The 285253-nt window shown below is 46.4% G+C and overlaps 3 protein-coding genes across 3 annotated transcripts in view; 1 reads left to right on the top strand and 2 right to left on the bottom strand.

The window, feature by feature from the left end:
- Positions 1–867: 867 nt before the first annotated feature.
- Positions 868–139612, bottom strand: SFXN4 (sideroflexin 4). Its single transcript, XM_086922928.1, has 14 exons — positions 139485–139612; positions 119154–119219; positions 113632–113700; positions 112997–113023; positions 103613–103667; positions 95246–95271; positions 94341–94394; positions 94107–94166; positions 93959–94027; positions 55385–55475; positions 47135–47250; positions 34858–34943; positions 3975–4092; positions 868–3648 (listed from the first exon to the last, which is right to left on the bottom strand). The coding sequence occupies exons 1-14, from the start codon at positions 139530–139532 to the stop codon at positions 3571–3573; spliced, it is 963 nt and encodes a 320-aa protein (XP_086779054.1). The 5' UTR covers positions 139533–139612; the 3' UTR covers positions 868–3570.
- Positions 139613–156710: 17098 nt separating this feature from the next.
- On the top strand, positions 156711–174718 carry LOC147712158 (uncharacterized). The gene is made up of 5 exons (XM_086922929.1): positions 156711–156867; positions 162968–163157; positions 169907–170080; positions 171483–171578; positions 174112–174718. Exons 1-5 carry the CDS (start codon positions 156769–156771, stop codon positions 174114–174116), a joined length of 564 nt encoding a protein of 187 aa, XP_086779055.1. The 5' UTR covers positions 156711–156768; the 3' UTR covers positions 174117–174718.
- Positions 174719–227080: 52362 nt separating this feature from the next.
- Positions 227081–285253, bottom strand: part of PRDX3 (peroxiredoxin 3) — a 104409-nt gene continuing 46236 nt past the window's right edge. Inside the window, exons 5-7 of the mRNA XM_086922930.1 lie at positions 271082–271185; positions 243891–244056; positions 227081–227370 (exon numbers count right to left, since the gene is read on the bottom strand). Coding sequence (XP_086779056.1) covers positions 227320–227370; positions 243891–244056; positions 271082–271185 — 321 coding nt within the window. The 3' untranslated portion in view covers positions 227081–227319. The remainder of the gene's footprint in view (positions 227371–243890; positions 244057–271081; positions 271186–285253) is intronic.

The raw sequence follows: 285253 nt of genomic DNA on the forward strand, positions 1-285253 counted from the left end.
TTTAACAGCTAACTGTTGCAGATCTTCTAGAGAGTGACTGGTCCTTTGTCCTTTGCTCAGGTCCTCCCTGGGGAGAGGAGGGGGGGCTCCTGGGCCCGCCAGGGGAGGTGAGGTTGGTTTCTGCCTGCCTCACTGGCTCCACTAAACAGGCTATAATTGTCTTCCAACTCCTCATTACCCCCGGGCCCACCTTGGGGTAATTACTTCCTCAAGCTTGGAGGTACCCTGTGAGCCTCCTCCCAGGCTCTTGAAGCCTTAATCAAAGCAGATGTCTTGGCTTTAGCTCCCATGATGATTTCCTTTCTGCACAAAATGCAATAAGATCATTCCTCTTGTAGGAGTACAGATTTGCCAGGTCGAGCTCCATGTTTCCTTTGTCGAAAGGTGTCTCCTTGGCTTTGTTCAAAAACCTGTGGAAGCTTTTTCCTCCTCTATTTGAACTTGAAGGAAACTTTACTAAACCTTTTCAAACTCATCTCCACTCCTTGGCAAAGTTTTTACAATTCTTTGGAGACCGTACTCTGAAGGTGAATAATATCCTCAGAAAAATACTTTTTGGGAGCAAGGACTTATTTTCAAGGTGTGTACCTATGCGGATTCTAAGGTTTTTAATTCAACAACTGTAAGGTACTGCTAAATAAAAAAGTTGGATCCCACTGATGCCACCAAGTGAGGAGATGGGGTGTATTACATTGTTTAATACTTACCAACCTTTTTAGGTCCTGTAGATTTAGTCTATAAAACCCTGAGTTCAACCCTGGGTAGCAGTGGCACTGAGCAGCAAGGTTTACACAGAGGAAAATGTGTTAAGAATTTAAACAGCAACAAAAAAATCGAAGAAGAAATTGACACAACACTCAAGAAATCTAACACCAATTTATAAATTGTGCCTGTATTTTATAAGATTTTCCACACTAGAACAAAACAATCCACTAGAGGGTTCTGGAAATATAGATTTTGCAAGCAATAATAAATTAATGCAATTTCACTCAACCACGAACAAGCCTTGGCAAAGTCAACAAATTGGACACTTACCTAGGGTTTCCTTAAAAAAAAGTTTCTAAATGTTAATGCGGTCAGTTAGAAGTACTTAGGGCAACCAATTCCGGCACTGAGCTAGTCATGGGGACCAGCAAGGTCCTCAAGAACCAAATAACATCACAGAAGAAGCAGTCTTTCAGTGGTTACAGGTACTTTATCCGTGTTGCAATGGATTCCTACAATATAATCCTGATGCAAGCAAGGGATAAAAGATACTGAAGATGGTCCAAGGATGCTGCGGATGAAATGCAGTTGACAGGGTCCGCCTACAGGGATTCCTCTGCCTACGAAGATGGTGAGGGGGTCCTGGTTGCAGGACCGATGTCCCACAAAGTCCTCTCTGGTATGGTTAAAGTCCAGTTGCCAATGGTCTAAAAGTTGCCCATTTTCGCGATCACAGGCCAATCCTTCCTGGGTCAAAACTTTCCATCTGAGGATCCCAGCAACTGCACGCCCAGGCTCAGCGAACTCTGGTGCAACTCTGTGCTTTGGGTCTTGGTCCTCTGTGCTGCACGGCAGCAGTGGTAGCAGCTTGACGACTTTGGGCTACAAACCTGCCCCAGCTGGCTTCTTCAGCTGTTGTATCCCTGTGCTGTGAACAGGCCAGTCAGCTGACACTGAGTTCTCTTGGCTTGATTGTGCTCTGGAGACAGCTTGTCCCTGAGCAGGACACGGCATGCACAGTCCCTCTCTTCGCTAGTCACCATGTGCAGTCCTCGTCAGTATCCTATTTTTGCTGGTCCCTCAGTGCAGCAGGGCAGTCCTTCTTGGGTCCTTCTTCCGAGTCAGTCGAGGTGACTTCTTTATGCTTGGAAAGTGCCTTTGGGCCAGGATGTGGTTGGTTGCCAATGAGCTACCAGGTTCCTTTCTTCCTGATGACCGCTTTCTGTGGAGTGTGGCATTTGGCTACCCCAGGAAGCACATTTCCGCCAACTTCCAAGATGGCAAGACCCCTATCCCATGGTTTGGCAACTAGTTTACACTCTCTGCCTCCCAGGGCAGACTGTCTATCTGAACAATTGGGCAGCCATTCCTGCAAGTACTACACATCTGCCCGCAAATGTGGCATCAACTTTGAAGCCTGCCTTTTGGGGCTAATGCCCAAGTGGCTTCCAGCAGAAGGTAGGTGACACCTCCCAGGCCTGAAATTCCTCATTGTTCTCCTTCCTGAAAATCGTTAGCATGTCTCTCCAGGAGGACATGGAGCAGGCTCCATGTCTGCCCAGGAAGGCACAGTAGTTTTAAAGGCAACAAAGGGGTAGCTTTGCTGAAGCTGCATCCTGCAACAAGTTACATTAATTACGAAATACAAGTCGGGCTTAATTTAACGAGTTGTTTGATACCTTGGAGTGCTCACTTTGGTTGCATTGTTGACGAGTTAGCACTGCTGAGGGGGTCAGCGTGTAAGCCTGTACTCGCCGACAAGGTGGCCACGTCTTTCCACAGTAAAAACTGTTGTTTTGCGTATTTTACAGACAGGACATGTAAAGTGCATGTCCTGCCAGAGTCATATGCTGCACCCTGTATTTAGGGCTTGGTAGGCCTGTCAGAGGGGAGACACAAGTCTAGGGAAAGTGGTGGTTTTGCAATTGCTTTCAATGGCAAAGTCAGGCTAGCAGTGCATGACTGCTCGATCGGTCTGCAGTAGTGGACTGGAGGACTTGTTTTACTTCGGGGACATCCAAGGTGGCACAATCAGTGCTGCAAGCCCTGGGTACTAAGGCACCATTTACTAGGGACTTACATATGGATATTGTCAATTTGACATACACTTTAGGGTCCAGGCACTGGCTCGGAGGTCTGGTTAGCAGGCCTCAGTGCACTCTAAGTCGAAAAATCAGCTGGATTAGTCTAAATACTTGGTGGTGATCTTACAAAAAGAGGCATTTCATGATAACATCCCTCCCATGATCTTCTGTTTAAGGGGCCACCTGCAATGAACTTTTAAAAGTGCATTTCCATACATGGGATTCTGTTAAGGGGACATACTCCTCGTGCCCCTGTTCAAGTGGTGGGAACTTCACACTCTGTAAAAGGGTTTTACCTCTACATTATCAGGATGATAAAGATAGTAAATGCCTTTTCAGTTTATCAACAATTGCATATCATATAATTAGAAAATTACAGTTTTAAGGAGCTTTATTTTAAGTCTGCTGGTTTCAAGACAGTTCATGGAAGTGCCCATTTCCACCAAATGAATAACACTGATAGCGTGTTAACTCAAGTAGTCCTTATTCTGGTCAACATCATCATCTCACCATAAAGTGATACCACGTTATTTGATGGCTCTGCAAATACACTGGCTAGAGACATCATGTGCCTTGATCAACATAATATCCACTAGTTAATTCCTGCCTAGCATCCAGTATTTCAGAAGGTACGCAAACTGTAATGGGGACAGTGTTCTTCAACAGTCAGTTGTCCTAGAATATTGCACTGGAGGCATCATTCTGATGTGCATTTGCCCTGCACCATCTGCAGGGGCCAACCTTGTGTGCAGCTGCAGGCCAACAAGCATCATAGTGATCCTCAGAGTCCCCGGCTATAGTATAACTCCTGCTCCTTTGTTGAGGCGACAATACTGGGCTCCAGGTTCTCTCGCCGGATCTGAAATGGAGAAGCAAGATTTACTTCAGAGCAACCACTAGCAACAGGCATTGGATCCACTGCAGAACAGTAGAGCAGGAAGAAGAGAAAAAAACACTAGTATAGTCCTTTCAATCAATAGACAATTCCACCCGCAGACACTTCAAGAACACCAGCACTGATTGAGAAGTTTACATCTGTGTGTCACACAGTGAGCACAAATAGACAAAAAAGGCTTCATTGGGCTCTACAGCCTTAGCAAAGTAGAGAATTCAGAATAAAATAAGCAGGGCCCGGCCACTGTTTAATCAGCATTGTTTTCGCTGCCAATAAGGATTACGGCTTACCTTCCCAATTTGAGGAAAGAGACTGAAGGAAACTGGTATCATCAGCCCAAATGCCACTGCCGTTGAGATGTGTCTGATGGGAGCAAAGGCCAGAGGGTTCCTCAAGATGAAGCGTGTGCTGCAGGAAAACAATCAAAAGTTACTCTTTCTAAAGCTAAATGTTTCTTGCAGACAACTTGAAATCTTGCTGCTCGGATACTATATTTAACTCAGATTAATACTCACTCCAAACTTGCTGAAAATGTCCTAGAGGCAACAGAAAGAGGGGCATTGCTGCCTGAACTACACTTGGCAACAACTGTAGTGATACTTAAACCAGGGTGCCTGCTGGAGCATTGCTCCTCTGAATACCCAATTTCCATCATAACCACAGGGGCAAAGACGACTGCTGCAGTCCAAGCTGGGAGGCTGGTGAGGGTGATCTTCTCGATTATCCATTTGGGCCAATGTACCTTTTCCCCCCATTGCAGTACTCAGCACTGTGGCCACACAGGGCCACATGCGTCAAGCTGTTTAGGAATCGCAAACGGTGCGATTCAGTAAAATCGTCCGTTTGCGATTCCTAAATACCTTTTTAGTATGCATCAAGCATTTTTGGAAAAATCGCTATTGTTAGCGATTTCCAAAAATGCGATTGCTCTTAAAGAATCGCAAATTTGCGATTCCTTAAAAGCAATGCATGATTAATTTTAAAATAGCGAATTCGCATTTAGGGGGGGCAAATTACCATGAGGGTGAACCTCGTGGTAATTTGTGAAAAAGGTTTAAAATGCTCAAATTAGCATTTTAAACACTGTCATGTTACAGACACACATGTCCTTAGGGCATGTGTGTGTGAAACATCCATTTAAAAATAAATTTCAGGGGTGCAGGGGGGGGTCCTTTGGACCCCTCCCCTGCACCCATGGAATGCATTAACATTTTGCGAATTCCAATTTGCGAATTCGCAATTCCCATTGATTCCTATTGGCCTTTTGGCCCATAGGAATCAATGGGAATTGCGAAATCGCAAATTGGAATTCGCATAATATTTGCGATTCGGTAAAAAATGTGATTTTTACCGAATCACAAATATTATGCACTTGCAATCATGCATCCCGTTTTGAGATTCCTTATTTGCGATTCGGTAAAAATCGCAAATTAGGAATCGCAAAATCGGATATTGATGCATGTGGGCCACAGTGCCCTCGCACTGGCCTGCACTCTCTAGCATTCCAGTGCCCTTAAATTCATACATTTTTAGAAGGCATGCAACAGCCTTAACTTGGTCCTTCCTTTTTAGAGTTGGCATGCATGAAATTCAGACCATGCCTTATATCCTTTGTTAATGTACTTTACGCCGAGCCCCAAGTTAGTCATTAGCATCCTATAACCTACTCTTCTGATCGGTAGAGGGACTGGACAAGGCTACCCTTCTTTCTGCTTCTCTTCGCCCTGGCGATCAAGCCTCTGGTGACTTGGGCCAGGTGTGAAACCAAGGTGTGAGGGTTCCAGGGAGTGGAAAGAGGTGGAAGATAGCATCGCACTTGATGCCAAATAAGTACTCTTATTTGAGGATCGGCATGGGTCCCCTAATGATTATTATGGTCGACCTGTAGGGGATACCTATAGATCAGTGGGAACAAGTCATCTCTAGTCCCAATCAGGGGAGGTAGAGAGACGACCAAGATGCAATCCTCCATCTGCAAACTCAGTTTTAAATACCATGGCATACATATTACCTTGCAGCCTGATCCCACCTGGAGCCTGAATGTATCCCTGTTACTTAACAAGACACAGAAAGATGTGAAAGGATGGTCGCTAAACATTCTGGGGAGGGTAGCGCTTTTCAAAATGCTGGTCCCACCAACAATTTAAATCAATCAAACATTTATGAAGCGTGGCAAATCACCCGTGAGGGTCTCGAAGTGCTAAAGAAGTATGCTGCTACATGGTGGCATGATAATTAACATATTCGACAAAACATTTTAGTGATGATCCCTCAAGCTTGGTGTACTGTGTTGCAGGCTACGGTCCATTCCTTTTTGGGCAAAAATCGGGCCCTGTGTATCACCATAGACAAATATACGCAAACCATATATGATGATGGCCTGAGTATGTCAAACCTCCCGTTCTATTACTGGGCCTCACAAATCCTGGTTTTGAATGACTGGCTCCCTGGCAGGTGCGATGACCACATATTACAGATTGAGATATACATTATTGGCAGTAACGATAACTTGGGCTTAATGTACAATTACAATATAACAATAACTCTCCCAGAAGTACCCAGAGTGACCATTCTATGTTGGCCATCTGCACTACATTGGATAATATGGGAGAAAAGAACCACTCTTGAAACTACACTGGTACAGCACTTGGCTCTTTCACAGCACATGATTCTCTGGTTTTAAGAGGATGGAGCTTATTGGAATTTCACACATTTCTAAACAGGGAGACATCTGTCAAGGCAATCAAATTAAGTCATTACAAACCCAACAATCTGAATGTGTCCTACATGAGGTTTAATTCCATAAATATTTGCTGCTCTGACATGTGCCAGCCTCTCACCAGGCCTCCTTGACTGACCTTCCAGAATAGAGTTCACTACAGGCTAAAGTAAGCTTGGCCACTGGGGAAAGGGTGACATCTCATGCATATATCAATCTCCCCTTATTAATGTGTCTGATTTGGTAATGGCTATCAAAGAACAAGCATTTGCAATGCAATAGGTCTCGCATTAGGAAAGTTTGATCTATTGGTCTTGTAAATGACAATTCTTTTATTTATGTGTTGGTTTTGAAAATAGCTAAATTAATAGCTTTGTGATTTACAATGCCAATAGTTATAACTTTCGCAAATGTGACACCTATAACCTGGGGTTGCGCTGAGTGATGCTGTGGTGCTGCTGAGTGATGCTGTGGAAATGCTTAGTAGTGCTGTGGTGGTGCTGTGGTGGTGCTGTGGTGGTGCTGAGTGATGCTGGGGTGGCACTGAGTGGTGCTGTGGTGGCGCTGAGTGGTGCTGTGGTGGCGCTGTGTGATGCTGGGGTGGCGCTGTGTGATGCTGGGGTGGCGCTGTGTGATGCTGGGGTGGCGCTGTGTGATGCTGGGGTGGCGCTGTGTGATGCTGGGGTGGCGCTGAGTGATGCTGTGGTGGTGCTGAGTGGTGCTGAGTGATGCTGGGGTGGCGCTGAGTGATGCTGAACCATCCCCTGCCCATGACTTTGAAAAGAAATAACTTTTTAAACATAATTTAGGTGGCGAATGCAGATTTAATGAATAAATCTTCAGCAACATTTCAAATGTTTAAAAATGCAAACTAGGTTTCTTGAAATAGGATTAGAACCCAAACATACAAAGTGCACAGTAATCTAAATACAAAGTGTTGATCTGCTAGTGTGCTGGGTTTATGACACGGCCCTGGTAACGTTACATGTGAAGTTTAATGGCCCACTGAAGGAGGGTGAAGTAGCAGAGGCAGCAATGAATCTCGGCAGGGAGCTCATTTATGGAAAGAAGCAACCTAACACAGTAAAGAAGCACCGCTCGGCAGGTGCTCATGTGAGAAAATAGCTGTTGTGTGTGAAAAGTGTGGCACAGCAGAAAGAATACAGAGGAGCAGGACAGCATGTCAGGCCCGTTACGTGGGGAAAGTGCATGGAGCAGAGATGCACACTGGCGAGACAGTCATAAAAGCACAGATAAGGAGGAATGAGCAGCAGTAGGGAGGCAGCTGAAACAGCCCTGCCGCTCCGCATCGGGGTTGAACTAACGCCAATTAAGTAATTTCCCCCTCATTCCAGTACAAAAATGAGAAACATTGAGCAATAAATCTTAAAGGGTATAAATAAATGAATAGTTCGCTAAACACAAAACATGTACGACAAAAAGCACCCGTAAATGTGGCCTGAAAATAAAGTGCCCGTTGTGTTTCAAAATCGGAATGTAGCTAAAAGAAAGCACTGCTTTGATAATTTGCACAAGCACAGTGGAACACAATAATGGGTGCAGACTGCAAATAAACAGCGTGCTGCGTGGTGAAATTTTGAAGAGTGCTTCACGTTTGCAATTTACCTCGAGGCAAATGCTTTCAAGGACTACGAACCGCTGCAGTGGTGTGGCCAAGGTGCCCTCAGTTAGCCTCGTTCGGGGCATACACGGGTGCACCATTAAAGACCCCGGCAATGTGGTAGCAGGGGGGCAGCGAGGATCGGCAGCATGCCGCTGGCGTGCTCCCTGGAGTTATAGTGCAGCAGCAGTAACCTGAAAAGTGTGAGGAAGAGCGGCTACTTGCGCAGGCACACAAGAGGTTTTTCGTGCAGCTGGGGCCCGGAGCAACGTCTGAGGAGCCGGCCCAAGTATGAGGAGATTGAAAAAGTGGCCCATGCACAGCATTTCGCTCGACTCCTCTAAGTAAAAACATTATCAAATAATAAAGTGCTATGAAGCCCTTCGACCGGCCGTGCCCGGAAAGTAAAAACATTGGCAAATAATAAAGTGCTGTGAAGCGCTGCGACCGGCCGGCCGTGAAGCTGGCGGAGGAGGCGAGGCTGGGCTTGGGTAATACAGGGATAAGGGACAGCAGAAGTTACAGGAGCCTGGACTGCCGCCGACCGCCACCCCTCGAATGCACGCTACCTCCCTGTCTCATCGGTATGTGCTGCCTCTCACACCAACATGCCCCTCTTTCTTTCGGCAACCAACCCCCAAGTCTCAACAGCATGTACCCTCCAATCTGCACGACCTTTCTCCCCTCATCTCCATACTTCGATTTCCACAGCTTGAAGTCATCGGGGATGGGAGGTAACGCGGGCCCCTGCAGCGCAGGGCCCCTAGACGTGGTTTAACGGCTAGAACGGCCGACCCTAAATCTCGGAGAGTAACACATCATCGAAGATTAAAGTGCTGTGAAGCCCCGCGACCAGCCGGGCTCCGAAAGTAAAAACATAATTTCTATAAAGTGCCGTGAGGCGCTACAACCGGCCGTGCTCGGACATTAAAAACATTATTAAATAATAAAGTGCTGTGAAGCCCCGCGACCGGCTGTGCTCAGAAAGTAAAAACATTAGCAAATAATAAAGTGCTGTGAAGCCCCGCGACTGGCTGTGCTCAGAAAGTAAAACATTGGCAAATAATAAAGTGCTGTGAAGCGCTGCGACCGGCCGGCCGTGAAGCTGACGGAGGAGGCGAGGCTGGGCTTGGGTAATGCAGGGATAAGGGGCAGCAGAGGTTACAGGAGCCTGGACTGCCCCCGACCGCCACCCCTCGAATGCACGCTACCTTCCTGTCTCATTGGTATGTCCTGCCGCTCACATCAACATGCCCCTCTTTCTTTCGCCAACCCCCACGTCTCATCAGCATGTACCCTCCAATCTGCACAACCTTTATCCCTTTCTCTCCAAACTCGGAAAGTAAACACATTATGAAAGAATAAAGTGCTGTGAAGACCTGGGAAACATCGCGCACAAAACACGCAGATCGCAAAGCCTGCAAAAGCAAAAAGAAAACAAGATGTCGCCGTCGTTACTGCTGCTTGCGCGCCCGGCTTTTGTCAATAAATTACACTCCTGACGAAGAGATCCAACTGTAACGAGCGACTAACAGTGTTGGCTAGAAGAAACAAGAGTCGGTAACCACGGGGAAGAATGCCCAAATACAGAAGAGGGTCTTTGAAGTACTTCTGGAGCAACAGCAGCGATTACTAAAACGATGTGGTTGATGTGGGCCAGGGGCAGAGTGTTTTAACAGCTACGGGACAAGGAAAGGACATAACCGAAAGCGAAAGTGCTCGCACACATTCACAGCAAACAGCCAGCAGTAAACGCTCGCTCACAAGGACAAATCTGACAGTGAAAAAGCGCGCGTCCGACTCGTGTCCACATATTCAAGTAAGCAAGAGGTATACTAAAGTATACAAGAGGTCTCAAATGCTCGACCTAAAAATGGGCTGGATGGTCCTTTTAGAAGACTGAGGGGAGAGACGTGAAAATGACTTCATGCAAACTAGTAATTTACCCTGGACTTCACCTCATACAGCCAAATTATCTACGTTAGTTACTTTATCCACATAAAATTATAGCATGCTGGCAAGATCCCTTCACCATCTTGCTCCCACTCAAATGCCACTGGTAGCAAATTATTCCATATGGTTTGGAGTTGTCCTATGATAGCAAAATACTCCCCCAAAGTACTCTCTCTGAAAAAAAAGATATACCTTGTGAACGTTCTTCGCATATAGGCCCTTTTAGGTTTCCTGAAAGACCTAGGTTGGGTTAGGTGTAAGTGCATCATGGTCTGAATTGGTACTACAGTTGAAAAAGAAACATTTCCCGCTACTGGATATCCCCAACACGGCCCCTAAATTAGAATGGTGGAAAGCCACGTACTCGTGCACTATGATGGAAGAACCCATTTAAGAAGCAGGAGGATGGCCACATAAATATTGTAAGGTTTGTGGATGCGTGGTATTATGACATACACAATGGATTAGGATTGTGCAAATGTACACTGTAATGGTCATATCCTTTTCAATATAGTGGTTGCATTGTATGCCTATATGATAAAATAATAAAACCGGATAATTGAAAAAAAGAAAAAAGGGGGAAAACTTTTTTCAACTATTCTTAGTGGGGCAATGCTTAGTTTCAGTGGTAGCATCAAATGCACTGATGCCCTCTGATGATCATTTATCTACAGCAGTTCCTAAGCACTGATGTGCGTTTTAATAGTTTCGCTGACTGCATTAATTGCAAAATTTATTTGTAATATCTTTTGATGTCTACATCAGATTTACCTCATCCTGGGTTCATGTAAATATTTAAATTGTTTTCTTTTGAACTAAATTGGTGTAGTAATTTAATTTGATTTCTTTCTTGACTTTCATGTTGTGCTGGTATCTGTGTTCACATGAAAAAAAAGCATTTTCGAGGGGTAGTATGACTGCTTTATCCCAAGCCACCAAGGGTAAGCTCAGGATTCCTCTCAGAAATCTGCCTAAGTGGTCGATCGATAAAACGTATAGGAATTCAGCCATAGCTTACATCACCACTGAGGCCTCCCTCTCCCCTGGTTTGCAAACCAGCTTCCTTTGCAAACCATCATACAGTACACAGACATGACTAGTAACTCAGATATCCACTTACCTACCAGAATCTACTCCCGCCTAGTAAACAGAATCTTGCCCCCCTCCTCATCCACCTTTTAAGCACTCCCCTTGCCACTCTTTTCCATGGCCATCTATATTCTCATGGGTGACTCCTCTTTTTTACATTAATAACCCTTTCTGAAGATGTTCCTCATTGGCATCAATGAAACCCTCTTTCCTCTAGAACTCAACCACCTTTTCTACACTTTCAACTTGTTCCACTTACTTGCGCCCACACTTGACTTAAAAGCAATGATAATCATCCCCTAACCAAAAATATCCTTAGCTAAACTATCCTCCACTTCTAGTCTGCCCCCTTGCATCTTTTTTAAAATGCTAATCTTTAATAAGCTCACCAAGTATATCACTTCTGTAATCCCTTACAACGGGGTTTCTGCAAATGACATTTGGAAAAATTTCAGCTCAGCCAGCCACAACATCTCAACGTCTTTGCTGAGATTTAACTCAGTTCTTCAACGGTGCTCACTATGTCGACGAAAACAAACAGTAAAAGCAATCAGTAGGTAATTTTTCATAATATTTATGAAATATATTTCTTAGTGATAATCTGCATTGCATCTGTAGTAGTTTATTCTAATAGGTATAAGATTGAGAAATAGATCAGCCAACACGTGTCTCGCCCCGATTTGTCACACCAGCCTAAATTCATACGGCATTCTCCTGAAAGTTGATCTTAGGTATGGGTGCAGTCCCAATAAATTACATTGTTGTCTGAATCAATAAGAGTGTAGGATCCTATGGTCAGTCACGCAAACTATTGACTAAGATGGATGACTTGAAGCTATTTGGGACCACAGCAACTCTTTCCTCACTTTGAACAGCGATCACCATGAAGGGCAACTTACGACACACCAATATACTACTCTCCCACTATAACATTCCCTGAGGTGACCGATTGTGGGATCGCCTATACTCTTATTGAGGCCTGTACACCAGATCTATTTCTCACTCTTATATCCTATTACAACATACTACTATGGATGCAACACAATGTATAAGAAATGTATTTATTTAATATTGTATACAAAATTACCTACTGATTATCGTATTTCCTCCTACTGATTTTGCATTAGTGGGTTTGGGGGTATTGCCCACCGACCAGGGCAACAGTTAGTACAAAATATTAAGCAAATTAAGGTTAGCTTAATCCCAGGTCTTGTACCTCTTCAGCGCGACAAAAACAATGCTGGGAGTTAACGCCCAACAAAACGTATTCACTGCAGCTTCACCAGCATCCGGTCAGCCAAACCGCCAACCAAGGAACCCAACCACCTCGAATGCATCCTCCTCAACACCCGCTCCGCCCGCGAACACGCCGTCAAACTCTGGGACTTCCTCGACTCAGCCTCCCAGACGTCGCCTTCCTGACAGAGACCTGGATGAACACCGCCTCAGCACCCGACATCGCCATAGCCATCCCGGAAGGCTACAAGATCACCCGCAGAGACCACACCAACGGAGTAGGAGGAGGAGCCGCCATCGTCCACAAGAACACCCTTAGAGTCTCGACCAACTCCGACGACACCCTCAGCACTGTGGAAACACCTGCACTTCCAGATCCACACCGACCCCAACACCACCCTCAGAGGAACCCTCGTCTACAGACCACCCAGACCACGACCACAGTTCAGCGACTCCATCGTCGACTTCGTCAGCACACACGCCCTCGCCTCCATGGACTACATCCTCCTCGGGGACCTTAACTTCCACCGCGAGAACAACAACGACACCAACTTCAACACCCTGATCGACAACCTCGCCAACCTCTGACTCAGACAGCTCGTGACAACCCCCACCCACGCTGCCGGCCACACGCTGGACCCCATCTTTTCTGCAAGCCCCCACATCCACTTCAACCACACCATCGAACCCCACTGGACCGACCACCGCTGCATCCATTTCACCTTCAGGAAGCCCACCACGCACCACCGCACCCAACAGATGCCTCGTCGCTGCTGGGGCAAAATCACCAAAGACCAGCTAACCAGCACCTTCGCCCAGCCCACCCGCCGACCCCATTGACCCCTCCGCCCACAACCTCAGACAGTGGATCGACGACTGCGCCAACACCCTGGCGCCGCTCAAGACACCCTCCAAAACCCACACAAGCAAGAAAGCCACCTGGTTCACCGAGGACCTCCAGGCCTCCAAACGAACATGCCAGAAACTGGAGAAGAACTGGCTCCGTGAACGATCACCGGACAGCTACAAAGCCCACAATAATGCCACCCGCAGACATCATCAACTCATCAGAACCGCCAAGAGAGCCTCATTCAAAGACCGCCTAAATAACATCGCACACAACAGCAAAGAGCTCTTCAACATTGTGAAGGAACTCTCCAACCAACGGCCCCAACACCAACGACAACCCGCCTTCACAAGATCTGTGCGACTCAATAGCCACCTTCTTCCACCGCAAGATCGCTGACATCCCCGACAGCTTCAACTCTACAACCGCCCGACATCCACCCGCCCTGCGACCACCACCTGCACCAACCGCCTGCTCTCCTGGACCAACACCAACGACGAGGACACCAGCGAGATCATGAACACTATCCCCTCTGGATCACCATTAGACCCATGCCCTCACCACATCTACATCAAAGCCAGCACAGCCATCACACCCCATCTCCAGAAAGTAATTAACATCTCCTTCGAGACAGCTACCTTCCCGGAAAGCTGAAAGCACGCAGAGATCAACGCCTTACTCAAGAAACGCAAGGCGGACCTCAAGAACAACATCCTGGACTCTTCCCAGTCCGGATTTCGCAGCAACTGCAGCACCGAAACCCCCCTCATTGCCGCCACCGACGACATCAGGTCCCTACTAGACAACGGAGAAACAACCTATCAGCCGCCTTCGACGCGGTCTGCCACCATACTCTAGGAACACGCCTACACGACGCCGGTATCCAAGAGAAGTCTCTGGATTTGACCACATCCTTCCTCTCTGGCAGAACTCAGAGTGTACGTCTCCCACCCTTCCGCTCCAATGCCACCGAGATAACCTGCGGTGTACCCCAGGGCTCATCCCTCAGCCCATCACTGTTCAACATCTACATGACACCCCTCGCACACGTCGCCCGACAGCACGACCTTAACATCATCTCCTACGCTGATGACACCCAGCTGATCCTCTCCCTCACCAAGGACCCCCACATTGCAAAAACCAACCTCCATGAAGGAATGAAGGCCGTCGCCGAATGGATGAGGAACAGCCGGCTGAAACTGAACTCAGACAAGACGAAGGTCCTCATCCTCGGCTCCACCCACTCAGCCTGGGACGACTCCTGGTGGCCGACTACACTGGGAACAGCCCCGACACCCACTGACCACGCATGCAACCTAGGGGTCATCCTCGACTACAACCTCTCCATGACTAAACAGGTCAACGCCGTCTCATCCTCCTGTTTCAACATCCTCCGAATGCTCCGCAAGATCTTCAAGTGGATCCCTAACGAAACAAGAAGAATGGTCACACAGGCCCTCGTCACCAGCAGGCTGGACTACGGAAACGCCCTCTACGCAGGAACTCCGGCCAAGCTCCTGGGTCAGCTGCAACGCCTCCAGGGCGCCTCTGCACATCTGATCCTTGACATCCCCCGCCGAAGCCACATCACGCCTCACCTGAGAGACCTGCACTGGCTCCCCGTCAACAAGAGGATAACCTTCAAGCTCCTCATCCACGCACAAAAATCTCTCCACAACACCGGTCCAGCATACCTCAACAGACGACTCTGCTTCTACACCCCCACCCGCCAGCTCCGATCCGCCGACCTCACCCTCACCACAATCCCCCGCATCAGAAGAAGATCAGCCGGCGGCAGATCCTTCTCCCACCTCGCTGCCAAGAACTGGAACACACCCTCCCCATCAACCTACGGCAGACCCAAGACCTACTGGCCTTCAGAAGACTCCTCAAGACCTGGCTCGTCGATCAGTAGCAGCATTAATCACCCCCCCCACCTCGAGACCCTAACGGATGTGTAGCGTGTTTTATAAGTGACCTGATTGATTGATTGATTGGACCCCTCTTCAGCTCTGTGTAAACCATCTACCTCAATATCATAATCTGATCTTTCAATTCTTAATGCCACATGCTTTCCAGTGACAGTAAAGTCATCTTCTTCCAATCCTTCAAGCAATGAGTTAAGGAGCAAAACAGGGATTGCCTCACATATTATTCACAAACGAATGCCACTGTGATGCCACATGTTAACCTCATCAAGTACATATATCATGTAATACCGAAACAGTTACCACTGTGTAGTTATAGTTAGGACAGAGGTTTCCGTAGGAAATTATTTTTTTGGGTTTGCTAATAACTTTGCCGTTGTTTGACAAATCTTAACAAAACTTTCCACAAAAAAGGTTAAGCCTACTCCGCTCCTTACTCGAAAGTTTGAAAAAGATCTATCAAGAGGGGGCCAAGAAAAAGTGGGAGGTCCAAAAAGTATTTCCCCCATGCAATATCCTAAAGGAGGACTGAACAGCCTTACAGCCAAATCAGTTGAAAGGAATTACACCAACATTTGCAGAAAGCTAGATCTTTTATACAGGAAGCCCGCTTTTTGTGATTTGCTGTAAATCCATTAAGTAGTTTTGAAGAAATTAAGGTTAAAAATGTATGTATATAAATATTCACTGAAAAAAACAACGCTTAAAATAACGTTATATTTAGGTGAAATGTTCGGTAACAACGTAATGTTTTAAACTCTAAACACCACTGTAATTCACCAGTTATGGTTATCTCAAGTAACTGTAACTTGCGCCCCTGCCATGCAGTTTTCTCATCTAAAATTTCACTGCAGATGTTGCCGTGATATTATTAATGGTGTCAGAAGATGTCATGAGTAATATAATTAGTGGTGTAATTATTGCACGGCAAGATAGAAAGTTATAGTTAGTTGAGATAACTACAACAGGTGAATTTCAGTGTTTTATGGAGTTTAAAATGTTACGTTGTTACTGAACATTTCCCATAACTATAGCGTTACTTTAATCTTTGTTTTGTTAAGTGAATTTCTCGTTTTTTTTTTTTTTAATGTAAAGGAATATTTAATTACCATTACCATCAGAAATCCAGCCCCCTCCACAACACACGGATTTGGCTGCAGGGTCTGTCCTGTGGCAAGCCCTCACATGCAGCCAACCTTACACTGCACATGGCCTTTGGATGTGCAAAGTGGGTGGTTGGCCACAAGGCCTGGCTTGTGGCCAACCCCACGCTTGCAGATAGCCTTTGGCCGTGCGCAGCAGGGAGTTGGTCTAGGGCCTGGTCCTGGGGACCCCATCCCTGAGGGTATTTTTTTAGTATTAAATCTGTGTATTGATAACATTTGCGCACAATATACAGAACAGAAAACGCCTACAACGCAGTGGGCCGGCTCAGCAAAGTAATTCTGTACGTTCACTTCAAAGCCCATGGAGGTACAACAAGTATTAAACAAAGCATGCCGCCTACAACCCAGAGGGGCCGGCCGCGTCTTAATGCAGAGGACAACAACAACAAAAAAAGGGGGGGGGGGGAGAAGGGGGAGGAGGAAGGGGGAAAGTGTGCACCCAGAGCATCGTGGTGTCACCACGTGAAGCGTCAGGAAGCTAATGGGTACTAACCGCAATCCCACCCCTCTGAGTCTGTCGCCCCCAACCTCCAGCCCGCCGAGCTGCGTGTTGGAGAATAGGACATGCACGTTCCGCGTGACCCATTTTCTCAAGGCCCTTCTGCATGCCCCCAACAATAGCCCCCCAACCTTAAGCCGTCCAGTTGAACCTCTAATACCGCTGTGACAGAATAAGCAATGTGGCCGTATGGCCTTGTCCTAAGAGACTAAAGGCGGAAAAAAAAGGGGAAAGAAAAAGAAAGCAGAAAAAGGAAGAAAAGACCCCAAGCCCCAACTCCAACACCCTTCCCTACCTCCCCCCGCCCACCCCAGGTCCAGGTACGATCCTACCCCCGCATAGGATTACCCTCAACTAACTCAGTAACTCTCAGTTTAAGACAGACGCAAGATACGTAAGTATCTAGGGCATGTGACTTCTCTAAATTCTGTGGCTAAAAAGGATAGGAATGGTTGCCACAGATCCACGTATTTTGCACCCTTCCCCGCTTTGGTCAGGGACAGTTTTTCCATTCCCAGCACTGCCCATAAGCGATACAGCCACCCTTGAAAAGAGGGAATGTGCGCGGTGCGCCAGAGGGATAAGATATTCTGCAGTGCAGACTCGATAGCTATGGTGATAAGTCTGCCCCTGCGCGACCGTAACGGGTATGTAACGGGATTTGGGAGGCCTAGTAGGACTTAGGAGGGGAATCTCGGGATCTCAGTGTCGAAGAGGGCATCGACCTCATCTAAGACTGACTTCCAATCACCCCGGAGATGTACACAGTCCCAAAGAAGATGTACTAAGGACCCCGTTTCCCCACAGCCGCGCCAGCATGTTGCCTCCTTACTGTGATCCATCTCATGTAACCTTTCTGGGGTGTAGTACCAATATGTCACAATCTCTGTGAGTGTATCAGTCAGGCCCATGTGGTAGGTGGAGTGCCGCGCCCGATAGTATATACCTTCCCATTCCTTAGAGCTAAGTGTGCGTCCTAGTTCCCTCTCCCATCGAGCCCTACCTGAATTATATACATGGGAATAGCGGTCTAACAACATGCGATAGAGGTCAGAGATGAGTCGTTTATCCGTCGTCCTCGTGATCAACCAATATTCATAAGGCCGCAGTCGCCTGGCTGCTGTCTCCCGTACCTGACCGTTAAGAGTCCAATACCGCGCTTGTAAATATCGGAGGCGTTCCGACTCCGGCAGGCCGTAGTCCTGCTTGAATGTTTCGAAGGGAATGATGCCATCCCCCTGGTACATGTGGAATAGGATCCTGCATCCCGCCGGGCGCCACTTCTCGTAAGCCGCAACGTCCTGTCTGGGGGTGAAATCGGGGTACTCCAGCAGAGGTGTAAAGGGGGACGGAAGGTGGTTAGTTCATGTTTCAGATTGGTGCTATCCCACATCTCCAGAGGTACCCTTGTGATGTAGGAAGCATAAAGATTAGGATGTCTGTGCTGCTTGCGGAGAAAGGGCACTTCTTGAAGCGGACGGCCTGCTATATCCTGATCTTGAAAAAGCAAGTGTTTCTCCGACTCCCATCTGCTTCATTCAACTAAAGTTCGCAGTTGGGTAGCTTGATAATACAACAGGAGGTCTGGCAGGCCCAAACCTCCTTTCTCGGGTGGCAGTGTCGCCAATTTAAGTTTCCTTCTAGGCTTCCTGCCGTTCCATATGAATTGTGCCAACTCAGCTTGCGTTTGGCGGAGCCAACTGTCCGGTGGGCGGAGGGGGATGGCTCGGAATAAATAAAGAATCTGCGGCAAGACCGTCATTTTGACGGCTGCCATTTTACCCAGCCAGGACAGTGGCAAATATTTCCACCGGCTCAGTTCCTTGCGAATCAGAAGGCTCAAACGCATGTAGTTGGCCCTAACCGTGTCCTGCAGCGTGGGGGCGAGGTGGATCCCCAGGTAAGGGACGGTCGTTTGTGTCCAATGAAATGGGAAATCACTCTATAGGTGAGAGTGAGTGTGTGCCTCTAGAGAAAGATCCAAGGCTTCCGACTTAGCCATATTAACCTTAAATCCCGACACCCTAGAGAAGGCGTCAAGACTTTCCACACAGGCAGGTAGGGAAGCGATCGGGGAGGAAAGAGATAAAAGGACGTCATCGGCATAGAGGCTGATGGTGTGTGTGTAGGCTCCGATCTTAATGCCATGTACCTCCGGATTAAGGCGTATCATTTGTGCCAGTGGCTCCATGTACAAGGCAAAGAGCAGGGCCGACAACGGGCACCCCTGTCTTGTGCCACGTTCGATACGAAAGCGAGGCGAGGAGTGTCCATTGACTTTGAACGTCGCCGTGGGGTAAGAATAGCAGTTCAGGGCCCACATACGGAATTTCGCCCAGTCCCACTTTCACCAGCACCTGCTCTAAATAAGGCCAGTGAACCCGATCGAACGCCTTCTCGGTGTCGATCACTAGAAACATGTACTCTCCAGCCGTCCTTGTGGCCTTCTCCATGAGATGCAGCGCCCTCTTCGTGTTGTCCACTGTTTGGCGCTCAGGGATAAATCCCGCCTGGTCTGGGTCAATCAGGCTGGGCATGAGTGGCGCAAGCCGAGTCGCCAGAATACTAGTATAAAGCTTGAGGTCTACGTTGAGTAGAGAAATAGGCCGGTAGGCCTCGCATCGTGACCGGTCCTTCCCTGGCTTGGGAATGACGGAAATAGTGGCGTCTAGAAGATCTCTCGGAATTGTACCAGGATCAGCGAAGGAATTAAAAAGAGCGGTCAGCAGCAGCACAACCTGCGCACAGAACGTCTTATAAAAAATGGCGGAAAAAACGTCTGGGCCAGGAGCTTTGGCCAGTTTGAGGCGCGAAATGGCCGCAATGACCTCTTCCGGTCGAATAGGCCGGTCTAGCGACTCCGCCTGCTCCGGGGAGAGGGACGGTAGGGGAATAGACTCCAAGAACCGCTCGCCTTCCGCCGGGTCCAAGGAAGACCCTGCGTAGAGGGATGTATAAAAGGCGCTGAATGCCGCAGCAATGGCTGCGTCTTCGGTGACCACCCCCCGTCCTGCGTGATGATCTCCTGAACCGAATGCCGCTGCTGCACCTCCCGCAGTGCACGCCCCAACAACCGTCCACACCGGTCACCCCCCGTGTAATATAGGTGTCACACCCTCAACTCTGCATACTCCGCTCAATCTTGGTCGAACGCCGCCAATTGCTGACGAGCCGGCCGTAACTGTCTCCATATTCTTGGCGCCCCGTGCGTTGGTGTATATGCTCGAGTTCGCGCGTTTTCTGTGATAATTCTTCTCGCTTGCGTGCACGCTCTGCGTTCTCCGCCGCTGAAACCGCGATCAATTCACCGCGGAGGACTGCATTAAGCGCCGTCCAACGAAAGGCCAAAGAGGTGTCCGTGGTGTCGTTGTGCGCTAGGTAATCTCTGATAGTCCCCTTAAGCTTTTCCACCACCTCAGCCCGATGCAATAGTGTGTTGCGCAATTTCCAGGAGCCTGGTGCTTGAACCATCGGGGGAAGGACAAACACCGCCACCACTGGGGAGTGGTCTGACAGGGACGCAGCAGCAATTTCAACCTCCGTAGTAAGCGCATGCATAGGGGAAGAGACCAAGAAATGGTCAAGGCGCGCATGGGTTTTGTGAGCGTGAGAGTAGTATGTGTATCCCTTCTCGCCCGGGTGAAAGCTACGCCACAGATCTACTATACCCATGTCCCCCAGTCTGGCCAGTCCTTCTACAGAGAGGGCCCCAGCCCGCGAGCAGCGTTTCCCTGACCTGTCCTGCAAAGTGTCCATTACCAAATTCAGATCCCCACCCACCAGGATGTGGCGGTCAGGAGAAGTGGCAACCTCAGTGAGGGCTGTATGTAAGAACTTCTCTTGGCCTTCATTTGGAGCATAGATAGAGCGCACTGAAAATGTGGACCCCCCCCCAGGGAAAATCTGTACGCTAGCAGCCGCCCCTTCATTTCCACCCCTTTCTGCAGCACCTTCCCCTTGAACCGTTGGGCCACTAGTATCGCTACCCCTGCCGTCTTGGTAGGGGATGAGGAGTAGAAGTGGTGCGGGAAACAGCGAGACCGCATCCTGGCGCAGTCTTTCTGCAAAAGGTGGGTTTCCTGCAGAAGACAGATGTCCGCTTTGGAGGCTTCCAGAAGGGAGAGTATCGCCTTCTGCTTCACCAGGTTGTTAAGTCCTCGCACATTCAGCGTGAGGACCTTCAACTCAGTCGGGGGCATGGGTCACCCTACGGGGAACTGAAGCCCACCAAAGTGCTATATCACTCGCTAGCCAAAGCCTCCTTACGCGAAGCTGTCCACTCAGCAGGAAGGATTGCAACCCACGTTCCCTGCCTGTAGGAATGGGGTCCCCCAATGCAACACCAAAAGTATCCCTGAACCTGGAACCTGCCACCCCGCCCCCCCACTCCCTCCCCCCCACCCCAACAGAGCCCCAGAAAAGAAAAAAGAAAACCCCAAGAAATCCAACTATTCGAAACATACTTATTGTCCATCATCCGAAGATGATGATCCCCGACGACCTGCAGGATCTTCTTCTGGAACCAACAGACGGGTCCCTCCGACACCGGCCAACAGCCCACAGGATGTGTGCTCAAGACAGTGTCTTTACGCGTCCGTTGTTGCCTCTGTCACCCTGGCTACAGACGCCACCGCTGCCCCTCTTTCACGCAAGGTAGCTGGGAGATCTGGTCTCGTCGCTGCTGCCGGTTTGCCGACCTTCTGCCATTCTTGGGAGCGGCGCCGTTGCCGGGAAGGGGAGACCTCAGTGTCAGACGGGCTGTTAGCTGGATCCAGTCCCAAGAGTTCGCAGGCCGCTTCCAACGACCGAATTTGGATAAGTTTGGACTTCCATTTAAAGATAAGTCTGAACGGGTGCCCCCATGAGAAGGGTATCCCTTGCTCCCGCAGGAAAGTAGTGACTGGCCGGAAGCCCCTACGCTTAGCCGGGGTGGTGGCCGCCAGATCTTGGTACAGCACAGGCCGATGATCACGAAATTCTAGTGGAGAGTGATCACGCGCCATCCTCAAAATTCTTTCCTTGAGCTGAAAGTCATGGACACAAATAAAATGTCAGGAGGCGAAGCCTTGGGACCCCTCGGTAGGCCAACTCTGTGTGCTCTGTCCATCTTGATCTCCTGTACCTCCACATCGTTCTGGATGTGCCGGATTAGTGCCTCCACGTATTCACGCAGGTCCGTCCCCTCGCCTTTCCACGGCACTGCCCGTATCCGTATGTTATTTCGACAGGACCTGTTCTCCAAATCCTCTGCGTGCACTTGGAGATCAAGGTTTTTCCCCGTGAGGCGTAAGACATCTTGCTGTAGCCGGGGCACATCCTCCGCGGTATTCAGGTCATGCTCCTCTAGCGCCGTGACCTGTTCTCCCACCGAGTCCACATCTCGTCGCACCTCTCTCAGGTCTGACGCACGGACCGGCGACATCCACTACTGTGTGCCTTTCTGGGTGCTGTCCTTCGGCAGCTTGTCCTTTTTTTTTTTTTTTTACATTTTTAAAACCTTTATTATAAAAGAGCACACAGCTATTCAGCCTAACATCCCGGAGGCAAGGCAGCATGACATCAGGAGAGAAAAGTGCAAGGTTATTTACAGCCGTACTTTGAAGGTTGTTTTTTATTTTTTAAGTAAGAGAGCTAAACCAAGAAAGGAAACGCCTAAAAGGCGCGAGAAAGAGGCAATGGAGCAATAGAGTCATCAAGGAGTCGGCAAAGGGTGGAGGAGGTCGGATAAAGAATCAATAAGAGAATGAATGGAAGGATGGGGAAGGGGGGGGAAGAAAAGACAGGAGAATTGCAAACAGTAGAATACAGTTGGTGTCACAGGCTACGGTGATGAGTGCTCGTCTAGGGTGACAGGTTCCGGCGGCAGGCACACATCTCCCCTGTACTCATTCCATGCCCCCCACACTTTATTCCATGACTGGGGCCTCCCTCTGGCAACATAGACCGTCTTCTCTCGGAACATGCACCAATCCATGTTGGCTTTCCATTGTACCACCAGGGGGGCTGTAGCAGAACCCCACTTTTGAGCAATATCACGTTTGGCAACCATAATGCCCAATGTCACCCAGCGAGTCTGCGCAGTGTTGTGATCAGTCGGTTCCCAAACGTTAAGGAGACACCTCCGCGCCTCCGCAGCCAACACTACACCAGTCACCTCACCCATAATACGGTGCACTCTCTCCCAGTAGGGGGCAAGAACGGGGCATTCCCAAAGAATATGTAAAAAGGTAGCGAGAGCACCACAGCCTCGACGACAAAGGCCATCCGGCGAGAAGCCCATATGCAAAAGCCGAGGGCCGGTAACATACACCCGGTGAAGGATTTTAAATTGCACCAGGCGGAGACGCGAGGAAATAGCGACCTCCTTAGGGGAGGACACTGCACTCTGCCAGTCCTCATCATCAAGCTCCAGGCCATCTGCCGTCCATTGGTCCCGCAAGCGAAGGAGGAGATCGGTTCGAACATTAATCAGTTTCTTATACGACAGGGAAATAGCGCTGTCAGGCATATGGCCATCCAGTATCCTGTCCTCCAAGGGGGAGCTTTCGGGGATCTCTCCCTCCGTCGGCTTGGCAGAGAGCAACGCGTGTCTCAACTGGGCGTAGCGGAAAAACTCTGCAGCGCCCAAACGGTATTCAGCCTGCAGTTGAGGAAAAGTCTTGACCCCGCCCTTAATAACCATGTCGTTCACTCTGGAGATGCCGATGAGATCCCACTTGTCGAAGCCCTTGGTGTGCCATAGTCTGCCCAGGATATCCGAATCGTACAGCGGGGTGAATCTAGTCAGCCTGCCCTGCCAACCTTGCGCTTTGGTGATCGACCGCCAAATATGAACCGCCGTCTTGGTCGGGCCGGACAGGCGCCGATCAAAGGACCTAGAATACAGGGCGCGGTAGTAATTGCCACCGCGTAAGAGCCACCTGTCCATTGCGTAGCCCAGGCTATCAACAGGGCCATACAATCCGTGGTTAATAGCAGTGAGTTGAGAGGACCAATAGTACCGGCGCACATCCGGTAGGGCTATGCCACCGTCATACCACGGTAACGTGAGCTTCTGGATGGCGACACGGGGCCGACCGTCCCAGAGCAAGGCCCGTTGTAAACCCTCAATCTCACGGAAATAGCGAGCCGGAACCGGGTCCTGAGTGTTTTGCAATGCATACAGGAACCTGGGCAAGGACATCATTTTGAACAATGCTGCCCGGCCCAGAAGAGAGAGCGGGAGCTTGCGCCAGCTATCTACGTCTCTCCGCAGCCGCTGGAGAGGGGGGAGCAGGTTATGGTCATATCTTGCCTTGGAGCTACCGGAAATGTATATTCCCAGGTATTTGAAGCCCTGCCCGGCCATCTGGATATTGCAGCCCCTGGGGAGGCGCGGTGTGTCCCCCTTAAGAATGTAAAGGGAAGACTTGGCCCAATTGATGACAAGGCCAGAATGACGTCCAGAGAGCCTGAGCACGTCGCATGCCACAATAAGCGACTTGAAGGGAGAAGTAAGGTATAGCAGAATGTCATCCGCGTATAATGAAACCCTATCTTCAAACCCTGGGGCCCAAGTTATGCCATGTAGGTCGGGGTGTGTACGTAGCATGGCCGCGAGCGGTTCGAGAGCCAGGGCAAACAGGAGAGGCGACAGGGGGCAACCCTGCCTAGTACCACGGTGAAGGGCAAAGGGCGCCGAAACCCGGCCGTTGACTGTGACATTGGCCAGCGGGGAGGCGTAAAGGAGTTGCACCCAACTCACGAAGACTGGTCCAAATCCAAGCTTTGCCAGCACCGCCCAGAGATAGCTCCACTCAAGCGAGTCAAAAGCCATCGTGGCATCAAGGGAAGCGAGCACTGCCGGTTCCTCAAGGGTATGAGCTCTGGCCATAACACCATGGAGCCGACGCAGGTTAAGGGCAGTGTTACGGTGGGGAATGAAACCCGACTGGTCCGGGTGCACCAAATCACCGATGATTCCCACCAAACGGTTAGCAAGCAGTTTGGCTAGGACCTTAGGCTCCACATTCAGGAGAGAGATAGGGCGATAGGAGCGGCATACATCTCTCGGTTTCCCCTCTTTGTGAATAACCACAATGGTGGCCAGCCTCTGATCCAAGGGGAGGAGGCCCTCATCAAGTGCCTTCAGAAACATAGTCCGCAAATGCGTGGAGACCACATCCGGTCGAATCTTATACAACTCGACCGGAATACCGTTGGGGCCAGTCGCTTTACCCGATCTCAATGCACGGATCGCCAGGGCGATCTCATCAGCGGATATGTCCCGATCCAGGTCAGCACGGTCCTCTTCGGATAGACAGGGAAGGTCAATCGTTGAGAGGAACGCAGCCGAGTCAGCCTCGGAGCGATCTGAGGTGGAAGTGTAGACTCCCCGGAAATAATCAGCAAAAGACTCGGCAATAGCACTTGGGTCCGTGACGGCAACCCCATCGTCGCCTAAAATCTCAGGCACCACGCGGCTAGCCATCTCGCGCCTGTCCAACCAAGCCAGCAGCTTCCCAGCCTTATCCCCGACGTCGTAAATACGACCTTGTTGTTCCTTAGCCAGGGCAAGGGCTGCGTTCGTGGCGAGATCATGGTATTCCGTCTGTTTAAGGGAGAGGGCATGCAAAAGAGAAGGGTCGGGCTCAGGTCCCAGTCGGGACTCGAGGCGTGAAACCTCGCTCTCAATGCAGGCGAGGTCGGCATCCCTGACTCGCCTGGCCTCCGCAATGAGAGCAAGAGCCTCCCCCCGTAGCACAGTCTTAAATGCCTCCCACAACGTAATAGACGAGCCAACCGAACCCACATTCTCCGAGAAGTAGAGATCGATGGCCTTGGCAAGGAGCGAACGCGTCTTGAAGTTACGGAAATACCATGGGTTAACCGCCACCGGTCGATCAGACAGGACGATATTGAAATCAAACGAGACCCACAACGGGGAATGGTCAGAAATACCCCGCGCCAAAAAACGGGCCTCGGAAACGGCAGATGCGTGCGCAGCCAGAGTAAAAACGTAGTCTATACGGGAGAGACTACCATGGGCACCCGAAAGAAAGGAGAATTGGCTGAGCGTAGGATGTAATAGTCGCCAGCTGTCCACCAAACCCATGGAATCAATAAAGGAAGGCAACCACAGTTGGGAACTGCGGAGATCCCTCGGCGGTTGGCGGTCAAGGGAGCCAGAGCAGACTGAATTGAAGTCACCCCCCACTATCAAAAGACCATTCGGCAAAGACAAAATGGCGCCACCAAGGTCCTGAAAAGTACTGGATTGTAGGCCGGGGGGAACATAAACCGAAAGCAGCGTGAGGGAACGCCCTTCCCACCTCCCCGTCACTGCAGCGTAGCGCCCCCTCTCATCAATCACAGTGGCGTCAATCGCAAGAGGAAGAGACGCACGCCCCGGGAACCCGAGGAGAACCCAGAGTGGGCCACCATCTTGTAGCCTTTACGGTTAAGAGCCTTGCAAGAGTTTCCAATCAAATGCGTCTCTTGTAGGAGTACAATATCGGGCATATGTCTTTTAAGCAGTTGTATCACCACCCCTCTCTTAACACGATCACCCAACCCGTTAACATTCCAACTGATCACTTTTAGTTTCCTACCCCCCATTGTCCCACAATCCGACCCATCCAACCCCAGCCAACCCAGCCAACAAGCAAAAAACATCAGTAATCATGACCCATTGCCTAGAGGAGAGAAGAGAGAAAGAACAAACAAACAAATAAACCTGTACAAACGAACCCCCCACCCTGCACCCCTGCATAAGACTAAAAAGCCCCCCCAACCAGCAGTGTGCCTGTCGCCCCATAAACTACTCTACAAGAAGACCCAGAGGAGAAAGGAATCTCCGCGAACACCTCCCGCCACCCTCCATGAAATAACAGGAAAGTCAACAGGGTTCCTGAATAACAGTACCGACAGTCTCATGAAGCGGGGTCACCAACCGCCTGTAGTACACATTATAGCCAAGTCTCATGGATCCAAGCCACCAGCTGCACCTCCTTCGTGTTCATCTCGAGCATCTCGGCGCGGCGACAGAGTGTCCAACCATTCATTCACATTCTCAGCGAAGTCAAAGAACAGGGCACGGCCCTCATGTTCCGCCGGAGTCTGGCAGGGAACATCATAGAGTATTTGTACCCCATGTCTCGCAGGCGCCGCTTTACGCCCGCGTAGCTCTGGCGTTGCCGTTGAACAGCCCTGGTAAAGTCCGGGTAAAAGTGTAGTTCAGCGTTCTGGTACTGAAGCGGTCCATGCCGTCTGGATGCCTGCAGGATCGCGTCTCGGTCCCGAAAGTTGAGAAGCCGTGCTACGATGGGTCTAGGCGCCATGCCCGTTTTCGGCGGGCCGCCCGGCACCCGATGGGCACGTTCCACTGAGAAAAAGTCACTGAGACCAGACGGTGCCAAATGGTTCTTGATCAAGTCCTCCACAAAGAGGTCCGTAGTCGCTTCCTCCGATCCCTCCGGAACACCGACTATACGGACGTTCTGTCGCCTGGCACGTCCCTCAAAGTCCTCCAGTCTCTTCGAAAATTGGTCCGCAGTCATCCGCAGGTTCCGGACCTCGGTTTGCAGCTCCGAGACGTCGGCCGTTAGGCTGGAGATCTTAATGTCCAATGACTTCACTCGATCATTAGTCTTGCCCAAGTCGGCCCTAATGAGAGTAAGATCAACAGCCATAGTTTCCACCTTGTGAGTTAAGGTCTCATGTTGTTGCTGCATGTCAGCTCTGAAACTAGTGATGGCACCCATGATGTCGCTCAGGGTAGGCTCGGAGCCATCAGGTGAGCCTGAAGTTGGAAGGCTCTTGGCAGAAGACCCCGTGGCAGGCGGCGTCCTCGGCTGGACATACCGCTCAATTTTACTTTGTTGCGATTGATTTCTTCCGCGGACGCCTTTGTTCGACGTCTTGTCGGGGTCCCCTCTGCCCGCCATGTTGGTTCCGATGAGAACAGAGGCTACACCAACCAAGTCCGAGCCCAGCGAGCCAAGTAGAGAATCCGAGCTAGGCAGTTAGATCAGTTCGCTGGTAGAACCCTGTACAGGCATCAGTACTCCGCCAGTAGGGACAGCAGACAGCCACTACGCAGTCAAATCGTGCGGAGTGGCGGAGACCGGAGAGACAATGGCACAGCCCTGGCACGGAATTCCATTCGACGTAGCTCCGCGTAAGAACCACCGATTCGAAGGCGGAAAGCAGCACCCGTCTCAGTAGACCATCAGCAATAATAATCCACCCACGTGGATCAGGATTTCAGACAGGATATATGAGGAGGATCGGAAGGTCCGCGGAGCTCCGAGCTTACGCGGCCATCTTGGTTGCCCGCGAAGCTCCTCCCCCCCCCCAGCTTGTCCTTTTTGGGCCTGGTCGCCGCCATGTCGCGGCCTCCCGTCAGCAGCTGACGTGTGGAGACCCAAGGTCCGTCCCCGAGGACTCGCAGCGTATCTCGCCACTGCACTGCAAGCGGCACCACCAGCTACAGGCCGTCGCAACCCGCTGCTGTGTCTTCAGCGTACTTCGGGCCCAAACCGCTCAGTTCCGTTGAAGGCCAATGGAGGGGGGGAGGGGGGTTTTGATGCAGGCTGACGCACGACCAGCACAGGGTCAGGCCTCAGCGCTAAGCCTCGTCACAGCCCTGGCCAGTGTCACGCTCCGTGGGCCTCCAGTCCCAGGCACCGAGCGACCGCCCCAGACCCCGTAGGCCTCACCATGCTCCGGCGCTGTCCGACGATGCTTCACAAAAGACCCTGTGCAGGCCCTGTGGACGGGCCTGAAACTCTCCAGGCGTCCTGCGAATCACCGGTGTCCCCGTCAGAAGGTCCCTGGGCCCAAACCCCTTGAGGCCCCAGCGCCGTTGGCCGAGTCGCGGACCGGTAAATGAGAGGGGGGGGGGGTCGCTCCGCCGTCTGCTCTCGCTCCGCCGGGTCGTGGCTTCGTCGCTGCAGGATCGTAGAGGAGGGTCGCAGGTCACCTCCGAGCGCCCTGCCGCTTGTCCGCAGCGCCGGGCTGCCCTCGCTCTTTCCCGCGATCGCCTGCCAGGAGCGGAGGTGTCGGGTCTATTTTCCCCCTCACCGAGGTATCGGGTGCCCCGCAAGGAGCACCACAGGTTCCGCACTGCACCCACGCGACCCCGGGGAGTCACAGGCCGCAACACCCGGAAAAGCCCTCGGGCCAGAAAAAAGCGCCGCTCGGATCTCCGAGGTGCTGCTGGGTTCTCGGGACTTCACTTGGATCGCAGATGGGCACCCTGCGGGGAGATATTCAATGCTGTGCTGAAAACGGCGTCGAGGGACCGAAAAGCGTGTCCTACCCCGCCGCCAACTTGGCCACGCCCCAGGGTATTTTTTTTAACGTTGAGCCAAAGCAGCGCATGCAGTTTTCACTTTGTGGACTTTCAGCCCGCCCATTGCATTTTTATTTGTTTCTTCAATTCTCCTTTGCAAAGTTTGCTTGCTAGTGGATAATTCTTTTTAATCGCCTTTTCGTCAGTTGTTCACACCCAGGGAGCAGAGCCTAACTACTTGCATCTTTCCACTTGTATGCTTAAGTGCTTGGTTTCGGGAACTATTTCTTTACTTCTGCCTTGGCTCGTTTTCCGAACACACTAAGCCGACGGCTGTAACAGACAAACATGCCTCTGGACAGTAATTAATTTTACATCCAGCCCGCGTTCCCTTTTATTTTGCATGTCGCTAAAGCTCTTATTAATTTCAAGTTCCGTGAAGCGATCGCCGTGTTGATGAAAGAAAGCCGCGTGGCTGCTTCACATCATTTTTCAGCATGGCATCCGTGCCTTCCTTTTATCAGCACAGTGCCCACTTGTTGTTTTAGGCAGTTAAGAGGTAAAAATAAAGGGTGTTCTGGGTCTCTTTATACAAGTGGTTAATCTCACTGGAAGATTTCCAGGCAAGTTTTTTATTAATTCACAATTAACTTTGGTGGGAATTTGCGCGCACGTTGTTTTACAAGGTGCCTTATTTCCCATATTAGCCCTCCCACCCCAATTAGTATTTGGAAGCAAAATCTGTGCTGCTGAACCCTGTCTTTATGGCTTGCTTGGCAAACACACACAGCGTCTCCTGGCTTTCTCTATGTTGGCTAATGGCACAAACTGTGTGAGCACTTCTTTATTTTCCCCTCATCGTTTTTCATTATGACTGCTGCTTTTCTTGTGACAGACCCAGTCACTGCCAGTCAGTTTAGATTTAAACAGCAAGCGTGTTGGTACTGGCAGTGCCAAAAACGCACATATTGGCGATGGTCTACCTCTCTTAGAAAGGCACAGCAGGCTTGGTGATCGTCGTGAATATAGTGCAGTCCTGCTCTGCTTACGGTAACAGTGCATCATCTGCAGGCGTTTGTTTTCTACAGTTTCTGCCTTATTATCTATAAATATCTAATTTTAAAACCGAGTCTGGTCCCTTAACAAACCCCCCTCTAAAAAAACGTATTGTTGCAATTGAACTGTCCGTGTTTGATTAAAACATGTGCAATTTTTATTGTTCACAAGGCAGACAAATCGACCCCTCTCCTTTGGGCTCTCCATACTTGTGATCATTACGCACTGCTGACAGTGAAACAAGACCCTTGATAAAACCCATTCTCTGTCTCTTTCAATTGCCATCAATAACCTTTTATGAGTGCCACACGTACGTTGATCGCCGGGCTGCATGTAGTGGTCATTACTATTTGCATCCCTCATTCTCTATAAGTGTGTCTCACAGTATGATGGCTGTCCAGCAATACCCGCCCCCGGAAATGTTTTCATTTACTAAGATGTGCTTCACCATGTTAAAAAAAGTTGTACATAGATCGCCAACATCTACGCTTTCCTACAACATTCATTGTTTGATTTCTGTTCAGGTTTATATTTTTTAATGTTAACCCCGCTGTCACGCCTTCTCCTTAGAAAACATCACGACTATGTGTGAAAAACAGGTTAAGTCGTGAAGTTTGTGCTTGAGAAAACTTAATACTTTTGTCCACCACTTCCCTCTCCGGCCGGTATCCGGCCAAATTTAATTTTGAGCATGGTCAGTTAATGTTTTGTTTTGTTTAACAGGCATAACAGTAAAGAAAGAGTAGGCTGAAACCATGCCCTTTGTGGAAGGAGTTGCGCTTCAATGATTAAGTTGTGTACAGTGAAACATGGAAACCAGAGTTGTAATCCCGGGATCCCACTCAAAGATATTGAGTGATTCTTGGCAAGTCACTTTATCCACTTTTGCTCACCAGCTCCCTCACCATCTCCCGTTCTTTGATACACCTTAATAATGAAGATTAACTTACCACAAAAGCATGCGAAAACCATTTCCTAAGAATGGGTAGAACAAGTGGTCTCAAAGGTGTTGTCTGCTGTCTTGACTTGCTTTATGTGCCCTAATACCACATACCTTGTTAATAGCTTTGGGACCATTCTTCTCTAACCACCATACCTCTTTTTAGATAGAAGCCTACCAGACAGCCTCCCTGGGAATGCATTCTGTTCTTTGCTTACCATTGGCTTTGTGTTTTGTAACTCACAGTTACTTGCTTTCTTTTTGCTGGCATTATCACAGCTCCTGCTGGCTGGGAGCAAACTTTATGCTCAGTTTTGCTGGAGTTTCCCGGTGCGTGCGGGGATAATGGTGTGTCCGGGGATTTGGCTCCCTGGGATACAGTTAGTGAGCGATTCCGGGCGATGGGGTACCCAGGGCATGTGGCGCCCCTCCTGTAAAAATACATTTTGGGCCCTGGGGGATGGGGTCCCCGGGGCCGAAAGTGGCTTGGGGAAGGGAGTTGCGTACACCCCCTCCCCTTCAAACATAATTTGGGCCACAGGGGATGGGGTCCCAGTGGCCAGAAATGGCCTGAAAGGGAGGGCCACCTCCTTAAAAATAATCAATAGCTTCGTCCCCTTCACTCCTCCCAATTTTATCACATATTTTCAGATTCTACGCAAACTTGTGGCAAAATGTGTTTTTCAAAGAAACGTTTTGGCCCCACGTGGGGTCCCTCTGGAACCCAATCACCAGGCCTAGAGGCTCAGGGTATCTGCACCTTGCCCCTTTATGTCTTTTGTTTTGTGAATTTCTGAGGACTCTGGACCGAATCCTAAGATGGCTGCCACCACTTTCTGGTTAAGGTGGTGGCAGCCAATTACATCTCACTTTGAGATCTGTCAGCTCCGCGGATTCTCCGCAGCACAAACTATACAATTTTTGTTAGCCTTCATTTCTCCAAAACTACTGAACGGCTAACACAAAAGCACTCTTTCTGGACCTCGATCTAGCTTTCTGTCAAATATGGGTGGTGTTTGAAGTTCCTATGGAAAAATGAATGGGAAAAACACATTTTGGGATCCTTTTTCTCAACCCCACTTCACAGATCACCCCAAAACTTTCCATGCGCAACTAGTCAAAAGAATAACGCTTTTTTTGAAAGATTCATGGAGATTCCTCAAACGGGTCCAAAGTTGTTAGCAACACAAAAGATGAATTTCCTATGGAAACGGGATCCTAACTAGAACTGCCCAGTGGTGATCACTACAGGGAGATATATATTCTTTTTTTTTGTAGGAAAGTGCCCCTTTTTGACATGTTCACCTCCACTTTTTGCCTGGTATTCAATTCAATTTTTAGGAGGCTTGCGACCACCCTTGCTGAGCCATTTAATGGTTCTAGGGACCCCACCCCTTAGTGTCCGATGTAATATTTATTTGGGGAGGAGGAGGGCATGGGGACTACTTCCGAAAGCCATAGAATGGCTCTGGGGACCCCATCCCCTGTGACCTGAAGGCAAACAGTGTTCTGGGGACCCCATCTCCCAGTGCACCACGTTGTTCCCTGCCCGGAAGAGCATAGGCAGGGAACAGAGAGCTAACTCCCTCTCCCAGGCAGGGAATATAGGTCTGCTGCCGCCCGGCGTGAGCAGAAACAAAAGCTGCTCCTGCCTGGTGGGAGCAGACCAATGCAGCTGGCTCAGCCTGTTAACTGGGGGGAGCCCGTGTGGGCCTTGGTCCACACTCAGCGGCCACCAACATGAGGAGTTAAGAGGGCCCTTAATGGGAATGGGTCACCCACCATGAAAAAAATTACTTGGGCTCTCCACGCTGCCATTGTTCAACAAAATTGTTTTTTTTTTTTAAATAGGCTGTAGGCGTTTCAGGTGGGACCGAGCACCCAAGTATATAAAAAAGAAAATGCAGCCTTGGCACTTCACTATGGAAGCAGCAAGGCTGTTCATACAACATTCACTGCTCCCACCCAGAAGCTCCCTGTAATGCTCTGCATGGGTTTTGTTGTTTAAATTGTGGTTTTCTTACTGCCCCAAGAAAACGTTTAAGTCTCCTCCATTGTTGAATGTATACTCCCAGGAGTGCTTACCATTATTTATAAACCACTCCAACCTGAAAAGGCATGCTCTTCAGCTAGAATGCGGGAACCCCTTGTGGTTGGTTCTATGGTTGCATTTTGTAGTCTGAAGAATGTTAAAGACTGAAACACAGATTTATAGTTGCTTTGTTTTAAATATTTTTTGTGACAATAATTAATATGCATTGCCTGGTGTGTATTTATAAGGTTTATTTTAGAATATGGTTAAATTATTGTGGTGTATTTTTTGCAAAGCCAATAGGTCTGCATTACTTAAAAGAACATTCCTTTCTATTGTTACGTTTCCTTAAAATAGAAACTTAGAAATTCACTGGGAAAAAAAACAAATGTTAAAGTGACATTATTGTTAGGTCTGGTAATATCATCTTATTTACATAAAAAACCCACTGAATTTCAATGAAAAAAAACAAAGGTTATAGTGACGTCATAGCCAGGTGAAGATGTTAGTTAAAATGCAACTTTTAAACTCATTAAACATATTGAAACTCACCAGTCATAGTTAAGTGAAATAACACTAACTCACACACCCGCCATGCACTGCTTATGACCTCACATAGTACATCGCTCCTGACATTCTAGGATATCATTGATAACATTAGTGAATACATCTGAAATAACATGATTGATAACGGTACTGTTCAGGCCTGAGGCGCAAATTATAGTTACTTCAGTGAATTTCACGTTTTTGTTGCAATATAAATGTTACATTTTAACTGACATTTTAACCTAACTATAACGTCACTTTAACTTTTGTTTTATTCTGAGAATAGGATCCTGTCCCTACTCCCTATTTCATTCAGCCTTTCTCCTATAACTCTAACATTGAGAACACTTGAGTATTGTTGACAGCTTCCTTCAAGGTCCACAGAAATCCTTCTTTCAAGATTCTAAGAACAAGGACCTAAACTGTGATATAACCTTTACAATCGACTAGTTCTCTTGTGCAAGTGAAAGCTGTTGTGGCCCTTGAAATACCAATTTATTCCCCAGCGTACTCTGACTTGGCTAAAATCTTACACTTTCTTTTAAACCTCTTCTTATTAATTACAAACTGTTATACTTGATGAGCCTCAAGTGGTCTCAAAATCTAATGCAACATTCCACTTGCATTCATTTTGTTAATCAAATAAACATGTATAACCACATACAGTGTGATCTGTGTTGGAAGGTGTCAAAAATGGGATAAGAGAAATCAGTCACGAGGCGGGAGATGTAAATGATGGGACTGAAATCTCAATCCAGGCCTTGAGGGTGGTCAACCAAGATATGGGAAGCATCAATCACAGAAGTAGAGTGGGGACTTCAAGCATGGACAAGTGATCTGGATGTTTGTATAATTTGTGACTACTCCTCTGCAACTATAGATCCAATCTCAGATATGAGAACCTGATTTTAACTGGAAGATTGTGGAGGTTGTCAGGGCTGGGGGAGGAAAGGAAGAGATGTCTGGGTTTCAGATTTAAAAGCAAATAATTGTAATAAGTGCATTGGACTAGTATGACATTTCAACCACTTCACCTCTATCTCCTTGTGGCTTGTTTCTATGAGCACACTCCTTTCCTGATAAATACCTCAATTCATGCCATGTCAGGAATGAGAATTTCAGTCTCCTTGGATACTTGCATTTCTCCTTTTCACATGTGAATCCAAGAGTGCAGGTGCCAGAATGCATAAATTAAACAGGACTCACACCTAATGTGGGATAAACTGAGAAGTTTATTCTTCTCCTACACATTTGGGTGGATCGTTACCTTTCTAGGAAGTGTAGCAGCACGATAGGCACAAGTGCTGTTGTTCCAAGCAGCAGTGATCGGGACACTGCAGTTTCTTTCACTGCCTGTAAAGAAGACAAAGTCTGATGTCAGTGTCAGCAGAGCCATGCAATCCTACAGCAGTCCCACCCGCAGAAGCCACAGGTCCTGCAGTATTGCTGTGTAGCTGGAGGTCAGTGTGTTTGCAAAAGAGCCAGGAGTCATTCAGATAGGAGGTATGTTCTTTGTTCAATCTTGAGCCATTAGGTTACAGCCACATCCAGTTAGGGCTTCATCATCTGTCCATCTGTGTCCAACTGCCATGTTTCCCCCAGCACAAAGCCCCAACATGAACACATTCTCACAGCTCCACACTCTACAGCATTAGCAGCCAGCCTATGCATCACAGAAGTAGTGAACGTGGAAATCGTTGGGAGTTTGACATGATGGATATCGGAGGCGTATATTACAAACTACAGGAGTGACCCGTGGACCACGGTTGGACTGGTGCACAGCATATTGAAACAATGCCCAACCTGCTATTATTTACATAAAGGGAAAAACATTTAGCGATGGTACTGGAATCTATCTAAAGCCGAGTGAGTCAAAGTACCATTAAAATACATTTATACAAGAAAACAAGGCATAAAACATGAGGAAACCATACTTAAATAATACATATCATAAAAAAATAAACAAAACCTGTATCGTTCCAGCATAGAGTATCACAAATTGTTCAATAGTGAAGGTAGTAATCCGGTGTTAGTGAAGAAAAAACACAGTTAGGTAGAGTGATTGAGTAAAAAAGGTGGCGGCAGATCAAGAAACAAAAAAATGCCCATTTCTTTTTCTTGGGCCAAATTATTTAAGAAGACCTTTCACCTTCCGACTGGTGCAATGCTCCTATTGGATCTGTTCACTTCCAAAGGATTACAGAAAACCCAACTTAATCCGATACCTAAATATCACACTACAACCGTAGCCCTTGGACCTTTAAAACAGGTCTGAGAGACTGATTTTGGGGTCATCATTCACCTCCCTCTAAACACCATTTCTGCATGAATTGACAACGTGGTGTCATCTTTTATTTTCAGTATCCAGTCTCTAAAGTGAGTGATTGCTCTACAGAGCATCTAAACTAGCACTATATCTAGGCACTTCGTCATTGTCAGTATAAATTGTGAGGCATGTACTTATGTATTATATCCATTGTTTATATATGATCTAAAAGTAAAACATGTCTGGAGTCTGAGTTAGGGGCACTAATGAATAAGAACCGATGCATACTGGAAGGAGACGTTTGCTGTGAGAGAGGCTGTGATCCCCTCCGAAGTTCCGCGTATTTAATTCAATTACCTACACCGCACCTACTTCACAAGCCGACACCGCAGATCGAAGGCAGGGTTCCAAACGTTTATTCTGTTAGAAGGGCTGCTACGCGTTTCGGCAGGATCTCCTGCCTTGCTCCTGTATATATCTGCAGAGTATTTACTCCTTTTTGCGAGGGGGTTTTCTCCACGTTCAAGAGGGTGCTGGGTTGGCAACTTCCCCGGAATCCCAAAATGGCACATAGTAATGTTGATCTTAATGACGTTCCTGTGGATGACATGATTGATTTCTGAAAGGGGCAGTGAGGGAATGGAAGAAAGGGCAGCCCCTCACCCCCCTCCATGGAAGGATGGAACAAGCATTTACAATGCAATGGTTTTGCCTTTGTTAAAGTTAGAGCTATTGGCATTGCTCTTGACATAATTTTTTTTTTTTTAAAACATAAATAAATGGCATTGTCATTTACAATGCCACTAGCTTTATCTCGCAAATGACACACACAAACACCCACAGAGAGCCCCCCCCAAAGACCCACAGAGAGCCCCCCCAAACACACACAGAGCCCCCCAAACACACACCCACACAGAGCCCCCCCACACACACAGCCACACAAAGCCCCCCCCCACACACAGCCACACAAAGCCCCCCAAGTATAAGGTACTTAAAATGAGTAATTTTGTCAAAATGACACGTCATGTGTAAGATGCCCTGGTGTGTAGTGTTCACTAGCATGGTGCCAGGCCATGCCATCTGTGTCATATACCTCTGAGCATAGAATCTTGAGATCCCTGAATAGCAGCCCCCGGAGCTCTTAACAAATGAGATCACAAGAAAGATGAAGAGTTTCTCAAGGACCACAGGACCAAAGAAACACTAGACAATGTTCTAGGAGGCAAACCTGGGGCAACACAACCAGCTGCAATACTACCGTTCACTGAGAAGAAACTTCTGAAAAACTCACTATGGCGAGAAGCAAAATACAGGCAACACCAGCCAAATATAAAATGAGTGACTACGGACTGACTGACACCCACCAAACAACCCAGATGGGTCACAATCTACCAGCAGTGTGGTCTGGGAGAAATCCATGCAGAGATCACTTTCTCCACCCCTACCTGCAGTAGCTCTCTGGACACTGACAGCACCACATCCCACCAGAAAAGGAAGCGTCTACTAGTGAAAGTGAAGGAGAAAAGCAGTTCATCATTCTAGTGCACAGGCCAGAAACAGGGGCGAGAGCAACAATAAGCACCCATGCATGAGACCAAAACATACCGTGTATGAAACAACCGCTGGGGAGCCAGTGGCATTGAATCAGCATTTACATTTCATGGAGTTACTTGGCCAATAATGTACCTTGAATTACTTAACCATAATAGGCAAATCCCCTCTCGCCCCCATCAGCTCCTCCGCTTATGACGAGAGAATACCTAGCCTCCTTTCACCTTAGAGGCACCAGAACAACCTTCGGGGAAGAAGAGTCACGCCCCTCCCCCCCAACCCCCCACCCCCCCACCACCCTCAGATTTTTCTCCAATGATGATCAAGCATCCTACTCCTCTGATCTTACCATTCCCACTGAGGAAAAACCCCTCCTAGATTTCAACCTGTGAGGAAGAGGGGAAACCCTTACCGCCTCAATTCTGCAACTTTGAGGTTCCTCATACCCAGTGACTGACATACAGTGGACTGCGGTCCACACATACACGATCCATGCCTAGGCGACCCCTCTCGGAGTCCATCATCCCGCCCGAGTCCCTTCAGCCTCCTTGTCACTCGTCCAACACTCACCCCAGCTCTGCGCCTCCTATTCACCCTCCTCTCTGCCTGCAGCACCCAGCCTATTACTCCCGGCTCGCAGCAATTCTCTTGCCCATCCCCGAATTACCATAATCCTTCACCCTATACATTTTCCCAAATCCCCACTTTAGCCACTAAACTTGGACATTCACTCCCTGCCTGCTCTTCAGCACACTCACTCACCCCTGTACCGTTCAGCACTCAACCCCTTTCCGCTGCCCCCATCCTTTCAAGCTTCCCCCTCCCAGCCCCCAAACGCGGCCTCTCATCACCTCCACAGATGCCATCCCATACACTCACTCCGCGGCCCCTGGTGTCGGACACTCACTCCGTGCTTGGCCTCCTCCTCCGCCTTCTTCCTCTGCAGGCCCCGGTCCGCCAGGGTCATCAGGTAGGCCCACACCTCGCTCCTCGGCCGGGGGGCACGAGCGGGCCCTGAGGGGCCTGGAGCGGCCCGGGAGAGGTCCAGGCGGAGCCGCTGTGTCCTGGCCGCCTCCATGGAGCTGTGTCCAGGCTCAGCCTCTGCCGGCCCTTGCAGGCGACAGCTGTGCCCCCTCCTCCTGGGGGTTGGAGCGGCCCGGGAGAGGTCCAGGCGGAGTCGCTGTGTCCCGGCCGCCTCCATGGAGCTGTGGCCAGGCTCAGCCTCTGCCGGCCCTTGCAGGCGACAGCTGTGCCCCCTCCTCCTGGGGGTTGGGGGGTAGTTGGGGGAGGAGCGAAAGAGCTTTGATCACGCTCGCCAGCTGACCAGGGGGAAGGAAGGGAGGGCCCTCGGTGGCAAGGAATGCCCCCTAGGAATGAGGGATCCCACTCCGGGAGCAGCCCAGGGGCCAGGGAGGCCTTCTGTCATCCCCCGCTGAACCTCGAATCCTGCGAGAACGGAGAGTAGGCAAAAAAAATGTCGCAAGAATCAATGAAGAGAGTTAAAATGACAAAACGGATTTTAGAAAGGAGGCACGCCGTTCCAGGCATGGGGTCTTCTCTTACCCACAGGTGAGCTGGAAGTCAGTCGGAGTCTAAAACCCGGGAGGGTCCATGCGGCCTCGAGAACAAACACCAACGTTTCTCTTCTGAAGGTCCCTAATCTGACCAGACTGACTTTTCATACATTAGTCCCAGTTCCAACATGGATCCAGTAAAAAGTCCACAACTAGTGATGTAGAACGCCCAACCACCTGCAAACACACCACACGCACCGCACCCAGGGATACCGAGTGTGTCACAGCCTTTCTGGACAACCTTAGAAGAGGTTTCGTCAACAAGGTTAGCGTGAAACGAGGTAAGGACGGGAAGGGCATCGGCAAAGGTCCGGGGGGCACCCACGGAAGCAGAGGGCGCCAGAGGAGCGAAGGCCTGCTGTGCGAGCCGGCGCTCAGCCCGGGAGAGAGGGGAGGGTGCTCCGGGGCCCCGGGGACTGGCCCTGGAAGACGCGACACAGCGTGGCCCGTCCTGCACCGGAGGGACCCGCAACGCCTGGTAGTGTCTGGCCCACGTCGGTAGTGCAGAGGGTCGGGGCCTTGGAGAGCGGCCCCGGAGGCACAGAACGATGGGAGACGCCTGAAGTGACGGGGCTTGACATCGAGACACACACACACAGGAGAAACGGCACTGCAGGAACAGGGCGGCCCAGGCAGCGTAGGGGGGCGGGAACGGGAGCCGAGGCAGCGGTAGGGGGCGGGAACGGGGCCGGGGAGACACGGAGAGCGGGAGAGGGGGTGGGAACCGGCAAACAAGCATTTAAAAAAGCAAGCACTCACCTGGACTTCTTCCGGGTGCCTTCAATGCCGGAGCAGATTCGGGGGCGTTCCCGAGAAGAGGCTTTCGGCTGATGTAGCCAAAAGCCAAAAATTCTCGGGAACGCCCCCGAATCTGGTCCGAGATTGACGGGCACAGCCTTCTCCCAATGGCTAGCCTCCATTTATGGAGCTAGCCAATGGGAGGAGGGGGCGGTTACCCGACTCCAAACACAGCTCATAAGATTTTTTCCTAGCGCATTCGTACTTTGTACGCATGCATCGCTAGTCAAAACCTAAAAACGGCTAGACCACTGTATGGGTCTGGAAAGCCACTGTCTAGGGGGTACCCACGGAAACATGTCTAGATTTGGGGGGACTGGGCTGCTTAAAGGGGTATTGTACTTGATCTGGAAACGAGTAGACTGTGGTTATTCGAGGCAATTCTGTGCCTTCTCAGCTACATGATGTGCCTAGAATGTCATCGGAAATGGAGGTGGGACGGACTTGTGGGCTGAAGCATGTTGACTACCTGATTATGTTTTCCCCTTAGGTGAGGGCCGAATACTGTGCCGTCTTAGTTCGGTTATTGCACAAAAAACAATAAAACTCGTTTGAAAAAATAGAGCACAAATTAATCCTTAAGGCTCATGACTTTTAACCCAAAATAAACAGACTGGTGTTATTATGGAGCAATTCAACGGAAATGTGTTTTTTTTGTCAAAGATCTTTTTATTCAGCATGACTTCAGAACAACAGATTACGCTTTGGGGAACAAACAGGGCCTCGTGACAACATTTGCGTTTACAAGAAGTTCAGTTTCTCTTTATGCGAAGTCCCCACACTCTCCCTTCTGACTTCGAGTCATGCCCGTTTTAGTAAAACAGACGTTAGAATAACAACTCAAATAATAAAGTGAACAAACCCCGCCCCTCGTGGTGGTGATTCATCTTAATAAGCCCAGTTGGGTAATCGGAATTAAGTCGAATAGTAGGGTGTTACCCCTCTTCAGCTCAGCTGAGCCTCTGCCTCAAATTGAGGAGCTACTAATGTATATGGTTGTATTCGGCCCTCTGCTTTAGACAACTTATAGTTGAAAGAGGTGCATGGGTCTTATGGAAGGTGGGCATACCGCTGAGGGGAGAACACGAGAGAGAAAGGAAACCAGTGGGCCCCACTTGTATTCAAAGTTTTTGTAATCATCTCTCAAAATATCCGCTAGTCTTTCCGTAGAGAGGATTTTCCAGAGACGGGAGTGCCACTGCGATAGGGCAGGTGCTTCCCTCTTTTTCCATGCTGCTGCTATCGCTGTTTTGGCTGCCCCTAGACACGCCCACATTATTGCCATCTGAGTTTGTATGGTACTCTAGATCAGGACTCCTGATGCCCAAAGGACCATCTATAGATGTCGGTATGGGATAGCTCAGCATAATGTGAGCTAAGATCTCCTCCCAAAAGGGCTGGATATAAGGGCAGCACCACCATATGTGACTTAAAATACCCGAGCATGCCGCAGCCACGCCAGCAGAGGTCGGAAGAATCCAGCAATATCTTTTTGAGTTTAGCGGGGTGCAGGTACCAATCAAAGAGGGCCTTGTAGTGGGCCTCCCTTAAGGTCACTGAGTGGTTGCTCTTGGTTATATACGACCACAAGTGTTTCCACTCCTCTTCTGAAATGTTTCTCCCGGCCACTAACTCCCAAAAGGTCATGAAGCGCGCCCATGGGTGTGTACTGTCGATAGTAACAGAGCATCGAGAGAGGAGATTGCCCCTTTCATGGTGCCTGCCCTCTGTACCCACCGCTCTATCTGGGGTACGTTCTCTAGTGGCAACCTCCTTCAACCGAGCCTGGGATACCCAATGTTTGAGTTGAAGATAATGAAAGTACTCACTGCTAGAAACCTGAAACTCTCTTTGGCAACACTCGAATGTAAGCATGTCAGAATTGTGCAATAGGTCTGAAACAATCAAGCAACCCTCCTCAGGCCATGCATCAAAATTACCCTCTCACAGGGCTGGGAGGAAGTGGATGGAGGTGTAAGGCGAAGGGAAGGATGTCAACCCCCTCACCCCTCATGACCTCGTCCCATACCTTAAGGGTGGTCCGTGCCGGAGTGCTGATGTATGCATTCGTCGGCCTGTCTTTTTTCGGCTTCCACAGCATGTCCCAAATTGTTATGTGGAGTTAATGGGTCTCAGATTCGCTCATGGATACCTCAACCACCACCCTTAGTTGGGCTTCCTTGAAATAGAGTGAGAGATCCGGTAGTGCCACTCCTCCCCCCCGCCCCTCTTTGGGCGCCGTAAAACATAGAACGGGAGACAAGCCCTACCACCCTGCCATATGAATTTAGTAATGAGAGAACGAAGTTTGGGCAGTAGCTCACAGTCCAAGTCGATTGGGAGTGCCTGGAACAAGTAGAGTAGCTTTGGGAGAAGTGTCATTTTGAAAGCATTTATCCATCCGAGCCACCAGATTTATTGTGGTTTCCATCTTTTGAGGTCTTGGTGGAGTTGGGACAACAGTAAGGGGTAGTTGGCCTTATACAGATCTTCCACCCTCAGGGTTAGCTGAATGCCTAGGTATTGAATGGAGTGTTTGGCCCATTGGAAGGTGGTCAGACTCTGGAGCTGCTGGGTCTCTCCTTCAGGGATAGTGAGATTTAGGATGAAGGATTTTGATAGGTTAACTTTAAAGCCTGCTACTGCTTCAAATTTACGCAGTTCTGCCTGTAGGAAGGAGCCTGGGTCTGTGAATGACATCAAGATGTCATCTGTGAAGATGGAGGCCTTGTGTTCTGTATCCCCAAAGTGTATACCTTTGACCTCCGGATTCACTCTGAACTGGGTTGCTAAGGGTTCGATGCTTAAAGCAAATAAAAGTGGGGAGAGCTGGCATCCCTGTCTTGTGCCTCTGCTCAGTGCAAATGGAAGTGACTTTGACCCATTGACCTGTACTCTTGAGTGTGGGTGTTTATAGTTAGCCCGGACCATGTCCCCAAAACCTAACCTTTGCATGGTAAGAAAGAGGAAAAGCCAATCCACCCTGTCAAAGGCCTTCTCGGCGTCTAGGCCCACCAGCATAGCCGGAATTTTTAATTTAGAGACTTTTTCAATCAGGTGTATAGTCCTGCGAATGTTATCATGTGTCTGCCTTCCTTTTATAAATCCTGATTGATCAGGGTGGATTAGTGCGGGCAATCAGTTGTCTAGTTTAGCAGCTAGCATTGCAGACAAGATTTTTGCGTCCAGGTTCAGCAGCGCAATGGGTCTGTAGGAGGCACAACTATGGGGGGTTTCCCCCGGTTTGGGAATAACAGCGACCACTGCCTCTGCCATTAAATTCGAGACCATAGAGTCCTGGCGCACAAACCGGTAGACGAGTAATAGCTGCGTCCAAAGTCCAGTAAGCTGGGATCTCAGGGGAAGTGGTATCATTCCCCCATCTCCATTGCGAGAGGCTCCCTTTACTCAGTGGACTCTCTCAGAGGGGTCTCTGAGACTCCAAGGTCTACCTACTGGATCCTTCACCAAAAAGGGGAGAGGGAGTGCTTTGGCAAGGGGCGCCATACCATACCTCAACTGTGAAAGGCTCCCTTGGCGCTGTGGACTCTCTCAGAGGGATCACTGAGACTTCAGAGTATAACTATTGTATTTTGTATAGAATTCAGTTCAATACATATGCCTCTGATGACTGCCTTGAACGCATACCAATTATTCTGGGGAGAAGTGGCCTAGGGTTGATTTAGTTCAAAGTACTCCGAAATGGACCCCCTCTTCTCATCGCGCAGAAATCTGTCCCTTGTCACTGAGATTGGGAAGTACCATCTTCGAATGCCTGACCTGTGGCTTCCCCAAGACATACTAATGGTCACTAGGCTGTGGTCTGAGATAGTGGTTGGGAGTATCTTTGATGCCTATAGTGAGCCTAGTAAGGATTGGCTTATAAAAATGTGGTCCAGCCTGGAATAGGTCAAATGCACGTGTGAGAAAAAGGTGTAGTCTTTGGTGGTGGGGTAGAGCATACGCCAAGCGTCTCGTAGACGTAGAGCCTGAATCCTCGGTTTGATTCCCTTGGGGAAATTACTTGTGGCCGACCTGTGCGGGTGTGTGCTGTCCATCTCGTGCTAGGTCAGGTTAACGCCCATGAGTACCGTAGGCCCCTCTGCAAACTTGGCTTTCATATCTAATAGGGAGGTCAGTAACACTGTTTGCCCTGTATTGAGAACGTAAGCGGAGATGAACGTGCAGTCTGCCTCTCAGTTTCCCCTTTTCCATAACTATCCTGCCCTCCCGATCTGCCTTTAGGGCCTCCGTTTGAAATGTTGCTGAGCTGTGAAACAGCAGAGCAACACCATACTGTTTGGAATTAGCGGATGATATGTAAATTAATGGATAGCTTTTATAGCAAAGTTGCAACTACTTCAAACTGGTGGTCTATTAGGTATTTCCAGATTTTGTGCCTTTTGAGAGGGGAATTTAAGCCTTTTACATTCCAAAGGGCTATTGAGACCATATTATGGACCTTTTCACCCTATACCCCTCCCACCTTGACTCGTGCTCCTCCTCTGGCCTCCCCTGATCTGGTTCCATAATCACCCAGGGTGGCAGTGACAAGGGACCTCGCACCACCCCACCTATATGAGTTACCCAACTGTCCCTTGGTCCACCCTCCCCCCAGCACCCCTCCCCCCCGTGACAAAAACATAACTCCCCAGAAACCATGCGCTGGGCAGCCAATGGGCTCTCGGAAAAGTTCAGTATTGAAGAAGAAAAACATATTACGGGCGACTCAAATAGTGCCCAAAATCCTGGTTGTCGGTCGCTTCCTGGTAGAGAAATCCAGCTAGAACTATCTTGGGCTCTGGTCCATTGTGTCAGGCCGCTCGTGCTGGAGGGACATGAATTTTCTCGCCAGAAGTTCGCCCATTATTGTATATGTCATTATTGCCTGGCCACGCCCCCGGAAACCTGTTTATATTCACTTTTTAAAAATTATTTTTGGTATATGTACTAACTTTGGAAACTGTTTACTAATATATCTCTGTGATGCACTCGTAACTACATAGTTTTTTGGTATGATAATCATCTTTACATAGATCTGGGTGGTTTGCTCACGATTATGGGATTTGTATTGTTTATATAAATCATGTGGTGTATCTGTTTTCTTCTTCTATTGTCATCTCTATTTTACTATTTGTGTCTCTGCTCTCATCTGTATGGCGTTGATTGGTGCACTAATGCTTGTTTACATTGTGTGGTACGGGATCTATCTCCCTTGTTTAACATCCTTTGAACACCAATGTACACTTATCAGGTCTTGAAGAAACAACATTAATATTAAAAATCAAGAAACATCTGTAGGCCGATGTTTGTTGTCCCAGACCAAGGAAATAGCCATTACCAACAAACAACTGAGTTTAAACGACCAGCGTCTCTAAACTGAATTTCCCTCGAAGACCGATGACTTCAAAACCTCAGTTTTTTTTAATTAATATCTCTTCTACCTATGGAATAGTACCGGAAAGCCTAGACACAGATCATGCCTCTCACTTGTGTAAAAACATGGTGTACCTCAGAGATCTGAATAGCTTTTGCCAGGTGTCTAGTCTTTGCTTCCTGACTAAAGTTCTACAGACCTGCGTAGAGATACAGGTCACACAATACACGGACGCATGTGGCCTACTAAATCAACTCCAGTCAGTCTTCAGGACGGTGAACTGAGACTGCATCATTAAAAACTGGATAAAACTCTGCATCCTAGATAGGAGCTACTCCTGTCTACTCATCCACCTGGGCATTCCAGCTGCCTTCTATACAGTTAACCACATCCCTCTCCTTTAAATCCTGAAAGACAAAACGTGGCTGAAGCTGGCAGTCCTGGGTTGGTTTGCATCATACTTGGAAAACAAAAATTGTCAATATTTTCTCTAAATCCGACAAGGTATATCCCAACAGCCTATTATCTCTCTTAACCTATGAAACTTTTACATGGAGCCACTATCCTCCACCCTCAACTGCTCTAATACCTCAAATTACTTTTAAGCAGTTGTTACCCAGCCTTATTTGCCAATCTCCAATGCTGCTAAAGAGGTTGCATCTGTGACCAAAATGCGGGAGCACAAACCACACCGAAAACTTAGCCCGTTAAAAAAAAATGGCAAAGGGGGCACAATTTCAACTTTGGCTTCTCTGTGACGTAAAGCCTTTTACACAAGACCATTATTTCAAGATAGAAGTTCAATCTCTCGTACTGTTGAAATTCAATTATAAATCTCCCTTACTTACAGGCATTCAAAAACTGCATTTGTCACCCCTCAAAGCTGTCCTCCACATAGTTGACAGGCTACCAATGGGCACAACAAAGTAAGACCACGTGTCAACTATTTTATACACACTTGAATGATCCCTATAGGAGCAAAGAGCATCTTTGAAGTAGCCTGCATCAGGTATAAATCCATAATTTTGAAAACGTCCAACTACAAGGCCAATAAATTGGACCATTTTGAAGGGCCAATGTCTCCATCAGAGCAGGGTCAACTTTCACTTTGCGCTCCACGTTTTAAGAAGGCTAATCCTTCACCTAGAACAGAGTGTGGTATTGCTTCGAACAGGACATTTGAAAAATTGCATCCGAGGAGGCTTTTAAAAAAAGAACTAAAAAGCCTATCTCAGTTCCACTTCCAACTATAACATGTTACTTTTTGCTGCAGTTTCCAGAAATATTACTGTCTGTAAATGTTTGATCCCACTGAATGTTTTCACCCTAAGGAACTATTCTATGCAAACCTAGCATATATTTTGTTACACTCTACAGTGTAAGATATGTTATATTATTTTTATGCTTCTGCTGTTCACACAAAATTGATCCTACGTAAAGAACAATATTAATAAAGAAAGAAGTTTGAAGGGTTAACATTAAGAATGGTTAATGAACCAAAAATAAATAGTTAACTGTGGTTTGGATACTGAAATCGAACAAGCAGTTCTTCAATCTTTTAACATAGACAAACTTGTCAATAAACAAAAAAATTTATATTGCTTTGCAAAAATGTGTTGCATTTTAGAATGATATTGGGATTGTGTGATTTAGTTACTAATCACAGGCCTCTGGCATGGATCTTCCAGGCAGAATATGCGTGAGTGTGTTGACGAAGCCATGAGAATTTGTTTTTCCATTTGGCAAATTACCAAGTCAAATATAAAATACTGGATGTAGATTATCGTCTATTAAAGGACGACACTACTACCAAAATGTGCTCCTGGGTCTTTCAGGTAAATATGAGTGCAAAATTAATAATTATGCTTTGGATCACTAAATTATGTCATACAAAATGGTTTACAGTATAAAGGTTAGGGGAAAGAGTTCTGCCAGAATAAACTTTTCTGGTGTTCAATAAATCAAGAGAGTCACTCACCTTGGCTCCAGCTTGCTTTGACACACCCACAACATTTCCGTTCTTGTCAACAACTTCAATGCCATTCTCAAAGTCTATCAGCCGTGTGACCGCTACATTATACGCACCCAGAAAAGCTGCAAAGCAAAGGAGAAAAGAACACACACTTTTTTTATAACAACAATTTATTCGTTTTGCAGCCACCAACACAATACATCAACATGCACATTTGCCTAACACCCACACAATGTAGTCATTCATAAACCACTCAAAACCCCAGTCCCTAATCTAACCCTCACCTCCCCAATATGTTGTAATGGTTCCGTGGACAGCCGCAGGCAGCGTAGATAGATTTTTCAAGTTGAGCACACCAGTCCGCACCATTCCACCAGGGTCGGTGAGTTGGGGGAGTTCCATCTGCAAGCAAGGACTTTCTTAGCCACCAGTATGGTGAAACCTACAAATATGCGGTCACCCCGAGAACCACCGACCTCATCAATCATTGTCATCAGGGCCATGTTAGGAGTCAGATCTAGATCCCACCCCAGGACCACCAAGAGTTTACTGCATACCTGCTGCCAAAACACAGAGATAGCCGAGCATACACAAACAACATGAAACAGCAAAAGTAAGCCAGAGGAGGAATCCTTTGAGCCTGGTGCAAGCGGATCGTGGTCAGATGAGTCATGAACAAGTAATTCAACTGAATCTACAGCCAGGGCGTTGTAATAGCCAACTTGCGTGGGCCGTCCTGGTCTGTCTCCACTCCATCTCATCCAGTTCCCTCACCCAACCTTCCCAGCGGAGTTAAAGTTTGTCAAAACCAAGCGGGGCATTAGCAATTAACGATCTGTAAACCAGGGAAATAGCGGCTCCGCTGATGCAACACATCAGCAACCTGGCCTCCAGGGGGCTAAATTCAGGTATCTCAGTGTCCGGGGGAATGGTAGCCATTAGGGCATGATGAAGTTGTAAGCATTTATGGAACTTTGTGCAGCTGAACCCGTAGCTTACCCACAGATCTCGGACGAGTAGGATATGCTTACCCTTCTAAACATCTCCAAGGGCGTGCTACGGATCATGTCCCCTTTATGAAAGTCATCCGGTCCGGCAGTGTGATGAAGCCAGCACCTCCTTCACAAGGAAGTCATCCCCATCAGTGTACCACTCCGACCCATAAAGCGCAATGTGGAGCACCAACAAAGAAAAATCATGTGTGTGACATCCAACCGGCTGTTAGGAATCAGAGCACCATATAGCATATCCAGTATGCAGTCAAAACCCAGAAAGGAAAGTTCCTCTCAGTACGTTTGATCATCCCACCCAGTACTAAGCCTGTCATTAACCACAATCAACTGGGATGCCAAATAATAACAATGGAGACCCACCATCCCGAGCCCACTGTCATATGGAGATTGCCATCTGTTAGGAAAAGCCAGTCAGAAAGGACCGCCCAACCAAAGAAAGGCACAGAGTGTAGAATATGGAAGCGATGTCCAATTCTAGAGGGGAATGTGCCCCGCTTGGCCACCACTGCATATAGTTTAAGCAGGATAGGGATCAATTAATTGCAGAACCGTAGACAAAACTCAACGGGGAGGCAGACAGGTCCGAGGACCTTGCCGGCTGGCATGTCAAGTAAAGCAGAGGGTATCTCCCCTGCAGTGATGGGCTCCTCCAAGTCCCGGGCCAGGGGTGTAGGGAATTGTAGGCAAAGACATGTCTTGCAACAATGGAAGTTCGGTTTCCTGGGGAGGTTGGGGCCTGTGAACATAAAACCCACACTTTAAGTACCCGCCAGCCAGCAGGCAAAAAAGATAGGAATAGGTCATTTCTGTCACGCTACAATTACCATACCCTTATAATTTAAAACCTAGGCTTAAGAATAAATTTATGTATTTAAGGCTGGGAAGATATTCGACAAAGGATGGTATACCAAAATGGGAAAATCAGTGGGTATCGAGCATTTGCAGGCTTTGTAATCAAAGGGAGGAAACACTAACACACATTGTAACCTTATGTCCAGCTTTGGCAGAGGCTCGGAAGTTGATCCTAAAACCAATTTTTAATGAACTAGGAATTAGAACATGCAGGCAAGCAATTATTACCTGTTTGAGTGGGGCCAGTATAAAACTTATTTATCACTTTGTTAAGTTCATTATTATTGCTGAGAAGACACTCAAAGACGAAGAACAAGTAAATAACTATTTATCGTGATCCAAAATAATTAAAGAAACTTATTTTAAGAATTGTTTAAATCAAAATGTATGCCAGTTGAAGGGTCTATTAGTATAATTTACTATAGTTATACACATTGCACTTTTCTATAGCTTGCAAATGGAAAACAGCAAAAAATGTATTTATACTAGTATTTCCTACTGCTAACACTTGTCACTTTAGTTAAATGCTGCTATAACAGTGATTGCTGCTAATATATTGTACTCTAGTTAATACCTGTACTTTAATCAGTGTGTAAACGTTTAAACATTATTATGGAATTGACTGTATTAATGCAATTTTTGATGATCATTTTAAGATGATAATAACTTTGTGCATAGTATATGTTTGTTTATGTAGGTTGCTTTTATCTATTCTTGTTTGTAATGATTTTAATTAATCAACAAATAAATACTTACTTACTTACTTACCTTGACAATGAAATGTGCTTGTCATAGAAACTGAACATAGATAGGCTAGCTAGGTCTGTCAACTCAATGCTTTGTTGCACTCTGGGGGGGTTGTATTCTCAGTCTGACTATGCTGGCGACTTAAAAGTTATATTAAGGTTTAGGGATTATTACAATGAAATTAGGGAAATCATTTTTATATTACATTCAATTCCATAGGTACAAAGTAAATTCAAGCAAATCAGACACATTAATCATATAGGTGCGAGGTAGATATCAGAGATCTGGTGAGGATAGGTTTTTTATTTCCTCAGTCTTCACATCAGAGAACAAACATACATCAGTAGAAACGCAGCCTACATGTGTTTTGCACCAATCGTGGAGCGCAAGCCTGGGGCTTTCTCAAGTCCTTATCACAATGTATTATGCAGTCTAATAGGTCCAAAGGAAACTCTTCTAGTTGTCTGTTGTAATCAGAGTCTTCGTATGAGAAAACAAAGTACTATAGCTTTCTTTAATGTTAATCTCCGTGTAGTCCTAGCGGTCAGATGAACTCTGGTCTTGCAGTCTGAGGGTAATTAAGAGATAGTGCCATCTATCATTTACTTCAGACCACACACCATTTCTCAATTAGAGGACGATTTCTCTTTGGACCTGAAGGGCTGCATAATACATTGTGCTTTGGCCTACAGAAGGCCCCAGGCTTGCGCATCATGGCGGGGGCAAAACATGTGGTCTGCTTTTCTTTCTTACAGCTGGTTGTTCTCTATTGTGAAGACTGCGGAAATAAAACTATTATCACCAGATCTTCGATTTATATCTTGTATCTCTTGTGATGAATGTGTCCGATTCGCTTGAATTTACTTTATACCTACGGAATTCATATAATATAAAAATATTCGCTTAATTTTATTGTAGATATATTTGAAATCTAGCCACTACTCCTTTCTTTTGCACACAATTTGCATATTTAAAGAGCAGTACCAAGCTTTATTAAGTCTGTTGGTACTTAAAAAATACTATTTCGAAATATGATGGATAAAAATCCTATCTGTGAAACACCTGAACTTATTGTGACTTGTAAGCCACTCTTTGGAGACCAGAATCCAAGCACTGTAGCTATTTAAATTAATGACAAATGTTGTGATTTTAATAATAATAAAAAAAACCTTAATAGACATTTAGCTACTCAGTGTTAGGAGATTAAATGTAGCTCCGGCATCAGTGGGCAAGTGGGTTTGAAATAATTGTGGTATCCTAACCTTTAGGTGAGAAGTGGAACATCGGATTTCAGACCTATTTGATCCAAACTGGGTTTTCAACCACAGCTCCTAGGGATTGCACATGCGGAATCGAGCAAACAGGTAACCTATAACCAACTCAGATGTTGCTCCATTCACACATTTTTGGGTCATGAGTTGATTCACTGATGGTGTGGTTTCGTGTGGTTGTTTTTTTAGCCCGCAGTGCATTTAAGGAGGAAAAGGCCCCAGACAAACACAGCCTCATACGTATATATTAATAAAGAACTGAATTTGGGACCGACGACACCCAAACATAGGAGGTATTACAACCAATATAAATTGATGAATTGCTTTTTAGCTTGTAGCTTGAGATTTTGAGAACTTTGTCTAACAAGTAAAATTTTAGCATTTGCATGGCAAAATAGGGCAATGTTTTCTGTTGGGCATTGTTAGGTCTCGCCTCTCAATGCGCATGCGCATTGAGCGAAGAGAGGCTGTAGGGGCTTAAACAGAGGTTTAACTAAACTGGCGATTTGATGATGTGCCCTTGCGCTTTTAGGTCAATGCGCAAGCGCATTAACCTAAAATGTGCGTGCACAGCATCAAATCGCCAGCCATCTGTTCCCCAGCAGCTCTTCCCGCTCCGCCCCACAAGCTTCCCCCAGCGTCCGCTCTGCCTCAGCCGCACTCCTCCCACACCTTTGAAGTGAAGCTTAGCTTCACTTCAACGGCCCCTGCTGCTTCACACTATTCATGGCCGCCAGGCCGTGTCTCTCCCTCATCGCCGCTCTCCCCGCTCCGCTCCCTGCTGCGGCCGTGTCGCATTTCTCATCCCCCCTCCCCACAGCAATGCCCTCCGTCTTGTTGTATTAAATGTTGTTTGTATCTTACACTTGCCTTGGTCCAACGTGTAAATACTCTACAACCCTGCATCAGGATGATATTATGTAGATCTCAATCTGTTAATAATACCTGTCGTGCGTGTCTATAAAATTTGGATTTAGACAAGATTAATCCAAAAACTTGCAGACAAAACTTGTTTTTGGGTGGCATATTTTGTGGAAGTGGTGCTTGTGGCGTGTTTTTCAAAACCGTAGAATGTGTTTTGTTTTTATAATTTTCTGGTTGCTGCTTCACTTCATGTTTAACTTTCGATACCGGTTAAAAGCGCCGCCCTGCATACCGCCGCGAGTGTGAAGCATGCCTTGGCCCGAACTTCCTAGCTGGTGCTGCAATTGGTCGCCGCTCATCTGAGCAATGTTTCCTGCCTGCCCAAGCGTTGCAGGCAGTGGGTGTTCTTGATGTGTAAGCGCGAGCGGCTCATTTGTCAGCGATCACTCGCTATGATAATGCTGCACGGGCCCTCACACAGCCGTGCACGGTAGTCTGTATTTAAGAATGTGTCGACATCTGAAATGTTTGCTAATTAATTGTTCATTGAGTTTTATGCAGTGATGAACATGTTAACACAGCAGCAGGTGTATCATTTAATTCGAATCCTAATGTAAACGAAGCAGTTCGGAAGACTTGTATGTACTATTTTAGTACCCCAAGCCAGCCGCACGGATCTATTTCTGTTGCATTGTGCTGTTGTAATCATATCAGCACCACAGTGTCAGGATATAAAGAAAAAGTCAGTGGATTCAGCCTCCCCTTTTGTCAGCCCCTGTTGTGCCGCACGACTTGTTTCTGTTTGTTTTCTTCCTGTTGTGCAGGATGTGGCCCCTCTCTGCCGTTTAGCTTCTTCTGCCTTTGCCAGTGCTTGTTGAATTGTGTCGTAAGCACAGTCCATTGCAACCGCGGAGCCCAGCCATTTGAGGTGTTATTTTTTTCATACAGGCATACAGCCAAAGGGACCTAGATGTTGCTTCACACAGTACCAAGGCCATTTCACCCCCTCACCCACTCATCCTCACACACCCTCACTCACCCTCACACCCTCAACCCCCCTCACAACCCTCTCACCCTCACTCACCCTCACACCTCCTCACCCACCCTTACCCTCACCCCCTCACCCTGACACACCCTGTCACCCTCACCCCCTCACCCTCACACCCCTCCCTCACCCTCACACCCCATCACACACCTTCACACCCCCTCACACACCCACTCACCCTCACACACCCTTACCCTCACCCCCTCACCCTCACACACCCTCAGTCACCCTCACACTCACACTTCCTCACCATCACACCTCACATCCTCTCACCCTCCCAAACCCTCACCCCCTCACCCACCCTCACACCCCCTCACCCTCACTCATCCTCACCCCCTCATCCTCACACACCCTCACTCACCCTCACACCATCACAACCCTCTCACCCTCACTCAGCCTCACACCCTCACCCTCACACCCCCTCACTGACCCTCACCCTCACCCTCACACACCCACTCACCCTCACACCCCTCACCCTCACACCACTCAGTGCTACAACACATATTGTGTTACAATAGGTGTCACATTGCGAAAAATAAAACTATTGGCATTGTAAATAACAACGCTATTAATTACGCTATTTTCAAAACAAGCACATAAATAACAAATGTGTCCTTTACAATACCAATAGCTCAAACTTTCCTAATGCGAGACCTATTGCATTGCTGTGCTTCTCTCCCCTGCTGCACTCTACTGCTCTCTAGAGATGTGGCCCAACGACCAGAGCTGCCATCTAAGTCACATAAATACAAAACATGTTGCATTCCTAATGCTATAGGTGGCACATTCGCGAAAGTTATAACTATTGGCATTGTAAATGACAAAGCTATCAATTTAGCTATTTTAAAAACCAACAAATAAATAAAATATTTGTCATTTACAAGACCAATATCTCCAACTTTTCTAATGCGAGACCTATTGCATTTCCAATGCTTGTTTTTACAATTGGGTGGCTGCAAGAGTGTTTACCACGCAGACCCATTTGTGGGGTTACACTTATGTAGGCCTGATCCCTTAAACATGTGTATATATGTCCTTTTAGGGTGATTGATCCTGACCCCTGTACCGAATGTTCCATTGCCAATGTACTACAATTAGACATCTGGCCATTTGACTCGGAGAGATTGCTTCCTCCTTTCACTCACACATGAAATTGGTGGGTACTGACATTAGATTCTTATTTCTTGAAAGGATTCAGAATGAATGGTTGCTTTGAGTGAAAGTGGGTTGAGCCTTCATATTTAGCAAATAGCACCACGGTTGGAACGGAGGGTGGAATGTGTAAATTCATGTTTTGTATGGACAATTTATATAAGCAATTGTATGGAGTGTTATAAAATTATAATTTTATATGTGATGCTTTTTGTAACTATGCACCTGTTTTTTTAGTGATGGGTTTATAACAATTTGTTTTTATATTATTGCTTTTAGATTAACAGTGGGGAGATTTATACAAATCATTTGTTAGCCCGAAGAAGGTGGGACACTATCATATACCACCGAAACGTGTCGCTTCTGTGCCTATGAACAATCTGAAAAACTACTTCTGGTCCTAATATACGTGAACTTACTAGAAAACTTGCAATAACATCTTGTGCAGAATACGAACATCAATGTGTACAATATATATTATGCAAAAGTACCTATATGATACTGTTTTCTAAGTGTGTATCCACGTGGGCCAGGGTATTTCTGAGTTCTAGTGATTAGTTTGTGTATATATATTTTTTTTTCTCTCTCTTTTATGCAATTTGTTGCTTTTTGACAAAAAGCCTCTGTATGTTTATTTATGTTTGTGTAATGAGATCTCTTAAGAGACATGTTTTTAACAAATAGATCAGAGTTTTTTTAATCGGTGACAAATAAAGTTTCATGACTGTTCTACATTTTATTCTTGGATTCTAACTGGTGCTATTAGAGTGTGGTAAGATTGAGAAGGGTATATGTGTGATGTGTGCATAAAAAGAGAGCCCAAAGGGACCTTTTGTTTTTAGTGTTTAGCCCTACTTCCACTTAGAATGTAAGAGTCAGTAAAATAACACTGTTGTAGTACTACTTCACATACTCACAAATGATTTTGTGAACTGGCCCTAGTATCTTTGAAATAGTTGTAATGCCAAACCATAAGGTAAATCCAAACTTCACGAATAGTACCAAAATAACTCCTTCTACAACAGGAGTAAATAAACCTACAACCTTCCATGCTAATATTCCCCCTCAATATTTAAAATCTACAACACTCACATATTTTAGGATAGCACTTTGTCAAGCACTTACTGGTAAGCTTTTGTAGATCAAGTCACTGATGTCCTGACAGTTTCTAATTTGTAAATAAATAATCATACTTATTTGGTTAATGTTTAAGAATGCAAAAACGGGAGAATGAAAATGTACTAGGATAAGAAAGTAATGCTCTGCTGCAAATAGCTATATTTTCAGTCATGCTCTAATTTTTTTAACTCACCCATAAGCGGTATTGGCACAAATTTCCTAAAGAAGACTTGCATTGCTGGCATGTCCCTGCAGTATCGCTTCATTATCAACTGAGGAGCTGCCTGTGAAGTGGTGGGTAAAAAAGACTTTGTGAACCAGCTGCAAACATACATAGCTTTGCTCTTTCACATGGAGTTGTGTGTGGTCATATTAACGGGAGACAACTAAAAGGTATTCCAGGGCAGAGCACATGGTCTCATACAGAGAAATCCAAACAACTGACGTAATACAGTAGCAAATCCGTGTACGAACAAAAAAAGATGCAAGAGGTACATTTAATTGTGGATCATTCCCATTTCCTGAAGTACCCAACCCTATTTACTGTCCTTCACAGTTGCCACAACTTCTCACTTCCACAACTATTACAATTCACTGAGCCTTTAAAAAAATCAGTAATCAGTTTAAGTGTAATTAAGTCATTTTATGCTTATTGAACCGACAATATGGTTTAATGGCGTCTTGATTCACTGTGCAACTAGATTTTTAGGTCTCGTCCTATTAATCGCGCAAGCTATAATTGGACGAGAGTATAGAGGGCAAACCAAGCTCTGAAACCACCAGGCAAATTACGTCGAGTGCATGTGCTCGTGCACGCGCTTGCCATTTGCTCCCCGAGCCGCCTGCCTCCGAGAGCTTCACTTCAAAGAGACCCGCGCCCCGCCCACGCAATGCCGAGAGCCAGCGCTTCCCTCCCGCTCGGCCTCACTTCTCCTCCCCCCTAATTACATCCCTTACATCCCTGCTTCACAGTAGAAAGGAATGCGCATTTCCCGGCCGCTTGCATTTCCCGGCCGCTTTTAATTTCATTTTGCGGCCACTTTAATTTGTCCTTCGTTGTCTCTCTTTCTCTCAATCTGTGCACCCTCATCTCAGCGTCTCCTTCGCCCTCCCCCACTCACCCTCTCTTCCCACCCTGGCCCCCACCCTCACCCTATCTCTAATTTTACTTTTAACTTCTCTCTGACCCCTCGTCTCCTCTTCCCGTGCCCCTCGTGCATGTTTGCCTCGCCGCCCCTCTCCAGGCGCTCATGTCTCCTTCGACTCCTCCTTTCTACCATCCTCCCTCTTTACCTCTGTTTCTCGTCATCTTTTCTTGCACGCATCTCTCTACCCCCCTCCCCCTCATCTTCTCAGAAGTGTCTCCCCCTCCCATGTCTCTTTCTGTTGCCCTCTGTCTCACTCAGCGCTACTCTCATCCTTCCTGTTTTGCGCGCCCTCCATTTCGTTATGCCCCTCTTTCCCTTATGCCACCTCTCATCTCCATTATGCCTGCACGTGAGGATACTGACAGCATCAACACGCGCCCTCGGCCTCTTTCCAGCTCGGATTCATGCACAGCGGGGATGGGTGCAATGCCAGCGTCTCCGCTACTGGCAAACGCAGCAGGCCGCATTCCAACACTGTGTCCCTTAATCACCCGCCCCCTTTCCATGTCTCCATCACCCCATCCCCCTGTGTCTGTCTGTCTTTGCCCCTCTTAAACCGTGTCTCTTCTTCTACCATCCACCTACTTTTTTGTCTCCTTTAGTTTGTGTCCCCTCATCGGTCTCTCTCGCGATCTTGTCTCCTCATGTAACATACTAGGTTCTACAGTGATGTGCTCTGACACCTGTGGGTAAAGTCTGCGCTATATAGAAATGCATTCAATAAAATAAAAAAAATGTCTCCCCTCCTCGCTTTCCATCTCTCAGCCCCTTTGTGGTCTGTCCGACCACTTTACTGTATCCTTCGTTGTCTCTCTGACTCTACTGATATCCCTCACCCAATCTGTGCCCCCTCATCTCAGCGTCTCCTTCGCCCTCCCCCCACTCACCCTCTCTTCCCACCCTCACCCTCTTTTCCCACCCTCACCCTATCTCTAATTTTACTTTTAACTTCTCTCTGACCCCTCGTCTCCTCTTCCCGTGCCCCTCGTGCCCCTCTCCAGGCGCTCATGTCTCCCTCGACTCCTCCTTTCTACCATCCTCCCTCTTTCCCTCTGTTTCCCGTCATCTTTTCTCGCACACATCTCTCTAACCCCCCCTCCCCCTCATCTTTCCAGATGTGTCTCCTCTTCCCATGTCTCTTTCTGTTGCCCTCTGTCTAACTCAGCCCTTCTCTCATCAGAACAGATAATCCATCCACTATCATCTATACAAAAGACGAGCTCTTATGGCTTAATAATGTGGCTAGAAGCACTGATTGCTCCTGTCTCTCGTTACATGAAAATGTGATAGACAACCCAAAATATTGCACACATTGTAAGACTATCCTTCCAAACCCCATGTTCAGTAAAGTAAAGAATAAAACAGGCAAGGAAACAGGTGTTTGGAGGACCAACTCGACTCAGACTATCAAAGGTATCCTCATAAATGGCGATCTTTGATCAAACATAGTATGGAATGCGCTGCCCTGATAGAAGATTCAGGGGCTAAAGTGACCTTTATTACTGAAGCCTGAGCGGATGATGCATCCGGTCCGGATATAGTTAAAGCATCACCTCCTGGCTTCCTATGCCATACAGTCAACAGGCAGGGTAAGAAAGGTGGGGGGTTGGCAATAATCTATCATGACTCCATTAAAACAATGTTTAAAACAATTACTAAAGGGGGTTGTGAAGCCTTTAGCTTCTCTCTCTCCCTCCCTCACAAGGAGAATTTTAGAGGAGTTCTGTTATATCGGGCACCAGGACCAAGGAAAGCCTTCATTGATTTAGTGTGCAATCTGATGGAGGAAGGTATAAGTGATAGATCCTTCTCCATTCTGGGTGACTTCAATTTCCATCTGGAAGACCCTGCAGATTTAGACACAAAGGAGTTACTCGACCTCATGATTGGACTTGATCTCCCACAAATAGTAAAAGGAGCCACCCACATAGTGGGTCACACATTGGATGGGATTTTCTCAAACTACCCACAGCTAACAGTGACAGATGTATACCTTGTAGTATGGTCAGATCATTTGGCCATCCTATTTGAGATAGCTTGTGTAGAGAATAAGAATAACAAAAAAAATAGCATAAAAAATCAGCTACTCACGCGCATGGAATAAAATTGAAGCAAAAGAACTGTCAGATCTACTGGAATCTTCCATGCCTTCTTTACTTGATGAGATAGATGTAGTTATCACCAGCTTCAATGATTGGCTTAATAAAGCCTGCGACAAGCTTGCCCCCAAAAAACTTTTTGACGGTAAAAGAACCCACCCTCCAGCCCCTTGGTATACTCATAATTTAAAAGTGCAGAAATGTCTATGTAAACATTTTGAGCGGGAATGGAGGAAGAGTTATAAGACCGAGGATAAAACTAAACATAAAGACTGTCTACGGGCATATAAGCAACTGTTGATGACATCGAAGCAAGAATACTTCGCGACCCAAATTAAGTCAGCAGAAAATTCAGCAAAGGAACTTTTTAAAAATGTTTGTAAATTAGCTAACCCCTATTCATCTAAAGTACCTGAGAGTCAGGAACTCTGTGACAAAATTGCTAAATACTTCCTAGATAAAGTTGAAGATATTTTTTCAACTTTTAATAATGCTAATAATGATCTGTCCTATGACTCGGGTACGGATTTGAATTCAACTTCGCAAATAGATACACTAACGAAATTCCCACTGCTGAGTAATACAGACACGATCACTCTTTTGCACAACTTAAAATCTGGCTCCCCGTATGACCCTTGCCCTGTCAAAATTGCCAAAATGACCCCTCAGGTAATTACATCAGTACTGACTCCCCTCTTTGACAGGATATTGGAGGAAGGTATTTCCAGCACGTTGGAAGACAGCCTCCTTGATCCCGCTGCTAAAGAAACCAAACCTGGACTCTACAGATGCACGTAACCTCAGGCCCATTTCTCGGCTTCCTTTTCTGGTCAAAATGCTAGAGAAATGGATAAATAAACATCTGAGTAGTTAGGCAGAGGTGCTTAACTGTACCCAATATGGCTTTCGGGAAGGTCATAGTACAGAGTCTGCTCTCCTTAAATCAACAGATGAGATTAGGAAAACGCTGGATCAAGGGTGTAAAGCAGCAATGATTATGCTTGATCTCTCTGCAGCATTTGACACGGTTCATCACTCGTCGTTGTTGGACCGTTTGTCAGCCTGCGGAGTAAAGAACTCTGCCTAGAAGGTGTTAAAATCTTTCCTTTCGGGGCGTAAACAGATAGAAGCCCTTGGAGATTTTTGCTCAACCGCATTCCAGGGATCATCATTAAGTCCAACCCTATTCAATGTGTATGTATCGTCCCTGGCCACATTGATAAGATCTTACGGGTTCCAGCTTACATCTTACGTGGACGATACACAGAGTGGAGAAGCGTGGCTCAGTGGTTAGAGGCGGCAGACCCGGAAGCTGAGATCGACCGTGGACCAGGGTTCGATTCCCCGTCTCGGCGGGTCTAGGGCTCAAAATTCCACGGACTCGACAATTCTCGCTCTGGTGCCTACTCAACTCACGGGGTCACACTCTGCGACTCTGGGCAATAGCTTGCTTAATCTCCACTACGGCCCCTCGCGGCGGGATGCCTGGCTTTCACCTTGTGGACACCCTGCCGGGGTTTCTCACAGGGGAATACCAGGACGGGTTCCCTAAGCAAGCGCCGGGACGCTTACGGGCAGCTGTGCGCTTTACAAGTCCAGCACATTTACATTTACATTTACATAGTGGTCTCCCTTCTTCCTGGCTCAGAAAGAGCGGTTTGCCACTCGTTACATGATTGTATGGAAGCGTTGGACTATGGATGGCCAGCAATTTTCTGAAATTAAACTCAGATAAAACTGAGGTCATCCTATTCGGCAATGACATCAGTATCGGGACCCCAAAATGCTGGCCAAACTCACTGGGTCCTCTACCTGTTCCCTCCACACAGGTGAAGAACTTGGGAGTTTACCTGGATGACAGATTGGACATAAGGAAACAAATTAACGCGGTGGTTTCTTCTACAATGTTCACTATTAGAACCACCAAGAAAATTCTCCCTTTCTTGCCTAAGGAGAGTCGGCAGACGGTGGTTAAAGCACTTGTCATGTTTAGACTTGATTACTGCAACAGCCTCTATCTAAACACCCAAGAGAGGCTGATGCAGAGGCTACAGCTGCTGCAGAATACTGCAGCCAGGCTGATTTTGAGCTTACCCAAATTCTCCTCCATCTCTAGCGAAATTCGTAAACTTCATTGGTTACCAGTACGGCAACAGATACATTTTAAATCTTTGTGCCTTGTCTTTAGATCGCTTCAGAAGCAGGGTCCACTCTATCTTCAGGACCAACTGCAATGGTACTCACCTTCTAGATCTCTGCGCTCATCGGCACAAAGATTAGTAAGAGTACCACCGGTAAAAAAAAGCCTGCTGGGGTGGTAAGAGATTCGTGGTCAGGGCAGCAAAACTCTGGAACCAGCTCCCCGCCCACCTGAGATGCTGTACCGAATTACTCCCCTTCAGAAAAATGCTCAAAACCTGGTTATTCTAGACTCTTTTTCCTGATTGTGCATCTTTCTTTTCCTTAAGGACAGCAGACAGGTCCAGGACACCTCCGGTTAACAGTCGCGCTATACAAATTAATTAATATAACATAACATAACATCCTTCCTGTTTTGCTCGTCCTCCATTTCGTTATGCCCCTCTTTCCCTTATGCCACCTCTCATCTCCGTTATGCCTGCATGTGAGGATACTGACAGCATCAACACACGCCCTGGGCCTCTTTCCAGCTCGGATTCATGCACAGCGGGGATGGGTGCAATGCCAGCGTCTCCGCTACTGGCAAACGCTGCAGGCCGCATTCCAGTCTATCGTTTTTCGCCCACTATGTCAACCGACAGACACCAGCACGTGCACAGCAGCTTTGGAGCTGCCCCGTCCAGCCCCAGCGGGCGGGCCAGGGCTTCTCTGGATGGGAGACAAGCCACTGCTGACCGTTCCAGCCCATGTCTGCCCGGCAGGGGGTGGAGCCCGAGTTCTGTGGCAAGAGGGCCGGTGCTTAATTGGTTTCTGGTGCTGAGAGATAAGCAAAATGGAAGTTTATGAATACAGTATGCATTCAAAATTACTAATACCTGCCTCCCCAGACTATGTATTAGCTATGGGGACTTGGAATAAAGAGCACTTGCTACTCAACATATGCACTCATGTCAAATAGAACCTCCGGTAAAAAGTACACCATCATGAAGTTACCTATTGGAGTTTTTGGTCGGGAGGGGGAACATGCCTTTATGCATTGGGGTGTAGAGGAATGACTTGGCAAACTGGATGACTAGCTTATTGCAAGAGACTGAGTGGTTTAAGGTTCACATGACTCTACCGCCCTCACTCTACCACTCTACCGCCCTCACTCTTCTCCCCAAACTCTACTCCCCTCACTCTACTCCCCTCACTCTACCGCCCTCACTCTACCACTCTACTGCCCTTGCTCTACCGCCCTCTCTACCACTCTACTGCCTCACTCTACCTCCCTCACTCTACCACTCTACCGCCCTCACTCTACCACTCTACCGCCCTCACTCTACCACTCTACCGCCTTCACTCTATTGCCCTCACTCTACCACTCTACCGCCCTCACTCTACCCCTCTACCGCCCTCACTCTACCCCTCTACCGCCCTCACTCTACCCCTCTACCGCCCTCACTCTACCCCTCTACCGCCCTCACTCTACCACTCTACCGCCCTCACTCTACCCCTCTACCGCCCTCACTCTACCACTCTACCGCCCTCACTCTACCACTCTACCGCCCTCACTCTACCACTCTACCGCCCTCACTCTACCACTCTACCGCCCTCACTCTACCGCCCTCATTCCCTCACTCTACTGCCCTCACTCTACCACTGTACTGCCCTCACGCCCTCACTCTACCGCCCTCACTCTACCACCCTCACTCTACTGCCCTCACTCTACTAGCCTCAATTTACCCCTCTACCGCCCTCACGCTACCGCCCTCACTCTATCACCCTCACTCTACCGCCCTCACTCTACCGCCCTCACTCTACCGCCCTCACTCTTCTCCCCTCACTCTTCTCCCCTCACTCTTCTCCCCTCCCTCTACCGCCCTCACTCTACCACTCTACCGCTCTCACTCTACCGCCCTCACTCTACCACTGTACCGCCCTCACGCCCTCACTCTACCGCCCTCACTCTACCACTCTACCGCCCTCACTCTACTGCCCTCACTCTACCACTCTACCAGCCTCACTCTACCGCCCTCACTCTACTACTCTACCGCCCTCATGCCCTCACTCTACCACTCTACCACTTTACCGCCCTCACTCTACCACCCTCACGGCCTCACTCTACTGCCCACACTCTACCACTTAACCACCCTCACTCTACCACTCTTCCGCCTTCACTCTACCACTCTACATCTAGCTATCGCCCTCCCTCCCTCACTCTTATCTATCTATCGCCCTCACGCTATCTATCGCCCTCACGCTATCTATCGAACTCACTCTATCTATATTTCGCCCTCACTCTATCTATCACCCTTACTCTATCTATCTATCTTTTGCCTTCACTCTATCTATCTTTCGCCCTCACTCTATCTATCTATCTATCTTTTGCCCTCACTCTATCTATCTTTCGCCCTCACTCTATCTATCGCCCTCCCTCTAGCTATCTTCAGTCCTCCCTCTAGCTATCTTTCGCCCTCCCTCTAGCTATCTATCGCCCTCACTCTATCTATCGCCCTCCCTCTAGCTATCTTTCGTCCTCCCTCTAGCTATCTTTCGCCCTCCCTCTAGCTATCTATCGCCCTCACTCTATCGCCCTCCTTCTAGCTATCTTTCGTCCTCCCTCTAGCTATCTTTCGCCCTCCCTCTAGCTATCTATCGCCCTCCCTCTAGCTATCTATCGCCCTCACTCTATCTATCGCACCACCACTCACTGCATCACTCAGGGGTACCACAACATCACTCAGGGGCACCACAACATCACTATGCGCTACAACTGCATCACTGAACGCCACAGCATCACTCGTCGCCACCACAACATCACTCAGCGCCACCACAGTATCAATCTGTGCAACCATTAAACAATATCTGGTTCAAATATTTTCTCTCAATGTTTCAAGCATTATTACAAATGTCAAAAAAAGATGTTAATATTTCACTTCTGTTCTTGGATTTTCGTCACAATAAAATACACTGAACTTAATCGTCACAAAAGTTATTTACAAAAGTTTAAGCTATTGCCATTATAAATTACAATAACTTTTATTTAAGTATTAATTATTTTAAAAAATTAAAAGCCATTGTTATTTGTAATATCAATACATCTAAGTCACGTAAATACAAAAGATGTTGCATTACAAATGCTATAGGTGTCACATTTGCAAAAGATAAAAGTATTGGCATTGTAAATGACAAAGCTATTAATTTTGCTATTTTCAAAACCAACACATAAATAAAATATTTGTCATTTACAAGACCAATAGCTCAAACTTTCCTAATGCGGGACCTATTGCATTGCAAATGCTTGTTAATTGTGTGAAGTTGTCATGCACAACTAGTTTTGGTTTGTACAGGACAGCACTCATCTGTGTTTGAAGTAATGTAATGCATTCTGATTGGCCAGTCACTAATTGATGAAGATGCTTTGTGCAAGACGCAGTCAACAGTGATGTAATTTCAGGTGCTTTAATGATAACGTCATCAAACATATCGAGGCACCGGAGCTTGACCTATTACCCATTTTTACCCTATCAATATTGCAAGAACATACTCCATGCAGGCTTGCAACCACGCAATCACACCCTTGCACACTTTCAGGCAGCGGAGGTAGACATAAAAAAGATACCACCCACTTTCCTTCAGAAATTGAACTTATTTCTTATAATTGAGGCAAGTGTGGGTAGCACTTGCCAGGATTCTAAGACACACAAGACACTTCAACCAATGCACAGTCACAACTGGGATGGCTTTCAACCAATGGTTTTACATTGACAAACACATAGGCATTTCAAGGGGATTTCATTTAGGTTTAAAGGTGTTAGATATGAAAGAGGGTTGAATCAAAAGCATAACAATAACCCCCATTCAATAACCATCTGCAGTTAATTCACTGCATCTGTATAACAAAGGCCTGTACAGGGCAAAAAGGGGAAGGAAGAGAAAAGAAGAGATCGAAAAAAAAACCTAACAAAAATATACAAATCCCCAAGTATTCCCCATGTCATTTTTTTCTTCAAAATTTTTCCTTCAGAATGTTCTCCCTCCATTCCGGAGTCTGGAAGACTATCATCACTGTACCAAGAGCTGTACCTCCAGTAGTACTGGTATTACTCTGAGGTCTCGTGGAGATTGGGTATGCCTAGTTCATCAAGGTTGCCCAAGCTCTGTTTGAGAGGTCCTGCAGCGACTGCTTGATCTCCTCAATTCATGAGTCGGCTGCACCTGAGGGAATGCCCAAGACCCGCAGAACCATCCCATCCTTAGAACAGACTGTCCAGAAGCAGTATTTGCGTTTCAAGTTTCACAATGCTCTTATAAAAAATGTTTTTTTTGGCTGATGAAATAGAATTTCATAATACATTTTCATTGGGAACATCAGAAATTCCACTTGGCGTTGTGCAACAGTTATAAATTTACAGTGGCCGTTGGATCCATGCATTAGGTTGTATTGCAAGAATCTGCTTCCCAGTAGGTTACCCATACATATAAACTAGGTCTGCTCATATTGTTATTGTGTTCGAAGTGAACCCCAGTTCCCACGGTATGCTGGCCCATTAATGCAATTTATAACCACCGGGGATGCCTAATCTCTATCCGAATTTAGCTGGAACTGGGCCAAGTGGGTGGTGCATGGTGCTTGCAGTGATGAAACAGTGTTGGTGAATCGGGCGGAGGTGAAGAGATTTGAACATTTCACAAGTAAGTATGGAGAGTGGATGAGGGAGACCTGGGGTGAGCATCACATGAACTGTCTGAGCAAAATCCATACAGTGGAGCTCAACCTCAGGTGTGTAGCTGTATGGAGTTTAATCCCCATGTGGTCACCTGCGTCCAACCCGCAGTTTTTAGTGTGGGTTTTCTAAGGAGATTTGTCATTGCTCCTAATACCTTTGGTGAAGGAAAACGCTAGTTACCACCATTCCCATGAAATTTCCTCAGGTCTCTGGCCTACTCCATGTGCTCTCACGGTCTGCGAATTTCACAGCTGCCATGCACCACTGTCTGATGTGGGACCTGCACTGACTTTCCACTGAATGGTAATGGACCGATTGCCAAATCTTTCTCACCTTGGGACGGGGACAAGGCCTAGGATACAAGCCAATGTGGTTGTGTTTTACCTCCTCTCTCATGTTGTAAATGTATGCCCCAACTTCACACCAGAACTGCTATATTGTAGGGCATTCCCACAACAAGTGTAAGAAGCCAGCTTGGTCTGCCTGACAGTGATGGCAGTTTGCTTCACCATTTGGATATAGTTAACTGAGTGTGTGGGGTCATAGAGGCCCTATGTAACTCTATATATTGAATATATTGCAGTCTGGCATTCCTAGAAACCTTTCTGAGGTATTCTAAAATGTTATCCTAGTCTTTATTGTGGAGCAGTATGCCAATATTGTTTTCGAATTTGTTTTCCAACTTGTTCATGTGGCTGCTGCGTAGGTCTAAAGCGAAACAAAAGGGGATGATGGACGGAGCGTTTGAGCAAATCAAACACTCAGTGTAGGTCTAGCAATACTCTATATATCCAGATGATTAGTCTCCATCCACAGTCAAAGTGTTTGCAAGTAGTCATGGGGTCTGCAGCTCCGTATCTGTAATGCCCCATAGTTTGCACAGTCCCGTAATTACAGATCTATAGCACAGGGACTGCCCAGAAGAGAGGCTTGTCATGTCCACTAAAACATAACATGGTGTAAGCACCCAATTTCCAATCCATCTCCCACTGTAGTTACCCTGATCTGCACTCACCTTTCCACTTCCTTACTTCCATACAACCCCAATGATGCCAGCACAATGTTCACTGGAATACTGGGCACATACAGCACTGAATCAGGTATACTGCAGTGTGTGCCAGTGGCAATGTTGTGCCACTTGTTCAAAATATGGTAGGGACATTGGCAACACGGAAAGGGCAACAATGCGCAGCAAGAAGGGGGAACAACCATTTGATCATTCCTCCACATGCAACTCTAGGAGATTACACCCAGGAAACCATCAGGCAATCCACTGGGTTTGAACTGCAAGGTAGTACATTTCGAACGCAGGGACCCATGCCTCTACATCCAGATCACTTTTCCAGAGCTCTCAGTGCAATTCTACACCATCTTCTATGCCATATTAGGCTCCACAGTGGACTACAAGTGTCCCGGCAATACCATCTGGGAATGACTAGAGGTAGGTTTGTGAAGTAGAACAGGCGCCGTGCTAACAATTATTTTGGCTAGGGGTATTTTTCGTGCAACCGTAAGTATACAGATTCCTCCAAAATATTACCTGGGTTCCTAGGGACATATGGCTCACCTTACATAGCCTTCCAGAAGATCTGTTTCTTTGTGGTATATCGGTACCCCAAGGTATTTAAAGCACGTACTTTCCACCTAATGGCTTATTCTCCTCTGCCTGCTTGTTCCTCAAGACCCAGAGGGCAGAAACAGGACTTCCCCCAGTAAACTTTCAGCCCCAATAATCCCCCAATATCACGTAGTGCTTTTGTGATAGCTTGGAGATCATCTCTCGAATTCCTTATATACAACTTGAGATCATCTGCATAAAGGGAGACATTATTTGTCTCTTCATATGGAACTCTCCTACGTCCGCTTTAAGCTACGTGGCATAAGACTCCATCACCAGTGCACAGAGGATGGAGATGAGGCAGCGCTTCCTCTTCCTAATCAGATTTGATATTGGGGCGATATCACATCAGCTATTCATACCCTAGCTACACAAGATGAGTACAGTACTGCTATCCATTTATTAAACCTATGCTCCAGTTCATATTTTCTGAGCACTCTGTGCAAGAAATGCCTACGCAGTGAGTTGAATGCTGTTTCCATATTGATTGTAAGTACTTTCACTCATTGAAGAGCAGCTCCATGATTTGAAATAGCCGCCTAATATTCTTAGACATACTGCGACCTGGTATGCAGCCATTTTGGTTGCTATGTATTAGCATTGACATCTGCAGCAGCAGTCTGCTGGCTAATATTTTGCAAAGTATTCTATAGTCCACATTCAGAATGGTGAGAGGATGGTAGACAGTTACCTTTCCAGGTTTTAGGAAGGGAGAATATTGGTGCTTCACTGGCCGGGAAGGCAACCTGCCAAATTAAAATGCCTCATTATATAGCGCAGTCAACTTGGGCGCCGGCCAATCCCCAAATGTAACAAAACAATCTAGGGGAAGGCCATCGTTGCCTGGGTCTTTGCCGAGAGGGACGAGGCAATGAGGCACCCTTGAATTCCTGAGCCAGGCCAAAATCAATTTCCGCCTCCGTACTGTGTTCTTACTTACCATATAGTTCAGCATAGTACTCATAGAATGTCGGGGCGTGGCTTGGAGCGCAATGAAGGAAGACATGCTTGGGTAGAGCTCCTGCTTGAGCTCCCCTCTGTCGGGCAATTTATACGGTACAATCCTCCTATTTTCAGCTGAAGGCTGGCGGCGGACCCACGCCTACCTCCCACCCAGCCACTGACCGGCCGCGGAGCGGATCGAACATAGGGATCCGCACCGGCCCATGCTGGACGGCAGAGACCGGCGAGGTCGCGACTCCCCTGGGGCCTTCAACTACGCGAGGCCGAGGCTCTGCTACTACAACTGGGCCCAACTCTGCAGCCTTCACACAGTGCAACCGGACCTTGGTGAGGCCTAACGGCGGACATTGTACGGCCGACTGAGCTGCTGCCCGACATTTGCCAGACCGCTGGGCCCGCCTCACCTGAAAATCTCAGCGGTTGCTCGTGGCGGAGGACGGTGGGAGGCGGAGATCCCGGGCGGAGGCGCGTCTTGAGGGACTGGACGGTCTGGCGGCCCGATGAGCACGGACCTGTGTGAACACACCGGCGACACCTTGAGACCGACGTCTAGCCATCATGGGGTGCCACCAGACCATTGCCAGTGAGTGACTGCGGAACGCCGCGACCAGAGCACCGGAGGCGGTCCCCCTCACCCCACGCCTCTCACCACCTAAAACTTACTGTCTGAAACACTAGGCCTGGAATCGAGGCCCACCCACACCCTCACTGAAAAACCTTGCACGACCTGAAGGCCGGGACTGTGTGGCACCCCCTGCTCCCTCTGTTGACCCTGGGCGGAAGCAGCGCGTGCCCTCTGGGACGCGGTGTGGACACGGTACCTGGGCAGCGGCCACCACCCGACACCCGCCGCATTCGAGGGACAGCACCGCACACCCCCTCTCCCCCCCCCCTCTCCTCCCCCCCAACAATCGACACGGGGGCGCAGTGCGGCGCGTGGCGATCAGCGACGCGGGGAGAGTTGCGGCCGGCAGGAGGGACCCGGCTCACCATTCATTAACACCAGATGTGGACACGAAGAGCTGGTGTCCTCACAACCCATATATCTGCAGGGACGCTGTGCTGCGAGCTATCCAGAGAGGAAAGGAGTTGTGCTCTGCCCAGTGGGAACTTTATGAGGTGTACTGGGAGCCCCTGCTAAACTGCGAAAACCCCACTACAGCCCTACTTTTTTTCACCTCTGCTGCTGAGTGTAGCAGTAACAAAGAGACTACCACGCGCTGCTGTGCCTGCCCTGTACTGTCTGACCACTTCCTGAACAGGAGTTGCGAGAGGAGCTACTCGGCCACTTGGGGACATCCCATCTCAACATTTGTGTGGTGCCCCCACTGCCTACTTTGCTCATCTGCACGCCCGCGAGGGAGCACGGACGGTCAGGATTGTTCTGCACTGCGGAGCCGCGGATACTGTAGGACGTCGCTACCATTGACCTATGCTTGCGGCTGCCGATCTCCCAGGACCCTACGCGCTGGCCGCCTGAGTCTGCGTCTGGCACTGTTTCACTCGTACACCAGCCTTACGCGGTCGCCGCGCCTGGCCCATGTCTGGAGGGGTGAAGGCGCGGACCGGCACCGGAGGCACATCGATCAAGGGGGAAGCTTTCCAAGGCGACGTCTAAAATGGATGCGGAACAGGTGACGTCCAAGCTAGATTATGTGTTGGCTGTCATGGAGCGGCTGGAAGAATCCCTCCAACAGACTCGAACATCCATGGAGACCAAGATAGACAGCGTGGCGATTGTCTTAACTCACCTCAGAGCCCACCATAAGAAGTTACAAGACCGCACCTCGGCCCTGGAGGAGGCGGTGACGACACTGGAACCCACGGTGAGCCAGACAGACAAACATGTCCGGGATCTGCTTAATCGGGTGGAATTTTTGGAGGAACGAGCTGAGGACGCGGAAGGACGGGCACGGAGAAATAACATCCGCTCGGTAGGTGTCCCGGAAAAATGGGAGGGAGTGGACCCAGTTGGACGGGTTGAAGCCTGGATACAAGACTTGCTGCCGGAGGGAGCACTGTCGCCTCACTTTGTGGTGGAACGGGCTTACCTGGTGCCCACACGGCCCCTCCCTACTGGCTCCAACCCCAGGCCTCTAATCTTCCGGGTCCTTAAATACAGGGACCGTGATACGATCCTGCGGGAATCTAGGAAGCTTGGCGACATCCGGATAGACAACACTACAGTGATGTTTTTCCCTGACTACACAATACAGGTTCAAAGGCAACGGCACTCCTTTTTAGCGGTAAAGAGACGACTGCGACAAGAGAACCTCGAATACTCGCTGCTTTTCCCCGCCAAGCTACGAGTGGTGGCACAGGACAAAACGCACTTCTTCACCAGCCCAGAAGAAGTTGAGGCCTGGCTGGATGGAGGTATGGCTGAGACGCCTCGGAAGGCACAGGGGACCAGCACGACTTCGCGCGCCCGGGGACCCAGGCGACGCCGTAGGCGCAGAACCTCTACCCCCCCCCCCCCGCACCCAGGGGGTGCCCACACGCTCTCCACCAGCGGATCTGATATTACAGGAGCAACAGGATGCGCTACGCAAAGTCACGGAGATCAGCAGCTCCCCGACCCCATCCTATGCCCTGAATGCTAGCCCAACCACGTTTCCCAGCGATGATGAGGCGATCTACGGCCTAACAGACTCCCAACAGTCCACGGATCCCCCGGACGTCACGCCTCAAACAGTGGATCTCCTTGGCTGAGAAGGCCCAAGGGCCTTGCTCCCTAGTGACGCTGGAAAGGTGCGGTAACACTGGTGTTGTTTTGGTTAGCCCTGAAGAAAGAGACCTCCAGTGCCGACTACTGCAAAGATTTCACAGCCCTGTGGGTCGAGCGACATGGAGACACAGTGAGTAAAGTTTGGATGTGCACACATGGTCCTATCCTCTACCCTGGTGGGATCAACGCATATGCTGCAACTGCATACACGCCAGAGACCTTTGTTCAGGCCCCTCTTAGGACATGGACTCTTTCTGAGCTCTGAACCTGTTTCCTAATGTTAAGTGGCCCCCCCTACAAAAAAATAAAAATAAAACTTATTGTTTAAAATGCCCTGGGTGGGTGGATTCCTGGGTCTGCCTATCAGACACGGCCTTTCCTTTCCGGCCCGGGAGAGGCGACATTCCCCTTGCGGACACTATTGTTCTTCAGACTTTGGTTGCGAAAACTACTCATCACCCCCCTAGAACTGTATAGTTTACTATAGCTCATTTGAGTGTTTGGACGGCGTCATGTTGTCTAGCCGAGCTTTTGGGATTATCTACAATGTTGCCTCCTCCTGGCTTTATATGTTCCCCTTTTCCTCTTCCCTTGTGCACCAGTGGGAATTTCTGAGAGCTGTGTTGACATCTGGTTGTGGACTGGGGGCGGGGATGAAACCGGAGAGCCGGCGGGGTGCCTCGACTGCGGGACTGAGATGGGATGGCGTAGGGGGGACTTACACGAATGGTGAATATGGCTGAAATCAAGATCTGTACCTGGAATGTCAGGGGCATGCACACACCAGCTAGGCGTTATCAGATTTACTCCTATTTGAAGCGTCACAAAATAAATATAGCGCTACTCCAAGAAACACATTTAAATAAAGCGGAGGTGAGTGCTTTGCACCGCAGATGGCGTGGGCAGCTCTATGCCACGGACTATTCCTCATACGCACGGGGCGCCTTGTTGTGGGTTCGTCCTGGGACCCCATGGGTAGTCACGGATAAACAAGTAGATCCCAAAGGCAGATATGTGGCGGCTCGGGGCAGACTGAATGGGCAACAAGTGGCACTAATCTCCTTATATTCCCCAAACACGGACCAGAGCAGCTTCCTCGCACACCTCTCTACAACAATAGCGGCTTGGCATACAGCCCCATGGATATTGGGGGGTGATTATAACTGCGTATTGGACACAATACTTGACCGCTCCTCCCCACCCCCAGCTAACGCACCGACACACGGTGCCACGAGGGCACTGCTCAACTGGGCCGTGCAGTGGGATCTCCATGATGCTTGGCGAGTTCACAATCCTACAGCGCAGGTGTACTCCTATTATTCTGGCGCGCACAATCTGCATGTGCGTCTAGACAGATTCATGGTTTCCACTGACCTTCTTCCACTTGTCACTGACACAAAATACATGGGACGCACTCATTCGGACCACAACCCACACTTCCTGACCATCGCTTGGGAATGCCCACATCCTCCCATACCCACCTGGCGACTCCAACCGGCGTTACTGCTAGATGCCGCTTTTCGCGACTCCCTTCTCATGCAGACAGCACAATACTTTGAGGAGAACACTGACACTGCGTCCTCTCCCCAGATTGAATGGGACGCCTTCAAAGTCGTGATTCGTGGCCACTGCTTAGGTACACAGGGACGCATGCAGCGACAATTAGAGGGCGACTTAACATAATTGGAATCCGGCCTGCTCGATCGAGAGCAAGATGCAGTGGACGGCACAGCCGATTCGCTGATGGGGGCACGGGCGGAACATGCACGTCTCCTGGAGCGGCTGCGCACTCTTAACTACGCTGCTCACTCGGCGCGGACACACCAGCTGAGCGATAGACCTGGTAAACTACTGGCGTGGTTGATCTCACGAGAAGAGCGGGCGGCCCCGGTAGCAGCGATACACGTGGACGGGACGGGCCTGCTATACTCACAACGCCACATTCACAAAGCATTCAAGACACATTACAATGCTTTATATCGCTCCTGACTCGACGATCCCCACCCAGACATAGCTAGGTATCTCTCCCTCCTCCAGATGCCACAATTAACTGTTGCCCAACAGGATGAACTCAGAGCCGCGCTCACACCTGAAGAGCTCCGTGACGCCATCTTTAATTTATCCAACGGCAAGGGTTACCGGCCGAATTTTACAAGGCTGGCTCGGACATTCTCATTCCGAAGCTCCTAAAGATGTACGCTGCTGCTGCGGAAGATTCCACGCCTGGTAGGGATAATACACGGTTGGGCTCTTATCGCCCCCTGGCTCTCCTGAACACGGATTATAAAATACTTGCTTCCACACTAGCCCGGAGACTGGCGCCTTTGGTCCCTCTTCAGGTGCACCATGAACAGAATGGATTTGTTCCAATGCGCCACACCTCTTATAATATCCGTTGCTTGTTCCGCGTTCAGGAATACACTGTTCGACGCTGGCCTCGAGCAGGGTGCCTAGTGTTGGACCTCGAGAAAGCGTTCAACTCTGTTGAGTGGCCATATCTGGGGGCAGTGCTGAAGAAATACGAACTGGGAGGCGGCTATGAGACCATGGTAGATCTGCTTTACCACGGACCAACAGTCCGGGTCCGCACCGGTAAATTGCTTTCTGACGCCACTCGTGTGCGAAGAGGTACCAGGCAGGGCTGCCCACTGTCGCCACTACTGTTCTCCTTGGCCATGGAACCTCTGGCCACGATTCTCCAGACATGGGGAAATGAGTGGGGAATCCCGATGGCAGATGGACTGCATGTGGTCTCGCTATATGCGGACAACCTGCTACTATATGTTAGGGACCTGACTGCAGTCCCAGACTATCTCGCTGACATTTTCCAAACTTTTGAAGACATGTCGGGCTGCGGGTCAATTGGTCCAAATCGGGAGCTTAAACCTTCAGCCCAGATACACCTGAAAGCGACATCCGCCTTGGCGGAGAAAGACTGCAGTGGTACCCCACTACGTTCCGCTATTTGGGTAACCACATATACCGGAACCCAGCAGATGTCCTGGAGGGGAACCTGATGAGAGCAATTGCTTCCATCCATGCCCAAATCAGCTTTTGGAGGACCCTACCCCTCAATGTGCCTAGCCGTGTGGCACTGGCCAAGATGATAGTCCTACCACGACTATTGTACTATTTCTCCAATATTCCGACTTACGTACCTAATAAAGTGTTTCGGGAACTTGAGGTCCTACTTCGCGGCCTTGTCTGGAACGCGGGCCGGCCCAAGTGGCGCTGACTAAATTATACATGCCCACCACCTCGGGAGGCCTGGCGGTTCCCAACTTGGAGCTGTACTACCTGGCGGCACAGCTGCAATGGGTGTCAGGATGGCGGGAAAAACCTAGGGGATACTGCCTCGGAAACCACCGCCTGGACCCAAACGCAGATCTGTGCACTGTTTCATCCCCTGGCTCGGCCCCCTTGCCCTTCTCAATTGCACCAGGCGGTGGCACGTAAATGTTTTCTCGCTGCTTACGGCTCACCCGCACCACCACACCATATGCCCCGATACTCCCTCTCCAGGGCACCCACGGTACGGCGGGAACACTGACAGAGGCCCAATTGACCAGCTGGAAACAGGCGGGAGTGGAAACACTGAGCGATCTCTACGCTGACGGTACGCTACTATCTTTCGCAGACCTCGCCGCCGGCACAGACCTCCCAGCTGGGCAGTTCCTATTGCATGCGTCCATTGTACGCACACTGACCACCTCCTGGGGCGATATCTCAGAGGAACCGCCAATGCACCAACTCATGCAATATTTGCATGTCATGAGCAGTGGCTCTCATGTAGTACACTGGCTGTCGCAGGCCCAGTTGGCCCACACGCAGCCTCCCATCTTGCCGTTGAGAGAGAGATGGGCAGCCGACAGAGGTAGGGACTGGACAGATAGGGAGTGGGAGAGAATGCTAATGGGGCCAACCGATATCCCACGCAACCCCCGCTTTAAACTCATCCAATTTTACATCCTACATCGGGCCTATCTCACACCCGACAAAATTAACAGATACTTCTCCCTTACTGACACAGCATGCCAACGCTGTTCCCTGGTGGGGGCGGATTTCCTACATATGCTCTGGCACTGCCCCAACATTCAGTCGTACTGGGACAAAATCACAACAACACTCACACATTGTGCCGGCGAACGTGTACCGCGAACGTGGGAAGCCTGTATTCTAGGGCTTTACAAACGCACAAAATTGAACAAAGTACGGGCACGGTTTTGGGATATGGGTCTCATCACAGCCATTCGCTTACTTACCAAGCATTGGAAACCTGCCAATCCCCCACACTCACGACACTGGCACACATCCTTCATCAACTGGGCACGGGCGGAGGGTGCAGTGCTCCACCGAGAAGAAACAGCGGGCCTCCGGAAGTTCCCCATTGCGCAGCCCTGGGACGATCTCCTTAACTCCTTTCAACAAGCTTGTCGGGAACGAGAGACGACTTAAGATGAGCTGACCCACTACTACCGCGCTGACGAAGGTTGCTGTGGTACTAAACAGCACTCATCCCCCCCTCCCTCCCCGGTTGCCAACACACTCGCGCCATTGCTAACGCTTTCGCCTGTCGTTCACCCGCTATGGAAGCGCTTGGGCCGCACAATACCCACACCCATACACTCGCCCCTGATTTGCCTTCCCCCTTACACCCCGCGCCCTGAACCCTGAACGTGTCCCTCGGCGCGTGATCACTGACCTGACTGTGCGCCGAGCACATTGTTTTAAAAGTTCCTACTCGGACACCCCCCCCTCCTCACACTTATGGACCGGAACCACCACGCCCTGCCATGGGGCCACAGACCCTTAGATGCAACTGCAAAGACCTCTCGTCACATACCACGCTGACAGCACAACCGCTCACCTACTTCCCACCCCTTTGTTATCCCACCATTGTGTTAATATGCGTATTTGCTTAGACACCGGTCATGTTCCCCGACCGAGCCTTATATTGCTGTAGACAGCGACATGCTACACGCAGTGACAATGCTGCGGGATAACACGTAACCGGTGAAATACTATACTCCCAGTACGATGGCACAACATGATCTTCTGTACATGTGGGCTGCGAACTATAACGGAGACGGACGCCACTTCCCTGACACCGGAGGGCCAAACATGAGTGCAGCCTCACGCCATTGAAGTACACATTTACACAGCTACCACTGGGGAACATCACGCACACCCAGCCTTTCAAACATTTCAGCCTTGACTGCAATAACCACAACATACAGTCACCGATTATACGGACTTACTTCCCTGCATTAGTGAGATATACCACTATACACCTGCTCACCTCACGGCGACACCACATATACAGAATTTCAATCCCTCTGCTGCCTGTACACACGACACCTACTGAACACCTCAGTCATCAGATACTCCTAGTGGATATAGACTGTTGCCCCTGTAGTACACCTGTCGGTGACGCACTGGTGCGCCTACACAACTGAACGCAGAAAATGGAAAATCTACAGGCCTGTTAGTTTACTGTGCTATGAGTTATAATATGTCTACATGTTCTATTCACACTACGCCGCCGGACCCCAGGGTTGCCGGCTGAATGGCCGTGTCATCTCGCCTAACATTTCTTGATTACCAACTTTTGCTGCCAGCCCCTGCGGGTTGTAGGCTATGTGCTGTGTAACTGTGAAAACAGACTGTCTTGAGCAATAAGGTCTTTAAAAATAAAAAAAAATAAAAATAAAAAATAGTACTCATAGATTGTCCCAGTGATTACCTCTCAGGAATAATGTTGGGTCCTCGCGAGTCTTTCACCCTGGTCAACAGTTGTGCCCTTCCATCTGAGCTAGCTAGCCATGCTAAGAGTCTACCCATTTTATTGCCTTCTACATACATACACCTCTGTCTCCTCACCAAAGTGTCATGGGCTGGCTTCCCTGTCGCACACCAGTACTCTGATTTTTACCTCCAAGTCTTGCAGCTGCCTGGCAATGGGAACCCTCACAGCCGTTTGAAAACAATGGCCCTGCACCACTGCTTTAAAGGTCTCCCATTCGGTTTGCAAAGAGGAGGTAGATCTCTCATTGTTCTCTCAAGTAGGGCTCCATTAGCTTGCCCAATGAGGTGTAAAATGCAGGATCTTCCAGAGTAGTGATCTAAAGTTGCAACATTGGTATGTGGGCCAACCATCTCCCCATGTTGATAGACGTGATCTGCGTTTTGAGGTCGGATAGGATCCAGCCTAGATATTCAATCATGCTAGCTTCGGACACCAATCCCCTTGAGCTTAGAATTCAATTGAGTATGATGTGGACGTCATGTACTGGGGATTAAAAGGAATATTACTTTACAATGGGGTATCTGCAGTGCCATATGCCTGCCAGGGACCAGTGAGCCAACCATCTCTCAAGGCCTTGATCTGACCAGTCTCTTAGGGCCTTGGACATCGCAGGCGCTGGTGCATGTAACACTGGCAGGGTGGGAATGACCGATTTATGTATCAAGAACTCTATAGAAGTTAGCCCTCATTAGCAAGGTAAAATGAGGGAAGTTTGCTAGTATAGAGGAAAGGATAAGAGGAACTGTGGTTGACCAACGTTGGGGGCATATTGTCTTTACCACTCCCTTCCATGATACCATATCTACTTCATCTTTGTTGGTCATTTTTTAGTGATTTCGAATGGGTCCCCAAATCAGCCCAATTGACCTGTAACCTTGCCCTCCCTCTCTGTCTGGTGAGAAACTTGTAATAGTGCTACACTTCACTATGTTCCAAAAAGGAGTATGTTCTACATTTTAGTTACAGTGGGCCTCCCTCCCATATTCCACATTAGGAAGCTATATGTGTTCATACCCAACCTGCGGATTTAGGGAACGTCTTCCGGTTCTTATGTAAGACCAATCTTGCCCTCCTCTGCCTCAGCTGCAAACTGCATGACCTATGTCCAGCTTTAACAACCACCTCACTTCTTTGAGGGTATAAATCCAAACTTTTCCCACCCAAGCAAACAAGACCTTAGGTAACCTGTCAACCTGGGTGCAAATGCTGCACGTGTCCCCCAAAGGGAACAACTCTGCATGAAGGAGTAGGGCCTAGCAATTGGCAGGCATTTAAAAAAGGAGCATAGAGGGAACAAGGAACCCTGTTCGCCCTGCACTCAAAAGTCATCAAACAATAATGACCAGGTACCTCAGAATACAAACACTTCTGTTATCTTTTAATTTGTAATCTGTGTGAAGATTTGTAGTATTCTACATAACCCTCACTCAACATACGTTTGTTACAAGTTTCTTTTATATTACATAAAAACCCTTTTTGTGAAAACTTTGTTGACAGTTTTAAAGAAAACACAGGACTCACACCGCATACGCTCATCAGAATCCTATTTTTTATATATAGTCCCATACACACGACAGTTGTGAAAAAAATATGTGAAAGGGCAAAATAACCCCTCACGTGCGCACCACCAACAGGGTAACTGGCAGGTACTCACCAGATAAGCCCATTTTTCTCATCATTGGAGGTCATTTTGCCCAAAAAAAAATTGTCCAAAACAGAAAATAAAAGTGTATATAAGTGCATATAGTGAAGTGACAACAAATCACACTCCACGTTGTGGCAATAGGTGATTAAAATTGACAAGGATTCACTCAAACTCGCAACAATTTTATTCTTTACCAAGTGAACCAAGTCAAAAATAAAAAGTAAAAAGTCAAGAAGGATGCAATGTATGCATACCCTTTGAGGAAATATACATTTTATGGTCAAGAAATGTTCCCTAACGTACCCCACCGTCTCCATGTACGAACTTAAAGTGCATGTAACTTCCCTCCTGTGCCAGCTATGAAGACGCAAACACATTTGCGTCCAACGTTAACATGTCCTCTTTCAGACCCACCCTGAACGGGTTGAATAGTCCGTTTCTAAGTATGCCTTGCCAACGTCTTTTTGTGGTGTACTTTACACGTTTTTTCCAGCCCAGGCGAAGTAGGCCCTGAATTCTGCCATCGAGCCTTTTCCTGCCTTCAGACTCTGAAATGCCTCAGCCTGGGCCGGCCTCTGTACCCGTGACCTCTGCCTTACTCCCTGCGCGGCTCACGGCGCTTAGCTCAGCCTGTTGCCTGCCAAGACTGTATTCAACCTTCGAATTATCTGTTCCGCTCCTCAAAACTACATTCCTGCCTACTAGTTTAAGTAAACATCCTTCCAGCTGCAGAGCAAAGGGCCCGGCCTCACTGTCTCCGTCCAAGTAATTCATAGTCTCTGTTACCATGGTAGGCCCATGCCCCCTCGCATCTCATGCAGACACTTAGACGCTTATACACGCACTCACAGTCAGTATAGAATAGCTTCTGTCCGAGAGACCTTTTCCGTCCAGATAATATGGTTCCCAAACATCAGATATCAGATATGATATAGGAACGAGTTGATCTGACATGCCAGACTTCTGTCTCTTTCCTCTAGTGTAAATGTCAAGTCCCCTGCACCCTCCAACTTTACGTCAGTCATACGTCATGCAGCTGCGCGCGCACCCTAGTTACCGAATCCTGCTGACTCTGCACTATTCTGTCATAGAGCCACCCACTTCTGACACTTACATGTGACGTTTCTAGAACACACCTCTGTGCACGCCTTAGTTCACGCCTTCTGATTACGTATTGCCAACACGTGTGCATCTTTATCTTGTCTCTCTCAGCTGTTACGCCTTCTGCATTGACTTCTATTGTGTATATTAAGTATAAAAGTAATGTAATGTCAATAAAGTATGCTCTATCCCTTCCTGCACCCCTGTGGTGGCAGGAACCCGATATCCGTTACCTGACCCATTCCTTTTAAGGAATAAAACCGCTAAGAACTCTAACACCACGGACTCTGCCTCTTTCTTTCCGATTGAGTTATTTTTGTTTAAGTACTTACCTGCATAGAAATTAAGACGGTAAATCAAATATTTACCACATTATTCTGGCGCCCGAACAGGGACCCCTCCCCCACCCCACGCGCCGGTTGGTGCGTTGCAGCTTTGGTCCCCTGCCACAGTCGTGACGGACACTACGCGTACCCGCAGGATTTCCTGTATCTCCCTCAGGCCTACGGAGGTGACGGAGACTGCGATCAGCACCCAGACGAGGCGGTGAGGAGTGCGGAGGATCCCGACCAGAGCCTAGCCGAAAGAAGCAAGGTCCGAGGTGTCAAGAGGCCCACCAGTTCCGAAGTTCCGAAGTATTCACGTATCGAGTCGAGTCGAGTCCAGTCCGGTCCAGTCCAGTCGAGTTTTCCGAGGCCTTCTGTTCCGTGCTTCCCGGTGAGTACCGTTGCTGGGGACGCATCTAGACGGGTGCATTATTATGTATCCGGTAAAGACGGGTTTGGGTACGCAAACGCGGTCTGCACTGTTTTAGACAGTGTATCTGTGCTGTTTAGCAGTACATCTAGCATCCAAGTTCTTGCATTGTTTTAGACAGTGTATCTGTGCTGTTTAGCAGTACATCTAGGATAAAGGGTAGTAATATGTGTTACATTACTGTTCAAAATGTTTTATGTGATTAATGTCGTGGTATGAGTGACTGTTTTGCGTACATTACTGTGTTTTTGTGTAACTAGCTGTGTTCAGAAGTAAGTAACAAGTATCGAGTATCCAGCACTAAGTAACAAGATGCCGCTTTTCAATAAGTTAAGACAGATAGGAACTAGGAAAGGGATGCTAGAGGAAGAAATTCCTATCCCCCCTAGGGACACTCCTGGAAATTTTATGTACCATAAGCATGGCTTAGATGCCATACTGTATCTAGATTTATGGGCCGATTATACTAAGCACCTAGAAGAAAGACACAGATGGCCCGTTACAGGAACTTGGGATGCCGAGTGCATCCTGAAGGTAGAAGAAGCGCTATGGAAGAAGAAAGCCAGACAATCTCAGAAAGACGCCATAGAATTTTGGCGTAAAGAATCACATAAACGTGCCGAAAAAGCACTCCGAAGAGAAGACAGACATAGAGAAGAGTCAGATAAAGTCCGAGAAAACGAATTAGTTAATGAGGGGATCCGAGTAAAGGCAGAACAAGTAGACCGCATGCGAAATAACCTTTTAAATGGCATATACTTAGTGACCGAGGGTTCGCCTGAAGCCACTTCAGAAATACCGAAAGATCTGCCACCGCCATTGGTTCCAACTAAAGTAAATCACAGAACTACAAAGGACATATTCCTTGCCTCCTATCTAGATGACGTAGCTCCCGCTTACACCAATCCACCTGCCCAGGTACCACCTACTGATGGTGACGGAGGTGGCAACCCACCCCAAGACCATGTCCCGCCCTTAGCACAACAAAGTTCACCCGTCCGGAATCCTGTTCCACCTGTTCCACCTGTTCCTCCACCACTGCCTACACCTAAGATAAATACCCTGAATCCGTTTGGGCCTGACCCAGGAAAAACGCCAGTTCAGTTACTTACACAGTCCCCACAGACAAGTCATGCTCGAGCCTCCGCCTCTGGAGGTGCGACAGGAGGTAACCAGACCCCGCCACCACAACATAGGTTAAACATAAGGGACATATTAAAGAACCGTACACCCCGAACCACAAATTTTGACATGCTTAAAGAACCCCTTCCAGTTTGCAGATACGATCCAGTACCCGGTAAAGACGATAGGATGTTATTAGCATCTCTACGCTTACGAAAAGTTACAGATTACTTAATGATGTTCCCAGGAATGACTGATCACCTAGATAGAATATACCATTTTATCCAAACTGGGGAAGATCCTGACTGTATTAAAGAGGCCCTGGCTTACCAGAAAACTGACACTCAAGGTTGTATATTACGATTCTTAATAAACTGTTTAATAAGAGAACGAGACAGGCCTGGGGTAGACCAGGACGAATTGGATGCACTAAACAAGTGGGGCCAGAACATAGCCGAAGGAAAACACGATAAACAGAATTGTATAGCAAGTATGTACAAAAAGATCAGGAAAGAAGTCATAGAGATACATGAAAGAACAAAACAAGAAAGTGAAGCAGATAGGAACCGGCTTGATTCCTCCGAGGAGGAAGAACGAGAGGAACCCGAACAACAACCTAAAGAAACGATAGCATACGTAGGTAAGGGAAATTACCTTAGGAAAGGTATTCGCCCAGAAAGCAAGAGAGTTTTTCTGTCTAGTATATCAAAACCGAATTCTTCTGAATATCTGTTTCAAGATACCGATAAAATGCTTCAAGAACGAATGGGGTACCATGTACTCAATTCTATGGATGAACAAGAACTAGCCCGGTCAGCAGTATTATGGGCTGACAATCCTAGCATATACAATGATGATACCGTAGCACAGACATTTCTGAACCTTTCCCAAGACGAGCAGAAATTAGCGAGTGTATACATGATTCAGCATCTTCTCACGTTATACAGAAACGAACATTCGGACCCAGGTCCCTTACCTGATACATTAGAAGCATTACTTATGAATAGATGGAGAGGCCTAAGTACCAAGTTGATTCAAATAATTCTAGAGCAACGACACAGATATAACGCTTTCTTAGGCCCTCAACATGTTTCAGCTCCGCCCCCAGAAAGAAAAATGTTTCATATGGAACATTTGGACAGACAGAATCCTTTACGAGAAGTACACCCAGTTATAGGTACAGATAATACTCTGAAACGCGTGTATGTGTACACACCTTTGACAAAGTTAGAATTGTTAGAAATGAAGAAACTAGTACCCTGTCACGATAAAGACCCTGCAGGTTTTCACCGAGAACTTAAGGATATGTTACTCATGGGAGACTACACATATACTGATATTATGAAATTGTTAAAAGTACTGTTGCCTACTGGCATCTACGAGAAACTCAAAGAAAAAGAATGGGAGGTGGGAGAGAAAAAGATTATATGGGCTGAAATAGAGGACGAGGAAAAACTCCGTACTCCAGGGCTAGGCCTTGGGGAGAAAGCTAAAGCATTACCAGGTCTGATAGTACAGGTTTTGCCAAGATTATTGACAACTAAAAAGGAAGACTGGGACGCGATCTCAGCCTGTAAACAGAAACACGATGAAGATACTAGTGACTTCTATTCAAGATTTGAGAAATGTTTCATCATTAATAGTGGCCTGAAACCAAGTAGCGAATCATACCCACACCTTTTTGTAAGTAAATTAGTAGAAAATTCCCTAACACAGGTTAAGAATCGTGTATATAAAGTCGAAAGCACATGGCAAGCGAATACGCCATCCCAGATGTTACAAATGTTACAATATCATCAGAACAGAATTAGAGAAGAACAAGAACATGAACAAAGACGTATGAAAGACACGAAAATGAAAATACTAGTTGCCCAGACAGTACCAGCTGAGGGTCAGAAAAAGGGTGGGACGCAGACAAATAACTCAGCAGCTCCCGTTAAAGGGACATGCAACTATTGCAAGCAGCCAGGCCACTACGTAAATGAATGTCCAGTCCTGAAACACAATATAGCGACAGGTAAAACTAAAGAAAGACCGCGTCAGCCTAGACAAGACCAGGTCCAGCCACAGACTTTACAGAATACACAGCCTATACATGCTTCATCACACACCGCCCAGACCGTAGCAGTATCACAGCCACAGCCCATTGCCGCGACTCAGCAAGTTTCACAGCAAATGTACCAGTATGCCCAATCTGATTATCCCGATTATCAGCGATACACATGAAACAGCCTAGAGAGGGAGGTTGGCTTGCCCCTTATCGAGATTCCTGTAGATCAAGAGGGTCCTTACGTACATAGTCAGGTATTGGGAAAAGACAGAAAGTTTTTAATTGACACAGGGGCAAGTCGCACCACAATCAGCCATGATGAAGCCCCAGGGGCACCCCTCTCAGGCTCACAGAATGTTTCCCTTGGTTTTTCAGGAAAGCCTATTGTAAATGAAGTATCAGAACCCGTCCCCTTAGCAGTAGGTCCATTATCACGTGTTACAGACTTGTTACTAACGAAATCATGTCCAGAAAACTTGTTAGGAATAAAGACGCTGAAGGCTCTAGGAGCCGTGATATGTTGTTCTCCGGAAGGAGTTAGACTTTTCCTGCGTGACTTCAAGGGTCACTATGTATTACGAGATTTTGATGTCAGATTGAAAAATGTACCTGAACACCTGTGGGCACAAGGCCCAACCGATGTAGGTTGCATGCACATTACACCATACCGTGTTACACTCAAACCAGGAGTTGTTTTACCCCGAATCAGACAATACAAGTTACCACCCGATGCTGTAGTGGCTTTACTGGAAATCATTGAAGAGCTTATTGCCCAAGGAGTGGTCGTAGAGACCGACTCCAATATCTGTAATTCCCCTATCATTCCGATTCTAAAATGTACTGATCCCAATGCACCGCCAGTATATCGGCTGGTGATTGATTTACGAGAACTGAATAAATGCATTGTTCCACAGTACCCTGTGGTTCCCGACATCTCATCTTTATTGACTGCTATTGATTCAGAAGCGACGTTCTTTATTGTAATTGACCTCAAGAACGCCTTCTTCAGTGTGCCCATCGATCCAGAGAGCCAATATCTCTTCGGATTCAGTTTAAATGGACGAAGTTTCAAATTTTCACGCGCACCTCAAGGATTCACAGAAAGCCCCAGCATCTATAGCCAAGCACTGAAAAGACAACTTGATTGTATCCAAATGCCAGTTAACACTGCCTTATTGCAATACGTCGATGATCTGTTGATCACCGCACGAAGTGAACCCGAATGTGAACAAGCATCATTGACAGTTTTACATTTTCTGGCCGACAAGGGACACAAGGTGTCTCCTTCGAAGCTACAATTCTGTGTTCAGCAAGTTGTGTACTTGGGTCACTTGCTGTCCAAAGTGGGGAGACAGCTCACTCCTGACCGCATCCAGTTAATTGTAAATATGCCACAACCCCAGACACAAAAGGAAGTGCGGGCCTTTATAGGCCTCACCTCGTACTGCAGACAATGGATTCCCCAGTATGCATTTCTAGCTAAACCACTCATTCAGTTGACAACACAGGAGGCAGCGACTTCGACTGCCCTTCCTTGGACTCAGGAACATACACAGGCTTTTGAGGAATTAAAGAAAGCTTTATGTCAAGCACCAGTTCTAGCGACACCATGTTACAGCAAACCTTTTACACTTTTTGTTACAGAACGTGATGGTACAGCGTTGTCTGTTCTCACTCAAGACCAAGCAGGTTCACATACGCCTTGCGCTTATTTTTCGAGTACCTTGGATTCAGTAGCCCAGGCACTCCCTGCGTGCTTAAAGTCAGTTGCAGCGACAGCCTTAGCGATCAGACAGAGCGACTCAATTGTATTAGGACATCCATTGACAGTACAAGTTCCACATTCTGTAGAGGTCCTTCTAAATCGAACCCAGACTCAACACTTGACTATAGCACGACTAACAGGTTATGAATTGACACTATTCCAGCCCCACATAGAAATCAGACGCTGTAACATTCTAAATCCTGCCACATTGTTACCTTCAATTATAACAGATTCAGCCCCGCATGATTGTATAGAGATCATTAATGCAGTAACAAAGCCCCGACGAGACTTAACAGATGTTCCACTGACCAACCCAGACCTGACACTTTATGTGGACGGTTCATGCATGAGAACAAGTACAGGAGAGTTAGTGGCCGCATACGCAGTAACCACTGAAACTGAAGTCAAAGAAACACATCGTATTGACACACTGTCCGCTCAAGCAGCAGAGCTCATCGCTCTGACCCGAGCCTGTATACTAGCCAAGAACAGAAATGTTAACATATACACTGATTCTCGTTATGCTTTCGGAGTCGTACACGACTTTGGAATGTTATGGCAAGAACAAGGTTTCTTGACTTCCCACGGAGCCAAGATTCAACACGGTCTCCTCATTCAAGCACTGTTAGTAGCAATACATCTGCCTTCGGGCATATCCATCATGAAGTGTAAAGCACATACTAAAGTTACAGACTCTGTTTCCCAGGGTAATGACCTGGCAGATCAAACAGCAAAGCATACAGCATCGACTCACACCCAGACAACTGATGTGACAAAGATTATAATACCGACACATTGTATGGCTGTTAAGGATCCCACACTAGATGTAATCGATATTCAGACACATGCCACTCCAGATGAAATCAAGAAATGGACTGAACTAGGAGGGATCCAGACAGATCAGGGATGGATGACGAAGGGAAAATCTACATGGTTTCTCCCCGACTCTATGGTTCAAGTCATAATAAATACTGCACATAGTCCCGCCCACCTAGGAGAAAAAGCCATGTTAGACAGTTTACAGAATCTCTGGTACAACAAACATTTACGAGCAGCAGCAAAACAGAAAGTGCGTACTTGCATGATCTGTTGTCAGTTCAATCCAGGTAAAAGCGTCCCTGTAGAGCAAGGTGGATTTCATCCTCCCGATCACCCTTTTGAAGTCCTCCAGATGGATTATATCCAGATGGACCGATGTCGAGGATTTAAGTATGTCCTCGTAGTCGTTTGTGCACTTTCCCGTTGGACCGAAGCATATCCAGTCCCAGACTACACTGCTCCGACCACTGCCAGACAGCTGGTTCGAGAATTCTTCCCACGGTACGGCTTGCCTCGTATCGTGTACTCAGATAACGGACAGCCCTTCTCGTCCGAGCTCATGAAGCAGGTTTCACTCCTACTAGGATACCAGTGGAAATTCCATTGCGTCCGACATCCCGAGGCAGCTGGCCTTGTAGAAAGGCATAATCAGACACTTAAGACCCGCCTTGCTAAAGTTTGTAAAGAGAAAGGGGTCGACTGGATAGTCGCCCTGCCAGTTGCATTATTCTACATGAGGATGGTTCCTCATTCGAGATCAGGGCTATCCCCGTATGAGGTGGTTTTTGGCAGGCCACCAAATATGTGGGGGACGCCCATGCCTAAGAAAATAACTGATGTTGATTGCAATATGCTGACAGATTACCTTGCCTCCTTGATGTCTGCACTCCAATCATGTCGTTCACAGGTTGCTGCAGCTTTTCCCGACAACACTGATGTAAAGCCACACGATGTCCGTCCAGGAGACACGGTGTTGATCCGCAACTTCGATAGGAGGAGTCCGCTGGAGCCCCGCTGGCAGGAGCCGAAGCTCGTCCTTCTGACCACGAGGACCGCTATCAAGGTTGAAGGCCGCAAGGGGTGGATCCACACGAGTCATATAAAAAAATGCAATGAACTTTTACCCGAAATTGACTCTTCCACCCCCTCAAAGGACTGCCTAGAATCTAGTGACTTTAAAGTTGCCAAAAGAGAGAAAACTCCGCAAGAAGAGTACAGAACTAAATTACGATCTAGCAAGTCAGACAGTTTAATTGTTTAAGTCCTCCCCTAGGTGAATCGGTTAAATTAGTTTCTGACATGTATCCCCTAGATCGAGATAGAGAGAGAGACAATTCAAGAAACGTGCATACTGTAAATCATTCCGTAGTCACTGTATAGTGACATTATTGATTTTGTTTTTTCTGAGCCTTCTGATTATCGTTGCTAGTATAATGTTGCCTGTATATTACCCTATCTTCAAGCATACACAATCTGCTTACAATGTCTCCGCCGAACATTCTTTTAGTGAATTACCCTTACATGAGTTATCTTACAGACTTGCGCTGCGCAACAATACATTCATTAGTATGTTACATCACTCCCATCAGACTAACAATGCTACCAACTGTTGGATATGTGGCCGACTCCCTCCCTACCAGAAATACAAGGGAGTTCTGCCTCTTTTTTCCGTACCCGTTCACTCACAATGGCTCCTGTGGTGCATGGTTCAGATTAATTAATTCTTTAGATTCTGATATTGCTATTTTCGAAGGAAATTGGGTTTGGGGAAACCTGAACTTAGTTTTGCTTAACACCTGCTACCCTGACAAGAAGGGACTTCCCACTAGGACAGGTACTGATCTAGAAAATGAAGTATATGGTCTAGGTAATTACACACTTAACCTCATGATTCTTACTGTTGAATCCGAAGCTGCCCCAGTTCTCCCTGCTATGTCAGTATTACCAGTCACTGGTGATTTATGTCTCAGAAAGAAGGGTTCAGTACACTTAGGTCATAGTAAATGTACCACCGTGATTGAATTCAGTGATCAGGGCAGGTCTACATTTAGAGCTACTCGTCATTCCTACTTTGTTTGTGGCCATACCGCATACATACGCTTACCTCTAGATTGGGATGGTACCTGTTACATTGCCTTCCTTCTGCCCCCTGTTTTCCTAGCTCCTCCTGATTATCACAGAAATACAAATCTAGTAAACAGTAGACTCAGACGAGATCTCCCGATTGTCGACTATACTGAAACGGCATGGGAGCAATATACAGACTTTAATAAAGGTTTCTTCCCCTACTTAGGTGCTGTTTTCAATAGTAAACTGATACGTAAATTAACTAGAACCCTCGAAGCAGTAGTGAATGAAACTACCTCCGCTCTAGGCAACTTAACAGAGGAGCAGTCCGCCATGCGGGTTGTTGTTCTTCAGAATCGTCTCGTTATTGACGTCATCTTGGCAGATAGAGGCGGAGCTTGTAAGGTCATCGGGTCAAGTTGCTGTGTTTTCATTCCAGAAAACGCGCCAACTGTATATAAAGCTATCACCCGTCTTCATAAAATTGCAAGTTTGATACATCAGAATCCAGGCACCTGGACTTGGTCCGGTTGGTTCTGGACAACGTTGACTGCTTGGGGATGGAAGATCCTATCCTTCCTAGGCATTGCCCTTGTCATAGTATTCAGTTGTTGCCTATGTCTACAATGTGGGCCAGCGATTTGCGGTCTGTGCGCCACATCATGTATTCCGCATTCCAGCTTTCATGCCAAACGCGAAAAGAAGAAAGAAGAGCAAATGATGTTACGTGAACAGACTGATCGGTTCATGAGGATCGATATATCATGAAGGGTCCGTAGGGAACAAGGAGGGAATGAGGAAATATAAATTTTATGGTCAAGAAATGTTCCCTAACGTACCCCACCGTCTCCATGTACGAACTTAAAGTGCATGTAACTTCCCTCCTGTGCCAGCTATGAAGACGCAAACACATTTGCGTCCAACGTTAACATGTCCTCTTTCAGACCCACCCTGAACGGGTTGAATAGTCCGTTTCTAAGTATGCCTTGCCAACGTCTTTTTGTGGTGTACTTTACACGTTTTTTCCAGCCCAGGCGAAGTAGGCCCTGAATTCTGCCATCGAGCCTTTTCCTGCCTTCAGACTCTGAAATGCCTCAGCCTGGGCCGGCCTCTGTACCCGTGACCTCTGCCTTACTCCCTGCGCGGCTCACGGCGCTTAGCTCAGCCTGTTGCCTGCCAAGACTGTATTCAACCTTCGAATTATCTGTTCCGCTCCTCAAAACTACATTCCTGCCTACTAGTTTAAGTAAACATCCTTCCAGCTGCAGAGCAAAGGGCCCGGCCTCACTGTCTCGGTCCAAGTAATTCATAGTCTCTGTTACCATGGTAGGCCCATGCCCCCTCGCATCTCATGCAGACACTTAGACGCTTATACACGCACTCACAGTCAGTATAGAATAGCTTCTGTCCGAGAGACCTTTTCCGTCCAGATAATATGGTTCCCAAACATCAGATATCAGATATGATATAGGAACGAGTTGATCTGACATGCCAGACTTCTGTCTCTTTCCTCTAGTGTAAATGTCAAGTCCCCTGCACCCTCCAACTTTACGTCAGTCATACGTCATGCAGCTGCGCGCGCACCCTAGTTACCGATTCCTGCTGACTCTGCACTATTCTGTCATAGAGCCACCCACTTCTGACACTTACATGTGACGTTTCTAGAACACACCTCTGTGCACGCCTTAGTTCACGCCTTCTGATTACGTATTGCCAACACGTGTGCATCTTTATCTTGTCTCTCTCAGCTGTTACGCCTTCTGCATTGACTTCTATTGTGTATATTAAGTATAAAAGTAATGTAATGTCAATAAAGTATGCTCTATCCCTTCCTGCACCCCTGTGGTGGCAGAAACCCGATATCCGTTACCTGACCCATTCCTTTTAAGGAATAAAACCCCTAAGAACTCTAACACCACGGACTCTGCCTCTTTCTTTCCGATTGAGTTATTTTTGTTTAAGTACTTACCTGCATAGAAATTAAGACGGTAAATCAAATATTTACCACACCTTACTGAATGCCAACATGTTTCACTGCCTTTCTTTTATTTGGGCATTCTTCAGGTTCCAGAATGTTCGCCACAGCTCCTAGGTTGGACACATCATCATTCTAAAAAACCTCAATAAGCCACCGTGTTTCCTACCAGCTTAGAGGTACATGAAATGATGAAAAACACTCCCCATGTGAGTCCTCCTTTTCGATTCTGTCCTTCAGTCGTTACATGAATCGACCGTGGCCTCACGGAGCGTGTTGTCTCCTTCATGCAGGCAATTGGCAGGTCTGACCCATGAGGGCCAGAGCTCCACCATACTGCTCGGTCTGTGGCCCAGCTATCTAAAGAGAATATAAGGCCTCAGACACTGGAGTCATTCCATCGGAGTAATGGGTTAACTCATTTCATTTCCGCATGTCTCAGTGTAGTGAGTTTGGCCATTTACAGGTATGTGACATTCACCTCAATCCTGTGTTCTGGAGAATCCAAAGTACTTTGTAGAGAAGCGGGGACCTCAATTATTAAAAGTGCAACTGTCATCTCAAACGAACATTTCTCCGACAGTACTAATAGGTGGATACATCGTTTCCAGGGCTTTAAGGAGGAGGTTGGCAGCTGTCTGTGGAGTAAGTCGGGGTAAAGTCTCCGAGGCCTTACTGTCACTGCTGGAATACATTTCATTGTTCAACAGCTGGGAAAGGGTGTCATCAGATGAATAGTCTACAGATCTTTGCAGAAAAGTTCCTGCTATCATAACAGTATCTTGCTTATCTGTTGCCCAGTGGTTAGAGCAAAGGCTGTGTGCACTTCTAAAATTGGGCGCCCTAATTTGAGTTCGGCCACCGTCCAACTGCTCTTCCATCCAATGCCGCTGGTCGTTGGAGGGGAGCCAGACATCGTCAGGCTTGTTCTATATTCCACCCCCACCACAGCATTGTGGGTCCCAGAGTTCCAGCAGCAAGCCTCCCCCCCCCCAACTCCCTGTTTCTCACAGTCCCATCAATCTGGGCTGGACCCAAGGTGTCATGCCTTATTGGGGGAGGACAGACACAACCACAGTGCCATGGCCATCCAGCCAACACCCGCACTCCGTAGTTGACAAGGAACAAACTTGTGGTAGAAGAGTGGGGCACTCTACAGCTTCCCCACTCTACTTTACTTGAAGTTACGGGGGCCATGAGGTTCCAAAACCAGTACGGTCGATGATAGTCGGATTCCTCTGGGGCTCGGGCCGCCGAAGAGTGGCCCTCAAGACCCTGATGAGACCGAAAGACGAGGGTGGGCTTGCGGTACCGGACTTCGAAAAATACTACCTAGCGGCGCAACTACAGACCCTCACCCAGGAGATAGCCAGGGAATTCCGGGGCCCGGAGGACAGGAGGGGCACGGGGATGGCCAGACATGTTCTCTCCTTCATAGCGCTGCGACAGCGGCTGGCTTTACAGGACTTATCGATGGAGGAGAAGACCATTCGCCTGTGCTGGAACCGGGTCCATGCCCGGGGCCAACTGCGAATACCGTATGCGCCCGAAATACCTTTGGGCATGCTGACGGCTCTGCCCCATGGCGGTGATTGGTCGCGGTTAGCGGACTGGGAAGACGCGGGCCTACAATTGGTAGGGGACCTCTATGAGGACGGGGCGCTTTTGCCCTTTCAGGAGCTCATTGACCGCTTCGAGGTTCCTCGCGGTGACTTTCTGTTGCACTCGGCCCTGGTCCGAGCGATCCAGGCACACTGGAAGCACGGGCAAGAGGAACCCCCTACATCTCCGGTGTGCCAATACGTCATGATGTCTGCGGGTACGGTAAAGGCGGTCACTTGCCTCTACGGCAGACTAATCAATGAGGGGATGGCCCCCCTCACCACTTTGAGAACCCGTTGGGAGGAGGACATAGGTAAGGAGATCCCGGAGATGACCTGGTCCCAACTCATGCGACGAGCCTGGAAGGGCACGCGTCACGCCCGATTTCAACTGGTCCATTACTATATACTTCACAGGGCATATCTGACCCCGGCGAAAATCAAACAGTATTTTGCTACGGACACTGCGGACTGCCCCAGGTGCCAGGCGCCGGAGGCAGACCTCCTCCACATGTTGTGGTCCTGCCCGGGATTGTCCTTATACTGGACGGAAGTGGGGAAGACCCTGGAGGAGGTAACAGGGAGGTCATTATTGGTTGATGCGGCAGTGGGACTCCTCCACTGGTTTCCACATACCCCCAAAAACAAAATTACTAGCAAATTCATTGATTTGGGGCTTCTCCTTGCAAAACGAGAGGTGACCAGGAACTGGAAGGCACGGGTCGGTCCAACGGGAGACCGATGGCACAGCGAACTCTTGAAATGGGCAGCGGGAGAAAGCACGCTGAGATATCAGTTAGCTAGGAGACAGCATAACGAGAAGGCACAGGAGGCAGCGCTGGAATGGGAGACATTGGTACAGGCCCTAAGGGATTATTGCGCCCCCAGCGACTCCGAAAGTGAGGAAGCAGCTCGCCCCGAGTCCCGATAGGCGATTACACCTTTTAGATCTGTTACTCTCCTCATGGGTCCTCTCACCAATCCTACTGCGGTTGTTGCCGTGCACTGATGGCGGGGTGGGGCGGGGGTTAATTCGGTTTATAGTGTTTTGGGGGAGGGGTTTTCTTTTGGTTTTGTGGGCTTGTTTAGAAAAGCAGATGACGGACGATGGAACATCCGGACCAGCTTCAACTTCCTGTTGAGCCCCCCTTGAATTATGCCGCCCAACCATTGGGCTATGGGCTGAATGGCTGTGTACATATTGCTGGGGGACGGAGGGTTACATTTCACTGACTTTGTTTGATTTATAATGCTGGTCAAGTATGTAACAATTTGCTAATTCCTGCAATAAAAATATATTTAAAAAAAAAAAAAAATGAGGTTCCAAAACCAGGGGGCAGGGGGCTTCAGATAGCAGGTTCTTCCTTCCGGCCACCTCTTCTCTCTGCTTCTGCTTCCATTCAGTTCTGAAGGCCTGTGTTCAGGAAGTTGCCGCCATCTTGGAGCGTGCTGCACACTCCCAGATGTTACTTCAATTTTCGTCGTTCTTTTGCTAGGTCTGGCTACAGTGTATTGATTGACTATAGCATAGTCTTTTCACCAGGCTTAAGCCGAAGGTCCTCAGGAGGGAACACATCCACTCCCTCAAGACTCTTCCTGATCGAGGTGGTAAGGAAAGATTATTTCTTCTGCTTTTTTTGCTTCTCTTTTACCAGCAATAGAAGTCAGCTCTGTTTCACTCGGGAAACTCACTATCTTACAAAAACCTTTGGTCCCAGGCACCAAGGGCCACAGACTCGGCTTCTAAGGCCAGCTTGCAATGTCCCCAGACCATGGGGTGCAATAAGGCCCGTCCTCCCACAAAGGATGTACGCCAAACTGCTTTAGCAACTTCTATCCCTTTAAGCCATAGTGCTTTGCCCTTCAGTTCCTCCCTCCTGTCATCTCAGGAAATCTCATCACTTCCCTAAGTGAGAAGACACTCCTCCAAAGGTTTTAAGGGAGTGTATATCATAAAGACAGAGTTCTGCAATCGTTCTTCTATGAAAGGAGACTGACATAAAAAAGGCATAGACAAGTAGCAGCCAACTTTCGGGATTCTGCACTCAAACAAAGAATGACTAGCAGCCCCCAGGCCTGGAGTGAAATTATCAGATTTCAAGCAGATAAGCGCATATTAAAAATCACTAATGTAAAAGCAGAGTAACATACTACACATACAAAGATCTAAGCCAGGCCAGAAATGTTATCGACATATGCAAGTGGCCGAATCTACCGATTTCAGCCTATTCTGCATTTTTGATCAATCTTGTCATTGTTCAAGGTATATACTGAAGTAGCATTTAACAAAATTTCAGATATGATTCTAAAGTTGCAGGCTAAAAATCTTACAGTTCAGAAAGACTACTTTAATTTGGATACATTTTAAAAATCTTGCTTTCAAAACTTTCAGAACATGTACACACTTTTTTTAAACTTACCAGGAAAACGATAAGAATACAATTTTCATCTGCTTCAAAAAATCCGAAAAGTCGAGAGTATTTCTGAAAATTCATGAATAAATAAAACTGTTCTTGCCAATGCGGTTCTACCTTCTTAGGGAGCACCCAAACCCTCCCCGCTATTTTAGCTCTCACGGTTGGTAAATGAGAAGCTCAGATAACACAGCCAAAAGAAATGCACACCTTTCTAAAACAAAAGTGTTTGCACCTACCCCCAAAAGTGCTGTACAGGAGACTGTAGACAAGAGGAGGACCCCTTGCTTAGTGCGAAACTGGTCGACCTGCAAAAATAAAATATAGCCCTGTCAGTAGCAGCTGCTACAGCGTAAGCACTCAAGTGATCGCCAGAGAGCAGCATACCTGGTTGGTGGCGTTACCATTGGCCAAGTTGAATCCAGCACTGTACGCCTGGAACAGCAGCTAAGGAGAGGAGGAAAAATGAACATGTGGAGTGTGGGATATATCTGATAGCTCTCAAGGAGCCTGCATGGATGCTGAAAAGCAGAGGATGAAGAGGGAAAAGATTGGGGCAGGTAATGTGGTGAAACACCACATGACGGGAGACACAGACAAAGATGGAGAACGCAGACGAACCTGCCAGAAAAACGCAGGCTTCACTCCTTGGTGGGGCAGCAACGCAGCAACGACCTTAAATGGGAAAAATTATGTAAGTATTAAAAGAGGGTTCTCTATATTAAAACATTCTCAGTGCATATTGGTGCTACCCATAGTGTTGCTGATTAGTAAATAAATAGTAACACCTTGGCAGAGGGGACCACACCTATGCAGTAATACACAATCTCACCACACAAAGTGCCCTTGGGCAATAAAACTGATCCTGGTATCAGATCTCCAGTTTGTTGCAAATGTAGGGTGGGCACAAAACTCGAGGGGCAATGAAGTGATGGGGGAAGGAAGAAAGGATCTTGCATGTATGCCCATCCAGGGGAGAACTGATGACAGGAAAGGATCTGAGGAAATGGTCAGAATTCAGTGGCACTCAAGAATTAAGGGGATCTATAACAAGAACGAATCTGAAACTTTCACAGGAATATGAGGACAGAAAGGATATGAGCTAAACGTGGGATCTTGCGAGACAGACAAGGAATGGATAAGGCAGAATGATCTGAGGACTCTAAGGGAGATACGACAACAAACAGGGTTCTTAGGCAATCAAGGATGGGCATCTAAGGACAGACAGGGATGTGAGGGGATCTGGCAAGAGACGTGGATCGGTTGCCAGTCATTAATCAGAGGCCATGGAGCAGTGCTGCTGACAGGCACTTGTCCTTTCTCATTTCACACCAAGGATAAACATAGACCTCATTCACATCAAGCAGAATCTGGAGTAGAATAGCAGTGTTCATCAAGCATGTGCATCCACCCTTCATTCACCAAGTTCTAATGCTGCTCCTTTGCACGAGGGAGCACAGAGCGTCAATGTAACCACTGACGATAGCCTTTGTTCTCCATCTCTCCAGTCTTAAGTCGCTACTCACCAGTGGAGCACCAACGGGAAGGAAGGCTGAAAGAAGAACAAAGTAAGATAAGTTCACCAGTCATGGGGATGTGACAGTATTCATGGCCATGTCTTCAAACTGCACCTCTCACTGAGGTGACATAGTAAACTAGGAACACTGAGGGCCTGATTACGAGTAAAGTTGTTCTTTTTCAAACTCATAAATAACAATACCCCGGGGTACGTCATTTATCAGAGCAAGAAATAGCTCTTATTGCAAGTTTTCAGGGAATATATAACATGGGGTTGGTGTTCAACATACCAAAATCTGCATGGTATGGTAAATACTGTACAAATTTCCCCTGTTAAATTTCGGCACGGTTGTCCTGTTAAAATTTAATGAAGGTTGAGTGAGGTATTTAATGCATTTTATCATTATTTGATACGCTAAAAACCTCCTAACTCGTAATTCTGACCCATGCACAAACAGGGGTTTACACATGGGTCAGAATACACCAACTCACTCGTAATCAGGCCCAAAAAATAAACTGAAGCACCAATGAAGAGTGAGGAAGTCACAACTGCAATACTTTGCAACAAAAACAAAAAAAAGACTTGCTTGGATTTAACAGAAAAAAAGAAGGTTCTGAAACCTATTATTAGAAGCAGAGCCACAGTGTAAATCTTCTACCCCCATGGTTTGACATCCAACTCTAAAACTCTTGGCTACTAAGGTAATCTGTATGATTCCATGTAAAAAATACCTTTATACAAGCCATAACAAGGTGCAATAACAACCCACCTTTAACCTCTTGCATGCGGCCGCGATTCTGAGCCTGTGTGGCAAAATCGCAAGTGGGCGGGTTCATGACGGCCCCCAGCCGTCATCAGCACACGAGCGCCGTAGTGCATGACGGCTGGGGACCGTCATCAGCATGCAAGGGGTTAAAGGTTTAACGGTTTTAACATATCCTTTTAATTATAATTAAATAAGGCTTGCCTATGACCTTTAAGATTTACTTCACACCACAACCAACGAATTCCTTATATGTTTTGAACTTTTGATTTCCCAGAGGCACCCATTTGGCATAGTCCTAAAATTATAAAATATGCACAAAATCTATTTGCCAATACAATATACAACCCATCGTACAAGGGTATAGCAAGCATTCCACAGGGCACTTCTTGTAAACCCCTCTCTGGTAAACAGTAAGATTACATGTAGCAAAATACCTGCCTAGAAGTTGTAACACTGTGTAATAACAACCCACCCTTAAAGGCCTATTATCTTTAACACCAGCTTTTCACAATAAATAAATCAGGTCTACGGCCTTTGTCTTAACTTTGCATAATACACAAATCAGGCCTACTTCATCTAACTGAAAATTTTCCAACATAAACCAAAGAGGAATATAGTATTTGCCACTGGCTAGTCACAATAACCAACTCAGGCCTACTGTATAAAGCGTAGGCATTTCCATAATCATCAGGCATACAATCATAAAATTCAAAATATGCACAACAGCATACAACCATCCTAACAAGGATTATTAAAGTGAAAATCAACTCTAAGAAATGTCAGATAGGATTAACCAACACCATCAACCCTTGCCAATTACACTAATCTATACGTTTCCATGTAAAGACACCTGTCTACAATCTAACACAGAGTAATACCCGCCCATCCTTAAAGTTTTATTGGCTTTAACACATGTGTTTATGTTTATTTATTGACCGCAACATACACCAATGAGATTTCTCGGTGCTACATCTGTTAAGATGAGGAAAATTGTGATTAGCTGCAGCATAACATTACATTTTTACGAATTTCCTAAATAAGAGTAGGCAGGATGGTGTGTGCAGCTGAAGTGGTAATGTGCTCCATAACTAAGTGGCAGCCACTGAGAAGGCTCAGTCTATATAGATGGGACTTCAAGCAGAAACTCCATGTTGGATTGTAACTGTCTGGATGAACAGACCCAACACTTTTTTGGGTCAAGAAGGTTGGTATACGTGCATAGACAGCCTAGTGCACAATAAAGAGTGCTTTCAACGTGATCCTATACTGTATTGACAACCTATGTAATTTCCAACTGCAGTAGTTTTTTCTGGATTGGACTGGATTAGCGCATGCTTCACCAGGATTCTTACCTTTTTATATAAAGAAGGTAGAACTGGACTGGTTCAGTTGGAAAGAACAAGTTAAGGGACAGGAGTAACTTTTTAGGAGATGTCAAGAACATTTTCAGTGTTGCTGAGATTTAGTTTCGGATAATTTGTAGACATCCATCTTCTAGTCCCCTCCAAGCATGTAGTGTTTGACTGGTTAGGGTCGTGCAAAAACCGAAATAGTAATCACGTGTTGTCCATATATATGTAGAACCTTGTGTCTAGATTGAGCCGGATAACAGCTAACGGGAACATGGAGAAATGAAAAAGCAGAGGGGACAAAATTGAAACCTGTGGCAGGCCATAAATAATTCTTTGGTTGTTGAGGAAAATGGCGGTAGAGAAACAATCTGTAGAGAACCAATTTGAGTTTTGGTACTTAGGAGGAATATAAGCCAGCTCAGTGCTTTGTCTCTGAACCTGATGTTACATAATCTTCAGATTAAAATATGATAGTTTATTGTATTGAATGTGGCTGACAGGCCTAGGAGAATCAAAGGTCCTGGGTTTCTGGCAACCATCACTCTATAGAAGTCATTAAGTGCAGCGAAAACAAAAAGTTCAGTATCATGTCCTTGCCTGAAACCAGCCTGAAAAATATCCAATAAATTGTGATTTTTGGAAGAGATTTCAGGGGCTCTCCATGCTCTACAATCAGGGAAAGCGGTGGGGTCGAATGGTCTGACGGTTGAGCTTTTCAAAAGCATGATAGACGGTGGCCCAGCTAATGCTGGAAATGTTAGAGACAGCAAGAGAGTCGAGACAGCTGCAATTCGACCAGCGCACAGCCACTATAATAGTAATTCGCAAACCGGGCAAGCCTCCTGAAGAGTGAAACTCATACAGGCCTATATCCCTGCTAAATATAAAGGCAAAAGTACTCGCTAAAGTACTGGTGGCAAGACTGACGCCGGCTCTATCCTCACTTATTAACATTGATCAATCAGGGTTTTTGCCAGGCAGAAGCACTCATCAGAATTTGAGGAGGCTATACGGTGCGTTACACACGACAGCCCAACCACATACGGGGCAAACAGCAGTGATGGCACTGGATGCCTCTGTGGCATTCAACAGTATTGAATGAACATACATATTCGCTGTCCTGGCCAGACTGGGCTTTGGGACAAAGTTCTGCACCTGGGTAAAGCTCCTGTATAAAGACTCGTTGGCAAGAGTATGGGTGAATGGGGCATTATCAGTGCCCTTACCGCTTGGTCGAAGCACCAGGCAGGGATGCCCACTGTACCCCCTTATATTTTCCCTTGCACTGGAGCCACTGGCGGTTTGGATCAGGGCCGACCCGGAGATATGGGAAATCCCCTTAAGTGACAGCTGGGAAGAGCGCATCTCTCTATACGCCGACGACAATATACTATATGTATCAAGGCCGTATTAATCAATAACTTGTATTCTCCACATTTTTGAGCTGATTTGATAGTTACTCGGGCTACAGAATCAACTGGACCAAATCAGTGGTTTTCCCCTTTGCAACCCTAAACCCCCCCCACAAGGGGGATGTCTCTGTAACCGCTATTGACTGTTTAATGTTTGATGTAAAATGAGCTATTTTAATAAATAAGATGTTTAAAAAATAAAAGAATTGTAGTTTTCAACAAAGTCTAATCAAATTGTTCTAATAACTTGGCCAAATATTGTAAGAGAGAATTGGGACGATAATTCCCAGCAGCGGCATTTAGAGAGGGGTTGTTTAACAAAGGTTTGATATTAGCCATATTCCATGAGACAGGCACAATTCCGATTTTGAGTGACCTTGAGAAAATGGCTGGGATCTCTTTTGGACTCCTATCATACGTCTAAAAAGTTCTTTGGAAAAATTAAGAGGGCTGTGTAGACATAGGGAGAGACAAGTAAATATGCTTTGAACTAGTCAGGGTTACTGCCTTTGTTGTACGTGTTCATAACAAACAGATCAGACCTAAGGCATCTGACATAATAACATTTTCCCAATGAAGCAATCAGGCCAATAGCTTTATCATCATTGGCATGTCACCTTTACCATTTCAGGCCTACTGTTTTGAGCTTAAGATTTCCCTCAAGGCAACCACCGGGCATACGGCCATAGAATTATAAATAGGAAGAAACTGTATTTGGAGAAATAATATTCAAAAGTATAAAAACAAGTGTTAACAAGAATTATGAAAGCCAAAATCTTCTACTGCGCAGGGTTTGTCAGCTAGGGTTTACCAACACCAAAAACCCTTATTAGCACAGTAATCTGTGAATTTCCATGTAACAAAATACCTGTATACAATATAACCAAGTGTGATAACAGTCCATCAGCGACGTTTAACTGGCTTTATCATATGCTTTTCACGATAAATAGTCCGGTATACTGCCTCTGTTAAAACGTTTCATACTAAATAGTCCAGACCAGGGCTTCCCAAGGCCTATTTACTAGGGGTCCTGAGTAGTTGGGCCAAGTACTTCCCCTCTGCACTTGACTTTCAGTGATCGAGCAGTCCAAGATTTCTCAGTAGGAGATAGGTGCAAGATATAAGAGGGCTCATAATTCAAAATACCCTGCAGGGGTCCCAATAAGATGATTGTCCAGTCCCAAAAATGTTTGGTGTAAAAAGCAGCATTTATTAAACATGCCAAACACAGCACACTTAATAATCCATACAAGTAATCGCTCAAGACTCGCACTCTACCCCTTTTCAGAGTAGTGCTCACCCCTGCGTGTCTTCTTGCCCCCTCCTCTCCTCCACGCTATATTGCACCCCTGGTGGGTTCTAGGAGATGACCCTAGGTGTTGCCCACACTAGCTATGTGCATCAAAGTCTGGCTTTGCCCTTGAAGGTTTTTCAGCTCTTCAGGAACTAGGACTGCCGCGCTCTTACAAGGCTCGTATGGGCCAATAGTCCTGCTTCCACCTTACCCCAACCGCACACTTCAGGACAGTCCAGAAACCGGGGAGTTTCTCTCCCCCACGCTTCACACTGAAAAGCTCGGACCAAACCCTTTGATCTGTTGGCGGGATCAGCATGCTGGGGAGGTCGCCGACAACGCCGGCTTCTAGCTGTAGCGGCTTCACTTGATCACAGTTCCTGTCGGTAAGTCGGTGAACCAGCGGCAATCCTCCAGTATTTTTCTGACTTGTTCCCAAGCCCTTCTGCTGTTTGTGAGTCTCTTCAGACACGGCCATGGCCTCAATGGTCCCAGTGGCCCCCACCTGGCATACAGGGGGTCGCAGCAAAGGCAGTATTCTTGATCAGGTTACCACCCCGAGACTACATGTGAAGAGGTTAAATATCTGCGATGTACTAGATTTCAAGTGGTCGGTAGCTGTACTGAGCAGGCCCTGAATGATGAAGGCTCAACACATGAGCCATCTTGGAAGGAGTCTCTGCAGATTTACAGTTGCTTTGTTTGATCGTTCTTGCCATCTAAAAGCAAGGCCGTGATCGATCCTGAGAAGGTCACTCCCTCATGTCACCCTCCAAACAGACTTCAGTCAGCTGAACACTACTCTGTGCTCTTCATGCCAAGGGTCTGCTCCCCTCCTCACAACAGGCAGTCCAACTTCCTTTTATTCCAGTAGATATAAGCACTGCAGACCTTTGAAAAATTGTCGGAGTACTACAAGACTGGTGGGGAGAAGGCAAAAGAATGGTCCTGTACTAGATCAATGTCTTCTCCAGGCTGGCGTGAAAAATCTAATTGAAGTCCAGATGATTTACAAAACATTAGCTCCAAGGCCATATATTGTAAGTAAGTTGTTGCCTGGGTTAATCAAGTAGCAAGCTTTATTTACAAATTCAAGCACTCCTCTGGTAAGGATGTCGTTCTGGGAGTAGAAATAAGGCATGGTTCACTAGCAATAGTTCACTACACCAAGATTATCTCATCAACGTGTTCTGCTCGTTAGGTGACGCTCAGCAAAACACAGGAAGGGAGGAAAAAGAAAATCAGGTAGAGTGTAGGGAGAAAGTGGTATGGCAGGGTGCAGGCAGATTCCCACAACCCTCCGAACACCTCTCGAGTTTCATTGTAGGACCCTAGGGCAAAACACATGCAGGTTGAATACACACGCTATGTTATCCTTCAACACCTTTTACCCTGCACTTAAGTTTTCTTCTCGACCCCACACCAAGCACACATGTAACATGCCACCCATGGCGGTGGGGGAGTTAAAGACGGGCCCCAGTTATTGTGACTGCACAGATTTTACAGGGAGGAGTCCAGTAGGTCTCTTTCCTCTACGGGTACAAATGAGGAGCCCTGTGACCATACTCCGCTGTCTCCGGCCAGGAGTCTCATCACACCTTGGTGAAATAAATCAATTTCTCTTCTCAGCTATGGCTGGGCGTGCACTTCTGGAGCTTTCAATGATGTGTGCATTCTGTAGTCATTATGGAATGTTAGAAAGGTAATGTGCAGCACCCCTATGAACTCTCAGCTCCTCATGTTCACCACTGGTCAAGCAAGACAGATACAAAATATTGAAAACGACACCCTGGCTCTGCTTTTCCCAGCTAGGCAGGAAATTCCGTCCCTACTACCACGTCACACAATGATCATAAAAATAATAATAGAGATCTTTTGAATCGTGGCATTTCTAGCAGTCTGGCGTAGCATGTGATCAGATGAGTGAACTTCAGGAAAACTGAAAAATGTCCGGACAGCCAATGTGTTTTTTAGAATAGTGAGGCTTGTCCCCACTTAAGTCTGTCTTCCATTCAGCAGCTCGTTTCATCTATGGGGCCAAAAGAAGCGATCACATCACACCGTTGCTATCCACCCTCCGCTGGCTTCCCTTCGAGGCTAGAGCTATCTACAAGACCGCTTGTATCACCCACAAAGCCTTGCACTCCTCCTCTCCCCGCTACCTGGTGAATAAACTGAAACTCTCTGGAGGCTCTAGACCTTCACGCAATGCAGAGAATCTACTGCTTGAACCTCCCACTTTCAAGAAGGAAAGAACAATGGCCCAATCCTTTTCAGGCAACGCAGTGAGAATCTGGAACTCGTTTCCGCCTGAGCTCCGGACCACCGCCTCCTCCCAGGCCTTCAAAAGGGACCTCAAAGTTCTCCTCCTCCAGAGACACCTACAAAAGTAATTCACGTCCTCTTGCTATTCGGAGGAAGACTTCCCACTACTGATATTTACTACTTTCCATGACCATGGGAGTGCCTTCCCAGTGTTTTCCTGTGGTGGGAGTGTCTGCCTTTTTGCAGTATTCTCCATGTACTTGTGTTCGGTGCCATTTTGTAACATGCACACAACACTTTGCCCTTGTAACACACGGTTGCTACCTCTCACATGTTTTTACCTTTGATACTTGCACGAGTGCCACCTTGCCTACGTAACGCCTGTTCTTGTGCCTAGCACTTATTGCAGTATCATACCTCAAATTATACTCTGTTTTCTCTTTTAACTGCACACTTGTCACTTTTCCTCCTGTGCACTTTTGACTACCTCATGTATTTTTTGTTGTTCACAATTTTTACTACCTCAAGTATTTTGTTTGCTCACAATTGTCACTATTACCTTTACTACCTCATGTATTTTTGGTTGCTCACAATTTTCACTACCTCAAGTATTTTGTTTGCTCACAATTGTCACTATTACCTTTACTACCTCATGTATTTTTGGTTGCTCACAATTTTTACTACCTCAAGTATTTTGTTTGCTCACAATTGTCACTATTACCTTTACTACCTCATGTATTTATGGTTGCTCACAATTTTGACTACCTCAAGTATTTTGTTTGCTCACAATTGTCACTATTACCTTTACTACCTCATGTATTTATGGTTGCTCACAATTTTTACTACCTCATGTTTTTGTTTGCTCACAATTGTCACTATTACCTTTACTACCTCATGTATTTTCGGTTGCTCACAATTTTTACTACCTCATGTTTTTGTTTGCTCACAATTGTCACTATTACCTTATGTAAGTAACGTATGTTTTAGTAATCTGCTCTTCTGTAATGTTTCTCATTATGCTTCATTTCTGTTCCTAATGTGAAGCGCTCTGACGCCTTCGGGTAAAGTCCGCGCTATATAAAAATGCATAAATAAATAAATAAATAAATAAATAAATAAATTGGACAGAACCTCCCGCAGGACAGGCGCCCTTGACTAGCAACCATCACTGCCTCAGCCCTGCTGACATTCTTAAGAAAAGGGAAGGCATTCGCCCGATTTCCTAACGGCTATTCTGCCTCAATATGAGAGGTAAAAATAGAGCTGCAGGAAGACTATACCTCACCTGGAGGCCGGAATATTGGAAGGATGACGGCTCCTGTATCAGGATGCAATGATGCCTAGAACAAACAGAAACACAAAGGGATTTTTCATTGTAATCATCATTATGGCGAGTTTTGTCAAATGCAATTCACATGTTCAATTGCCATCCCAATATGACCGCACAAAGTTCTAAAATAAAACATTTGCGGCTCCAGCATGTGGTCCAGGTGTCCCCAGGATCCCCTAAACATGGAGAGGCATGAGAGATTCATGAAGTGGAGAACTCCATATGCCATTTTTTGGCTGTTTTGTGCACACTGTCCATGTGCCCTCTTTAAATGAAATGATAATAGAGAATGACTTGTGCTGCAGGGTAGCTGACTGGGTAGGGAAACCATGATAGGTAGTTTCCTATCTAACAACTATCTAGTGCTCAGTTAGTAATTTGACCTTGGATTTCAGTTTCCCACTTGTATCTTGCAGCTCTGCTGTTTGTTTGTATTCCTCTGCCCTTCTGATGTAGGATTACCTCTGATATGTGGTTGTCAAGAGCGGTTGTGTAGAAACAACTATTTATGTGACTGGGCTGTGTAGTCAAAGTTTACTCAATTTGACATGCTGTAAAATGCCTTTCAGAGGCAGATGCCTACACGTCTTCTTTAAGGAACCTGAAATCCATCACAAGTGGCAAGGTAGTGGAGGTGATGGAGCAAGGATTCGCACGTAAAGCGACTTGCTCGCACTCATGAACCTCATTAAAATTATAATCATATTAATCCAACTGTCCGTCTTGTATTTAGCATTTTCCCCAACACACGGGTGTTCCCCAGAGGCTTGCTTATGTGTCCTTTTCATCCTCACAAAGTTTGCACTAAAGAAATGGCCGCTTCGCTGAAATTCAGTCTGCGCATGCGTCGGTCATACCCATGTGATGTGACGCACTCGCATTCTGGAGGGAATCTGTGCTCATGCGCACTGTTGCAAACATGGCCGCTTGTCTCTCACCACGCTCTACGCTTGCTACTGCTGCTTCAGCTTATCTGTCCTTTCGCACTAAACTGTAATATTAATAGATATTATAAAGTAAGGGATGTATTAATTCTATCACGGTATACAGTGTGATCATTTTTATGTATGATTGTAATTTGTTCTCGCTTACTTTTCATGTACCGCGTCTCTGGGGCTGGGAAAATCGGGAGCGGAGCCATATTTGAAGCTCTGCTGGGCATCATCATGTGACCGGGGAGAAACTCTACTGCGCAGAAGCTGAAACAAGCCAGCTGGCTCCTGAAGCCTGATGCGCCTGAGAACTCCTCGCAAGGGACTAGAACTTACCTTGAGCAAGAAACATTATTGCTACATTTCATATTCTTGTATTGTATTCTGTGTTCCTAGGCTTGGGAACGTGAATCCAAGGGGCGGGTAGGAAAATTTTAATACTGATGGTGAGAAAGTTGAATTCTAGGAGGTGGTAATGACCGCATCGCCTCTCCTGACCAATCATAATGTGGGAAACTGTCACTTGCAACATTAGTGGGTGGTCTGAGGGACCCCAAAACAGTATAACTGACCCGGTATTCTATAGAAAATTTGTCCGACTTGTCCGAGTAGCAGACCTGTCACTGACCCTACGAACTCTATAGGTGCTCAATCTAGAGTGCTGCGGAGCACTCTGCCCAGATTTTCCACAATCTCTTAGGGGTGGAAATAGTCTTAAGTGCTGGCGAAGCACTTTGCTGGGGGAATTCGAAAACCCAATCGGGGTTACTGGCGGATTACTTGCAGAGAGGGGTAACGCAGGCGTTGCTTCCGAAGCTGTGGGTATTGGTCGTACCTTGGTGAGCCCAGTCCTGTCCCAAAATCCTGAGGGGTATCCTGTCCTGACTGCCCGTGAGCTGTACCTGCTCGCATTCTGCCATTCCTGTCTGAGGGTCCTTGTCCCCGTCCTTCCAAACTGACCCGTGGCCAGGGTTAGTCCTCATTCCAAATTAGGTAATTATTACCTTGTGGGTTGCGTCTTTCTCTTCTTTCTCTCCTTTTCTTAATAAAGCACTCTTGCCAGTTATATTGCTTTATCACTTGTTATGCGAATTAAAGCAATTGTTTATTAGAATTGTTCCACTTTTTCCCCTCCTGTAGGAGTTTATCAAACTGTCATATTTTATTAGTATGTTCCTGTCTTTCCCTTCCCTTTAGCCTGGTTGCAGTGAATCTAATAAGTATATCTTGAGTAGCCTAGCTTAAAATTATTCTTTATGATTCTATTCATGTCCCTCGCCCTAGTCTAAACTGGTGTTGAATAGCGTGCTCCTTAAATGCTCAAATCCCATAGTGCTTCCTCAGTCTTAGATGGTTCTTGCTTTAATTCATAGTTATATTTTGATCGTGATCCTAATGCTTGATGTTTTATTTTGTATTCTGCTCATTCTGACATATTCACTTTGAAATCCATAGATAAAACTTTTAACCCCATCAGGTGTCTGTGGTTATTTTGCAGATTACAATGTGGAAACTGTTTGTTAGTTTATAAAGTATTTTCTTTCCTAGGAAACCTGTCTCCGTCCACTGCTAGCTCCTGGTCCGTTGGGAGTAATGTGCCTGTGGTAAGTCAGGTACATGAATAGTAAGTGGTGTAAGAGTCACCCCCCAAATTACTCATAGTGGCGTGCAAGAAATCACCCGGTTCACTGCAAAACTTAGTCTTGGTCACTCGCGTCGGGGCCCAGTGCGCGAAGTGAAAATTGGTAAATTTGTGACCCGGGTGACCTGCGCGCTCTATCAGAGGGTGTACCTTTTGCGAAAGACAGAAAAAAATCAGTCTGAGAGATACTACCCCCTTCACAATCCTTGTAAGAGTCATGAGGACAGTGACCCTAGGCCAGGACAAAACTGGAGTAAAATGGTAAGTAAGTTCTGTTTACTGTATTATTGTTTTAAGTTATATTTTTATATAGACCGTCATGCAACATTTCTCCTTCTGTTCATTTATTGGTCCTCGATTTGCCAATCTCAATGAACTTTTAGACATTAGTGGCGAGTGTTAACAAGTTGTGCTACCTTGTTGACTACTGCTGACAAATGAGTATCTTAAATTGCTTTGTGTTTTTATCCTTTGCCCAGCTTTCAAAAGCCTAACTGTTCACCTTGGATGCCCTGCCTTCTTCGCATCTCCACAGTTGATGGAGGAAACTGGTAAAAGAAGGGGCACACGTGTTAGTTATTTATATTCAAGTATTCTTAATGGGTTAAGGGTTGCATATTCTATATAAATACCGATCCATAATTAAACTTGCTATTCCGGGGTCCCATGTTTTTCTGCATATATTGTTGTTTACTTAGTATAGCATTCTCCTCTGGTTGCTTTAAATCCTTGTGAAGACAGACTTGGGTGCTTATTGGGTTGTCTGATGAGTGTTTGTGGGGATCGTGGGTGCTTGTTGGGTTCTCTGGGCCTTTGTGGGGATCCCTGTGGGGCAGAATACATACTCTTCACCCACAGAAGGGTTTCCTCCCTCTGATGCTCTATCCGTGCAGGTCAGAGCGTATTTGGGTCTTAACTCCCTTCACCATGTGACGTCTTGCTTTGACTTTTGATTGACTGGACACAGGATTTTCTTTTCTTTCAACAGCCGGTGTGCAAGAGACTACAAATAAAGTTTCATAACTGCTTTTGGTTCGGCGCTCAGACAGGGGCTGAGCCTGTGCATGTTCTCCACCCAGGCTGTGCATTACAGCCAGTTGGAGAACATGCAAAGTGCGAATTACTGTTTAGTCAGCCCAAGACGGCTGGCCGAACAGTCATGTGTACTTAAAGTGCACAAATTTAGCCATGGACATATTTGTGATGTATGATGTACTTCATGCATCGGCCTGTGCACAAACCGAGTCATGGGAATAAATGTCATGTATGATGTACACCATGCATCGGCCTGTGCACAAACCGAGCCGTGGGAACATTTGTCATGCATGATGTACATCATGCATCAACCTGTGCACAAACCGAGCCGTGGGAACATTTGTCTTGCATGATGTACATCATGCATCAACCTGTGCACAAACAGAGGTGTGGGGTTATTTGTCATGCATGATGTACATCATGCATGAGCCGTGCACAAACCAAACCATGGACATTTTTGGCATGTATAATGTATATCATGCATCAGTCTGTGCACAAACCAAGCCATGGGAATGTTTGCCATGTATGATGCACTTCACGCATCAGCCTGTGTGAGTGTGTAAGTATGTGTATCCATGTGTGAGTGAGTGTCTGAGAGGCTGGATGGGTGTGTGCGTAGCTGTATGGGTGTATACATGGGTGTGTGAGTAGCTGTGTAGGTTAATGAATGACTATGTGAGTGGCTTTATTAGTGAGTGAGTGGGTGTGTCAGTGGCTGGGTGAGTGAGTGGCTCTATGAGTGGATGAATGGGTGAGGGAGTGGATATGCGAGTGCTTGTATCGATGTGTGAATGGGAATGTAAGTTTGAGAGTGAGTGTGTAAGTGCCTTTATGGGTGAGTGAGTGGCTGTGTTGAGAAGCTGTGTGGGTGAGTGCGTGGGTGTGTGATTGGCTGTATATATGAATAGGTTGGTGTGTGAGTAGCTGCATGGGTGAGTGAGTGGCTGTATGGGTGATGGCTGGTTGTATGAGTAGCTGTATTGGTTAGTGAGCGGTGGTGTGAGTGGCTGTATGAGTGGTTGAGTGAGTACTTGTTTCAGTCTGTGAATGGGTATGTGAGTAGTTGTGTGAGTGGGTGTATAATCTCAAGATCAAGTGAATCCTCATAATATACCTTTTTTTATAACAAGTGACCACCTAGGTAACCTAGGCTTTATATTGTCCCTTTATTTAGCGATATGTGATAGTGTTATGATGTACCTTTACTATGCTGCCTTTACATGATGTGATATATTCGTGCTTTGAACTGCCTTCAATATATGTATAAAGAACTTTATGCACTGTAAAGCGCTCTGATATCCGCAAGGATCTTGTTCGCGCTCTATAAAACTTTCAAAATAAAAATAAATAAATAAATGGTGTATATTAGTTGGGAATTAGAATAATCACATTGCACATTATGATAACCAGTTCTGTAACACTCTTATCAGCAACTCCCCAAAAAAACAAGCACTGGTAATGCCAATAGGTCTGGCTTTAAAGGAATGCTGTATACTGTTCCTATGAGGAACAGGGTCAAGACTGATTTACATAAGGCTGGCTCCAAACTGGGGTGCCATAGTCAGATCTCTTGACTGGGGGTGAGGAGTTGAAAAGTTTTAGCCCTCCGTCCATCATCTTGTTGTGTTTGCTATGTTCGCCCTTGGTGGCCAAGGGTTTGCGCAGTCTAGGATCCCTTTTGCCCTGTGCCACTGAGTTAAATCCAGCCTGGCTGCTTGATTCCGGTTCAGGGAAGACCTGGCTTAGCATGAGGAACAGGGTCAAGACTGATTTGCAGATAGCTGGGTCCAAACTGGGGTGGCTTGGTGAGCAAAAGAACAATGGATTAAACCCAGATCTTTGTGACTGGGCTGGATTTTTGCATTATTCAGCATTCCGTCCATCATTTATTTATTCCTTTAAGTCTCTAAAAGGGGCATTTTCAGACCTGCAATTTAAAAACCAACTTTTAAACATTTTTAAATTGTGAGTCCAGAGACACCAAACTCCAATTTTCTATCAACTCCAATTTTCTATCAGCTCCCAACTTGTAAGATGTTACAAAGATGTTACAAGGGAACACCAATACTAGCCTATGGCAGAGATAGGTCTTGCTGTAGTTAGAACCGAGTTTACCAGTGTTTCACTACCAGGACATGTAAAACACAACGATACATGTCTTATCTTTTAAATACACTGCACCATGACCTTGGGGCTACCTTGGGCATTCCTTAGGGGTGCCTTACATACACACAGCAGTGGCAGGCATAACATGTTTGCAGGGCCTCTCATGTGGGTAGCACAATCAGAGCTTCGGGCCCACTAGTAGCATTTTACTGGGGCACACCATGTGCACTGTACTAGGGGCTTATTAGTTAATCAAATAGGCTATTCATGGAGAAACCATGGTGCCATACCCTTGACAAATCTCCTGTAGTACCCGGTGAGTCCTAGAAAGGCAGTTTAAAACTGCACACACAGACACTGCAGTGGCAGGCCTGAGACATGTTTGCAGGGCTACTCTAGTGGATGGCACAATCAGTGCTACAGGCCCATTAGTAGCATTTGACTTACAGGCCAGGGACACACCTAGACCAGGAACTTACTAGGAAATCAAATAGGCAAATCATAGAGAAAGCAAATACAATTACATTTTAGAGAGCGCGCACTTTCACTTTAGCACTGATCAGCAGTGGTAAAGTGCCCAGAGTCCAATAGCCAGCTAAAACAAAATCCAGCACACAGTCAAAAACAGGAGGTCAGAGGCAAAAGACAGGGGAAACCACTCCAAAAGATGCCAGGAGGTCTATCATCTGCTTAGGGATGCTGTTGGCCCACAGGATTCCCATACGTTTCATCCCAATAGAATTAGACATCTGCAATCAAATAACGGACTCACCGTGAAACATAGGACGCTACTTCATCTTTGAGTCCATTGCTACCTGGATGAAGACACCTGTAACATCCTGAAACCTGATTGTCTCAAACCAATGGTAGAGGATAGTTACGGTGTCCAACATCTCAGATGTGGCACCATGTTGATAACCTTTATGTACAGTTCGAGGAGAGACTCTAAAAGGATCTTGATGGGTCACGTACGTAAAGCCAGGATAAGTTATGAGATGCTTCCATTTCCTTTTCAAGGATCTTGTCGGGTCCTGTAGACATGTTCCTTTTGAGAGGCCTGGGAGCTTTATTCCTTCCTTGCCATTTCAATAGTGACATCTTGGTAGAGCACAGAAATAGGGTCCTTGTACATATGTGTCTCATACTTTGTGACATGAACTTTAGGGAAGTAGCTTCAAATAAATAAGGCCTACTCATCAGTGTTTCATCTTTGGACACAACCCAGTTTTAAACACAGGTCTGTATTAGGGGTGTTTTTGACAGTGAATGGAGAAATTGGGTTTGCTCTCATGACCGGTATTAACAGAGACATTCAAGGTATGGCGGAGGTCTAGGTGTCTCGGACTGGCAGTTCCCAAGGACAGTCCCAAAATTCTACACACTTCTTTGTTAGTCCTGCCTGTAAATGCTCCTCTTTTTTCCATTGTGTAGGAACATAGGTTTCACAGCTTTCTCAAGGAGCAGAAAGAAGCACAAACTCTGGGTATTGATAGACATTTACGGTTAACATATAGATATTTCCTCCACCCAGTTTAAACTTATTTTTGTTTTCAATTGTTCAAACGGAAGTGGAGGATATATTCTCTAAAAGAGACATTGAGCAAGCTACTGCTCCAAGGCGGGGTTCATTGTCACATGTTTATGGTGAAGAATAAACAGAAGGGCAGAAGACCAGAGCATTAGCCGGAGCCAGGTCAAAATATTGATGGGAACCAGCACTGTAATGGAGGAAATTTATCTCTTTGCAATATTTTGGATTCCAATCTGTTCAGAAGATAAAAGCTTCCTAAAGTGAATTTGGAAGGGTGTAAAATGATTACAACGGGGTAAGGGGGTAAGCTGATAAGCGAGTGTCACATTCCAATGGTCCTCTTAGAAAGGAGCGTATTGCCTTAAAGTTATGTCTCCCCACGATGGAGAATAAAATACTCTAAAGGAGATTGAATGACCAGGCAAATTAATATATTGAATGTTATAATTTACGTGCACTGACTATCTCTCCTCAGGTTTTCAATTTTGCCATAAAACGGTTATCTGTGGTGACCAAACAATCATTTGACTTTCTCAAGGCTCTTAGAATACTTGCCTGGTCAATTCCAGTGGTGGAGCTAGATTTCAGTTAATGCTTAATTGGCGTATTGCAGACCAAACAGATTTAGTGAAGTTAGACTTTATTTATTTAGCACTTGTCAGTTATTTGATGTTATGAAATTTTTTGCTATTCGCTAAGAATTTTAATTTTTTGTAGTGTCTTGTGGTTTGAGGCCATATCTGAGCAGAGGCCCCAAACAACATTTGTTTGCTTTTTACTTGCTTGAAAATCTGAGGAGTTTATGTTTGGTTAATAAGGCCATACGGAATGATCTTCATCGCTCTGCTCAACATTCTACCAACAAACCAGGAAGAAAACAAACAAGAAGACAAAATCTTCAGATGCTTCGAAGACTAGCCCACTGACAATCGAATGCTTAAACTCATCTCTTACCTGCATGTCCAACACCAACACCCTTACAAAAAAGTTAACAACGTTTGGGAAAAAACCAAGTTAGCATCCATGTTCCAATAAAACATGTAAGTGCATGCAAAAGCCTTCAACCCCTTGGCACTCTCATGACCTTGATGACAATAAAAGTTCTTTGATGCTTTTCGGTCTTTTGGCTAGGTTCATGTAATAGAAATACCACACACATACATACATACATACTATGAGGGCAATACATTCTTCATTTGGTATTCTGGTTTTTCACTAGCCATTTAGGGCCTGATGAAGGTAAATTCAATTTAGCGAGTCCTTAATAGCGATTTTTACCGAATAGCTATTAAGGACTCGCTAAATTGAATGTAGGTAGGAATCGCTAAAATATTAGCGATTCCTTAAAATTCCTTAATAACGAATCGCAAATTGAGATTCGTTAAGAAGGAATACCTACCCATTCATTTCTATGGGCTAGGAGGCCCATAGGAATGAATCGGTATTAAAGAATCGCAAATAGCAGGAGCTATTTCAAGGGTGCCAGGGTGTCAAAATGACACCCTGTTGCACCCCTGAAATATGCATGTGTGCACATGTGGCGCACATGCATGCCCTAAGGGCATGAATGTGTGCCACATGGCACTTTAAAAAAAGCAAAAAAGTGCTTTTTTACAGGAAATCGCTAATTACCACCAACTTAAAGTTGGTGGTAATTAGCGATTCCTTAAGCCTAAAGTGCACTTTCTTTTGTGCTACCTACATTGCATTTAAGGAATCGCAATTAGCGATTCCTTAAATGCAAGAGCAAAATAAGGAGTCACAAATTTTGCAATTCCTTATTTTGCTAGTAGGTTTAAACTCACCTACATTGCTCCCAGCCAAATACCGGTCGGTAACGTAGCTACCACTCGGTATTTAGACACCTGTATCTGGCCCTTAATGAGGTAGAAGTAAGCAAATAAAGAGACATGCACATAACAAAAGTCTTCTCAAATTTAATATGCTCTACATTTTCTAGCCACATCAGGTAGACAGATACTAATAATAACAATACCAGCTCAGTTACCTACCAGCTGTTACTAAATGTTTGGTGCTTAGAATAAAATGCATTGCTTTACTCACACTGCCTTGAGAATCTTTTAAAAACTCACCAATCCGAGGCGCCACGCTTTCTTCATCTAAAATGATAAATTAACCATGTGAAGAAATGTAGGACGATCACAAGGAAAATAAATGATGTTGAAATAGCTGGTTATACTACTTATAATTATAGAAAATTGACTTTTTAACAAACCACACCTCCTACTAAATTGCCACTTGGTGTTTAAATCCAAAGTATTATTATTCTCAGTCAGTGGTACTTGTTTTTACTGACTTCAGAAGAACAAAAAGGCACAATGAGCCACATAAGGCTTCAGACATGTGATGTGCAAGCTCGCCTTTAATTTCGGCAGCAGGTGCTTAACGCACTTAGCTATCATGCCTGCTAAGGCATATCACTTACCACCTGGATATGGCTATTCAACCCCCTCTTGAAGGGAATGGGTGGATGTAAAATATTGCTACTTTCTCAGCTTCCTCACTTATAGGACCAACAATAAATGTTTGGTGAGGAAGGGAAAAGGCTCAGGTGTAAAACTAGGGAAATTAAACATGAGACTGAGCAGTCAATGTAAGCAACGAGAAGGCAGGGACTAAGCCACCACCGTCATAATATCAGCCTCCGCAGCTTGTACCCCACCGCCCTACACCAGCCCATCATGTAAGCAACATGTAATGTACTTGCCTTGGTGTCTCTCGCAGGGTCAGGAGTGCTGTCTTCATGTAAAAGCAGCTGGGCATTTTTAATCTCTTCCTAAAAACAAAACTGAACAATGTTAGTTTTGTACATTTTAATACCATGGAGCACTTCTATCCCTAAAGACATGGAATGTATTTGCTCAGAACAAGGTTTATAAAGTGCTGTATGACTGGAGGTGCTCTTCTGCATGTCTGTGTATGTGTTTTATGCTCTGATGGGTCTTGCGATACAACACTATCCAAGCAGTAGGCACATTTGCATCATGGCAGAGTCACCACTGTGCAGCACTGGATTCCCTCACCGCTATCTCTCTCTGTCATGTGACATAGATTGGTCTGTGGGCTGCCATAACCATAATCCGGTACATGAATAAACTTGTCTCCAACTTCAGAGGGTGCATGTATGTTCAAGAACATCGATTATTACCACGTATAAACATTCGTTGTGCCTCCATTCTAGTCGTGGATGTAAAAAATACTTTGTGTGTGTGTCACTGTGGAGGAATAATCACACATATACAGGTAAGCGGAGTACCATACTAAGTTTACTTGCATATACACCTGTTGCAAAGAGTAAAGCAATAATCCTTAGGAATGCCAGATAACATTCAAATTCCCTAGAGAAACACCATCACATTGTGTGTCTTGCTCACAAAACTCTGTAGTTCATACACAGTCATGAGCGCAAAGTCCATTTTCTCCATCAGGGGCCAGGGCACCTCCTTTCTCCCGAGTGGAGAATGACCAGGATGTCCCACATCAACTCTGGTGAGATAGCACAATAAATGGTGAGGCAGCAAGATGTATGTGCAAGCTGGCATGAGGTCAGTCATCCTTCACTAGTTGCTTTGGGACCCCAACAAACGTGATATCCCTTTAATTTCAGGTAGCAAAGCACAAGGATGCCACAATGCCTGTGGGTCAAAGTCTTTGAGCAGGTCCCACCTACCGAGGGGTGAACTAGGATGGGAGGGGGGATCCTGACCTCACTGACCTTGGTTGGTATCCATACAGTGGTGACTTGCAACCTGTCACTCCGCTTTTTGCTTATGCAAGAAATCGGTGGGTACATCGTCTGTGCCTCACTAGGACAAGTTTCTGACATACATAACTTTGGAGAATCTGCCCATGTGTGGCTCGACCAGGCAAACTGTTTAATTCTTCAATGCACTAAGAAGACATTTCTTCCTTAAAGAGGGGATTCTGCTATCTTGGGGAAGACAGCGGATCCCAAAAGGGCGATGGCTGTCCGCTGCCATGCCCGTCTTGCTGTGCCAAACAATTGTCTCTGGAAAAAAATCTGCACTTAACATACATGCATTTTCTTGCAAAGCTTACCAATCAGAATGCAGCAGACTTTGTTATACTGGTATACAGTCCATGCACAGCCACATACCTGGTCCTTTCTTCCATGAAAGATAAAATATTAGGCTTCATCCAGGGAATCGCAACTCATTGTTCATCCTAAACTCCACAAAATGTGACACCTCCTTGCAACACCCTTCTACTTTTGCCTGAGAAATGATCTATTGGTGAAATAAGTGTATACCAGGAGCAGGGCCTTACATTATTGGTTCCTGGGGGGTAAATGTTAAAGCTTGTTCTTATATCCACTTGTCCCTCATGGATAGTCATTTCACTCTCCATGTTGTGGTATCACTTTTTGCTTGGTTTCACATTCACAGCAACACTAGACACCGAGACAAATTCCAACTGTAAATTTTCATGTATCTCCCCCTCACAACATAACATGCCAATATAATCACTGGGATTGTTAAAATATTGCACATGCTGAGCTCTTCTAAAACACTGCATTTTCGAAGCCTTGAAGAAGTCCTGTTGGTTGAAACACGTGTCAGATGTTTATAAAATCCCACTGTCTACATCATGATGTTTTGGAACAATAAATGTAGACACTACATTGAATCAACAAATGACTACTCAACCTTTGTTCTTATGAAGGAATCCATTGACTCACAAGTGTGTGCTTTGGTGCCATTTCTGAAGTTTATCTCCCACTGTTCACACAGTACGGAAAAGTAGCACCCTAGATGGCTGGGTGTTGTCACCACTTGAGCACCACAATTGAACTACCTATTTCTTTCCGGATCATCAGCTTGAGTAAATGATACAATAACACACTGATTCTTAATTTTTTAAACAATTGGACACGGATTGGTGAACAGACAATTGGCATAGCCGCTCTTTTGTGTATTAGTAAGTACTAAAGCAAACTTCTTATTCCAAATAACGCACGGACAAACACAGTTGTAAGCAGTCAGAAAGCAAAGTTTATTTGCTTTAGCTCGAGCAAAAACAGCCAACGACCAACTGCACTGTTCCACTGGGGGGTTACAATCAACAGCTTTTTATATATTTCAGGCCACGTAGGAGAACATTACAATGACGATAGTTGGCAAACAATAAATCATTGTGGTCAGACAATGATCAGGAGATGTACCCACAGTGCACCGAAACTGCATGCAAGCACCCAGCGTTATAATTCCTAAGCTAAAAACATCCTGCGCCTGTTGTTTGCATGTCAACAGCATGTATGCAGTCTCATTGTCTCCATACGCAGAAAGCAAAAGAGCAATGTAATGACATGAACTACAAAATGACGTACAACTAAAAAATGGATGAATCTGTTGTTCACAAAATAGATCTACTTCCACATAAAAAGACCTAACATTTTTTAGTAACTGATAACCAGCAGCGGGGGAAAATTCTACACAATTTAGCAAATGCTTACAATCAATACCCTAATTAATATTCTCTAATGGTGCCCTTACTCTGATTTGGGGCCCCTTGTTGTTGTTAACAGAACCTCACTCTGGCAAATCACCTCTAGGCATATGAGATGGGCAGCGTACAGTCCACGTTGGCAAATAATTGAATGTAGCAGGCAAATCACATTAATGTGCATATGAACCTATAACAAATACTGCTTAAGTTTAAAAACATCAACATTTAATTAAGATGTGAATGGAAGAATTGAAGTTTCCAAAATGCCTAGATCCAAAAAAAAAACACAACATTCATATAAACAACTGATCGCTTTTATAAATACTGCATGTTGGACCAACATAATAAGCAATTCAGTTTGTGTAAAACAATGCTAGGCTCAAGTGAATACTGTTTTCAGTTTGGTGGTCATCAGGTTTCCATGTAGGCTTGTCATGGAAATAGTATTGGGGTTCATTTTAATACTTTTCTGGACTTCAGCTTTTGTTGCATTCACGACAAAACGTTTCATTTCGGAAAACATGAGAGCTAGGTAATCAGTTCTCATGAAAATGTGAAAATAATGTTGCTGTAGCTCTCAATGTTGTTGTGAATGCATTTGAAATTAAAATAAACTTTACTTTCATCTGAGAGGCTTTCAATGTGAAAGGATTTACATGCCTGGTAGTCAACTGGTAAAACTCCAATACAATGTGCTCTAGTTTCGACATCTAGAAACTCTTAGGCGATGATAATAAACATTTAGGGGCACATGCATCAAGGTAGGCAATTGCGATTCCTTAATTGCGATTATTAAGGAATTGCAATTATGGAATCACAATTGCCTATGCATGTAAGTTTCGCTAAAATATTAGCGATTCCTACATATTCCTAAATTTCGAATAGCAAATTACTATTAAGGAATAGCTTCCCATTCGGAATGAATGGGAATTGCATGCGCAATTTGAGAGTACCAAATAGGTACTCACAAATTGCGCATGCAATTTCAAGAGTGCAAGGGGGCCAAATGGCCACCCTGATGCACACCCGAAATTGGCATTTACTTTGAAAAATGCACTTTTGTGCACTTTTCAAAGTTTTTGCAAATTACCATCAACTTAGCGTTTCCTAAATGCGAAGTCGCATTTAGGAAAAGCTTGTTGCATCCCAAATAGGGAAAGGCAATTTGAGATTCCCTAAATGCATTCGCAATTTAGGGAATCCCAAATTTTGTGATCACCTATTTTGCGAATTTGGGTTGATGCATCCCAAATGCCAAAATACCGGGGCAAAGGGGCTGATTGTGTGAATCAGCCTGTTTGCAACCAGTCATTTGGTTTATGCAAGTGCCCCTTACTTCCCAAAACAAACAGGAATGGGAAAATCAGCGTGAATGCTCTCTTACAAAAAAAGGAATTGGTGTGTGGGTGTGTGTGTCTTGAACTTCTGCTCCTGTGGTGTACCCAATAGAACCCTGAATGGTTTCAGCATGATCTGCACTGGGTTCTCTCTGTTCTCACTTGGCACTGGTAATCATCTCACTGCACTCAACGTTCAACCTACTATTGTGGACTCAGCGAAATCTTTAGGCATAACCCTCGACTGCAATCTCAATATGCATCATCACATCAGCAATGCAACGAAGGGAGCTAATTTCCAAATCAACACTTTGCGTAAATTGAAACCTTTCCTTCCTCCAAATGACTTCAGAACTGCAGTCCAAGCCCTAGTCATCCCCTCGAGTGGATTATGGAAGTGTTGCCCTCTGTGATCTCCCCATATCGACAACCGCATCATTAAAAGCCTCTATTAATGCTGCAGCCAGACTTATCACGGGCTCAAAAAAAACGCTCACACATTTCTCCTGACCTAAAAGCTTTGAACTGGCTGCCCTACGAAGCTAGAATACACCTGAAAATCGCCTGCATGACCCACAAGGCTATACACCACAACTCCCCCACCTACCTCGCTCAGAAACTGACAATCTCGGGTGGCTCAAGAGCGACAAAAAGCGAAGACAATCTTCTTTTGGAACCTCAGAGATTTCACAAGAAAAAAACTTATAAACGCTGCTTCTCAGGGATGGCGCCCAGGATATGGAATGACCTCCCCCCAGAAATCAGACTTATCTCATCCACGGCATCCTTCAAAAAAGAAGTAAAAGCTCTCCTCTTAGCTAAATTTACCTGAACTTTGACTATTGTAATCTCGGAACTCAGTACTCTTCCTCCTATGCACCGTTGCTACCTTACCTTGTTTTCTTTTGTAACCAATTGCACATCTTTGCTCAAAATGTTTTGTTTAATCATTACTCCTTTGCCTTTTTATCCCATTCTGTTTGTAAAGCCCTCTGATATCCGTAAGGATCTTGTTTGCGCTCTATAAACTTTCAAAATAAAATCAAATAAATAGAAGAATGCAATTCTAGTATGCCTCTTCCATGTTTGTGAGGAACCTGTTCTGTGTGAACGCTTGCAGTGCTGCCTTCTGAGCTCTTCTTCAGTATGCAACTAAGCGTGTCCTGCTGCTGCCCACAATGTACCAGAAGCTCCAATGTGCCAGATGGGGACCCTGAAGTGATGCTGCCTAAGCTGTTTCTGTTCTATATAAAGGAAGTTAGTAACGCTGCAGCCAGTTCTGTGTGCCCTGACAGGTAGAGCGTTTTTTTTAAGGTCATGTAGATTTTGTAAGTCAACACTAACCTGTACGAGGAAAGTTGTGAAAACATCACAGCCCCATATAAAGCACTTTTTTTTCTTTAAAAAAACAAACTTCTGTACTTACCTCTGTTGACAAAAGTAATATTGGGTCCAAAATATCTAACCACTGAAGAAACCTCTTGACAAAAGACTGAAAGAAGAAAGACAAAATAGGTCACCTAAAAGAATCTACAAACATTAACAAAGAGACAGCACAAGGCATACTTGGCACTGCTTAGGGCATGGAAAGGATGTTTTAGCACCCTTGTGCCTGTGACATAATATCCGCACAAGACCCCAACAAGACCCCACCATTTTACTCTCAACATTAGCACGTAAGGCAGAGTTAGAAGAATAACAATTTTTGTGGTTTACAATACAGTACACAGTACATAAGCAAGCACATAGTGTATGTTGCAGAATAAAATTAAAGGTTACAAGCAAATGATCAGTAAAAGGCTTATTGCAAGAAAAATAAACAAAGGTATTTTCAACAGAATGCACCCTGCCTTTGATACGTAGGTTTGGTAAATGTTAGATGTAAGCACCCAAGTAAATTCACATTACTCAGATTTTGAAAACTGCAACCTACCAGGGGCACCGAAGAGGCACTTTGCAATGCACGGTTCTCTAAGCCCAGTGTGAACCATAATAATATCACTGGTAAACAAGCATTTGCAATGCAATAGGTCTCGCATTTGTGAGAGTCTGAGCTATTGGCATTGTAAATGACAATGACTTTAATTATGTGTTGGTTTTCAAAACAGATTAATAATAGGCATTGCCATTTACAATTCCAACAGCTTAAACTTTTGCAAATGCCCACTCACTCATACAGCTACTCAACACAGCCACTCACCCATAAAAGCAATCACACACTTACTCACACAACCAATTACATACTCATTCTCACATCCATACAAGCACTCACACATCCGCTCACTCACGTAGACAGCCATTCACACACTTACTCTCCAATCAGCCACTCCCCCTACTCACTTACCCAAACACCCACTCACTCGCCCATACGACCACTTGCACACGGAGTCACTTACTCATACAGCTATTGAGACACCCACTTACTCACCCGTACAGTGACTACACACCCACTTACCTACCAATAAAACCACTCACCCATACAACCACTGACACACCCACTCACTCACCAATACTGCCACTCACACAGCATCTCACTCACCCACACAGCCACTCACACACCCACATATACACCCATACCGCCATTTACACACCCAAACACACAAGGATACATACAGTTAGAGAGCTAATCACTTAATATATGTTAAAAGTAGCATCACTGAGTAGTACTGCTTTTAGTAACTAATTTAACTTTTGTAGTTGGTTAGTATATATGTTTAACACCCATAAACGCTCAAAAACATTTACACTCGCTTGATGAGGTCATCAGTGATAATACCAGCGATGTCAGTGAGCCTGTCATGAGTGATGTAATATGTGCGGTCATAAGCTGTGCATTGCAGGGGTGTAAGTTATAGTTAGCTCAGGTAACTATAACTGCTGAATTTCACTGGTTTTATACCAGTGAACTCTGAGCTTAACTATAAAACTCTAACTTTTGTTTTTTTCAGTGAATATGTGGGTATATATATATATATATATATATATATATATATATATATATATATATATATATATATATATATATATTACCTACTGGCAGTCGCCAGAAGGTAGTTATAGTTAGGATTGGCTACCATAGGAAATTCGAACATTCTATTGGGAATAACTTTGGCACTGATTGAGGGATCTGCCTGTAATTTTCCTTAAAATGGTCTCGCTGCGCTCCGCTCCTTCCCTGAAAGTTTCGGGGGGATTCGTGAAGTGGGGGCTGAGAAAAAAGGGGGGTCCCAAAATGTGGTTTCTCCATGTTAATTTCCATAGGACGGTCTGACAAGTCTACAGCCCGAACCGCTGAACGGAATTACGCCAAACTTGGCAAAATTGTAGGGACTGGTACGCAGATGTGCCTTTGCTATGTTTGGTGAAAATTGCTCCAGTGGTTTTTATGAAAATTAACTTAAAAAACACATATATATCTATAGGCGCTCTCCGAGCGTTCACAGGTGCGCGTACCGGGGACCGCACCCGGCGCGCTACGGGAGTGCGCAAGCGGAAAGCTGATTGGCTGTCGGGTGTCTGTCAACATTCTAAACAGTCTGGAGAGTCCGCCATCTTGTGTCTCGGGAGAATCGAGACACAAGAGGTGAAAAAAGAAAGGGGGATATAATTAAAAGGGGGCAGAGTAGACACCCCCTGACCCCCTAGGTTTTCTGAGGGAGGCCTACTTCACTTCCTTTCTCCTCTCGTCCCTTTCTGTGCTTTCTTACTCATTTTCCTCTCCTTTATCAATGCACTCCACTTCACTTACTCTTTTTCATTTTTTTAAGAACATAGATCTTTGATGAGAATTGGAGGTAATTCTGAAAAGAACTTTTTTTTTTCTTCTTTTTTCTTTTTTTAGAACAAAAACAGGGAATGGAAACTGCTCAACAGGAGCAAAAAAAACAAACAAATTTAGGGCTGGGAACGGCAGCAATGGTTCTCCAATGCTCGAACCATGAGCAGTACAAAAGGGGGTGGTGATGGACGGAGCATCTGAATCAATCAAACACACCCAGTCAAAAGATCTGGGTTTAATCCATCACCGTTCTTTAGCCCACTCTGCCACCCCAGTTCAGACATGGCTATATGCAAATCAGTCTGACCCTATGCCTCATGGGAACAGTCCAGCCCGAACTGCCAAGAACCATGAGCAGAACACTTTGTTCCCCATAGCAAAGTAGCTGATCACAGTCTCTGCATTTAAGAACGCCTTTGTTAAAAGCAGGCTGAATGTTTGGAATCAGCTCTTGTGATCGCCCCCTCAATGAAGTAGTTGCTCCTCCAGTTGAAGTAGAGGCCCCATCACTGGGAACCTCTCGTGCCAGAGCCCTGACACTTTCCCAGGCAAAATTCTGGGGGTGCCTCCTCTCCACATGGCGAATCATTGTGGAGTTTCCAAAAGAATATTTCTTAGTAGGGTCACCCCGTGACAGGACAGTGTAACAAATCCTGCACTCCACTTTTGGAGCATTTACTTTCTTCTGGTCATCAGGAATTGAAAAAAACTTCCAAATAAAGTGTTCTTTTACTTTCGGCTGAGGAACCTCTTCATCAAGGAATTCATTGGAGTCATCTTCACTGCTGGATGGTCTGGCAGCCATGATAACCCAAGATTTTATTCCAACAAAGATCCGACAGCAAAAAGTCACGTCTTGCAGTCACAAAAGTGAAAGAAGAAGTGAAGGAAATGGGTGGGGATTTCATTCTTTGTAAAAAAAACTGTTAGCAACCAATGAAAAGAGTTATTTTAAGGTCACATTGATGGAGCAGATTTCATCTGCAGTCAGGCATTGTTTTATTTTTTGTGCTTCAGACAAACTGCATTTAAATTGCCATACACCTTTTGGTGCAAGTTAAAAACATGGCACATGAAAAACATGAAAGTGAGGCCTATTCAGTCTTAAATGCTTTTGCTGAATTAACATGTGTTTTTGCAATGTAGAGAAAAGTGGCCTTTTTAGCTTTGAAGATTAATAGAATGTGTTTCTCTCTTCCCAGCTCATCCCTTGCAGTCTAAATTTATTATTTCTGTCTTAAGAGATTTTGACTTGTTGCATATTTTGATACATATTTTCAGTTAATCACATTTATTTTGCATGTTGTCATAAATAATAGAAAAGCTGCTTTACACTAGTAGCTTGGCTAGGTAAACATTTATAAGGAGTATTAGTATGGAGTTTGGAAACATAATGGGCTGATTTACATGAAATTAATATTATCTTTGTGTTTGTTTTATTTTGGGGCCTACCATTAAATGGCTGCCTGTGAAACCAGCAAGGCTATGGCTTGCATTGAAAGAGAAGAGAGCATACGCAGACTGTGGCAGCTTGACTCAAACTGCAGAAGGAGTCAAGGACAGCTTGAACTGTACATTCGTGTGATTGTGCCAATGTACCAGCTAACTAAAGTATCCGTCCTGCTGCACTGTGACAGGAAGGAAGGAACTATAGAAACATTTTCCCTAGCAATTGTTGCAAACTTATAAAATGTAGTTATTCATGTATGCTTCTTTTGTTAAAACTGATAGTCAGGTTTTTTAGAATGAGTCAGGGTTGTGAGAACTCATGCCATCATGACTGACCAATCACGTACAGGTTTTCCTGAAGTTGAAACATTTTGAGTAGTCTGCCAAAATTTTGTGTATAAATTCTGACCTCTCCGGAGGAGGGGCTGGCTTTCTTAGCTCAGCTGGCTTCTTGCTCATTTTGGCTTAGGCTTTGCTTCATTCTATGGGTTAGGTATGAGAAACGTCCCGGGAGATTGATGAAGGGAGGAGTGGCGTCCGAGGAGTGTCAGGGGGAGGTTTTTTGCTTCCACGTAATATTTTTGTACTGCAGGCCACATTCTGTTGAGGTCTGGTGAAGGACAGCCTGTCTCCCTCCCTGCTTGCTTTTTAGACACAGACAGATGCAGAAGAACAGCAACAGATAGAAACGTTTTTTTAGATTTAGATGCTAAACTTTCAGTTATGCTTTGACTAATTAATTAGGTCTGAAAAGATTTATTTGATTTATGCATTTATTTCTCTTAATGGGAGATTTTTGCAAACTATTTGATTTTTGATTAACCTTGCAAGACTATTTTTCTTAGAAACTCTTTAAGAATTTTGAATGACATTTTGTGCCACATTTTATTCCTATATTTAATGCTTATATGCAGACTGTAATATGTTCTGTATTAATGCTATTTTTCCAGTTTTCCAAATTCTGTAACCCGATTGATGAATAAAGGGTCAGAGAAAAAATTAACTTTTGACAAGAAAATAAAACCCTTTAAATACTCAACAACTCTCTTTATTGGCTTAAAATAATAATTGCATTTTATGACTGTTCATTATTATTAAAAGTCTCCTGAAGGTAATACATGGTGTGAAGGGCCCAACACCTTTTGATCGGTAAATTAGAGGTAGCATGAAGGTTTTGCATTGAGAAACTACCAGAGGAAATTACCGCTCCATCAACATGACGACGCGCTTACGCTGCGCGCACCGGCGCTTCCGGGAGCGCTTACGCGGCACGAACGTAGGTGCCTCCGGCGGCGCATACGCGGGGCGAACGTAGGCGCTTCCGGGGGCGCTTCCGCGGCGCGCCTAAGTGACGTTTCGATAGTTTTACGGAAATGCAAAATCATTTTCATTTCGTAAATCAAAACACAAATGCGCCCCTTACAATTAAAGGGCGACCCTCAGGGCGCAGCTTGAAAAAGAAATCGCTAAATGCGATATTGAATGTTTGTGAACAATAATCCAAATTGATTTGAAAATGTAATCTCCACAAATAATGTTGTTGTTCTATAACTTGTTTTTATTCATATCCTCCATAGTGAATCGTAATGTCGTATTTCACATACAATTTAATCCTTTAATCAAAGGTCAACAGCTCCCAATGCATTTTGCGCCATTACGGCACTTCATCAGGGGAATCTAGAATTCAAAAATTATATTATGAGGACCCACACTCGTAAAGTCAATATCACATCAAATAATCACACATTGTATCCATCATGCAGATCGTAGTCACTCTAAAATATATGCGTGTTTCAACAGAAAAAAACACCAATACATGCCAAGGTTGGTGCATTAATATTCGAATAACTAGCTGCCCCTACGTTATGAGGAAAAAGAATCTAATGTAAAACGGATAAATGATATCGGAACTAACACTTGCGCTGCTGGGTGAACTAGTAAGAGCATTCTAAGAGCTAACAACAGCCTATCTCAATCTACCTCTCTTACGCGCTTTCAAAATCAAAAACATACTCAAAACGCTACATACTGTCGTCGCTAATCTATTAAAGGATGTTTAACAATACGTTCAAAAACTGCTTACCAGTTTGACAACAGGTCTGTGAACATAATACGGGTTCACAAATTTCTCATACACTGTGAAACGCCGGTGATCCACCATTGGTACCAGCATGGCTTGCTTGTGTGTAAACACAAACGATGTCACATTACTGACCTCAGAAATTCCGTCTAAACGGCTGCCATATTGGAATGTATTTATCGTACTGTGTGTACTGCCCTCTGACAGTTATTTGTAAACCCTCATACTATACAGAATATGGAATAATCTGCGCGACTACCCAAAAATGTATATTACTCACTGCAATACAGTTATTTTGTAAAACATTTCACGTAAATTCTAAAGTGATGGACGATAGTAGGGTTGAAATAATGACTGCATTAAAGAGGTATGTATTCTCTTGAAATAACAAAAGCCATTTTGGTAAATCAAAAATACTGCTTTTATAAGTATGGTACTAAATGTCTTGCGTTATTATTTACTTTTCATACATATTTTTTTACACGAACGCAGAAATAGCGCTCTGGGTTCGCTCTCCGGAGAGCGCCCCAGGAAAAAATTATTTAAAAAAAAAAACATTTGAAAAATATTATAAAAAAAAATTATTAATAATTAATACTTACACAAAACAGCAAATAAAAATAAAAAAATCGTAGGTTACAAACTCGATATAGAAAGGAATTAGCTTTTAAAAAACCTTTGAAATTCAGTGAAAAAAACAGAGGTTTCACAATCGTTATAGTTAGGAATTAGCATTTAAAAAACCTTTGAAATTCACTGAAAAAACCATAGGTTTAACATCAGTTATAGTTAGCTGGACATTTTACTCACTCAAAACCATTGAAATTCCCACGTTATAGTTAGTTGGACTCACTATAACTCGCGCGCCCGCAATCTACTGCTGATGATGTCACATATTACATCATTCATGACATGGTCAGTGACATCACTGATGACATCACTATAACTGGTGTTAAACCTATGGTTTTTTCAGTGAATATATATATATATATATATATATATATATATATATATATATATATATATTGTATTCCAAAGGCTCTGCAGCGAAGGATCACACGGCAACAGGCAAGTTCAAAGCTTGTATTTATTGCATTTACGAGGGGGCATCAGCTTCCATCATTTCTTCTCCTCATCCCGACGCGTTTCAGTGCTGTCTGCACTTTCTTCTGGGGAAAATGGCAATGCGGTGTGTGTGAGGCAGTTTCCGCTATTTCTTTGTAGTTTAGTTCGGAATGCTCTTAGTAGCACGTGATCCCTCAAGGATTATGGGATCTGTAGTCATTACTGACTTGTGTACATTCCCACAGTGGGTTCCGCAAAGGCATACATGTTGTCCAAGGTCGCAGGGGTCTGTTATCGACTCGCCGCTTGGTTAAGGTACTCCAGTGTACCCCGGTTACTGTAATGTTCCCTCGTTAGTTTTCAGCAACTGTTGCTGCCATTTGTTGTCTGGGATAGTCCCAGTATCACGGCCCCTTGCTCCGGCGGCTCCTTCCTCTTTTCCAAGGTGGTGCTTCCTTCCACGACGCAGCTGTCGTGTTTAATTGTTGTATTCCAAAGGCTCTGCAGCGAAGGATCACGCGGCAACAGGCAAGTTCAAAGCTTGTATTTATTGCATATACGAGAGTGCATCAGCTTCCGTCATTTCTTCTCCTCATCCCGACGCGTTTCAGTGCTGTCTGCACTTTCTTCTGGGGAAAATGGCAATGCAGTGTGTGTGAGGCAGCTTCCGTTATTTCTTTGTAGTTTAGTTCGGAATGGGCTTAGTAGCACGTGATCCCTCAAGGATTATGGGATCTGTAGTCATTACTGGCTTGTGTACATTCCCACAGTGGGTTCCGCAAAGGCATACATGTTGTCCAAGGTCGCAGGGGTCTGTTATCGACTCGCCACTTGATTAAGGTACTCCAGTGTACCCCGGTTACTGTAATGTTCCCTCGTTAGTTTTCAGCAACTGTTGCCGCCATTTGTTGTCTGGGATAGTCCCAGTATCACGGCCCCTTGCTCCGGCGGCTCCTTCCTCTTTTCCAAGGTGGTGCTTCCTTCCACGACGCAGCTGTCGTGTTTAATTGTTGTATTCCAAAGGCTCTGCAGCGATGGATCACACGGCAACAGGCAAGTTCAAAGCTTGTATTTATTGCATATACGAGGATGCATCAGCTTCCATCATTTCTTCTCCTCATCCCGACGCGGCTCAGTGCTGTCTGCACTTTCTTCTGGGGAAAATGGCAATGCGGTGTGTGTGAGGCGGTTTCCGCTATTTCTTTGTAGTTTAGTTCGGAGAAGAAATGACGGAAGCTGATGCACCCTCGTATATGCAATAAATACAAGCTTTGAACTTGCCTGTTGCCGTGTGAACCTTCGCTGCAGAGCCTTTGGAATATATATATATATATATATATATATATATATATATATATAGACACATTTCCGCTGAAAAAGCAAAGGTTACGTGGACATTATAGTTAGTTTCAGATTATCAGATTACTGTGAGAGAGAAATATTGCTAATATTAGGTGGCAGCATATCACCATGGTTTCTTTCTTTTACTTGTATTTTTTAATATTTATTTAGTGGTTTACTTGAGTTTGTGAGCGCATGAGAGCATGTATGATGCCTTATTGAGTGCCGAAACCCATTGATGAAGAAGATAGTGGATCAGGTCATTCTTCCTACCCCCCTGAAGGAGCGCAAATCCTTAGTCATTTGGCAAAACTTTGACTTAATCTCTGAAGATGCCCTCCTCAAATGCATCCTCGAAACTAAACCCTCTAACCATTCCTACGACCAAATCCCTAGTGACATTGCCATTGATTTCTACACCTATACTCTTTTCTACTGGACCAGCCTGGTTAACCTTTTCCTCAGTCAAGGCTCCTTCCTGTTTCCCTTAAAACTAGACAGGTTATTCCACTACTTAAAAAATCCTCAGCTGATGCGAACGACCTCAATAACTACCCCCCCATCACCAACCTCCTCTGCCTTGCGAAAATCACCAAAAAATGTGTAGCAAAACAACTTTCCAAACATATTATGGATAATAATCTTCTTGACAATTTCGAGTCTGGGTTCATTCAAAACTGCAGCACCGAAACAGCCCTGCTGCAAGTGATCGACGATGCGCTGGGTATACTCGATTCGGGGGAGTCTTGTCTTCTGATTCTTCTAGACCTCTCTTCAGCCTTAAATACTGTTAATCACAACATTCTCCTTAACACTCTTCAACAGATGGGGGCGTGGCCACGGAGGCAACCAAGATGGCTGTCTCCGCCTGAAGCTCCGTCGGTCGGGCTTCTAATTACTAAAATACAGATGGTGTAATCAATCCTGAATCCAGCAAACTTCATCCATCCTTCACCAGAACCCTTCGGCATCCTTCCGGCCCCTGAGCAGGGCTCTGCGGGTGTGTAAGGCGCATGAACGGCGGAGGGGATCGAGGGCCTCGCTGCCCTCTCCCTCGAACAATCTGCGCCCGGCTGTGGGGTGAGTCTTGTGCCTGCGGGGGCTGCTTGGTGGGCCCCCTCTCTCCCCCCTCCCCCCGTCGCCTGCGGGATTAGGTCATTATGTGCCCGGTTGCTGGGGCTCGCTGTCGGCTCTCGGGCCTGTTCCGCGGGACTGGGGTGGTGGTCCTGCTGGTGGGTGGGTGGGGCTGGTGTGGGCGCTCCGGGGGCCGCGGTGGGGCGAGGCGGCAGCAGGGGTTCCTGCGGGGTAGGTCCCTCTCCTTCTCTGTGGCGGCCCGCCTGTTCCTTTTTGCCTCTGCCCCGGCCACATTTACACCTTTTGTGCCGCCCATCTGGGGGATGCTCCGGCTGCCGGAGCCCTGCTGTCCTGGGACCTACAGCGCTTCCTTGCTGCTCGCTGGTCTCTCTGGCCCACCTAGACCATTGGGCTTACGATTCTAGCGGCTGCTGCGCGAGAGGGGAAACATCATTAACGGACTAAACACCACCCTGGAGAAAGCCCGCTGACTCCCGCTGCGACACCGTTATCGGGGGCCAGATCCTTCCGGAGTGTGGCCCCCTGTTTTCGCTCCCAGGCGTTTAGGGCTGTGAATAGGCACCCTGGCTGGCCCTTGACCAGAGGATACAACTGCAGACCGTGGTGCTGATTCAGCCGGCTGTCGCATAATCACTCATTTTACGCTGCCTGGACCACTGGCGTCTCTTGATTTGACTCTGCATGCCGCCCAAGTATGTCTTTAAGTGCTCCTTCTTAGGCATAGATTCTTAACTCATGCGCAAAAACATCTGTCTCCGTCATTTTACCGGCCTACTACTGCCTGTTATCACCCGTTCCACACCATGGGGAAGAGAGACCCCAACCAACGTAAGCTCACCTTTGACAAAGCTTCACTCCTTACCTCGGATAGCCCCCCCCCCCAGCCCCTCTACAGGCGCTGTGGATTCTGTTGACCGAGACGACGTGGCTTCCTTAGTCACCACTATGATGAGTGAGAGGAGGGCCGGTTTTAAGTCACTTGACAACCGATTTGACAGTCTTGAGCAAAAGCTGGCCGACATGGGGTCTAAGATTCAAGCTCACGATCGACGCTTAGACGTGGTGGAGTCCAGGGTCTCGGAGCGTCAAAATCTCTGAAACGCCTGTAACGGGTGGAAAAAATCCTTTAAGATGTGGCCATTAAAAATGAGGATCTTGAAGCGCGTAGCAGACGCAACAACATCCGCATTCTTGGTGTGGCAGGGACGACGCCAACTGAACGCATGGACATCTTCGTGGAAAAACTACTCATTGACCTGTTTGGCAGAGAAATATTCACGCAGGGGTTTGTCGTGGAACAAGCCCATATGTCCTTGGGGCCTCGACCTCGCCCTGGCTTGCCTCCGCGCCCCATAATTGCTAGACTCATGAATTTCCGCGATCGTGACGCTGCTCTCTAGGCGGCGCGTGCGAAAGGTGAGATCCAATGGCAGGGTAGTTCCTGGTCTCTGTTCCCAGATTTCACCCTCATGGTCCAGGAGGCACGACGAAAATACAACGGCGTCAAAGCTACCCTGAGGAACCTGGGCCTTAAGTATGGTATGTTATATCCGGCAAGATTGAGGGTGGACGTTGCCGGCATTTTTGACTCCCCCACGGAGGCGCAGGAATTTTGGCAGAATTACAACAAACTTGGATCGGGAGTGGCTGATGCTACTGGTTCGCTTTCCCCTATGTAGGGCGATTCCCAGAACAGTGTGGAACTCTTCACGGACCCGGGGACTGGCTGAAAGTTCATTGTTTCAGGTCCTTTTTTTTTGGGTAGCAAGAAATTGTGCATTACTATTGTTCATTCGTGACTTGTCATATGGTTTTCCTGACCGACGTGGCGTTGCTTCCTCCCATGGCGCATGCCTTTGTTCTCTTAGTTTTTGTGAGCTTTTTTGGAAATGGTTATTGCTTATACATCTTGTCAATGATATGCGTATTAAGATGTTTTATTGCAGGAGTTCAATGGGTTTGCCTCTTGGGGGTTCACAAGAGGCTGGGTGGCGGGTTTCGTTTTGGTTTATCTCAGTGATGATTGTTACATTGCTAATTATGCTCTTGGATTGTATTGGAGTAGCGTGCATTCACGATTATCCTGGATTTTGTTTTTCCCATGGCCAACTTAGGCCTTCAGCCCTGGGCTTCCGGGCTATCACTTCTTTCCTGGAATGTTCGGGGTCTTAACAATGCTAAGAAATGCAAACAAGTTTTCAATTATATCACTTGACATGCTGTTGATGTCGCTTTTTTGCAGGAGATGCACTTATCCCCCTCTGACTCCACTCGGATCGCCAACAGTTGGGGTGCACACAGGTTTTTCTCTAACTTCAGCAGATATTCTAGAGGAGTGGCCATAATTATACACAAACGTGTCCCTTTTGCTCGCTTCAATACTGTGTCTGACACAGACGGCCGCTATTTGATGGTCACTGGGACCCTAATGGGTCATAAAATTACATTGGTTGGGATTCATGGCCCTAACGTCGACTCCCCGTCTTTTTTCCAAGACCTACTGGTATACCTCCTCGCGCTCGAAGCCGGGTTGTTGATTGTTGGGGGCGACTTTAATCTGTTGTTGCATCCCACTAGAGACAGTACGTCCTCTTCTCCCAACACTAAACCCAGATCACGCCCAGTGTTGCTTGACATTTGCACACACTTTTCCTTAATCGACATTGAAGAGAGGCTCCACCCACATCATCCAGACTACATCCATCATTCTGGGTTTCATAATACTTGGACCAGAATTGAATATTGGCTCCTCTCCCCTGGGGTTGGCTGGTTGGGTTGAGAATCTGCTCACACTTCCTTGCACACTGTCAGACCACTCCCCAATAGTTCTCAAATTGAAAGGGCCCAGATTGGGTGGATATAGAGACAATGGCGATTCCCCGGGAGGGCACTTGCGGATCCCGTCTTTACAGAGGAAGTCAGACAGGCCATTGAGGAATATTTCGAGCTTAACACTGGATCAGTGGATTCTTGGGCAGTTCTTTGGGAGGGATTCAAGGGGTACATTTGCGGTGTTTGCATTACTATACATGTCGGTGTATTGAGGGACATTCATTCCACATTGTCTTGGGTAGAGAAGGACATCACTGCACTAGATAAGGAACTATTACTGAACCCATCCAGCGAGAAGGAAGCCAGTCGTTTGGCATTAATGATGGAATTCCGAGACAAAGGTGATAGGGAATTAAACTTTCTTCCCAACAATTCTTGGCATGGCAGTATGGGGAGGGCGACAGGCCTGGACGATTATTAGCGCGGCTACTTCGTCCCCCTTATAATACCTCATAAATCACAGAGATTGAGGGTCCGAGGGGCGATTCTCTTCACTCCACGCCAGAAATTTGTGACGCCTTCCTATCTTACTACAAAACTTTATATAAATCCACATTGACGGGCGATCAGAGGGATCAGGGTGACTACCTCAACGAGATTGCCATGGTGTGAGAAGGTGGCCTGATATGCAGTGCTCACTATTCTAGTGAACACTATGCATCAGTCCAGCAACCCTTATTGATGATTGGTTGTAAGTCAACCTTATAGACCAGCTATCCTAGTAGCGTGGATACGAGCAGTCTAAGGCTAAAGACTCGAGAGGGCGTGTTAAGCCAGCTGTTATACCACATATATACCCCTTGAACACCAAGTGAAAGGACACCACACAAGTGTTATGAAAATAAACAAGATATTTATTAAGAATCACAACAGCCCTGTACTCTTTATGAGGACAGGGTACTAAGCACAAAACAAAACCTTTACGAAAATACTTAAGTTAGCACAGTATATACAAATGCCCGAGGGGCACGGAAAACCATATACTCAGAAAGTGGAATGCGAAATTACTAGCAGGTAAGTACAGTACTAATAGGCTTTGGAATCGCTAGGACTTGGCTATAGAATCGTTAGATCACTTCTGGGAGACCCAGGGGACTCGGGTGCAGAGTGTGCACTCTCATGCGTGATGCGGGACAAAGTCTATGGTAGCTAGGAATTGCAAAGTTAGTGTTCTCGGGCGAACCCGACCTGGTAGGAGGAAAACGAAAGTGGATCCTGACCCTTGGATAGTGAGGCTATGCTGGGGCACCGAAATGCCGAAGTTACCTAGCCCAGGGGCTGCAGCTGCATAGGACTCAAAAGACGTCGGGAATCCTCGTTGCCGGACCAGGAGCCTGGAGGAAAGAAGTTGCTGGCAGGCGACCAGTGAAGAAAGTTCGGTGGATCCAAGCCTGGATCGATGGAAGATGACACCTGAAAGCAGAGGGGACCAAGTTCGAGACTACTAGCCAGTAGTCAGTGGGCACCAGGAGGGCACCGGATGGTAGCCACCTCGACAAGGTAAGTGGGTGACGCTGTGCTCGGAGATCTCACGGACCAGGAGGCGTTATCGGCGACCAGGATGGAGGAGCGAGCTGTCCCACGAAGATAGAAGCTGTCGGCGTCGCTGGACCCAGGATTGGGCAACAAAGCCTTGGCAAATTCAAGCCCACGCGGTGGACCTAAAATGGCGTCTGGAGTGGACCAGGAGGGCCCGGGGTGCCTCTCTTGAAGAAGGAAGCAAGGGCCAGTCTGGAGCAACCAGACCAGCAGCAGTGATGTCGTCGGGCGTCGTTCAGAAGGCCACAAGCCAGCCGGCTAGTAGCCAAACAACGCGGTGCACAGCAAACAGCAGAAGGGCCCCACGCAGATCGTGGAGATGCAGGGAGGCTGATCTTGGATGCTGGAGCTGCGCAGGGTTGGGGCTTCTCGGACCCCAAAGAACTCACCAGTGGAAGACTCGGTGGGTTTGTTACAAAGAAGTCGTGCAGTCTTGGCGATCGTCGGTCCCTCGAGGTCTCGTCGCACTCACAGTTCTCAGCTTTGCTGTAGAGGTGAGTAGAGGTCAGAGGTGCCAGGGAAGCCGGGTCTCGTCGAGCTGGGTCGTCGGATTCGTGAAGAAGGACTTGCAGCAGACCGCAGTGTTCTTAGGATGGTGCCCGCTTGATGCAGGGTGACTACTCCTTAGCCACAAGGGAGAATCTTGAAGAAGAAATCTTGATGTCCTTTCGAAGAAAGTCGTGTCTTGATTCCAAAGATGATCTAATTTGAACAGGGGGCCCGCTCCCATCTTTATACTAAAAAAGGGGGCTGACCCGGTGACTAGGTCCTGCCTATGGGTGGGACTAGGAGGGGGGTGGTTACACCCCTCTGCCATGCCGGACTTCCCCAGGCCAGGGGCTGGTGTGCCCCTGGAACTGGTTCAGACTGGCCTATGCGTAGTGAGCACCGGGGTGCCACTCAGCAGTCACCTTCCTGTAAAGCCCTGCCTACCCAGGATACACAAAACCATGTCTGGGACGGTGCTAGCACCGCCCCTGACAGGAAACCCTTTGTCCAGGCTCCCCTCGCTGGAAGGACTCCCAGCTGCAGGGGGTCAGACTCGTGTCTGTGGTGGCAGCATCCATTTTGTGGAGCTGAGGCTTTAGTTAACTTTAACCGGGGGTCACAGTTACATACATGTCGTGTCCCTCTAGAAGGGTGGAATGCTAACCCCGTCGCCAGAATTGGCGAGGGGTTAGTATTCCAATTCGTATGACACCTTACTCGACATGTTTTGATAAAGCAATACCAAAGATAGCATTTAACCGCGAGGATTATAATGCACTTAAGAGTATATGGTATGCGATATCATGGAACAGCTATTAGGACTTGGTTCCGCAAGCTGCAGACAGGCTCAGCTCATGCCAGAGCACCATCTCACACGATTCCAAGCACTCTGCCTTCAGGATTGTCAAGGCCTGCCATAGGAGTGACTGATAGGAATCTGTGTGTCCATTTTAGGGTTAGGTATAGGTATACTACATCTACAGCAAAGGGTGATTACACGACTTTGCCCCAGCTGTCATGCAGCCAGTTGTGTCAAATTTAGGAGGCCAGCCAGGGGTGGCATAATACATGCTGCAGCCCCTGGCAGCCCTGGGTACACTCATGCCCTGAGTTACAGGGTCTGTACCAATTGGAAATGCACCTAGGGTACATGGAATCCATTTTAAAGAGAGAGCAGTAGGCCTGGGGTCCTGATTGGCAGGGTCCCAGGTCGACTATGTCCAAAACCAGCTAAAACACAGGGCAAAAAGTTGGGGGCAACCATAGTCAGGAGGTACCTTCCTACACATGGTATATATGGAGAAGCACATGCAGGAATTTCTGGCTGTGCCCATCACTCCAGATAGCATAATCGGAGCCATAGATGAGTTAAAGGGTTCTTCGGTGCCGGGACTAGACGGCTTATCTGCCGATTCTTATAAGTCCTACAAAGAGGCCTTAGTCCCGCGATTGGTGGAAGTCTATGCTGAGGCACTTGAGACGGGCTGTTTGCCTCCCACGCTCAGAGAGGCGGTCATCATTCTCCTTCCCAAACCGGGTAAGGACCCCAAGCTGTGTGGCTCATACAGACCTCTATCTTTATTAAACCTGGATTATAAGATAGTAGCGAAAGTGATCGCCATCCGGCTCTCATTGTTGATGGAGTCCATCATATCCCCGGCTCAGTCTGGCTTTGTGCCGCACCGCTCCACCTCTTTGAACCTGAGGACCCTCTTTGCCGTTATACATCGAATAGACCCCTCCACACCGGCTGCTGCGATTCTCCTCGACGCTGAGAAAGCGTTTGACTCTTTGGAGTGGCGCTTCTTTCTGTCCACCATGAGACGCATGGGCATGCCAGAGTGCTTCGTCTCCACAGTAGCACTATTATACACGGCTCCTACCGCCAGGTTCCGCCTTCATGGCACGATTACAGAGTAGTTCTCCTTATCGCGTGGCACCCGGCAGGGATACCCCTTGTCCCCGCTACTTTTCATATTGGCGATGGACCCTCTGGTCCGCCATTTTCAAGAAAAACATCTGCACCGAGGGCTTCAATTTCGGACTGGCCCTCTCCTAATTTCTCTGTATGCAGACGGTACGATTTCAGAATGCCTCATTTAATCTAGAGCCACTTATTTTGGAGATAATTCGCTTTGGCAAATTCTCTGTTCTTCTCTGGTTTGCCCTGTTCCCATCATGCACTGGGACAGGAACAGACTAATTTGCATGTAGCCAGGTTCTGAGCTGGGATTGTGCAGTGAGCTAAAAAACGGTGATGGATCAAGCCCTGATCTCTTGACTGGGTAAGAGTATTCTGCATCATTCAGAAACTCTGTCCATCACCACCCCCTTTTCCAAAATAAATTCTCTGGTCTTTACATTTTAGGCAAAAATCTGAGATTTTCCCACTCACCCCAGCACATCTGAGTGGTCTTGCACTTTCCCCCTTGAATGGTGTCATGACACAGTCAAATATTTGGGGGTGCATGTCCACCTGGACACCTCCGCCATCAGACTAAATTATGGTAATGCGATTAATGTATTAGAGAGCCAGATTGAGAGATGGATCAGTCTCCCTCTGTCTATGGCTGGCGAATTGCCATAATTAAAATGGTTGTACTCCCTCGTTTTTTGTAGCTTTTTAATAATATTCAGATACCGCTTACCAAGGTTTTCTTTTCTCAGCTACGCTCTTTATTGCTGCGTTTGGTTTGGGGTGACAAAAATCCACGTGTCACCTGGCGTATTCTGACTCTTCCATATGAGCGCGGTGGATTCGGAGTTCCCGACTTTTATCTTTATTTTTTAATTGCACAATGTTCCTATGCACACTCCTGGTACCACCCCGATGCGCGCATTTTGTATCTGAAACCCGAAGCAGACTTGGTCCTCCCTGAACCTCTTTCTACTGTCCTGCCTCGAGGCCTCGCGCGGGACATACAAACAGTCTCGTCAACCTGCTGGGCCTGGGATATACTTCGCAGGCTCTTGGGCCTGGACCAGTTATACTCGCCGGCCCTTCCTTTGCCCAACGCTTCTTGGTTCCCGATCACCGGGGAATCAGTAGTCAAAAATACGTTGGCTAAATTTCACATTGACACCATTGGCGACCTTTTTCCTGAAGGCCACGCTTTCTCTTTATCTGAAGACCCTCGCTTCACTGAACGCTCATTCATGGACTCCTTTGTTTTGACCAGATTACGATCCATGTTACGAGCTTCATTCCCTACATTCCCACTGGCTCCTGACCCTGCTCCTCCGCTCACGCTCCTAATCCAATATAGATCCGGGGCACACATGGTTTCCAAACTATACAGACTATGTAGTGCTTCACTCCCCTCTTTGGACACTAAAGTGCGCGCCGCATGGGAAGGTGATCTGGGTAAACCTATTTCTGACGTTCAGTGGGAACAGTGCTGCAAGGCCACAAAGGAAATTTCCTTGAACAGTTGACACAAACTCATCCATTTTAAATTCCTTCGTAGATTATACCATACACCAGCACGTTCACATAGAATAGACCCTAGTCGTTCCCACGACTGCCCAAATGCAGGGCCCCGTTTGCCGATTTCGCCCACCTTTCATGGACTTGTCTCCTTCTGCATGATTATTGGTCTAAGATACACCCCACTTTCCGCGACATTTTAGGCATGAACCTGGTCCCTACCCCGGAAATCGCGCTATTGGGTTATGTCCCTAACTTCCCACGCACTGTCCGCAAACTTGCAGCATTGGGATTCCTGGTGGCAAAGAGGGAGGTTGCATTATTATGGTGTGATAGACGACCTCCGAAGGTGGAAGCGAGGCTCAGGAGCCTGGCATTTTGCAATGTTCACAGTGTGGAATACTCTACTTTGGTCCCCTCTTCGTCTAGGCCTACTGATATATGGGGGCCGTACCGCTCTTATATAGCCAAGATTACTGCTGCCCACCAGTCGCAATTAATACGTCAAATTATGCCTGAGTGGGTTGGCTGAGGTGGCACGCATGCAGGAAAGATGCATTAGATTCTTCACTCATTTTCCCTTGTTTCACACCTGATAAAACCTTTTTGTTTTTGGAGTGGTGAGCTGATGGTCAAATGATCAAACAATGAATGTAATATGAATATGATTACATACGTATGCTGCATAATTGCTGTTTTCTTACGTTTTAATATATTTTTCCCCTTTGTACGCTTTTTGTTCCACAGGTTCCTTTAATTGTATACTTCACTATCTATCAGCTACCTGAACTACATATTATGTAATATTCTAGGCCTGATCGCAAGCTCCCCTTATCTGTGATTAAGGATACACTATATTATGTAACGAAAGATGCAGCACTGCTTGATTATTTAGAAATGGATAAATAAAGTTTAAAAAAAAACTCTTCAACAGAGAATGGGCTTGGAAGGCACATTGCTCAAATGGTTTGCCTCATTCCTCGCGGACAGATCCAAATGATCAAGATAGCGAACAGTCTTTCGTCTCCATTGGCGGTAGATCAAGGCGTCCCTCAAGGTTCTATTTATTTGGAACCATTGGGAAATCTCCGAAGTAAATCTGGGATCTTCTACCATCTCTATGCTGATGACACTAAAATCTATCTTAAGGTGTCCTCCGCACACGATATCTCAACCCTACTCTCAACTCTGGATGTCAGCTCATCAACTCATTCTGAATCCTTCCAAAACTGAATTCCTCCTCCTCTCTGCCCCTCTCTCTCGCTCTCCTCCTCCTGTTCAATCTTGGATGGATCAGCTGACGTTACTCAACAATAAACCTATCGTTGTCGACAGCGCAAAATCCCTTGGTGTCACACTTGACAAAAGGCTCAATCTACTCTCCCACATCAACTCCATTGCAAAGAATGCACAATACCAACTGCGCCTTCTCTGGGGGATTCTACGTTTCTTTCCGGAACAAGACCTAAAAACCCTGGTACAATCTCTGGTTCTCTCTACATTGGACTATTGCAATTCTCTTCTTGCTAGCCTCCCCAAATCCCACCTTTCCCCTCTTAAATCCGTTCTCCATTCAGAGGCTCGCTTTAAATCTGGGGTCAAACGAAGTGACCACATCACACCCATTTTGTCCTCTCTTCGATGGCTTCCCATCGAGGCAAGAGCAATCTACTAGACTGCCTTTATCACCTACAAGCCTTGCACACTGCTTCCCCTCGATACCTGGCAAATAAACTGAACATTTCTGGAGGCTCTAGACCGTCTCGTAATGTGGAAAAGTTACTGCTTGAGCCCCCCCACCTTCACGAGGGAAAGATTAATGGCTCAATCCTTCTATGGCAATGCGGTGAGAATCTGGAACTCGCTTCCTCCATTACTCTGTATCACTACCTCTAAGTCGGACCTTCAAAACGGACCTTAAATCTCTTCTCTTCCAAAGACACTTCCAGAACTAATACACCCCTCTGCAAGTCTCTCATGGAAGTTCTTTCTTTATTGTAAATTTGTAATCTATGCCTTGACAATGTTCATCCTAGATTGTTTTTGCTTTGTGTGTTTAGAGTGACTGCCATCTTTTGCTTTATTATACCTCTTCTTGTTTCTTTTCTGTAACATCTAAATTTGGCAACACTCTCCTCATGTAACGCACTTGGTTCTATTGTGAAGCGCTCGGACACCTTTGGGTAAAGTCAAAGCTATATAAAATTGCATTAAATAAAATAAATAACAAATAAAATAAATGCACCTTTATTTATAACCAGAACTGTTGGCATTGCCACTGCTTCTTCATTCAAGGTGGCGTCTCTATACAGCTCTAGCAAATATACCGAACTGTCAGAGGCACTTCTCCGCGCCCATTTACAGTTGTGTGATATGCAAGTAAACAGGAGATTCATTAAACCACAGCATCACCGGGTTATATTGCACAGTTGCGAGTAAATCGATGTTCACATATTAAAGCATCGGCAGTTGTCTACTCACACACAAACTGTAGCCAGTTAACTAAAACACTTGCTATGTTACTCATTTAAACACATTGTAGACACAATCCCAATCCAAGATGGCTGCTATCTTCCAGTACAAAGAAGGACCGGGTACTCTTTATTACATCTTATCATTTCAACATAAAGCTCCACACAAGAGATTCATTTTACTTCCATACCTGTCCCTCTGATGTACGGGAGGAGACAGGTGGTGGTCTTGTCTCCATGTCTGCTGATTACAGCGCTTCGTTGCACCTACGTTAGATTTCCAACACAGGTCGGGACATATTGAAAGATTTTGAGAGCCTAGACAAGGAAAAAAGACTGTACTTGTGCGCTCGACTTTGAAACGTGCCTGCCATGTTCGATTGGAATGTTATTTTAATTTATTTTAAAATCCATGGACATTGTTGGATCATCTTGCACTGGTAATGTCTACATTAGTATAAGTATTTTTTTCTTTCATATATGAAGCCTATCTTGTGTTCTGTATGTTTTAACTAGTACGTTAAGCAGCTCTCAAAGGAATTACGTCGCCATTTTGGTCTGGTAGTAATTCTTTCGGAACAGTGGTACACAGCACAAGAAAATGAGCCAACCTAGGTAGGGAACAGTTAAGTCCTCTTATTGTTATTTTTTTTTAAAGGTCTCCCTCTTTTTTGTTTCCAAATGTCGGCATGTATTTATCTATTAAGTGTAGAAGTGATATGGATAAAATAAAAAAAAAACTGTCATGTTCTAGAAGTGACTTTGAAACCGTTAAAGTATTAACACCAAGTTGTTAAGTAAGTTACGAGTATTTTAAAGTTTGAAATATAGTTAACTACAAAAACAAGAAGGAAAGAGAAATAGGGACAATATCTGGTGTTTATTTTGGAAAAAGATGATAATTTAGGATACTTATGAAAAAGTATATTCATACTATATCCTTTAAGAATGAAATAAATAAAACATAACAATGTACAATAACCTAAATATTTATACAACTTTAAATTTACAGTGCTATGCACTGAATATTTAAACCAAACCACATTAATAAAGTGGGATAAAAACTACAGCAGAGACAGGAAAACGATCATCAGCCAAGCCATCATCACCAGCTGACTTGGCTATGGGAAGACTATGTATGTAGGGATAACCAACTAGCTCACAAGAAGACTGCAGACCATCCAAAATTCAGCAGCCAGACTAGTCCTCAATTCCTACGCCGAGCCCCCATCACATCACACGTCATGGATTTCTACTAGTTCCTGATTGTTAGAAATGGGGATCTCTAGTTGGCAGCGACTGGCGCTGAGGCCCAAATAGGGATCCTTCTTCCTAAGTCAGATTAAGGGGCTACACCTTTTGATAACCCCTGCTCAACCCTGTGGTAACGTAGCACGAGCAGACAGCCCTATCTCAGAGGCAGTGAGTGAAGCATTTATGACCATACACAATAACACAGGGAAGACGCTACAAACGGATACCACAAGCAGTTATAGAAAAATAGTTAACTTTATATTGACTGAACACGAGGCTCAAAAGTGCTCAAGGAGCTAAAGTCAGGTAAAGCTATGGGCCCCAATGGTGTCCCTATTGAATTTCTTAAAGGCATGGCGGGTGAGGTCATCCCTCACCTAAAAGCAATGTTTGAAGAGAGCCGTGACGCCGACGCCTGCCGCTAGACCAACAGTTGGCATCAATAGTTGTAATCCACAAACCTAATAAACCAGCTACTGATTGCAGCTCTTACAGGCCGATCTCCCTCATTAACTCGGAGGTGAAGATTCTGGCATAACTCCTCGCCAACAGACTTATGATAGTCCTCCCCTCCTTAATTCACGAAGATCAGTCGGGATTTCTCCCAGGCCGTAACACGGAGCTTAATCTCCGTAGTGTTCACAACGTTATGAGTAGAATACTATATCATGAAACAATTAGAGAGAGAGGGTAGGAGGCACTCTTAGTCCCCCGGGTTGAGTATGTCAAACAAAGAAAGAGTGTCATGCGCAAAGGAGTCTGTGTGAAAGCACAGAGGCAAAGACTGTAAGAAATACCCTCTTATGGACACAGTGGAAACCTTCAAGGGATTTATTGGAAGCCCTCACTCACCAACCTGGTTGGTGACATGCTTCATCATCGGGCCCACCAGGAGAAGCCGAATGCCTTCCTGGTGTGCTACAACGCCAGATTACTGCGGAGCTGGATTTTGTGACAGTGATGTGAAAAGTGATGTTAAAAATGTCTGAAACTGTACCAACCAAAAAGATTTTATTCACTGGTCAGTTTAGACATAGTTAAAAGATATGTGTGGGAGAACTACCACAGATTATGATGGGAGTTTCCACTTATAGTGGGGTCAGCATGTTTCTGCCCTAATAAGTGTAAGATTTACATGGGCATTCGTCAGGAGCGTGTAGCGTGTACCTCGGCGGTATGGGCACGCTAAGGCCCACCCTAACCAGAGGACGTGAAAGTTAAAAATTGCTCTATGAGTGAAAAAAAGTGCAAGAAAACAACACAAACCACAAGTTGTGGGGTTTACCTCAACTCAGAGGAACCTGTGAAGTTTATGTTCTAAAAGATCCACGCCCCATGGGTCTTGGAGGGGGGTGGAGGCGACTATGGCACACCGCCCGCAACACCTAGCACCCGCTCGGCACCTAGCTTCTCCTGCTCCGGACCACGGTCCTGACGAATGCCCATGTAAATCTTACACTTATTAGGGCAGAAACATGTTTGACATAGAATACCATATCTCCAAGAAGACGGAGCTATCCTTTCCCTCAACGCCACGCTCGCCTTCGACTCCATAGAATGGTCTTACCTTTTCGAGGTCTTAATCTGTTATGGCTTCGGCCCAAATTTTATTCAATGGATCCGATTGCTCTATACTGATCTCTGGGGTCAAGTTTATGTCAACGGTCATACATCCAGACGATTTCCTCTACACAGGGGTACTAGGCAGGGATGTCCCCTATCCCCTTTATTGTTCGCGCTCACCCTAGAGCCTTTGGCCCATTGTGTTCGAACTCTATCCGAGGCCTTCGGTGGAATGGCGATACAATTGACAAGATCTCACTATACGCGGACGACATTCTCGTCTACATCTCCTCCCCCAAATCCTCTATTAATAGTCTACTGCACGTCATAACAAATTTTGGCAAATACTCAGGCTTTTCCATCAATTGGTCCAAATCAGTGCTATGCGGGTTACATGGCCCACCCCCTCCTCTCCCGAGGGGGTATTCGATTGATGTGGCCCAGGATGGATTCAAATACCTCGGCATCTTTGTCACCCCAGACCCCAAAGTCTTCTATGACCGTAACCTAAAGGACCCGCTACAAAGACTCCATAACGACATATCGCATTGGAGATCGCTGCCTCTGTCTCTCCCAGGCAGAGCAGCCCTTTTTAAAATGCTTGCACTTCCTCGCTTTCTGTACGTCTTGCGGAATTGCCCATTTCCCATTGCCGACTCCTATTTTAATGCACTAGAAGGCGACCTCGCCTCCTCCTAAGGGACGGCGGCTCTCCCCGCATAGCTCTTCTTTCGCTCACGCAGGGGTGGTATGATGGCGGCATTGCCTTGCCAAACATTCAGCTTTATTATTGGGCATCTCAATTGACTGCCACCAACTCTTGGCTGTATGGTCCACCAACCAACCCTGCTTTCCATCTTGAACAATATCAGACGGGACGTGAGGGCTACCTTGGTGCCTTATATGATAAGGCTTCCCGCACTCGCTATATAGGCCCAATGTCACAAACACTAGCAATCTGGCACCGAGCGATTAAGCTCCTCGGCTGGTCTGACACTCACACGTTAGCTACTCCGCTCTGTGCCTCACATACACTGGGCTCCCTCTGTCATTATCAGGGCTTCGACAAATGGGACATGATCGGCATCTCTAGATCCATAAGGGCAAACTGCTGACGTTCATAGAGCTCCAGAAGAAATATGATTTAGCCCACTCTGAGGCCTTCCGCTACCCCCAAATTAAACATGCCATACTCACTAATGTCCCTGATCTTTCTTCTCTCCCACAATCCTCACCCCTTGAGGATAGACTATTATCAGAACCTCTTCAGGCCAAGGCGATATCCTATACCTACCGCAAGCTAAGCAATAACATGCCTAACACCTTCCAACTCCTGAGAGACAAATGGCAGGGCGACATTGGGGCCTTGGAGGATGCTGAATGGCAGGGGGCACTGATGTGCCCGCGTGAGTCGGCCATCAATCACAGATTCAGGCTAATACAATTGAAGATATTACATAGAACATACATATCTGCTCCCCTCCTAGCCAAAATTGGAAGGCGCACAACCGACCTCTGTCTCCGTAACTGTGGGCTTGTCGGCACTTTTTACCACACTATTTGGGACTGCCCGATCATCCAAGACTTGTGGGAGTGTGCAACCCGTAAGATGTCTGATGCACTGGGAAAGCCTGTCCCACTATCTCCTAAAGGCGGACTCCTTAATGTATGGGACCCCACAGATCTCACTGCGCTGGAACGACAATGGGCGGCTTTGGGCTTTCTCTTATTAAAGCGTGAAATAGCAATGCAATGGGGCTCACCAAATAAACCGCTCTTGATCAGATAGGTCGCTGCAATGGATACATGTATGTTGTCCGAAAAAACTGTGTACAAGGTCAGAGGATGTCCTGGGAGTTGGGATAAGAAATGGGGTCACTGGAATGTCTATAGAGGTGAGCTTTGTAGTTCCCCTACAACTGATATGGCGATGACCAGGTTTGGTCCTCCCCGCACTCAAACTAGTAATGCACCGCTGTAATGCATGCCTTCTATGTCAATATTTGTGCTTAATGACTGCCAACTGATCACTTACTCTGCTTTTGTTCAATAAAATATTTTTTTAAAAGTGCTCAAGGAGCTACAATGAACATAATTACAGATTCACTTCAAAAGCAAAAAAGGCACTCAAAAAGCCTGTGGAATGAACTTAGTTCGAGGCCGGGGTCCACGTGACCAGGTGGTGCACAACGTACCTGAGATTTAAAGGGGCACGGTACGCAGCCTCACAAGGAAGCTGCTGTGATGACAGGCAGACTTGCAGCGGCCACACCCCCCAGCTGTAGCGGTCCGCGGCGTGCACAATAATCCTGGGACGGGGCTTAAAGGAGGGCACCCAGCGGCGCACTCAGGTGGTAACAAAATCCTCAAAGTGGGGACTAGTGCGGGCACTCAGCAGAACAGCTCCTCAGCTGCAGCGGCCCACAATAGCAATTGCGATGATTCTCATAGAACGGCCAATGCAGGCAGTCAGCAGCTCAGCTCCTCGGCTGCAGCGGCCCACAATAGCGATAGCGATGATTCTCGTAGGACCTCAAATGCGGGCACTCAGCGGCACAGCTCCTCCGCTGCAGCGGTCCACAATAGCGATAGCGATGATTCTTGTGGGACGGCAAATGCGGGCACTCAGCGGCTCAGCTCCTCAGCTGCAGCGGCCCACAATAGCGATAGCGATGATTCTCGTAGGACCTCAAATGCGGGCACTCAGCGGCACAGCTCCTCCGCTGCAGCGGTCCACGATAGCGATAGCGATGATTCTTGTGGGACGGCAAATGCGGGCTTTCAGCAGCAACAGCTCCTCAGCTGCAGCGCCACACAATAGCAATGTCGATGACTTTGGTAACACAGGCAAATGCGGGCTCTTAGCAGTAACAGCTCCTCAGCTGCAGCGGCCCACAATAGACATGTTGAGGACTTTGGTAACACAGGCAAATGTGGGCACTCAGCGGCAAGAGCTCCTCAGCTGCGGCGGCTCACAATAGCGATGCACTGACTTTCAGCCCCGTTCCCCGCAGTAGAACCCGAGGCTCTGGAATTCTCAACAGAGGCCTCCCCTTCGAGTAGAATCCCCTCAAATAGGAATCCGGATATCTGATGGGTGAAGTCTAATGTCCCTGAGACTTCGGCAGGAGGCAAGCTCAAATCAGGCCCTTGGGTAGTTGCTTCAGCAAGAAATATGAAAGTTTCAGAGTCCTTTCCCTCTAGTTACATGGACAGAGGTTCGTCTTGACATCCAGAAGTAACACCCCATGTAGGGGTCTTAGCACAGATCTTTATAACCCAGAAGCCTTTGTTCTCAAAAAGTCACAAATCACTGAACCCAGCCAGAACCAGTTTGGCGTCATCCTGGAGCACTTTGTTTACAAAGACACATCCTGCCATTGAGGAAGAGGGGGTCTGCCATCAGACGCACAGTGGGAGGTGGAGCCATCATTCACCTTGCCAGGCACAGCCCTGCTCAGATCAAAGGGTCACCCCTCCCCATACTCCACTGCCGATCTCTCTATTCAATCCAAGTCTGGCTCAGCCTGCCCTGACCCTCCAAAACCAGACAGCCAATACACATGACAGCAGAGCACCCCGGTAGATTTAGGCAAGAAAATACCGACTTCCTAAAAGTGGTATTTTCGATCATCAAAGAATATAAAACTAATCGTCACTTAAAGATGCACTTTCATATTTGAAGTTCAGGCATACTAAATTTGACTTTCCTGTCATGTTCCTTGGGTCAATTAGGATTATACCAATTCATACAGTCAATTTACAATAGGGAGCATTCGCGCTGTAACACTGTATGGCAGTGGCACAGCGCCCATAGTGTCTAACACCAACAAACACAGAGAAGACAAAAGTGAAAAATGGAAGGGAGACCCACGCCAATGGTGCCAGGTGTAATACTGATACAAAAGTGTGCACACTTCAAACTCCCCACCCACACCTACAAAGCATTCCACACCACAGGCTCTGCCTACCTCAACAGCCACATTCACTTCCCTCAACTTTCCAGACACCTCCGCCCTGACGGTCTCTCACTAGCACACACCCTACTATAAGTCAGTCAGTCAATCACTTTTATTCGATTTTTAAATAAATCATAAAAAGACACAGGATACATTTCAAGAATTACACATACAAAAAAAATTAAATGATCACAAGAAAAATATTTACACATATATATACATAATAGTTCATAATTCATAACATCAGAATGTAAAGTGACATGTGCGCAAGCAATTTATATATACAATCAAAAAGATTAAAAAGTACCTTTAAGACATTTGAGACATCAATATATCTATATTCTTATAAAGGTTACATTTTTTAGAACCCTACTATAAGCAGAGTAGGGGACCTCATCTTCTCGTATCTGTTCTCTAAAGACTGGAACGATCTCCCATAACACACCATAACACACCATAGCCTCCTCCTCTCTTCTTGACTTTCGCAAAAAGCTGAAGACCTGTCTTTTTGAGTTATCCTTACAGGGCTGACCTCTCACACCTGCTACATAGTGTATTGATATCCTCATGGGTACTTAGCAAGCTACAAAAATATAAATAACATAACATTACAACAAACTTCAAGTTTCATGATTCATCCAGGAGAATAATGCAATTTGAATTAAGAATCAGCTGTTGCATAGAGACACCCGATTCTCACTCACATTGACACTATTCTTGCAGTTGCAATCATACTGGATGCTGTATGGCAGAACATGCGTTACTCTGTGGTTGTAAAGGCATTACATCCAATCAGAGTATGGTTTAGGGCTGTATGTGTTCAACAGAAGCTTCACATTGGGACAATAAGTAATTTATAACGTATCAGCCAACATGTGGCATGAGTAAACATCTGGATAGTCTGTGTACTGGTGCTGCACTGATGCCATTAACAACCTGCAGACAGACAATATATATACTGTTGGACTTGGCCCTTTTTGCAGGGTCATCCCTGGACTTTTTGCCTTCCTCCTGTATTTTCTCTGACCTGTTTTTGTTGGTTTTATGACTCTGGGCACTTTACCACTGCTGATCAGTGCTAAAGTGCATATGCTCTGTAAGAAAGTGGCTCTATATATACTGGACCAAAGTAAGGTACAGTGTGTATAGAGTCCACAATCCCCAGAGGTATAACAGAGGTTAAAGTCAGGTCTGACCTTACTCTCTAAAGTGGTAGCTTGGTCGAGCAGTAAGGCAGTACCAGAGGACAGTGTAAAGCATTTGTTGTACACACTCAGTCTGCAAAATGTTTCATACACTTAAGAACTGAACTCCAGGCCAATTGTTTTTATATCAAAAGATATAGTTGTTTTATTTTTAGAACCAACAGGTATCAAAATATACTTTTCTCAATAGGAGTGATCTCAGGTAGTTATTTTGCAGAAAGGCAATAGACTTTGTAACCACAATAGGTACAGTAGTTGCAATAGGCAACTCAATTCTAAACACAATTTAACATTGAGCTCAATGGGTTTGTGTACATAAAAGCAGCTGATGACTTTACAGATTACTTTTGTAACTCCAGGACTGGATCCTAGATTCAGTCCTTGGACCTATGCTGTAAACAGTTAAGTAAAAGCGTTTTGGTTACAGTTGTGATTTTTAAAGAATATAAATGTATTTTCAAAAGTTGGAAACTTTTCAGTGAAAAAACTAGCAATGTTATCCTATGGCAGGAAATTCAAGTTACAGGTAAAGTAGGTTCTCATTACTTTTGTAATCCAGGACTGGACTCCTAGGTTTAGTACTGGGTTCTCTACCAAAGACAGGTAAGTAATTACGTTTTAGTAGTTGGTACGATTTTTTTTATTTTTTTACATCTTTTTATTAACAAAATCAAAAGAAAAAGCATCAGGTGACATACGGTGCTTCCATATTTGTCATATACACATTTCTGTACTACAAAATAATATATACAGAATAACATTTAGGGATCACAGGGACTCAAACGCTATTGTTACATCTTGAACAACTGCAGGAACACAGATATCCCCCGCTAGCTATTCCAGGCTCCCCAAACCTTCCCCCACTTCACGTGGCAGCCCCTAGCAACGTAAACTGACCTCTCTCTGTACATGCACAATCCAGGTCTTCCATCCACCTCTCGATCCGGGGCGTTTGACTGGCGCCCCACATCTGAGCGATGTTAAGCTTAGCAATCATACATGCCAGGGTCACCCACTGTTTCCCATATACACTCAGGTCCGTAGGCTCCCAAACATTTAGGAGACATCGTTGGGCCTCCAGCGCTATCCCAACCCCCAACACCTCTCGCATCCTGTCGTGAATTTTAACCCTATAATCCTGTATTTCTGCACAATGCCCCAAAATATACATTAAAGTTCCAGTCTCTCCGCACCCCCTCCGACACCCCCACTTTTCGCCAGACCCATGTGCACCAGCCGGGGCCCCGTATGACCGGTGGAGAATCTTCAATTGCACAAGCCTGAGTCTCATTTGGATGGCCACTACTTTCGGGAGGAAATTGCCTCCCTCCAGTCCTCATCATCTAATTCCAAGCCATCAGCGCCCCACTGCTCCCTAATGGTCGCCAGCGGATCCCCCATATTGTTGATAAGTTTTTTATATATTAACGAAATAGTCTTTTCGGGAAGATGACCGTCCAACACTCGGTCCTCCAGAGGGGAGGCATCCGGGGGTGTAGTGCCTCTGGGGATATGTGCAAGTAGGGCATGTCTGACTAGGAGGTATCGATAACGCTCGCTCTCCTGTAGATTATACTTTTCCTGGAGGGCATCAAACGCAAGGACCGCGTCCTTTCCCCAAATATCCTTGATATGCGAGATCCCAATGAGATCCCATTTGTCAAAGCCTTTAGTTTTCCACAGGCTGCCCAACCTCTCCGAATTCCACAGCGGGGTCGCAAGGGTGAGTTTTCCATCGCACTTAAGATGTTGAGTAGCCGCATTCCACACCTGTGCTGGGTGAGCTGACGGTCCGGCAAGGGGAAATCGGCCAACCCTGGCATACAGAGCCCTCTTGAAGTTCCCCCCCTGGTACCTGCCCACGGTCCATCGCATATCCGGGGTCCGCGGGAGACCCGTAAACAGCGTGGTTCACCGCCGCTAGCTGGGAGGCCCAGTAGTACTTCCGCAGGTCCAGCAAGCCAATCCCTCCATCGTACCAGGGGAGAGTAAGTTTAGAGAAGTTGATGCGAGGTTTGCCCTCCCAAAGAAGCTGCAGTTGGAGGGACTCAATTTCTTTAAAATAAGATGACGGCACAGGGTCCATTACGTTTTGAAGCGCATTTTAAAAATAGAGGGATGGCCATCATCTTAAATAGCACCGCCCGACCCAAAAGGGAGAGCGGCAACGCCCTCCACCTCGCCACATCTTTCCTAAGTCTGGCCAGCGGGGCGCCCAGATTATTATCCTATCTCAGCTTCGGATCCAATGTCACATAGATGCCGAGGTATCGAAATCCTACTGGCTCAATTTGTAGTGGGCAGGAACTCGGAATAATCGGGGGATCTCCGCTGAGGACAAAAAGCACTGACTTCGACCAATTAATGGCGAAGCCAGAGTACCTCTCAAAAATAGCTAGGACATCAAGAAAACAATTCAGAGAGTCCCTAGGAGTGGTGAGGTAGAGCAAAATATTTTCTGCGTAAAGCGAAATCTTATCCTCCCATTCTGGTGTCCAACGCAGCCCTCTAATCGATCGGTCCCAACGGACCCACGCCGCCAACGGCTCAAGTTCCAGGGCAAAAAGAAGTGGGGACAGGGGACACCCTTGTCGTGTGCCTCTACTCAGAGAGAAGTCGGCAGACCTGCGGTTGTTTACCACAACCCTGGCAAGGGGACCTGCATATAAAAGACGGACCCAGTTTATAAACTCATGGCCAATGCCCATCTTCCCCAGGACTGCGAATAAGTAGGGCCACTCAACCCTGTCAAAGGCCATAGTTGCATACAATGACACCAGCACCGCCGGCTTGTGTATCTTAGAGGCACAGCCTAGTATCCCGGGCAGCCTTCGTAAATTAAGGGCCGTATTCCGACGCGGCATAAAGCCTGACTGATCCGGGTGGACCAGGGTGGTAATGACCTTGGCTAGTCTAGTCGCCAGTAGCTTCGCTAGCACCTTAGGCTCAGCATTAAGCAGCGAAATAGGCCGATAAGAGGAGCACAGTGTCTTGGGCTTTCTGTCTTTATGAATAACGACAATATTCGCTACTCGCTGATCATATGGGAGCTGACCCCTATCCTTACTCTCAACAAACATGGCGCGAAGGAACGGAACTAGCCTATTCGCATTTAGTTTATATAGCTCTATGGGGATTCCGTTCGGGCCTGAGGCCTTCCCGGAGTGGACACCCCTAATGGCCTGTGCTACTTTATCATTCGTGAGAGGGGAGTCTAGGTGTTTCCTGTCATCTTCCGATAGTGAAGGCATACGAATGTCGTGTATCATAGCCGCACTATCTGCCTCTGTATAGAATCCTGCAGATGTATACACCGAACTCTAGTAATCTGAGAACTCATCTGCGATCATTTGCGGGTCTGTCAACCTACACGAATCACCCTTTTGCAACTCTGGCACCAACCTCGACGCCCACTCTCCCTTTTCCAGCCACGCAATCAATTTCCCAGCTTTGTCGCCGTGTTCATATATCCTGCTCTGGGTGTCAGCATGTTGTGCTTTGGCCCTGTGTCTAGCCAGGCTCTTATATTCATCCTGGATGAGTTTCAATCGGTGTGTTCCCTCGAGGGTCACATCCTTGGATACTGCCATCTCCATCTTAGTCAACTCCACCTCCACCCTGTGCACTTCGGCCCGGTATTTCCTCCTTTCCCCTGAAACTAATGATAAGACTTCCCCTCGAATAACAGTCTTGTACACCTCCCACAGGGACTGTGCAGAATTGACCGTTCCCACATTTTCATGAAAGTAACTTTCTGTGCTCTGTATAATCTCCTTCTTGGTGTCGGGGTCTCTTAAATGCTTGCAACGCTCTGCCCAACCTCCACCCTGAGCCAGATCGGAGAGTGATCAGAGACACCCCTACCGAAATGTCGCACCTCTCGGACCAATGCCACCTGTGCCGCGGGTATTAGCACATAGTCTATTATGGATAGTGTGTGATGTGCAGCAGACGGGTGTGTGTAATGTACCCCGCTTGGGTTCCCCAATCTCCACCCATCCGTAAGCCCTGTTGTTTCTAAGAAGTCGGGCAGCCACCACTGGGACGGCGTCAGGATTCGGGCTGGGTGCCTATCCACCTCACCATCTATCACAGCGTTGAAGTCCCCTCCCATCACCAATAACCCCACAGGCAAAGTCAGGAAAATCGCACACAAGTCTCAGAAGGTGTCGGTCTGCAGGCCCGGCGGAACATACACAGACATAAAGGTAACAGTCCTCCCCTCCCACAGCCCCGAAACCTGCCTCAATTGTCAGACCATGTGCCCTGGATCATCAGTGGAAAGGAGTTCTTCACCAGGATGCCCGTCCACCTTGACCCCGTAGTGAATCCGGCATGTGCCACCAGCTTGTATCCCCCCTTATGCAAGGCCATGCAACGGTTCGCAACCAGATGCGTCTCCTGCAGCAACACCACATCCGGGGAATGCCTCCTGACCAACTGATTAACCATCCCCCTCTTAATTTTATCCCCGAGTCCATTCACATTCCAACTGAGCGCGGGTATCCCCAATCCCTATCTACCAGAAGACATTGTAGTGGTAAATCATAGCTAAGTCACCTAATGCAATAAAAAAATAAAAGCGAATTGCAAATATAGCTGCACACAATACAATCTCAATAAAAAAAAACAGCTCTCAGTGCCCCACCCCCTCCCTGCACCCCTGCATATAGCTTACGCTCATCTCCAACTAGCAGTGTGCCTGTCGCCCCAACACTAGTCTACAAACTAACTAAAGGTAGAAAATGGAGGAGGACCCAACCCCTCCTCCCCAGCCTCACTAGTACTTCTTCAATCCGGGCCGTCCCACAGTAATTTCTAATCTACCAAGTCAAATCAGGAGAACCGTTGTAGACCCACCCCACCCCCCTATCATACCTTTATAAATAAATACAACAACTTAAGTCCTGCGGTCTGCATTGTGCGTAGTCCGATTGTTCATCCGCTTCACTTCGATCCCGACTCTCCGCCTCGTTCAAGTGCACACCCTCCAACCAGTCTGACGCCACCTCAGGGTTATCAAAAAAACAGGCCTTCCCGTTAAGTTCCACCCAGAGTTGGGCCGGAAACATCATGGCGTATTTTAGTCCCTTGTCTCTCAATTTCTTTTTCACCGACAAGAAGCTCTAGCGCTGTTTCTGTACCATTTGAGTGAAGTTTGGCAAAAGGAGAGGGTTGCGTTTTCGTACCTCAGTTGGGTCCCTGCTCGTGACGTCTGTTGGATCACATCCCTGTCACGGAAATTCAGGACCCTCGCAATCATAGGGCGGGGGGGGGCGGCTCCGGGCAGGGGCTTCCCCCCCCCGGCACTCTGTGTGCACGCTCAATTGAGAAGAAGTTACTTAGTCCTTTAGGCTTGAGGTGGTTGAGGACAATGTCCTCGACGAACAGATCCGGTGTTTGGCCCTCTGATTTCTCGGGCACCCCAAGAATGCGGATGTTGTTCCGCTTGGCCCTGCCCTCATAGTCGTCCAGTTTGCGATCCGTAAGAACTCTTGAGGCCTTGAGGTCCCACACCTCTTGTTGCAGCAATGTCACATCGTCGATCAGGCTGGCCGTCTTGATTTCCAGCGTTTTCACTTTCTCACTCGCCATCGTGATATCCGCCCGTATCAGCCCCACCTCGATCGTGACCATGTCGAGTTTGTTATCCAGGGCCTCCTTTTGGCCCAGAAATGCCTGAACCCCGTTTATGGCTGCCATGTGGTCCGTCAATGTTGGTTCAGTGGGAGTGAGTGTTGCACCCTCCCTACCCCCGACTGGGTCTTCTTCAATTCCACTGGGGACCCTTTGGGCATGGTATATCGATCCAATTTATTGGTTTGGATGTTTCTGGACCCCTTGGAGGACCTGGGCTGGGATCTGTCAGTGTCTGTCTTAGTCGCCATCTTGCCTCCTTATTTGTCAATGCCGGATACTAAACAGGGGATCACACTTAGGGCCAGGGTCACAGGGCGTCCGCGTGCCCTTGGCACACACCAACATCGGGCGCCTCAGTTCAGCTCTCCCAGGAGCCTCCACTAGCCCACACCTGGTCACCCGGTCAGCAGGTAGGCAGGACGGTCCCCACAGCCACCAATTGTTCACGCACACAGGGAGCAGATCACCAATCGCTAGTGTCCACGTCACTGCCCGCAAGGCAGGTGGCCCGAGTCACACCTCCAGCCGCAAGACACAGCCAACCCAGATGAGAGCAATCCACACTGTGGCACGGGTCCACCGCTTCCACTGCCACCGGACAAACCACCCAGGCCCCAGAGTCGGTACGGAGAATGAGTGCGTCCTCCAAAAGCTTCACCCGCGTTGCGGCTCTACATAGGTATAATCTCCTCTGTGCCTCCTTAAGTATCCATGAAGCGTACCACAGCATGGCAAAGTGCGCCAAGCCTATATGCCTCCAGCACCATCCCCCACGCAGTGCGGATGATGGGCACTCCATCTTGGACTAGCTGTATCCAATTCTGACTCCCTTGAAAAACGGCAGTGCAAGGCGGGCAGAGGAGTCCCACCGCGACCAGCCCCGCCAATCCACTGATCGCCGGGGCCGCAGGCTGCTCAGTCCTTTTTGCCGCCTCAGTGGAACACGGCACCCCGCATCTTCCCGGGCGGCACCACTCCTTAATTCACGGGGCCGGGCAGGCGAGACATCCAGCGCCCGGGTCCCTCCAGTTCCGCCCCCCCTCTCTCCCACTCACCGCGGGCCTGTCAAGAATTGCAGGAGCGCTGGGATGACAACGGGGCCGGACCGGTGACTTCCGGTCTACTGCCCCCGATGTTTGTCATTTCGGCGGCGGCCACCACTTTTAGGCGAGTCCCCGTCTCCAGCAGACGAAAAGGCCGCAAATCGCCGGACGATGTAACTCTGCCGCCGGGCAGCGCAGACGGCCCGGAACAACAGCGAGAGGCGTCGCCTCATCTCCTGAGTCCGGTACCGGGGCTCATGCCCAAGAATAATTGCAGGATGTTATGGCTGGGAAGGGAGGTCGGCGGAGCCGAACTCCTACGCGGCCATCTTGGTCGCCCGCTAGGCTCTTCCAGTTGGTACGATTTTTAAGGAATATTTGTAGCTTGCAAAAATAGACAGAGCAGTCAATGGTTTCAAAACTTCACACTTAGAAGAAATTTCACAGAAAAACAGTCAATGGTTTCCTATGGAAGAAATTTAGGTTACTAGTAAACACGGTTATGATTACTTTTGCGATTCAGTACTGGGCAAAAACGTACAGTACAGGCTTCTCTCCTGATCACAGGTGAGTACTTCGGAATTCGTAACTCGGCTGATTTTAAATGAATATTTTAAAGTTTCAAAACTTCACACTTAGAAGAAATTTCAAGTGAAACCAGTCAATGGTAGCCTATGGAAGAAAAGTGAGTCATCGGCTTTTAGGTAAGTACTTGACTGGCAGAGTTAAGGTTCGGGGCATAGACTCAGGGGTCCCCCAGGGTCAGGTAGGTAGAGTTGGTACACCCTCAGCGGCACAGGGGCAGCCGGGTGCAGAGGTAGTTAGGCCCAATGTTATCCTTCGGTTGGTGGCTGCTGGCTAGCAGACCACGCGGCTGTGGGAGATGGGCTCCTGCTCACTTGCTCAGGGCAAATGGGGAAGTAGAATAGGACAAAAGTTGCACTGCCAGAGGCACTCGGACGGCTGTGTGCAGGGTGCTTTTGAGCCATCGGGCGCTCAATGTTATTCAATAGAGATCTTGGAAAGGGAACAAAGGCTGCAGGCTCGGGGACGGAGGATCTTCTGGAGCGACCAACACTTCGAGGGGTAAGTTGGGATCTTGGAGGATAAGTAGGCACCCAGGAGTTGGGCACAGGAGGCCATGGGGCGCCGGGTTCAGGGGTGTCTTTTGAGGTCGGGAAGTCTTACCCCCTGCTTGTCGCGGTTGGAGGGGTACTTTGTCCTGAGGCTGCAGGCTTCCTCTGGGTTGGCGAGGAGGGTCCTTGGGCACTGGATTCCAGGCCAGAATCGCCGGGGGGATGTCCTCGTGGTCTTGATTCACTCCAGCACAGGCCAGGCTTGGCGGTGCAGAGGGTGCAGGGTTCGGGGTTCGGGCTGATGATAGGGCTTGTTACTTGCTTTGAGCAGTACCACTGCTCGTGGGAGACCCAGGTAGTCAGAGTCACAGGGCAGTCAGGTCCTCCGGGGTTTTTGAGGATGCTGACCACTGGTGACACCGGGGTTTTGCAGGATCAGGCTCAAGGGTCAACAGGCCAGTTGGGCTGGGGCCAAATCAGTTGGTGTCTTCCTCTTTTTAGCAGCTGCCCAGCAGGTCTTCTTGGCACAACCAGTGCTGCAAGCCCACTAGCTGCATTTGATTTACAAGCCCTGGGCACACTCAGTGCACTGTACTAGGGTCTGACAAGTAAACCAAACAAGCCAATCATGGAGTCACTAATCCATACATCAATTTACCATAGGGAGAGTGTGAGAAAGTGAGTTTCTGTTGCAGTACCCCCCCCCCACTTTTTGCCTGATACCTGGTGCACATTTCCTTGGTGTGCCGTGGGTCCCTGCCAATCAGGTACCCAAGGCCGGTGTTCATTCCCTAAAAACTGTACTAAAGCCTAAACCCAATTGGCATCTCTGGCCACATGTCAGCCCCTAGTAAATGGTGCCCCAAGTACCCAGGGCATTGCGACCAGAGAGGACCCCTAATGGCTGCAGCACGTATTGTGCCACCCTAAGGGACCCTGAACCCTGACACACACACACTGCCTTTGCAGGCTGAGTGTCCTGGTGCAGAGCTAAACAAAGAGTCAACATGGCACACATCCCTGTGTAACATTCACATAAGATGGGTTGCACTCCTTACTTCAAACAGCTTAATCAATGTCTTTTTTGAACCTGTATTTCACTCAAGCGGCGTGCACACTGTTTCATGCCAAGCCCATGTTCTATGATCCGCTGCTCCCATGATTGAGCGCACCCCCTGTCATTGTGCGCATGCGCACCAATGGTGCGCATGCGCACATTAATTTTTATGACGTTTCAATACCCCGCCCATCAGGGACTGCATCCCCGGTTTGTGCGCACATGCGCATGCGCACATTAAGGTTTGTGCGCACATGCGCATGCGCACATTCATTTTAATGACGTTTCACTACCCCGCCCATCAGGGACTGGGGCCAATTCTACGTTGCCAGGGGGGGGACGCTCCTCCGTGAATGCGGCAGCCACGCGCCTCCGATCAGTCCCCCTAGGTAAAGGATGGTCTCCCCTCCAGGCCCTGTACTTGCGCGGCCCGTTTCCCTAGGCAGTGCCGCGGCCTCTCGTGGGTGGCAGATCCGACAGGCTCGCAGGTCGCGCTCCGTGGGAAGACGCCACAGTGGCGTCACTAGGGTGGTGCGGGGGTGCGGACCTAGTTACTTAGATGTCCTAAATGCCTGCCTGGCCACTAGTGTGGGTGCTGCTTAGTGTTAGTGCAACTGACTGCAACTTGAAGCACACGCCGCCAAGGCGCCACGCACGCATGCACCGCACCGCACCCAGATGCGGCTGCCAGAGAACATTTTGCCTGCATACTGCCTCTCATTGCGCTGGGCCCGACAATACTCCTTTGATCGTCGCTGTGCCAGAAGTCTCACGCAGGTAATTTGATACTCTTTTATTCATTTTTGAGCGTAAATAATCACTGCGTGTGCCTCCAACAGCTCTCATTGCGTGGCTGTCTCCTCTGTGATTTAATGGATACAGTGCACCTGACTAGGCCCTGCATCAGTGCCCGGTAGCCGTTCATTTCGGTTCTGACCGGGACTCCCAGGCAGAAAGGACCACTCAGGATAACATCGGGAAGTGGTGGGGGAAGAACCCATGCCAGCCGGATTCTGCCTGTCCAACGCGGATCTAGGGTGACACAGGCCAGAGCTTCCTTAGGTTGCCCGGTGCAGAACAAAGTCAGTTTGCAGCTGCAAAGTGCATGTGCACTTCCAAAATGCAACATATATTCAAGCACTGGCAGCACAGCAGCAGGTCGCAGCTCCTGGCCCTGGAACTGCACAGTGGGGAAGCCTATGCCCTGGAGGGAAAAGGGAGGAAGAGGGTTGTGTCCGGCCTGGCCACAGTGAGAGAATCCATAGATAATTTGGAGCTGGACCGACGGGCAGCCCCGGAGCTTCAATGAAGCCTAAACTGGACGCGAGCTTTTGTCAGCGCATGCAGGGTACAGCTGAGACCATGACGATTTGCCCCCTGAGATGAGGTTGCAGCTATCTATTTAGTTGACGTTCTGCCGCCAGTGCAGTCCGATCTCCAGATGGCAGGTCAGGTCACAGTGTGTGGGGTGTTTTTTTTGTCTGTTTGTGGGCTTGTCAGGCTGGACTGCTGATTTTTTCTGAAGAAAATTAAATCCTGCAGTAAGCTTAAATGAACGGAATCGGACATGCAAAACACGTATAGCGTATGAGGACAACCTGAAAACGTGTTTGTTATGATGTACGTCATGATCTCCTACTGTTGCACTGACTTGCAATGCTATGAAAAAATTGTTTTTGGTGGCACAGGCTCGTTGCTCAAAGGGGTGTAATTTCTGATATTTATGTTTCCTTCATTTTTATTGCTTGATTTTACTCGCAAAAAAGTGTCACTCATAGTCGTTGAAATGTCACTCATAATTTCCCTAAAATTATGAAAACGTCACTCATAGCAATCTGAAACTTTGGCAGCTATGCAGATGTATGTTGTGATGATCGTCACTGGTGGTGCGATGCGGATGCGCGCGGGCCGCGGCTTATGTACCCAGCAGTTTGGTCCCAGGGCCGTCAATCTTAGCACGACTACCAATGACGGCCATGGGACAGCCCCCACGCGCTGTGCGCAGCGCACCTGCTCTCTGACTCATCACAGCGCGGTCACGCGCCCTCCAGGGAGTGGACTGAGGTCGCGGAGACCGTGCGTGCGCCGCAGTGGTGAAACACAATACCTACGACGACATCAGACAGAGGCCACCACCTTCTTCTCTGTGATATCGCGTCGCAATTCGCCTTCGAATTTGGGATGCCAGGGACGACGGTACATCAGATAGATGCCAAGTTTCAGAATGCTTATGTGTGAATTTTTTTGTAATTTCAGTGTAATTATGAGTGACACGATTCAGCCACTCTTTCTCGCGAGCAAATTCAAGCAATGAAGACCAGGGTATTAGGGTCCACACTCTGCTCCTCAGTCAATCATAAGTCTCTTTGCTCGGTCGGTTGCAAGGCCGTCCATTTTAGTACCTTGCGAGAACCACTGAGCCTGTCGCCATTTCTTACATCCCTCCCTGATATAAACCCCCCTCCCTGATGCTCCACTCAGCCCTTGGTCCATCTACCAAGCCCAGAGGGCTGCCCAGGTCATGCCCAGGTCACTGTCCATCTGTCCCTGCATATACTTGGATTAAGGAGTCTGCTGTCCACATGGGTAAAGATTTACGTATTAAAAAGGCAAGTCTCATCTGATGTGGTTAATGAGCATTTGCTCTGTTTTTTAAAGGAGGCATTTGATCCCACCTCTACTGCTCTCAACTTATAATACCTAGGAATTGGGGAGACATTCAAGAAAATAGTAGCGATGCAAGTGGGATTGGGGAGGGACACACGCCTAACCACCTGTGGTACCCTGTTACTGCTCTCGTGTCCATGAGGATTCATACTGCTCAGATGCTGTCCCACCTTAACAGATGTATACTCTTCAATGGTGGTACTGCGGGAACATGCCCCTGCCCATTAAATTGCACACTCGTCAATAGCAGTAGTACCAGATGTTCTCCCACTAGCAGGCTGCATACTCTTCGATAGTACTATTGCCCAGACATTCTCGCGCCCAGGAGGATACATACTCCTCAACGGTGGTACTGCTCTGATGCTCTCCTGCCCATGACAAAGCAAGCATACTCTTTGGTAGCCAGGAGGGTCAGAGTCCCACTGTCTTTGTAGAAGCCCTGCTTGCCACTGTGGCACATAGCAGGGAATGTTCTGATCTGTTACAAATTCTCCTCTTTTCTTTCCAGAAGAGACAGGATTCGATCTGGCTGATATTTACATTTTAAATGCCTTACTAGTACGGCTAGACTATACACAGGCAGCTGCTTCTTCATCCGTTGGAGATGAAAGTAGGCTTGTTTCAACTGATGGGCAAGTCAAAGACTGTCGCTTAAACCCCTTGAAATACACTGGAGACACTGAAATAGGCGGCATGGTCTTGCTAAGTGCTGTGTCCAGATACACAATGGAAAAGACATTCTGCGCGATCTCATGAACATTTAGCGTTGATTTGATCAGTGCTGATAAAGACAGGCAGTGCAGGCAGGTCAACAATTTTGTTAGGACTTCTTCCCTTTAGAATTACACGGTCTGCATTACTTTTCTTATAAGGATGGAACTACTAGGCCTAATTCTTCACAAATTGTAGCAGAAAGAATAGGGGTTCTTAAACAGATGTGTATTTGGAGTTCTCCTTTACCTTGTCCTTAACATGGCCCAGGCCGGGTGCTTTTTCCGCCTTTCCTCACGGGCGGACAATTTTACAGTGCTGCGCCCCACCAAAGGGTTTCATCTCTTCTGGTACTTGACTCACAACCCACAGGTGGCGGGCTTCAGACAGTGGCCAGGCCAGCTAGGATGATGAAGAGGGATCACTCACCGCACTCTCCAGCAGCGCCGATTTTAAACAGACCCCTTCTCCAAGGCCATGTCATCCTTATGTTGTCCCATTGCGTCTCTGCTGCAGGGCTCTATCTCAGCATGGCCTCTACTTCGCTGGATCGCTTCCCGGGCAGACACTGGGATGTTACGTAGTGGGTCAGCAGCAAAACAACCAGCCAGCCAGGAGCCTTTGCGGTGCATGTAGGGTTTAACAAGTGGAAGAAAAGTGGCAGAGCTCAGAAAAGAGCAGCCACCAGGTTTCGCTTCATCGTCACCCACCCCCAGTTTTAATACAGAAATAGTATCGCTCCTCACAAAGGTAAATCAGGAGGGCTGCATTACCTCAGCTGTGAGACACAAGTCTGCTGTAGCATCGCACTTCACGACCTGACTGTTTACATTTATTTATTAATAAGATCATATTACTGCATGAACTAAGTTAAAAATGTGGCACACAAATGTGATCAGATTCAGTGCACAGGACATGCTTTTTTTTACTGGCTCAAACGAAAACATGGCCCTCTTCGGGCAGGTGCACCAGGCAAAGCTTTCTTCCTTCATTGGGTTGGGCAGTCAGCATGATAGGCCTGAACTGCGCGGTAATGGCATTTTGTTTGCTTTGATAGTTGCACATCATTGCACAAGTGCCACCATTGCCTACGAACGTAACGTTTGTTCTTGTGTTTGAGTGTCCATTGCAGTATTATCCTTCTACCTGCGTTTGGTACTCCTTTGTAACATGCACACGTCACTTTTTTCTTGGTGTAACACACTGTAACGTTACTAAGGATTCTGTATGGGCCCGTTATTTGCCATCTGTGTCCACTGGCGGACTCGGAACGGAGGAGGTCCATGCGGTAAGTCGTGAGGGGGTGACACCATGAGTTACCCGCACCGGGTGACACCAACCCTAGTGACGCCACTGGTCCGATGTGTTAGGACGGATTCAGGGTTCTCCTTTGGTTCGATTCCGAGAATTAAGAGCACATCATTTCTTTGGTAGACTGAGGTTCGTAAGAATTGACAAAGTGGCAGCACGCTCTCTTTAAGAAGAGAATGCCATATTAGAAGTGCATATTAGCAAAATCTTAGCAATCATTCTCAAATTTGTGAAAAAATTAATTCGATAGTACAGAAACTATTATATATTTACTTCCAGAGGCTGAACGTTCTTATGTGGTTTCAGGGCCCATGAGTACAGCACAGAAAACATACTTTCTCCTTCTCTGTGGTGGGGGACACCATATGCTCAATCTGGGATGTGCAATGATTGTTTGCTAAGGAATGCTTTAATACTCTGCTGCCTGAGGCCATATAAAAAAATGTGGCTATCTAACAGGCTATTCAGTAAAATGTTCAAATGCTGCGGTCGTTGCTGATGCTTACCATTACTTCCTCGTTACAATATTATTCAGAAGTAAGGGCGTGTTTTTGATCAATTTTGAATTCTCTTTGACTTTTTTCCCTTTTCTCTTCTTTGAACTGCATTGTAAAGCGTAGGATTTTGTTCATGCTTATACCTGCATGCCCCCAACAAAAAGTTATTTCTTTAATTCAACTGGTTTCCTTTTGAAAAACTCCGCAGCTCCGATTGCGTTGTAACTCTCACATCACGTTCCGTGGGCTCAAGGCAGGGATCGCTGCTGCTGGGGGCCTCCGGGGTGCCGATTTGAAAGGATAAATGCTGGATTTAGATCTCCGGACGGTGAGAGCCTCACGTAATGGCGGCCATTCACCAGTGTACCACCTAGCGCCTAAGAACTTAAAACCTGAAATTCTTAACGAGGCATAGCTCTCTCAGTGATTCCTATCATAATGTCGGTCTGATGTTACCACTGCATCTAGTGCATATTTTAAGCAGGTATTGGCGATGCTCTTGCAGGGCCGGACTGGGAACCAGAACCGGCCCTGGCAAAGTGTGTTAAGAATACAAAACTATTGAGTGTTCTTAACTTCTTTATTCCGACCAGCACGTTTGCTCCTAACATGGAGCGAAGCGGCAGTCAGCTCGGCGATCAGCTGGTAACTGTCATATGTGACAGTTATCAGCTGGTGACCTCACTGCTGAACGGTGTCCTCGCAGGGACACTGGGAAGCACGTCTAGTAAGGTGTCCTAGGAGGGACACAAGTATTATAAACACAACACATCCCCCTCCTTTGGGGGTGATGGGAACAGTAGAAACAGATAGAGAACATAAGGTTCCACTATCCACAAATGTAGTCCTTAAGTTTAGCTGGCGGTCCTAACAGTCTGCCGGTCCTGCTAATGTCCACCGGTCTCGCCCCGTCATGGGTTGGAACGACAGGTAGTCTGCGCCTTGCGCCTGCAGGTCTGGATGAAGGAACAGAACGGTCCGCTGGCTGGGTGTTTTCATGTGTACCTTAATCGCTCCCGTCCCCAGGGGTGGCAGGAAATTCAATGTCGGATTCGGTGTCAGAAAAATAAAGTCCTCCCTTACTCTATCGCCCTCCTTCCCTTTCTTATCTATCGCCCTCACTCTATCTATCGCCCTCCCTCTATTTATCGCCCTGTTCTCTTCTCTTCTCTTCTCACGTGCTGATCTGCTGCTCTCTTCCACCCTGCCTCCTTCTCTAACTCCCTGTTCTCTTCTCACGTGCTGGTCTGCTGCTCTCTTCCACCCCACCTCCTTCTTTAACTCCCTGTTCTTTTACTGTGCTGATCTGCTGTTCTTTCACCCAGCCTCCTTCTCTAACTCCCTGTTCTCTCACACACAACCACACCACACACAACCAAACCACACGCGCAACCAGACCCAACCACACACATGTTTATAAGCATTTTATCTTCTTTATTTCTCAACTCACTAATGCAAATGAAAACCTGTACAGCAGTGTCCTTACTGCAGTTTTCATAATTGTACCCAAGAAGTATCTACACCTACCAGAATGGCAACAACTGCTGCTTAGCCTACGAATTCCTTGACCACACAACATTGGTTCTTGGATTATGCCTGCCATTATTATAAAACTGTTAACACATTTTTGGACACCATGTAACTTGCCTTATCTGCATACTCTCTGCTAATTTTATGTTATCAATTTGCAGGATTATGGCGGTATGCAGAGACCTGGAATTGTTGTCGACTACCAGAAAAGTCTGGTATTTGGTGGGCCTGCTGGAAGGTGGATGAAAAGAAAGATGATGCAATCGCTTAATAAACCCATTGGAGGGGCGTTTGTCGGCAAAAAACCTAAATTGAGAAAACCTGGATCAAATGGCAATGCGGTCAAAGAAGGTATGTTTCTAGATAGACAGCTTCTGTTTTTTAGGTTTCGCCTGGCGATCCGCTGCATAGCAGTGTTCGCGCAGGCGAAAACTTTTGTTTAGCAGTATGGGTGCTTTGTCCCGCCTGCTCTTCCATTGGCTAGCTCCATAAATGGAGGCTAGCCATTGAAAGGGACATCTGTCTGTTATTGCCCTCCTATCTATCTATCGCCTTCCCTCCCTCTATCTCTCGCACTCCCTCCCTCTATCTCTCGCACTCCCTCAATCTATCTCTCGCACTCCCTCAATCTATCTATCGCCCTCCCTCTATCTATCGCCCTCCCTCTATCTATCGCCCTCCCTCTATCTATCGCCCTCCCTCTATCTATCGCCCTCCCTCTATCTATCCCCCTCCCTCTATTTATCGCCCTGTTCTCTTCTCTTCTCTTCTCACGTGCTGATCAGCTGCTCTCTTCCACCCCGCCTCCTTCTCTAACTCCCTGTTCTCTTCTCACGTGCTGATCTGCTGCTCTCTTCCACCCCGCCTCCTTCTTTAACTCCCTGTTCTTTTACTGTGCTGATCTGCTGTTCTTTCACCCCGCCTCCTTCTCTAACTCCCTGTTCTCTCACACACAACCACACCACACACAACCAAACCACACGCGCAACCAGACCCAACCACACACATGTTTATAAGCATTTTATCTTCTTTATTTCTCAACTCACTAATGCAAATGAAAACCTGTACAGCAGTGTCCTTACTGCAGTTTTCATAATTGTACCCAAGAAGTATCTACACCTACCAGAATGGCAACAACTGCTGCTTAGCCTACGAATTCCTTGACCACCCAACATTGGTTCTTAGATTATGCCTGCCATTATTATAAAACTGTTAACACATTTTTGCACACCATGTAACTTGCCTTATCTGCATACTCTCTGCTAATTTTATGTTATCAATTTGCAGGATTATGGCGGTATGCAGAGACCTGGAATTGTTGTCGACTACCAGAAAAGTCTGGTATTTGGTGGGCCTGCTGGAAGGTGGATGAAAAGAAAGATGATGCAATCGCTTAATAAACCCATTGGAGGGGCGTTTGTCGGCAAAAAACCTAAATTGAGAAAACCTGGATCAAATGGCAACGCGGTCAAAGAAGGTATGTTTCTAGATAGACAGCTTCTGTTTTTTAGGTTTCGCCTGGCGATCCGCTGCATAGCAGTGTTCGCGCAGGCGAAAACTTTTGTTTAGCAGTATGGGTGCTTTGTCCCGCCTGCTCTTCCATTGGCTAGCTCCATAAATGGAGGCTAGCCATTGAAAGGGACATCTGTCTGTTATTGCCCTCCTATCTATCTATCGCCTTCCCTTCCTCTATCTCTCGCACTCCCTCCCTCTATCTCTCGCACTCCCTCCCTCTATCTCTCGCACTCCCTCCCTCAATCTATCTATCGCACTCCCTCCCTCAATCTATCTATCGCACTCCCTCAATCTATCTATCGCACTCTATCTATCTATCGCCCTCCCTCTATCTATCTATCGCCCTCCCTCTATCTATCGCCCTCCCTCTATCTATCTATCGCCCTCCCTCTATCTATCTATCGCCCTCTATCTATCTATCTATCGCCCTCTATCTATCTATCTATCGCCCTCTATCTATCTATCGCCGTCTATCTATCTATCGCCCTCTATCTATCTATCTATCTATCTATCTATCTATCTATCTATCTATCTATCTATCTATCTATCTATCTATCTATCTATCGCCCTCTATCTATCTATCTATCTATCGCCCTCTATCTATCTATCTATCTATCGCCCTCTATCTATCTATCGCCCTCTATCTATCTATCGCACTCTATCTATCGCCCTCCCTCCCTCTATCTCTCGCACTCCCTCCCTCTATTTCTCGCACTCCCTCCCTCTATCTCTCGCACTCCCTCCCTCTAACTCTCGCACTCCCTCCCTCTAACTCTCGCACTCCCTCCCTCTAACTCTCGCACTCCCTCCCTCTATCTCTCGCATTCCCCTCCTCTATCTATCGCCCTCCCTCCCTCCCTCTATCTATCGCCCTCCCTCCCTCTATCTATCGCCCTCCCTCTATCTATCGCCCTCCCTCTATCTATCGCCCTCCCTCTCTCTATCTATCGCCCTCCCTCTCTCTATCTATCACACTCCCTCTCTCTATCTATCACACTCCCTCTATCTATCGCACTCCCTCTATCTATCGCACTCCCTCTATCTATCGCACTCCCTCTATCGCACTCCCTCTATCGCCCTCCTTCACTCTATCTATCTATCGCCCTCCCTCTGTATCTATCTATCGCCCTCCCTCTCTATCTATCACCCTCCCTCTCTATCTATCACCCTCCCTCTATCTATCTATCTGTCTATCTATTGCCCTCCCTTACTCTATTGCCCTCCCTTACTCTATTGCCCTCCCTTACTCTATTGCCCTCCCTTACTCTATTGCCCTCCCTTACTCTATTGCCCTCCCATACTCTATTGCCCTCCCTTACTCTATTGCCCTCCCTTACTCTATTGCCCTCCCTTACTCTATTGCCCTCCCTTACTCTATCGGCCCTCCCTTACTCTATTGCCCTCCCTTACTCTATCGTCCCTCCCTTACTCTATCGCCCCTCCCTTACTCTATCGCCCTCCCTTACTCTATCGCCCCTCCCTTACTCTATCGCCCCTCCCTTACTCTATCGCCCCTCCCTTACTCTTTATCGCCCCTCCCTTACTCTATCGCCCCTCCCTTACTCTATCGCCCCTCCCTTACTCTATCGCCCCTCCCTTACTCTATCGCCCCTCCCTTACTCTATCGCCCCTCCCTTACTCTATCGCCCCTCCCTTACTCTCTATCGCCCTCCCTTACTCTATCGCCCTCCTTCCCTTTCTTATCTATCGCCCTCATTCTATCGCCTTCCCTCCCTCTATCTATCGCCCTCCCTCTATTTATCGCCCTGTTCTCTTCTCTTCTCACGTGCTGATCTGCTGCTCTCTTCCACCCTGCCTCCTTCTCTAACTCCCTGTTCTCTTGTCTTCTCACGTGCTGAACTGCTGCTCTCTTCCACCCCGCCTCCTCCTCTAACTCCCTGTTCTCTTCTCTTCTCACGTGCTGATCTGCTGCTCTCTTCCACCCCACCTCCTTCTTTAACTCCCTGTTCTTTTACTGTGCTGATCTGCTGTTCTTTCACTCCGCCTCCTTCTCTAACTCCCTGTTCTCTCACACACAACCACACCACACACAACCAAACCACACGCGCTACCAGACCCAACCACACACATGTTTATAAGCATTTTATCTTCTTTATTTCTCAACTCACTAATGCAAATGAAAACCTGTACTGCAGTGTCCTTACTGCAGTTTTCATAATTGTAGCCAAGAAGTATCTACACCTACCAGAATGGCAACAAATGCTGCTTAGCCTACGAATTCCTTGACCACCCAACATTGGTTCTTAGATTATGCCTGCCATTATTATAAAACTGTTAACACATTTTTGCACACCATGTAACTTGCCTTATCTGCATACTCTCTGCTAATTTTATGTTATCAATTTGCAGGATTATGGCGGTATGCAGAGACCTGGAATTGTTGTCGACTACCAGAAAAGTCTGGTATTTGGTGGGCCTGCTGGAAGGTGGATGAAAAGAAAGATGATGCAATCGCTTAATAAACCCATTGGAGGGGCGTTTGTCGGCAAAAAACCTAAATTGAGAAAACCTGGATCAAATGGCAATGCGGTCAAAAAAAGGTATGTTTCTAGATAGACAGCTTCTGTTTTTTAGGTTTCGCCTGGCGATCTGCTGCGCAGCAGCGTTCGCGCAGGCGAAACCTTTTGTTTAGCAGTATGGGTGCTTTGTCCTGCCTGCTCTTCCATTGGCTAGCTCCATAAATGGAGGCTAGCCATTGGAAGGGACATCTGTCTGTTATTGCCCTCCTTCTATCTATCGCCCTCCTATCTATCTATCGCCCTCCTATCTATCTATCGCCCTCCTATCTATCCATCGCCCTCCCTCTATCTATCCATCGCCCTCCCTCTATCTATCTATCGCCTCTATCTATCTATCGCCCTCTATCTATCTATCGCCCTCCCTCTATCTATCGCCCTACCTCTATCTATCTCTAGAGATTGGCTCGTAAGGGAGAATGCGGTTCCAAGTCTAGCCGGTGCCGTTCAGCCGCCGCTGTGTGGCTGGCACCAGAGGGTAGGTCCGACGACAGGGTATGTGGGGTCCGGTTAAACAGTTTTCGTTTAGCTGGCACCGATGGGTGAGGCGCACAGCCTGGGATGATGACGGGCTGGGTAGACCGGGTGTGTGCGCTGCTACCAGAGGGCGACGTTCGAAGATTATGTCGCTGGCGGGCAGAGATGGGGTCTGATGGCCAGGGTGCAGCTGGCATACGTCTGTGGCTTTCACTCGATTATTGTGCACCCCCTGCCTGCCATGCTCTTCTGCGCTCTTCTCCCTGGCAGGCTACGGCAGCCAGGGCAATGCCTCATTGTCTTTTGGGAGTGGTTGGCAGGTTGGCGCTCTCTTGTAAACGCCAGGCACGCCGCCCAGCGGCTGCTCTCTGAACTGCCTCCTGTTGAGTTCAGACGGAACCAGCCATTCCCTTTTCTGCCTGAACCTGGTGCCCAGAGCAGGCGCCCGTGGCCCGCCCGCATCCATCCCCCCGAGGCCTGGGCCGAGGCTGCGCCGGTGGAGCCGCATTCCAGAGGAGCCAGACCCGGCCGGGCCAGCTCCGAGCTCGGATTCCTTCAGAATGCAACTTCCGGTTGGGCGAAGTTTGTTGTGATGGAGCGCAGCAGCCAGGTGTTGTAATTACTCAGTGAGTGTTTGTCTGTCGGAGGCGTCCTGAGCCGGGATATGGCGGACGGAGAGCTCACCCCCTCGCTGCCACCCCTTCGGCTCACGAACAGGTGGGCGCTGGATTATTTTGTAATACTGGGCGGGTGAGATGCGGAGTCGGTGCTGGATGAGAGCGAGGTTTAGACGAACGAGTGGCTGGGATGAACCTGAATCTCTCACCCTGCACTGGACCTCCACACCCGTCACTCACACTGGATAACGGCACCCGTCACTCACACTGGACCCGAGCACCCCTCATTCACCCCCGCACACGTTATGCACCCCCGCACACGTTATGCACCCCCGCGCATGTTATTCACCCCCACACTGGTCCTCGGCACCAGTCATTCACCCCTACACTGGACATTGCCATCACCACAGGACCTCTGCAGGAATCACTCACAACTACACCGTGTCTGCCTCCCGCCACTAAACACTGGATCTGAACACCCCCACTCACCCCTGGAGCTGAGCACCTGCTACTCACCCCTGGACCAGAGCACCCGCCACTTACCCCTGGACCAGAACACCCACCACTTACCCCTGGACCAGAGCACCCGCCACTCACCCCCTGGACCAGAGCACCTGCCTCTCACCCCTGGACCAGAGCACCTGCCTCTCACCCCTAGATCTGAGCACCCGCCACTCACCCCTGGACTAGAGCACCTGCCTCTCACCCCTGGACCAGAGTACCCCTAGATCTGAGCACCCGCTACTCACCCCTGGACCAGAGCACCCGCCACTCACCCCTAAACCAGAGCAACTGCCTCTCACCCCTGGACCAGAGTACCCCTACTCACCCCTAGATCTGAGCACCCGCTACTCACCCCTGGACCAGAGCACCCGCCACTCACCCCTGGATCTGAGCATACGCCACTCATCCGTGGACCAGAGCACCCCCCAGTTGAAAATTAACTTGGGTGAATCTGAAGGAGCTACATTTTAAGGTGTATTTCAGAGTGCACAGTCTGTTACGATGAGACCCAGGGGCTCATTATGTCTGTGGTGCATTGAACCTAGGGGGCAAGTCAGAAGTGCTCACTATATCCTCGTTGGCTATTATTACTAAACCTTAGGCTTGCATTAGAGTCTAATGGGCCTCTTTCACTTGGACGCGACGTGTTGCTTGTATCTGATTTAGGATATTACATAAAATGTGACAATCGTGGCAGATCTGGTATTAACATTGTTAAATATTTCAGGAGTTACTGGCGATTAAATTGTGGAAACATGATTTCTGGTATTTATGATGCAACTCTTCCCCCCAGCAGCAAAGGGAAACTGGAAACCGTCTCGTAAATTAGGTATATATGCGCGTTTGCTGTCCTACCTCCAGGCTATTTCAAGCAATAATTGTTTAATAAATAGTTGAAATATTGATTTGTGACAGGAGGAACACGCTGTAGAAAATGTGACTCTAGTATGTAAGGCATTATGTATTGCGATAGGAATGGGGAGCTCACAGAAGTCCGCACATACTTCTTATCCTTTGAATACACACACACACCCACTAAGCAATCTGTATCCTGTGCTCTACTCATTCCCAACACGCCAGATTTCTACTCACCTTTCACCCTCAGCTCTTACCCCTTTGCCCTCAGCTCTTACCCCCTTGCCCTCAGCTCTTACACCTGTGCCCTCAGCTCTTACACCTGTGCCCTCAGCTCTTACACCTGTGCCCTCAGCTCTGACCCTGCCCTGTGCCACACATTGAATTGGAGATCTCTGCCTCGTTCACAGTTGCTAGATGGACCATATCAGTAATATTCATTGGCAGTCTGGGATGGGACAAAAACCTGACTGGAGGTGGTAGGGGTTTTTTGGGGAACTTGGACGATCACATTGTCACTGTTAATGTGTACTCTCCAGCCTGGCACGCTGCTGCAGCCGGTGACTGCTCCTCTGAACTCTTCTCTCCTTCCCAGAGCTTAACACCAAGAAGCTTGGCTTTGACGAGTTCTTGCCCATGCTGCAGACAATTGCGAAGAACAAGGACCAGGGTACCTACGATGACTTTGTGGAGGGGCTGAGGGTCTTCGACAAAGAAGCCAATGGCTCTGTGATGGGCGCTGAGCTGCGACATGTACTAGTCACTCTGGGTAAGAGGCCATTTTGGCACAGTACTATTTTCAAGGCAGAGAGTAATTGACTGCTGAACTCCCCAGCCCCCCTGCAGTATTCAGGGCCCCCCTTTCTGATTCCGAGCTTAGATTTCTACCCGCGTCTGGATATTACAGTTAATGTGCCCTGTTTCAGCCTTACAAAGTGTCCTATCAATCTCATTTAACTGTACATTCTTTTGGGGCGAGGGAGGACGGGGACATGGTTGGGTTACAAGTGGTTTTTGGATTGCCCATTCTACAGGCTAGAGCTTTGACTGACTAATAGTTAGTCTTGGTGAGCCATGTCCTGGAAATTGGTGGCGCCCTTGTCTTGTGGGTAGCGGCCTCTTCAGAACATCTGCTCTGTCTGGTTTTACCCTGGTGGCTGGCTAGTCTCACCAGCCAGTGCTGCTTCTGTGGCGGAAGTGTATTTGGTGGGTAAGTGCTGGGTCTGAAGCTGTGCGTGCTGCTGCATTCTTGGCAGTTAATCTGGAAGGTGTTTGATCGAAGCCTGTGTGCATTTTTGTCCTTTCCTTTGTGCAGGTGAGAAGATCTGTCTGTGTGTGTGGCTCTGTCTGTGTGTGTGGCTCTGTCTCTGTGTGTGTGGCTCTGTCTCTGTGTGTGTGGCGCTCTGTCTGTGTGTGTGTGGCGCTCTGTGTGGGTGTGTGGCGCTCTGTCTGTCTGTGTGTGGCTCTCTGTCTGTGTGTGGCGCATAGCGCTCTGTGTGTAGCGCTCTGTGTGAATAGCTTCTTTTGTCGGCTCTGTGTGTGGGTGGCTCTGTCTGTGTGAGAGTGGCTCTATATGAATGTCAGTGCAACCCATCACGTCATTAACAATTACAGACCTTCACATCGCCAACACCTTGGCATTGGTTTGATAGTTGAAATAATTGGGCAGTGTGGTGGTTATAATATTAATTATGGGTATCTCAAATAAAGGCTTTGTCAATGTGAAGGGCATGTCTTTGAAATTGGATGGCCTCTTCTCCCTATTTCATTTTTTTCCAAATCCTTGGGCTCTCTCATTGACCAATCTGTGTCCTTCAAAGGGCATGTCCTGAAAAGAGCACAGACATCGGAGTCCCAGCTTACATTAAAGCACATTATCTGCTCGCCTGGTCTCTTGGCTGTGCTCTTTTCCCCTTGGGGGTTTCAGGTCACGGCCTGCTTGGTGGGGTTTGATTGCTTGCTTGTGGAGGGAGCGAGATTGCGGGTCATTCCCTAATAAGAGTCCCTGGTGTTTTTTAAACGCTTATCTGGCACACCCTGGTGGCAGAGTAGTTTCTAAAGGGTTTCTGTCCACATTGAATGCCTTCTCTTCTAGGTTCCAACCAAGTTATTGTAGTTGAACTAGCAGTATGTGTATAAATTAACGTTTATTTATCTAAAAAAAATTCCAGGCTTACAAGGAACAAATAAAAAGGGAGAGCGTACTCACTGCTACAAGTATCCTAAACAACCCAACAGTCAAGTCCCGGTACGAACAGTATGCAACGGTAAGATTTTTAGGAGCCATATCTGAAGACATTGAACCTATTGACTCAAGTTGAATAATTGCTTGGCCAGTTAAATCGGCAGTCCAACTTTTTCTATGAGAGTTACCACAATGGTGAGTGACCATGCCTTCCAGAATTATTGTTCTGACTACTCAGATGTCTGTCACAATTAAAGTTTTACAACCCACTGAAAATGCCAAAGGTTCCAGGGACATTAGTTTCATTTTTACCCACACAACCATAGAAAAGTCAGCACTTAAAATGTTAATAGGTTTTTTAAAAAAAGCAATTGCCCATGAGGGGGTCCCTCCATGTGTCCTATAGGTTCAGGATACCTGTATCCTGACTCGTGTTTTCACACTGTCAAACCCCCAATCTTCCAGGGTATTGGTGAGCTGCCAGTAGATTCAGAGCTATCCGTTGGAGATGTCTGCTTTAAATATAAATGTAATCCAGCAAATTCTTTATTGGTATTTCTAGTAAGTATATTTCTGTTGCAGTCTTGTATTCAACCAGAAATATGGCCATTCTGCAGTTCTACTTAAAAGCGAATTTCACACCACACATGGGTAACCCTTCAGCCACAGGCATAAAAGCATCAACAGCTTACCTTCTCTTTCAATAAAACTTCTCAATCTGCCCAATCTACCTTCTCTTTAGGAATGCTGGAAATCTCACTGGATGGAAAGCAATTTCCTCCAGCTGAACGCTGCAAAAACTGAGGTTCTGCTCTTTGGAGATGCCCCCTCCTCTGGTCACCTTCCTGGTGGCCCCCAGAACTAGGCACACCCCCGACCCCGGCAACCACAGTCAAAAACCTCTGTGTTCACCTTCAACAGTCCCTAAACATGAAGAAACACGTTACTCACACAGTCTGATCCTGCTTCCACACCCATGGCTTACTAAGGAAAGCTTTTACTTATGTCCCCGACACAACAAGGAAAACCCTAACACAGGCCCTGATACCAAGCAAGCTGGACTATTGCAACGCCCTATTGATCGCAGCAAATGAGTCCTCCTTAAACCAATTGCAAATGATACCAAACACAGCCGCCTGCACGGTTCTGAATGCTCCCCCCAGATCAGCTTCCTCTCCCCTCCCTCATCAGCTACACTGGCTGCCCATACGACAGCGCGTGAAATTCTAGATCTGCTGTCTCACACACAAAGCTATCTGGGGCAATGGCCCTCCCGATGTAGTAGAGAAACTTTGCCGCTATTACCCGGCTCGGACTCTGCGCGCCAGCTCCCAATCGCTCCTCAAAAGCCCCAACATAAAAAAGGCTAGACCCCGAGGCAAGTCCTTCTCGCACCCTTCATCTGGAATCAACTACAGCTGGCCCTAAGACAGTGTCTGGACCATCTTAAATTCGGAAGACTCCTGAAAACTGCCCTGACAGAGTGAGGGAGTGAGAGTGGGAAAGGGAGACAGTGAGGGAGTGAGAGGGAAAGGGAGGGAAAGGAGTGACAGAGTGAGGGAGTGACAGGGGGAAAGGGAGACAGTGAGAGGGAAAGGAAGGGAGGGAAAGTGAGTGAGGGAAAGGGAGACAGAGTGAGTGAGAGAGGGAAAGGGAGACAGAGTGAGGGAGTGAGAGGGAAAGGGGGGGAGGGAGTGAGAGAGGGAAAGGGAGACAGGGGGAGGAAGACAGAGGGAGGGGAACAGAGTATGGGAGAGGTAGGGAGAGTGAGGGAGGGAGACAAAGAGAGAGCAAGAGATGTGTGTATCCCGGGTCTGGTGGCTCAGTGGACGAAGGTGTCCGCTGCAGGGACCAGTGATCAACCTCATGGTCAGTTGTTTTTTTTGTTGCTCTAGCCCTGCCACCTCCCCCACTGACCCCGCCCTCGGACACAAACCACAGTGTAAATTTGGCCCCTGAGAGAACGTTTGTGAGTACCCATGACCTATGCTGTGCTTCCAAGCGCTGAGATACCCCCCTGGGGGTGATTCAAGAGCTATACAAATTAAATAAAATCATTAATTAAATCAAACAGGTACACATGCTGCAAACTGATAAGTTAATTACCATCAACAATTAGCTTGCAGCCTGTAATGCTGTGGATGCACTTCCACCCTTCCTGCCTCCAGGGCTCACACTGCATATTGAATGTTCAGATCTGTTTACTCCTAACTCAGCTTTGCAAATAACACTTCTTCCGTACTGAGTTTCACCCAAAAAATTGTAGTTTCGCAGGAAATTAATTTCTTGGAAATGTGATGCCCACCCTCAATATTCCAGTCATCGCCCCCTCTGTACAAGGACTCCTCGGAGCTCACGAGCGTTCATAGACCTGGCATGGATTTTTCCATCCTATGGCCTGTCTGGACATACTCTAAAATTTAGAAGTCCTGCATATGTTCTCCCCGTTGTAAGATGCCTTTTCTAATAATACATTCTTTCTGCTTTTTTGTGATCTGAAATCTGAGTTCTTTACTTGCACTGTACACAAGACTTTTGCTGTTACTTTTGTAATAGTGTGCATTTGTTCTGCAAAATTTTGCTAAAGATGGTTTAAAACTTGTGTTTACTTTTAGGGTGAGAATCCCTTTGAAATCGTTGAACAAACAGGAGAATCGGTAGTTGAGGAAACAACTGATGCGAATGATGAAGACAATGAGCAAAACGAAAAGGAGGACATTGATGGTGAAAACGATGAAAATGAGGAGCAGATAATGTGGAGGCAGAAAGTGCAGATGCGGATGATGCTGCTGACCCAAATGATTACTCTGGGGACTTAACCACCACTGATGAAAACTAGTTGAGAAACTGCCCTGAAAGACCAAACACTTTAGCACACTGCATTGGTGGACTTAAAGAACAATTTTCCGCAAAGTTGAGCAGTTCGTTCACCCTGCATGCATTCCACTTCTGTTTTAATTGCCTATGGGCAAACCGGTTTTATGTTTTGTTTTTTTAGTATATTACGCACAGCAAATGCTTCAGTATTCTTCCAGTGTAAATTGATTTGTTCATGGTTACGTTTTGAGTAATTTTGAGCAGTTGGAGTTCTAAACATTCCAATGTGAATTTTTCCAGTTTTTAGCGCCCAATGTAGTGTTGTATATAATTCAAGCTGTTGTAGCAAAGAAACCCTGATTATGTCCTGCAGTAATAAAGGCTTACAACAAGATTATACACTTATTTTGCACCTCTCCTATATGGTACTGTCTACCTCAAAGAACGGGTACACTCAAGGTGGTGTTTTATGCCCGGAGGTAGCGCCCCAGGGGGGAGCACTCGCCTGTTTAATGCTGATCAAAGGCTCTTTGCTGAGGTGTGAGATTGGAGAGGGTGCCGAGAGTATTCTGGGTGACGAGGTGTCACTGTAAGGCCTGGTAGCCTCTAGATAATCAGCAGAGGTGGGAATGGCAAGAAACATCCGCTCTGCCTATGGGGGCCTTGTGACACCAGCTGGGTGATTCACCCACCGAGGTGTTCCTTTCTTGCTTTAAAGCGTTCGATTTGTCTTGTGTTTTTTCTGCACTTTTATTTAGCGCGAACTCTATCGGAAGGTATTGCAGCGCTTTAAATGAACACTACTTACATCACACAAGGTCACTTTTTAAACAAGAAAAACAAGCATTTTCGGAAATTATGTAGAATATTCCATTTGTGGAGTGCTGCAGTCGGGCCGGAGCTGAATTTTAATCAGGGGGGGACTGCAGTGATGGACTGCAGTGTGTCTGCTGTTATACCAATGGCATAAATCACGCCGAGCCAGACTCTGCACCCACAGGCACCAGCTCCCGACTGTCAGGGTGGTCCGGAAGCAGCAGGAAAGGTCAGAGGTGCCAGGGAGAGGGGGCTGGACACACAGGAACGGAGGAACCAAGGAAGCAAGAAAGAGCGGGGAAGACGAGGGAAGAAAGGAGAGGAGGAAGAAAATAATATGATAAGGAAGAAGGAAGAGGGGCGAAGACAGGGATAAACGAAGGAGGGGGTTATAAGGGAGGAGAACAGAAGTGGATTGACAGAATAAAGACTACGGAAGTAAAGCGCGAAAACGAAGGAAGCAGTAGAGGCGGGCATGCAGGGTGGAAGAAGTAGAGGGGAAAGATCAACAGGATAGAACGAAGAGAATGGAAGGAATAAAGACTGGAAGCTGCACATTGGGGACAGAAGAAATAATGAGCAGAAGTAGAGACGGAGAAAGGCAGACGGACAGAGAAAGAGACTGAAGAGGATGGGGCAATGTTGGAAAGAACGAGGAATGAGGTAAGAAAGAGAAAACCGGAGCGAGAACAAGGAAGGTGGAATGAAGAAGAGGAAATCGAATAAGGAAGGCAGTAATAAAGAAGATATGAGAATACAGGTGATGAAGTTGTAGAAAATATGGAGGAAGGGGAAGAAAGGAGAAAGTACACCAAAGCATGTAAGAAAATAAGAGATGCATCGAAGATGAAGAATGGGAGACAGGGAGATTGACAGAGGAATACATGAAGGAGGAGACTGAGAGAAGGAGATAGAAATGGGAGGAAAGTGAACAAGTCGGTGTAAAGTGGTAGGTGGAATGAAGCATGGGCCGCAAAGAACACCAAAAAAAAAGCGAGAAAAACTAGCTCTGGCATTGCGCGGAGTGGGGCGGGGGAGCGGCTTCCTTTCAAGTCTGATGCCGAGGCATGGTGTGGGATGTGGCTGGCGATGCGCACGCGCCTGGCTCACATGAACTGAATTGAATCCGCAGTTTGGGGAGACTTTTCGGAAGCCTTACTATAATCTCGCCGAACAATGCTTACGCATTGGTTTAGCGAGACCTAACAATTAATGTGTTCGTCTGTAACACAACTGGTGCTCATGTAAAGCGCTCTGATGCCTTCAGGTCTAGTTCACGCCCCCCCACCCACAAATGTATAAACTTCACACAGGATGACTTCCTTCAGGATGTCCTGCACTGCTGCAAGCTCCTCAGTCCAGGGCGACACCTCTGAAACTCAATTCTTGCAAGAAGAATTGACAACCACCTCAAATTGTGAAAGCCTTCAAACCTGGCTGTTTATAGTTCCTTGAAGCTGTGAGACAGCATGCTGCTGAAGCACAGGGGGCACGGGTTTTCAGTCACAGAGGTGTAGTTTGGTCAGTAAGATTGGGGGTGTGAGCTTCAGATTTCCCAACAATTGCGCTGGCATTTAATGTTATAATACATTATACAACAAGCAGGGTGCATGAGAGGGGCTAAAGTGGCAGTGGAAAGGGAGACAAATGAGGATGGGTAGCGGTACTAAGTGAGAGAAAACACAATATTTTGTAAAATAACCAACATTTATGAAGACTTTTAAAACAGAGAGGGAGACAGTGTATTGTTTGTCTGCATGTATGCAAACATTCCTGGTGAAATCCGACCGACACCTCACCATACCCGACTTAAAGCATCTGTACCCAACTATTTACCAGAAAATGCATTTATTAGGGAGCTGTAGCACCACAAACACCCCTCCTCCTGAAGGTACGTCCCTGTGCAGTTGCATGCACGACCCTATCTGTACTCACATCTTTCTCCAGAATTTCAGATTTAAGGGCAGGTACATATTTGCCGCACAATGATTTTACAATGTCTCTGATTCTCACACAAATCACGCTCAGTACTTCCCGTAAAAGCCAGATTACATCCCACATTCTTTCAGCCATGCACACAGAAAGAGCCTCCCTAGACCGTGTTGGCAATCAGAGGGCATCTTACATCATCGCTAGTGGTATAAAGTGCTACATTAATTCTGCAATACAGAACAAATCAAGTCAAGTAGCCAATAACCGAGGTAGAGGGATAGGGGCAGAGAAAGAACAAGAACATGAGAGAAGGCAGAGAGACAGCCAGATAAGCAAAGACAGAGAAACTGAAAAGTGGAGTAGAGCAAGAGAGATAAGCGTTAGGGAGAGGCAGAGAGAAACAAAGTGAGGGGGTGAGTGCAAGGGAGGCCTGGACAATAGGATTCCTGCCTGGAGAGGTGGGAGCACCACCCCAGACTGGACTTTCTGTATTGGGACAAGGAGGGTTGACAAGAAACAGACACTGCCTGGAGCAAACTAGGTGCTCCATGCATAGCCCCAGCTCTGGCGCCAAAACTGGACGAAGGAAAGGGGGTGTAACCACCGCCCTTCCTGGTCCCACCCATATCAATCAATCAGGAGTTTGTTAAAGCGCGACTACTCACCCGTAAGGGTCTCAAGGCGCTAGGGGTGGGTGGGGGGGGGTGCAGGTTCCATTCCATCAAGGAGGGGGTCTGTCGAAGAGCCAGGTTTTGAGGTTTCTTGCGAAGATGGGGAGCGATGTTGTCTGTCTGAGGTGGAGCGGAAGGGCGTTCCATGCTTTGGCCGCGAGGAAGGAGAAGGAGCGGCCTCCCGATCTGGTCTTTCTGGTGCGGGGGACCACGGCGTAGGAAAGCTGGGCTGATCGTAGGGTCCTTTGTGGTGCGTGGAATTTGAGTCTGCTGTTCAGGTATGCTGGTCCGGTGCCGTGGAGGGCCTTGTGTGCGTGGGTGAGCATCTTAAAGGTGATTCTCGCCTCGACGGGGAGCCAGTGGAGTGTGCGCAGGTGCTGGGAGATGTGGCAGTGTTTTGGCAGGTTGAGGACCAGTCTTGCGGCGGCGTTCTGGATGTTCTGTAGCTTGCGGATGAGGTTTTTGTTTATTCCGGCGTAGAGTGCGTTGCCATAGTTGAGTCTGCTGGTGACCAGGGCGTGAGTGACTGTCTTTCGGTGTTCGAGGGGGATCCATTTGAAGGTCTTACGGAGGGTGTGGAAGCAGGAAGATGAGACAAAGTTGATCTGGTGGTCCATTTTGAGCTCGGAGTCCAGGATGATTCCCAGGTTGCGTGCGTGGTCTGTGGGGGTTGGCGGGTTTCCGAGGGCGGTGGGCCACCAGGTGTCGCTCCAGGCGTCGGGGTTTGGGCCCATGATGAGTACTTCTGTTTTGTTGGTGTTTAGTTGAAGGCAGCTGTTTTTCATCCATTTGGCGACGGCTTCCATGCCTTCTCGAAAGTTGCGTCTGGCGGTGTTGGGCTCGTTGGATAGGGAGAGGATGAGCTGGGTGTAGTCTGCATATGACACGATGTTGAGTTCGTAGGTTCTGACGATGGGGCTCAAGTGGAGCCATGTAGACGTTGAAGAGCGTCGGGCTGAGGGAGGAGCCCTGGGGGACTCCGCAGGTGATCGGTGTTGGGTCCGAGAGGAAAGGGGGGAGTCTGACCCGCTGCGTCCTGCCGGAGAGGAAGGAGCAGATCCAGTCGAGGGCCTTGTCCTGGATTCCTGCAACGTAGAGTCTGCGTATTAGGGTGCAGTGGGAGACTGTGTCGAACGCCGCTGATAGGTCGAGGAGGATGAGGGCTACTGTTTCTCCTTTGTCCAGTAAGGTGCGGATGTCGTCTGTTGCGGCGAGGAGGGCGGTTTCCGTACTGTGGTTTTTTCTGAAGCCGGATTGGGAGGAGTCGAGGATGTTGTGTTCTTCAATGAATGTGGCAAGTTGGCTGTTGATGGCTTTCTCGATGACTTTCGCTGGGAACGGGAGCAGGGAGATGGGTCTGTAGTTTTTGAGGTCGGAGGGGTCCGCTAAGGGTTTCTTTAGGAGGGGGTTGACCTCGGCGTGTTTCCAGTCGCCGGGGAACGAGACGGTCGCCAGGGAGCGGTTGATGGTTTGGCGGAGAAAAGCTGCAAGGTCCCTTCTATTACAGGTGGAAATACATATGAACACATATAACAGAGATCCGTCAGGCCTTTATTGTAAAAGGGGTGTAAAACGGGTATAAAAACTAAGTCTAATAAGGCCACCCGCGTTGAGGATAGACCGCCGTATTTTGATCTTAATTTGATTTTGATTTTGACTTAAGACTGACTGCTCCTCCAAAGACACCTCCAAATCTAATTCACACCCTCGCTATCTTCTGAAGGAAGACCTCCCATTATCGAAAAGTCTATTGTCCTGGACTATGGAAGTTCCTTCCGAGTGTGTTCTGGTAGTTTGAATGTTTACCATTTTTTCCAGTATTATCCTTGTACCGGTGTATGGTACCCTTTTGTAACTTGCACATGTCACTTTTCTCTTGTAACACACTGTTTGCTACCTCTCACATTTTGTTTGCTTTAGATACTTGCACAAGTGCCACCATTGCCTACGTAACGTTTGTTCTTGTGCTGGAGTGTCTGCCATTTATTGCAGTATTATACCTCTACTTGTACTTTGTATGCTTTTGTAACCTGCACACATATCACTTTTTAGGTTTCGACCTGGCGAGGGGCACACAGTGCCCCTCCCAGATCGAAAACTTTTGTCTACAGTAGGGATGTTCGGACCGCCTCTGTTTTCCATTGGCTAGCTCCATAAATGGAGGCTAGCCATTGGGAGACAGAGGCTGTCAATCACGCTTTCTCGGGAAAACGCGATTCGGGGGCGTTTCTCTGGCTTTTTTTAAGTCCCGCCCCTTTGTCCCGGGCCGCGCTGTGATTGGCTGCCGGCCCGGGACACCCCCGTGACGTCATTTCCCGGGCCGCGCTGTGATTGGCTGCCGGCCCGGGACACCCCCGTGACGTCAGCCAATCACAGCACGGCCCGGGACCTGACTTGTTTTATTATCTCGCCCCCTCACCAAAGCAGGACCACCTTACACTTATGACACATCTCTAGTGTGTTAGGAACTAGGTTTAGCGCCATGCCTCCAGAGGACTACAAACTGGTAGAACATTAATGCATGGCCAGGGAATGTGAAATCCACTGATGCGAGTACTTTTGAGATGGCCCCTGAGGCTCGTAACAGGCCATCTCCTACGTAAGCCATTGCTTGGCTTACTGTTCTTGACACGTGACCACGCCCCCCTTGTTTCATTTTGGTTCCTGGTTGCTGCGCGTTTGGTGTATTGTCCAGCTCTCCGTCCCGTCTTTAATTATGGGTTTATCCAGCCTTGGCCCCGGACTCCTGCGGACCTCCTTGGCCCCCTTTCAAGAGAGGTACATTCCTGTTGGCGTGCACGTCGCTGTTCCGCTCCGCCCGCTTCTAAGCCGGTCAGCGCACCACACCTTTAATTTTGGCATCTCCCTTTCGCCTTTATTCGAGTTGCTGCTCCGCTCCTGTGAACTTGGAGCCGGCCAGCACGCGACCCCCCCAGCCTCATATTTCTTTGCTCGTGAGCTCTGCCTGCACGCACATTGCTGCTACGCTCCTAATTCCTGAGCCGGTCAGCACGCCGTGTCATAGGTGTCACTCCTCAGAGTTCCCATCATTTCTTTTTATCGTATGTTTTGCTGCTCCGCTCACGTACTCAAGCTGAGCCGGCCAGCACACTACGTTTTGGAGAATTGTTTCCTGTACACACTCACGTTGTTGCTCCGCTCTGCCCGCTACTTTGAGCCAGTCAGCACATGATTTTTCAAAGGCACTTTTTGTGTAGTTTCCCAGTCATATTATCCCATTCCCTTCGGCCCTATAACTCATCTATAGAACCTTGAACCTTCCCTATCCCTCTCAGTTGTTTTATACACCACCACCCAATATCCTCCTACAAACCTGGCAGAGTGATGGATGAGAGTATCCCCTTAGTGTAGTACATGCAAAACAGAAACATACTAGATACATCAACTACTGGCTCCTGTTTCTTTCACGATGTTCAGGGATTTTCCTCTCTCCCTTGGCCTTGTTTTTTTAGCCGTCTCTCTCCCGCCCGCCCACTGTCCGTGCCTCCTCCCTCCCGCCCGCCCACTGTCCGTGTTCGATGCCTTCATAAATAAAAGAAATAAATAAAATCCCCCTCCCTCCCGTTGTCCTGCCTTCTCCCTCCCGCCCGCCCACTGTCCGTGCCTCCTCCCTCCCGCCCGCCCACTGTCTGTTTCCGATGCCTTCATAAATAAAATAAATAAATAAAATCCCCCTCCCTCCCGTTGTCCTGCCTTCTCCCTCCCGCCCGCTGTCCGTGCCACCCCCCGCCCGCCCACTGTCCGTGCCACCTATCGCCCTCCCACCCACTGTCTGTGATGCTGTGAGGAGAGGGGAAGGTGTGTGGGAGGGGCAGGCGCGAGACGGCGCGTGCCGTGCCTGGAGAGAGGAGCGTGGTGCGCGAGACCGGGGGACATGCACTTCTCCATCCCAGAGACCGAGACCCACAGCGGGGAGGGCGGGTCCTCCTACGTGGTGAGTGATTGGGTCCCTGAGGGCGCCCGTGCCTCTCACCCCTCTGCTTTACTCTGTGCCCTTCTCACCCCACCTATCTCTGGCTGTCCCGCTGTCTGTCTGCGGGTGTTGTCACCCTCTCCTCCTGTGTCCAGCTGGCGGTGCTCCTTTTGATTTTGATTATCCTGCATCTCTCGTGCCTGTCACCCCTCTTCTTACCCCGCCCCCATCATGCCGGTACATGAGCATCCTCCTGTCTGTACCCCCACTCCCCCTCTGCAGGGCCAGTCTCCCCTTCTGCCTACAATAGACTAGAGTCGACTCTGCACTGGCGTGGCTTCCGTTCTGTTGTGCCCGAACACCATGCAGCAGCCGGTGCCCACGTGAGGGCCACAGTGCCCGGGAGGCTCTCAGCACATCCCTTGGCGCCTACCTACCGACTGCCCCCAGTGCCACGTTAAGGAGGCGGAGTCATCCCCCACCTGCCCCCCAAGTCTGCCCCGTTCGTCAGAGCATCAGATGCATTTTTAATATTATTTACATAGCGCTACCCGTACCCCCTTGTGGCCTGAAGCGCTTCCTCACTTCTTAAGTGGCTACTCCGTGTATGTCTAGCGCTTCCTGGCCCTGTCCTGGTCACGGAAGCGCTACCGTTTTCACTGACCCCCTGGGCGCTTTTCGTGGTGCAGGATTCGTAGCGTGTTGCTTGTACATTGGCCTCTGTGGGGTAATTGGGTGCAGCATGGAAGGTTTTGTATGTAGTGCTCGCAGCTACAAGTTTTATCTTTGAAATGCTGCAAAGAGCGAGTCATCTTATAATACAAACTCGGAGCGCAGCATTTTATTAGCCTCAGAAGGATGAAAGGCCCAAGTGGCTCCTCCAGCGTGTAAGCTGCAGGTTGCAGATACATCTCACTTTCAGGCGCATTAACCCACTGAGCTATGCCGACGGGCTTTCCTGCTGTTTCTGTTTAGAGATCGGATGCCTGATGGTGAACTTTAACTGCAAGTCCTGCCTGGCTTCCTCCCGCCACACTAGCCCCGGGGATCTCACGGGTCGTTTACAAAATATGAACCAAACAATGCAATCCACTAAATATACCATAATGCACCTTGACACCGCGATCTTCGCCCTGCTCACCTGGCTCCGGCCTCCATCCGGAAGGCCTGTCCTGCAGCGCTCCGTGGGCCCCCTGCCGGGGCTGCCCCCCTCCTTCTGAGCGCCTCCCCCCCGTCACTCACCTCTTGGTGGGAGCTGATTTAGAGGCTGTTCCAGTTTATTTACTGCCTTTCACTGAGTGAAACGCAACCTTTGACCCCGCGCACTCGCCAGGATCAGCAGGGGACGACCCTCACCTGGGAGGGAAGGAAGGAACAGGGGGCTATAATTACAAGGAAATGGCGCAGCGGGGTGTTGCGGCCAATTTAGCTGTGCCATGCCGCGTCATTTAAAACAAGCGCTGGCGTTGCCAATAGGTTTCGCATTTGGAAATTTGGAGCTATTGGTTTTGTAAATGACATTTTATATTTATATATCGTTATTGGCATTGTCAATAACAATATATAAATATAAAATGTCATTTACAAAACCAATAGCTCCAACTTTCCAAAGGCGAAACCTATTGGCAACGCCAGTGCTTGTTTCTCCTGTAATGTACCGATTGCTACCTCATGTATTTTGGTTGCTCACTATTGTCATTTTTTATCATGTAACTTAACGTTTGCTTTTGTAATTTGTTAATTTGCAATTGTTTCCTCTTGTATCATTACTGGTCCTAAAGTGAAGCGCTCTGACACCTTCGGGTAAAGTCCGCGCTATATAAAATCGCATAAATAAATAAATACATAAATAAAATAAAAATAAATGCCGAAATTGCAACTATGCCGAAACCGGGATTGAACCCGGGTCCTCCAGCTCTGCAGTCAAACGCGTCTCCCAACTGAGCTATTGAAGCGTGCTTGAATTATGACGACGCACGCCTGCCCTTGTCTGGCTCCGCCATGAAGCCTCGCGCACTGAGCCTTCCACAGACTCTGCAGCGGGAGAAGGCGCAACACCAGTACGCCGCTTCCCCGGAGCACTCCACCACGCAAAGAGGCCATGGGGGGAGTTAAACCTGGTCGAAGGGGCCGCACTGTCAATGTAGGCAACGCTCTGCGGACTACACCGCGCGGGGGCCGCTCCGCCCTAATTAATCATAAAAACCAATAGCGCCCGCGAGCGCTGTACACTAAAGCACCTGAACAGCTCCTCCCCCGTGACGTAGGGGGCAGCAGCCGCTCACGGGGGAGCGACGCATAATAGCTTGGTTCTGAGAATCATTGCACCCTGTGACGTAGGGGCAGCAGCCGCTCACAGAGGAGCAGCCATTCTCAGAACACCCACACGGCACGTGTAAACGAAACACCAAAACAGTGGGGCTACCTTCTTGCCCCACTCCAGTTGCAACAGCCTTATTTTTAAACAGCGCATTTGCATCCATTTTCTTCATTTAAACAATGTATCATTTCTTATTCGCAATCTTTTCCTATTTCCTGAAGGTAGCCCCACTGTTTTGGTGTTTTGTTTACACATCCCTGTGTGCCATGCCCATACCCCCACGGCCCTGGCATACATCAGCCACCCCTCTAGCTGGGTGCCATATGCCAATGGTGTGGGCACAGGTGCATGAGCCCTGGGCCCCTACAGTACCCAGGGCCATTCATGGGCACTGTAAGTGCAGTGATGTCATTAAGAGTATATGGTTCTGGGAGGTTGTCATTACGAACTCCACAGCACCATAATGGCTACACTGAAGGCTGACAAGTTTGATATCAAACTTCTCAGCACATTAAACCCACACTGATGCCAGTGTTGGATTTAATGTAAAATGCACTAAAGAGGGCATCTTAGAAATACCCCCTGAAACCTAACCTACAATCCAAGTCCTGTCGGAGAGGTTGCCTAGGCTGCCACACAGCAGGCATGTTGCTGGACCCCTGGGTGGAGAGCCCCCGCTCTCCTGGGCCTGCAACAATGCACATCCTGGGACGAGGTGCCAAGCCCCCTCCCCCAGGATGGGCAGGGAGAAGCTTCAAAGGCATTCCGCCTTTGTGAGCTTTTCCAGACCACTTGCTGTACCCAGCAACTGGCCCCCACCAGTTCTGATCCCCACTCCGGGAGGAAGACTGGCGGGAAACCCTACGTCAGGAAGGGGGGGGGGTGCCAGCCTGTGCCAACTCCACCCCTCAGGTGGGAGAGGCGTGGTGAAGCACGACCCCGGGCTCCAGTCATCTTGAAGATGGGGAGACCTGCCCAATCACAACTAGGTTCCTGCCCCCTCCCACAGGAAAGGAGCAGGCTAGGGGGTGTACCGACCCCAGGACAGGGATCCATTGGTCCCTGCCCTTGCCCTACCTGTAACACCCCTAAATTTCGTATTTAGGGGCCCCCTGAACCTTCCTTCCTTAGATCCAGATTAGGAAACAAGAAAGAAGAACCAGGAACAGAAGCAGCCTGTAAACTGTGTCTCAGGTCTGCCATTGCAGAGCCTGTTTGCAGTCTGGTACTGCCATGTTGACTGGGCAAGTGCACCCACTTGGCAGTCCCTAAACGTCCCTTTTCTGCATATTAGTCACCCCTAAGGTAGGCCTAAGGGCAGGGTGTATTGTAGGTAAATGGTTGGACATGCCTGAAGTGTGTGGCATGTCCTGATAGTGAAAAATGAAAATGCCTGGAATTCACTATTGCAAGGCCACCTGTTCCCCATAGGCCAGAATGGACAGTTTGATTATAGCATCTTATAATCCTAACTGACTCAGGGAACTTGGTAGAAATTCGAGCTTAGTATGCCTGAACTCAGAATGATAAAATACATTTTTTTGTGAAGTTAGTTTTAACATTCTGTGTTTGAAAATACCACTTTTAGAAAGTAGGTATTTTCTTGCCAAACTGTCCAAGCCTGCCTCTGCTAGGTTGTCTATTCCTTGTCTGGAGTTTGAGTGACAGGGGCTGAGGGATTCCAGGAGACAGGGTGAGTCCGCACAGGGCTAAATAGAGAGATCTGCATGTAGATGGGTGGGAGGAGTTACAGCTGGGACCTGAATAGGGCTGTGCCTTCCCTCCACAATGCTGGCTTCACCCCCTCTGGTGCGTCTGATGTCCCAGGCCTACACTGTCAAAGGAAGAGAAGGAGTCCTGTAAACAAAGTGCTCCAGGACTGCACAGAACTGGTTTGGACTGGGCACAGGACCCTCTGCCTTCAGAGGGCAAAGGATTTCCTAATATAAATATTGAGACCCAGACCCAAGAACTTTAGATCACTTTTGGGAAACAAGAAGAACCTTTGCTGAGGATAGGAACCAGAGAGACTGAGGAGAGACTATCCCTAAGCTGAAGTGCTGCTTGGGGGATTGGCCTGTGCAGTGGTTGCCTGACTGCCAAAGAAATAAGAGAGGAACTTTGTGTGTACTTTCATCAACTTGTGAAGGATCTCCAAGGGATTGAGAAAGAGCTTGCCTCCTGCTGAAGTCTCAGCGACAACAGACTTCACCCACCAGCTCCCCAAGAGTTCTTTGAAAGTGTCTGCAGTTGTGTTAGGCTTTCTGAGGAACTGCGTGTTGTGGTAAATATTTGATTTACCGTCTTAATTTCTATGCAGGTAAGTACTTAATCAATAATAACTCAATCGGAAAGAAAGACGCAGAGTCCGTGGTGTTAGAGTTCTTAGGGGTTTTATTCCTTAAAAAGGAATGGTCATGACCGGATATCTGGTTCCTGCCACCACTGAGGGTGCAGGAAGGGATAGAGCAATATTTTATTGACAATACATAGCTTATATACTTGAGTTACATTATAGAAACCAATATAGTAGGCGTAACAGCTGAGAGAAACAAGATAAAACACACACGTGGTCGTGATACGTAATTAGAAGGCGTGAACTAGGCGTGAACATAGAGGTGTGTGCTAGAAACGTCACAGGTAGGGGTCATAAGTGGGTGGCAACAAAAGCAGAATCTTGCAATGTCAGCAGAAATCTGAGGCCTGGATGCGCGCGCAGCTGCATGACGTGTGACTGACGTGAAGCTGAAGGGTGCAGAGGACTTGACATTTTAACTACCGGAAAGAGACAGAAGTCTGGCATGTCAGATCAACTTGTGCTTCTATCATATCTGATATCTGATGTTTAGGAACTGAGCTATCTGGACGGAAAGGTCTCTGGGGCAGAAGCTATTCTATACTGACCGTGAGTGCGTGTATAAGCGCCTAAGTGTCTGCATGAGAAGCGTGGGGGCATGGGCCTTCCATGGGAGCATGGTAACAGAGGCTATGAATTACTTGCACAGAGACAGTAAGGCCAGGCCCTTCGCTCTGCAGCTGGGGGGATGTTTACTTAAACTAGTAGGCAGGAATGCATCTTCGGAGAGGGAAACAGATAACTCGAAGGTTGAATTCATTCTTGGCAGGCAGCAGGCTGAGCTAAACGCGGTGGGCCGCGCTGGAAGTAAGGCAGAGTTCACAGGTACAGGGGCAGCCTGGGCTGAGGCTTTCAGAGTCAGAAGGCAGGAAAAAAGGCTCGATGGCAGAATTCAGGGCCTACTTTGCCAGAGCTGAAAAACGTGTAAAGTACACCACAAAACGACGTTGGCATGGCATACTTAGGAACGGACTATTCAACCCATTCAGGGTGGGTCTGAAAGAGGACATGTTAACGTTGGACGCAAATGTATTTGCGTCTTCATAGCTGGCACAGGAGGGAAGTTACATGCACTTTAAACTCGTACATGGAGACGGTGGGGTACACGATAGGGAACATAACTTGACCAAAAATTTATATTTCCTCATTCCCTCCTTGTTCCCTACGGACCCTTCATGATATCTCGATCATCATGAATCGATCAGTCTGTTCTTGTAACATCATTTGCTCGTCTCTCTTCCGTTGTCGGTTTGAGAGAAAACTGGAATGTTCAATGCACGATGTGGCGCACAGTCCACATATCGCCGGCCCACACTGTAGGCACAGGCAGCAACTGAATACTATGACACGGGCAATGCCTAGGAAGGATAGGATCTTCCATCCCCAAGCGGTCAATGTTGTCCAGAACCAACCGGACCAAGTCCAGGTGCCTGGATTCTGATGTATTAAACTTGCAATCTTATGAAGACGTGTAATAGCCTTGTATACAGATGGCGCGTTTTCTGGAATGAAAACACAGCAACTTGACCCGATGACCTTACAAGCTCCACCTCTATCTGCCAAGATGACGTCAATAACAAGACGATTTTGAAGGACAACAATCCGCATAGCAGACTGCTCCTCTGTTAAGTTACCTAGGGCGGAGGCAGTTTCATGTACTACTGCTTCAAGTGTTCTAGTTAGTCTACGTATTAATTTACTGTTTTGGACGGGGCCTGTGAAGAAAAAGAATCCTTTATTAAAATCTGTGTATTGCTCCCATGCCGTTTCAGTATAGTCGACAATCGGGAGATCTCTTCGGAATCTATCTTTTACTAGATTTGTATTTCTATGATAATCAGGAGGAGCTAGAAAAACAGGGGGCAGAAGGAAAGCAATGTAACAGGTACCATCCCAATCTGGAGGTAAACGTATGTATGCGGTATGGCCACAAACAAAGTAGGAATGACGTGTAGCTCGAAATGAGGACCTACCCTCATCAGTGAATTCGACCACAGTAGTACATTTACTATGACCTAAGTGTACTGAACCTTTCTTTCTAACACAAAGATGACCAGTGACTGGTAATACTGACATAGCGGGGAGAATGGGTGCAGCTTCGGACTCAATAGTAAGGATCATGAGGTTAACTGTGTAATTACCTAATCCATATACTTCGTTTTCTAGATCAGTTCCTATTCTAACGGATCGTCCACTTTTATCAGGGTAACAGACGTCGAACAGAACTGAATTCAGGTTTCCCCAAACCCAGCCCCCTTCGCGGGTAACAGCAATATCAGAGTCTAAAGAATTAATCAATCTACTCCATGCACCACAGGAGCCATTGTGAGTGAACGGATACGGAAAGAGGGGCAGAACTCCCTTGTATTTCTGATGGGGAGGGAGTCGGCCACATATCCAACAGTTTGTAGCGTTGCTCGTCTGATGGGAGTGATGTAACATGCTAATGAATGTGTTGTTGCGCAGCGCAAGTCTGTAAGACAATTCGTGAGGGGGTAATGTACTAAAAGAATGTTCAGCAGAAACATTGTAAGCAGATTGTTCACGCTTGAAGATAGGGTAATATATAGGAAGCAATATACTCGCCACAATAATCAGAAGACTTAGAAAAAACATGATTAATAAAGTCACTATACAGTGGCTGCGGAGTGATTTGCAATATGCACGTTTCTTGAATTCTCTCTCTCTCTCTCTATCTCGATCTAGGGGATACATGTCAGAAACTATTTAACCGATTCACCTAGGGGAGGACTTAAACAATTAAACTGTCTGACTTGCTAGATCGAAGCTTCAGTTTATACTCCTCTTGGGGAGTTTTCTCTCGTTCGGGAACCTTAAAGTCACTAGGTTTAATACAGTCTTTGGTGGGGGTGGACGAGTCAGGGTCTGGTTTCAGTTCGTTGCACTTTTTAATATGACTCGTATGTATCCACCCCTTTCTGCCTTCCACTTTGATTGCTGTCCTCGTAGTGAGAAGGACGGTCTTCGGCTCTTTCCAGCGGGGCTCCAGCGGACTTTTCCTGTCGAAGTTCCTTATTAAGACGGTGTCACCTGGTCGGACATCGTGCGGCTTTACATCAGTGTTGTCAGGGAAGGCTGCGGCAACCTGTGAACGACATGATTGGAGTGCAGACATCAAGGAGGCAAGGTAATCTGTCAGCATATTACAATCGACATCAGTAATTTTCTTAGGCATGGGCGTCCCCCACATATTCGGTGGTCTGCCAAAGACCACTTCGTACGGGGATAGTCCTGATCTCGAATGGGCAACCATTCTCATATAGAACAATGCAACTGGCAGGGCGACTATCCAGTCGACCCCTTTCTCTTTACAAACTTTAGCAAGGCGGGTCTTTAATGTCTGGTTATGCCTTTCTACAAGGCCTGCGGCTTCGGGATGTCGGACACAATGGAATCTCCACTGATATCCTAGCAGAAGGGAGACATGCTTCATGAGTTCGGATGAGAACGGCTGTCCGTTATCTGAGTACACGACACGAGGTAAGCCGTATCGTGGGAAGAATTCTCGAACCAGCTGCCTGGCAGTGGTCGGGGCAGTGTAATCTGAGACTGGGTATGCTTCGGTCCAACGGGAAAGTGCACAAACAACTACGAGGACATATTTGAATCCCCGACAACGGTCCATCTGGATATAATCCATCTGGAGGACTTCAAAAGGGTGATCGGGAGGATGAAATCCACCTTGCTCTACAGGAACGCTTTTACCTGGATTGAACTGACAACAGATCATGCACGTACGCACTTTCTGTTTTGCTGCTGCTCGTAAGTGTTTGTTGTACCAGAGATTCTGTAAACTGTCTAACATAGCTTTCTCTCCTAGATGTGCAGGACTATGTGCTGTATTTATCATAATTTGGACCATAGAGTCGGGGAGGAACCATGTAGATTTTCCCTTTGTGACCCATCCTTGATCTGTCTGGATCCCTCCTAGTTCAGTCCATTTCTTTATTTCATCTGGGGTGGCATGTGTCTGAATATCGATTGCATCTAGGGTGGGATCCCTGACTGACATACACTGAGTTGGTACTATTGTCTTTGTCACATCAGTAGTCTGGGTGTGAGTCAATGCTGTATGTTTTGCTGTCTGGTCTGCCAGGTCGTTACCCTGGGAAACAGAATCCGTAACTTTAGTATGTGCTTTACACTTCATGACTGATATGCCCGAGGGCAAATGTATTGCTTCTAACAGTGCTTGAATGAGGGGACCGTGTTGGATCTTGGCACCATGAGAGGTCAAGAAACCTCTTTCTTGCCATAACATTCCGAAGTCGTGTACGACTCCGAACGCATAACGGGAATCAGTGTATATGTTAACATTTCTGTTCTTGGCTAGTATACAAGCTCGGGTCAGAGCGATGAGCTCCGCCGCTTGAGCAGACAGTGTGTCAATACGATGTGTTTCTTTAACTTCAGTTTCAGTGGTCACTGCATACGCGGCCACTAATTCTCCTGTACTTGTTCTCATGCATGAACCGTCCACATAAAGTGTCAGGTCTGGATTTGTCAGTGGAACATCTGTTAAGTCTCGTCGAGGTTTTGTTACTGTATTAATGATCTCTATGCAATCATGCGGGGTTGGATCTGTCATAATTGTAGGTAACAATGTTGCGGGGTTCAGAATGCTACAGCGTCTGATTTCTATGTGTGGCTGGAAGAGTGTCAATTCATAACCTGTCAGTCGTGCTATAGTCAAGTGTTGAGTCTGGGTTCTGTTTAAAAGAACCTCTACAGAATGTGGAACTTGAACTGTTAATGGATGTCCTAAAACAATTGAGTCGCTCTGTCTGATTGCTAGTGCTGTTGCTGCTACTGACTTCAAGCACGCAGGGAGTGCCTGAGCTACTGAATCCAATGTACTTGAAAAATAAGCGCAAGGCTTATGTGAACCTGCTTGATCTTGAGTGAGGACAGACAATGCTGTACCCTCACGTTCCGTAACAAAAAGTGTAAAAGGTTTGCTGTAACATGGTGTCGCTAGAACTGGTGCTTGACATAAAGCTTTCTTTAATTCATCAAAAGCCTGTGTATGTTCCTGAGTCCAAGGGAGGACAGTCGAAGTCGCTGCCTCCTGTGTTGTTAACTGGATGAGTGGTTTAGCTAGAAATGCATACTGGGGAATCCATTGTCTGCAGTACGAGGTGAGGCCTATAAAGGCCCGCACTTCCTTTTGTGTCTGTGGTTGTGGCATATTTACAATTAACTGGATGCGATCGGGAGTGAGCTGTCTCCCCACTTTGGACAGCAAGTGACCCAAGTACACAACTTGCTGAACACAGAATTGTAGCTTCGAAGGAGACACCTTGTGTCCCTTGTCGGCCAGAAAATGTAAAACTGTCAGTGATGCTTGTTCACATTCGGGCTCACTTCGTGCGGTGATCAGCAGATCATCGACGTATTGCAGTAAAGCGGTGTTAACTGGCATAATGATACAATCAAGTTGTCTTTTCAGTGCTTGGCTATAGATGCTGGGGCTTTCTGTGAATCCTTGAGGTGCGCGTGAAAATTTGAAACTTCGTCCATTTAAACTGAATCTGAAGAGATATTGGCTCTCTGGATCAATAGGTACACTGAAGAAGGCGTTCTTGAGGTCAATTACAGTAAAGAACGTTGCTTCTGAATCAATAGCCGTCAATAAGGATGAGATGTCGGGAACCACAGGGTACTGTGGAATAATGCATTTATTCAATTCTCTTAAATCAATCACCAGCCGATATACTGGCGGTGCATTGGGATCAGTACGTTTAAGGATCGGAATGATGGGTGAATTACAGATATTGGAGTCGGTTTCTACGACCACTCCTTGGGCAATGAGCTCTTCAAGGATTTCCAGTAAAGCCACTACAGCATCGGGTGGTAACTTGTATTGTCTGATTCTGGGTAAAACTACACCTGGTTTGAGTGTAACACGGTATGGTGTAATGTGCATACAACCTACATCAGTTGGGCCTTTCGCCCACAAGTGATCTGGTACATTTTTCAATCTGACATCAAACTCTCGTAACACATAATGACCCTTAAAGTCTCTTAAGAAAAGTCTAACTCCTTCCGGGGAACAGCAGATCACGGCTCCTAGAGCCTTCAATGTTTTTATTCCTAACAGATTTTCTGGACATGATTTCGTGAGTAACAGGTCTGTAACACGTGATAATGGACCCACAGCCAGGGGAACTGGTTTCGATACCTCATTTACAATAGGCTGTCCTGAAAAACCAAGGGAAACATTCTGTGAGCCTGAGAGGGGTGCCCCTGGAACTTCATCATGACTGATTGTGGTGCGACTTGCCCCTGTATCAATTAAAAACTTTCTGTCTTTTCCTAATACTTGACTGTGTACATAAGGACCCTCTTGATCTACAGGAATTTCAATAAGAGGCAAGCCACCCTCCCTCTCTAGGCTGTTTCATGTGTATCGTTGATAATCGGGATAATCAGATTGGGCATACTGGTACATCTGTTGCGATACTTGCTGAGTCGCGGCAATGGGCTGTGGCTGTGACTGTCTCTGAGGTACCGCTACTGACTGTGCTGTATGTGATGGAACATGCATTGGCTGTGTATTCTGCATGGGCTGTATATTCTGTGAAGACTGATGCTGATTATGATCTTGTCTAGGCGGATGCAGTCTTTCTTTAGTTTTACCTGTCGCTATATTATGTTTCAGAACTGGGCATTCATGTACGTAGTGACCTGGCTGCTTGCAATAGTTGCATGTCCCTTTAACGGGAGCTGCGGAATGGCCTGTCTGGGTCGTACCCTTTCTCTGGCCGTCGGCTGGAACCGATTGGGCCACTAACATTTTCATTTTCGTGTCTTTCATGCGTTTCTGTTCCTGATCCTGTTCTTCTCTAATTCTGTTCTGATGATATTGTAACATCTGTAACATCTGGGATGGCGTATTTGCCTGCCAAGTACTTTCAACTTTATACACGCGGTTCTTAACTAATGGCAGGGAATTCTCGACTAATTTTGATACAAAAAGATGCGGGTATGACTCACTACTTGGTTTAAGGCCACTATTAATAATGAAACATTTCTCGAATCTTGAATAGAAGTCACTAGTATCTTCATCGTGTTTCTGTTTACAGGACGAGATTGCGTCCCAATCTTCCTTTCTAGTTGTCAGTAATCTTGGGAGAACCTGTACTATTAAACCTGGTAATGCTTTAGTTTTCTCCCCAAGGCCTAGCCCTGGGGTACGTTTTTCCTCTTCTTCTTCTATTTCTGCCCATACAATCTTTTTGTCTCCCACTTCCCATTCTTTTTCCTTGAGTTTCTCGTAGATGCCCGTGGGCAGCAGTACCTTTAACATTTTCATGATATCTTCATATGTGTAATCCCCCATCAGTAACATGTCTTTAAGTTCTCTATGAAAACCTGCAGGGTCTTTATCATGACAGGGTACTAGTTTCTTCATTTCCAATAGTTCTAACTTGGTCAGAGGCGTGTGTACGTACACACGTTTCAGATTATGATCGGCACCCATGACTGGATGTACTTCTCGTAAGGGGTTCTGGCTTTCAATGCCATGCAGGCGCTCCATATGATACGTTTTTCTTTCTGGGGGCGGAGCAGGAACATATTGTGAACCCAGGAAAGTGTTATGTCTGTGTCGTTGTTCTAGAATTATTTGAATTAATTTGGTACTTAAACCTCTCCATCTATCCATGAGTAGTGCTTCTAATGTATCGTGTAAGGGACCTGGGTCAGCGTGTTGATATCTGAATAGCGTGAGGAGGTGTTGTATCATGTATACACCTGCTAACTTCTGCTCGTCTGGGGAAAGGTTCAGAAATGTCTGTGCTACGGTGTCATCATTGTATATATTCGGGTTGTCAGCCCATAGTACAGCTGACTGGGCTAGTTCTTGTTCATCCATAGAATTGAGTACATGGTACCCCATTCGTTCTCGAAGCCTTTTATCAGTCTCCTGGAACTGATGTTCAGGAGAATTCGGTTTTGTTATGCCAGAGAGAAAAACTCTCTTGCTTTCTGGACGAATGCCTTTCCTAAGATAAGCTCCCTTACCTACATATGCTATCGTATCTGTAGTCTTTTCTGGTTCTTCAGGTTCTTCCTCCTCCTCGGAGGAAGCATTCTCTTTTTCTTTTTCTTTTTCGTGTATCTCTATTACTTCTTTTCTTATTTTCTTGTACATACTGGCTATGCAACCCCCTTTATCATGTTTTCCTTCAGATATATTTTGACCCCACTTGTTGAGTCCATCTAATTCATCCTGGTCTGTCTCAGGCCTGTCTCGTTCTCTTATTAAGCAATTTATGAAAAAACGTAGTAGATACGCTTGAGTGTCGACTTTCTGATGTGCCATGGCTTCCTTAATACTGTCAGGGTCTTCCCCAGTCCGGACAAAATTATATATTCTATCTAGGTACTCTTTCATTCCTGAGAAGTACAGTAGGTAATCTGTAGCTTGTCGTAAGCGTAGTGATGCTATAAACATCCTATCATCTTTACCGGGTACTGGGTCGTATCTGCAAACTTGAAGCGGTTCTTTGAGTGGGTCGAGGCGGGGTGAGTGGAGCATAAAGGGCTTCTGCAAGTGTAATCTACGTGTTGGCGGCGGGGTCTGGGGACCCCCGGACGCACCTCCTGAGGCTGAAGCTTGAGCGTTATCTCTTTGTGGAGTCTGTATCGGTACTTGAATTTGTCTTTTAGTAGGATCAGGTAGAAGCGGTTTCGGTATATTAATTTTAGGTGCGGGAAGTGGTGGAGGTGGTGGAACAGGGGGAACCTGTCGGACGGGAGAACCTTGCTGTGGTACTGGCGGGATACGATCTCGGGGCGGGTTACCACCCCCGTCACCGTCGGTGGGCGGGACGCGGACAGGCAGATTGGTGTAAGCGGGAGCTACATCCTCTAGATAGGAATTCAGAAATATGTCTTTAGTGGTCCTGTGAGTTACTTTAGTTGGAATTAATGGTGGCGGCAGATTTTTCGGTATTTCTGAAGTGGCCTCTGGCGAACCCTCGGCCACGAGATACATACCATTTACCAGATTGTTTCGTGCGCGGTCTATTTGCTCTGATTTTACTCGGATCCCCTCAGTAACTTATTCGTTTTCTTGAGCTTTATCCGATTCTTTAAGTCTGTCTTCTCTACGGAGTGCTTTTTCAGCACGCTTATGTGATTCCTTACGCCAAAATTCTATGGCGTCTTTCTGAGATTGTCTGGCTTTCTTTTTCCATAATGCTTCTTCTACCTTCATGATGCACTCGGCATCCCATGTTCCCGTAACGGGCCATCTGTGTCTTTCGTCTAGATGCTTAGTATAATCGGCCCATAAATCTAGATACAGTATGGCGTCTATGCCATGTTTATGGTACATGAAATTTCCAGGAGTGTCCCTAGGGGGGATAGGAATTTCTTCCTCTAGCATCCCTTTCCTAGTTCCTATCTGCTTTAACTTGTTGAAAAACGGCATCTTGTTTACTTAATACTGAATGCTCAATCCTTGCTACTTAATACTGAATACAGCTAATTACACAAGAACACAATAACGTACATAAAACAGTCACTCATACAACGACATTAATCACATGGAAAAAGACATTTAAAAACACTTATTACTACCCCCTATACCGGATGTACTGCTAAACAGCACAGATACACTGCTGAGAACAGTGCAAGAACTTGAATCATCGGATATACTGCTAAACAGTACAGATACACTGTCTAAAACAGTGCAGACCGGACTTGTGTACCCAAACCCGTCTAGATACGTCCCAGCAATGGTACTCACCGGGAAGCACGGAAAACAGAAGGCCTCGGAAAACTCGACTGGACTGGACCGGACTCGACTCGACTCGACACGTGGATACTTCGGAAAACTGGTGGGCCTCTTGACACCTCGGACCTTGCTTCTTTCGGCTAGGCTCTGGTCGGGATCCTCCGCGCTCCTCACCGCCTCGTCTGGGTGCTAATTGCAGTCTTCGCCACCTCCGTGGGCCAGAGGGAGATACAGGAAATCCTGCCGGTACGCGTAGTTTCCGTCTAACTGATGGCAGGGGACAGAGTTTGCAACGCACCAACCGGCGCGTGAGGTGGGGGAGGGGTCCCTATTCGGGCGCCAAAATAATGTGGTAAATATTTGATTTACCGTCTTAATTTCTATGCAGGTAAGTACTTAATCAATAATAACTCAATCGGAAAGAAAGACGCAGAGTCCGTGGTGTTAGAGTTCCTAGGGGTTTTATTCCTTAAAAAGGAATGGTCATGACCGGATATCTGGTTCCTGCCACCACTGAGGGTGCAGGAAGGGATAGAGCAATATTTTATTGACAATACATAGCTTATATACTTGAGTTACATTATAGAAACCAATATAGTAGGCGTAACAGCGGAGAGAAACAAGATAAAACACACACGTGGTCGTGATACGTAATTAGAAGGCGTGAACTAGGCGTGAACATAGAGGTGTGTGCTAGAAACGTCACAGGTAGGGGTCATAAGTGGGTGGCAACAAAAGCAGAATCTTGCAATGTCAGCAGAAATCTGAGGCCTGGATGCGCGCGCAGCTGCATGACGTGTGACTGACGTGAAGCTGAAGGGTGCAGAGGACTTGACATTTTAACTAACGGAAAGAGACAGAAGTCTGGCATGTCAGATCAACTTGTGCTTCTATCATATCTGATATCTGATGTTTAGGAACTGAGCTATCTGGACGGAAAGGTCTCTGGGGCAGAAGCTATTCTATACTGACTGTGAGTGCGTGTATAAGCGCCTAAGTGTCTGCATGAGAAGCGTGGGGGCATGGGCCTTCCATGGGAGCATGGTAACAGAGGCTATGAATTACTTGCACAGAGACAGTAAGGCCAGGCCCTTCGCTCTGCAGCTGGGGGGATGTTTACTTAAACTAGTAGGCAGGAATGCATCTTCGGAGAGGGAAACAGATAACTTGAAGGTTGAATTCATTCTTGGCAGGCAGCAAGCTGAGCTAAACGCGGTGGGCCGCGCTGGAAGTAAGGCAGAGTTCACAGGTACAGGGGCAGCCTGGGCTGAGGCTTTCAGAGTCAGAAGGCAGGAAAAAAGGCTCGATGGCAGAATTCAGGGCCTACTTTGCCAGAGCTGAAAAACGTGTAAAGTACACCACAAAACGACGTTGGCATGGCATACTTAGGAACGGACTATTCAACCCATTCAGGGTGGGTCTGAAAGAGGACATGTTAACGTTGGACGCAAATGTATTTGCGTCTTCATAGCTGGCACAGGAGGGAAGTTACATGCACTTTAAACTCGTACATGGAGACGGTGGGGTACACGATAGGGAACATAACTTGACCAAAAATGTATATTTCCTCAGTGTTGCAAGGAGCTGGAAGCGCGACTCACGAAGAAGAAGCGTGTTGCCACCGCAGCCGCTGTCGTCGCATCGCCGGAGAAGAGGATCGACGTTGCATCAGACGCCGCCACATCAACGGAGAAGCGCGTCGCCGCAGCTGCAGCTGTCGCATCATTGCCGGAGAAGAGGATCGACGTTGCACCAGACACCGCGCATCACCGGGAAGCGTGTCTCAGGGCCTGTCGCGGCTCAGAAGAATCGCTGAGTCGCCGCACAGCCGTCGGGCGCGCACGTATCGTGTTGCATCAAGAAGAAGACGCCATCTTTGTTTCTTTACACCGGATCTTCATTGCATCACAGCGCTGCTGGTCGCATCGCCATGGAAGCGCAGTAAGAAACCGACACATCACCTCCCCTCACAGAGAAAAACCGACGCATCCCCTAAGCATCAGTAGGGACCCGCTGCATCACTGTTCTTGCGTGTTAGGAACCAACGCATCACTTTCCGTGCATCACTTTTGTTGTATAGTGTTACGCATCCTAAGGTACATTGAACTCAATGTGTTGCATTTTACATCTTAAGAGAACTAAGCTAATTCTACCATTTTTGAAGCACAGTATTGTGGATTTGTGTTGTTTGTGGTCTTGTGTTAAACCTATATAAAGAATACTTATTTTTATACTACAACTTGTGTGGTGTCCATCTGTAGTGTTGTCACTGGGTTACTGTATGTGTTCACAAATGCTTTACAAACTGCCTCTGAGATAAGCCTGTCTGCTCGTGCCAAGCTACCAAGAGGGTGAGCCGGGGTTATTTTAGTAGTGTACCCCCTTACCCTGACGAGACTCAAGAGTCCCTATTTGTCAAAGGTACCTACCTCTGCCAACTAGACACCCCCAAATCTAACATATACCAACACCTCAAAACATTGACGAGGGAGATACTAAAAAATAATCAGAGAAATTTATTTTCCCCATTGACTGATATTGAAATAGAGGCATTTAGGCATTTTTAGGTGGGAGACTGCAAAAATAAAGCCATTTTTGGCTTTACAAATTAAGAATATCCTGCCTAAATTGGGTCTGTTAATTTGTAAGAGAAAGGAGCGTGTGTCCTATCCAGTTGCTGTGTTTGTGTGTATTCTGATTCTAGTGCGACTCTTTTGACTCGTGAAAGTCCGCATCTTGACCTATTTTAGTATCTCCACGGAAGCTGCATATACCAGGGCTCAACATGGGGAGTAGACATGCCACCAACAACCCAGGACCTGGGTTCTCATGACACCATGAGCAAAAAATAAGTGAAGGCACTGCTCAAATGCAGTTTCTAAGCTGACAACAAACCTTAGTTGCCTGAGCCATGATCAGTACAGCTAGGGCATGAATCGAGGGTTTACGTGGGAAGACAGTGTCCACCCACTCTTTTCACTGGGTGGACACCGCCTACCCTGCCAAGAGATAGAAATATGCTAAACCTGTCCTTGTGTAATTTTCAGACAAATTCAGTAGCACCTGTAGTTGTCTGCTTTCGTTCGGAGCAGCAATGTACCAGCAGCGAGGGGGTCTTATCAGATTTCAGCTGGGCCCATAACAATGGCTAAAGTTAAAGGGACATCAGGCCTCGTTTTGTTTGGAGTACCCTGGCTGGAAGCTAACAGGAGGATCACACCAACATGCAATGGAGGGAAAGCAAAGCCACACAGTTTATCACTTCACAGGATACTTAAGAGAGGCATGCTTTTTACTTTGTTCAATCTCTCTATATGAGATATGCATGCACTGTTAGAATGTCAGGTGTGCCCCAGTATTGACATAAATATCAATTTAAATAGCACTATTTTGTTTTATTTCTTTTATAACGCTATAGTGCTACTCATCCCATTGCAGGGTGTCAAAGTGCTTTACATCACACATACAAATTATAAATTAACAATAAATTATATGTGGGTAAATCAATGTGCAGGGTGTGTTACCTAAGACAGTGAGGTTTACGAGGTGTAGGAGCCACATTTCCTTCATAGCTTTCTGTACTATCTTAGAAGGACTACAATTTATGAACTGCAAGTAACAAAAGGATCTCTGTGTGAAAAGCAGTAACCCACTTACCCATTTACATCAAATAAAAATCCGTCATCTGCATGTTACATTATGTGCTTCCCCCACAGCGCATGTTCGTTTCAATGGCACCCTAACCAGTGCATTCCAGCTCTCACGTGGAACACGTCAAGGTTGCCCGCTATCCCTCCCGTTGTTCGTAAATGCGCTTGACTCCCTAGTGAGACATCTGTTGGAAAGGCATAGCCACCGCGGGCTACAATACAACACTGGCCCCCTATTACTAACTCTGTATGCCGACTATATTATCCTATACGTATGTAACCCGGATGACAATCTGACTCCTATACTTCGGGAAGTGACTATATATTGTATAAAATCGGGCTTGTGCATAAACTGGGAGAAGTCGGAAGTGTTTCAACTGACCGAGGCAAGCTGTTGTAGGGAGGGGGACTACCCACTGTCCTGGTGCCATGACTCCGTGAGATACTTAGGTGTCCATATCCGTAGATAAAAAGACTGCATCCTTCAACTGAACTACGGCCCGGTGATGGAAAAGTTTAAATGCAATATAGAACGTTGGCTAAAACTGCCTTTATCGATGGCTGGAAGAGTAGCCTTAATTAAAATGGTGGTACTCCCACAATTTTTATATCTTTTCCAAAACATCCCGATTCCACTCTATAACAGCTTTTGAGCCCACCTGCATACCTTGCTGATACGGCTGGTGTGGGGTGGAAAACAGCCTCGCATTCGCAAGGAAACCTTGATACTGCCATACGAGAGGGGCGGGTTTGGGGTACCTAACTTCCAGATTTATTACCTAGTGGCGCAGGCAAGCTTTGCCCGCCACTGGTACCATGCAGTCAGCGGGATCCCATATCATCGCCTGGAGGCGGACTTGGCACTTCCTGAGCCTCTCAACACATTGCTATCGCCTGGGTTCCCGCGAGATCCGCAAGACATCCAGACACTGTCCACAACCAATTGGGCATGGCATAAGCTATTGCGAGTAACTGGATCTAGTCTATTGTACTCCCCTGCATAGGGTGACCAGACGTCCCCGTTTTCCGAGGACAGTCCCCGTTTTTGGAGAAGTGTCCCCGTGTCCCGACACTTTTCTCCAAGTGACTCAAATGTCCTCGTTTTCCACCAGTGTCCCAGGTAAACACAGAAATGTCCCTGTTTTTCATTGTTACAGTTGAGCATGCGCGCAATGCTCTCTTTGTACTGGCATTTGCTAGCCTGTGATGTTTTATTGATTTTTGGCAAATATATGCTGTAGTCCTTAAAAGTGTAAATGTAATAATAAGTACTAATTCTGCTGTGTAAAGGTGGGAGGTGCCAATAAAAGACCTCAGATTTGTTGTCTGTAATGCTTCATCTCGGTCTGAAGAGGGAGCTGTTGTTGTTGTCCCTTTTCTATGTCTATGACAGTTGTCAAATAATCCTACTTTTATGTCGATGGTTACTGCAAACCGTAGTCCTACTTCTATGTCTATGACCTGTCCCCGTTTTTTGTTTTGAGAATCTGGTCACCCTACCCCTGCACTACCCCTCGTGGGAAATGGCTGTATACCTATCCATCAGGAGACTTTAGTGAAGCGCACATTAGGGTAATACCGTCTTATAACATTTGGAGTTTTGTTTCAGGGCGGGCACATTTTCTCTCTCACAGAAGACCCTTATTTCAGAAATGCCACCATAACGGACCAATTTGTATTGCTTAAACTACAAAGGGCGCTGCGTGCTTGCTTGTGCAGTTACTCCCTGGAACCTTCTTAATTAAAAATTTGCAAACATTCGTGACAAGAATTTTCAATTCTATTAAGGACACGGAGGCGAGGATTATGCTTTCTCTATTTCTTTACTACTAACAGCAGCCAATAGAAACACAGTAAAGAAACGAAAAAACCACAACTCCCATGAGCCCTTAGGCCAACCATAGAGAGGACATGTTATATAAGGAACCATAGAGGACAACACTTCCTCTTTCTTTGTCCAGGAACCATAAAAGTCTAAAGTCATTTGAAGAAAAGTACCGCCAACCATCCAGAAAGGAAAGTCCGAAGGCTGAAGCAACAAGAAATCCAACAGGAAAACAGGCAACCATTCCAAAAGCGCAGAAGGTGCATCAGGAAATACAGCAACTCCAGGATCCAAGGCGTGGAAAACGGTGCCGGAAAGACCAAGAGGACAAATCACTTCTGGTCCGAACCTGAAAGAAAAACAGAGCCGTAATACACATCCCCAAAAACCTTTGAAGGTCGCATCACATAGGGTGGGGAAAAAATATCAATGCAAAACAACGCATATCATAGTAAAGCCAAGATGCACATGAACAATGCAGTAGAATACCAATGGGTGGGATAATCCTCGCCTCCGTGTCCTTAATAGAATTGAAAATTCTTGTCACGAATGTTTGCAAATTTTTAATTCTATGGCAGGACAGGAGGCTTCAGATTATGCTTGTTCAAAGCTGTTCCACCACAACAGATGCAATATCGACAATGGGTTTGAAATAAAAGGTTTTAAACACTGTATCAGAAGACCAATCAGCTGTTTTCACAATGTCATGTAAACTTACACCAACATGAAAAGCCTTGGAGGCCATGGCACCCCTCGCGGAGTGAGCTCCAAAGATGGAGGTATCAATGCCTGCTTCAGACATAAGCCAGCGTACCCAACGAGCAAGAGTAGCTGACGCCACAGGCTTAAAAGGTTTCAACAAAGCAATCAATAACTGTCCAGACATATCTTGACGAAGAGGAGCAGTACTCACCTCATAATCCTTAATGCAGCGAACCACACACAATTGTGGGTGATGAGGAAATGCAGGATAAGTGACAGTAGACAGATTAGTCTTGGTACGCCTGGAGATCGTAAAAGTAACTCCTTCCGGAGAAAAAGAACGACCAGCGAGGTCCAACGCACGGACATCTGAAACGCGCTTACAAGACACCAAGCACAAAAGCATTGTCAATTTCGCAGACAATTGCTTACGAGACAGAGAAGCGTTGGGAGGCCAAGCCTCTAGAAAACGCAACACAATGGAGACATCCCATAGAGCAACATATTTTGGACATGGCGGTTTAGCCATCCGCACACCACGTAACAATGCAGAGATGAGAGGATGTTCCCCAACAGGCTTTCCGTCGACCAAATCATGGCCCGCAGAGAGAGCGGAACGGAAAGAATTGACGGTCCTGTAAGCAGAACCAGCAGAAGCGATGGAAGCAAGAAAATTAACCACTAGAGAGATATCTGCGGAAGTGGGATCCAGATTCCGTTCAGAACACCAATCACACCACCTACGCCAAGCTGACGCATAACGTTTGCGCGTGTTGGGGGCCCAAGCTTCACTGATAAATCTCTCAGCGTCTCCAGATAAGCCAGGGACTTTCCAGCGTTCCCCGAGAGACGCCACGCTACAAGACGGAGCTGGCCCGACAAGACTAGGGGATGCGGGTGGAGCAGAGGATCCAACAGCAAGTTCCACCTCGCTGGCAACAGAAATGGTGTCGAGCAACTCATTTCCAGAAGGTCCGGAAACCAAGCTTGAGCTCTCCAAAGAGGAGTGATCAGAACAATCTCCGACAGAAACTGTTTCGTCCTGGCCAAGACTCGCGGGATCATCGCGAACGGGGGAAAGGCATAGCAAAGCTGAGGAGGCCAAGTCTGGAGAAAGGCATCCGTGGCGATGGCCTCCGGATCCGGGCGCCAGCTGTAAAACCTGGGTAGCTGAGCATTGAGGCGAGAGGCGAAGAGATCGATCCAGGGGCGACCACAAAGGCGAGACAGGGAGCGAAAGACCCGAGGATGAAGACGCCAGTCGCTGAAGTCCAGGAGATGGCGAGAGTTCCAGTCGGCCACTTGATTTTGGCGACCTGGAAGATATTCTGCAATAAGAGTGATCTTCCTCTGTAGGCAGAAATGCCAGAAGTCCTTTGCAATCTCCGCTAACAACTTCGACCGAGTTCCCCCCAACTTGTTCACATATCGCACCGCCGAGATGTTGTCCATGCGAAGCAAGATGCAACAGCTGGTGGCTTGCGGAGCTAAACTGCGAATCGCAAACGATCCCGCCAGAAGCTCCAGGCAGTTGATATGAAGAGCTAACTCGTCCTGAGACCAACGGCCGCCCGTCGTCAAGTCTCCGCAACGGGCTCCCCAGCCCCAAAGACTCGCATCCGATTCCAAAACCAGATCCGGAGTCGAGCCGAACAGAGCTGTCCCGTTCCAAGCTTCCATGTGATGGAGCCACCACATCATTTCCGACTTCGCATCTTGGGATAGAGGAACCAGGTCGGAATACCGAAGACCCTTCTGCAAGTGTCTGATTTTGAGGCGCTGCAAGGCCCGATAATGCAGAGGACCCGGAAATATCGCCTGAATGGAAGAAGCCAACAGCCCGACAATCCGAGCGATCGACCGCAACGATACGGTCGGAGCAGACAACAGTGACTTCAACTCCCTCTTGATAGACCTGACTTTCTGGGCAGGTAAAAGAAGTTGGCAAGAGACTGAATCCACAAGGAAACCCAGAAATTCTATCGATTGAGTGGGAAGTAAATGAGACTTCTGCGGATTCACTAGAAATCCGAGAGATTGAAGTAGATCTACTGTCCAAGACAAATGGGAGCGCAGTTGCAGAGGACACTGGGCCATCAAAAGAATGTCGTCCAGATACACTATAAGTCTCACCCCCCGCGCACGCAACGATTCCATGACGGGTCGCAGGAGCTTCGTGAAGCACCATGGGGCGGACGAGAGACCGAACGGGAGTACCGTGTACTCGAACCAGGTCCCCAGCCATTGGAATTGCAGAAAACGGCGATGAGGCGGAAAGATGGGAATGGACAAGTAGGCGTCCTTCAAATCCAGGCGAACCATCCAGTCGCCCTTGCGAAGAAGATCCCTGAGAAGATGGATGCCCTCCATCTTGAAGTGACCATATACCACCCCGTTGTTGAATTCTTTGAGGTTGAGTACAAGGCGAGACCCTCCCCCCTTCTTCTCCACCAGAAACACATTGCTGACGAACCCCTGTGGATGGAGGTTCGTGCGCACAATGGCCCCTTTGAGAAGAAGGGAATCGATTTCCTTGGAGATCACCTCGCGATCTCGTTGGGAAAAAACAAGGGGAGAAGGGACGGGACCCTGAAGAGGAGGGTGGTAGAACTCGATGTGATAGCCTTGCACTGTTTGCAATATCCATGCATCGCTGGAGATCGAGCGCCAATTCTCTAGAAAACACTGAATCCTGCCCCCCAAAACAACACTGTCGAAAGGAATCAGGCTCACCTGCAGAGGAGTAATCCTGTCGTCCTCCCTGGTTACCACCGTAGCCTCCCTTGTTGCCCTGGTCTCGACCTTTCCGGGAGGGGTAGAAGGTGGATTTAGATCCGGTATAGGACTGCTGCTGCTGCTGGCGCTGTCCGCCTCCACCCTGATGGGACTGCTGGCCACGTTGTTGACCAGAACCTCGGCCGAACGAACGTCCCCCTGAACGTCCGGCCTTGGCAAAAACCGGGCGGAACGCCCTTCGCAAAGAAGATTGCGCCTTGTCTAGGCCACTAAAAGTCGCCACAAACTTAGTCAGCTCTTTCAAAACGGCTGACCAAATAACAGACCTTGAGCCAGAGCACCGGATTCGGAAGTAGCCAGCTCTGATAAACGTGGATCCATTTTGATCAATATGGAACGCCGACGTTCCGTTGAAAGGGCACAATTTGCGTTCCCTAAGAGACAAATAGCCCGTTGGGCCCAGCCAATGAGGACATCGGGATCAATGCCAGACGCCTCCCCTTGGGCTTGGTACGCCAGGTCTAGAATTTTTGTTAAAGGACCAAGGATATCCAGTAACTTGTCCTGGCACAGGCGCCAAGAGCGGTCAATACCCTTCTTGGGATCCTTATTAAATTTCTTAAGGTAAGTCAAAATTGTGGGATCGACCTCCGGAGTATCAGCCAATTTGTCCGCCAACTCCGGACGAGGGCACTCAGAACGTAACCGAGCACGCACCTCCTGATCAAAAGAGTCGCGGATATGATCTTGAATATAGTCCGCGACTTCTGGGGCAGGGCACCAAACTTTGGAGTTAGGGTGGATGATGTCTGTAGGTTCAAAAGTCAAGATTGGGGGATGTGGAGAGGCGTCCACAAAATGCTCCTTTCTGGCCTTCTTTGCCGGAGGGGGACCAGAAGGACCAGAAGATGACGAGGAAGAGGTATCCTCAGTGTCCGGAGCAGGAGCAGACAAAGACCTGGCCAAACGTGCAAAATCAGACCTGTGAGGATTACTGGGCGACTTAGAGGAAGACCTGGAAGCAGAGGACGGAATCCAGCCCTGTTGTTGGGCATAGTCAGTCAAATGACGCTTCAGTGGCCCAATGGCACGGACCAAGGCAGTATTGACGGACTGTTGAACGCCCTGGTCAAGGGCCTCGACCAAATCATACTCAAATGATTCCTCCTGCTCCTCCTCATAAAAATATTCCTCAGCATCGACGTAGTCTGCCATGGTGTCAGAAAAAACACTGCACACCACCGAGGAAAAACAGGCAGAAAAAATGGAATAGTAAAATAAAGATAAATTTACCGAAGTAAATTAATAAGCCCACAACAAATTAAATGGCAAACAATAGGTCACAATCAAGTGACACTGACAGGGGGGGTGACAGCCCCACGCAAGCCAAGAAGGCAGAGCAACAACTCGACCAAAATAAACAAAATTAAAGGTGGAGGGACCAGCTTGCGTGCAAAAGACACCCTAGGCACCGCCTCTAAGAATTATACAGCCCAAAACCTTCCAAGAGGTAAAGGGCGTCAGAGGAGCTCTCCGGCAGACAACGTGGGCAGAGGCAATGAGGACAACACGCCGCCTCGTAGCGTTTCCAAGCTCCTGTCACACGGAGCGTCAGAAGTCACCAATGCGCATGCGCGGTGACGAGTCTGTTTACCCGGAAGGAGAGCGACGCGCGACACGCGCGCGCCAGTCCCCGAGCTCCGGTCCCACTCCACAGAGACACCAACGCGGGCACAAGGCGCCCGCAAGGCCAGAGAGGCGAACACGCGCTCTCACAATCACACCACAACGTCCTGTGTAAACTAGGAGAAAACGCCAGCGGCAGCACAACGCGCAAAGCGGCTGCAGTAGCAAAGCTGTAAGCGAAGGCGGCGCACAGGCAATACAACAGGACAATAAGGTAACAGTGCTATGAAAACAGTCAATAAAGCATGTAACATAGAAAAGCACTTAACTGGCTGCGAAGCAGCAAAGAAAGAGGAAGTGTTGTCCTCTATGGTTCCTTATATAACATGTCCTCTCTATGGTTGGCCTAAGGGCTCATGGGAGTTGTGGTTTTTTCGTTTCTTTACTGTGTTTCTATTGGCTGCTGTTAGTAGTAAAGAAATAGAGAAAGCATAATCTGAAGCCTCCTGTCCTGCCATAGAATTCCCTATCCTTATGGGGGTGATTAAGGATGGGGACGGGAGCCATTTGATGGCCCATATGTATTAGGCAGCGGTGGCGCTACTTCCGTGTCACGATACGGACGTGCGTGCGGTGTGGGAGCTCGATCTTGGTCACCCGCTCGCGGATGGGCAGTGGAGTCGGTGCTGTGCACAGATACGTAAAGTGTCCCCTAACTATCTGCATAGTTGCAACATTTGCAATTTTTATGGAGGGCTTATGTGACACCCAGCAAACTTCATCGCTTTGACCCCACCCTGTCAAAATGCCGGCCCAAGGTGTCATTCCCCGGGGGCCGACTTCGCACACTTGACATGGACCTGTACCAGACTAGAGCGCTATTGGAGGTCTGTCTTTGGGGAACTATCCAGGATGGTTGAGCTGGAGATTTCCCCCTCACCTTTGATGGCCCTACTGGGGTACGTGCATGATCTCCCTAAGTCTAGGCGTCGCTTCATTGTCATTGCTCTTCTAATTGCAAAGCAAGAGATTGCTATTGGATGGGCATGCTCACTCACCCCCACACTTCAAACCTGGTTACACTGCATGACATACTGCAACACCACCAGCGACACCTATGCACAGTTGCAGCCACCTGCCTCTAGACCAGTGGATAGTTTATGACCATTTCAGACTTACCTCATGGCGACGCGGGACGGTGGTGATACCCCATCACAGGAGCAGCCTGCGCCTGCCAGTATTGTAACTGACAGAGATATAGAGAATGTACATGCATCAATGTAGAAATCGCTGTGTACCTAACTGGTTACTCTGTTCCTTCCTTAATGTACGGATTATGTAACTATTGCTATATGGGTCTTGCATGTATGCACTTGGATATTTTGGCCGTGTAGACCTTGCTGTATTTCTGATGTTCTGGATTTCTGCACTGCAGTGCTGCACTGTTTTCTTCAATTGCTGTAACTGTAAAAACTCAAGTAAAAAAATGTTAAAAAAATATTGTAATGCACTCAAATGTACTCACAATAGACCTGGTCTTAAGGGGTCTTAAGATCTGATGTACTTCTTGTCTAATTTCCTGTGAGGATATGGGTTGTGATGCTTCTTCCTGTGTCACGCACCGTGATCTCACACACTGTGATGTCACCTGCCTTTGATGCCATTTGCACCCTGCTTAACTTGGTTAGTCCCCTCAATTCTTTTTTTATGACTTATGCCCTGAGTACAGCCCATGAACACTGCAGCCGATGTTGCTCCGCGGTGAGACTTAGAACAGCATAATAGCCTCTACCAATGGTGATCTGCTTTGCTCCCCCCAGGGGCTGTGCAAGCTACAAAGCAGGCTTAACAGTGAGCGCCGAGTAGAGGTGGGAAAGCAAGAAAATTAGTGAGAGCCGAACCAGGGGTCACAAGCTGAACCATCAGACGATTTGATATGTAACTAATACGGCAAAACACAATATAAAAATATGATGAAAACGTTTGTTGGGTTAAAAATTATTTTCTCAACCCCTATTACACTTTAGTATTTTACATTACATAACTGCATTTACAAAAAGTAAAAGTCATAGTTCTTAAACATGAACTTTTCGCCAGCCCCAGTGGCTTGACAACACGGCCTTAAGCTGTGCATTGCATATATGGCCAATATTATTGTTTTGTGTGGGGCAATGGGATTGTTCATTACCTGATATGTAAATAACTTTTTATATACCACATATCCCAAGGGTGAATGTCTTGAAGGTGGACTCAGATCTGAGACTTAATGAAAATGTGCCACGTGAACTGCATTAATTTGCATAGGATCACACAATCCAGTCGATTTAAGAAGCTGAGATTTGAATCCTGTTTTCATGGTTAAATGTTGTGCTATTCTGTCACTGGATAAAGATTTCCTTTAATAACCCTTTTACTTGTTGAAAGCATTTGAGAATAGACTACATAATAATACAAAACGTGGTGAACGTTGAATGTGATGTCACTTTCTTTGACATTATTTGGGCGTTATACGCTTGCGGGTCATATGGTGTCACTTCCTGCGATGCTATCAACTCTGATAATTAGTACTAAGTCATAAGGATTTCTGAAACTTGAGAGTTCTGCTACTGTTATGGAGCCTTGCTTCTAGAAACTGTTTTTACTCGGTTTATTCTTCTTCCTTGTTAAGCACTTTCAACAGAGGCAGATTTAAGGCAACGTGCTGACGTATAAAAGATAAAGCAGATGGCCCTGTGTGTGGGCAGACTAGGAGTAGATGCTTGTGTTTGGGGAGATAATGTTTAAAACACATGCTAACATTTGGATATAAGAAGAATTTGAAAAATATAAGTGAGGGATTTATTTTCTCCATTGGCTTCCATTGAATTGGGGAAGTTTTAGGCGGGAGAAAGCCAAATTAAAGTTGTTTTGGGCTTTAGTCTCCGTCCTGAATTGGGTTACTTACATACATGGCAACATTTGGAAACAGGAAAGAGGGAGATTTTGGGGGAAATATTCGGGAGGATTTATTTTTCCATTAACTTGCAATGAAGAAGGAAACTTTTAGATGGGATTGAGGAACCTTTCATTTGTTAATCAAATTTGTGCATTATCACAATATGCAAAATAGTAATTTACATTCAAATTCACATGTGTATACTGATTTGCAGCTATTGCCTTTAAAACGATTTTGATATGATCTGTTCAAGTATATTTTTCTGGCTTTTGTGCTAACTAGGTCTCAGCTAGGCATCGATGCCACCTTGATCCAAATGGATGTCACATTCATTACTAATGTTTCTGCTGCAGGTAGTCAAGCCAGTTGACTACCTGCAGCAGAAACATTAGCAATGCATGTGGCATCCATTTTGAACAAGGTGGCATCGATGCCTAGCTGAGACCTAGTTAGCACAAAAGCCAGGAAAATATACTTTTTGGGCTCACTATTGTAACATTACTCCAAGGATCATCTGCTTGTACGTATTATTGCATTTTGTCATAATGGCTTACTGCTGTTTGTGTAACTAGTTTGCTCTGAGATCTTTGGATGACATTAGGTCAGAAGCTCTGAATCAATATTAATGTAGTAGATTAGTGCTTAGATGGTAGGGCAGTATGACGATTTTAAAATCCTTATTCTGATTGGTTAAAAATATATTTTGCTCGCACCTCAAGGATTCTAATTGTTCTATGCCGTTCTATAGGGACATTTCCAATGTAAACTCTCGATTTTGGGAGTGAGCAAGAGACCTCTCCAATGCTGCTAAGGAGGCTGTGTGAATCCTTAGTGATTTTGCTGCAATTTGGGACTTAGTCTAATTTCGATTTTGCCTATAATTATGTATTGTTCTATTCCTGAGAGCCTTAATGTCAATGACTTTAAACTAAATAAAATGAGTTAAAAAATAGGGAGTCTCTCGCCTGGGTCTGTTGGCAAGGATGCTGTTCGTATGCATGGCATACCTGCATTAGCATAGGTCAGTGCAGTACTTTGTCTTGCTGTGGTACTTGCCATCAGAACACATGCCAACATGTAGGAACACCTATGAGAGATTTAAAGAAAAGAATTCAGAGAATGTAATTTCTCCATTAACTTGAACCGGAGTAGAGCTAAACAGTGTTGCAGAGTGTGAAGGGCCTGAATCATAGTGCAGGTTACGATTACAGTGACTTGCTATATGAAGCATGCTGCACATGTTAATAGCCTCACCAATAGCATGTCACAAGGCGTTTTCAAAGTCCAAATATGAGGTGAGATACCTATATTCTTAGGGAAAAAGCCTGCCTCGACAGAGGTAATATTCGAACACCAAAACACATTGATGGAAAAGAAAAGTATGGTCCATTGTTTGGCCCTCCTGTGCTCAGACGTCTGGTAGGGAGACACCAGTAAAAGACCTTTTTAGCTCCCTCACATAAAATGAACGTAGGTCAGACAGCTTAACAAAGGGAGATCATATGTGACATAACCTCACCCAAACTCGACAAATGGCAACCACAATAAGTTGCCCAAAACAGTCCTCTACAATTACGTATATTGTATATTTGCAGACTAAGGTTCCGGGAGGCCTAAACAGTGGAGAGGAATTGGCAGTGCACCTTGGTAATTAATATTGAAAGGGTAATTCCGACAGGGATTTGATGAAAGGATCTGTGTAAATAATGAGGACATTTCTTTGTGTAATGTCTTCTGAACTAATCGTGAGATTTTAGCTAGTATGGCATTTTGTTATTAATTCAGCTTTTTGCCCTGCTTTTGTGTACCAACCTTTTTGTTTAAATTCATTAAAAAAGGGTACATTATGGAGTTAATGGCAGCTGCATCCCATTGCCAAGATGAGAACAAATTGAGAGAATTCATTTATTTTGATTAATTCTGGGTTTAAGTTTCATAACTGATGGACAAAATATATTCTGTTCCTTTTTTTCTTAGTGGGCTTATTAAGAATATTTAGGCGTAATTGTAGAGGACTGTTTTGTGCAACCGATTGTGGTTGCCATTTGCCGATCCACGGCATAACATGAGTTATGTTATAATGTTGTAGACATTCTTTTTATGCATTATATGCCATGCTAGGCTTAGTAATTGAATGTCAGTGAATTGTTTCGCTATTGATACTTCCAACATGGCACTCTCGATTCAGAGAGACGCTAGTAGTCCCTCCTTTATGCTTATGGTTTTGCCTGCTATTAAGATGGCGCCGCTCAGCGCGTTGCGTTGTATGTGACACCTAAGAAGGAAGTCTTTCCGAAACGCGTCTGTCTGCTAAATAAATCGTACTGCTTTGCTGCAAAGTTTTTGGGAGTGCTGTTTTCTTTCCTACTGATTGGGGAAGATTCTTGAGCTTTCATTTTTGTGATATATATATATATATATATATATATATATTTGTATAAAACACAATCTTGTCCAAGATGGAAGACATCGCTGCCACTCATTCAGTGCTTCTACTCCTTTGCACTTCCTCTCCCCTCAAACTCTGCAGCACAGTCAATACAGTGTACCGAGGCATTTTACCTTGTTAATATTGCTTTTCTACTTTAACTTGAAACATGTATTATTTCTTTCCGCTGGTTTACTATGACTATTCATTCACATAAGATGTTATCGTTCATGGATCTTGTTCTGTTCTAGCTTCTCGAAATGATATTACCCTAGAGGGTGCTGAATAATTATTTATGTATTGGGTAAGTGTATAGGTGTTACACAATATGACATTTATTTTTCATGTGCTCTGATTTGCTTAATAAATTATACATTTGCTATCCGCACGATGAATCAGCAGAAATGTTGAATTAATATGCATGAATAATGTATGAAAACCTCTTCATTTTGGGGGTGAGCTAGATTTTTAGGAGCTTCCCTAAATTCTGCTAGGGATTTTACATACTCTGTTTAACTCTGCATTTAAGAACCTTCATGGCATTGACTCTGTACCACTTCACTTTTGAATCTCGTTATAAAACCCTTTAACTTCTCATTGAACTAGAACTCAGTTCTTGTTGGGGGCCCATTTAATGTATCCATTCGATTTTAAATTAGAATTATTTAATGAGCTGTATTTTTCTGATTTTGATGCTTGTGAGGTGCCTTAACGCAGGGACACATTGCCTCATTAAATGGAGGTTCAACACCATCTCTGATCCAATTAAATCTAGGAACACTGTAAAAAGTAAATTTTGGGGTGTCTTGATTTTGGTATACAGTGTTTTGCACCCACAGGAGGTACCATGGCACAGATGACATGCTACAAAATACAGTTTCAGGACCATGTTGTTGGTAGTGGGCACTGGCTTCAACAATCCAAAATGTATAGTTGCTTTTTTGTATGCATGAACTTGCGTTATCCTTTTAGAAAATTCAATTACTTTTACTACTATGGCCCACCAAAACCATCTTGTTAAGTTGGCCTCTTAATAGGTACCTTATGATGCCATAAGGCACACCACAGCACTGAGGGAGAAAAACTAGGGCCTAAGAAACAGGAAAGGAGTGTGCACTAGAGGGACTGAGCCTTGTGAATGTCCGAGTCCCCGACAGTTGTACTTTGTTGACGCATAGAAAGAACTAGCTTCCTTGGGTATCAGTGACTGTGGTTACGGGACTTTGGCCTCATCTCCAGGGGTTGCCGTTGCCTGACTGCCGCTCACTGGTCCGATAACCCACAAGCTGTGGATGCATCCAGATGAAAGAATATCTATCCTTACTCTTCCTCTTTACTCTTTATGGCCATGAAAGGGGAGTTTTGACAGAAGGAGCCTCGTGAATGTTTCAGTCGTTGACAGTGATCTATATATATATATATATATATAAAAACAAAAGTATGTCTGTTTGTCCTTTATGCATTACTACACCATTCATCCGATCAGCATGAAACTTTGGGAATTTGTTGAGTACACTGTGCTAAAGGTTTCTGGCAAAAAAAAAAAAAACATTGTAAAAGTTGTTGAGTACACTACTGCGAAGGTTTCTGGCAAAAAATAAAAAAATAAAAATGTTAAATATCGGCCCCCCGGCACCCTAGGGCCCTCATAATCTTTCCAATACGGAATGTTTACAATTTCCGGTGCCACTCGCTTTTGCAATGACCATCAACAAAGTACAAGGACAATTGCTGCAAGTTTGTAGACTAGATTTGGAGAATCCGTGCTTCTCACATGGACAACTGTATGTGGCCAGCTCATGCGTCGGAAAACCTTCTGATTTATTCGTGTACGCACCAGACGGAAAAACAAAACATACCATGTATCCACAAGCACTCGAATAAATAAACAGAAATAAAACACTTTAAAATGTTTTCCATATTAAAATAAGTAAGTTTCAATAAAAATGACACAATGTAAATTAAATGTTATCATAACAAGTTTCCTTTCTTCTGAGATCGCAGCAACTCGCAACGGGTAAGCTAGTGTACTATATTTCACCATTGAACCCGCTTCTCTGACCGCTTGTGCAAATAGAAGAGTCTGCTTTCTTCTCTCTGATAAGCCTTTGGGTCCTAATATAAGGCACTCATTCACCTTTGGTGTCTCAAAGCATCTTTCATCCATCCATTGGAGGTAACTGTAGTATCTGTAGTACACCTGGTCAACATACAAGCATTGGTTAGATTCCACAGGGTCATTCTTTAGTTCAGGAAGAGGCATGGTGATACTTATCAAAACATAACCTAGTACATTACTGCTCCAGAACTCTCTCGACTGCATGGTCTTCTGTTCCCTATCATTTGACTTCCTGCATTATTACTGATGACATCAAGGTGCTACTCGGCTTTAATAGGACTTGTCATCGGCTTTTCTTGGAATTTGGTGTTATCTCATGGTATTAAATCTTGATGCAGACTCCTACATACTGACCATCATCAAGCCAACCAGTGACTCCTGAAAGAACAAGTTTACTTCAGTCTCTTCATGGGGAACTCCAATAGTTATGAGCGGCATGGCAAGAAAACAGTGTGACTGCCTATCTCAGGTTGAACACTGGATGTTGAACTATTATCAAATGCTGAATGTCGGTAAAACCAAGTTTCTCTGTCCCCTTCAGGAATCATTCGTTCAAGCCAGATACAATGGGCCCCAAACCAACTCCAGTACCCAGTGTGAAAAACCTAGTGGTGAAACCTGACTCAACTTTATCATTAGGTGTGTAGGTTAAATCCGCAGTCAGCTCTTGCTTTCTTCAGCTTAGAACCCGGAAAAGATCTCTGTTTGTTCTCATTTTTGCACAAGGTGCTGATGGTATACACATTTATATTGGCTCAGATGCATTATTGCAATGCTGTTTATCTTACACTACCTGGTTACTTATTACACTTCAATTAGTTCAAAATGAGGCCACAAGGGTGGTGCTGGGCTCTAAAAGGTAAAGACCACATTTCACATGCTTTGGCTTCTTTTCATTGGCTCCTTTTTACAGAGTGCATTGTTTTGAAATCACTGACTTGTTTACAAAGCAGGTATTCATCTAGCTGTTCTGAAAAAACATTTTAAGTTGTATCATCATTTATGCTCCCTGAGATGTAGTGATCAGTCCCTGTTAGTTGTCTATTGGTCCATCGTTCTTCACTCGGAGGTTGTGCTTTTTTGCAACACAAAGATGGAACGGATTATCTGTGCATCCTAGACAAAGGAAACCTCTCCTGAGGTTCAGGAATGTTCTGAAGATCTGTTCACCTGGGCACCGACAGGCCCCAAAAGAGCCCTATCAACTGCAGAGTCTTCGAGGGTTCCATACCATCCAGTCACCTTTACTTCTACATGGGGCCGCTTGGTGCTCTGCACAAAGACAACAGCATCAAGATTCACCAATATGCTGCTGGTACAAAACTCTCTTGAAAAACCTCCCCTGCTTCAGCTATCGAATGTCCCAAACACTGTCAGCAGATCGTCCAGAGCCTACCTGAATTTCAACCCAACCAAGACTGATTTCCTGTAATTTGCCAACAACATACAATACCTCTGCTGCACAGCAGAAGTCTCCTGTGTACCAGAGTACAACTTTGTAGTGGGATACTGTATCACAGTGGAATGCACACTCGCACAGCAAGGGCTAAGACAACTTTTGTGGATTTGCACCAGTGTTCTTCTGCAGGTTATTAGAAAAGGAACCACTTGTGTCATATTACAGTCATTCTGTAGCTAGTGTACACTGGACTTTCACTTCAGATTAGAAACTTTGCTGGGTCAAGCAAGCTTGATAAATACATTTGGATAGGTCTCAGGAGTTTGCCTCAAGATTTTTGTACTTAAAATTATTTTCATGTGTATAGAAGAGCATGTAAGAGGGAACTCAAACTACTCAGCTTAATGACTACTGTGCGCCTACTCCTCTTTCCTTTTTACAATTTATCTACTTTCACTGTTTTCTGTTTATTAGTATTTTTAGAAAGAAACAAAAGTAGGTCTGTGCACTATACCCCCAGGAGGAAGACACCACACTGGATTATCAATATGAATGTTCGAGGTTTAAGGCACCAACCTGAAAGCAGGCACTTGAAAATATAACAGTGCTAAAGTCTGTGCAGATCACACGAGGGACAGGTTTTCATTTATGCGATTCTTAGTCAAAAGGGCACTTCAAAATAGCAGTATAGTGAAAGTCAGATTAAGATCACAAACAGCTCCTTTCAAATTCAGATTGCAAATATTTTACTAAGATAGTTGTATGAAGGGAATCAATATTTACGTTTTTTGTACATGAGAACTCAACTCTTTTTATAGGGGACCAGGTCCACGGGTCAATTAAAACCATTTTGCAGTAGAGAAAATATATAAGCATATACAAATTGTTTTATATCCTAAAATCCCTCGCTCTAATTAATGGAGGCTTTAAATGGAAAACAATGTACACCTGCAATATTACCTTTTCCATTTAGATGTAAAATTGGATTTAAAATGTTTAATCGATCCTTTTGACAAATGTTACACTCAAATGCCCCCAAAGATGTTGCAATCTAGAGGTTGGCAAGGTAAAAGTGGTGTGTCTCCACTACTCTGGAATTTATGAACTTTCTCACATACAACATTAGAGGTAGCACAGCAGCTCAAGCCCGAATATTAAAAAAAAACAGGAGCTGCTTGAAACTGATTACATGGATGGTATTATTTTAGATTCAAAAGGCAAAGCTGGAAACGTCAGGAATTTAGCAGAGACAATCAGAAATCTGATTAGAGATAGATTTGTGATCCATATGAAATACCTAAAAAAAATATTGAATACAGTTTCACCTGCTGTTGAAGATGTAGAACTATTCCCAAAAGAACCATACATTTCCATTTCTAAACAAAACGGAGACATAATGGTATACGAATCTACAATAACACAGAAGATATGAAATACAATAACACAGAAGATATGAAATAAACATAGCTAGGAAAGTAGAGCAAATCTCATATTAATAAGTAAAAATAAAAAAATCCTTGTATTAAAAAATAAAAACACAGTTGCACTGACCCTAAATATTTTTTGTGACAGACATTTGTATAGTTTAACTACAATTACATTCAAATTACATTCAAGGTACTATAAGAAAGTGGTATTGTGTTGTATATTTTTCAGATTGGAAATTTCTTTGACCTAAAGTATTCAGTAACATCCAACTATACCAACATTTCATGCTACGTATAATACAATTGGATATGAAGCAGGTATTTATAAAATTGCGTAAATCATATAGGGTCATAAAGTTAGGTATATACTTTGAATTCAAGCACATTGTACAATCCAGAATACTCTAGTTTTTTAAAAGAAAGCTACACGGATCGTAGGTACATGAAAAATAAAGTCGACATCCTAAAATACAATTTTCAGAAAAAGGGAAAGTCTTTTGAAGCATGCTACTGCTGCAGCTAATTGTCTTTTCCAAGTCACTCATGTATTCCTCTTGAAAGCAATTCCAATAAGAATGAATCAAGTTAACTGAAAAAATCTGACAAACTTTTGTGCAGCAGCCATGCATGATGGGGTTCTGTTAACCCAGAGGGTATATTACATTTTGTGCCATGTGTCTCAGAAAGGGTCTACCACATATTGTGGAAGGTGGCCTTGCTGTTCCATTTTTCCCTATTCTACCCATATGCATAACATAACCCCTCTCTCAGTGTGCACAGCTCCCTAGCGCAACCCAGAAGGGTGGCTACAAGCCCCTGGAAAACCGGGTTGGCAACTGGCTTCGCCTCTCTGCCCCTTGTGCCAGCCTGTCTACTTAAACAATAGAGATATTCCTCTCCCAAGTGTTGGCAATTAGCCCTTTAAAGGCGGCTTCTCCGTTGAAGCTCGCCGTTAAAGGGCGAGTTGAAGCGCTGTTGAAGTAACACGATCCGGTTGCAGACTTCTATTGTGTTCTGCCCTGGGAGTCGTTTGCACGTCTCCTCAGGAGGGCAGACAGCTGGCTTGGGGACAGCCCCAGTGTGCAACTGAGAATGGGAAAGGAGACTTTGTGCAACAAATGTGCAACTTTGTCAAAGTTGCACACTGCAACATGTAACATGTAACATTAATTTCAAGTTGAGTTTCAGGTCTGAGACATGTTTGAAGGGCAACTTATTTGAGAGGCACAATCAGTGCTGCAGGCCCACTAGGAGCATTTGATTTACAGGCCTTGGGCACATGTTGTGCACTGTACAAGTACATCAAATTTGTCAATTATGGGAAAACCAAATGCCAATTCATTTTAGACACAGCACATGCACTTTAGCACTGGTCAGCAGTCCAGAGTCCTGAAACCAGTAAAAATGAAGTTCAGCACACAGTCAAAAACAGGTCAGAAGCAAAATAAACAGGGGAAATCATGCCAAAAGATGCCAGGTCTAACACTCTGGGTCAAGATTAATGATGAAAAATAAGTCCATGCCAGCCTACAGCATTTCCTTTCATACCAGCAAGATTGCACATAATTCACTTTTCAAACTCCTCACGCTTTGCTATAAGAGGAAGAAAGGGCAATCTCCATATTAAAAAAATAAGCAGCACTTTGTCAGGAGACTAGACGGACAACGTTCTTGTGGAAGTAAGGCACTGAACAGAAGCAAGATTGTGTAACAGGGTGGTAACTCTAACCTTTGATTGCCAAGAGATGCTCAAACACGCATGATTGCTCTGCACCAGTGCAGGTTGTGTATGGACTTGAGTAGCCAAAATGCAGTGTGGCCTTGGAGCATTCCATAAGGCATTACCTGTTCCCACATTGCAGGATGCTCAAACACACAGGAGAACTTCTCTGCACTACGGCGTATGTGTTTGGGCTCAGTGACCATATAGTAGTGTGGCTTTAGGAAATTACATAAGACACCGCCTGTCCCCATAATGTGATACATGCGTGGGTTGTGTCCGGGCCAAAGATAGGCCCTTCTATAGTTTTTGGGGAGGGTGCTCCGGTGGATGGTAGGAGGCCAAGGACTTCTAAATGGGTAAGCGGAAAGCTCTGCCACATCTAGTCCTTTCTCTGGCACTAATACTATTGATATATTCATTGTAAGAGGAGTAATGTGCTGAACAAAGTGCCTATCTACACCCTATGGCCTTGTTCAAAGTGCCTTTCCACTCTGCCAGATCAACCTGTTTGGTTTTCTCCCCTTGAAGGTGATGATGGAAACTCATACTGTGCTCAGGTGGCTGCTTTGAAGAATGTTGCCCCGCTGTTGTGCTGACCGCTAAATTGTAAAAGATATGTGCTAAAAGCACCCACAATTACTAAGAGAGATATTGATTTAAATATGGAGAGCCTGCCCAGTCCAAATGTCATGGTAGAAGCCTGTATGGTTAGACTGTGGGATAAGATTTATGATAAACTTGAAGCCTTATTTAGGGATCTGATAAAGTCAGTAGACTGGTACATATTGATTTATTGCTAACAGGCTAGAAAGAACAAGATGTGCATTTTACTAATGATATGCAGCTCTCTCCTCGACCGCTTAGATCTAAAATGTAATCTGGGGCAAATCTGGTGGCGAGTAGAAAGTACAAGGTTCCTCCTTGCCCTTCTTTTTTTTTCTTTTCTTTTTCTCTTGGGAATGTGGTACAAGGAAGGACAAAAAAATTCTTCAAATATTACATACATAGTCAAAGCACAAAACAGTAGTTGATATATTTACACAAATTCTGCAATGAGACCTTAACGGGAGGAATAATAGATTAATAGTAAAAGACATTTCATTAAGAGACCTATCAAACCATAAAGCAGCAATTGCTTTAAAAAACGCGTCATACTCTGGTAGCCCTCCAATTTGTTACCGGGGCCCAAAGACGCTCACCCTTCCCAAGCTTTCTATTACCTTTAAATTTGTACAAGCTTGACTCGATATTATGAATTCCCAACAATCTGGATAGCCACATCTGAAAGGACGGGGCAATCGCATCCTTCCAAGCTGCAGAGATTAAAATTCGGAGTACTGCCACAGATAAAAACACTAAGGCCCTTTCTTCATCTCCCAGGCCCAGCTTAGAATCATTAAAAAGCAGCATTAGTGTAGGGGATAGGTCGATGACATGACCTAGCAGCCCCTCCCAAAATGTCATTATCTCACTTTTAACAAAATCCAACCGATTACAGAAAAAGAACATGTGTGTTATATCAGCATGACTCATTACATCTGGGGCAACTGTTGTTTTCCCTTATACCCCAGGCGTATAGTTTAGCAGGTGTATGGTACAAATTAAAAATAGTCTTATAATGTTGTGCTTGAAGGTTAGAAGCCCAAAATATCTTTTTGTTCAGCGAGAGGGAAAGATCCACATCTGGATCCCCCAGTTTTAAAGCCCAATTAGACTCCACCTTCTCTATATCATCTTGAATTCGTTCTACTAAGCAATCATAAATAGTCTTGATCTTCTTGCAGCCTCTAAGTAATACCTTGATCACCGGAAAGTCAACTATCGATGAGAACCTAGGCCTAACGGCCCCAATCGTACGAGCAACTTGACCATATAGCAGCCAGTGGCTACCTGGAATATCAAATCTTTCCTGCAATATCTCAAATCCCAAAATATTATCTCCTTCCAATATATCTCCCAGAGACAAAATCCCCATTTTCTTCCACGCATGCAAATTTCTATCGGTTTTCAATTGGGACAAGATGGAAGAGTTACACAATTGTACGTATGGATTCAATTTTGGGACATTAAAGAATTTCATAATTGCTTTCCACGCCTGCCATGCCCCATACAATGTCTTCAGTCGTGTTTTTTTATAAAAGGATCGCTCTTACTCCCAGTGCAGCAACCCTGATGCCTTGCCACCCGAAAGCATCTTAAAAATCTGGGGAGGCTCCCGTCCATCTACAATCTCGGGCCCTGTGACAATTGCGGATTTGGCCTGAACAAAGGTAACCATTTGGATCAAGAGGCAGGCCCAATGGTATAATCTTAAATTCGGTCAAGCCATCCCTCCCCTTTCTCTAGGTAGCAACATTAAATTAGTAGAGCGCCTTACCTTTCCATATTGCCATACAAATCTTATAAAAGCGGCTTCCAGATGTTTCATAATTTTATCCTCCATTAGTAATGGGATAGCACGGAACAGGTACAGCACTCTAGGAAACAGTCATCTTGAAAGCGTTCACCCTTCCTACCAGAGAAAGATGAAGCACGTCTATTCACTTTAATTCAGTTTCAATGTTTTTAATAAGCGCAGGTAGTTCTCAGCGACAATTTTTTCCACAGTGGCATTGATTTTAACCCCTAAATATGTTGCAGAATCAACAAATCTGTAATCAGTTTTAATGATATTCTTGGAACATATAACCTGAGTTTTCTTTTCATTTAATAGGTACCCAGACTCACTACCAAACACTTTAGCCATTTCCCCCAGAATAGGGAGAGACTGTTGTGGGTTAGTTGTTAACACAGCAAGGTCATCGGCATACGCCAAGATTTTACTAGGGTAGCCATTGCAGATCACTGGAGTTATTCCGGGGCAGTCTAGAATGCCCTGGATGAGAGGGTCAATGTACAAAGCAAATAGAATGGGGGAGCAGGGGCACCCCTGACGAGTCCCCCTCTTGATGTTAATCACCCCCGATTTCTTACCCATGGCCGTCACCCTAGCTACAGGCTCTACATACATTGCCTTAAGGGCTCCAATAATGTTAGGACCAAATCCTCTCGCCGCCAAAACACCCCAAAGAAAGCTCCAATCAACGCGATCGAACGCTTTCTCTGCGTCGAGCAGGATCATGGCCATCTTCCCCCCCCCCCGTGGCAGCCAGGGCGTCGAATAATGTTATTGCCCTACATGTGTGATCAGTTGTGCCCCGTCCGGGGACAAACCCATGCTGCCACGGGGATACGAGACCGCCAATGACCCTGCTAAACCTTTTTGCCAGAATTTTTGAATAACGTTTGGTGCCAGAATTAATCAATGATATGGGGCGATATGATCCTGCCCTTTCCACCGGTTTCCCCTTTTTGTGAAAAATTACAATATTTGTCTCTTTCCAAGAGTCAGGTATCGAACCAGAATACATACCTCCTTGTCCTTCTAATTGCTGTCCCACAAAAACTGAAGGTGACGCTTACTTCATCTGAACTTCTACTGCACCTTGTGTCATATTCAGCCCTGCAAATATAAGGTCCTTTGCCTCAGAGGTTATGACAGAAGCTGCCTACCATAAATTTGCCGCCTGTCCCTATGTGTTAATCTTGTAAAACCGTCCTCCATTTGGTGAGAGGGCTTTGAGGATCATACGCAACTTAGAAATAAGGTCACTCATTGGTGTAGTAGATACCTAGGTTTTGATTTAGCATGAGGCCAATAGTATGGATTTGGAATGCCAATGAAACAGTTTGTGGATGATACTACTGTAATCAAATTCTTTCTTTTTTTTTTTTTTAAACGTTGGCTTTTTACCTTCTAGGGCTTGTAACTTATTTGGTGGGTCTAGTTGTATTCATGTATTTATAAACAGAGTTTACCTTGCCCTCTGCTTTGGCGACTCAAATTGTCCCTATAGACCCTGCACTGACAATTCTGTCCCCACCCCATAACCATTTTTCACTACTAGGATAACTTAAGGGTATAATTTGACAGATTTCGAGTTTATCTTGTAGCAGTGCTACCATGGCAGTAGGACCCTCAGCTAGTTTCACCTGGATTTGCTGATGATGCACAGCTGAAGCTGTGCTGGTGGAAGCAACCACCAGCACAGGTGGTGGTTGCTCTCTCTGATGACACGGGGGGAGGGGCAGCATCCAAGTTTCAGGATGATCTTACGGCTGTCGTTGACTGATAATTGTCTCCAACTGAACTCCAGCAAGTCAGAGGTCCTGTTGGTGGGAAATCACCAAGAGCTGTGGGGGGGATCGGTGGTGGCCAGCCATATTGGGCTGTGCACCTACCCCTAAGCAGGTGGTGAAAGATCTTGGTGTTTGGGTCGACTCAGACCTCAATATTCAGTTTCAAACCAAGGGACCGGCTTCGGCATACTCCGGGGTCTTAACTGTTGCTTGGGTTTTTTGACGCACCCGTTAGGCAAATGAGTACTCCGGCCTCCATTTTATCTACACTGGATTATGCCAATGCAATGTACTTAGGGGTAAAAAAAGTCTGAAACTCTGAGATTACAGTGAGTCCAAAATGCGGCAGCTAGAACCCTGCTGGGGCTCCCCAGAACATGCCCCACTTCTACGGCAATCCGCCAGTTGCATTGGTTGCCTGTTGTCAACCGAGTGGAATTTAAAGTCCTTTGCACTGCATTCAAAATCTTGAAATCTTCCTCTCCGGCCATCTAGTCCGATTTGCAATTACCTTATTCCCCTTTGCGTCAACTTCGCTCCACGGGACAACATCTGGAGACTGTGCCTCGTACGAGGAGGGCACGGTCAGGCGGGCGCTCTTTCCGTTTGCTGGCTACCAAGCTTTGGAATGCTCTAACACTTCCTATTCGTGCCATGGAGAACTACATGGCCTTTCACAGGGCTATTAAAACTCATCTTTTCCCCACAGCCTAGTGCCTTCTTCTGATTTCCAGCCTCTATGTTCTGCTTCAGTGCTGGGATGCCACTTCACTGAGGCAGCTGTGCGCTATACAAAACATGGTAACACAACATTTCCAGATTGCCCTGGTGTCCTAAGAATTGTGAGTTGGAACATTGCAGGCTATGCCTCTAGGTCGGGTCAGGGTCTAGTTCCTGGCTCTCATTTATTGAGTCTTCTGATATTGTTGCACTGCAGCAGAACTGGGATGTAACCGATATCTTGCAAAACGGCCATTTTTGTTATTCTATTGCAACTCGGCCTTTTAAGTTGGGGAGAGCTAAGGGGGTTTATCTGTTTGGGTGGGACTATCCTTAAATGCCTAAATGACTTCGATTTATACTACTAGTTATGTGATACATGTGATCATTTCGGAATGCTGTAAACATTCTATCTATATCTTTAATTGTTATAAATATCATTTTTCCTATTAGAATATTGTTGATTTTGGTAAACTGTTTGAGCTTGTTGATTTTTCCCCCCAAATAGGTACTTATTGCCTTTTTACATTTGAACAGTCTGAGAGCTATTTACAATTACCGTTCAAGCAAGGTCACATCCCTGTCTGCTCCGGCATACAAATACACATATCGAGTTACATTTAATCGTCCAGCTTTCCAAATGTTTGCGATCTTTGATAATGTGCTTTCCCAGAACAGGAGTCCACAGAATTACAGTCATGCCCTAATTTGCAGGGATTTTAATAACACATTAAATGTATGTAGGTAGACCAAACTCTTAGGGCCAATTGTGTCTACTGTATCTGTCCTCAGAATCCAACATGAGAGGTCTTGAGCTGGGAAATTTTGTTATGAAAAGGGACATGGTTAGTGTTCATGAATTAAACTTAGTCGCTAACCCTGCTGGTCTGACCTTCTTTGGTAGAGGCTATGCACCCACAGTAGGGCACATTATGCTGTCTAGATTCCCATTTAGCCGGATTGTTACTAGTGAGCCCGTAGATCAACGTATTGGGGGATCATAACCGCTCACAGGCTTTGTTGACTTTCACAGCTCTCAAAATACTAATTTGGCCTGGATCCAGTGCTCAGATGCACCCTAAGAATGATAACCAGTAGAAATATATAAAGGATAACTAGGAGGAAATTATTACTGCCCTCTTGAAAAGTCCCAACAAAGCTCCTGGGAAGGTCACAGTTCCAATTGATTTATTTAAATGAAACCTGGTTTTATGGTCCACCTAACTTACAAATCCTTTAATTTCCTGCCTGGTGACACACCACCTGCGTCCTGGTCCTATTCGGATTGTACGGTTAATAAAATTAAAAAAAGGCAACAATTATGATCCCTGCTATTATCATTCTATTTCCCTTACTGACTCGTCGGCGAAAACTCCTGGAAAAGTGATTTTTAATCCAATTAGATCTTTGACCGACAATCGAATTATTATTAGTTCTTGTCAATTGGTTTTCAGGAGGGCCTGGGTACAATTTGAGCAGTGCCGGAATCTACATCTCGTAGTTAAATATGTGGTACCCAGGCACTGACCTCTGTACCTAGCCTTTATAGGCCTTTCCAGTTCCTCTGAATAGGTTAACCAGTCTAAAGTTTGGCATATATTATTAATTGGGGTCTGGAAGCTGCTTTTGGTCAACTTTTCACACTTTCATCTACAAAGAAAGGTTTGCTTCGGATCAGTGTCTACTGAGCTGTATGGGCATTTTAGTGTCTCTATTATTCGTACTATATTTACATTAATTATCATTTGATTCTAAGTGCAGAGGATGTTCTAAAGATAGGTCAACAGCATATTCCAGCATCACTATAGGCTGATGATGCTGTGTTAGTAGCTCAGATACCCCGTTGTTTGAAACAGTCTTTCCTTCTTTTATGTCAAACCTCGAGATGAACATTAACTACTCCATGTCCCATATTATGGCTTGTGGTGCCCAAAAATCAAAATCTGAGACCTACTCACTGTAATGATAATATCAGCTGTGACTGAGCAATTTTCTGGGAGACTATTCACTCGAACAGGACTTGGAACACAAGTATCACTGCTAGGCGTCTCAAATACTCACAGGTGGTTGGTGCTCTCTTTAATCTAATGCCTCTGGTCAGAGGCAAACAGATAGAGGCCTTCCTTGAAAGTATAATACACAGTGTGTGCCAGCAGCTACTTATGGTGCTGGAGTTAGGGGGTTTACAACAGCCACTTGTCTTTGGACAGAAGAAAATCGCTTCAATCAAAGGTTATGTCCCAACCCCTTGTTGTCCCTTTTTTTTTTGCCATGAGTAACTTGGTTCAAGTTACATTGAGGACCATGTAAAACTTGCTCCTCAGACTTAGGCTGACAATTTATAAGATTTGTAAGGCCATCTTAAACCAACAAGTAATCATGGACTACATAATTTGTGGTATGGGTGGGCATATCCCTTAGCTTGTATATTTCACATCAGACTTTTATTGTTTGGGTAGGTCATCTCTTTTTAACGACCCTAAAAGCGTTACCAAGTCTGACTTGCCCTGGATAAAGTGCACTTTCCAGCATGACAGCCAGCGGCTGAAGGGATAAGGTTGAACTTAAGTCTACTAATAGGCAATATATTTCTTTGTTAATAGTATCAAACTGTATTTGCAGTTTATATCGGACCATTGGGAACATGCACCGTTGTTGAGATTTAGTCTCGGTACTATACGGACCCTTCTCGATTTCCCTTTGGGCCAGTATCGGGAGTCAAATGTTCCTGTTTGCCAATATGACACTGGTTCTCTCCAAACACTTTTGCATTTTATTTTTTTCTGCAAGTTTTACTTTAAATATACTATGTTTTTTCTTTTCACCAGCTTTGAAAATGTATAGGTTTAGATCATGTAAGCCTTCTTTATTTTTTCTTCAGATATTATAGGATCCTTATATCGTTACAGATTTGAGTTGCCTGCTAAAATGTGCTACCAGGTCATAAAATCATGCAGTTTCTATGTATTTATTTTTGCTTTTAAAAGAAGTCCTTGAAGCATTTGGAGCGGTCGTACTTTTATGATAAATGTATTTAATCAAATAAACTATTTTTGATTGAGTGATTAATATACCCTTTCATTTTAAAATCATTATCACTCCATAACCATCAACTCACCCTACCCTGCAGTTGATGTCCTCTATCTCCCAGGACATCCTCACACTGCACCTGCTCTTCCAGTCACTTCTCCTTTTCCTGTTCAAAGCGTCCCTATTGTGAGTTGGATTCACTTAGAGAGGCCCCAGCAGGCACCTGTACCCATCTCTTTCACCCAGCTCAGCTTCACTTTTATACTATCCGTTCTCATGGTCTGTAAATTATGAAAAGGCATGCCCCTACACCTTTGCCACCGTGATCAGTGTTGGCATAGTACCTACGAAGAGACCCTTACAGTACGCTGAAGTTACTTCTGTGAGATACTGCTATCATACAGTTGTGTTCTCTAGGCAACTGCAGAACTCCTGGTGCAGCACTGTTATTTGAAATGTAGGAGCCAGACAAATGGTATTCATGATCTTTAATTAAAATAAAATCTCTCCGCAATCTACTTAGCAGTCACAGAAAATCACATCTCTTCTTTTACATTATTCTTCACTGTGAAAATGAAATGTTATGTGTCACGTCATTGCCTAATGCCATCCCTGGAGACAGGCACAGCTCCTTCAATATGGTGATCTGGTTCTTTCAACAGCAGCAGCAGACAGTCTTCATCAGCAGTGTGGTGACCCAATCTGGATACCATCAGTTCACCTTCTCAAAATACTCCTTGGAGCCCTGCGGGCTGGGTTTGATCTGCAAGTGTGAGATGAGAGACAGGGACAAATGTTACTTGCGCAAACTTTGTTTAAGTGAATTTAAAACATTGCAGGTGCAAGATCCAAAGAGCACTAACTTTAAAGCCTGCCTCTCATTTAGAATATACAGTAACCCAAATCCCTCAGTCCAGTCTCCTCTGCTACAGGGAGGGTACATATTGGATGGCATCTCTGGATTTACTCTCAACCGGACATCTGTTATGGACTAGCTTACAAGACAAAATACACCAGACATGGCTTTGCCAAAAATTTAGGTGTTGCAAAGTCACCCTACCTGCTCCTTAATAATTTATGTAGCAAGAAAAACCTCCAGCTCATTTTGCATCTCTGGACAATATTTATCCACCCCAAAGGGAACGGGCATAACCCCTCTGTCTAATGAAAGCCAGTGCACCTCCTTTCGTTCTACTCCAAGAACTACTCCAAGAACTACAGCCAGGAAGGATGGGTTTGTGGTTAGTATTCATATGTGTTCAGACTCTTCATGATCACTTCCCCCCTGCTTGGCCACGATCCCATCAGTCTTTCCTCCCGGAAATGATCTACTGGCCTGGGAGCGAGGAATGGTGGGGTTACAGAACGCAGGATGTGGCACTCAGCTGTCAGCTTTACCAACGTGTATGTTGTTCATACAGAAGATCTATATTTAACAGCATACAATGTAACTGCAGCTCGCAGTGTGATCCTTAAGAACTGGTGTGTTTTGTCTTTCTTGAAAAATAGACGAGCCTAAAAGCGCAAAAAACGTATGGGGAAAGGATATGCGCACAGTGGCAGTACACAATGAGTTTAGCCAATGGTGGTGAGGGGCACATGGACCCTGGATCCCCCCTGCTCATTTCCTTTCGTGGACAGACTTCCCAAGCAAGCCTTCCAAGTTCACTTTTTGTTTTAGTTCTGTGGCCTGGGATCTCTCATATCACTAATAAAATAGGAAGAATTTTGTAGTCTACTTAAGAGTTTAGAGCCATTAGTGATAAATCCCCAGGAGATAAAGTCTTCAAAGGCCGTTGAAACCACCTACCACTCAGGTCGCCTTTTTATGCAGAGCACTCAAAGGACTGCTATGCGCACACTTTTCTATCCCAGTGTAGTTTTGGGATATTTCAGGTAAGTTACCAAATTAATATACAATCAAAACGTGTATATGCAAAATCAGCACGAAAACAAAGCTGAATCATCCAGGAAGTTCAACAGGATCGACAGACTAACACAGCAATTCACCCATGAATGAATGAAATGAAATAAAAAGAGCATTTATAGAGCGTGATAGCTACCCTCAGGCGTCCTAGCGCTGCAGACATCACGCTTATTACACAACAGTTCAGGCTATTCTGGTTTGTTAAAAAGCAAGGTTTTTTAGAAGTTTACGGAAGGTGAGTAATTTAGGCTCTGATCTGAGTTGGAGGGGTAGGGAGTTCCAGAGTCTGGCCGAGTTGTGGGAGAACGAGCAGCCTCCACACCTGGCTCTCTTGAAACTCAGTGTTACGGCCAGGAAATAGAATTCAGATCTGAGTTGTCTGTTTGGGTGATAGGCTGTTATCAAAGATTGGTTAATGATAGATCATGTTCCCCAGAAGGCTCGGTGAGCCATGCACATTGCTTTAAATTCAACCCTTTCCCTCACTGGGAGCCAGTGGAGGTCAATCAGTCCGGGTTTGACCGGGAGTCGGCGGGGGATCTGGAGAAGGGTTCTGGCTGCACAGTTTTGGATGATCTGTAGCTTGTTTAGGGTCGTCGGGGTGCACCTAGGTAAAGGGCGTTCCTAAAATCCAGACGAGATAGGATCAGACCCTGGACCATTATATGTCTTGCATGAAAAGGTAGCAGGAGAAGGATTTTATGCAAGAGTCTTAGCAGGCCATAGCAGGTGGCTGAGAGTTTGGCTGCGTGGCAGTTGAAATTAAGGGATATGTCCAGCCAGATGCCCAGGCTTTTGATCGTATCTTTAGGCACGGGGGCCGGTCCGAGGCAAGGACGCCAGAGTGGGTTGATGGTGGTATTAATGGAACTGCCAAGGAGCATGAGCTCCATTTTGTCCCCATTCATTTTGAGACAGGAAGATGTCATCCACTCGGCGACTGCTTCCAGGCAATTTTTCAGACAATTGGGTGCGGCTTGCTGGGGATTTAGAGCCACCACTAGCTGAGTGTCGTCCGCATAAGTGACAAGTTTCACTCCAAAAGGGCAGACGATCTCGGCTAGGGGGCTCATATATAAATTAAATAGTGTAGGGCTCAGGGAGGAGCCCTGCGGCACACCCCAGCCAAGGGGCTTGCTGGGGGAGGTGAAGTCGCCCTCAAAGACCTGGAAGGAACGATTGGAAAGGAAAGACCTAAGCAACGTGATTGCCATTCCGGATATTCCCTTACTGCTAAGTCGGTGCAGTAGGAGGTTGTGGCTCACAGTGTTGAAGGCAGCACTTAGGTCAAGGAGGATGATGGCTGCAGAGCCTCCCTGGTCTAGGATCCTCCTGGCCTCCTCCGTCACTGCGACCAAGGCGGTTTCAGTCCCATGTAGGGGGCGGAACCCCATCTGAGTGGAGTCCAAGAGATTATTGGCTTCTAGGAACTCTATTAACACTGTGTTAGCATGCTTCTACAAGATTTTACTTAGCCAAGGCAGCAGGGAGATGGGTCGGTAGTTGGTCGAGTTGTTTTGATCTAAATTAGGTTTTTTGAGAAGGGCTCTGACCATGGCTATTTTTCCATGGGGGTGGGACGATGCCGGTGGATAGAGGGGTATTGAGTAGTTCCAAAATGGTAGGTAGGATATGGCTAGTAACTGGGGGTAAGGTGCGTGGTGGTGCAGGGTCATTAGGGGAGCCAGATTTTACCTGATGCATGATAGATTCAAGATTAGAGGGGTCTAAAAGAGGGAAATGGTCAAGTGTAGCTAAAGGCTGAGGCTCTGGATCAGAACGTGTCTGGTGCGGAGTCACAGGATGGGGAAAAGAGGTGTAGATTGTTTCGATTTTATGAAGAAAAAAATCTGCTAAATTGTTGCAGCGGGTTTGGGCATTCAAGGGGTCTAGGTTTTTCTGGGAGTTGAAGAAGGGTTTTTGCTATGCTGTATATTTACTTGGGCTTTGAGGCTGCTTCTGATTTTTTCCTACAAAAAGGACGACTGTGTGCATTTAATTCTGTCCTTGTAGGTTTAAATTGTTGCTCTGCATTCCATTTTCCTAAAAGGAGAGTAGTCAATACGCCATTTCCGTTCCATCTTTTTGCAGGTACGTTTCAATTCCCGTAATTCTGAGTACCAGGGGGCGGTCGCATTGCTGCATTTGGGTTCAGTAGATTTGACAGGGAGCACAGAGTCAAGTGAGTCGGAGATCCATTTGTTAGTTCTCGTTGGCCAGAGTGGGGTCAGGGATGCTGGGTGGTTTGGAGGTTTCAAGACCTGCCAACCATTTAGCTTGAGGAAGTTTCGACCAGTTACGGCTTCTGCACATTCCTAAGGGCTGGGGAGAATGTGAATTATGAGTGAGCCAGGATAGAGGTATAAGGACGTGGTCCGTCCATGGAAGGGGAGAGGGGTTCTCGACTCGAAGATCTAAGCTATTGCTAAAGATGGGGTCAAGGAGATGACTTTTGATATGGGTTGGTTTGGGCACTAGCTGTTTGAGCTGAAGATCTGAAAGGCTGGTGGTCAGTTCTGAGGCGATAAGGTCTGTGGAGTCATCAAAATGAATATTGAGGTCCCCTAGAAGAGTAAAGTTGGATGGGCTGTATGCTAGGTTAGCTATGATGGGTGGGAGGGTATTAGAGAATTGCCCCGAGGAACCGGGTGGGCGGTTTAAAAGCACTCCCGAAAAAGTGATAGTGCGGGAGAAGTCTATAGTAAAGGGGAGACTTTCACAGTCTGGTATAAAGGTGGGGGCGCTGCGACACCCGTAACAGCCTTTATAGATGACTGCTAGGCCTCCTCCCTTCCGCTTTTGCGGTCACTGCGTAGAATTTGATAGCCTTGGGGGGAGAGCCCGGATGGGATCAGGCTCTGAATCTGTATGCATCCATGTCTGTTAAAAACAGAGCGTCGGGGGTTTAACTCTTCTAGTAACATGGAGATTTCCAAAGAGTGTTTGGGGAAGAGACCTACAGTTTAAGAGGTACATACTGTGTTGCACCTTTATGAGTGGGGGGGTGCGATGGAATTGAAAACCACATTGTGGGCAAATGGTATGTTGGGCCGCCAGGTCCAATGAGGAGTGACATGAGGCAGGAATTTCCCCTCTTAGCTTGCATAGCCTGTTCGAGCTGTAGGTTTTAAAGTGGGAAGGTGAACGGGCAAGGGTTGTGGCCCCTGTGCACCGCCGGCGCGTCCGCTGCGCGTGGTGAATAGCATCTGGTTATATGAGCCTTTATCAGTGCAGTCATCCAATGGCGTTGCACCCTTCTCCCCGCTAACCCGGTAGTGTTGTAGAATTGCGCTCCTCCCTCCACATCAATCGGGAAAATCCTGTGGTGGACCGGGAGGGAGCTGGGTGTCAGCGGGTGTAGGAGTGCGGGTAAGTGAGGGATTTCCTTTTTAAAAGCAAATTCTAAAAAGCAGCAGTGCTCGGCGATTCAATAATAATTTCGAATCTTACGACTCCTTGAATAAGAGCCACTAGCTCAAAATGCTTTTGGGTTATTTTAAATCCAGTCCACACAGGACTAACACACTACACTTTTAAAGGATACTTTACACAGGAAGAATAAAAATGTGAAGCATTACTTAACAAATCAGTGCTTTGAAGCATTCATTCTTGTAGCAAGCCATCTTTCTAACTGAGCAGGCACCCCTTTGAGCGTTATCAAGCAGGTCCTTAAAATGCATCATGTGATAGCTTAGTTTGCAGGAAAATAAACTAGGCGGACACTGCAGATGTTACGTGTAACACATAGTTACATTCGGTTACGTAAATTATTTGTGCTGCTTAGAATTTTTGTTCTTAGGGAAGAGGTGGTATGTGTTTGAATCTTTTAATGACAATATACTTTTTGTAAAGCTGTTTTTGCAACATATGTACAAAATGTTATAACTTGAAGCTTTATTACCAATAACAAAGGGTACTTGAGCAAAACAAATATACGTGGATTGTGATCTAAATATGAAACATTTGAAGTACATCTGGACACTGATTCATCCCTTAAAAACCTCTGTGGCCCTTTTATGGCAGCTCCCCATTGGTCAGTATGTAGCAGCAGGATGCCCTGAGCCAAGCACTTCAAACTTGCTTTTCTTCAAAGCCATCATGCTTCTCTTTCGTATGTATTTATTTACGCTGGAAAGTGAGCTTGTGTTTTCGTTTTCACTCCCTCGGTCCTCCGTCGCATCATTCCCCCCTCCCAATCAACCCCAGCCAGATCACCCTCGCATCCAAACATGCTTTATTCAATCACTCTACAGAGTGCATCTTTTTACTCCCCCCACCTCCGGAACCTGAAAGAACTTCTTTCCTTCCTTTTTATCTTTTGGCATTTTTATATAGCACGAATAAAGATATCAAAGCACTTTACACGAGCACTAATTCAATTACAGAAATTTGCCCAGTGGGAAATAATGTTCTGCAAAGGCTCAAATATAATGGCGACCTATTGGCTATGCCTAAGTTTGTTTTCTCCGCTTCCGGACAAGTGTCCTCTTAACTTTCTTCCATCAATGGCCGAGTGGCTAATCATTTTCTAAAAGTTCTATTAAGACGGAGCTTCTGTTCAATTCTGGCTAATCCCCCCCCCCAATCCTGTTTTCTTCCTCTGCTCTTGGTTTCCTCTTCAATAGTCTCCTTAATTTCGCTCCTTAGTTTACTTCTGTCATTATAACTTGTCGAATCCAATTATTTACCATTCTTAAAAATTGAATCCTTCATTCCTTTATCCTCCTGAATTTCCTACTTAGTTCTCGCTCCTCTAGCTATTCCTATTCGAATCACATAGTTCTGCATAAATAACTAAACTCTTCTGAAGTTTACACATTGGCCTTGTTTTTACAAACTTACCTACATCCTCTTACCTCCACAGCAGTTATGCTGGCCCTCGTTCCTCCACGTTGTAAATTCGATTTTTATGTATTGTATTTAATTGCTATCATCCTCCCTACCTAATACAGCGCTCTGATACCCACAAGGGTCATGTTCGCGCTTTATAAAACTTTTCAAATAAATAATATCCCAATCTGTTCCTATGTACCAAACTGTTTCTCTGGTCTCCCTTATCCTGTTTACTTTAGCCCTCTGACTTCCCTGCACACCATCACACTTCTACTCTTTCGAGCTTCTCGCCCGCCTGCTGGTAGATCTGTATCTTATAACTTTGTTTATCTGTTTTCTAAAACAAAGGCAGAGGAATTGTGGGAGGTGGGAGACCTGTGCCACAGGCACGCACTCATGTGGTTTACACTAAGGGTGCAGCTAAAAGCGGTGGGGTGCAGCTGAAAGCAGTTCGGCGCCCTGACCTACTTAGCCTAGCACGGAGTTGCTTTCAATTTTGTGGTTACAAGGACACCGCACTGCCTGTGGATTGAAATGAAATACCAGCATTTGTAAAGCATACAGATACCTCCGGAGAGGTGTCCCAGCGCTGGGGGCTCTCGGGAAGATTAAGCGAGCTATTACCCAGAGTCACATGGTGCTGGGCTAACCTGCTGCCGGCACCGGTGATCTAACTATGAACCCCGTGGTACAGAGTAGACACCCTGGCCACTGCGCCACATCTCTTCTTCCATGGTTGGCTTACCCACGACTGAGGAAGGGGTTTTTCATGGCACGCAGGACAAAAGTGGTTTACAGCAGGACTCAAAACAGTAGCAGACTACTTTGCGGAAGGCAGGACTCACAACCTCGATGACCTGAGTTGGGGAAGATGGCTTGCCACTGATGGAATTCCTGACCTACGCCGCTCTCATGCAGATGAGCAGTCTTTTACCGACAGGCCCCACTGAGCCGCCTACACATAACTTGCTGCAGACCTTGCGGACTTTCAGCGGTGGACGCAGACTCACCGGATTGATTTATCGAACTACCTGGCTTATCCATGGTGACAGACAACTTACCTGCATTACGAACCTCGTGGAAAACTGATTTGGGTAGACCCGGGGTACACATAGAGGATACACATATGGGTAGACAGCATCTACCAGCTATTTTCACAGGGTAGACGCTGTCTCCACTGCCAAGAGGTAGGGCCCAACAGAAATATGCTGAACTTGTTCCGGTGTAATTTTGAGACACCAGGACACTTTCATCAGCGCCTGCAGGCTGTCTGATTTTGTTCCGGACAGCAAAGTGCAGGTGGGGAAGAGGCAGATCAGATTCCAGCTGTGCCTATAACAAAAGGCTAAGTTAAGGGGCAATCAACTCGAAAAAATAAAATTTTTATATAGCGCAAACTAGACCCGAGGCATCGGGTATCTGAGCACTTTACAGGAGCACCAGTTTCGTTACAGATGAACACATTCATTTTTGTTAGGCACATTTTTGACAAAGGCTCACAACTTATTACTTCTCAGGTAGTTAAGAGAAGGATGCTTTTGACTTTGTTCAGTCCCTGTCTAGAGAAGAAAACAAGTTACTTACCTGTAACTTTGGTTCCCCAGTATTGGTAACTTTCATAGATTCCCATGCTTTGTATCATTCCCCGTCGTCGGAATGGGACCCTCGGTAAATAGAAAAAAACCATAGTAGTAAGCACAAAGTGAAAAAATAGGCCTAGGCCTCATCTCATTTTGTAGCTTATCTACCTCTTTTTGTAAAAGAGACCAAAATTCTGCAGCAGCCAATCAGAGCAGCCTCACCCCATAGAACCTTCCTGAGAGAAGCTCAGAGCCTCAGATTTTCGTAGCCGTTGTAAATAGCTATCCACCAAGACCAGAAGACTGAGCTTTCCCAGGGGAGGTGGGTGGGCGCATGGGAATCTATGAAAGTTACCAATACTGGGGAACCAAAGTTACAGGTAAGTAACTTGTTTTCTTGCCCCAGTATTGGAACTTTCATAGATTCCCATGCTTTGTATCAGAGTAACCAGCAGTAAACAGAAAAGCATATTTTGCCATACATGAACCTGAAAATGTTACACATCTCTAAAAAGAACAGCAGAACATATAGGATCATAAAATATGACAATAAAGCAGTTATACAAAATATGCAATAGGAAGGCGGGATAGAAAGGAAAGCTCACCGACTTATTGGAAAAGATTCCTCAGGACTGCTTGGCCCACTGCTGCATCCTCCTTCACAGAAGAATCCAAACAGTAATGGCGGGTGAAGGTGTGGACACTGCTCCACGTTGCCGCCCTGCAAATGTCCTTGATAGGGACTCCTGTGAATAACGCCGCAGATGAAGCCATGGATCTGGTAGAGTGAGCACGAACTGCTCGCTGCAGAGGCTTCCCAGCCGCCTGGTGACAAAATTGTATAGCACTGGAAATCCAACGGGAAATACAAGCTTTAGAAACTGGACAACCTTTGCGTGGAGCACTGAAGGAAACAAAGAGCTGTGAAGATTTTCTGAAATGCTTCGTTCGCTCCAGGTAGAATTTCAGGCATCTGTGAATGTCCAGAGAGTGCAAAGTTCTTTCCGCGGGTGAAGAAGGCTTTGGAAAGAATGGTTTCAAGACTACGGGCTCATTTAGGTGGAATTCCGAAGGTACCTTCGGGATAAACTTAGGATTTGTCCGTAGAATCAGTACATTATTCTTAAACTGGAGAAATGGTTCCTCAATCGTGAAAGCTTGGAGCTCACTTACTCTGCGAGCCGATGTCAGGGCCAAGAGAAGAGCCAGTTTCCAGGAAAGAAACTTAAGGTCAGACTTATGAACAGGTTCAAAAGGGGCTTTCATGAGAGATGACAAAACTAGATTCAAATGCCAGGCCGGAGGAGGCGGCCGGACTGGAGGAAAGACCCTGAATAAACCCTTCAGGAATTGTTTGACAATCCTCGCTGACCATAGGGAAGGACCTGAAGATGAACGTCTGAATCTAGAGATGGCTGCCAGATGGACTTTTACAGAAGATGGAGCCAATCCAGATTTCGCCAGTGAAAGTATGTAAGGCAAGAGTTTGTGCGGAGAAGAAGTATATGGGTGTAAACCTTCCTTCTGGCACCAAACACAGAATCTCTTCCATTTAGCACGATAGGTCTTGTTGGTACTAGGGGCTCGAGCCTGAGCCAGAATGTCTCTACATTCCCCTGAGAGATCTAAACCCTGGAACTCTCTGAATTCAGGAGCCACGCTGTCAATCGCAGTGACTTCAAGTCCGGATGTAGAACCTGACCGTGAGACATTGTTAGCAAATTTGGAACAGGATGCAGGAGAACTGGCTGGTCCTGGGAGAGGAGAAGAAGTTCCGAGTACCAAACTTGTCTGGGCCATGCTGGAGCGATCAGAATCATCCTGCACGGTTCCACCTTGAGTTTGCTGATCAACTTCGGAATCAGTGGGATGGGAGGAAAGGCGTAAACTAAGGCGCCTGACCAGGCAATCAAAAGCGCATTCCCCAAGGATTCCCGATGGTGAACCCTGCTTGCGAAGGACAGGCATTTGGCGTTCTGGGGAGTCGCGAACAGGTCGATGGATGGGGTCCCCCATCGTGCAAAGAGTTCCTCCAGAACGGTTTGATCCAGTTCCCACTCGTGAGAGACTGTTCTCTGACGACTCAAAGCGTCCGCCCTGACATTGAGCGTCCCCGCTAGATGTTCCGCTGAGAGGAAGACATTGTTCTGGATTAACCAATTCCATAGCGTTTGGGCTTCCTTGGAGAGGGTGGAGGATCTTGTTCCACCCTGTTTGTTTATGTAGTGCATGGCTGTAGTGTTGTCCGTACGAACCAGCACTGCACGGTTCTGAATCCTCGGAAGAAAAGCTTGAAGAGCCAACCGGATAGCGAGAAGTTCCAGGAGGTTGATATGGAACTTGCTTTGCACTGGACTCCAGTGACCGCTGACCTTTAGCTCTTGGAGGACCGCTCCCCATCCTTCCATGGAAGCATCCGTTGTTACAATAAGGGGAGATGGTGGAAGGAGGAACGATAAACCCTTGGAAAGATTGTCTTTCCGCAGCCACCAGCTGCCTGCTTTTCTCATTTCCTTGGTAACGACAATCTTGTCGTCGAAGGATCCTGTGACTTGCCGCCACTGTCTGTCCAATTGCTCTTGTAATGGACGCATCCTGAGCCTGCAGTGCGGAATTAAAGGAATGCAAGATGAAATCGATCCGAGAAGTGATTTGTACCTGCGAACTGTCAGTGTCTTTCGGGATTGGAGAAGACGAGCTGAACACATTAGTTTGGTCTGGCGTACCTCCGATGGAAGGGCTAAGCAACTGTCCGTGTTCAGGATGGCTCCTAGGAACCTTGCTGACTTGGATGGGCATAGAACCGATTTCTCCCTGTTGAGTCGAAGACCTAGTCGCTCGAACAGATCTTTGCATGCCCGGACTGCACTGGACGCTTCTAGAACAGATGGAGCTTTTAGCAGCCAATCGTCCAGGTATGGAAACACTTGAATAGCTTGCTTCCTGGGAAAAGCGGCCACCGGAGCTAGAATCTTTGTGAAGATCCGCGGGGCGGACCGGAGACCAAATGGCAGTACTTTGAATTGAAAGTGGCTCTTGCCCACTGTAAATAGAAGATATTGCCTGTGAGCTGGATGAATTGGAACGTGGAAGTAGGCGTCCTCCAAATCTAGGGTCGCCATATAATCCCCTGGATTGAGCAGACGAAGGATGTCTTGAAGAGTGACCATCCTGAAGGACAACTTCACGAGATAAGTGTTGAGCTGCCGTAGATCTAAAATTGGACGCCACTTGTCCTTTGTCTTCCGAACCAGGAAGAACCTGGAATAGAACCCTTTCCCCTTTTGCGAAAGGGGTACAGGCTCTACCGCCCCCTTGGTGAAAAGTTGGTGGGCTTCGAGATGAAGGAGCCTGAGGTGTTTGGGAGGGAAGGCATCCGGCGCTCTCGTTGGAGGAAGGTCTTGAAACTCCAATGTGTGTCCTTCTCTGACAATCTGTAGGACCCACTGATCCGATGTAATAATCATCCAGTTGTTTAGGCAATGGGCAATCCTGCCCCCCACTGATGTGAATGAGGGAACAGGAACAGTGGAAAGAGCCACCTGGCCGCTATTGTTTCCTGGTGTTGTCTCTCCTTTGCTGCCCCTGACGTCCTTTAGGCTGCTGGCGAGAGAAAGAACCCCTTTGCGAGTATTGAGGCTTATACGTCTGGTTGGACTGGGATCCAGAAGAGTAGCGATTTTGATTTCCTCCACGATAAGAAGAAAAACCTCTACCTCTAGCCCCCCTAAAAGGCACTTTACGATACTGCAATGTACCCAAGGACTTAGCTGTATCCGTGTCCTTTTTGATGCCTTGCAGGGCCTCATCGACGTGCTTGCCAAACAGCATCTCACCGTCGTATGCTAGATCCAAAATCTTATTCTGCACCTCCTGCCTGAACCATGTGGCCTTTAACCACCCTTGGCGTCGCAGAACGGCCGAGCCGGCAAGTGCTCGGAATGCGGTGGTTGCTACATCCATTGCCACATCAATGACCTCCGAAGAGGCCCGTTCCCCTTCAAGCAAAATCTTCACCTCCTCTTTAGAAGAATCCTGCAGTTCCTCTACAAATGGAGCAAGGTCGCACCACATTTGCCGATCATAGCGTCCCAGAATCGCTAAAGCATTGGCTGCTCTAACCAGGAGACTGGCCATAGCTGAAAATCTTTTGCCTACATTGTCTAGGCGCCTGCCTTCCTTATCCGGCGGTGTAGTCATCGGCGTAGAAGGATTCTTGGATTTGCTCTGGGCAGCCTGCGAAATGACCGAATCCGGTTTCGGTTGGCCAAGCAAACATGCCGGACTGCCATCAGGTGCCTTGTACTTCTTTTCCAGTCTCGGAAGCACCGGGAGGACTGTGGCTGGATTATGCATAGCCTTCAAGCCCTCAGACCAGACATGCTCAATGATCGGGATGGACCTCACTGACTTTCTGAATGGTTCTTTAAAGTCATATAAGAAGCAATCCGATTGAACCGTGGTCACTGGGAGACCAAATCTTTTGGATGCCCTGTCCATTAGGTTGTGAAACCCTCCAACATCCGCTGGAGGCGAAGTAATGTTATCTGGATCGGTGTTGTCCGGATCTATAGGGTCAGTAGTATTCCACGGCGCCTGTTGATCTTGATCAGGATCCGCTTGCTGGTCTGCATCTGAAGACGCAGCGTCATCAGTATCCTGCACCTGTACCACCTCTTGTGGGCGCACTCCCGGCGCAGTGGTACGCTCTCTTGGAGGCAAAGAATGGTCTGCCACAGGTTGTAATGTCTGAGGCGGAGGTGTTGGGGGGCGCACTTGTTGCGTTTCTGGAGGGGCAGGGAAACGTTGCCGGTAGTCCTGCAACATAAGTCGTAAATCCGCCACTAAAGTGGATGGTATTGCCACCATCCCTTCAGGTACCTGACGCATAAGCTGCTGTGGAGGCATGTGCTTGGTAGTAGTGCGCTCCTCCTCATAATAATGCTCTGGAGCATAGTGCTGTCGTTCCAACTGCTCTTCCTCAGAGCTAACATCCTGAACCTTAACCTGGAGGTCAGAAGGGCTATAGGCTTGCCCAAATTCACTGAAAGTCTCTTCATCAGAGTCCTCTTCTAACAGTAGGCTAGGTGGTAATCTCTGCACCTGGCGAGGAGACGTCATCTCTGGCGTTATTAGTCTCCTTTTCTGCGAAAAAACCTGTTTTTCAGAAAATTCCGTCGTCGACGAGGCAGTCGTCGACGAGGCCGTCGTCGACGGTAAGCTCTTCTGGGTCTGTGTCGACAGTGGAAGTGCAGACGTAGACACTGTCTTCATCGCCGAGAGTTGCGTCGTCGACGAGGTGAAACTCATCGTCGACGATGGTGGTATCGTCGACGGGACCGTCGACGAGCTCGTCGTCAGCAACATGGTAACCAGCGTCGTCGACATCGTCGTCTAAGTCGTCCTCGTCGTCGACACCGCCGTCGACGCCAGCCTTGCAGTCATTGTCGTCGACGTAGAGAGGGTCACTCTCGTCGACGACTAGCAGGATTCCGGAGCCTTGAAAACCGTCGACGGTGTAGGCGTCGACACAGCCGTCGTCGACGAGCCCGTCGACGAGGCAACCTTGGCAGAGCTGTCCTTTTTTACACTCGTCGACGACTTCTGCTTCTTGTCTGAAGCGACCTCCTGAGCAGGAGTTGCAGGCTTCTTGACCCCTCGATCTTTCTCTGAGGGAGGTGAAGAGATTGTAGAAGTCTTTCTCACCTTTTTTGAGGGCTGTTGTTCCTCAGGCTTACCCTGCCTCTCCTTTTCACCTCGGTGAGGAGATTTTTGGGCAGCCGGCCTGTCAGACCTATCAGAGGTCCCTGGTAAGGCCTTGTGACGGGACTCGTCTGAAGTAGAAATGGGGGACCTACCCCTTTTCAGAGACTTTCTGGATGACACCATCGACGAGGAGCCCTCACTGTCCGAAGAGACAATGTCCTTCCGTTCCTTCATCTTTTGAAGCCATGTGAGGAGACGTCCTTCCCTGTCCCTCAAGGTCTTTGCTGAGAAGGATCTGCAAATCGGACAGCCTGTTGGTTTATGGTCCGGATACAAACAGTAGATACAATCCTCGTGTTTGTCCTCGACAAACAACCTCTTTTTGGAGCAGGTGGCACAGGCTCTAAAAAGGGCTTTCCTCTCCGACATGATGAGAAAATATCCAAGTAGTTGAAGAAATAACAAGAAAAAACTGAAGAAAACTGAGCAGAGCTCAATGGAGACTCCCTTGCACAACGTGCGGTAGAAAATCTGAGGCTCTGAGCTTCTCTCAGGAAGGTTCTATGGGGTGAGGCTCCTCTGATTGGCTGCTGCAGAATTTTGGTCTCTTTTACAAAAAGAGGTAGATAAGCTACAAAATGAGATGAGGCCTAGGCCTATTTTTTCACTTTGTGCTTACTACTATGGTTTTTTTCTATTTACCGAGGCTCCCATTCCGACGACGGGGAATGATACAAAGCATGGGAATCTATGAAAGTTCCAATACTGGGGCAAGATATGCATGCACTGTTGCAATGTCAGATGTGTTGGTCTGACAGTATTTATTCAAATAATTTGAATACCACTATTTTGTTTTATTTAATTTTAGCACTACTTGCACCAATGCAGGGTGTCACATCACACGTACACATTCTACAATTACAATTAATCATATGTGTGCAAATCAATGTACAGGTTTTGTTAAATAAGACAGTGAGGGTTAGCAGGTGTAGGAGTCACACGTCCTTCGTAGCTCTTTGTGGTATAGAAGAATTACAATTTATGAACTGCCAATAACAAAAGTATCTCTGTATTAATAGCAATAACCCACTTACCCATTTACACAAAATAAAGTGTCATCTGCATGTTACATTATGAGCTTTGCTAGAGATTAAGCCTCTGTGCTACTTTGATTCAAAACTGGGACTAGACAAAACAGATCTTAGTTATATACATTATCCTCCAAAGTAACTTTACCATTATTATTACCAGAGATTTAGCTGGCCCGCCACATAAGGTATTTTAAATTCTATGCAACCAATTAAGCATAACAGATTTACTGCCACATTTCTCCTTGTTGCCAACTTCTTTATAACAGGGTTAAAAAAATAAATGTACAAGTTGTGTGGTTGCTGTGGCGAAGGTATAGAGGGCTGGGAGTGGGAGACTAGCAATGTGTCGGGAGATCGCACACCTGCCCGCTCTATTCATTAATGTGTGGTCATTGATTCTCTGTGTTCAATAACTGATGTACTTATGGCATTGCTTTTGTATGGTATGGTCTCTGGAGCTTTGTTAGTAAAAAGTTTTAAATAAAAATGGACAAGTTGAGGCCCAGATTTTGCATCAGGGTTGTGTAAATTTTTTGGTACAACCCCAACGCAAAATCTAATTTGTTAAATACTGTAATGCGCTCATTAAATACTGTAATGCGCTCAAATGTACTCATGATAGACCTGCTACATATATGTGAGGTCTTACGATCTGCTGTCACTTCCTGGGAGGTCATGGGTTGTAATGCCACGTGTGATGTCAACCGCCATGAGGTCACTTGCACCCAACTTGGTTAGTCGTTTCACTTCTTTTTTTAGGATTTGTGCCTTGGGTTGACCGTTCAGAGGAAAAGATAGGGCGCAGGCCATGGAGAGGGTACACAGGATATCTCTGAACACACGTTACAAATACACGCAATTCAGCTTCTTAGATCAGACTTACACATAGGCTAAATGGTATAATACAAACAGAGACCACATGTTGCCCCCACTATGCCCAGACAGACATGGATTTTATTCACATGCCCTGTAGTGCTGATGTTCTGGACCAAGGCAGTGGGGAATATGGAGCGCATCCTGAGGAGATGCAAACTATACGTTCTAGAGATCTGCATTCTTATACACAACTGAAGATTAAAAAAAGAGGGCAACAGATTCTTAGACCTGGCCCTAGTTATTGGATATAGTGATATACAAGACACTGGAAACCTCCGCTAGGTCCACCTCACAGTAGATGGAGGCACGAGGTGTAGCCCTGGGCGAGGGTGTCACCAGACTAGCTGAGGAACAGTAGGGGAATCGTAGAAAATGCAATGCAGACCTATGGGTGGAAATTCTCAATGCCTTCATGGAGACAGAGGGCTGAATCCCAAAAGTGCTCTGCATTGTAGCTTCTATGGAGATACATCCTTTTAACGCCCTCCAGAGACAGCTACTCACTTTTTGGGGAATACCACTCAGAACAAAACACAGCGAAGTCGGCCATTTACATACATACTGAATCAAAAATGGTGCTGCTAGCGAGTGTGCGACTGCTGATAACACCTATCCTGGAATATGTGGGCAGATGAAATGTTCTAGTGCAGATATATGTAGATGGACATCGATTACCCTCCATCATATGATAGTCTGCCACTGTTGTACTCCTTATTAATGTTTTGTAATCTAGCGCGCTAAATATGAACATGTACAACTTGGTACAAGTTCTCCACTGCCAAATTATTTGTTTCATACAGAAAAACTTTAATAAAAACATTTAAAAATTGCCAAACAACTTTTTTTTACTACCTCCTCAACTTCTTGACCAGGACCATGGCTGTGTTATTGCCTGTTTAATTTGTTTACTGGTTTTGTTTGGATAGGTTTTGTACAACGCTTTTGATAAAATGCACTATAATAGATCCAATAAATAAAAAATAAAATCCCAAGGGAAGTAAAAGATGGTGTAGCCAATCAGTTCCATTTCAGAGGTTTGTTGTACATGAGTGTTATATAGAGTGTAACAGAGCCTTACATAGCAAAATACCACAGCCCACCATGTTGCTATACCAAGCTCATCCTGCTTGTGCTTTGTGTTCAGTATGTAACATTGTTTGGAACCAATTGAAATTGTGAGCCTTCACTCTTTCATGATGTTCCTATCTACAAGGACTGTGGCACCAGCATTCAAATACATCCAGCATTTCTCAGCCACTCCATTACATACCGTTGGGGAATCTGGGGTCCAGTTAGCAGGGCACACCTCCCCATGTGTCTCCACATACTGGAAGGCTTTTACCAGGCGCAGTGTTTCTTCCACACTGCGGCCAACTGGGAGGTCATTCACACTCAAATGTTTCACAATGCCATTTGGATCAATAATGAAGAGCCCCCTGTGTGAAAAGAAAAAGAACCAAGTACATTAAATGACACTGCAAGTTTTCACAAAAATTTCTTATAGCAACAGTGCAACTATCCTCAAAACAATTGGAAAATATAGCTAGTGGAAACTAGACACAGTTGGGATAGCTTGTGCTTATAGATGTTTAAAGCATTGATGAAGGAGAAAGTTAAATTTGTGGTAAGCATAGTCAATGGGAACTTTGTAATGAGTTACCTGCCAAATTTCTAATGTATTTGTTTCCTAAACAGCACCACTTTCAACACGCGCAGTGCCACCATTCGATACAAGGCTATTAAAATTTTGAACATTTGTATAACAAAGATGTCTTTACATCAATTTACAGAATTTAGATACAGACCACTGATTTGTACATCAAGACTGCATGGTCAAATTAGTGTGGGCTAGAGTGCTGTTTGTTACTGTTGGTTGGGGATGAAGTCCCCTTTGCTGATGAGGGACCTTGGGGGGCAAGAGGCACTCCTGTTACCTCAAGTAAGTCCCTTACAGCGGGATTCTTGAGTGCTGGTTAGAGGTACTCTCCCCTTTCTCTACCACTCTCCAAATGAGACTACTAGTTAAAAAACCATAGAAATTCACCAAAAAAACAAAAGGTTGCAAGGACGTTATAGTTACGAAATAGAATTTGAAAAACCTTAGAAATTCACTGAAAATACCAAAGGTTACAGGGACGTTATAGTTAGGCTTAGATTTCACTCGTACAAAACCAGTGAAATTCAGCAGTTAAAGTTACCTGAGCCAACTATAACTTAATCCCATGCAATGCATTGCTTATGACCTCACATATTACATCACTCATGACATGGTCTATATCTCACGCCCTCGCTATGCACTGGTAATTACCCCACATATTACATTAGTCATGACATTTTCTATGACACCATTTCTAATATCACTAACATTTACTATAAAATTCATGAAAAAAACTGTCTGCCAGGACGAGAGTTATAGTTACCTTGGGGCACGAGTTATAGTTTTCTTTAGATAACGTGAACTAGAACTGCTGAATTTCTATGGTTTTGTGTGTGTAAATTCAGAACCTAACTAGAACATCCCTGAAACCGTTGTGTGTGTATATTATATTATATATATATATATATATATATATATATATATATATATATATATATATATATATATATATACATACATACATACATACATACAGATAGAGAGAGATATGCCACATGTTACTTACCCTGTAAGCATCTGTGTAGTGCTGTAGTGTAGATTCAAATGCTACACATAAGTTTGCCATCTAGTGTTGGGTTTGGAAGTCTGAAAATTGTTTTTCTTCAAAGAAGTCTTTTGAGTCACGAGGTTCCTTCACCCTTCCTCTTGCATGCATGCAATGCGCATGGTCCTCTACTCCAATGTTATATGGTTTTCCGCTTGGTGGACGAGGATGGAGTGTAAAGGAGGATGTATCCTAGTGAGATGACCATAGAAATATAATGCAAGTACGATAAGTGCAACCCCCACATGTTTCCAGGGAGAAGGGTGCATGCATGTGAATCTACAGCACTACATGTCACAAACAGATGCTTAAAGGGTAAGTAACACTTACTGTTTGATGGCATTTGCCACTGTAGATACACATGCTTAGAATAGACTGTAAAACCGCTTTCCTCTCAAAGCGATAATGTGTGTAGAACCGCTTGGCCTACATTGGCTTGTTGACGAGCCATGACATCTACAAAGTAATGTTTGGTAAATTTGTGCAGTGTGGTCCATGTAGCTGCCTTACATGTCAGCCATGGGTATATTTCCTAGGAAAGCCATAGTAGCTCCTTTTTTGCGAGCAGAGTGAGCTTTTGGAGAGATTGGGAGAACGGGATTAGCTTTTGCATAACAGACTTGTATACATTTTACAATCCAATACACTATGCCAGATTTAGAACTTGTTCTTTGTAGGAGGCTGGCTCTGTAGATACTATACCAAAATGAGGTACAGTGTGCACAGAGTCCAGTGGGACCAAAACGGTAGGCAGAGGTAAAAGTAGATAGCATCGTACTCTCTACTTGTGGTAGTGTGGACGAGCAGTGAGGCTTTATCAGAGGGTAGTGTTAAGCATTTGTTGCAGACAATCAGCAAATGATTTCACACATTCAGGGGCAGATTTATGATAACTGGCGCATCCCCAGGGATGCACCAGTTATTTTGCGCCGCAGCTCCGCCACCCATGGTGCGCCGCATTTACAATGCGGCGCACCATGGTGCAAAAACGGCACAGATGCGTGACGCATCTGTGCCGTAAAGGTGGCGCATTGCTGGAGTTGCGTCGCAAGCGCGACGCAACTCCAGCAAGGCTCGGGGGTGCCCTATCTGTCCAATGCTGCCTCAAGCCTTACGCCTGCTTCAAGCAGGCGCAGGGTTTTGACGCAGCATTGGCCTGTAAGTGACTGAGTGAAATCTTATAGATTTCACTTATCCACTTTTGCGAGGCGCACTTGCCCCAGAACGCCCACCCTGCGCCGGAACGCCCACATGTGGCGCAGGGCTTTACAACGTGACGCATCTGCCTAGATGAGTCACGTAAATTGGTCATAGGGATGCGCCACGCTTACGCCGCAGTTGCATGACGCAATCATGGCGCATTACCAACATAAATCTGCCCCTCAAAGACTGAACTCAGACCAATTTGCTTTGTATGAAAATATTATTTAGTTATATTTATTTCTTAGAACCAAGGAAGCCTGACACAGGTAACTGATTTATACTTTGCAGTAACAATACAGATAGAATTGCAGTTGTATACATACTTTGGTTACAGCAGAATAACTGGAAATGCAATACCTTGAAATATTGTACATAGACTTTGTAAACACTTTTCAAGAGTAGATCATGTATATTACTTTACAGATTACTTTTCTTACACAGTGTAGTATACCTGGATACTGCACTGGGACATTTCCTGTATATAGGTAGGTAAATAAGTTTGTTATTTGTACACAGTTGTATAGACTTTTATAGATTTTCCAACTCCACACTTTCATAGTAAACAGTCCATGTTATCATATGGAAGGAAATAGTTTATCGATTAACAGGTAAGTACTTTGTAGTGGGAGTTGGTTAGGCTCGGGGGTCCGCCAGGGTCGAGAATGCACTCTCAAAGCACCCTCAGCGGCACTAGGCGGCCGGGTACAGAGTGCTGAGGCCAAATGTTATCCAATGGGGGGCAGGGAGCCTCCGGTTGGTGGAGCAAAGCTCCTGGACTTAGGGCAATTGGGGGTTCAAGTAAGCACCAAAAGGTACACCCTCAGAGGCACTAGAACGACCGGGTACAAGGTTTGGCGTTGGGTGCCCTGTTACTTTCAATGGGGATTCTCCGGTTTGCAAACCAACTCCAAGCTCTGGGACGAAGGTCTTCTGGGAGCAAACACCACTTGGAGTGGTAAGTTGTGATGCTGGGGGTTGGCTAGCCACAGTCGATTGGGCCACCCAAGGCCGTGGGGCATTGGGTGCAGGGGTGTCTTTTAAGGTCGGATCTTCTTACCAACTCCTGTTCACGGTTGGGGGGACCCTCCGGATTGAGGCTGCAGGCGTCGGCTGGAGGCTTAAGGCAGGTCCGGGCTCACTGGATCTAGGGTCAGGATCGCCGGGGATACCTCCTCGTGGTGTTGGGCCACTCAAACTCAGGCCATAAGCAACGGGTGCAGAGTGGTCCAGACTCGCGGATTTTGTCGGAACTGGAGTCTGTGGATTAACAAATCCGGTGTTCACAGGAGACAAAGTCTTTTCTTTGGAACGCAGGGCAGGTCCTCTAGGTTCTTGAGGTTGCTGGCTGCAGGACACATCAGTTTTGCTTCTGCAGATTCGAGGTGGGGACAGGCCGGTAGGGCTGGGGCCAAGTCAGTGGGTGTTGTCGTCCTCTTAGCTTCGGCACGGCTGTTCGGTCCTTCTTGTAGTTTCGTGTCTGAGGAGGCAAGGTTCTGGAATGCCCCTAAATACTAGGTTATGGAGCTTCACAGGTAAGTAAAAGGTTGGGACCAATGGGTCCCTTCCTTGGGGTGGGTACACCCCCTATTTAGCCACAACTCTGTTTGACTGGGTCCCCCATCTGCAAGATGGCGGGGACTGAGAGTTGTGCTTCACCTTGCCTCGCCCCACTTGAGGAGTGGGGTTAGCAAAGGTGGGCACACCTCCCTTCCTCGCTTTGTTTTCCGACCGGTTCTCCTGCCCAAAGTAGGTGCCAGAACTGGTGAAGACCAGTTGCTGGAAGCAGCAAAAGGCCTGGGGAAGCTCACGAAGGCGGTAAGCCTTTGAGGCTTCCCCTTCGTGGACCCTGTTCATCCTGAGTGAGACGGATTGGTAGCTCGTCCCAGGATGTGCATTGTTTCAGACCCCCGAGAGCAGCAGGCTCTCGACCTAGGGGTCCAGAAACATGTCTGGTGGTGGCAGCTGGGGAGCTGCCACTCGGCCTTGACACTATTGTTAGGTCATTTTTCAAGGGCATCTCTAAGATGCCCTCTGTGTGCATGTTTCATTAAATCCCACACTGGCATCAGTGTGGGTTTAATGTGCTGAGAAGTTTGAAACCAAACTTCTTCGTTTTCAGGAAAGTCAATATGGTACTCAGGCGTGTGGAATTTAATGAAATATGTACTTGTCCATGGGACAAGTAGCTTCATAAATCTACATGTCCTGTAAAAAAATCCATGTGTCCCTTTGGTAACATGTAGAGCGCCGTCAAATAATGGCTGCAATCTCTTTATAGAAGAGCACTGATAATAGCCTCTCTGGTTAAGTCAGGCTAATACTATAGCAGGATTTGAATTGGAGTTTTTCACCAGCTCTTTTCCCATACTGAGAAATGTCGGCAATTTACCCCTGATCATGGCAGAAGTAAAGTTTCTTCCAGGGTTGGGAAAAACGTGGTTGGAGAAAAAGTGAACTTGTAAACACACAACAGATTTCTGCTGGGGCATATTCATATTTGCTCATGCTAAGATGCAATTCTCAAATATTTTTTAGAACTACGGTTTCCTGGCCTACTTAAGGAAATTCATGTGAATTCATGAAAAACTTAAATCTGCATTAATACAAGGACATATATCATTGGTGCACTTTCGTGACTTTTACATTTGAGCCCCTAATTCCATCTGTGTTAACCAAGACATTTTGTTTTTAATAAAATGCAATCTCTTCCTATCTGTGAGCTGGCTTCATTGTGTCACAGCATTCTGCTCTTTTATAAAGTAGTTTTGTTCAGTGCCAGGAATTTCTATGGCAATGTGGCCTTTATGAGACCAAATACTAGCGGTCTAGTAAGAACGCGCTGGCATACAGCACCATGCCTACCTGATAATCCCAAGGTAGAGAAAGGAGCATAGTGTAGGCCAAGTGAGTAACCAGAAAATGTAAATACCCCCCACGTTGATCCAAAGTTCTTATGACACCAAGCAAGCAAAAAAAGTCATTGGAATCGTTGACAGAATAGCTCTCGTCTCTTCCATCTAAGCATCTATCCATTCATCCTTTCACCCACTGATATCTAGCATTTCACCTTTACATTGGCACCCATTCATTCTTTTATCCATTAGCCTTTCACCAATCTGTTCGTCCATCTGTTCATCCATCAGTCCATTCTCTCATCCATATCCAAACCTACCCATCCATCTTCCAAACCTATCCATTTCAACCATCCATCCATTATTTCGCTCATCCATACACCCTCCCTTTCACTCATCTATCCACCCTCCATTTCACTCATCCTTCCACCCACCCTTCGACCCATCCATCAATCCATCCATCCATCCATCAATTTATCCTATATACTCATCCATCCTTTCGCTCTCTAATCCTTACACCCTGTAACCTATCCACTCATTCACCCTTTCCTTCATTATAACATCCTTTGTCCATCCACCATCCCCGTCACTCAACCATCCCGGTCACTCATTCATCCATCCATCCATCCATCCATCCATCCAGCCAGCCACACTTCCACTCACTCATCCATTCACGCACACATCCATTCATCCTTCACATTAATTACGAATCTTTGTCTGCTGAGCTGCAGACAGAAGAGGCCCATCAAGAGCTCCACCTCTACTGTAGCTGCTAAAGCGGGCGTTCACGAAGCCCCTGTTCAAACTTATCCTGCCATCTCCAAACCTATTGATCCAACTGATCCATCCCGCCTTCCTTTCACTCATCCATCCTTTTATTTTATTTAGAAGCGCACGGCTACCCCCAACGGGGGTGTCCCGGCGCTGCAGACAGCTGATTACGAATAAAGATGGCAGCGGCTAGGGACTGGAAAACAGCCAGGTTTTTAATTTATTGCGAAACAGTGATTCAGATTAGGCCAGCCTGAGCTCTAATGGGAGGCTGTTCCAGAGTTTGGCGGCCCCTACAGTAAAGGACCTGCCTCCCATTCTGGATCGCTGAAACCAAGGGGTGGCAAGAAGACTGAGATTGTTAGATCTAAGATTTCTAATTGAATGAACAGGTTTAAGCCTATTTTGCAGATAGACCGGGCCAAGGCCATTGAGGGCACGGAAAGCAAAGACCATTGCTTTAAATTGAATACGTCGGGTCACTGGCAACCAATGCAGCTTCCTCAAGTATGGAGAAATAGAGTGGCGATAGGCGATGTTACCAATTAGCCTAGCAGCCACAATCTGCACGATCTGCAATTGATGGATCTGGTATGCTGGAGCCCCAACATACAGGCTATTTGAATAGTCCAAATGAGAGGTGATCAGGGCATGGACAACCGTACTACGGGAATCAGGAGGGAGATATGGAGAAATTTTTCTGATCATGCGAAGTTTGCCAAAACAGGCTGAAGTCACTTTATTGATATGGTTTTTGCAAGATAGTCAAATTGAAAGCCCAAATTACGAGCTGTTTGAGCCGGAGCAGGTGGGGGATTAAGTTCCGTCGGCCACCAGAGCGAAGGGGAGAGAGGGGACTTCTGATTAAAGAACAAGACTTCCGTCTTATCTGTATTAAGTTTAAGACTGTTAGACGTCATCCAGGAGGAGATGTTAATAAGGCAGTGACAAAAATTGGCCAAGCTGCTCATCCATCCATCCTTTCACCCCACACAGCCTCTTTTTCACTCCTATTCATCCACCCTTTCACTCATCCCTCCATCCACCCTTTCACTCATCCATCCACCCCATCCATCCTCCTTTACACTCATCTATCCACCGACCCTTTCACTTCCTCCATTTATGCTTTCGCTCTTCCATCCACCCTTTCACCCGTCCATCTTCCGTTTCACTCATATATCCATCCACCCTTTCACTAATCCCTCCATCCACCTTTATACTCAACTGTCCACCTATCAACCCTTCCACCCACGCACCCAGCCATCTATTCCATCTACTCTCTCACCCATTAAGAAAACAAGTTACTTACCTGTAACTTTAGTTCCCCAGTATTGGTAACTTTCATAGATTCCCATGCTTTGTATCATTCCCCGTCGTCGGAATGGGAGTCTCGGTAACAAAAATACCATAGCTGTAGGTACAAAAGACAATGGAGAAAGGCCTAGGCCTCATTACCTTTTGTAGCATATCACCCTCTTTGTGCAAAAGAGACCAAACTTTGGCCTCAGCCAATCAGAAGTGCCTCACCACTTAGAACCTTCCTGAAGGAACCTCAGAGCCTCAGATTTTCGTAGCCGTTGTGTACTGAGACACCAGCTGTGCTGTAGGCTGAGCTTTCCCCGGGGAGGTGGGTGGGCGCATGGGAATCTATGAAAGTTACCAATACTGGGGAACTAAAGTTACAGGTAAGTAACTTGTTTTCTTACCCCAGTATTGGAACTTTCATAGATTCCCATGCTTTGTATCAGAGTAGTAAGCAGTTAGCAAGATAATCACATTTTGCATTGTAAATAATAACAGTAGAGAACATGACATTAGATACAAAATGTGAAAAATGGAAGGTGGGAAGAAAGGAAAGCTCACCATTAGTGGAAGAGGTTCCTCAGGACAGCCTGTCCAACTGCTGCATCCTCTTGTTGCAGAGATTCCAAGCAGTAGTGCTTGGTAAAAGTGTGGACGCTGCTCCAGGTTGCAGCCCTGCAGATGTCCTTAATTTGCACCCCTGCGAAGAGTGCTGTGGTGGAAGCCACAGATCTTGTGGAATGCGCTCGTATCTTTCCCGTCAGAGGTTTACCAGCAGTCCTGTGACAATGTAGTATAGCGCTTGTGATCCACCTTGAAACACCCTGTTTGGACAGTGGAAGGCTTTTACTCTGTCCCCCGAAGGCCACAAACAGTTGGGTAGATTTTCGAAAATCCTTAGTACGTTGTAAGTAAAACTTTAAGCATCGCTGCACATCCAATGAATGCAAAGCTTTTTCCGCTGGTGTGGAAGGCTGAGGAAAAAATGCTTTCAGAATGACCGGTTCATTCAAATGGAAATCCGAGGGAACCTTTGGCATGAACCTAGGGTTAGTCCTCATGATGACAGTGTTCCTCTTGAATTGAAGGAAAGGTTCTTGAATGGTCAAAGCCTGTAATTCCCCTACACGCCGAGCCGACGTGAGAGCGAGGAGAAGAGCCAATTTCCACGAAAGGTATTTGATGTCAGAACGATGGACTGGTTCAAAAGGGTCCTTCATGAGTTGAGAAAGGACCAGATTCAAATGCCATGTTGGAGGAGGCGGTCTCACTGGTGCATAGACCCTGAACAGGCCCTTAAGGAATTGTTTGATTATCCTTGAAGACCATAATGAAGGTCCAGATTCCGTCCTTCTGAATCGTGACAAAGCAGCCAAATGGACTTTAATTGATGAATGGGCTAGACCAGACTTGGCCAAGGACAGTAGGTAAGGGAGGACCTGATGAGGTTTGGAATTGAATGGATCAATGTGTTGCTGTCGACACCAACAACAGAATCTTCTCCACTTAAGGCGGTAAGTTTTGTTAGTTGAAGGGGCCCTTGCTTGGGACAAAACTTCCCTAACTTCCTTTGATAAAGGAAAGTTCATAAATTCTCGCTGCTCAGGAGCCATGCAGTCAGGTGTAGCGACTGAGGATCTGGATGCAAAATCTGTCCTTCGGACATCGTGAGAAGATCCGGCAGAATTTGGAGAGGTAAAGGAGGAGCAATCGACAACAGATGGAGCTCCGTGAACCAGAACTGCCTCGGCCAAGCCGGGGCTATCAGGATCATCCTGCACGGTTCCACCTTGAATTTCCTGATTAGTCGCGGTATCAGAGGAATGGGAGGAAAAGCGTAGACAAATGTCTTCGACCAGGGAATCGAAAGGGCATTTCCCAGAGAATTTGGATGGGGAAGCCTGCTTGCGTAAGACCGGCATTTTTTGTTGGTCGGGGTGGCAAACAGGTCGATGTCCGGTCTTCCCCACCGGCTTAAGACTTGTTCCAAGACGTCCTGATTCAACTCCCATTCGTGGCTGACCGAGGATGACCTGCTCAGTCTGTCGGCGTTCTCGTTGAGGACGCCAGGCAAGTGTTCTGCCATCAGGGACATTTTGTGTCGGATCGCCCATTCCCAAACCTGTTGGGCCTCTTGTGACAATGGACGCGATCTGGTCCCTCCTTCCTTGTTCACATAGTGCATGGCCGTGGTGTTGTCCGTCCTGATTAGCACTTGTGAACCTTCCAGGCGAGGAAGAAACGCTTGCAGAGCCAGACGTATCGCCCTGAGTTCTAACAGGTTGATGTGGAGGCATTTTTCCTGGGGTGACCAATGACCACTGACATGAAGGTCCTGTAGTACTGCTCCCCAACCTTCCAGCGACGCGTCCGTCGTTATCACTTGTGGAGACGGGTCGCTTGCGAAGGATAGGCCTTGGGACCAGTTGTCTAGGTCTGTCCACCATAGGGCCGCATTCTTCATCTCCGGAGTGATAGCCACTCTGTCGTCGAAGGAACCGTGGACTTGCCGCCATTGATTGTCCAGTTGTTCCTGCAAGGGACGCATCCTCAGTCTGCAATGGGGGATCAGTGGAATACACGATGATATTACTCCCAGCAGAGACTTGTAGCGGCGAACTGAAAGAGACTTTTTTGTTTGTAAGTCTTGGGCCATCGACTGTAATTTGTGCCTCCTTTCCAGAGTAGGAAATGCTCGTGAAAGCTTTGAGTCCAAGATGGCTCCCAGAAACCGGGCTCTTCTGGACGGGATCTGGCAAGATTTCTCGTCGTTTAGAGTGAGACCCAGGTTTTGGAATAAATTGGTACATGCTTGAACCGCCTGTAGCGCTGCCTCTCTGGACGGAGCTTTCAGTAGCCAGTCGTCCAGATAGGGGAAGACTTGAAAGTTGTGCCTCCGCAGGAAAGCTGCTACTGGAGCCAGCACCTTCGTGAATATTCTTGGGGCTGAGCGGAGTCCAAAGGGTAAAACCCTGAATTGGTAATGGCTCTTGGCTACTGTGAAGCGCAGAAACCTTCTGTGTGCTGGGTGAATCGGAACGTGAAAATAGGCATCTTCGAGATCGAGTGTGGCCATGTAATCCCCTGGGTTGATTAGCTTCAAGATGTCCTGGAGGGACACCATCCTGAAGGACAGAGAAATGAGATAGGTGTTTAGCCCCCTGAGGTCTAAAATGGGGCGCCACTTGTCGAGCGTTTTCTTCACCAGGAAGAACCTGGAATAAAATCCCTGGTTTCTTTGGTTCGATGGAACTGGCTCTATCGCCCCTTTTCGGAGCATTTGTTGAACTTCGAGCCGAAGAAGACGCTGGTGTTTTGAAGGAGTGGCTGCCGGGGGCTTGGGTGGCGGAACTTGAGTGAACTCCAAGGTATGCCCTTTCCGAATGATATTGAGCACCCAACGGTCCGATGTTATTAGGGACCAGTTGTGAAGGTATTTGTTGACCCTGCCTCCAACTGATGACTTCCTGGAGGAGGGTCCAGTAGGAAGAGCCAGGAGGCCGCTATTGGCGCTTGGACGAATCTCGTCCTCGCGCACCCTGCTTTCCTTTACCGTAAGGCCTGGAGTAGTTGGTAGACTGGCCCTGCCGCTGTTGGTAAGATTGGCGGTGTTGCTGGGAACTGGATCCTGTGTTGGAATAACGTTGCTGTTGGAAGGATCCTCTATAAGTACCACCCCTGCCTCTGGAGCCCTTGAAGGGGGACTTCCTGTATTGGAGTGTTCCTAAAGACCTAGCGGTCTCTGTGTCTTTTTTAATATCTTGCAGGGTGTCGTCAATGAGCTTGCCGAATAGAGCTTCTCCATCAAAGGGGAGATCCAACACTTTATTCTGGACCTCCGGGCGGAACCAAGTAGCTTTAAGCCACCCTTGGCAACGGAGCACTGCTGCTCCAGCCAGTGAACGAAACGCTGTAGTGGCAATATCCATTGCGCAATCGATGATTTCCATCGACGTCGCTTCTCCCTCCTGCAAAACCTTCTTCGCCTCCGTCATAGATTCAGGAGGCAGCTGGTCAAGATACGGGGAGACATCGCACCAGAGTTGACGGTCGTACCTACCCAGGATGGCTAAGGCATTAGCTGCTCGCACCAGCAAACTTGCCATCGCTGAGAATCTTTTCCCCACGTTATCTAACCTCCGACCTTCCTTGTCCGGAGGAGTTGTCAGCGGAGCTGAAGGGTTGCGCGATTTCCTCTGCGCTGCCTGCGAGATCACAGAGTCTGGTCTTGGATGACCTGTCAAGGCCGCTGGGGCATCATCAGTCGCCTTGTACTTTTTTTCCCAGACGCGGTAGCACCGGCACCACCGTCGCCGGGTGTGTCATGGTTTTTATGCCCTCTTTCCATAGGTGATCCACGATTGGAATAGACCTGGCAGTTTTTCGAAAGGGTTCTTTAAAGTCATATAAGAAACAATCTGTGGTGACTTTAGGCATTGTGAATTTAAATCTTGCTGCCGCTCTCTCCATTAGCTGATGGAAACCTCCAATATCCGCTGGCGGGGAGTCCGCCGGGTCCGGATTTGGTGATGCGGGATTGTCAATAACGTACTCATCATATTCCATGTCGGGATTAGAGACGTGATCCGACTTCTGATCCTCATCCGAGGATTCATCAACATCATGTGATCTTGGTAACCCAGAGGAATCCTGAGGGACGGCTGCTTGAGGCTGTGGAGAGGTTGGAGCCGAGAGAGTAGGTGGCACCAATGACGCCTGAACCCTTGAAGGCGTAGCAGGCGTTGATGTATTTGGCAAAGGTCTACTTGCCCTAGACTTATAGTCCTGTAGCATCCTATGTAGATCCTGTAGGAAAGATGTTGGCACCGAAACCATTTCCTGGTCAGATTGCTGCTGTTGCTGTTGACTATGACCATGCTCCTCGTGGGTATATTCGCCCTCTGAGTCAGTGTCTTGGCATTTGACAAACAGTTGCGAAGGACTATTGGCATAGCTATATGCATCTTGGTCATCTTCCTCTGATTGTCCCTCTTGCAGGAGCATTGTTGGTAGCAGAGGGGACACTGTCCTTGGAGAGGTCATCTCCGGTGTGATCCGAGTCACAGAAATGGTGATACGCTTTTCTGTGGACAAGATCGTGGGTTCCGTAGTCGACAGTTGTATACACGCCGTCAAAATAGGGGTCGTGGACGTCGTCGACGACGACACTGTGGACACACCAACTGTCGTCATAGTCACCGTAGTAGTCGTCGATGAGACCGCCGTCGTCGACACCGTCGTCATCGCCGTCGACGGGACTCTCGTCGTCGACACCGTTGTCATCGTCGTCGACGGGGCCTTCGTCGTCGACGGGGTCTTCGACGTCGACGAGGTCTTCGACGTCGACGGGGCTTTCGTCGTCGACGGCTCCTTCGTCGACACCAGTGAAGCTGGTACCTTAGTCGTCGGCGCCTTTAGTTTCTCCGTCGACGGTGAGGACTCCGCCGTCGACGGTCTCGACGTCGACGAACCTCCAGTTGACGGAGCCTTCGATGTTCTAGTCGACGGGCCTCCCGCTGTCGACGTCTTTGTCGTCGAGGGCTTAGAAGTCCTCTCAGAAGACTGGCATGAAGGTGTTTTGAAGGCTGTGGAAGTCTTCGCACCTGTAGACTGCATAGAAGGTCCATCCCTCTCCTTTACACTTCCGTGAGGAGATTTGCTGGGACCTGGGCTCTCAGACTCACTGGGGGTCTTTTTTGAGGCCTTAGAAGATCGTCCCACAGAAGAAGAAGGGGAACCCCTACCCCTTTTCACTGACCTTCTAGTAGAAGCCATCGATCCAGCATCTTCACTGTCACTGGAGACAGTATCCTTACAGCCAGCCACCTGGTGGTCAGGATAGAGGCAATAAATGCAGTCCTTATGCTTATCCTCCACAAAAAGCCTTTTCTTGCCACAGGAGGAACAAGGCTTGAAAAGTGCTTTTTTCTTCTCAATTTCCGACATCTTCCAGGCAGCAACAATCCTGAAGAGAATCTGAAAGATCCTGAAGAAAATCCTGAAGAAAAAACCTGAAGAAAACCTTTAGAAGAGTAGAAGTTGAGCAGAGCTCAAAGGAGACTCCCTAGCACAACGTGCGGTAGAAAATCTGAGGCTCTGAGGTTCCTTCAGGAAGGTTCTAAGTGGTGAGGCACTTCTGATTGGCTGAGGCCAAAGTTTGGTCTCTTTTGCACAAAGAGGGTGATATGCTACAAAAGATAATGAGGCCTAGGCCTTTCTCCATTGTCTTTTGTACCTACAGCTATGGTATTTTTGTTACCGAGACTCCCATTCCGACGACGGGGAATGATACAAAGCATGGGAATCTATGAAAGTTCCAATACTGGGGTAATCCACCCTTTCAATAAGCCGTCCATCCTTTCACTCATCAATCCACTTTCAACCTATCCATCCACTCACCCATCCCTTCATTCACCCGTGCACTTATCCTACCATTCTTTCACACATCCATCCATCCATCCATCCATCCATCCCTCATTCATCCATGTATCTACTGTTTCACTCCACTGATTCATCCATCTATCCATCCAGCCTTAAACTCATTCATCCATGCATCTATCCATTCACCCTTTCACTCATTAATGTATGCAGCTATCATTTATTTATTTATTTATTTTATTTTTGCAATTTTTAAAGCGCGCAAATACCCATACAGGTGTCTCGGCGCTGGTGATCACAGAAATCCCTACACTTTGACGGGGTGGTTAGGCAGAGGAGAAAAGCCATGTCTTGAGGCTTTTTCGTAATTTGAGGAGCGTGGGGGCGGTTTTGATATGCAGTGGGAGGCTGTTCCACAATTTAGCAGTGGCTGTAGTGAAGCACCTGTCTCCCCAAGTCGCCTTTTTTGTCCGAGGGACAGACAGCATGAAAGCTGTGGAGGATCGAAGAGTTCTGCGATGCTCCAACGGGCGTAGAGCTTCTTTTAGGAACTTAGGCCCTGGGTGGTTAAGGGTCTTGTAGGCTATGCAAAGAGACTTAAATTTTATTCGGCTCCTGATTGGGAGCCAGTGGAGCTCTTTGATGTGATGGGAGACAGATGTGAATTTGGAAATAGAGAGTAAGGTTCTGGCAGCCGCGTTTTGCACGGTCTGGAGTTTGTTGAGGACTCCTTCCTGAGCATTAAGAAGCAGAGAGTTGCAATAATCCGTTTTAGAAAACACTAAAGTACTGATAATAGTTTTGCCGGCTGACTGTGGTAGATAAGGAAGGAGTTTCTTGATTTTTTTGAGGGTGTAGAATGCAGATGATACAACAGCATTGGCGTGATGGTGGAAAGTCAGTTTGTTGTCAAAGGTGACTCCCAGGTTGCGGACCTTAACCACCGGTTGGGGGGGAGATCCCAACTCCGGTGGCCACCATTGTGGGGACCATGCTGGTTTCAAGCTCCCGAATGTCATCACCTCCGTTTTATCAGAGTTAAGTTTAAGACAGTTTGATGACATCCAGGAGCTTATTGCCTTCATTCCCTCCTGAAAGTTGGCTGCCACTCTAGCTCCGTTATCGTACACCGATAGTACTAGTTGCGTGTCATCGGCGTACGTGGTAAGGGCAATACCGTAGGATTTTATCACCCTCGCTAAGTCCGATACATAGATATTAAAAAGCGCCGGACTTAGCGAGGAGCCCTGTGGAACGCCGCATGGGAGTGAAGGTCTGGGAGGTGAAATTACCCATTTTGACAGTCTGTGGACGATTGGCGAGGTACGAGGCAATCAGATCTTTAGCTGTTCCTCCTATTCCCAGAGCTGCGACACGGTCGATCAGGGTGATATGATCGACCGTGTCAAATGCAGCGGAGAGATCAAGGAGTATCAAGACTGCTGATCCTCCCTTGTCCATGGTTGTTCTGATTTCGTCTGCGGCTTTCAGTAGTACCGTCTCTGTCCCGTGTCCCTGCCTAAAACCGAACTGTGTGTCGTCTAGCAGGTTGTTGTCGTTGATGTATTTTGATAGCTGCATGTTCATGGACTTTTCAAAAATCTTTGCTGGAAATGGGAGACAGGCGATGGGTCTATAGCTTGCTGGGATAAGAGGGTCTAGCGTTGGTTTTTTCAGCAATGGCTTTATAATCGCCTCTTTCCAGACTGAGGGATATATACCTGTTGCGAACATAGCATTGCATATGGTGGACAACGAAGGGGAAATTGCTTCCGGTATGCGGTTGAGAATGGAAGGGGGACATGGGTCGAGGGGGGAGCCGGATTTAGTGCTGGCTACCAGACGTTGAATGTGATCCTTATCTACGGCGTTGAAAGATAATAAAGTTGACTGAGTGCTCGTAAGGGGAGGACTCTAAGGTGGTATGGGGGCAGAGCGTGAGAAAGTCTGGAAGATGGAGCTGACTTTTTCCTCGAAGAAGCTGGCCAAGGCATCTGCCAATGATGGAGAGATCTTCTAGGGGCGGCGTCGGGGGTTGGATAGAGTGGTAACTACCCTGAATAGTTCTCCTGACGAGTTTTTTGCCTGATTGATTTGAGTGATAAAGTAATGGCTTTTTTCAGTGATTATCGCTCTTTTGTAGATGGCGAGGGCATTTTTATAGTTGGATTTGTCTGCAGGGCTGTAGTTGCGACGCCATTGTCTTTCGAGGTTCCTGCAGTATTGTTTCTGCATGCGTAGGGCCTCAGTGAACCATGGGGCTGAAGGTATTTTTCTGTTTCGGTGTGATGATTTAAGTGGGGCTAGCTTATTACAGGCCGTGTCTAGGTTTGTCAGGTAGTTTGAGGATGCTTTGGTAGGGTCATGCTCATTGGGAATATAATTATCCTGTATCATCTCTGCTAATTGTGTTATGTTAATGTTTTTCCAGTCTCTGTATGTTGAACGGGCTGGTGCAGTGCGGCTTGGTGGAGTTTATTTGCACTGTGAAACAAATAGCTGAGTGGTCTGTCCAGATTAGTGGAATTATTTGGGTGATATTTACAAGAGGACTATTAGTAAATATACCGTCTAATGTGTGACCTGCCTGATGAGTCGGGGAGTTAATAAGTTGTATTAGGCCTGCAGCTTCAAGGTCTGCAAGAAGTTGCGTAGTATCGTGGTTATTCGAAGTCTCAAGGTGAAAATTGAAGTCACCTAGTAGCGTAAAATGAGGGGCGTCGGCGACTGCTTCGATTAGGCTACCTATGTTAGCTAGGAACTTAGCTCTTGACCCTGGAGGACGATAAATCAGCATTCCCTTGAAGGATGATTTTGCTGATAGGCCTAGAGTAAATGTGAGAGACTCATATTCTGGGCATGTATATGGTTTAGTCGAGAGTTTGAAGTGGCTTTTATAAATTATGGCAATGCCGCCACCTCTTTTTATTGGTCTGTCTAGTCTACAAACATTGTAGTTGATTGGAGCTATCATCCACTCTTGCACATATTCATCCATGCATCTATACATCCAACCTTTCACTTATTCATGCATGCATCTATCCATCCACTTATTCATCCATGCACCAATCCATCCACCCTTTCACTCATTCATCTAAACATCCACCCTTTCACTCCACTCATTCATCCAGCCTTTCACTCATTCATCCATACATCTATCCATTCATCCTTTCACTCATTAATTTATGCATCTATCATCCACTCTTGCACGTACTCATCCATGCATTTATACCTCCACTCATGCACGTATTCATCCAGGCATCTGTACATCCACCCTTTCACTTATTCATACATGCATCTATCCATCCACCCTTTCACTATTCATCCATGCATCTATTCATCCACCCTTTCACTCACTCTCCCACCCACCCTTTCAAGTCTATTATGGGCCTTTGTCGGCGGACTTGCAGACTGAAGAGGCCCATCAAAAACTCTACAGCTGGCCAAGGCCTGGGGACCCCCTGTGTCGCCGGCGCTCAGGGAATGGAGTGCGGATATGGACTCGGCGATGGTTGCTAAAAGACAGTATATTCAAATCGGAAGGGTCCATGAAAATGGGGAAAAATTTGGGGAGCATGGAATGAATACAGGGGGTATATTTGTGAGCCACCTCCGATGGAAAGTGATGAGGATTCAGAATAATGGGGTGGGGGAGGGGAAACTATGAAAGGAATGGCGGGTGATGTATGGATATCCTTGAGTTAATCTCGGCGTGTGTGCGGCAGTAGGGGGGCGTCCGAGTGACACGCTGCTTAGCAGCTAAGCAGCGTGGCACTCGGACGCCCCCCTACTGCCGCACACACGCCAAGATTAACTCAAGACGACCTTAATACCACAAATTATCTTCAATAGCGATTACAGCGCCACTCGGACTCCAAAGGAAAGCTCTGTTTTAACATATTCAGTTCCAGTAGGACCCTCTTCTAAATCAAAGTGATTGAGCGCTACTCGGACTAATAGGATAACTACAGTTTTAAATATACCTAGTTCCAGTAGGACCCTCCTCGAATTCAACCTGATTGAGCGCTACTCGGACTTTTAAAAAACTACGGTTTCAACATATTCTAAATTTCCTCAGACAAATTACCGAAAAAACCATTTACCCTGTTCTCAGAAAGTTTTCTCTTAAGTATTCAATTACACTAAGTTTCAGGAGGCTCATCAGTCCTGATGATGATCTAAAATGCATACAGATCGAAACGTCATCGACCGACCCAAGGAAATACCCCCACTTCATTGTATATATTTATGTGGTTTTTATCCTTGTTGTTGTGTGAGAGTTCGTTTTTTCACTATGTTCACTTATGTCACGTTCTGCACCTTACCACTTATTTGAGCACCTGAAAAACGTTAAGAATTGTATATATATATAAAAAAAGCAAGTAAATAAAAGATTTCGTATGAACCTACATCCCTAGCTCCCTAGTGTTAATTAAGTATTCGCTTTATTCTTTTAAGGACCTTATCAGGCCACCCTTGAACCATTGTTTCTTTAAAAATAAACTGCTCAGAGCAACTTATTTACTGGCTGTGACCTACAGGGTTGAACAGCTGTGTATCGTATTACCATAAAACTGTCTACTTGTCCTTTGGACAAAATGCTAAATAAAAACCTCTTGCCCTCCTAAGAAAACTAGATGTCTCCGGCGTCGGGAGATAGGAATTACCCACCCCTGGTACTATGGAATTCGCAATGACAAACTCCCACCACCATATACTCTTAATGGCATTACTGCACTAACAATGTCTAAGAATGGGCTTAGACACGGTAGGGGTACAGGGCTCACCACTGGTATAGTGCTCCCAGCTACAGGGGTAGTTGATCAATGTCAGGACAGTGGGTTGTTGGCATGGCACACAGGGATGTGTGCTACGTCGACTCTTCACTTTGTTCTGCACCAAAATACGCAGCCTGCAAAGGCAGTGTGTGAGTGTAATGGTACAGGGCCTCCAAGTGTGGCACAATAAGTGCTGCAGCCCTTAGAGGCCTTCCCTGGCCACGGTGCCCTGGGTGCCTGTGGTACCATTTACCAGGGGTTGACCTGTGGCCAGAGAGTGCCAATTGGGTTTTGTCTTCAATGCAGTTTTAGGGAAAGAACATAGGCCCTGGGTGCCTAATTGGCAGGAGCCCAGGGCACACTCAGTCAAAGTACTTCAGCAGTTCAGGAAAAAGTGGGGGCAATCATGCAGAAATAGGGCACTTTCTCACATTCTTCCTTTGTGTGGCTTGTTGAATTCAATAAAGAGTTGTTGAGTCTACCTGAATGGTTGAGTCCATCAATATAGTACATACGTGCCCTTTTTAAAATTAGTGTGTGTTAAAGCTCTTTTGGCAACTGAATCTGGTTGAGGAAAGAATACGGGCAGCTCAATAGATTACAAGTGGAATTGAGATACAATTTTTGAAAGGAATTTAGGGTTGGTATGTAGTACCACCTTATCTTTATGAAGCTGGAAGAATGGTTCTTCTAGAGTTAATGCCTGAAGCTCACTGACCCGTCCGAGTGAAATGATTGCAATGAGAAAAGCAACTTTGCATGAAAGGAACTGGAGAGGGCATTTGTGGAGAGGTTCGAATGGGGGTTCCATTAACCTGGTTAACACAATGTTGAGACTACAAGATGGATTGAGAGAAACTCTGGGTGGGATAACTCTTGAGGATCATGAAAGAAAAAAAAGCTTTACCTGAAGATAGAGGTGTGTTCTCCATTTTGTAGATATGCAGCAACTGTTTTTAAGTAAATCTTTATTAAAGTAGAAGCTAACCCTACAGTTCGTAAATGCAGCAGGCAACAGAGAATGTCTTTTGTATGTGCTGTTTATGTTTAAATATCCTTTGAATGGCAATAGTGTACAAAGCGTTTCCATGTGGCTGCATAACAGGCTCTAGTGGTAGGGTTTTTGAATTCTTTTATAATGTCCATACAATCTTGAGGTAAATTCAAATATATGAATTCTAGGACCTCAGGAGCCAGACTGCAAGATCGAGAGATCTGGGGTGTGGATGCCTTACTGCTCCCTGGCTTTGTGAACATCTTGCCAGTTGGGAGGCATATGGTGTGGAATCACTGAGTTGTAAGAGTGTGAGAGCCACTAGGATAAGGGTCTGGGACGTCTGCTGTAGTGTGCTAAACACATACGGAAGTAATGGGAGAACAGGAAAAGCGTGAGCAAATATCCCTGACCACCTCATCCATAGTGCGTTGCCCTTGGACTGTAGGCGTTTGAACCTGGAGGCAAAGTTTGAGCATTTGGCGTTTTCTGCTGTGGCGAAGAGGTCTATGTTTGGGTCACCCCACTCTTGGAAGAATAGGTGGATGACTAGTGAGTTGAGCTCCCACTTGTGTACTTGTTGCTGTCTCTTGCAGAGATCTGCAGAATTTTTGTCCACCCCTGGTATGTACATCCCTAAGACATGAATGTTGTGCTGGAGAGCATACCTCTAGATGGTCTGGGCTAGTTGAGGTGATCTGGAGCCTCCCTGTTTTTGCAGATAGTACATGGTAATCATGTCTGTTTTAATGAGAATCACCTTGCTTTTGAGGCGAGGAAGCAATGCTTGCAGAGCTAGATGAACAGCTAGCAGCTCTAGGTTACTGATGTGGAGATGGGTTTGGCGTGATGTCCAGTGGCCCTGCACAGTTAGCTCCTGTGAGTGCTCTCCCAGACCGGCAAGTAAAAAGCGTCCGTTGTCCCTTTAGAAGACTGTGGGAGGTCCACCACTACAGAGTGACAAGCTTGACGGATGATCAACACTAAATCCTCCAGCTACCATCCGCTTTAGACCATTGATGTGATGTGCATTCTAGCAACGGACGCATATTGAGTTTGACATGAGGTATTATTGCTATGCATGATGTAAGGAATGACATCCTTCAGAGGGACTATGTGAAAATGCTCTGATAAAATGTACCTGTTTAGGGGTCTTAGATCTAGGATTGGCCTAAGATTCTTGCCCTTTCGGGGTATTACACAGTAAAGTGAATAGACCCTATGTGCCTTGTTGGTGTAATGGCTCAAGTTCTATTGATTCTTTTTGTAGGAGAGTTTGCATTTTCTGTCGTAGCAGTTGATGGTCTGTGGACAGTCTGTGTTTTTGCGGTGGAATATTTGGCGGTGAGCTCCAGTCAATAACTATGTTGGATAATATCCAACACCCACTGGTCGGAGGTGATAGTCCACCATGCAGAAAGAACTGTTTAAGTCCTCTCCCGACGTGTTGTATGATCAGAGGGAACGGCAGGTAAGTGAAGGTTTAGAGGAATTTGTGGTAGGCTTGATAAAGCCGCCCCTGCCTCATGAATTGTTGTCCCCATAGGACTTTTGTAATGTTCTCTGGGAAAGAATGTTTGGGTACATGTCTTATGTTATGCAGTAGAAGTCTGAGGATGGGGTCTTGGATCCTCCATGATAAGATGAGCAGTGAGAGGAGTCCCATTGTGATGGAATTTGAAGCTGTACCATTGCTTTAGCCATCTCGTTATCTTTTTTGATTTTCTACAAAAGGGTATCTACCAGAAGGCCAACACTATGTTCCTCGTCAAAGCGGAGAAGTAAGGTTTAAAGCCGGACACCATTAGCCAGGCATGGTGTCTAATTTAGACACGGATTCGAGCTTGCCCTCTGAGGCGATTTGATATGCCTGCTTTTTGTATTCTTCAGGGAGATGCTGGAGAATCTCCTCCTCCTTTTCCCAGTGCTCTGTTGTAACAGAATCAGAGAGAGATCAATAGAGTTGCCAATTCTCCAGAGGTTGCCACATTGTGCAGCTGCTCTCTTATCCGCAGCATCAATCTTTCAGCTTTCTTTATCTGTAGTGGAGCATCAGCAGATGTTTGAGAATTTTGCTCTTTTACAAGCTGTGCCCGCTACCAGTGAATCAAGTGTAAGCAGACGCTTGATGTAAGGTCGATAGGTGAGGGTTTGTACTTTTTAAAATCAACCCTGGGAACAGTTACCCTAGCTCTTACTGGGTCATTAAATATGCCCTGAGCATGCCCTTCAGTGTTGGTAAATACTACACTGAGCGCCGATTGGACAAGAATGTTTCAAATAAATCCTCTAATGGCTGTGGTGTAGAGGCACTTAGGGTGTGTGGCTGCCCTAACTTTGAGATTATGATAGGTTGTTGCGTCATCAAGAGGGGAAGGTCTAGATGGATACACATCTGGATTGGTATTATCATGTGAATCTGTATTGTAAGCATCACAGAGATCATCTTGAGGTGGGAGTGAATAGTGATATCCACACCCACCCCAGCCCCTGTATATGAATGCATGTAACCCTCTGGAGAGTGTGTGTTCAAGTGAGAACTGGAGAGAGTTGTGGAGAAGAGAAGCGCACAGGAGGCAGCAGTGGTGAAGTGCTGTGCAGTGGACCAGTGGCTTTGTCCTCCTCCTTCTGAGGAAGAGGCATAGGCAGATTTATGGCTTCCTCAAAAGACAACCGTCTTTTAGCAGGTTTCCCCCTGAGTGATGGGTTTTGGAGATGATACATCTTGGTGAATGACCAGATGCTTTTGGCAATAGTCAAATTCCTGGTGAAGTCTCTCTATCACTGGTTCTACTGTTTCTACAGAGGATTTTCAAACAGTATGCTTTTTCGACTCGGATGCTGGATTTGGCACTTGTTTTTTTGGGGCAGGCAGATTTTTTTTTAGTGCAGATGCCTAGTGGTGTTTTGACTCCGTCGGCTCGACTCAGATGTGGGTGGTCTCGATTCACCAACCTGCTGTTGGGACTGTTTTTCAGGTGCAGAGCCGGAGCTGGAGGTTTCAAAAATAGCTGGTCGATACAGACCATGGCCCTAAGGCAGTAGTGGTCCAACAACATTCTTTGCCATTTCGGTTGGGTGCATTCAACTTTTGGTTGACATCTGCTGTGGTGGTGGAGGGGGGGTTGGGGGGGGGGGGGGGGAAGGTGAAGGAGGCACAGTACTTACAGGCTGCCTTGGAGGAATGTCCTGTTCCATGATGGATCCAGCGCTCTGATCCAGAGAGTGAGTAGGCCGCCACCTCTTCTGATCCGAAGAGATTGGGCTTATAGTCCGCAGCTTGTCAAGACATCTTCATTCACAGAGCCCTTTGATCCTGAATGGTTTTCTTCGATTGAAGAGACCTGCAGGCTTTGCAGGTCATCTGCTCGTGGTCTGGGGAAAGGCACAAGTTACAGGCCTGGTCTAGATTGTTGCGTGGAAACGTGGTGTGACATTTAGGGCAGAAACAGAAAGGCGTCAGTTTCATCACCAATTGGACATTGTTTGTCGAGAACGCCAAAGAGTGAAGGCCCAAGTGGGCTGCTGCCGAATCGAGTCCCCTGGACTCATTTGACCTCTATGTTAGAAAAAGTGATGTAAGCATCGAAGCACGTTCGCAAATTATACCAATGGTTTTAGAGGAATGACCGACGACAGTGTCGAACAAGAGGAGCCCACGTATGAACCAGACAACTGAAAAAAACAGTCCAATAATGGAGTTGAGGACCATGCGCATTGCAAGCAAGAGGAGGAGTAATGGAACCTTGTGAATTGAAAGACTTCTTCAGAAAAAAACAACTTGCACACTTCAGATTCATGCTGGGCGCATTTAGTGTACGATACGATCTAGTGGGCTCTTCAAAAATGGTCTTTGAAAATAATTTTCCTGTGGTATATTCTACTTGCTGTTCCCCACCTGATTCTTGAGTTGAATCCAGCATCTCTCTATTAAGTTCTAGACTGTTGATGCAGTAACTTGAGGTGGCCTTCAACTGAAGCGGACAGACTACATTTGGCTTGAATTTCTTACATTTTAAAAATGAGACAATATTTTTGGTACCCATTCCGGGTTTCTTTTTGAATTACAGATGCCCCTTCTTCAGCATAAAGCATGCCGAAAGAATAGTAGTGTGGAGGCAACTGCGGAATGAGGATTAGTTTACTGGTTCAAGGGGAGAATGACTGACCACCTATGTGTAAATGGTAATGTTAGAAGAATGCGTGAAATTACTTTCATATGGCTGCTTTGCAGATCTCGCTACAGAGCTAGCAAACCCACTCTGGCTTACTATCAGGCACACTCAAGGGGGGTTCCGGTTCCTTAAGGATACCACCATGATTTGAGACAATTCTTTTATTAACTTGCTTCTCCTACCAACAGCTCTTACATCTCCATCAGACATTTGCATCAAAGCCCATCTTCACTCTACCTGCCTGAGCAAACCAGCAGTATTTTTGTATTGCAGTCCCTGGTCCCCTTCTGGTAACACGTAACCTAAGCCATGAATAGTCTTTAATTATGCTACTTAGATACAGCCTTTCTATGAGCATACAGGGTATGATTTAAAGTAGTTTCTTTGCATTTAAATGCTTATTTCAATCCACACATCACCTATGGGGGCCCTGGCCTAAGCGGCATGAAAAGTCTGCTCAGACAGGACAGAAGGGTTAGGAAGAAAAACTACAATCCATTAGCATAAAACACCAAAACAAGATGGGACAGAAAACCACATACGTTCTACTAGACAGCTTATCCCTATGAAAAACATTGAGGTTTTGATTTGACAGAGCACTCGGCTAATTAGACTGTGAAGCAGATTTAATTGCTATGAGGAGACATGGACTTTTTCAGGTGAGAGACCTGAAACTCAAGATGCATTGGCCGTACTTGGGGAATGTAGTGGTAGACCTATTCTTCGAATCAAGTGAACACAAAATTGGTTGCTTCTGCTTCACAAAGTAATAATGTGGTTTGATGTCTGCGTTGAGCAAAGACAACAGACCCACTATCCACGTTGAACTTATTTAAGAATTTTTGCAGGTAAGCAAAGTAATGAATGAATGCACGTCAGTGTTAGGCAAGTCATGCACGCAAATTTAAAAAATGTTGTTCTGGTACTTGTGCTTAGTAGAACAACATATTACTTCCCTCGCCTCCTCATTTCTAAACAAAATTCAATTCCAAGCCCCGTCTAACAAGAAACTTTCCATTATGCAAGCCGTTGAATCTCAACTTGAACACAATTACCTCACACTCGTTGTTTGGTAATATTTGCTGAACATTAAACAAGACAACGATTGTGCAGTTTATTTCATGTTCATGAGTTAATCCTCTCTGGATCTGTCATAAGGTTTTTTAATGAAATGCTTAAAAATCCTGTGCTGCCAAAAGGATTTTTGAACATATGCGTGCATCGACAGCCACTGCATCCAAAAAATGCATACTAATCTTAAATGTAAATGCAGTTGGGTAAACATGCACTTCTTGTTTACGGTTAGTCTAATGCAAGCAGTCATCTTTCTTGTAGCAATGCTCTGTACAGAGTTTGGACTCTCCTAAAACACGTGATTCAGCAGAGGATGAACTGCTCTATTCTATCTAAGTTCACCCTAGCATGTGGGTGAGAACACGCAAATGTCGAGAAGTCTATACAGGAAATACTCAGACATAGATTTGTACCTTCTTTGCCTATTAGAATACTGATTATGAGAAACAGTTTGTGGCCCTTTCACACGCGTTTTTAATTACAGCATAAGGAGCTGTACTAAAAAAACCAGGCAGAGCCATGAGGGCCATTCCTGTATTTGCTAGCAGACTTTTTCCAGGATGGTCTGTAATTTGGTTAAAGATGGACAGGCATCTAACACTAGCGTTCATCCGTGTTAATGCCAAACTATTAACGAACCCTTTCTGTAAACTGAGAAGGTAAGGAATCAGTTGACGGCTTTAAGGGGTTTGATGAGGCATTCACTCCATCATCTGACCAAATGCCCATGAGCTTCTGGGTGAGTAAATGGGATCCGTTGAATTCATCCTACAAGTAACCCTCATCACCTTCTGCATCCAGGGAGAAACACGGTGACAAACGTGCTATCCTATTCAAGTGGACTATCAATCCCTTCGCATTTACTGAACTCTGTGTGGAACATCCTTTTGATGCCAACTAATCACTGGAAACTACCAGATTTCTAAGCCACCATCTCTCAGGGACAGCAACAAAGAAGATTTAAGTGGTGTATCCACTGTCAGGAGCTTCAGTGTCTAGGACAGTTTGGCAGGTAGGTGTCTATACACGTTTGGATAAGATAGGACGATAAGAGGTTCACGTTAGCGATTAAATTGTGATCAGAAGAACCTACCAGAAAAGCAGATTCATTCAGGCATAGAATTCATCGCTTCATTTTCTCAAGTCCCATACAAACTATTTTCCGATCTTTGACTTGTGTTCTTCATGTAAAGTTACCAAATTGTGCTGAAATTTGGCATAATTTACATGAGACGTACACAACACATCAATAGATGTGATATTATATCGAGAACACAAACATTCAATTAAAAAGCAAAACGGGAAGAAAGAGGGGCCACAGAGCTACAAAAATAAGCAGTTGTAATGCAATAGGTCTCACATTTACGAGAGTTTAAGCTATCGGCATTGTAAATAACAATGCATTTTATTTAGGTTTTTAAAACCAACACATAAAAGGCATTGTTATTTACAATGGCAATAGCTCAAACTCACGTAAATGCGAGAGCTATTGCATTGCAAATGGTAGGCATCACAGACAACGGGAGGGCGGGCGGGGGGCACGGGGAGGGAGAAGGCACGAACAGCGGGCAGGGAGGGAGGGAGAAGGCATGGACAACGGGAGGGAGGGCGGGGTGGTAAATAAAGCACGACAACGGGAGGGGGTAAAGGCGGCACCAAAGCATGTTGTGCCTGCAGTAAGAGAAAGTGAATAAAGAAAATAGTGCTCACAGTCTTAATAACATGTACAGTGTAACAACCGGAGTAAAGGGGCAAGTCGCCATGGGAGGTGACAAATGAAGGAGGCGGTACTAAGGAGGGACTAACAAGCCTATTTAGGAATTAGAAGCCAGCATTTAGGACAGACACTGACAAGCCAATGGCAAAATTGGGCGGAGAGTGGGCAGGGCTTCTATTCTCTACTCCACCACATGCGCGCTGGCTCTAGGCTCGACCTAAAAATACAAACTTCTAATTTTTAAGCACCAAGGGGATTTTTTCTTTTTTAACGCAAAGTAAAAAGGGAAGGAAAGGCACCCAAAACAAATTTTAAAAAGCTGAGGCGATGGGGGCATGGAGTAACAGAGCTGGAGCAGAGGCCTATCAAGAAGGCTATCAGGCATCAGGCTCCGAAGGGCATCATCAGGGAGGGGACAGAAGATTCTAGAGAAGAGTACTGAAAGATGAATATTCAGAAGTGCATGTCAGCAGCTGTCGCACACTCACATACTGATGATCAAAAATGCTCCTTACCTCAGTGCTATCCCTGGACCCTCCAGAAGGACTCCATAATCTCGAGAAATCTGCTTGGTAAGATCGGACAGAAGTGAGATATGCATCTTTCCCAACCCGCCATTCTAAAATTCAAAAGCGAGATAAACATGACAATATTAGTGTTTTTTTAAGACCGGTGCACCCACTTCATGCATTTCCGATCACAAATACATATACTTTTACACAGAGGAAATGCTTCAGACAGCAAAGCAACAGATTTCTAACACACCTGCTCCCAGGCTCAACTCCTACCAGAAGACACTTGTGACCTAGTCGACCACAGTATTCTATCAATCACGTCTTTTGCTGAACTCGGATCTTAAGCTTATGTAACATTTTTATTTAGTGGTTTTAGAAAGCATAAAACATCCTGCATTCCTGCTACTTCGCAGCATTTGTTCAGGTCGGTAGGGCAGCTGCCCTCTAGTTTTAGAAGCTGTTACAAGTCATCTTTTCTCAGCACACACTTGTTTGTAGTTGGTGGGGCTTAGCCCCCCATGTAAGCAGTTGTGTGATGGTTCCATAGATGACTTGATGGATTAGGAATGCCTCTTTAAAAAGGATTTATCTTCTTGGTGGGAGGATAGTTAGTTTTCGCATCTGGGTGTGGATTTGGATTGAGGGTCATTTAGACAGCACTGGCTATCACTTTACTAGCGTCTCTTTGCTCTTAAAAGATAGAACTACTAGCTCTTTGATTTAGGGGTATATTTGATAACCAGCATTTGAAGGTATTCCGTTTATATTTTAACTTTGCAAGGTATTCTTAATCTGATTATTTGTTCCAGTTTGCTGCAATATAAAACAACTTATGTACGACTCTCGTTTCCAAAGAAAGGCAGGGATGATTTAGCTGTGGTTGGTGTGGTGTTTCTGATCTTTTTTAATTTTTGCTTTGCAGTGCTGGGATGAAAGTAATGCACTTTCTTGGTTGTCTTCAGTTTTGTCACTTGTTGAAATATTTTTAATTACTTTTTTGTTGTTATGTGTGGTCCAGCTATAGCATATATTGTCACTTTTGTGGCCCACTGGCTTCATTAGGACTACTCATGTGCCCTAGAGTAGGTACTGTCAGTTGTCTCAGGTGCCCCCTGCCCCCATGCCAGGATGTGCCCCAGTCTCTTCACCTTGGCCCAATGATAGCAGATCCCCTTATTGGCAGCCTTCACAGTCTGATTAGTTTTTCAAGACTAGCTGAAGCTGTGCGGCCTGGTGAGGTGTTCATTTAACAGCTTAAGGAGTTGTTGAGGCTTTCCTAACTGGATGCAAAGATCTGAATTAGTTGAAGAGTTCTCAGTGTGGTTATCTGCCTCAAGTTTCTACATATTGGGGGTGTTTGCCAGCTAAATAGACACAGTGACAAGGGTTTGGAATGGGCAGCCAAAGTGTGAGATTTGCAAGCCACAGGTACTACAATTTACCGGGATTTCTAACTCTATTACTGGAGGCAGAGATCATGTTAGCGATACACGTTTCACAGAACCTGTCAAATACTCTGTGGGTTGTTGTTTGTGCAATTAATCCACGCATAGCTGAAGGTTCCCAGTAGTACAATATATTGTACTAAGGATTGAGTGGCTAAAACTAGGTCCGTGATTTCTATCAAAATAAGATGTAGAGCGCAATCCTGACTTTGCGCAGAATATGAACAAGATGAAGGATGAAGCTGGACTAACAGAGAATCTGGTGGTTAGGTATTCTATGGAGCAGTAGTTGGCATCTGAAATTTCAGTGCATCATGGATTCGCGGAGTAGAATATTGCCACTCCACCACCTACGCCAGTGTCTCTAGCCTCTCAGGTTTCTGCGGGAGATATTGTACATAACAAGAGGTCATCAGAGATAGCAGGTGCATAACTGGTCACCTGGGGCTTAGTCCATTATCACATGACACAGATTCCCTAAGTCAGCAGGACGTGGACTTTCAATGAACACTTTTAGCTCAACAGTGCTTGTAGGTCACTGTGGCACCACTGTACGTGTTCAGCTGAGCAGGCATGTGACAGCAGGTAGGCCTGTGGTGGTGTCAACATGGACTTGTTGACCGCTTCAATGTGACGCTGTATGGGAGTAGTCCATAAAGTGCACCATTTTGTCTTACAAGTTTTTTGATTTCAACTATGCTATCTTTTTGGTTTCATTCAACACATCCTGTTTGGGATCAGATTGAGCACATCTCTTTTGCAAGTTAAGGACCAGTAAAAATACTGATTGGGATGGTTAGCACAGTCCACAGCTGTAACTGAGATTCTGTCTGATATTGTCACAGATTACCACTCTCCCTCGAACACTTCACATGATTAAAACAAGGATTAAAAACAACTGCATGTGTGACAATTTAGGATCACGATAAGGTGAGCCACTTAGACTTATTGTACAGCACCCATTGCTTAGATATCCTAATCTATCCGACACGCTTGTCCAGAGCTTAAATCAACAGCTTTGAATAACATTCATTTAAAATGTCAATATTTTCATGGTAGAAGTTAAGGATTTTTTTTATTTAAAAAATGAGACTTATTTAGGATGAACAATCAGACTTTATCTCAGTCAAATTCAAATGTAAAGTTTTGTTTCAATGCCACCAAGTCTTTACCGTTTCTTGTTTAAAGACTATGTGATCTGCCAACATTGCACCTCTGATGTGTGCAGCATCTTGACATAAAATAAAAACTTCCTGTGTTCACAGGCACTACTCCAAGTGAAGGAGGTGTGGCCTAATCGCTAAATAGTGAAGTACGAAGGCAGGAAAGTGAGGTTTGTTTTCTGGCTTTAACATTTCAAAACACTTTGGGATCCTGTACAGATCTAAATATATATATACACACACAAATACATAAATAGTTTTTGTGATATCTCGTTATCTTTAATGTGCTTGGAATCAAAGAGAGAAGGCCTTAGGTCAGTGGTTCCCAAACTGTGCGCCGCGGCACCCCGGTGCGCAGTTAGTGGTCGCCGGGTACGATGTGGGAAAAATTGCCTGCGCTGAAGAAGCTTCTAACCTTGTACTCTTGTAATTGTGATAAAATGCACAATTAACAGGTAATGTCTACCTGTCAGCAGTCAGCTTCAAGGCAGCAAGACAGTGAATCTTATTTAAATGACACCCGGCTGCGGCGCATCACACGGGGGAGTTTCAAGTGGCACCTGTGTAATCTACAATCATTGTTTGGCCAAGGAGCGCACGGCCGTCAAACGCGCTTCCGACGTGCTTTCATGTAGCTTCCACTTACGCACAGCAGACTGTCAAGCATTATTGCCACCCGTGTTCTGCTGTGCAGCGCTTCTGAGGACCCTTCACAATTTACACAGGTTCGTTTCACACTGACTAAAAAACACCTTGCTTACTGCAAAAAAGGGGAACATGACAAACTCGAGACCGGCCAAGCCCATGTTATTATGCTGGCTGCTGTTCCTGCACTTTGTTCGTGTCCACACCTGAAATTAGGAGACAGAATTTAAAGTTGGCAAACTCGCTGCAGCGTTGGAAATAGGCTACGTTGCAGCCTGGATTTGTTTCCCGGCCCGAGTCTGCCCCTCAGCCAAGGTCAGGCACGAAGCATGTCATTATTATTAGTATGATAATAACCCTTTTACTTCTCAGCCTCAGTGAAAGAAGTCCCCCCTTCTTCCCTCATTATATTTCAGGAGTTTGCCACTGAAGTAATGTTATGGTCGGACTTGCTAGAAATAAACACACATTTCCTTTCTAAGCAACAGCACCTCCTCCCGGCTGGCTCGTGTGACCCTCATTCCTTTCCCGAAGGGAAGACTTGTTCTGCCTCTGACGTCCCCTAATCCAGAGCGGGGAAAAGTTGCGTTTTCCGAATGATTTGGCTCGTATTGGACGGCCCCTTTATCCCTGGCATGCCAGGGATCAAGATGGCAGCGTCAGGGAAGGACATTAGCACGTTTCATTCTCTAGTAGTGTTCACTGCTTGCCCATGGCAGCAGATGTGAGGCTGTAGGGGGCCTGGGCAAGGTTCACCCTCCCTGTGAAAGATACCTTACTTGAGCTACTTCTTGCTAAATCAACATTTACGAAGAGTATTCTTTAAGATGCCGTTATCTCCAGCAGCATATGTGCTCAGGAGAGGTTTATATATGAAATATATATTGTCACAACAGTGAGTACTCGTCTATTCTGCTTTGCTATCAGTAATTACCAAAATGTTCCCTTTTGATGGATTCGCTCCCCACTGCTCCAGGAAGAGACGTGGGTGCTAACAGGCAAATAGGTGCGAGTACAAAGTTACAGCTGTTTACTTTACTTAATTCAAAGAGTTTGTATATCGTGATTCGAGGACATCTCAGTGTGATTCTCCTCAGGGAAAAGATGTTGTTTGGTGGTAATGTGCATGGAGTGCAGCATGTCAGCCGTGATAGGAGAGTGTTGTGAAAGATAGGAGGTCCACACCAAGCGTAGTCTTCATCAGGTAGGTTTATTTAACAGGTAGAGAACAGCTTGACAACCACCAACTGCCCGCAAGGACAGTCCAGCTCCAACTGACCCAGAACGGAGTTGGAGCATTCTACATTCTAGAAGCTTGCGTGCAGATGCACACAAGCAGCATACAACACACCTCCCCCCCGAACACACAAAAAAAACAAAAAAAACTAAGAACAAACATAATCTTTCATTTTTGCAGGTGGACGCGAAACACGTACACTCCTTCTTGGTACCACATCTGCAGCTCTTTGCACTGACTCATTTTGAGCCACAGGTCCCAATTCAACGACATCAACTAAACCATCAGAGTCATTGAAAATTTCCTGCGGGCCAAGAGTGGTGACCACAGGTACATCAGAATTAATAGGCAGAGACACCTGTGGATTTTGCATAGTATTGAAATCATCTAAAAACAATTGATCATTATCCTCAGCATAAGAATGAGAAAAACATTTCCTAGCATTCATCAACAACTTGTCAGATCTAACAACGGAAACACGTCTGAAATTCCAAATTTTCCCCCCTTCAACACGTACAGCTTTACTAAACACTTCAATCACTCTAACAGGATCTGACCACCTAGCCCAATTCCTGGCAGATGAACTACCAAATTTCACACGCACATGGTCGCCAACTTTGACCTTGTGGCGTGAAACGCTTTTCACAGAACATTTACCCATCTTCTCTTGATAAATCTTAACCCGTTCTCCCATATCCTTGACATTGGAAGCTGACACAATTGGGCCATTGGATTTCAACCACCAAGGTAACAACTTAGATCCAGGTTTGCGACCTCTTAGTAATTCGAAAGGGGAACACCCTGTCACCGAATTAGGTGAAGTGCGATATGTAAGCAAGGTGGCACATAATGCTTTTTTCCAATTCAAATCATTCCTTACCGCTAACTGAATGGATTCTTTGACCACTCTATTAAAGCGCTCGGTCTGGCCATTGGCCTGAGGATTATAATTAGAAACCCTCTTGTGAGATATGCCATGATCTTTAAAAAATGTTTCAATCTCAATGCTGGTGAACTGCGTTCCATTATCTGAAATAACTTCAGAAGGAAGACCCTCCCGACTAAAAACATTGTTAAGGAAATCAATGACCTGCCTGGAGGTAATTCTTTCAACAATTTTGACCTCTGGCCATTTCGAAAAATAGTCAATTAAAACTAGGCCGTAGACCTCCTTGCAACCAGGCAAATTTAAAGGACCAATGATATCAATCCCTAACCTTCTCCAAGGCCCTTCAGCATACTCAATGGGAGTGATCGAGGCGGACAATGGTTTAACACTCTTGTCACTATTAGAACAAGATACGCAATTCCTGACCCATCTATCCACAAAGGCATCTAAAGAGGGCCACCAATAGTACTCCCTTAACCTCCTCTTGGTGGTGGACATGCCCATGTGACCCTCGTGAGCAATCTTCATTAATTTCTCCCTGACTGACACAGGAGGAATGATTTTGTCACCCCTGGTGATAATGTTATTGTGACACATGAGCTCATCCTTAACCTTAAAGTAGGAACTTATATCGCCCGACAACTTCCTTTCTTCAGGCCAACCACATTTAAGATAGGTGTTAACCAAACCCAAAGTATTATCCTCTGACATTGCTTCCACCCAAAGATTTTCACTGATGACCTCTGTATCATCCACATTAATGTCTTTCATGGTGTAGGCCACGTCACACTCATCAGAGTGTTCAACCTCTTGATGAGGTAAAGCTAACCTGGACATGCAGTCAGCATGCACATTTAATCTTCCGGGGATATACTCCACAGTGCACCGATACTCCTGTAGTTTGGCCGCCAATCTGGCCAAACGGGCTGTCAGAATCCTTCCACCTCCTGCAGCCAACATACTCACTAATGGCTTGTGGTCGGTTCTAAGCACAAATTTAGTGCCCCACAAAAATTGTCGGAAATGTTGGGCTGCCCAAGTACACGCTAATAACTCTTTCTCTATTGTAGAGTAGTTGCACTCAGCACCCTTCAATGTCCTTGAAGCATACGAGATAATACTTTCTTCACCCAAACCTTTCTGCATCAGAACTGCCCCCAACCCAGTATTGCATGCATCAACTGAAACAATACATTCTTGACCCACAACAAACGGTTTCAAGAAAGGAGCAGAACAAATTTCGTTTTTTAACACATCAAATTGCAGTTGCTGTTCGTTTCCCCATACAAATTTTTCACTTTTTTTAAGTAACAGTCGAAGTGAAGCCACTTTGGAAGCATAGTTCTTTACAAATTTGCTAAAATATTCAGTTAACCCAAGAAATGAAAACAATTGATCCTTATTGGTAGGAGGGGGGGCCTTTGAGATACTGGAAATATGATCGAATTTAGGTTTTATCCCTTCCTTGGAAATCTCATGTCCCAAATAATCTACCTTTTCCTGTCTGAACCTGCACTTAGCAAACTTGAGAGTCAAACCCTTTGATTGAATCCCTCCTAAAACAAGCTTGCGTGCAGATGCACACAAGCAGCATACAACAGAGAGCTCAAATTCGCACCCTCCTATGTTTAGGTTTATTCTGTCCCTGCCAGGACCATCGCATTACATGACAGCCAACAAGCCTCCCACATGCATGTTAAGACTGTGTTCTTCTGTCTCTCTTGTGTCTCAACATTATGAGCTGAGGCTGAGCTATGGCGGGGACTCAGATGACGTAAAACTCATAGGCTGGGTGTTGCAAATGTAAACAAACTCCATATAAAATCTGTAATATAAAAAGATAGCAGCCGCTGTGCAGGCATACGTGCCAAACGTTAGCTGTTGCACATGAACAGGTCACAACACCACATAGGCCAGGCAGCCTATGTGGTGTTGTGACAAAGATGGCGGACAGGTGATGGAGGCTGTGCGATGAGTGGCATTGTTAAAGTTCTCAGCTGCATATATAAAAGGACCATCAGGTATCCACCGCTCATCCAGTGTGTTGCAATGCCAGCATGAACTAAAAAAGAATTTATCAGAAGTTTTTTTTGAACTGTTTTCTTTATCTTTGGTGCAGCTTTTTAGGTTTCGCCTAGACGAAGCAAAAGTGAAGCTTTTGCGTCTAGGGCGAGACAGCTTATGTTGTTACTTTTGGGGGAATGTGGACAGCAGAGTTCCACACGCTTTTTCTGGCCGGGATTTAACCTCGGGAGCGCGCACGTCGCCGTGCCTCATATTCCCATTCGCAAACAAAGCCACACTCACGCATGCGGACATACACAGGCACACACACACTGCATACACACACGCACCCCCCCTTAAACAGACACACGCGCACACAAACAGACGCACGCACAGACACCCCCACCCTCAACCCCACTCACCGGGCTCTTCTCCCCTTACGCATGGGAAGGCACTGTGGAGCTCTTTGCCAGCACATATTGAGGAAGGCAGCGTGGTATAGACTCCCACAGCGGCATTGTAGGGGAATTCAAAGTTGCCTCCCCGTAAACACCGCCGCAGCCCGAGAACTTCGGGAGCCTCAGAAATCCCAAGCGCAGCTCCTCTGACGTCAGACAAGGAGCCGCGCTGGGATTGGTGCCGGTGGGGCCGTTGCCTGGAAACGGAAGACTCGTCGACGCCGGGCGGGAGGGGCTGCTTCGCTCCTCACCCGGGCAGCGCCTGCAAGGATCTAACACCCCGGAGACCCACGGAGCCTCGCACAAGGGCCTACAATCCCTGCCGCAGGTAACCATTCTGGGTTCCGGGTTGCTGCGAGTAAGCGGGTTGTGGGCCGGGCCGGAGGGTTATTTTTCTAGAAATGATCGTTGAAACTCAAATTTGTCTTCAACCACCGACTATTACTTAATTTAACGGCTGTGTTTGACACTTGAACCACTCTGAATGGACCATTAAAATCAGTTTTGAACCTTTTGCTTTTCGTGTTTTTTTTCACACTGCCCAAGAACCTATTGGGACAAACATGCTGCTTACTTTGTAAGCAGTATCAAGGTTTATCATGCTGACGCATTATTTTCTCTTGTGCTCGCTTCACTGTCTTAGTTGCTCCTCAAGCACAAAATGGATCACGCACGCACACAGAGACACACATACACAAGTGCACACACACACACACACACACACACACCACACCAACCAACACCTCCCCAGCCCCCCCCGCCCCGCCGCCATACGAGCGCACACTCAATTCCCCCCCCCGCCCACACACACGCGCCCACCCCATCTTGCTGCATTTCACACCACACCCTGCTGCAGTTCCGCCACAGCTGCACCGTCTTACCGGTAGACAACGTGTATTTTCACCGGCATGGCTACAGGACAGTATCACCTACATGAGATCGTACGGACAAAGCTGTACTTCCAGCACCAACGATACAATTGGTTACGTTAACAACTTCGAGCATGCTCCGTCCAGAAATGTAAAAAAAAAACCCAGTCATGCCTGTCCGCCCATACAAGTGCAGACGAATCCATTTACAATAAGCGGAGGGGTAGGAAGGGATACCCTACCCCTCAGCTTGTGTATCTGCACGGTGCTCGCGCTTCCATTTTCCAACTAGTGTGTAAATAAACTTTGTTTTATCAGCACAGCTTCATTGACGTGTTTCATGTTTCATTTTATTTATTACTTCCGAGGAGGTAGCGTGTGTGCTTTTAGAATGGTCATGCCCGCTTTCATGTTTCACCATGGGAGAGACAACGCCGAGACTCAAAATCAGTTCGAAAGTTAGCAGCTCAAATTGTTACTCCACACTCCCTGCCGAGACAATTGGCATTTTTAAAAATAGTTGTTTTTAATGTCAACGAGCGTTTCCCTGGCTCAGAACCTTTAACTTTAACAGACACTCTCCGTTACTCTCTCGGGCTCACCTGGTACTGCCGCTGGCTCCCTCTCTTCAGGCTGCGGCTGCCTCCTCCTCCCCCCTGCTTATTTAAAATTGCAGCCAATTTCAAATAGAAGATTGTGAACTCAGTCCTTTCATTCTAAGTCACGAAAATCCAGTAATTTACAGTTAGGGTTGTGTAGAATGTCGCGCAGTGCATGAGTACTGTATTACTGACTGATGTGGATTCGAACTTGCCGTCTTTGTCTTCTGACTATTTCTTTCACATTGTGCGGGTGCAACGTGTGCAAACCTTTAGGTTTAATTTTACATGTTATGATTTATTAAGTCCAGGGATAACATTATTTTTTTAAAATTCAGAGTTTCTCATTTTCAAACCGGCCCCCAGTGGATCTGGCATTTCGAAAACTAATTGTTGGGATGCAACATATATTTCCAAATAAGTGGCGTGGAAGGAGACATGACTCCTCATCATGAACGGTCTAAAATCTAGTCTGTTAACCGCCAATGTGCGTCAGAACTGAGACTGTGCAAAGCAAGCTTACTTAGCCTTGTTTTATTAGGTCTGCTTCGGTGGGGGGGGGGGGGGGGGGGGGGGGGGGGGGATAGCGCACTGGGGTCACACCGGCAAAGAACCGCAATATGCTTTTCTCCGCCTTGGGCTCGGTCTCTCATCTCCCTGACCCTCCTTTCATCCTATGCTCTGTCCCCTCATACTCTTCCTCTGTCCGTGGCGGGCTCGATCTCTCCTCTCCCTGTTTCCTCCCTTCATCACATTCTCTATCTTCTCTCACAAACAATGCTTATATACCAATTGCAAATAAAAAAAAATAATGCAAAGCATTGTCATTTACAATGCCAGTAACTCAAACTTTAATGCTGCGAGACCTATTGCATTGTAAATGCTTGTTGTATCATAGTTAGTAACAAGAGTAAGGCCTCCCAAACAAAATGAGTATTTTTAAACTTTATCTACCGCCACACACTGAGCCTGAGGCAATGTCAGGACGAGTATTATTTTGTTACAAGAAATATCTAGATGGGCCCTCATTTACAGGAAAAAAGAATATATGTAGATTGTTGGCCTGGCTGTTGAAATGTGAGATAAGACATGCACCGCGCATTTATCTGGAACTGGTACTTCCACTGCACTGAAGCTATTTCTTAAACCTGAAGTTGTATTTCACCTAGAGAAAATGCAGTGTTATGAAACCACTGGACGCGCTTACATTTTCTCCACTTTTTTCCGATTAAAAAAAGTTCCCCTTGAACTTGGGATAATAATTTTGGAGTTTATTCTGAGTGGTCTGGCGTGGTTATTTCTATTTTATTTTTGGGTTAATTACCGCTGCACAACCTTCATCGGCTTCATCCCAATTAAGCTCAGGGCGAAAACTGGAAGTATTCCCGATGTCTGGCTTACAACCTCCCACCAGTAAAAAAAAGTGACATGATGGGGAACCACGGCCAACTTCCAATTAGGTCAAAGGAGCCACAGGTTGAATAAGTTTGGGAACCACTGCCTTGGGTAATTACAAATTATGAACATCACATTTTTAGAAAAACCCCATCTATTACCTGGTTGTTCTTTCACTGTTATAGGATTTTTCTTGCTAAAATCATTGCCTTTTTAATTATTTTTTAAATTTATACATGTTTTTATGGACTTCCATTTGCACTGGAGGCTTGAATTAATTTAACATAGCAAAGCTGTTTACAGTACCGACATGTGCAGGCATCGGAATATTTATCTTCCAATTTTATGTACAGTTTTAATCTGTGTGAATAGGAAGATTGTTTAAACATTGATTATATCAGTTTTTATGGCTTGGTAGCTGAAATAAAAGATATATATATATATATATATATATACACATATACATCTATATCTATCTATCTATCTATCTATCTATATCTCCTTGTTTCACATTTGAATCATATATATCTAGTCTATTCACTCGAACCAGTAATTCCCTGCTACAAAAAACATGCAACCTTTTGCTCTGTGTTGTCATTTTCCTAGCCATGATTTGTGTGTGGGGTGTGTCTTTTACTGGAAGGTGTGCGGAAAATAGAACGGTAATGCGTTGTTACTTAGTGCTTTCTTTTCATAAGATTTCAGAGGTACTCTTTCACATGAATCTTAAAAATCAACTTTTGCCAAATTTACTGTACAATTTCATATAGTTCTATGTCATACATTAATGGAATGTTTAAATCACTGTCAACAAGGCTATGCAAGCAGCCATGTTTCTCTCTCTCATTCTTTTATTTCATGAGCATTTCCAGTAATATCTGTGAAAATCATAGACAAAACAACCACTTTGTGAAATCATTTATTTTAATTTGTGCTACTGTGTCCGTTAATATGATAACTCATCTCAGATTGTTGTAGAAAGCAGAGATTTCACATTGTATAAATACAAATATTTGGTTAACTTTTTAGGTCTCGCCCAGGCAGCGCACATGCGGTGCTCTAGGTGAGGGCCTTTAGCAATCGGTCTGCACTTTTTAAGCACTCCTGCTTGTTGCGGCATCCACCTTGCGGGAGCCATATGTTTGTAATTAACGAGGCCGCGCCGCTGCTCGCTCCCGCAAGGTGGATGCCGCCACAAACAAGAGTGCTTGAAAAGTGCAGACCGCTTGTTTTGCCTTGAACGGTCCCGTGGCGTCTCTTCCGTTCGCGGCCGCTCTTGTTGAAGAATCGTTCTATCATCCACTTTTTAATATCGTTTTGGCTTGAATGGTCCCACGGCGTTTCTTGCTTTCGTAGCCTTTATTTATACATGCCATTACAGTATGTAATAATTTTTTAACAATGACCTGCCAGACTAAAATGTTTAATGGATGACGCGTTTTCGCAACCATTGTAATCCATTTGGATCACTTGAATATTTATTAAACCCTACTTTACGCACACAGAGCCATTACGTTATTATATGCGCACTGCTTGCTGCTGCCGGGTCAGCTGAGCAGCGAATAAATATTTCATGTTGAATACGCTTATACACACGTAAAACATTATCCTACTTTTTTCAGCAGTGTGTTACTGCAAGCGGTATTTTTCTGTATTCACGCAAAATATCCTGTTTGGGTATCCCTGCCGATTCAATACACCCTTTGACTATATTGTGGAGAAGTTCCTCCTGTTGAGAAAGAACAAATTATTTTTGCAAACGGCTCTATATCGTGCTCTGAAACAAACAGGGAAAGTTAAAGAAGATACTGGCAAAGTTCGGTGAAATATTTAAATGTATTAGAGTATGAGAATTACTTTTACAATCTGGGCAGACTAAAACACAGAAGAACTCGGTAAAAGTCTTGAAATACATAACTTCAGTGCTTTTTTAGGAAAACTGCATCTAAATGCTTCGCACAAATAACTTCCTGTGCATTCTGTTATCTGAAGTCATGTGATCGGTTGGGGGTTATTTAGTGCGGGCTAAAATGTTTGTATAGCGCCACAACGCGAGGTCTATAAAAACACATTCATGCTTTCCGACATTTAGAATTGCAATCCTCAACTTGGTTTATTCAACCTTACCATACACCATGTTGCGTTCTTATTTGCGTTTTTGTCTAACATCCTATCTTGACTGTATCCCACAGTCACGTGAAGCGCTTTGATATACTGGTTTGATTCTTTTGAGAGCTAGGACAATACAAATATGAACTATAATATACGCCTTCCGCAGTAGTTATACTTCGTGTTTTTTCAGGTTATTACAGTGGCCGAGTAAGAAAAGTCACTGCAAGCGCCAACAGACTGGGCGGTGGGCGCTTTACAAAGACTATTAGCAAAATCAATCACAATTACCTATGGTACGGTGAGAGTTGTTCAAGCAGAATATATATTCTTTGACTGGGGAGCATGTGTAATATATTTTTTTTCATCTTGCCTAGTATGGCTTTTTATGGCCTGTTGGCTGTGCGCAAGTACATTCTTTGACCTTAATATATACGTGGGTCAGGAATGGTATTAAACAAGCATTTGCAATGCAATAGGTCTCGCAGTTGTGAGAGTTTAAGCTATTGGCATTGTAAATGGCATTGCCTTTTATTTACGAGTTTGTTTTTAAAACATAAAAGGCCTTGCCATTTACAATGCCAACAGCTTAAACTCTCGCAAATGCGAGACCTATTGCATTGCAAATGTTTGTGTAATAAGTCTTTGGTAATGAAGTATCACCAATGGAAACCTTTTGCATACTAGTCTTTATAGCGCTTACCTTCAAGTCTTTGGTAGAAAGCACTAAAATGGGTGCGTGCTGTCAGAATGTGCTGAAGTGAGTTGGCGATAAATGCACTCTTCTTGCTCACTAAGATAAGTAGAGCAGGTTGAAGGATTTAAGTTTTGTTTTCAAATGCTACTGTCATGTTTAACTTTTCGGAATTCTTTAGTTTTTAACATAAGAATGCTGCTGTTGGAAAGGATTACAGACAAGACATGTTAACAAACCATCTGCCAGTATGATTTGTTCAGTCTGCAAGTTCTCGCTAGAGTTTAACCCTTTCGATGCTCATGACGAGCTCAGCTCGTCATGATGCACAGTTGAGCTGTGCTGATGACGAGCTGAGCTCGTCATGACACCAGCAAAATGGCAATTTTCAGCACAGGGGGGGGAAAACGCCTAGCAGCCAAGGTGTTGACTAGTTCAGATTTTACAAAAAATATTTTCTCTCACCAAAAGTAGTGCTTCCAAAACGGTACATTTTGCCGATTGGTTTTGGTGCATATCACACGTGCTCCTGTTCAGGCATGCACTTCGTTATTTGTGCTTTATTGTTTTCTTGTACACTAATGTTCAGACCGGGTTGTAAGCCAGTCTGGCTGCACGAATGTGTGTATCTGTTGTATACATAATCCGCTTACGTTGATATTTCT

The sequence above is a fragment of the Lissotriton vulgaris genome, chromosome 5 (genome assembly GCF_964263255.1).
Source record: "Lissotriton vulgaris chromosome 5, aLisVul1.2, whole genome shotgun sequence".
NCBI classification, from domain to species: domain Eukaryota; kingdom Metazoa; phylum Chordata; class Amphibia; order Caudata; family Salamandridae; genus Lissotriton; species Lissotriton vulgaris.

Bases quoted from the DNA above. Each gene is read 5' to 3' on its own strand.
- SFXN4 (XM_086922928.1), bottom strand. From the start codon at position 139,532: ATGGAGACAAGACCACCACCTGTCTCCTCCCGTACATCAGAGGGACAG. The intron at 55,476-93,958 runs GTAGGTGCAAAC...ACCACTTCACAG, and splicing joins CCTGTACAGCACTTTTGGGG to GCAGCTCCTCAGTTGATAAT. The intron at 3,649-3,974 runs GTAAGCCGTAAT...TCTCCATTTCAG, and splicing joins TCTTTCCTCAAATTGGGAAG to ATCCGGCGAGAGAACCTGGA.
- LOC147712158 (XM_086922929.1), top strand. From the start codon at position 156,769: ATGCGGCTGCCAGAGAACATTTTGCCTGCATACTGCCTCTCATTGCGC. The intron at 163,158-169,906 runs GTATGTTTCTAG...TCTCCTTCCCAG, and splicing joins TGGCAATGCGGTCAAAGAAG to AGCTTAACACCAAGAAGCTT. The intron at 170,081-171,482 runs GTAAGAGGCCAT...AAAAAATTCCAG, and splicing joins ACATGTACTAGTCACTCTGG to GCTTACAAGGAACAAATAAA.